Consider the following 237917-nt stretch of genomic DNA (forward strand, 5'->3'; position numbering starts at 1 on the left):
TGTAGCTGGATTCTACACAGGGGGCGGGAGGGGTGTCCACTCACAAGAGAAAGTCTATTTAAACCCCTGGGAGACCCCTCCATTTTGTCTTCAGCTGGCTCAAGAGAGAGCCTCTCCACCCCCAAGGGATACCTGAAAGAAACTGATACAAAGGACAGTAACTACAGGGGGTGTGAGTGTTTGCTGGATCCAGACTAGAAGGAGGCTAGTCTGTAAAAGAGGCTTATTGGAACATCTCTGAGGGTAAGATTTTATCTGTATTCAGCTTCTTACTGTATTTGGCATAGGCTTGCATGGTTTATTTTATTTTGCTTGGTAATTCACTTTGTTCTGTCTGTTATCACTGGGAACCACTTAAATTCTACTTTTTGTATTTAATAATCACTTATTAATTAATCCAGAGTATGTATTAATACCTGGGGGGGGGGCAAACAGCTGTGCGTATCTCTCTGTCAGTGTTGTAGAGGGCGAACAATTTATGAGTTTACCCTGTATAAACTTTATACAGGGTAAAATGGATTTATTTGGGGTTTGGACCCCACTGGGAGTTGTGCATATGAGTGTTAGGAACACTTCTTACGCTGCTTTCAGTTAAGCCTGCAGTTTGTGGGACGTGGTTCAGACCTGGGTCTGTGTTTGTAGCTGGCAAGCGTGTCTGGCACAACCAGGCAGGGTTCTGGAGTCCCAAGCTGACAGGGAGGGCAGGGGCAGGAGTAGTCTTGGCACATCAGTTGGCAGCCCCCAGGGGGTTTCTGTGATCCAACCCGTCACAGTACCTACATGTACCATGACCACCAGCTCCTCCCCAGCACTATACATATGTCTATGTAGATGTCTCGAGAGATCCATAACCTTCACACCAGGCAGGCAAGTTACCACACAGTGCTCCTGGTCATCGCAAACCCATCTATGTTTCTAATGATTGAATCCCTCACAACTATTACCTGTCTCTTCCTAATAACTGGAGTGCCCTCCCCTGGAGAGGTATCCTCAGTGCGAGAGGATACCACAACATCATCTGAAAGGAGGGTTCCAACTATGGGATCGTTTCCCTCTGCTCCCGGTGGATGTTCTCCTTCCCTGAGACTTTCATCCTCCTCAACAGCACAGAGGCTGTCAAACTGCGAGTGTCCCGGAAAGTCTCATCTACGTATTTATCTGTCTCTCTCAGCTCCTCCAGTTCAGCGACTCTGGTCTCCAAAGCCTGTACACGGTCTCTGAGGGCCAAGAGCTCCTTGCACCGAATGCACTCATACCCCACCTGCCCATAGGGCAGATAATCATATATGTTACATTGGGTCCAATAAACTGGGTAGCCCCCACTTTGTTGCTGGACTTCTGCCTGCATTCTCTTTTAACTCCTGCAGTGCGTTCCTTTGTTGATGTTTTGTTTTTATCAGGGGGTGTTTCTGACTTTTCAGTTCAAAGACTGTTAAGTGTATCTAGCTCCCCCCTCAAACGCTCCCTCTACGAACTCCCTCGCAAAACTCCCCTGTTAGTCAACCCTGGTCGCTAGCTCCTCTGGTCGCTTAGGTGTGGCCTTTTTTAAAGCCCTGCCCGCTGGTTAAGGGTTGATGGGTGCTAAAGGACTTAGGGATCAGAGCCTCCTAAAGAAGTTCTCAGCCATGCCTAGTAGGCCACTAGGCTCAGCACACGGTCCCCCAAACAAACAGACCACACGGTATATTTCAGTCAAGCAGCAAACATACCACAAACACACACACTACTGACAACATATGTACTTCAAGGGTCACATAATTGCTTCTCCTTCACCTGAAGAACTCCCTTTCAAAACTCCCCTGTTAGCCTCTCCTGTTCAGGAGCACCTCTCTCTCCCTGATGTTTATTCCTCTGAAGTATTTATAGAGAACAATCATACTCTCCCCCCAGCCTTTGTTTTGTTAGGCTACACAAGCCAAGATCCTTACGTCTCCTCTTGTAAGACAGTTTCTCCATTCCTCTGATCATCCTCGCAGCCCTTCTCTAACCTGTTCCAATTTGAAATCATCTTTGTTAAACATGAGAGATCAGAATTGCACCCAATGTTCCAGATGAGGTCTGGTAATAACACTTCCCCATCTCTACTGAAAGTACAATGGCTGAAATATCCTAGGAGTCAATTAGCCTTTTTCACAGCTCTATCACATTGGCAGACCAATACACCCAGGTCTCACTCCATCTCTGTCACTTCCAACTGAGAAGTCCCCATGACCTTTCACTTTGCACTACGACTGTCAATTAAGGATTAATTCACAGCACAATTAATGTGTTAATTTTTTCATGAACTAATCCCATTCCAAAACAGTGGGGGCCTGGAGCCCCAAAACCAAAAGCTCTGTAGGTGGTGGAAAAACTGGAAACCCAACCACAGAGCTCTGTAGGTTTTCTATTTAAGTACAGAAATGGAAAAAAAACCTCCCTGTAAGTAAAGAGCAGCTTGGAATGGAAACCTGGTTTTGAGTCTTCCATTTTTTGCACCTGGGGCTACTGAGTTATTGCTCTGGGACTTTTCTCCATCTCTTGAAGCCAGGTGTGTAATAGGGAGTCTGACCTAAGCAAAGGAAACCATTTCCTTCTCTGAGCAGAATGCTCGTCAGGCTGAGAGAATAAAGGGTCATTGACGTAGGAGGTAGAGAAAGCTCTCAAGCTAACAAGCAGAAGAGGAAAAGAGAGCATGGCATCTCCACCCAGCAGGAAAGAGAATCTTGGTCTGGGTTTTGCCAAGGCTGACTGGTCTGGAAAGACGAGGGGCTGAACTTCAAGTCATAAAGAATTGAATCAACTGATTGTATCAAATAGTACTGGGCTCTGAAAGGGTATTGAGCAAGGCCTTTTCTGGAAGCCTCTCACACACTGGTGATGAAGATCCTGGTGAAATGGAGGTCTTCACACAAGCTGAGGAATTAGGAAGACTCCCTGATCTTCTGCTTTACAGTCCGGGAGCAAAACAAGGGAGAAGCAGGCTTTCCCCTCAAACAGGAGGGAAGGCAGCTAGCTCCCTGTCTCCAAAGAAATGGAGTAAAGGGGAAGCAAAAGCAAGGGAATCCTCATTTCCATAGAAATCAGCAGGGGCTTAGGAAGCGCAGAGGAAGGGAAGAAGAGCAGAAGGTCATCCTGCCTCTTGAAAGAAGGTCCTGGAACTTTGGAGAAGAGAAGCCATCTTTGGCATCCATCACTAGACAGACACAAGGCTCCAGAGCACTTGCAAGCTTTGCCCTTCAAGCAAGGAAGGCTTGAAGTCTCTGGGAAGTGAATCCAGGTGAGAAGCCTGTTAAGGCAGACCTCTTTCACCTGGGAGGAGAAGGGAAAGCCAGCTCCTTTTACTTCTGTGCAAGGTCCTGGGCAAGAGGTGACACCAGCTCTCACAGCACGCCCGAACGGGACAATGCCACGGTGCCTCTCGTGCCAGCCAGGTCTCCCCTCAAACTCGAAGAAAGAGGAATCTCACACCAGGCCTCAGCGCTACTGGCAAGCTTGCAGGCTTTGACTGACACTTCTTCTCCAGCTGGCTTGGGTACCTGTCTTTGGCTGCTGAAGGATGGCAGGTACCTCAAGGTCCTGCTTAGCTGAATGGTAAAGCCGTAGGACCGCTCATTCTACAGGCTGCTTAGAAGGGAACCTTGGTCTGGAGCCTTCCCTTCTTCTTTATTGCGGGGGCAGCAGATTACTGAGTTACTGCTTTGGGCCTTTTCTCCCTCTCCCAAGAACGCTTCCAGGCACCAACACAAGAGAAGGACCTTACACAGCCGGGAACCCAGCAGGTTTGCACCAGCCAGGACTCAAACCCGGCTCGCAGGAATGGGAATCCTGCATGATGCCTCTACACCACTGGCACGGTGGCAGGCTGCGCTTCCTAAGGAGTCTCATCCTGCTTCAGGCGGCCAGCGTCAGCCAATCAAAGGAGAGCTGGTGTCCAGGGGGGCCCTTTCAACTGACGAGGTAGCCGAGAGGATAAGGCGATGGACTGCTAATACGTTGTGCTCTGCACACGTGGGTTCGAATCCCACCTTCATCGCTGCCCTTCCCTTCCTGTTTTGGCTACGGGGTCCTTCCTCCAGGCCTCTTCTGCCCATTGCTGCTCAAGCGACTCTGCCGATGAACAAGAGAAAGCCAACCTGCCAGGAAAGTGGATCCTTGTGACACTAAGTGTGTCCCAGTGTTGGAAGAGAAGGGGCTCACTGGGCTGAGGAAATGAGTTCCACACCAATTAAGCGTAGCCCGACGCACTACACTTTCAATCTGGATCTTAACGGTGTCCTGGAATGTCTCGTGGAAAACCTGAGAACTTCCCGATCCCTACTATTCTTGCTCGCTGCTGTACGCCCCCGGTGGGTATGAAGAGTTCTGGCTAGAGGCTGGAATGATGACTGCAATGTCTTGAAGCCAGGCGTGTCATGGGGAGTCTGCCCTAGGCGAAGGAAACGGTTTGCTTCTCTGAGCAGCCCGCTCGTCAGGCCGAGAGAATCAAGGGTCATTGAGGTAGGAGGTAGAGAAAGCTCTCAAGCTAACAAGCAGAAGAGGAGAAGAGAGCATGGCGTCTCCACCCAGCAGGAGAGAGAAGCTTGGTCTGGGTTTTACTTTACATTGCCAAGGCTGGCTGGTCTAGAAAGACGAGGGGCTGAACTTCAAGTCATAAAGAGTTGAATCAACTGATTGTATCAAATAGTACTGGGCTCTGAAAAGGTATTGAGCAAGGCCTTTTCTGGAAGCCTCTCACACACTGGTGATGAAGATCCTGGTGAAATGGAGGTCTTCACACAAGCTGAGGAATTAGGAAGACTCCCTGATCTTCTGCTTTACAGTCTGGGAGCAAAGCAAGGGAGAAGCAGGCTTTCCCCTCAAATAGGAGGGAAGGCATCTAGCTCCCTTTCTCCAAAGAAATGGAGTAAAGGGGGAGCAAAAGCAAGGGAAGCCTCATTTCCATAGAAATCAGCAGGGGCTTGGGACGCGCAGAGGAAGGGAAGAAGAGCAGAAGGTCATCCTGCCTCTTGAAAGAAGGTCCTGGAACTTTGGAGAAGAGAAGCCATCTTTGGCATCCATCACTAGACAGACACAAGGCTCCAGAGCACTTGCAAGCTGTGCCCTTCAAGCAAGGAAGCCTTGAAGTCTCTGGGAAGTGAATCCAGGTGAGAAGCCTGTTAAGGCAGACCTCTTTCACCTGGGAGGAGAAGGGAAAGCCAGCTTCTTTTACTTCTGTGCAAGGTCCTGGGCAAGAGGTGACATCAACTCTAACAAGTCTTCCCAAACAACTCCTGCAGTGAACAAGAGAAGTAAACTAAGGTTGTCAATTAATCTCAGTTAAATCTGTGATTATTTCAAAACAAATTAATTGCAAATAAAAAAATTAATCATGATTAATCACAATTTTGATATCACTGTTAGTACTAATTGTTGTCACTTTTTCTGGAATATTGTATTCTTTCACCACATCGAAGAAATTCTCTACACATGTGTTAGCATAATGTCTCCCTTTAGTATTCTTTACTGTTAAAGCAAACTACTGCAATGTCCATGCAACCTCAGTCAGGTGTGCCATGACTCTGAAAGAGCTGTAATTGCTCAAGGCTGTCCAGTAATCACCAGTCAAAGCAACAGCTAGTGCATTTTTCAGAAGCTCCAACTTTGTATTCTTCGCATTGTGATATAGGTCATGTATTCCTGATTCAATGGTTCCCAAGGGCAAGGTGTATAACTGATTGGAAGATGCAATTTGAATAACATATCTTTGCCCTGAGTCATTTACAATGTTGAGTGGTCTGCAGTCCATAGTTATCCACTTTGAAATAGGATTGGTTAAGCTGTTGTCCTTTGTTTGATCCAATGGCTTATAGCCAATCTGAAACTCTAAGTGTACCCTGTCACGGCTGGCAGGATTCATTTGCTTGTTGGGATTTATTTGCTCGTGGGATTCATAGCGCAAGAACTGGAGGAGAAAGCATGTTTGGCATGTAAGTGGTACTGCAGACTTGAAGTACTTTGATGGTATTGAAACTTAGCCTTGCAATGGCTACTCTGGCAGAGTACCGGATTTGCCTCGGGTTGTCCTGCACTTCTAGGCGGTTAGGGTTTGCCTCAGAGATTTGCTGTGACCCTCCATGTAGCCCCTCTCCCCTCCTAGAGCCCAGGGTTACAGCGTACTGAGTCACCTTCATCATCAACCAGTCAATGGGTTTGGTGTAAGAACCCTCTTTAGTCCCTGTCTTCCTACTCAGGGAGCGTTTGTGTAGAGTTATGGGGGAAATTGGGGGGGAACCTGGGCCTGCCCTGTTCTCCGGGTTCCAGCCCAGGGACCCTAATTGGCAGCAGAAATTTAATTTTCCTATACTGCCAGAGCTATAGCCCTTCCCTGGGCTACTTCCCCAAATGGCCCTTCCTAGCACCCTCCTTGGTACCTGACCACACTTGTTCTCCCAGGTCTTTTACTGTACACCTTCTTTCTCCCAGCTCCTACCAGCTGGCGTCTCTGAAGGGGCTTCCTTTTAAACTAGTCCCAGATAGTTCTAAATGGGCTTCAGGTGATCCGATTAGCCTGTTTCTATGATTGCTTCTTATCAGTTCTGAATTGGTTCCAGGTGTCTTATGGAGTGTCCCTGACTTAATTGCTTCTAGAACCTTCCTGACTGCTCTAGGGTAGCCCCTGCCCTGGTCACTCAGGAAACAGAAAACTATTCATCCAGCGTCCAGTGTGTTTTCCTTCTACCAGACTCCTGCACCCAACCGGTCTGGGTCTGTCACACTACGTATAACTGTCTTTTTTCCACTGTGATTAATCACGACTAATTTTTTTAATTGCTTCACAGCTCTACTTATCGAATTCAGTCTTGAAACAAGTTAGTATTTTTGCCCCTGCTACTCCCTTTGGAAGGTTGTTCCAGAACTTCACTTCTCCGATGGCTAGAAACCTTCATCTGTCTTCAAGCCTAATCTTGTTAATGGACAGTTTATATGCATTTGTTATTGTACTACCACTGGCCCTTAACTTGAATTGCACCTCTCTCTCCCTGATGGCTTTTTTTTAAGTCCAGTTGGGGTCACCAGTACACAAAGTTTGAGAAACACTGCTGTAAAATTTCATATTGTTTTGTTTTGGAGTACAGTTATGTAAAAAAAAAATCTACATTTGTAAATTGCACTTTCACTGTAAAGAGATTGCACTACGTTATTTGTATGAGGTGAATTGAAATACTTTCTTTTGTTTATCTTTCTTACAGTGCAAATATTTGTAATAAAAAATAATATAAAGTGAGCACTGTACACTTTGTATTCTGTGTTGTAATTGAAATCAATATATTTGAAAATGTAGAAAACATCCAAAATACTTAAATAAAAGGTTTTCTATTATTGTTTAACGGTGCAATTAAAACTGAGATTAATCACGATTAATTTTTTGAATCACTTGACAGCCCTACTATAAATGAATAATGCAAACCTTCAAAACAATGTATTCCAGACTCATCAAATGTTTGAGGGAGCCATCCATGCCACAGTCTAGTCAGACAAATTCTCCTTCCAGTGGCATACCATAGTGATGTTGATGATGTTCCCTTTACATCCCACATTTGTTACATCATGCAAAATATTGACCTTTCGTTCTCATGCGAGTGAAAGCAAGTGCCATGGAGTGAACTGAGTGCTGCAATGGGAACTTCATAGTTTTAACCTCACCTCTGACCCTTGTGACCTTTGGTAGCATACTTCTGTGCCTGTTTCCTCACGTATGCAATGGGTATAATAATACTCATCAGAAGCGTTGTGAAGATTATTTAGTTCACATTTGTAAAGTGCTTTGAAAATGAAAATCACCATGATAGATAAGTGCTACATGCTACTTTTGTTTATCCTCTCAGGTGTAAAATATACTGTGTTCACAAAAACAACAAGGAGTCTGGTGGCACCTTAAAGACTAACAGTTATTTGGGCATAAGCTTTCGTGGGTAAAACACCACTTCTTCAGATGCATGGAGTGAAAATTACAGATGCAGGCATTATATAATGACACATGAAGGGAAGGGAGTTACCTCACAAGTGGAGAACCAGTGTTGACAGGGCCAATTCAAACAGGGTGGATGTAGTCCACTCCCAATAATAGATGAGGAGGTGTCAATTTCAGGAGAGGCAAACCTGCTTTTGTAATGAGCCACCCAGTCCCTATTCAAGCCCAAATTAATGGTGTTAAATTTGCAAATGAATTTTAGTTCTGCTGTTTCTCTTTGAAATCTGTTTGTGAAGGTTTTTTATTCAAGTACAGCTACTTTTAAATCTGTTATAGAATGTCCAGGAAGATTGACATATTCTCCTACTAGCTTTTGTATGTTACCATTCCTGATGTCCGATTTGTGTCCATTTATTCTTTTATGTAGGGACTGTCCAGTTTGGCCAATGTACATGGCAGAGGGACATTGCTGGCACATGATGGTATGTATAACATTAGTAGACGTGCAGGTGAATGACCCTCTGATGGTGTGGCTGATGTGGTTGGGTCCTCTGGTGGTGTCGCTAGAGTAGATATGGCGACAGAGTAGGCAACGAGGTTTGCTACAGGGATTGGTTCCTGGCTTAGTGTTTCTGTGGTGTGGTGTGTAGTTGCTGGTGAGTATTTGCTTCAGGTTGGGGGGTCTGTAAGCAAGGACTCGCCTGCCTCCCAAGGTCTGAGAGAGTGAGGGATCGTTTTCCAGGATAGATTGTAGATCATTGATAATGTGTGTCAAGGTTCCTTCCCCACTCTGAACTCTAGGGTACAGATGTGGGGACCTGCATGAAAGACCCTGTAAGCTTATTCTTACCAGCTTAGGTTAAAACTTCCCCAAGACACAGATTTCTTTCTTGCCTTGGGAACCAGCTTAGGTTTAAAACCTGATACGCTGCCACCACCAAGCGATTTAAACAAAGAACAGGGAAAGAGACTACTTGGCGACGTCTTCCTCCAAAATATCCCCCCAAGCCCTACATCTCCTTTCCTGGGGAAGACTTGATAATAATATCCTCACCAACTGGTACAGGTGAACACAGACCCAAACCCTTGGATCTTAAGAACAATGAAAAATCAATCAGGTTCTTAAAAGAAGAATTTTATTTAAAGAAAAGGTAAAAGAATCACCTCTGTAAAATCTGGATGGTAAATACTTTACAGGGTAATCAGATTCAAAACATAGAGAATCCCTTTAGGCAAAACCTTAAGTTACAAAAAGACACAAAAACAAGAATACACATTCCCTCCAGGACAGCGAATTTCACAAGCCAAAAAAAAACAAAAGAAAATCTAACACATTTTCTAGCTAGATTACTTACTAACTTTACAGGAGTTGGAAGGCTTGCATCCTTGATCTGTTCCCGGCAAAGGTAACACACAGACAGACAAAACTCTTTGTCCCCCCCTCCAGATTTGAAAGAATCTTGTCCCCTCATTGGCCATTTTGGGTCAGGTGCCAGCGGGGTTACCTTAGTTTCTTAACCCTTTACAGGTGAAAGGATTTTGCCTCTGGCCGGGAGGGATTTTTTAGCACTGTATACAGAAAGGTGGTTACCCTTCCCTTTATATTTATGACACGCCCCCCAAATCACAGATAGGGTGAAACACTGGCTGTGATTTTTTTCTGGCGCTCTAGGAGAAAACAGAGTTAATAAGACACATATTTTTCTAAATATACTATTAACTATATAAAGACTAATGCTTCCTAAGTGGACCCCAATTTAATTGACCCAGAGGTCCAAGTGACAATTCAACCCTTCAAGTCAAACTCTTTTGACTTGCCTACAGCCAAGTTGCTGGTCCAGTACAAGGGCTGGTCAGAAACGTGGACTTTTGCAGTCTATGATGATTATCCCATCCCCATGCTGTCAGGGGAAAGAATCTTGTCCCCTCATTGGCCATTTTGGGTCAGGTGCCATAGGGGTTACCTTAGCTTCTTAAGCCTTTACAGGTGAAAGGATTTTGCCTCTGGCCAGGAGGGATTTTATAGCACTATATAAAGAAAAGTGGTCACCTTTCCTTTTATATTTATGACATTGTGCTGGAGAGGTTTTAACTGGGGGCTGTACATGATGGCATGGCCCCACAGTATGCCAACATTTTTATGGCTGACTTAGAACAACGCTTCCTCAGCTCTCATCCCCTAGCACCTCTCCTCTACTTGCACTACATTGATGACATCTTCATCATATGGACCCACGGGAAGGAGGCCCTTGAAGAATTCCACCTGGATTTCAACAGTTTCCACCCCACCATCAACCTCAGCCTGGACCAGTCCACACAAGAGATCCACTTCCTGGACACTACAGTGCAAATAAGTGATGATCACATAAACGCCACCCTATACCGGAAACCTACTGACTACTATACTTACCTACATGCCTCCAGCTTCCATCCAGGACATATCACATGATCCATTGTCTACAGCCAAGCCCTTAGATACAACTGAATTTGCTCCAAACCCTCAGACAGAGACAAACACATACAAGATCTTTATCAAGCATTCTTAAAACTACAGTACCCACCTGGGGAAGTGAGGAAACAGATTGACAGAGCAAGATGGGTACCCAGAAATCACCTACTACAGGACAGGCCCAACAAGGAAAATAACAGAACACCACTGGCCATCACGTACAGCCCCCAGTTAATACCTCTCCAACACATTATCAATGATCTACAACCTATCCTGGAAAACGATCCCTCACTCTCTCAGACCTTGGGAGGCAGGCCAATCCTCGCTTACAGACAACCCCCCAACCTGAAGCAAATACTCACCAGCAACTACACACCACACCACAGAAACACTAAGCCAGGAACCAATCCCTGTAGCAAACCTCGTTGCCTACTCTGTCGCCATATCTACTCTAGCGACACCACCAGAGGACCCAACCACATCAGCCACACCATCAGAGGGTCATTCACCTGCATGTCTACTAATGTTATATATGCCATCATGTGCCAGCAATGCCCCTCTGCCATGTACATTGGCCAAACCAGACAGTCCCTATGTAAAAGCAGTCTTCCTGGACATTCTATAACAGATTTAAAAGTAGCTATACTTGAATAAAAAAAACTTCAGAAACAGACTTCAAAGAGAAACAGCAGAACTAAAATTCATTTGCAAATTTAACATCATTAATTTGGGCTTGATTAGGCACTGGGAGTGGGTGGCTCATTACAAAAGCAGCTTTGCCTCTCCTGAAATTGACACCTCCTCCTCTATTGTTGGGAGTGGACTACAGCCACCCTGATCAAATTGGCCCTGTCAACACTGGTTCTCCACTTGTGAGGTAACTCCCTTCCCTATCAGCTGTTCGCGCAGGAAGCTGGGGCAGGCTGAGAAGCAGGCCGCGGCTTCCCGCTCAGGCCCAGGGAGGCAGAGGTGAGCTGGGGCGCGGGGGGAGGGGGGCATGAGGAGGGCTGCCTGTGCCGCAGCAGGTAACCCGGGGGGGGAACCACCATCCACTCCAGCTCACCTCCGCCACCCTCGGCCTGAGTGGGAAGCCGTGGCCTGCTTCTCAGCCCTTCCCAGCTTCCCGCCAAACAGCTGATTCGCGGGAAGCCGGGGCCGGGGGGTGGAGAAGCAGGGCGGGGCGGCACATTCAGGGGAGGAGGAGGACCGGAGGTGAGGTGATCTGGGGCCAGGCATGGGGCAGGAAAATTTGGTGGCTGCAGCCCCAGAGCACCCAGGGAGTCGGCGCCTAAGGCACCACTTTTGATGTGATCAGTGGGGGAGCAGCTGCTCCCCCTTCTCCCCCACCCCTAGGAGCCAGAGGGATGTGCCGGATGCTTCCTGGGAGCTGCCCCAGGTAAGCACTATTGGGACTCCCCACCTCGCCCCCCGGCAGGTGCCTCTGGCTCCTAGGGATGGGGTGGGCACCCACTACGGTGGTCCACGAGACCCTTCTGCCTGGTTCTGGGGGCAGTCAAGGGACAGGGGAGGGGGGTGGATGGGGCTGGGGGGGACATCAAGGAACGCGGGGAGGTTGGATGGGGCAGGAGTCCCGGGGAGCACGGGTGGGCAATGACCCCCTCGTGGGGTGAGGAGGGAATCTGTTGTTAAGATTTTGGCAGCTGACTGACTGAGACCCACCTGAACCTCACTGAAGCACGCCCACTTACAGCAGGTCTGAATCGGGCCCACATTCTGACTAGAGTGATCCTTCCTAAGCAGCAACCAGGACTCGAGGAACAGGTATCCGTGGGTTGATGAGGAATGCCATCAGTTCCAGTTTTGATTGACATTGAGAAAATTGAGGTTTCAGCTTATTAAGAAGCCCCTAATAGTGATTTATGTGAGCCTGTACATTCTAAATTTTAAAATCATCAAATTAGCTAAGTGTGTAATCCTCCCTATTAATTATCCATTAGCTACTCCTTAATTAAAATGGAACACTTATCAAACAACATGTGACGGCCCCACAGTACCAATTTAATTCATTATCAAACCAGTTCCAGAAATAATAAGGACCAGGTTTACTAAAATCTAACAATTTAGTTTTATCCAAGCTATAAAGCTGACTGAGCTAAAGAGGCCTTAAAATGTAGTCTCACTAGGATTTAGTAGATAAAATACTATAAACAGTGCTACTTTTAATATTGCTAAGCAAAGAAACATGAAGACAAACATTACAAACCTATTAAAGTACTGAAATAGCACAATTAAATGATAACATGATGGAAACCTACCAAAAAAGAGACTCCTGTGATTTAGAAAAACAGGCACTCTCAATTCTGGTATCTCCTGATTTCTGAGCTTGACTTTGCAACCTTAACATTCTTTTAAAGTAGGGTTTGGTTATGGCTTTTTAAATGTAATTCCCTACATTTTGGGAAACGCAAAATGAAAAAACAGATATTCCAACATATTGACACCCACATAGGTCAACAGTAGGTTTAGACCCTTTAGAACCACAGCCAGACCTCTACCACTTCAGGTAACAGGGTAGCTGGTAGCAGTAGTAGGCTGTTGTCCTTTATGTGAAATAGCATTATAGAGGAACAAGATAACAGCTTACCAATGGGTTTCACAGCTATTTGCTGACAGCAGAGGAATGATCAGACTTAGGAATCAATTGGGTTCAATTCCAAGTTCTGGAAGGGAGTGTTCTCCAGTAGATATAGACCTTGCTGCTCTGTCCTCATGGCCTGTGCCCCTCATCACCCCCCAGTGCCTATCCTCATTCTCTCCTTCCAGCTTCGGGTCCCCTCTGATGCTATCTACTCCTCTTCCATCCCCTATTCCTGTTCTGTCTCCTCACCACTCTGCTCTTCACCCCTCCACATTTGAGTCAGGCCACCTGGAATGCCTGGCGTGCCTGCTGAGTAGAGGGAGCAGTTAGAACATCAGAGAAACAACCTCCCTACTCTCAGTTGCAGTGATTGGTACCACAGCTTGAGCATTCAGCTTCCCAGAGGAACAATTGCAAGGGAAATCCTGCTCAGTGCCTGCAGCTCCAGGATGGAGTATGCTTGGTTGCTCTGAGGGGATGGTACATGCCAAATCTAGTCAGTATGTAGGAGCTGTGTGGGGCTGGAGCATCCTCTGTACAGACAGAATCTTCAGAAAATGTAGAGACCGAACTCGAATAAACCTCTACTGAGCATGTGCAAAATGAGAGTTTCAAAGGCTTATACCTTGGGCAGATTTTCACACATCTAACACAAGTTATATCTCTGACACTAGGGCAACCCCCCACCAAATTATAAATCCCTGCTCCAGAGTATGGAGAGGCAAGAGCATCTCAATGAAACAGATAAGAATTTTTTAGCATGGTCAAAACAACATATTGTTCTCTAACATCATGCTTGGAAATGGCTGAACTATTCTAGTTGATATGGAAAAGAAAATATCAGCCTGAGGCAGACATCAGACCTGGTACATCTCAGCCCAAATGATTCAAGTTTTTGGCAAAGTTATAATCAACTGAACAGAGGGAGTTATGATGGAAATTGTGAGGCAATCTGATCTACAGATGACACTACCAGCTCCACCTATACTGAAATGAATTGACCATGATTTCAGTTCTCTTTAACTTACATGAGAATATGAATGTATCCCTCTAGTCTCATGTGGTGCTGTGGTTTTTGTTCTGTGTCCATCTCCCTGTTGAACTAAATAGCCAAAATGGAGGTATATGAATTTCTTACAGGTATTGTTATTGAAGTATGGAGAGTGATACATGCTCACCAGTGCCTTTTGAAACACTGCTGTATAATGCCAGTACTGAAAAACATGGTGTTTCTTCCACAGGTGTCATAAATATAAAGGGAAGGGTAAACCCCTTTGAAATCCCTCCTGGCCAGGGGAAAGCTCCTCTCACCTGTAAAGGGTTAAGAAGCTAAAGGTAACCTCGCTGGCACCTGACCAAAATGACCAATGAGGAGACAAGATACTTTCAAAAGCTGGGAGGAGGGAGAGAAACAAAGGGTCTGTGTCTGTCTGTATGCTGGGTCTTTGCCGGGGATAGACCAGGAATGGAATCTTAGAACTTTTAGTAAGTAATCTAGCTAGGTATGTGTTAGATTATGATTTCTTTAAATGGCTGAGAAAAGAATTGTGCTGAATAGAATAACTATTTCTGTCTGTGTATCTTTTTTGTAACTTAAGGTTTTGCCTAGAGGGGTTCTCTATGTTTTTGAATCTAATTACCCTGTAAGATATCTACCATCCTGATTTTACAGGGGGGATTTCTTTATTTCTATTTACTTCTATTTTTTATTAAAAGTCTTCTTGTAAAAAACTGAATACTTTTTCATTGTTCTCAGATCCAAGGATTTGGGTCTGTGGTCACCTATGCAAATTGGTGAGGCTTTTTATCCAACATTTCCCAGGAAAGGGGGGGTGCAAGTGTTGGGAGGATTGTTCATTGTTCTTAAGATCCAAGGGGCTGGGTCTGTAGTCACCTAGGCAAATTGGTGAGGCTTTTTACCAAACCTTGTCCAGGAAGTGGGGTGCAAGGTTTTGGGAAGTATTTTGGGGGGAAGGACGCGTCCAAACAGCTCTTCCCCAGTAACCAGTATTAGTTTGGTGGTGGTAGTGGCCAGTCCAAGGACAATGGGTGGAATATTTTGTACCTTGGGGAAGTTTTGACCTAAGCTGGTAAAGATAAGCTTAGGAGGTTTTTCATGCAGGTCCCCACATCTGTACCCTAGAGTTCAGAGTGGGGGAGGAACCTTGACAACAGGTCACACGATGCTGATAAGTTTCATGTCCATAATCACTTCCAATGTCTGGGGCAACTCCATAGTACGGGGTATATGTGGAAGAGGGTCCCTCTTTCTCTGTTTTCATCTCCTTCAACCTCTGCCTTAGGATCTGACCAAGTTTTCTTCCTCGCTGCCTCATTTATCACCTTGTCCTCCCCCTAACTCTATGTTTCTCTCCATGCTGTCTCATACTCCTCGAATAGCTTATTTATACTGCACAGGCCAAATGCCCTCTGTCTTATCGTTCAACAAATTACTAAACAGTCTCTTATTCTGAGAAGCATTCAGGCTGCAATGGGCACATCCCATTCTGTAATATTCCATGCTATTTTATAGATGTTCTTGTAACATCATCATTACCATAGTATCTGAGAGCCTTCCAGAATGACCCCATCTGTTTTTCACTATACCGTGGGGGCCAGATATTCAGAAGACCTCAAGTGCCATATAAGCAGGGAAATCTAATAACTAGTCTCAGACAATCTGATGGCAGGCCAACAGTGTGTAGTGGAGCAACAGGTGGCATTGCTGCCCCTATAAAATGCTACAGATGTCTAAAGACATGGCAAATGTAGGCCTCATCAAAGAAGCCTGTAGCCAACTACAACCTATAGGGGAATGCAGTTGCCCTTACAGCAGTAATTCTGGAAAGGCAGAGAAACCATTCCATCCACATCTGTTGCCCTTCTCATTGCAATTTCTGCACTGAATGTAGCACATGGTTTGCCTGGATGAGAGAGTAAGACCGAAACCGCACACCTCTTTCCTACTATAAGCCAATTACAGTGCAGGTGATTCAGCAATGCAACATATGTACATATGTACAATTGGCCCTGATCCTTAACAGAGGCTGCTAGGTGCTAGTACAATATATATTAATGGTTAATAATAAGATTATAGGTCCTTTGGGGCAGATACTGATTGCCTACTGCTAGATGGTATCATGTACGTTTGCAGTGCCAGATACATGAATAATAACACAGTAAAGATGAATATAGAATCACAACAAAAATCATATTATGGAATGGAGCTGATGTGAGATGACTTCAAACTCTTCAGCTGTCATTGGTTTACCCCCTTATTGCCTTTTTAATACTTGCATTGGTTTGATGAGGCCAAAGTATACCTTGCTCCACCGAACACAGTTTTAACACCTGTTCAGCCCATGCTTCAATGGCTTGAAAATTCTTTCTTGAATCCCATAGTGGTGATTTTTAATAGCATGCAGGCAAAATAGAGAGATTTTAACAATAAGAGAATAAACATTTGTGTCCCAGTTACCATTATCAGCAGTTGCACAAGCAATTTTGGACATGTTATCTAATCCTGAAGAAGGCTTTGCAGCCAGAAAAGCTGCCATTCTTAGTCATTTCCTTCGATCTTTAATTTATGAAGTTTAACCATTGACACCTATGGCCCAGATCCCCAGAAGTATATACACTCCTAACTTCCATTGATTTCATCTTTCATTTACCTTTGAGGATCTTTCCCTATGTGACTAGAGGTTGCAAAAGGAATATTTTATAAATGGAAGGTAGTAATTGCAACTTCTAATAAATTACCTATAGAACATCTATACAAAATACCCATCCAAACTTGCGTGAGACTCAGAAAAACAACTGGAGCTCGAATACCAGGCAAACTATACAAAGAGCTAGAAATAGGTTAAATAGTTTTCACATGCAACAGGAGGAAAATATTAACATTAATGTAGTCATAAAGCAACATCTGCTGGCATAATATAGCGAACCTTCACTTACTACCAATTAACACTCAAATAATAACGAATTTCCCACTTCCCTCCCCACAAGCAATAACATGTTTTCTGCTAAGCATTATTAATTATGATGGGCCTGATTCGGTTACCCTTTCTCACCTTACTCCATGAGCAGCCTCATCAGTGGGATTTTTTGCATAGTCAGATATATCTCAACATGAGTAAAGGTGGAAGAAGTAACCACTATAATCTATTGCCCTTGTTGTTTCTTACCCCTTGTCATAGACATAGAAAGAAGGGTAGCATAAAATCCCTCCTTGGCAGCTGTACTACATCGCTTTATCTGTAAGGGGTTAAGAAGCTCAAATAACCTAGTTGGTACCTGACCAGAAGGACCAATGAGAAAGAAGATACTTTTAAATCTAGGCCGGGGGGAGGATTTGTTTGTGGCTCTCTTTGTTTGTTCCCTCTCCGGACCGAGGGACAGACCAAGCAGGTACAACAGCTCCTGAAAATATACCTGGAATGATCCATCTAAAATAACATAAATTGTAAGTAGTCAAGGAAATGCGTTAGGTTATCTTTTGTTTTAGCTTGTGAATTTTCCCTATGCTAAAGAGGTAGTTTCATTCCTGTTTTGTAACTGTGAAGCTGAGTCCAGAGGGGAGTCCTCTGTGTTTTAAATCTTTTTATTTACCCTGTAAAGTTACCTTTCATCCTGGTTTTGCAGATGTGATTCTTTTACTTTTTCTTTATAAATAAATTTCTTCTTTTAAGAACCTGATTGATTTTCAGTGTCCTAAAGACAAAGGGTTTGGTCTGTGCTCACCTTGCTAACCAATTGGTTGGTATATTATTCTCAAGCCTCCTCAGGAAAGTGGGTTAAGGGGATTGGGGGGGGATATTTTGGGGGAATAGGGATTCCAAGTGACCCTTCCCTGAATTTTTGTATAAATCACTTGGTGGTAGGCAGCAATACTGTCCAAGGACAAGGAAAGGAATTTGTGCCTTGGGGAAGTTTTAACCTAAACTGGTAAAATATAAGCTTAGGGGGTCTTTCGCTGGTCTGGATTACACCCCGGAAGCTCTACCAAGTCCCTCTGTGCAGGGGCCTACATTGTTTTGGCCCCCTACCATAACTTTGAAGCTGGTTTTAGCCACATAAGTGTCCTCAGGATTTGGACTTTAGTATGCAATGGAAAGAGACAGTGCTACATGGATTTAAAACGAGGGCCTTAAATGTCTGGGATATCGAAGCAAAGTCTGTTTGTAGCCTCAACACAGACACTAGCAGATTGTCCACATTAGAAACCATCAGACATTACTTACCAACAAAATTAGAAACCTGTACCAATCAGAATAGGCTGTGAGAGAAATAGACCTAATCACCTTTCACCTGAAAAAAATGCTACTTTATCTCATACGGTTTGTAGGAAGAGGCAAAGCAGTAGAAATATATTGGGTCACAATGGTCATGAAAATAATGTAAATGGTCATTCTTATTACTATTTAATATTAATATTGTGATAGTGCCTAGAGGCCAGCAAGGTCAAGGACCCATTATAGTAGGCGTTGAATAAACATATAATAAATGACAGCTTTTCATGATACAGACGTTAAGGTTCCATGTGGAACCTTGCCATTTCCAATATTCTAAATAGAAAATTATGTCTGCACAAACACAGATATTTGAATGGATAGATTATTTTTATTGATGGACTATTTTTATTGCAGGTTTCAGAGTAACAGCCGTGTTAGTCTGTCTTTGCAAAAAGAAAAGGAGGACTTGTGGCACCTTAGAGACTAACCAATTTATTTGAGCATGAGCTTTCGTGAGCTACAGCTCACTTCATCGGATGCATACCGTGGAAACTGCAGTAGACATTATATACACACAGAGACCATGAAACAATACCCCCTCCCACCCCACTGTCCTGCTGGTAATAGCTTATCTAAAATGATCATCAAGTTGGGCCATTTCTGGTAATAGCTTATCTAAAGTGATCATCAAGTTGGGCCATTTCACGAAATGGCCCAACTTGATGATCACTTTAGATAAGCTATTACCAGCAGGACAGTGGGGTGGGAGGGGGTATTGTTTCATGGTCTCTGTGTGTATATAATGTCTACTGCAGTTTCCACGGTATGCATCCGATGAAGTGAGCTGTAGCTCACGAAAGCTCATGCTCAAATAAATTGGTTAGTCTCTAAGGTGCCACAAGTACTCCTTTTATTTTTATTGCAGTAGTTCCTGGGAGCCTCTGCATGGACCAGGACCCCATTGTGCTACAGTGGATAAACACAGAGCAAAAAGACAGTCCCTGTCCCAAAGAGCTTTCACAGAATAATAATTTAGCATCCCAAGTCACACAGAATGTATTGCTGACAACATTTTTCTTCTGAAAGAATGTGCATTACTAATGTGTGCATTACTTTCATATTTATAGACGTGGTTGAACTGATTCGCAAATAGTGGTTGACCAAACTTCAGCAATTACTAAAATTGCTTGGCAACCTTTCTCTAGAAAATAGGAAGGTCCTTTAAGTGTTTTGCATTATTTCTGGGTTTTGCTGCTTTGCCTGTCACCTTTTCTTTAACTAACCGGGAATCTGGATACTTTTCTCCTGCTTCTAGCTAAAATTTGTACCTGACATTAACAGGTGGTGAAAGGCCAACTACCACCTCTTCAAGACAGAGAAGGTTATTCCAAAAACCCCTGCGGGCCTCATCTGGAACAAACCAAACCAAATCCTGTCATAATCTTATAGACCAGGTGCAAGTTGGCAGCCTAAGTTCACTCACCTTTTTGCCCCAAAGTTGATTAATTTCTGCAAGTCTCATACCAAGTACTGACGAATGACAAAAAGGGCTATTCCTACGGGTATCACACCAGTTTTGGCAGGGCACCTTCATCTTTGTTGCCATAGCTGATAGATCAAAGATATCATTATCATCTGCATTGTAGAGTCTCATTGTCAGAGTTCAGTATTGCTGACGCCAAGCACTCAAAAATCATGAGTTGGCCTGCCCCAAAATCATGAAATTGGCTAAAAATAATGAGATTTGTGTCAGATAGATAGATGGATGGATAGATAAAAAATGGATTCTTTTTATTTGCCTTCTGGTTTCTGAGTCATATTTTCAAGATTTTCTTCACAACCATGAAGGCTAGAAGCTTACTTTTTAAAAGATTTTCTTACAATCCCATGTTTCCAGGAGCTGGGGCTTCAAATAAATCACCACATACCATGAGACTCATGACAAAGTCATGAGAGTTGACAATGCTGAAAGTTGTATTGGAAGGTATGTGACGATGTAGAAAATGATTGCCTCTGTCTTGCATGTCAGATTTATAATTTCCGTATGAAATGATGAGCCTGTTTTCTGTAACTTTCCTTCCAAAATGGTACTTTATAAGGGAGCTAAAAGCCATTGAAATATTAATGGAAAATTCCTTCCAGCAAGAAAGCAAAGTGTTGTCCTGTTTTGAAAGGGACTCTGTAAAAGTGTCACCATGGACTTCCACATATCCTGCCTCTCAGTGGCTCATGTATGAAATTTGCTCCATTTGCAAGTAAAAGAATTTTTTTTCATATTTTTTCTTTTGAAAACCACTTATTTTTATTTTCTCTGTTTCATCAGGAATAAAAATATGACTGGTTAAATGACAAGCTTCTGGGAATACAAACAAGCATTTGGGGAGAGTTGTAACGGAGGAGAGAAATTGGTGAGCAATCGGAATTTTGTTAACAGTTCTGCTGATGAGCCAGAATGGAATCCAGCTCACTCTTCCAAACTCCACATGCTCAACCTCAGGGGAAACAGGAAGAGGGACTGACAGGGGTCCGCATACCAGCTCTGTGTATGGGAGACGGGTGCAGATGTGTTCTGGAACAGTGGTAAAGAGTAGCTGGGAAGAACTATCGTGACAAGGCCTGATTGGCAGGTACAAAGTGGTTCAGAGTGTCTTTTGATCAGCCCCCAAATTAGGGTCCTATTCGACAAGGTGTTGAGCCCCTTCAACTCCCATTAAAGTGAACAGAAGTTGAAGGTATTCTGCACTTCAAAGGATCAGCCCCCCCGCCCCCCTGAATAATTTGTAGACATGAAGGAAAGCAAATCAAGCTGATGTTCCGGGGCATTCATCGAGGAAAAGGATCAGGCCCTTGTAGTGAGGCCTGGGGGGCATTTTCCATGAGGAACTTATTTGGTGAAATCTGGCACATTCCAAAACAAACAAACTGCACAAAAGAAAACTGTTCACAAGTATCTTTAAGGCAGATTCTCTTCCTTCTTCTCGTCCTGCCTTGAAAACTCTCACCCCACCAAAATTCCACATCATTTATCACCCTCCCAAAAGTCCACCTTCCCCTCCTCACAAAAACTTCAATCTTTCATTCCCCTTTCTCCAAATCCCACCACTACACCTTTCAGATCTCAAACATCACTCATTTTCTCTCTTCCCCAACTGTCTCTCCTCTCAAATATTCCTGGAAGGTCAGGGTACCTTTTTGTTGACTCTTTTATATATATTTGCAAATAAAGCAACAAGCATTTTTTTAAAATATATACATATATATATATAAATGTATTGCAAACAGTATACATAATTCCCAGATAGCTGTGAATTGCCATGGAGAGAATATTGCAGGTTTAATGGCACAGCTTCCGAACTCTTCATTTACCATCAATGACGCTGAAAAAGTTTCCGTGATAAAACTCCTAAATGGATCCCTCACAAAACTTCCCATTTAAAAACAGCAATATTTTCGGCTTCAGCTCTGCTTAGGAAGTCTGTCTACACAAATATTAAAAATCATGCCTTTCTCACAAGGGCCCGTGCGATCTGTGGCAATATTATGACATGAGATCAGTGAGCTCCTTTTTTGAGTCTGATTTCTTCCTTTTTTTTCTTGTTGACATTTCCGTCATCTGCAGGCTAATTATTTTGGAGCGGGTTGGTCATTTGGGAGGCTGGGACTACAAATATGTCTGAAATTAAATCCTGCGTTCCTAGGCCGATGTGTCTAACTTCAGTAACCATTCAAGCCAAGAATCTAGGGAAGAAACAGCTGAGGGCTCTGAGATGGGATTTTCATCCAGTTTTGCCCAAGTGAGACTGAGTCTGGACCGTGTGTAAGAGTAAGTATAAAGTTATTTGTACGACAGGATGTAATGTTAGCATGGGACTGATTATGCTAATATTATGCCAGTGCAAACTAGATGTCTTCGAAGTCTGAGCATGTTCAGACTGAGATGGGTGCTTCTGTCATTAATAAATGTGCTGTGCCTTCTCTCCTGACAAACCGGCCTCCTCCTGAGTGCTTATTAAATCCTCTTGATTTGCAAGGAACCATCACAGAAACACAGAGGCTGAAGAGACATTTTTAAACGCAGGTTGAGAAATTTCTGTGTGGCAGTCCCCGCAGTATCTTAAGCCTATAACGCTTTTACGTGGAGCAGAAGGAAGTTAAAGAAGATTTGGTACAGATGATAGATCAGTTGTAACACCAGAAAAAAATATTACTTACTCAGGAGAGACATGGGTTTTATGTGTAACCCAGGCCAATAAGAACCAATTTATGTCTATCTGAGTTAAAACTCAAAAGTGAATTTGGGGTACAACTCCTTAATAAAATAATAGGCAGATAGATGGAATAGGAAATCACTGTATCAAGTGCAAAGCGCAAAGCACTGTACGAAGCTGGTTTAATTTAACATGAGCCATAGGCACTAGTGGAGCCGGTGAACCTAGTGCAGTTTTGATCTTTAAGGGCTAGAGTCAAAGCCCATTGAAATCAGCTGGGCTATTTCCATTGACTTCAGTGAGTGCTGAATCAGGCCCTAAGTGACCCAATACCAAATGAGCATCTATTTCATGTGGCACTGTTTCTAAAAGAGAAAATTAGAAATTGGCGAGGCTGATGGCCACCTGTGACTTCTATGACTGAGACTATTAAATTGTGCAAATAGACTCGCTTTTAAGCTACCTGACCCCATCTCCATTTTCTCTTGCAGCTTGTCCTCTCTTGTACCTGCTCCTGTTTTACTCATGAGTACAACACCTAGCAAAACGGGACCCTGATCCCCAATGGGGGGGGCCTGTAGGTGCTACTGCAAAGAAGAAGAAGAGGAAATGAAAGAAAACAAAATAGTTTCTGACAGGCAGCATTTCCTGTGCAATAAATGTGCTTGAGAAGGTGAGCCAAGAAATTGCTCGGCATTTGGCCAGATGTGCCATTTATGATGCACAGTTGAAGCCAAGAGCATTCGTGTTCTGGTTGATCACCAGGGCCATGATGCAGATCTCTTGGTAGGTACAGTGATTGAAAAGGAAACTGCTTCCAATTGGAAAATACAAGTAAACATTAATGGCAAGCGAAATCGTGTCCTTTCAACTCAAAACTTGAATCCAATCTGTTTAAAGGAAAATACATAATACTGTAGCTAAGACCACTTAACAGTAATCTAAACCAAAGCTTGTTTCATTTTCAGCATATGTAATATCAGTAAATAGTAAGGGACACAACCTTTTCTTTAAAACAATAGTATCACTAAGGAACTTTCCAAATATTAAAGGCAGATGTGCCACCTGTGGTTGAACTGAAATCCTGCCTAGCCATGAAGTTTGTTAAAAAGTGCTTTGATGTAAATGCCCATAGTAGCATACATATATAAAATAACTGGTACAGAGAGTTATATTTCACTATAAAGGCATCTATTCATATTATTTTATGGAAAACATAAGTACAACATTGCACAAGTATATCTGGGCAAACTACATTGTGTTAATTGTTTTCACAGGGAAGAAACGAAGCACCTGCAGCATCTCATATTGTATGTCAGATCTTGTGGTAATGCCCACATCAATCAGGTTGTCAAAGCCTTTTATTGCCTTTTCAGGGATATTTCTAACTTGAGACCTCTGTTATCTCAAGGAGAACCAGAATCCTTGATTCATAATATTGTCATTCTCTGCCTCAACTACTGCTCTTTTCTTGTCTTTGATCTTCCCACTAACTCTTTATATCATTTTCAGCTGCTTCAGAATCCCACAGCAGGGCTACTCATTAGAGGTGTCAAGATTACATTATACCTCCTCTGAGAGACTTCCACCGGTTTCCAAATGATCTTTAAAATCTTTAAGGTGTTTCACCTACAAGGTTCCTCTTAGTTAGGTGACTCCAGTATCTTCGTATACCCTACATCAAGCTCCATACATCTTTGTCTCATTCAGAGAACATACTAGTGATCTTTGCATTTAACGCTTGAAAGTTTGAGGAGTCCTCTTTTGCTATTTATGTTCATTGTCTCTTCTGAGTCTCTGGCAACAAGCCTACCATTTATTAATTATTTTGGGGGGGAGGAGGGAGGCAAGGGCTGCCATACGAAAAGGATTTTTAGTTTTATTCTTGTGACAATAGACGATGGCTGGAGTTTAAATTTAACACTATATTGCCCTTCTACATAGCAGGAAGTCACCAGACAAACCTTGAAAAGTCACTACATGTAGCTGTTTAAGCACTCAAAAGGAGTCAAAAATGTCACTAAACAAAATTTCCAGAGAATTCAACAGAGAATTATATATACACATGCACGCGCGTGCTCCCAGGCTGGTCTAATCACAAAATCATTCACAAGCAGCTCAACAGTATTAAGAAAATTCTTTCCATGCTCTTCTTACTACATTCTGTTGGACACGAGGTCAATATTACGTATCAACTGAGCATGTTTTGGGAAGAAATCACATTCCAGGGCTTCTTGGGCTGAGATCACTATAATCTGACTGCAGGAGAGGAAAAGAAGTTCGTGGAGGTTAATTAAACACTTTGCTAAAGCCAGGTGCTCTTTGGAGAGAGCAGCACATTAGCCAGGGCTTCTTTTTAGCCAAATGTGTTCTTTTTCGCTGCTCCGTACTAGGTAGCGCACCCAGTGATGCAGGGAAGATGGCTAATGAAGCGGACAGGGCTGGGGAGGCAGGTTAGCCAGCAAGGAGAGCTGCACGGACGGAAGGAGGGGTGGGAAGAGACAGGGCCATATGCCCCAATGGGGTGGGGGGCATTGTGCCCCCAGGGAGGAAGCCCTTACTACAGGATCAAAGGTGGAGCTAGCTTGATTTTTGCCTCCCCTTTACTCCTTCCCTGGTTTGGTCTGGGGTTAGCTGCCCAGCTGATTTCAGAAATCAAACTCTGGAAATGGGGCAAGGGGTCCGGCTAGTGAATTTTTGTTTTGAAATCTACTTTCTTAGTTCCCTGCAGCGCCAAGATCAGTCAGGTGAATGCCCTCTTCCCTTTGGCTCTGGGCCCTCTCTTTCACTAACCTGTTGGCTCAAATCCAGGCAAGAAAGAGAGGCTTGGCTGAAATTAACCAACCCCAGCCAACCTGCGCTGCAGTGGGATGAGGATATTTTGCAGGTTTAGGTATGCCCAGTGCTTAATTTGTGATGAAAGAAGTGCCAGGGCTCAGCTGTCCTCAGTCCCGGCAAGCTCCAGCACAAATTAAGCATTGCCCAGAGGTGCTGGGGCTATGACCTGCCAAATGCGTCCGATTGGTAGGAAAGACCTACTTTGGGGCTAATGAATATTTCCCCTTTAATCATGTGTGTTTCATTTATAAAACAACGCCATGTTATCGGAAAGGGAGGAGGGGGGCTTTTTGTTTGTTTTGTTGTGCTTTTAATTTCAACAATTTGATCCAGAGGGTAAGTGGAGGAGGAGGATTTACAAACTTTAGCTGTATGGACTTTGCCGTTTGTCTAATAGAGAGTCCAATTTCCACCCACTTAAGGGGGCCTGGCTGCAATGGCAGAACCTCCCCTGGCCCTGATGAAGTGCGCTCCCCCCATCCAAGCCTATTCAGCAGAGGGCTTATGGTTTGTATGTGAACCAGTGGCCCTCTCATCATTGGGAAGGGCACTCTGTACACTGTAGCCCAGGTCGGTTAATTTCAGCTGAGTCTTTCTTGCCAGCCTGGATTTGAGCCAACAGGCTAGTGAAAGGGAGGGCTTGGGTGAAAAGGGCATTCGCCTGACTGATCTTGACACTGCAGGGAGCCAAGAAAATAGATTTAAAAACAAAAATCTGCTAGCCGGACCTCTTCTCCCCACTTCCAGAGTTTGATTTCTGAAATCAGCTGTGCAGCTAACCCCAGGCCAAGCCAAGGGAAGGAGTAAAAGGGAGCCAATATCAAGCTAGCTCCACCTTTGATCCTGTAGTAAGGGCTTCCTCCCTGGGGGCACGGTGCCCGCCGCCCCATTGGGGCATATGGCCCTGTCTTATCCCACCCCACCTTTCATCGATGCAGCTCTCCTTACTGGCTTACCTGCCTACCCAACCCTGTCTGCTTCATTAGCCATGTTCCCTGCATCACTAGGTGCGCTACCTACTACGGAGCAGCGAGAAAGAACACATTTGGCTAAAAAGAAGCCCTGGCTAATGTGCTGCTCTCTTCAAAGAGCACCTGGCTTTAGCAAAGTGTTTAATTAACCTCCACGAACTTCTTTTCCTCTCCTGCAGTCAGATTATAGTGATCTCAGCCCAAGAAGCCCTGGAATGTGATTCCTTCCCAAGACATGCTCAATTGAGACATTGACTTGGTGTGCAAAAGAAAGTAGTAAGGAAAGCATGGAATGCATTTTATTAACACTACTGAGCTGCTTGTGTATGATTTTGTGACTGCGCATATTAGTGATTTCTTTCTCTGAATGTCACTGTAATTGGCAGTGAAAGTTGCTAAATTTGTCACTGGTCACTTTGGCACTTACTTTCTCACTAGGAAAACCAACAAGTCGCTAAATCTAGTGGCAAAGTAGCTAAGCTGGCAACGCAATTTTTAAATGCAACTATAATTTGGATGGGACCAAATAAGGACAGAAGCTGATTGAGAAAGAGAAACTGGTGGAGTACCCTGCCCCTCACATCCATTATGTGAGTTCCACAGATTCATTTGAAAGAGATGTGATGGCCTTGTCTACACTGAAATTTGTAAGGAAACCTCCAATCTGTTCTTTGAGCAGGATTACATGACCTGAAGACTAAAAAATTAGCAGTCAGTTTAAGCAGTGCCCCTATTACTGTAATGGTGGGAGATGTCCCTAAAAATCTCATCTGTCTAGACAATGCCGTAGATGACGTAGCGTTGTCTGTACTCACATAGTGAGATCTCAGGCTTTGACGTGTTGTGGAATGTTTACTTCTGGTAAGAATTCTGTAGAACTTTGAATTATAAAATGCCCAGGATGTTTGTATGAAGGACGCTATGTACACAAATGTCTTCTGAATCTCACTGCAAACAGGCTCCCAGAGCAGTTGTAATGGGACAAAAATTACATGCATTCCAACAGATCCCATTTGTTCTGTCAAAGTAGTGAGTTTTTGAGATACCTCATCGTTTTTTTCCCTGCGCAAATTGCAGGCCTGTCAGTTCTCACACTCTTTACTAATATAAGCCCAGTAATTCTGTATCTGTCCTTCACAATCATCACCAGAGTTTTCTGTTCAGACTAGAAAGAGTAAAAGGAAACCCACTCAAGAATATAGGAAAGAACTATCAGCTGTGTAATATGAGTGGTTAGTTGTTACATAGTTGTTATCAGAAAAGAACATTGCTTTAATCTGTATATGTAGTGTGCTCATAAAAATACTCTAGCTCATTTGACTCTTTGAATGAAGCCAGCTTAAGTTTTTGATTCAAATTCATGTTCTGAGTCTGTGGTAGCTAAGTAATATGCACCCCCTGATTTCTTCCTTCCATACATCCATGAGCTGTTTGGTTCTTCTGAATGGTTGAATCACAAATTGTTACTGTTCATTAGAGATGGCCAGATTGGGGGTGGGGGCAGGGGGAGGGGTTGACATTTCAGTGAAATATAGAAAGAAATTCTGGAGAATTTTTTTGAGGATTTTTTTGTTTTAACCTTTTTGCAACCAGTTGTACCCACACATAGGTGAATCCAAACCAGCTAAGTGTGTACATGCTTTGCAGTTTTCCTTTGTTTCACTTGCAATTTGAATACTCTGTTACCAGCAAAAAATGCAGCTCGGTAGCTCAAAGTTTCAGAAAGTTATGAGCAACTGGAGATAAGGTCTTAGGGTAAAATCCTGGCCCTATTGAAGTCAATGACAAAACTCCTATTGACTTCAATGGGGCCAGGATTTCACACACAGAATGGAAACATTTTCGCAACCTCTACTATAGCTGTTACTATGCATTTCAAAGAAATGCCATGAGGATTTCACACAGGTGCAGTCTAATGATGAGAGGCAAAATTCTGCTGTCCATTATGCAACAGTGTAAATCCAGAGTAAATCCATAAACAGCTCCAGTGCAGCTACCCTAGACTTGCCCCTGTGTTCATGAAAAGTGAATTTTGCCCAAGAAATTATATTGACTACATTTTGCAATAAATTCCATCCTGATGTAGAGTCCAATTCTTCACTCAAGCTAAACTCCCTCGTGAATGAGCAATGACAAGATTTCAGAGGTAATCTGCTGTTCAGTACTTAAGCAACATTATTTTCACCTCTGAGGTTGCAAAAGCCACGAGTGTTATTTTCAGGGCCTCATATATTAAATTAATGCTAAACCAAAAGTCCTGCCCGCCATGGAACTTGATTGGATTTGGACAAAGAATGTAGCTTTTTGGAGTCATCCAGGCTGTAGATCATTTTTTCCCCATGTAATCATGACTGTGGGGGTGTAAATCATGAGAATTACAATAGAGAGACTGATGAATGTGCACCACAGGAACTCACACTTCAATCCACTCTTGGATCATCACTGCAGAAAGTCATTTCCCTTAGTTGTGTTTCCCCCCTTACAGACCCACTGGAGTGTGCTGTCTGTGGTGAGATGCTAATGTGCCCCATTTTTCTTTGTTTTGTATCAAAAAATGCTTTTTTCCCTTTTAACTGTAAAATAATGCCTTCTAATTGTCTTTGCTTTAAAGTTTTCCTATCAGTTTTCTATTCACTTACGATCGTGCTCTTAATAATTGGATGTGAAGCAAGATCTGGAGTGTAAGTGTAAAGTCTACAACAGACTGGGAATTCAATTCTCTCAATATTTATGTTTAGCATTAAACACTTTGTGCAAAAATAATGACTTTGGCTCCAGGGGTTTCCCTCCATTATCTCAAAAACTGTCCTTACATATGCTCCAGGACCTCTATCTAAATATAAAAGGGATTAGGGTATAGGTGCAGTAAACTCTGTTTTAGATCAAATAGAAGAAGCTGAGATCTCTTGATCTCTTTGCCTGCTTACTGAATAGTCTTAAGGTTTCCTCCTCTCAGTCATCATTGGAAGACAAGAACTGACCTTTTTCTAAAGGGAAATTGAAGTCAATTATACATATTAAAAAAAAAATCTTACTTCAGGAAGCCCTAAATTCTTCTCTCCCCAAAACCATTCATCTTGAACTGAAATTCCAAGCCCTCTCATCCTTGTTAAAAGTGTATCATAATCTTTTCTAACCATTTTTCTATACATAACTTGATGGTCTAGGAGTTTGACTTTAACAAGTCCTCCATGATGTCAGATTAAAATCTTAAATTGGCATGGGGGAAGCAGTCCCGGTTGCTGGAGTAGGTAAAGGGATGCAAGCTACTCCAGTGTCTCCAACTTTCCTCTTATCAATTTTAACTCCTTCAGAGTGATTGCAAAGGTCAAATCCACTGACATTTTGTTCAATTTCTATTGCCATTTCACAAAGAGAAAAGCAAGGATGTGCTGGCAAGTTGAAGGGCATATAGAGCACAGGGCTTTGCTGGCAACATGGCATTGTGGCCATTGACCTTATCATATTTAGTTTTGTTTCAGTTATTGTCATTTTTCTCATTTCAACACCCAGAATAACAGAACATAAGAAAAATTCTTCCTCGTGAATTACTTAAGGTCACTCTATTGGGCCACCCCATAAGAATAATAGCAAAGATGAAAAATACCCTTCTAAATAACATATAGGGCTCAGGACCAATGAAACTATCTATAAAAGACAAAGCCATAGCTGCCAGTGAGATCTATGAAGCAAAAGACTCCAAGAAAGTGCAACAGAGTTCTTGGTCACACCTGTACACATCAGCACTAGACTCTAAAAAAGCTGTCTCTTTAAATGCGGTTATTAGAATCATAGACTCATAGAAGATTAGGCTGGGAAGAGACCTCAGGAGGTCATCCACTCCAAACCCCTGCTCAGAGTAGGACCAATGCCAGCTAAATCATCCCAGCCAGGGATTTGTCAAGCCGGGCCTTAAAAACCTCTAATGATGGAGATTCCACCACCTCCCTAGGTAACGCATTCCAGTGCTCTACTACCCTCATAGTGAAATAGTTTTTCCTAATATCCAACCTAGACCTTCCCCACTGCAACCTGAGACCATTGCTCCTTGTTCTGTCATCTGCCACCACTGAGAACCGCGTAGCTCCATCCTCTTTGCAACCCCACCCTTCAGGAAGTTGTAGGCTGGGATCAAATCCCCCCCTCTCTTCTTTTCTGCAGACTAAATAAGCCCAGTTCCCTCAGCCTCTCCTCATAAGTCATGTGCCCCAGTCCCCTAATCATTTCGCTGTCTTCCGCTGGACTCTCTCCAATCATCCACATCCCTTCTGTAAGTGGGGGGCCCAAAACTGGACGCAATACTCCAGATGTGGCCTCACCAGTGCCGAAAAGAGGGGAATAATCAATTCCCTCTATCTGCTGGCAGTGCTCCTCCGAATGCAGCCCAATATGCCATTAGCCTTCTTGGCAACAAGGGCACACTGCTGACTCATATCCAGTTTCTCATCCATTGTAATCCCCAGGTCCTTTTCTGCAGAACTGCTGCTTAGCCAGTCGGTCCCCAGCCTGTAGCAGTGCATGGGATTCTTCCTTCCTAAGTACAGGACTCTGCCCTTGTCTTTGTTGAAACTCATCAGATTTCTTTTGGCCCAATCCTCCAATTTGTCTAGGTCACTCTGGACCCTATCCCTACCCTCCAGCATATCTACCTCTCCCTCTAGCTTAGAGTCATCCACAAACTTGCTGAAGGTGCAATCCATCCCATCATCTAGATCATTAATGACGATGTTGAACAAAACCGGCCCCAGGACCAATCCCTGGGACACTCTGCTTGATACCAGCTGCCAACTACAGAGTTTCCCTCTTCTTTATGAAGAAACATCTGAGTGATGCACAGAACCAGCCTTTGCCTATTTCCAAAACTTTCCAAACACAGAGGCACTGTAAACTCAGCTGCTCAGATGCCAGGCTAATGGACAACCATATAAAAACCTAGGTCAATAATCAGATCTGCAGGAGGAATGTGGCATATCAAGGATATATGGAAATGTATCACTCGCCACTGAATTGTAGCACTCTTTTGTGTGGAAACAGAGCTATTGGTTAACAGCGCAGAACAACAAGGCACCAGGATGACCCCAGAAATTTTTCACATGGTACTGTCTGCTGCCTCTCTCCCGGCAGGCTCTCCAGTGCAGACATGCACTGCAGCTCCCCATACTTGCAGCAGGTCTATCAGGCTGTTACGGAGTGAGTCCGGCAGTGTGGGCACAACAAAGGGGGTACGGGCTGCTGTCAGCCGGGCAAGGTTAGGCTGGCCCAGGGGGAAGCCCTAGTGCAGGAACCAGCCCCACAGCAGCAGCAAGGAGGAGCGGCATTGTCCACCACACCACCCACCCAGATTTGGCCCTGCTGTCCCACTATTGTGACAACTGGTGGTGGGGCCAAAACTGAGTGAGTGGCACTATGGCCTGGTGCATGGGGGTTGCAGAGTTGTTCCCCTCCGTCACGATGAAGGGGGAACAAGGCAAAACTTGCTCCTCCGTACCACTGCCGTTGGGAGTGGCCAACCCTGATGAGTTGGCGCCCCTGCCAGGGGTATGGACCGTGAGTGACGTGTATGGCTGGGGGCGCCACTGTGCTGCACAACAATTTGGGACAGGAAGGGAAGAGGGATACCTTGTTCCGGGGAAAATCCGGGGGCAGAAAGCCGTACTTAGTTGGAAATGGACCAGGACATAGGCACTAACATCTTGGCTCTGAAGAAAGGTGTCACTAGACTGTTCCTGACCAAAAGACTTTAGCTTCCAGGAACACAGCATCTCCCAAGCCCCCATCCCTCTCCAGTCTATGCCTATTTCAGTCCAGGTAATGTTCCAGTTATATTAAGGAATGAGATTTAAGTCTGGGCCAGGCCATTGGCACAGGATGCCTGAGGAATTTCCCCAGCCAGAAAGAAGAGGAGTAAGTTGCAAGCAATCCCCCATGCAGGGCATCTGTTCTCTTGGCGGAGCATCCACCAGCGCAAGGCAGCGGTGCTCGGCTTGCCATGGGAGTAGAAAGCATAACACACGAACGGCTGTGGGCCGGCTGAGGGCGGGGCAAATTTAAACTGGGTTCGAGACGAGTCCCGGCGGCTGAGAGAACGCTAGGACAATGTTTCCCGAACGTTGGAGTCGCGAGGATTCGAAAGGAAGGTCGGAGCAGGGGGAGGGGAATGCTGAGCCGCGGTGATGGCATCCGGGCTAAAAATTGACCAGGAGCGGGACTGGCTGGTCAGGAGAGGTGGGACAGAAGAGAGAAATGAATTGTAGACCGAGTGCTTTTCATTTCTGACAAGCAGGAGCTTCTCTCCTGCTCTGATTAGTTCTTGATGTCACTGAAAGGCAGAAAATGTTGCAAAACAAGGGACGTGAGTTTCCAGGGTTGGAGGGGAAATGTGGTTGCGCCGGGAGAAAGGGTTTTTTGTTTGTTTGTTTGTTTTTTTGGTGTTGGGGTTTTTTGTCTGTTTCGTTTTTGAGTTATTGCTAGGGTGACTATATTTCCCAAAGGGAAAACGGGACACCATGGTGGGCTGGCCAAGCCCTCCACCCCCCCAGGTGGGGCTGGCCCAGGTCCCCCAGGCAGGACTCAGGTGCACATGGTAGGCTGACTTTGTTGAGGGGTCTGTGTGTTTGGCAAGTCTTGGACTGATTTGACTCAGGGAGAGGGTGGTTCTCATTCACTCAAATGTTTCTTCAGAAAGAAGAGCAAAAAATTACATTTTGTTGAGACAGCTCTGAGATTTTATTACTGGAAGAGGTTTAGGAGAGTCTAGCTGTGAATATTAAACACTGTGGCTGCCTTAATATTGCTTAATATTTTATACTTTCTCTAGTTTGTATTGACTTCCAAATTTTCCCTTCTGCAATGTGGATTAAAAGCACACAAAACCTTCCCAAAATACTGGCAGCAGGCCTTAAAAAAGGTGAGGGCTTCTCCAAGGGCAAACAATTTTGAATCAGGCATATAGATGGGAACTATACTGGAGTTCTGGGGGTGCTGGAGTTCTGGGGGTGCTGCCACGTCCTCTGGCTTGAAGTGGTTTCCATTTTATACAGGGGTTTCAGTTTATCTAAATGGCTCTCAGCACCCCCACTATACACATTGTTCTAGTACCACTATATGGGAAAGCTAATAAACTTAGTGGAAAGAGATGAGAGGTGTGTTGTATAGAATCTTAGCACCTCACCCACAACCTACACGTTTGCAAGTCAAACTCTGATAAATTTCTGTTGCTAAACTGCTAGTTATAATAGCGATTTCTGGAAGTGTCCCCGTCCCCCCCGCCCCTGAGATCTACCCTAGAATTCTAGATGCTTATTTTGGGGACTATATGAATAATCAAGTGACTCATTTATTCTAGTGTAAATCTGGAGTAACTATATTTACGTCTTTGGTGTTACTGCCAATTTGTCCAGTATAAATGAGACTGGCAACCGGTGTCTTAAATTTGGTCCTTATCCCTGGTATATTTTAGCTTAGTGCCTAACTTCTGTCCCAGCATTTTATAAGGTACATGGTGAAACTTACTTTTAGCCCTGTGTTTAGGGTCTATATAGACCCAAGGACTAATGTAAGTATTATTTGCCATGTGTAAAGGTTGCAGAACTGGGCCCTCTTAAAATACTTTCCCTCTGTAAAGGAAAGGGCCTCATGCACTGTTACATGGACTTGATTCTTCTCACATGGGTTAATAAGGAGTAACTCCTCCACTGAAGTCAAAAATATTTCTGCCTGAAACCTAGTGCAGTGTTGGAAATCAAAACTCTACTCCTGTTTCTGACTCAAACTAGAAATATTACTTAAAGCTAAATATAATAATTCTTCTGTGGTATCATCAGAACAATCATTTCTACTTTCAAAGCACGAAGGAGCCAGTATAACTGGAAATGTTATGTTCTGGGAATTCTTTGCATTTGGACTATCTAGCAACACTTTATCTCTGTTCTTTTATGACAAGAATCCATAAATACTCCCCGATAACTGCAATTTATGGACCGACCCATTCTTTTTTATTATGTCATATAACTGCTTTCCTGTTGAACGATGAAGCTTTTTAGAGAGTATTTCAGAAACGCAAGATCCTCAACTGTTAATAGAATATGTGCCCAGCCTGCCCTGGGATGCACTGGTGCAACTTGCCATTTAAATACCAATATGATAGGTGAGTTAAAAACACCAAAGACAGAGACTTATGGCCTTATTTTTCCCTCCTCTGAACCTGGTATAGCCATTTACACCTCTGCAACTTGAAAGCAGAGAAGTAACTATTCTCATTTACTAGCATTTTACATGTACTTTGCACAGGTGTAAATGACTGCACAAGGTGCCAAGTGATGGAGAATCAGGCCCAGTGATAGAAACTTCCACTGAGTTAAGCTCTTCTGTGAGTAATACTGGTCTCATTTTTGTACAGAGGCCAGATTCTGATACCTTTACTCATGTTGAATGCACCTGATTCCATGTGTGGTGTGTGTCATTCACTTCGGTAGGAATGATCATGAAGCCAGGTGCCACTCAGTATGAGTAATGCTATGACAATCTGGTCCAGAAGGGATCTAGACACTATGGGCTAGATGGGCTGCTAAGCAAGGCAATGGCAGAGTAGCTGGCTGGGTGCCTAGACAGGAGTAAACTGCTGCACTAAAGGGAATGAAGGAGTTTATTCCCCCAACCCACAGCATGGGGGAGAGCAGAGACGGTATTTTGGCTGGGAGTCATAGTTAGCTCTGCCATCCTAAGAGCAGACAAGAGCACAATGCTGCCCCCTTACACAGAGCAGATTGTAACTTTACAGTCTAGCCCAGTTCTGCCACCTTTTAGTTTACACTGAGGTGCACAACCATGAGTACTGCTATTGACTCCAATAGAGCTATTGGCACTTATCTGAGTAAGTGCTACTCAGCGTCAGTAAGGACGTCAGAATTGGACCCTGGGTAAGAATTGTGTTGTTTGCAACAGTTGATTATTGTACAAACACCTAGAACAGGGCCGAATGGAGCTATTTTTGCGGGTTGCCATAACATCAGCTGCGGTAGGGAAAGCGCAGACCCTGAACGCAGATCTGGGCAGGAATGTGATGGAGGAACTATGTGGGGCTGTTTTGTTTTAAAATGTGTCTGTAAATTTTAAGTCTGTGTACTAAGGCTTGACGCTCCATTCCGTTACACCACATCTGTGTTGCTGGACCTCCCTTGATTTCAATGGGAGTACACCGGTCTAAAATTAGTGTCACGGAGGGAAGAACTGGCCTATACACATGAATGGTTTAGAATTTATGCAGCACTTTTAAATTTTTTCTTTACAAAAGCTTTTCTGGTTACTTCTACCAAGTGTGCCACCCCCATGAGAAGTGTGGGGTCCCTGCCTGTGGGTATGGATGACAAGGATGTTCATTAGGGTAGCAGGCTGAAAGTGCTGAGTTACAGAGAGAGGTCCCCATGGATTATATTGGCTTCCTGAACTTCTTGACCTCTCAAGCAAGAGACAAAAAGGATCAGCTATACGTCTGTTGATTTCCCCCCCCCCCCCCTTTCCCATCCCTTCTGGCATTTTGTCTTTTGGCAGAAAAATTTAGCACTGCATCCTATTCTCAATGGAGAGAGGGAACAAGTCCAATTAAGGATGGGGCTTGAACAGGAGCAGAATAACATAGTGGGATTTGCCCTTGTGACTGAACTCTTAGGGCTTGTCTAAACAAGCATTTAGTTTGTGGCAATCCAAGATGTGAATCTGCACTCCACTAACCTGCCACAAGCTAACTGTTCGTGTGGACCCTGATGACGTGATCTCCCCTGCTTTAGAACGGGAGTGGATTAAAATGCTCTAACAAACTGTTAGTGCACATCAGCAGGGCCCAGTTAGTGCGTGGTGGGTTAGTGCAGGGTAAATTCACACCGCAGATTGCCGCCAACTAAATACTTATGTAGACAAGCCCTTATTCTTCAACTTTCGTTCATAAAGAAAGCATTAGACACATGGGGAAATTTACCAAGAAGCTGAGCAGAAATCAAGTGTATCCAAACGATTAATGGATTTATTAATTCTTATCAGTTTTGTTAATTGTCAAAGATATTAGGGCCTGATTTCCCTCTTGCACCAGTATAACTAGGCTATGCTCAACCCTGCTGTCATTACTACAGTGAATCCGAAGGAGCTCCATGGGAGTCAGTTCAGTTACTCCAGATTTACACCTGAGTAACTGAGAGCAGAACCTGGCCTGGTGGAATTCACTTTGATTCACAGTGTACATTAGCGGAGAAGCGGGCCCATTTGCTGTTTGCTCCCTCGCAGCAAATCCTGCTTCTCCGCCTGTTTTGCAGTAAAGTCACAATTCTGCATTTGAGGCCCTTCCTCTGAGTCTCTCAGAGCATTTTGCTTTGTCCACCTGTTGTCGTCTGTAAGCTCCTCTGAGCAGGGACAGTGCCTTAGAGAGGGTAATGTAATTAATGAAAATCAACATCGGTTTATGGAAAATAGATTCTGTCAAACTAATTTGATATACATATTTTGGATAAATTACAAGTTTGGTTGGTAAAGGTAATAGTTCAGATCTGTACCTGTCAGGGCTTTACAAATAGCAATCACCATTATATGCATTTCCATAGCAATAGACTATGGAAGCAGAGGATTATGAATACTGTGGGATCAAGCAGTCACTGCTTGGCAGGAAAGATCACGTATGAAAGCACAACTATCTTTAAATATAACAAAGGCAAATGCAGGCTGAGTAAAATTCTTTTGGCAGAGTATTATTTCGAAGCTTGCTGCTGTGTGAAAATTCTCCTTTAGTGCCTAAGTTGCTGTATACAAAAGTCTCTTTAGCATTGCATACATATTAGCTCTCTATCTTTTGGGACAAGTATAGGGAGCTTACAACTAGAAATAATTTTGCTGGAAGTTCTCAGTACGATACTTTGTGTTTAACCTCATTTAAGAGGATTACATTTTCCTCCTCCTGCTGCTGGCTTGGGATGTGCAGTAATACAAATAATAAACATCAAATAATAAGATTCCCTCCCCTGTCCTTGGTTAATCCCAGAAGGAGGGAGTCTTCTCTGTGTACTTGCAGTGTGCACTGGATCTTGATGCAGTTTCATTCAGCTCTTATGCCTGCTAGGGATTCGCTCTGAGAAAGGCTTCCAAGTGCATTCATTACCCGCAAACAAAACGCAAGGTTCCCAGGGGTGGTACCCAGGCTCACCTCACTACAGAGCTTATTGCCAGAGACTCTGGGCCCGATTATTCTCCCCAACTGGTGTAAATCAGGAATATCTTAATGGAGGTTCGCCAATATAAGACTGGTGTGAGAAGAGAATCAGGCCTTATCTACAGTCAGGAATAGGTCTGATTCAGCAATCAGTGGCCATCAATCTGTCTATCTACATCACTGCTGACCCCTATGTGTAGGAAAAGCAAGCTGGAGTTTTTCAGATGACGTACTCAGGGTTTATCCTGGTTGCACCTCGGGGTAAATCTCAATTAGCTCAGTCAGAGTAAACCCCGGGCATAATGTTGTCTATAGGGGATCATTGCTAGTGCTGAATCAAGGCTATGCCTGAGTATTGACAAGGCCTCAGGGACTCTCTTCACGTTTCTCCCCATGAAAGCTAAGGTAGGAAGGTCACGGAAAGGTCATCGAGGAGCATCAGCACATGTGAGAGAGCCAGGCACTTGCCCCATCCCTGAACATAAAGACCCACTTTCAGCCTTCCTTCTTGCATCATTCTCTCAGGCCCAGAGCACTTACCCCACTGTCACCTGAAAGAGTTTCTGATTCGCTAATGATGATTTCCTCCAAGCCCAAATCAGGAGGATGCGTGAACTGGAATGAATACAGCTTGATTTTTATGAGCTATGATTGAAGTGCTCAGAGTAAGGGAAACCTGTTTTTAACAGTGAACCAAGGGGATGTGACCAGAATGTATATTAGGCCAACAGTAGGCCATGCTCAGTCGCTTGCTTCACCAGGGGGACTCCGAGATCACTTGAGTGGTCAATTTTATCTGGGCGAGACTGTCAGTTACCAGATGGTTTGGTTTGGTTTTAATGAGGGAAGGCTGCTCTGACACTCACTCCACTGCCTGAAGGCCCTGGATCAAACAAGGTCCTTCTGCTGCTTCCAGCAAATGTGCCAGTTCTGATTGCCATGGAGATTTGAAGTGCACTGGTGGTGAGACAGAAGATGAAACTAAGGAAGAAATAAATTCAAGGGGCAGCTACGCCAGCGAGGCGATTCCACATTTATTAAAACGAATATGACCCTCTCTTTTCCTATACCCCTGGCCTCATAAGCCTGCAATCTTCAGCCCACTTCAGATGTGTTTGTTTCCTTAAGATTCAAGAGTTCGGACTAGATTTCAGCATAGAAAAGCTACAAGGAATGTGAAACTGTGTAAAGGAAATAGCAGATAAGCATCACTTTTCTAAATACAACTGTGGTGTCTGGATGCCCTGGCACAGCTTGATTTGGTTCAGCTTTGCAGGAGAGGAATAGCTGCATGCAAACATCTGTATATTCTAAACAGGTGATCCCTTGTGATATTTTTAATGGCAATTTAACATTCTGTGGTTTATTTTCTAGGCTGTGACTGGATTATTATTTGATATTCTATTTCATGGCTTCCTAGACCCAGAGCTCTATAAGGCAGAGACTGTCTTTCATGTTTGTAGAGAACAACGGGTCCTGATCCTTTATGGGGCCCCCTAGAAACTACTGCAATATAAATTGTATTAATAGTGGTACTGTCCAGATGCTTGGATCAGGATGATAGCCCCATTATGGCAGATGTTGTACAAACAGAGGTAGACACATCCCTAAAGTCTAGGATGTTCGATCTGTACGGCGTTCATACTCTGCACTTGCATGGCATGGGGAAAAATACAGTTGAAATGACTTCCCACCATTAGTTCTTTGTGAAAGTGTGGCACTCTGTCCCTCTCTAGTGGTGGGTAAGTCAACTAGAAATTGAAGAGTCTGCTGCAGCACCGGCTAACAGAGAGGGTTGTGTGTGTTCAGGTAGTGAAAGCTCATGTACTAGGTTCCAAGTGTGATCTCTGCTGCCACCCACCCACCAGAGAGTGTTGGTGTTACATTTGCACCTGGTTTATAAGCTGATTTTGACATTTCATTTTAAGAACATCAGGGTGGGGAAGGTGAGCAGTCAAGCTAAACACCCTGTATATTAGGGAGTGGATACTGCCACGAGGCTCTGCTATTGTTGTACTAATGTTTATGTGAAAAATGTGCTATAAAACATGCCTTATAGAGAGAGACTCCAGGGGTTCAATCTATTTAGCTCAACAAAGAGAAGGTTAATGGATGACTTGATTACAGTATATAAGTATCTGTACAGGGAACAAATACTTAATAATGTGTTCTTCAATCTAGCAGCGACAGGTATAACACAATCCAATGGCTGGAGGATGAAGCTAGACAAATTCAGACTGGAAATAAGGTGTACATTTTTAACAGTGATGGTAATTAACCACTGGAACAATTAGCCAAGGGTCATGGTGGATTCTCCATCACTGACAATTATTTTAAAATCAAGATTGGATGCTTTTACTAAAAGATCTGCTCTAGGAATTATGTTGGGGAAATTCTATGGCCTGTGTTACACAGGAGGTCAGCCTAGATGATCATAATGGTAAATGGTCCCTGCTAGCCTTGGAATCTATGGATGAATGAAGCTATTCTTTAGTGCTTATTATTATTAATTTGTAGCAACTACTGGACCAAATTGTGATCAGGCCTCATTTATATTAATAGATTTTAATAATGGACCATAACATGCATCTAATTTAACCTCCAGCATAACACAGGCCATAGAATTTCACCAAGTGATTTCCAGAATCACGCCCATAAACTTCTTCTAGAGCTAAAGTGTATCTTTTAAAAAGACATTCACTCTTGATTTAAGGCCTTCAAGGCATAGTGTCCATCGCAACCCTAGGTAAGTTGTTCCAACGGTTAAATTTTCTCATTGTTAAGAGTTTGCTCCTTATTTCTAGCATGAATTTGTCTAGCTTCAGCTTCCACCCATTGGATCTTGTTGCCTATGTCTGCTAGATTAAAGAGTCCTCTACTATAAAAATTTCTCCCTCTGGAGGTACTTGTAGATGGTGATCCAAGTCACCTTTTAACCTTCTCTTGGATAAACTAAATAGACTGAGTTTTTTCAGTGTCAACGCAAGGCAGGTTTTCTAGATATTAAATCATTCTTGTAGCTCATTTGTAAATCCTTTCCAATTTGTCAACATATATATCTATATATTACTTTTTTTAGCTGCCTTCTCTTTCCCGCTAAACCAGGTGGGGTTTGGTTGGTTGGTTGGTTGTTTTTTTTTAATCCTCACAGACTTCTTCATCAGTTGTGGGATTGTGCCTTTTTGGGCATCTAGTAAGGTGTTCTTAAATGACTCCCAATTATCATTCACATTTTTTATTAAATTCTTCCTTCCAGTTGATTTAGCTCATAATTGTTTTCAGCTTTGTGAAACTAGTCATATTAAAGCGTCAAGTATATATATTATGGGCCTGGACTTTATTCTGTTTGAACTTTATAAATGTGATCAAATCATGATCACTTGTACCTAAGCTATCATTAATTTTTAGTTCTGTGTTCAGTTCCTCCTTATCCATTAGGACAAGGTATAATATAGAATTCCCCCAAGCTGGCTGCAACACTTCCTGGGTTAGGAAAATGTCATCCATAATGTTTTTAGAAATTCAAGGATGTTTTAGTATTGACAGCATATGTCACTCAAATTGAAGCCCCCCATGATCCGGCAGCTTTTTTTTCTGCACATTATAGATAGGTGCATGAGGTGGTCATACTGTTCCCTAGTGTGATCTGTAACAGACACCAACTAATACTCCAGGTTGTGCTTTATTGGTTAGGACAGTGATTCATAAGCATTCCAGATAATTTTCTTCCAAGTTATCAGTGACTCGGAAACAGGTAATGCCATTTTTGACATAGAGTGCTAGTCCCTCTCCCCCTCTATTCACTTGATCTTCCTACATAGGTTAGAATCATTTATTTTAACATTCCAGTTGTGCACATCATCCCACCAGGGTTCAGTAACACCAGCTAGATCAAATTTATCCTCATAAATGAGCAATTCCAATTCCTCTTGTTTATTACCCTGGCTACTAGCATTGGTGTTAAGGCAATTCATGATTTTTTTTTTCTCTTCATGCCCTTTGGTTCCTTGATTAATTTTGTTCTCCTAGTCTTAATTTTGTGCTGAGCACTCAGATCTTCGCTCTTTTTTTACACTCCTCTTTTGCTATTGGTTTACCCCCTCCTGGCTACTCTAGCCAGCCTGTCCCTGGGTAGATTGGAGGCCTTTTTCTGAGGTGGAGGCCATCCAAACTAAACTGCCAGCTCTCCCACAAAAGGTGGATCAGTGTTCCACAAAGCCAAAACTTACACTGCTTACCTAGCCAGTGGTTCACTTCCAGAATCTTCTGTCTTCCTTCTCTTGTGGGACAGCAAGTATCTCAGAGAAGATTGCTTGAACATTCTTCTTCTTCAGCAAGTTTCTGAGTTTCCTGAAGTCATCTACTATCTGCGAGATATTTCGTGACTCAGGGTCATTAGTGTGAATGTGAACCATCCCTGATGGCTCCTTACCCATCAACTTCAGAAGCCTATCCAATCTTGGAGTGAAGTCTCCTGTTTTGGCTCTGGGAAGGCAGCACAATGTCCTGTTGTCCACCTGTCCCTTGCAGAATGTTCTTTCAAGTGTTCTAAGTATTGGATCTCCAACAAGGATTGTCTGTCTTCCTTGGATGGCTGGAACACTCTTTGAGGGCAACTCAATTTTTCATACAGGTTGGACTAAGCTACCATCTACATGTGTGTACCATACATCTCTCTGTCCCCTTAGACCTCCTGGATCTTGAGAGGTCTCTTCCAACGTTTCTACGTTCAGGACCTGGTGTCAATTTGAAACTTATGTCTGTGTAGAATTCTTCCTAGTCCTCTTCTCTGTGATGCGCCCATCCTCATCTGTCTCCAGCTGTGCAGATTGCCTCCGTGATTTCTTGCCTCTGGTGGTTATGAATTCCCAGACCTCATCTCTAACTTCCTCTTTCTCTGACTCCTTGGTGGCCAGCTCCATTTTTCTTGAACCTGGGGTTCTGATAGCAGCTGCCAGGAAAGACCACAACAAACCCATGTATGACATGGTCACCAAGTGTAGGCTGATGAACTTGAAAAATCCCCAAGAGCAATATACCAGTGAGAGCTATGATAATGGACATTCCCTGCTTGCTCTGAAGCAAACAAGACCCATTGCAGATGAGGGCAAGGCTCTTAAAACTTCCTCCAGTCACATCACAGACCCAGAATGGCTGCTCTGCTGGACCTCTTTCCAAATCTGGGATAGGAGACAGGATGCACTACATCAACCCTCTCTACACAGACTACAATATAAGGAGACTACAATAATAAGGAAACTTGCCTTCAAAGTTTTATTCCACCAGCCCCAACCTCAGAATTCCCTGGAATTATTATTAGGAGGAGGAGGAGGGTATGCTTTAAGGAGAGGGTAGGACAGGAAAAGGGGAGCTGTTGTGAGATAGGAAAGGCAAGGTTCAGCAGAATTTCAGAATAGCTAAATGTTTTGAAATGGCTTTTGCAAGACATTCTTGGAAAGCAACAATACATTGTAATAACACCAAACCAATGTACAGCACAGAACTCCTTAAAGAGCCTTAGATGTTCCTTGCAAGGAATTGCATTTGGTTAGAGTCATAGAATATCAGGGTTGGAAGGGATCTCAGGAGGTCATCTAGTCCAACCCCCTGCTCAAAGCAGGACCAATCCCCAATTTTTGCCCCAGATCCCTAAATGGCCCCCTCAAGAATTGAACTCACAACCCTGGGTTTAGCAGGCCAATGCTCAAACCACTGAGCTATCCCTCCCCCTGGGTTCCCCTCACCAGACTTGAATTTCCTTGCCCTTAATTTGGACGAATATGGCAAAAGACCCTTCCTTTCCTTTCCTTTCCTTTCCTTTCCTTTTCATTGGAAACATAATGAACAAAACTCTCCAGAACTTGGAGAGATGTAATGTAGGGCCCCAAAGGAACTATCTGAGAATATAGCAGAGCTACAGCAAGGATAATATTTGGCACCAGTGTGACCACTGCTGCAATACTATGTCCAGTTCTGGTGCCCACAATTCAAGAAGAATATAAATAAATTTGATTGGGCTCAGAGAAGAGCCAGGAGAATGATCAAAGGATTAGAAAACATGCTTATAGGTACAGACTCATGGAGTTCAATCAATTTAGCTTAACAAAGAGAAGGTTAAGGGGTGACTTGATCACGGGCTGTAAGTATCTACATGAGGAACAAATATTGGGCTCCTCAATCTAACAGAGAAAGGTATAACATGATCCAATGGCCAGAAGATGAAGCTAGACAAATTCAGCCTGGAAATAACATTTTAATTTTTTATTAGTGATGGTAATTAACCATTGAAACAATTTACCATGGCTCGTGATCCATGTTCCCTCTAATTTTTTACGTCCATGTGCAGAATGAATTCTGTTATGTGTACCAATATGCAGCTGATGTGTGGCGGGGGTGGGGCTGAGGGGTTCGGAGTGTGGGAGGGGGCTCAGGGCTAGTCAGAGGGTTGGAGTGTGGGCTCTGGGGGTTAGTTTGGGGTGTGGGAGGGGGCTCAGGACTGGGGCAAAGGGTTGGGGTGCAGGGGGTGAGGGGCTCTGGCTGGGGGTGCAGGCTCTTGGGGCTGGGGATGAGGAGTTTGGGGTGTGGGAGGGGACTCGGATCTGAGGAAAAGGCTTTGGGTTATGGGGGGTGAGGGCTGTGGCTGGAGGTGCGGGCCCTGGGGTGGGGCCAGGGATGAGGGGTTTGGGGTGCAGGCTACCCCGGGACTGCGGCGGGGAGAGAGGACTCCCCCCAGCCCTCTCTTGCTGCAGCAGCCCGGGGCTGGGGGAGAGGTGCATCTCCCCACTGCGCACCTATGCGGCCGTTGATGGCCTGCTGCGTGGCCACACAGATTAGAGGGAGCTTAGGTCATGATGGATTCTCCATCACTGACAATTGTAAAATCGGGATTGGATGTTATACCAAAAGATGTGCTCTAGGAATTATGTTGGGGAAGTTCTATGGCCTGTGATATACATGAGATCTGACTAGATGATCACAATGGTCCCTTTTATTTCCCCCCTGTACTGTTTCTCACATGTTCTTGTCAACTACTGGAAATGGCCCACCTTGATTATCACTACAAAATATACCCCTTCCCTCCCTCCCCCCCCACCCCGCGCTGGTAATAGCTCATCTTACCTGATCACTCTCGTTACAGTGTGCATGGTAACACCCATTGTTTCATGTTCTCTGTGTATATAAAATCTCCCCACTGTATTTTCCACTGCATGCATCCAATGAAGTGAGCTGTAGCTCACGAAAGCTTATGCTCAAATAAATTGGTTAGTCTCTAAGGTGCCACAAGTCCTCCTTTTCTTTTTATAATGGTCCCTTCTGACCTTGGAATCTATGGTAATCAGGTGAGTTTTTCAATCACTGAGAAAAGCTGAATGTTCCTCCAATCTTTAAAAAGGTAAAGGAGAGTCTCCAAACTATTAATCTGATGTTTAACATAGGTAAAATGTGTGTTAATGACCATATTGGTGAGCAACTAGAGTAGAGGAAAACAATGCATGATAATATCCAAGATGGGATTGTGAAGCACAGGGGCCATCAACCTATCTTTAGTCCACTCCCACCCCCCTTTTCCTTTTTCTTTACATAAAACGGATTGGGTGGATCAGAGGAAGAAGCTATCATTAGCCAGGTATTCAAAAGAGCAGGGCAAGTCACTCTGCTTGACTAGTGTATGTTTCACAAAGAGCTGTACAAAACTAAAAATATCAGATCCATACAGGATTTTCAAAGGCTAATATTTTTATTCATTTCAAGTCTTTCTTGGGCTGTCTTGTTTGTCATCTCTTAATTGGCATGTTAAATGGACCACCAGCTGGGCCAGTTAAACAGATTCCTCTGTATATTTGTGGTGGTTGCCAGCATGTAGCATAAAATGCCTAAAACAATTTGTTTGAACGCTGATAGTGAATATAAAGTGCACTTGGATCTAGGCTTCATATGGTAAGTTTCAACCATTCCGCATTTTATAGCCAATGACAAAGCCCCTGGAAAAGTGGGTTAATAATGACATCACCGGCGCAATCTTTAGTGCAGCATTAGTGGGTACCACGGTAATGTGTATTATGAGGCGAGGTATTTGATTCTAGTGTGTTTGAGCCTATGAATATAGAGTTCTTTGAGGTATTTTGGTATTTCATTTTTTTAAGCTATCCCAGGGCCTGATTCAGCAAAGCACTTAAGCACACGCTTAACAAAGTCCTGCTGACTTCCATGGGATTTAAGCACATGCTTAATACTAAGGACATGCTTAAGTGCTTTGTTGGATTGGAGCCCTAGTAGACCCTCCTGAAAAGAAAGTGATTTTCAATCTAATAAGGTTATCTCAGTGTGAATATTTTAACTACATAAATCAATGTGCCCAGCAGTAGCAAATGACTAATGGGATTATTCTTTCTTTCTTTCTTTGTTACCAGAATGATGAATTGACTTCTTGCCTGTTGCTGAAGATTTTCATCTCCTTAATGCATTGCAGATATGTCGAAAGGACACAAGCTGTCAGTGGCTGGCAGTAACCAGCCCCAACTGAGAACATCCCCATCTCCCTCTGGGTGTATTTCATCAGATTCCCGATCTGCTATTTTGTGCCTCACTGTAGAAAATGTTAAAAAGCTAGAAAAAGAGTATTTGACTGCAAAAGGAGTCCTTAGTAACCAGTCCGTGGAGGAGTACGTTAAGCAGAGTAATCTCTGTTTGCTAGAGAGAGAGAGGAGTGGGGAAGTCAGCAGAGAGCATGTCCCAGATAAAAAAGATCCGGAAGGAGCCATCTCCTTCCTTTCAAGAGAGCTGAATAAAAAGTACAAGGAAATTCACTTGGAAAAGGCTGAAGAAATTTCACACAAAGGCAGATTATTGGCAGGTATTTTGGCTGAGAGGGGGATTTCTTTGTCCTTTTAAAACATGTGTTCAGATAAGGAGAACATGGTTATTTTTGGAAGGCTTTTTAAAGATGCTCTCAGTGCTGATCTAAATAATCCAGGTGAAGGCAACAGTAAAACTCCCACTGACTTTGGTGGGAGCAAAAAGAAAAGGAGTACTTGTGGCACCTTAGAGACTAACCAATTTATTTGAGCATGAGCTTTCGTGAGCTACAGCTCACTTCATCGGATGCATACCATGGAAACTGCAGCAGACTTTATATACACACAGAGAATATGAAACAATACCTCCTCCCACCCCACTGTCCTGCTGGTAATAGCTTATCTAAAGTGATCATCAAGTTGGGCCATTTCCAGCACAAATCTGGAAATGGCCCAACTTGATGAGCACTTTAGATAAGCTATTCGCAGCAGGACAGTGGGGTGGGAGGAGGTATTGTTTCATATTCTCTGTGTGTATATAAAGTCTGCTGCAGTTTCCACGGTATGCATCCGATGAAGTGAGCTGTAGCTCACGAAAGCTTATGCTCAAATAAATTGGTTAGTCTCTAAGGTGCCACAAGTACTCCTTTTCTTTTTGCGAATACAGACTAACACGGCTGTTACTCTGAAACCTTTGGTGGGAGCAGTTAGGCCGATCATGAGTGTTTTAGAAAATCCCACCCATGGACCACCTACATCCAGATTTAGGAACCTTGTTTTAGGTACCCAGCTTTGGGAAATGGATCCACAGTTGCCACATAAACAGATGGATTTTTTGCATCAGATATCTTGGGTAAAGAAGGGTGTTGAGCTTTGATGGCGGGGTCAGAACCCAAATCTGAATGCAAACACAAACGCTCTGGGAGGGATTTTCAGTAGTGCTGCACTCTGGCCTAGGTACTCCCATTGAAGTCAGTGGGAATTTTACCAGTGATGGGAACCAGAGTTAGGGCAAGGCTGGGTGCAAATCCCATCCATACGAGGGGCCAAAATGACACCTTGGAACTTTCAAGGTGCTTGAAATCCAGATGTGAATTTTGTGGTTTATGCCCATCTGGAACTTAACAGGTCATTCTGTGGCATACAACCACCAGCAAATTAATAAAAGACAATGTCAGGTGGTGATATCCTAAATCTGTTTGATTGCAACTCTTTTGCTTTATACCCAGCCTTTAGCATTATTTTATTGCTTGTCATGCAATCTAGCCAACTGTACAACGCAGAAAACTGAGGGAAGAAGAGTTTAATTTTTATTTATTTTTAAAGTACCTCTTAAATCACAAAAATCTTGTTTACTTATACTCATTACCGTTTTGCCTCATCACCTGTGTCACGCTGCTTTCAACACCTTTTATTTCACTGTAGTCCCCAATATTCTGGAGTCACTTCGCTATACGTGATTGTCTTTAAAACTGGTAGTAAGAAATATCCAATTCTCCACTCCCTTGTACCAGTGTAATCAGAAGCCAATCCATTGAAGTCATTGGTGTTCTACTGGTGTAAACCCAGGGAGTGAGTGGAAAAACCAGGTCCTGTACTATAAATGCACTAGTTTGCATGAAATAATGTTTTATGGATATGGGATTAAAATTCCAAATTTATTTTGCAATGGGTTGCTCACGTGTGGTCGATAGCCACACTTCTATTTAATTACACACACAAAATCTCTGTTAAAAGAACAACGATTAAGATTGCAATGTCAAGCGCTCAAAAGTTAGAAAATGTGGCAAAAATAGTATGATTCAGTCTTTAATTACACAATCACATAATGCATATGCATAAGAACACTGAATTAAGGTTTCAGAGGCAACCTTGATTCTGGTATTTCGTAATTTTTGAGAGTTTGACTTAGCAATATTTATAAAGTTCTTTACACACTGGTTTGGAAGAAAGGGTATATAATTTTCTAGATTTTTTTAAAAAGCAATTAAAAAATATAAATTCAACACTCACATGGGTCAATAGCTGGGTTGGAACTTTCTGGAACCACTGCACAGACCTCTGCCACTTGAGCTAAGGGAGTAACTGATAGCAATAGTAGGTTGTTATCCTCTACGTAGACCAGCACTAGAGGGGAATGAGAGACACACTTGGTCAGTGAGTTTCAAAGCTATTTGATGGGAGCAGAGGGATGGTGAGACTCAGGAACTGTGGGTTCAATTCCAGACTCTGGAGGGGAGTGTTCTCTCATGGGCCCAGACTTTTCTTTCTGTTCCTTTCAAACTTGACCCCTTCAGTCCTAGCCCCTTCAACCTGTCCATGTCCTGTCCTTTCTTGCCTCTTCTCCATCCTTGGCGCCTCATCGCAGTCAATTCTCGACTAGCCAGTCCTAGTCTTTACTCCTCAGGCTGCTCATCCAAGCCCCAGTCTCCTTGCCCAGCCAATCCCAGTTTCTCTCCTGCCCCCAGTCCCAGTCTCACCAGGCTTCTTGTACCAATCTCTCTCCTTTCCTTCACCCCTGGTCCAGCTTTTGTCCCCTCTGCTTTAGAATCAGATGGCTTCCTCCTCCACATAGCATGAATACCAGCAATACAGGTCACTGAGCACTCAGAGGAGACAGGCTCCCTTTTCTGAGTTCCAGTGACCACGCATCCTCCCCTCCTAGCCCAGAGCACCTGAGAGTGGTCACTAAGGGGAAGTCTGGGCTGCAGCATGCTCAGTGATGACAAACTTTGGCTTTATAGCTGTTAAAATTGAAGACTTCTCTACTGAGCATGCGTGAACTATGATTTTCAAAGGCTTTATACCAGGGGTGGCCAAATTTACTGACTCTCTGAGCCACATATGACAATCTTAAGAACTTTGAAAGCTGAAACCCCAAGACAGCCCCCGTCCCCGCTGAGCAGAAGCCAAAGGCGACGCGTAGGCGAGGCACGTGGGGTCATGTGTCCTCCCCAGATTTTTGCCAGGGTTTGCTGGCCCCGTTCCATCTCATGATGCCACCAGGCCCTCTCCCTGCATAGGAGTTGCTGGAGCCAGCAAGCCGGGAGCTGTGGCTGTGGGGAGAGGCAACGGCAAACAGTTGGGAGCTGCAGGGACAGCTGCTGTTTTTGCAGCTGCCTCTCCCTGAGGAGCGAAAGCAGCAGCACTGTGTCTTCTGGAGATGTAGCGGGAATAGGTATTCTCCCCTCCACTCTGTGTATTTGCAGTGCACGCCTTACCCACTTCCTTAGAATTACAATAGTCATCTCTGCTCATATACAAGGTTTATTTTCTTAATGCATAAAAACCATTTAAAGTCTCTCTTCTCCACAATGAAATCAAATATTCTTAGCATGCACTCACACGAGCTACATCCTTGCAAGTAAATCCCCCACTGGAATAGGTCAAAGATTTGAAACAATGCTGTCAACTAACTAGAACTGAATGCATATAGTAACCTCAACAAATGCCATTCTGAGGAAGGAAGCTAAGAACTAAAATGTTGGACCATAAACTTTTGACTTGCAATTTAAAATGCAAGTAAGATGATACTCTGTCTGTGGCTTCTTTGGCATAGAGTGTACATGGATGCATGGTAGGTAAAAAAATCAAATATGGGTTTTGGGAACTCCTTGTTTTGGACCCAGAAAGCACAGTCAATAATACAGATTTATACAGACTCTTATCAGGACAAAAATTGTCAAAGAAGGGAAATTCCAAATGTAATTTTGTCGTCTTTATTCGTTGTTCATTAGTGGTGGGGGGTTGTTTTTGTTTTGTTTTTTCAAAAAGAAAAAATGAAATATTTCTGTGGGGAAATATCTCAAAAGGAAGGGGAAAAGCAGGAAAAATATGAAAGCTGGTAAAATAATCTGTAGCAAAAAAAGGAGGAATTTTGCCTTATTTCTTCATGTGCTGACTGAACAACCTACAGGTTTCTCATTGTTTTTCCAGTTTTTAACGTTGGATCAAAAATAGTCACAAATAATTCTTGGACTGTAGATTGTGAATAATTTGTGGGAGAATTCAATATTTGAAATTTGAACTGGTGTGGTTAGATTTGATTGGTCACGTTGATCACATGGTATGCTATACTGTGATCATGTGGTAAGTTTCTGTTTTTTGGTTGGATGAGAGTAACTCTTAAGTCCTGTCTACTCTTCAGAAATTTACAAAAATATTTCATCCCGTTCTAAAGCTGATTATCCAGTAATATAAACAAGCTCTAGCAAAGGGATCCATATTTAAAACCAGTTTAGTTAAAACCACTTTTCAACAAGTTAACTAAACCAGATCCATCTTCCAGAGCCTTGTGTGCACTATTCTTCCAACCGGTCCTAGAACAGGTCTGAATGTCTGTATAATGTCAACCCAACTTTAGAATCAGGTTTTCAGTGTGAATACTCCATTTACAAACTCAGAATTTCCTGTCCATGAACACTTTTGCTTAAAATTTGGTGTTGCCACAAATATTTATGCCAGTAAACTCACCCACTAAAATATTTACAGAAAGCAGATACAACAAGGGCCTGAACATATTAAAATGAACTCCTCTTCATTTTTAAATGACTGTCCTATAAAGTTTAATATAGTGGATATATGTGCAGCTCTACAACACATTGTTTTAGAATGTCCACCGTGACGTAAAAATATAGGGCCAGAGTTTCATTCGCACTACGGCCCCTTTACACTACTCTAGACGTGTAAAGGGACCTAAAAGTGGGTATAAATTTGCACCAGGTACCCACTTTTAGGTTTCTTCGTGCTGCCAGAGCAGCATAAAGGGGTCCTGGTGTGAATGGCCCATGAAGTATGGGCATTAACATGGCATCCAGGAACCGTTTTTGATTCTTTCAGCTTACCTGTCCAGTTACTTTCAGCACTTCTCTCTTGTGCTTTCTTTTCCCCAGGTGTCTTCTGCATCTTCCCTTTCTTATCCTCAACCTCCTCCCATCACCTTAGTGTATAAACCTCTCTCTTCATCCCCTTGCTGTCCATGTGCCTTTTTCTTCTCTCCCCCCGACCCTCAATCCCTGATGGTCTCTCACGTCTCTCTTCCATCTCCTACTCATTGCTGAATGGCTCTGTCTTCTTTCCCTCTATTTCTCTCTATATAAGTTCCTCTTTTTTAGATCACAACCATGCTTGGGATTTTTCCACTGATGCTAGTGTGGCCTTGGCCACCACGTTGGTCAACATCAGGAATTGAACCAAGGATCTTTGAAGCAGAGTTTCTACAGCTTGAGCTAAAGAGCCAGACTCTGTAGCTGAAAGCTGTAACAGACCCATAGTCTCTGAGGGGTGGGTACAGAGTGGGATGTGTAACACTCACTGACCAGTGGGTTACAGCAGCACCTAGTATAGATGTGCTGCACGCGTGTAAAAAATGGATTGCATTGATGCAGCTCGCCCTGGTTGCAAACAAGGATAAACCACACCAGTGAAAACTACCTCTTACACTGGTGCAACATGTTTACACTGAGGGTTTGTACTGGTGTAAGAGGTAATCCCAAGTGTAGACAAGCTCTTACAGTGTGTCTGTAGTGCAGGTAAAGATGGGATGGTAGCACAAGGAGGCATATCCATGCTAGCTTCAGTCTAGATCACCTAGGTAACATCAGCAGTGCAGATGTCGTGGCCCTAATTTCAGCACAGGATAGCAACCTGCAAAAAAGTCCTCCAGGGACCCTGGGCACCTACTCAGGTTGCTCGCCCATACTGAAGCCCATGTCACCATGCCCCCACTGCTATTGTTACCCATGCTATCTAGGTTAAAGCTAGCACAGGTATCCATGCTAAAATCACACCTTTCACTTGCAGTGTAGGCATATTCATGGGCTACATCTACATTCCGAGCTAGCATGCTGGTTTCCTCTGTTCATGTATGCATACACAGTAGCTGTCATCCAACTATTGTGGGTGTAAATACCAGTGTAGCTGTGGTAACATGGGTAGCAGCAGCAGAGGCCTGGCTGAGACGTGCCATGTACCCACCAAGTTGCAGGGTTTGTACTCGGCACAGCTCAGTCATGGCTTGACTGCTGCTACTCATGCTACTGTAGCTACACTGCTATTTATACTCACGCTAGCTCTCCCTGAGCACCATCAGAGGATGCTCAATCTCAGCCTCTGTGCTCCACAGAACCACGTGTAATGCTGACAGACCGCGGTCCTCGATGGGCAGGATCGAACCGGGGGCCTCTGGAGCTTAGGTCATGAGCCTCTATAGCATGAGCTGAACTCCAACTGGCTGTTAGCTAAGGCTGTAGAGCAGACTCATTTTATCTCTCTAAGTGGTCTCAGGGCCACTAGATGGGACCGAACACCACACCCAAGAGGTGTGTGGGTTACACACACTCTGTCTCAGCACCACTAACAATTGTTTTCATCTAGAAAGAATTGACTGTGCAATTCTAGTTAGTTTCAGATTAGTCACACACACACATACACACACATGCCCCCAAGAACACTCTACCGTGCAGAAGCACAGGCATGATTAAGTCGAGTGAGAAGTCCACAGGAGTCCGCTATTTTGATAAGCAGGCAAAATGTGGGGTTCCTGCCAACCTACAGCCAATTTAACTCCCCCATACACGATTTTACATGGCACTTTGTGGGACGTTTGGACAAAAGTTTTCAAAACGTATTGGTTTATACTCTATGCAAGGAATTCACTTGGCATGCTGTCCGTGGTAGTTGAAAAGGCATATTGCTGTAGGTTTGTGTGTGTGTGTGTATTATTGGAATTTACATAACAGTGCTAACTGTGTACACATGGCATATTGCTAGGTTTGTAGAATAATTTACATGGCACACTATCACAGCTTTATCTCTTTAGGAACAGCATACGGTACAGTCTGCAGAGTATGACATGATACTAGGGTGACTAGATGTCCCGATTTTATGGGGACAGTCCTGATTTTGGGGTCTTTTTCTTATATAGGTGCCTATTCCCACCCCCGTCCTGATTTTTCACACTTGCTGTCTGGTCACCCTAGGTGATACAGGTTAGTTATAATCATAATTGAATAGGAAGGCAAAGTAAATTTGCTTGTAAAACTTATCATTTTCTGAAAATTCTGTCCTCAGACTCCAAGGGCTTTTTTAATAACTAATTTTAAAGGCCTTTCCCCCCCGCCATACAATTTATTGTATCATTAAAATGCAAAAAGCTTCCAATTAAGGCAGCAACTCTGGCAAAGTGTTGTCTGAAATACAAAATAGTGGAATAGCAAGAAAATTCAATACTGAAAAGCTCCATTGTTCCACAGGGCAAAACATATGTTTAAAGAAAACTTTTCTCTTCCTCTCCCCTCCAGAATTTCAGGCAGATTCTCTATCAACTCCACATGCTGGTTCTAAATCAAAGGAATCAAAGTAAGGAGAGTATTTGATAACATTTTTCAGTACGATTCAGTCAGGTTACTGTATATTTGTACAATACCTAGGCTAGTACTGTGAACATCTAACAACTGGAGATGTACAGTATGTCTCCAGCATCTACATTCTGGCAGGATCTGCTGTATCTGTGCTATTAATAATCTGGAAGTTACTTCTGTCTGAGTAATTGTCTCATACCCCGCGTCGTTTGCTATATTAAAAAGGACGTTGTCAACCTGTGCAGACATCAATATAATTGTTTCTTAAAGGAAAATGCAGCCCTGGAAGTTGTGCGTGTATTTATATGATTTTTATTTGATGAAATGTTTGTATAGCTTGGGTGAAACAGTGAGCTGGATCCTCTCCTGGTGTAAATCAGCACAGTTCCATTGTTCTCTTCATTGACTTCAGTGGAGCTATGCTCATTTACATGATCTGAGGATCTGGCCCAATTTTAGGCCCTCCTCTATAAATGTTAGACCTATTTAGAGAGGGGGGAATAACAGGGCTGTTGCAAAAGAAGGTACAATTTTGGCTCAGAATGAATTGGACCAAATTAATCTCTGGTGTACTTTACTTGTCACTAAGGGTGAATGTGGCCCACTGATGTTATTCCTTTAACTGTTAATATTTGAGCAATGTTTTCCGATAGTAAAAGGATGGGCCTTTACGCCTAAGGGTCTGTATGTAACACTAGCCAAAATAGCTATAATAGTCTGTTTATAGAAAGAACATTATTGTATTGCTACATGTAGACACAGTGAAATGTCTCATTCTGAGGTATCCACTCTGATTGCAAATTACAACCTGGAAGAACTGAGGCATCATTCATTTCAAAATTCTGAAAACTGGGGGAACAGTACACTGTGATGGGTTGCCAGCCCCCCTTCTGGGGAGCCACCTGATGTACTGGGGTACCACTGAGCCTGCCTGTTACACCAGCCTGGGCTCCCTCACCCTCTTCTGCTAAGCCAGAACCTCAAGCCTCCTCTAGCATACACTCACACACAGGTAGGGACACACCCAGCTGAGAAAGACGCAGACACTGAAATCAGTACCACATGGGAAGGCTTTCAGCTAAGGAATTGCCCAGCACTCAAGTGCACTCCCCCTCTGGAGAGTAAACCTAAAATTGTATTGTCTTGCGCTGCACAGAGAACTGTACAGCGTAAGCTAATTGAAATTCGCTCTCTCCCTCGATGTGGAGAGAGAGATGCACAGCTTTTTGCACCCCCCAGTTTTGAATTACACAAACTGGGTTTAAAACAAAAACAAGTTTATTAAGTAGAAGAGGTAGATCTTAAGTGATTATAAGGGAAAGCCAACAGACCAAAGCAGATTACCTTAGTAAATAAACAAAAACCACAAACTGAGCTTAACACACTAGATAGGTAGGATATAAATTAACAGATTCTCAACCTGAGTGATAACACAGGCTGGCAGACTCTTAAGGCACAAGTTGCCTTGGCTTTCCTAGGTTTTCATACACAGGCTAATGGTCCTTCTAGCCTGGGACCATCATTTTCCACAGTTCAATCCTTGCCCCTTAGGTGTTTCCAGGTATGTTGCTGGACGGAGAGCGAGGACCCCCTATGATGTCATTTTCCCTCTTTTATATCTTCTTCCCACTTGCTGGAATGCTCTTTTGCTGTGACCTGGGTCAAACAGTCTCCATTGTGTAGTGCTATCTCTGAGAGGTTTCTGTTGTACACAGTTCCTGGGGTAACCCTTGTGCTTGTGTGCATTTCCTCAATAAGCCATTAACAGTGTTTGGCCTTTTTACAGTTGTACTTGAAAGGCTGTTTGTGGGTGTTTTCAATCTCACAATGTGTTTCAGTGGCACATACATAGCCCAACTTCACATATGACAATAACACATACAATCCAACATGATATTAATGTCTAGCAGATCAAGACTTCAGAATGACACCTCACAAGACATACTTTGTACAAAACATATGCTAATTACATGACAGCGGTGAATAGTGAGGTGTCAGGGTGTCATGTACACATCCTGGGGTAAATGCTTCACTGTGATAGGAGAAGAGATTAGCTCCACAACTGCCAAGAGGACTAATGGGAGATCACAAGCGTAAGCAAATGGTCTGTGCAAAAGCAAGAAAAATCTTATTGGCAACCTAGAAAGTAGAAAAGCATTGGGGGGGGGCTTTATTCTTTCCCTGGAGGTGGGCAGTTCTGACTCCTAGGTGAGGTAGGATCTGAGCCAGTGATTAGGGCACTAGCCTGGGACTTGGAAGACTTGGGTGCAATTTTCTGCTCTGCAGCAGACTTTCTGTGTGACCCTGGGCACATTATTTCATTTCTCTGTGCTTCTGTGCCTCCTCTATACGCTGAGATTTCTAGCACTTCCCTACCTCCCCGGGTGTTGGGAGGGTAAAAATGTTAAAAAATTGTGAGGCACTCGGATACTACAGTAATGGGGCCATGTAAGTAACTTAGATTGATCATTCCTGCATTCCCCTGGGGGTTTCATCAGTTAATATGTAAATTTCAGTGTATACAGTGTCCAGAATCTTTTAAAATTCTTAACCATAAGACACATAATACAAAGGCAGTGATGTGTAACGGCCTCGCTGAATCACTAATGCTATGGGGAAAAAAATCCACTGGCTTTCTGGGGTCTCATTCAATCAGCCCCTGGTCGCACTTTGCTCAACCTTGTTCCTCCTATGCAGGAGGATACTCATAAAGACCTTGAACACCTTTAAATTACCATTTAGGAGGCAAACCAAATTAACTATCTATCTCACAGGGATGTCAGGCAGAGATGGCTAGACGGGAACCATGTCAGCTCTTAAACACTAGTTCAAAATGATTTCACCGCTTGCCAGTCAATTTTAGGTGAAAAGAAAGTGCAGAAAATGACAGGCCAATCCCTCAGACCTCATTGGTTGCTAATCATACGGAGGTCCAAGAGACCCATCTCCTTCTCCTCACCAATACATGCAGCCCCTGTGTCGGACTGTGGCGTGCACACAATGCAGAGTGAATGCTACACTAAGAAGTGGAGCTGAGCTGAGCGATCAGCGTGATCAGAAGATGCAGCAGAATCCTCTGAGATGAAATGAGCAGAGCATCAATCACTCCAAATTGAGCTTAGGCTTGATGAGCACATGCCAGTCATGCTTAGGTTAGAAACCCTCAGGATCAGCGGTAATGAAAGTGACAAGGCTGGAGGCTTGCTCTTATACACTGGATCCCCACTAATGCTACTCAGTTGTTTTGGGTGCCTGAGGCTGAGAGTTGCCCCTATGTTTTCATTCAATTTAAAGTGTGACTTTCTTCTGAAAAGTTCTGTGCAAAGACAGCTGCCTCTTATGCAACAGATCTGTTCCCTTTGAGAGTCCAAAGTGACTGGTGATTGTGGGTGCCCACCTTGAGACACCTTAAAGGGGTCTGGCTTTCAGAAAGTGCCCACCCCCCCCCCACACACACACACACACTGAAAATCAGGGCCCTTTAAGGTGTCTTAAGTTGGAGGCACCCAAAATCCAGGGGTGGCAAAAGGTGGAGGCTTGCACAGGTAATAGCCACCCGAAACTTTGCCTTGGCCTCCCAGTAGTCACCCCTCCCAGTGCGAAGGCCAAACATTATGCAGAAGTAAGGGTGTCATGGCACGGTATTGCCATCCTCACGTCGCTGCTGCTGGCGGCGGCGCTGCCTTCAGAGCCGGGCAGCTGGAGGGCGGCGGCTGCGGGCCGGCTGTGAAGGCAGCGCCGCTGCCAGCAGCAGCACAGAACTGCAGAAGTCGGGGGGTGGCCACTAGTAGTGATGTAAAAGCCAGTCTGCTGTGGCCTCTCCGCAGAAAGTCTGCTGGTGGCTCTTCCGCCACTCACAGAAGAAGATGTGAGGCTGAGGATCTGGGGACCCAGACGGAATGGAGTTATTCAGACAAATCCCTAGCGTCCGTTGAGAACGGTGAGCTCATCAAACAGCAGCACCGTATTTAACATCCAAAACACTCTGCTTTCCAAAGAGTGCACTTTGGGAAAACGACACAGTCGGTTTGCTCTTAAAAACGGCTTTGTGGTAAAAACAAAAATGCACAATTTTATTCAGCATGAACTTTGATGCATTTGAAGCATTTTGACAGGGAGATAACAGTCTCTCATTCCTGATTTGTGTTGCCCTCCTGTTATTCAGTGCAGCGCATCTACACTTGAACAGCTGGTTTTCTGAGGCCAGGTTTGTTTTGCCTTGTATTTTAGCAGGGTTTTATGCAAAGATTGGCTCAGGTAGCGGTGTTCAGATCCACCTCTAGCATGGAATTAGATATCGGCCAGAGTTCAGGTCTGAGGCTAAATCAGAGCAAGGGTTCCACTTGAGAACTGCCTGTGAGCAGCAGGAGCGCCTTGAGTCATAATGACCCCCTACATTTAGAGTCCCATCCCCGTAGGTTCACAGGGCCTAGTTGCAATGGGCCAAGGCCCCAGCACTGAATAGGGCTCCCTGAGAGACCTCAGAGGAGTCGGCAGGCAGGGTTGCAACAGAAGAAAGGCCTCAGTGGGAGCTGATCCTCGGGCACGTATGTGCTTCGCCAAACTGCTGTCAGTTTCACTGCCCCTGTTGGCTGCTGGCTCCCTCCTGTGGCCAGTCTGCAGGGGTGTGTGGAAACCTGGACAAAACCAACAAGGACACTCGGGATATGTGTTAGGGGGCTTATTCCTTCACCCACTTACTTCCCTGGTCCTTCTCGCATGAACAGAGAGCAACAATACCCGAAGTCCAAAGGTGCAAACAATTCGATGTTTATTGGGGTGAACTTCCAGCAAGCATGATTCCAGTTTCCTTCCTTAGTATCCTCCTTCCCAGCTCTGACACCACAGAGCCTTACACCTGTGTCCCTGTTCCCATTCCTACCCTTAGCCAAACATGATTCCAACTTCCTTACTCCCATTTCCTGTTCCCATTTCCCCCTTTAGCAAAACATGATTCCAACTTCCTTACTCCCATTCCCTGTTCCCATTTCCCCCTTTAGCAAAACATGATTCCAATTTTCTTACCCCCATTCCCTGTTCCCATCTCACACACCCACATGCCCACCCCCACCCACACCCCGTCACTTCCTCATTGACTACAGATTATATAGTAAGACTTGAGTTCTGCTTAGCTATACCTTAACCAATCATTTTCCTGAAATTTAACTAACCAATCCTAACATATTGTAACATGATTATGTAACCAATTATATCCCACCACCTCAATTAGTTTACACCCAGCAAAATTAATTATACAGCAGACAGGAACAATCACAGAACCAGACAGAGATTATACAGACAAACAACAGCAAAGTGGGAACTATAATGACAAAACAATACAGAAGTGAGGATTTCACATCCCAGCTATTGATAAGTGAGTTCTTGCCAGACAGGATGCTATCAAACTAAGTTTCCTTTTACATTTTCTAGGCACTTCCCTTCCTCTGGAGGTGATAGGAATACAATCCTGTCCTGATAGTGCCTAACAGCCCAATAGCACCTTATTTCAATGTGACTAGTTTGGAATGTGAGGATGTGACCGTTCGCTTCCCAGCTTATGGCTGCCTCTGCTGCTTAGCCAAAGGCCTGAGCCTAAGCACAGGGCCACAAACTGTCACAGTAGGAGAAGGCCCTTACACTGGCAGACAGTGGTTTTGATTCTTTCTTTCTTTTATACCTCTATCAGTAGCCAAGTGATAAGAATACACCTAAATTCTTAGAGTATAGGCCTTTACAGACAGGCCTGAATATCTATATCCTAACAATATGTCTACACTGCGATTAAAAACCTGCGGCTGGCCCAGGCTCACAGGCCTTGGGCGAAGGGGCTGTTTAATGGAGGTGTAGACGTTCTGGCGTGGGCTGGAGCCCAAGCTCTCGGACCCTCCCCCTCACAGGGACCTAGAGTCTGGGCTGCAGCCTGAGCCTGAACATCTACACTGCAATTAAACAGCCTCAGGAACCCGAGTCAGCTGGCATAGGCCAGCCAGGGGTGTCTAATTCCAGTGTAGACATACCTTACAGCAGACCTCACACCTAGAAACATTCTAGTTATGGGGAGCTCCTTTCTGCTCACATTCCCATCCTATCCCCATGACCCTTACAGGTCTCTTCCGGCTGATGGGTCCCTTCTCCCTTACTGATAGCTCCTGGTTCATAATGGAGTTGTTCATTTCATGTATGAGTGCCTTAAAACTTCTACCACAATGGACTCTCAGTCAGCTGGTTCAAAAATGGCCCTACTGTTGTCTTGCAGAAGGAGGTGGTTTCTCCTGGATGCCTAGGAACAGGTTAGGTCTCTGCGATGGTGTGAAATCACCTTTAAGGGCCTGCTTGTCCTCTTACACTAGTGTAACTCCAGTAGTTTCAGTGGAGTTACTCTGGGACACTGGTGAGAGAACAAAATCAGGCCCTATGTATCTGCCTTTGAGAAGAATGGGCCCCCTCAAAGGAGGACATTCCCTCTTCTGTTGCAGAATCTGGGAAAAAATTTAGACTGCACAGGGCCCCAGCTGAGCTAGGTTGTCTGTCATGCCACTGGGAGCAGATGGTGCAGTATTTTCATGGCTATATGACAGAAAATGCATTACCGCCAACCTATCACAACCCACCTCTGAATCTATTAAATGAGTAGCAAGTAAAACAAAGGACGTTAACTTATTAACGGTAGCTTTTGCCAAAGACGTGCAAGTTGTGCTTTGAAACAGATGTCCTGGGAGAAAACATACAGGACGTCAGAACTGGGATTCATAGAATTATTATGCTCATTTCTCATTGGTTTTAAATTATTAATAAAACTACCTTGGTGATATTGATCTATCATTGAATCTGAGCTTTATTTCATATCTGTAGTCACAGAAGCAGTAAATTTAATTTCCATCCTACTTCCTAAGCTTACTTCATAACTAAAACATGATCTTTAAGCTATATCAGTAATCAGAGAGGAGAAGAGGAGCAGAGAAGATGTGGATGGCAAGGACAGTCCTGAGCCCACACTGAGTCAAGGTGAGGAGCGCTAAGGGTCAGATTCCGATACACTTTCTTATTTTATGTCTTATTCTGCAAATAGCCACAGTAAAGCCATGTGATCACAGATGGAGTAAAATGCTACTGAACAGGAGTAAGTATCAGAATTAGGCTCTATGGACCAGACCCTCAAAGGCATTTTGGCACCTAACTCCCGTTGATTTTACTGGGATTTAGGTGCCTAAATTACTGCTGGGAGCATTCTGTTCCAAAAAATGAAAAATTCTGCACACAGTATTTCAAAATTTTATTTGTCAAAATAACACTACATAAGCATGCCTGTTTCAAGTATTTTGGTAATTTATTTCAAAATACCTGTCAGCAAGTATGTCTATAACAATACAGACACATACACAAAATTCCCCCAGGAGTAGAGAATTAAAGAAACCCGTATGACAATGCAGTTCCTGTTTCTCTGCACCCTTCCCTCCTCCCCAGAGCCCAGATGCGGGGGGGAGGGGAGAGGGTCAGACATGCAAAACCCTTCCCCATATAGCCCGGTAACGTTCCCCCAGCTAATACACCCAAACCCCCATTCTCCCCCAGAGCCCAGCCCAGTGATTAAAGTGAGGCCCTGGAAATCCAAAAGGACAGGTTCCTACAGCAATACTAACATGGCCATATTGCATATCCAGTGTATTTACTGTATACATTTAACAATATAAGCAGCAATGTAGTAAGGCCTACCTTCAATAATAAACCAGGGATAGACACTACCACCTAAGAACAGCCATACTGGGTCAGACCAATGGTCCATCTAGCCCAGTGTCCTATCTTCTGACAGTGGCCAATGCCAGGTGCCCCAGAGGGAATGAACAGAACAGGTAATCGTCAAGTGATCCATCTCCTGTCGCCCATTCCCAGCTTCTGGCAAACAGAGACTAGGGACACTTCAGAGAATGGTTTTGCATCCCTGCCCATCATGGCTAATAGCCATTGATCAACCTATCCTCCATTAACTTATCTAGTTCTTTTTTTAGCGCTATGATAGTCTTGGCCTTCATAACATCATCTGGCAAGGAGTTCCACAGATTGACTGTGTGTTGTGTGAAGATACTTCCTTTTGTTTGTTATAAACATGCTGCCTATTAATTTCATTTGGTGACCCCTATTTCTCGTGTTATGAGAAGGACTAAATAACACTTCCTTATTTACTTTCTCCACACCAGTCATGATTTTATAGACCTCTATCATATCCCCCCTTAGTAGTCTCTTTTCCAAGCTGAAAAGTCCCAGTCTTATTCATCTCTCCTCATATGGAGGCTGTTCCATACCCCTAATAATTTTTGTTGCCCTTTTCTGTACCTTTTCCAGTTCCAATATATCTTTTTTGAGATGGGGCATTACACGAGTATTCAAGATGTGGGCATACCGTGGATTTATATAGAGGCAATATGATATTTCCTGTCTCATTATCTATCCCTTTCCTAATGATTCCCAATATTCTGTTAGCTTTTTTGACTGCCCCTGCACGTTGAGTGGATGTTTTCAGATAATTCTCCACAATGACTCCAAGATCTCTTTCTTGAGTGGTAGCAGCTAATTTAGACCCCATCATTTAATATGTATATTGCAGTTGAGATTATGTTTTCCAATGTGCATTACTTTGCATTTAGCAGCATTGAATTTCATCTGCCATTTCATTGCCCACATACCCAGTTTTGGGACGGTTCCTCACATTTGTCACCTAAAAAGAATGGCTCAGGTTTGGGAATCTCCCTCACATCCTCAGCCATGAAGACCAATGCAGAGAATTCATTTAGTTTCTCCACAATGGCCTTATCTTACTTGAGTGCTCCTTTAGCATCTCGATTGTCCAGTGGCCCCACTGGTTATTTAGCAGGCTTCCTACTTCTGACGTATTTAAAAAAAAAATTCTGTTACTTTCTGAGTCTTTGGCTAGCTGTTCTTCAAATTCTTTTTTGGCCTTCCAAAGTATATTTTATACATAACTTGCCAGAGTTTATGCTCCTGTCTCTTTTCTCACTAGGATTTAACTTCCACTTTTTAAAGGATGCTTTTTTGCCTCTCACTGATTCTTTTACTTTGTTGTTTAGCCACGGTGGCTCTTTTTTGGTCCTCCAATTTTTTTTTTTTTATTTGGGTGTTTATTTAAATTGAGCCTCTATTATGGTGTCTTTAAAAAGTTTCCATGCAGCTTGCAGGGATGTCACTTCTGGCACCGTACCTTTTAATTTCTGTTTATCTAACTTCCTAATTTTTGTGTAGTTCCCCTTTCTGAAATTAAATACCACCATGGTGAGCTGCTTTGGTGCTTTCCCATGCACAGGGTTGTTATGTTATGGTCACTATTACCAAGCGGTTCAGCTACCACTAAATTCTTTGCACAGTGCCTAGCACAATGGGGTCCTCGTCCAGGAGTGAGGCCCTACTTGCTATGGCAACGCACATACTATGTGTGATGAGGCCAAGTTAAGACAGAAATGTCAGCATTTGGGGCTGGATTTACCAGCAGGATCCAGCTGCTTTGCACCACTGTAACGCTACAAACTCGGTGTAACCAGACGGTGAAGCTGGGTTTATTACTGCTTTGCCTTTCCAGCATGGTGTAAAGCACTGGAGCATACCAGTGAATTTGGACAGCATGGAAAACATTCTATGAGATGAGTATAAAAAAAACCCTATGTGCTTAGAACTAAAATGTCTGGAAATATACACTGGTGATTCTTAATAAAATGAACTCTCTAAAAAATTGAATCTGGAACAAACAATGTTTAAACACTGATATTTGTTAATCTCTTAGGGCATCAGTAATTTTAATCAATAACACATCAGCAGATAAAGCATGTGAGAGGGTGTTGGATGGGCTAGTAGTTAGGGAGGTCCGGGACTAAAAGCCAGGGGAATCCTAAATTGTAAATCCAGCTCAACAGCTCTCTCGCTGTGGGACACTGATTCATAGATTTTTTTTTTTAAGGCCTGAAGGGACCATTGTGATCATGTAGTGTGACCTCCTGTGAAACACAGGCCACTAAGTGGTTCCTGCATCAAGTCCATAATGTCTGGCTGAGCTGAGACCTGAGAAGGTCAGGTAACGATCAAATTTACCTGAGAGGGGAAACAACAGTAAATTCCCAGACACTGCAGCTTTCCTGGGTAAATAAATTATAAAATAGTGCGTCCCGGCTTCGTAGATCATAGACAGATGTTCAAAAATAGGTGCCCATGAAACAGGTGTGCCTGCAAAATGGGTGACCACATGCACAAGAACCAGATGTTGTATACAAATGTATATCTGTACAGAATGGACTCAACTTAGGTACCTATCTTTGAATATTTGGCCCATAATATTGTGTGTTCCAGAGCCCTCCAGAGATAAGGGCCAGCTTGAAAAAAGAAACCTGTGTAGAGGGAGGGAAGGTTCTTATTAGCTGATCGACAGGCCATAACAAATTCCTGTAACTCTTCATAGAGGGCAGTTCAATCTTATTCCTATGGAAGGTGCTTGCATGGCCCCCATGACCACCGTATCTGAGCACCTCTCACTCTTTAATGTATTTGTCCTTGCAGTACCCTTGGGAGGTAGGGAATACATAGGCATACAGAGACTAAGTGACTTGCCCAGGTTACACAGGAAGTCTGTGGCAGAGGAGGGAGTTGACCCTAGGTGTCCTGAATCACCCTAACCCCTGGACCATCCTTTCTCTGTAAGTTATGGACAACTGTGACTACGAAGGAATTAGAACAAACCATTTTATGATTTCTGTCCTTTCATTCTTATCAACCTCTTGCTTTCACAAGTTCCTAGGACCCAAACCGCTCTGCCTGCTGATTCTTCCACCTCCAAGGCATGACTCCAGTTTTGATAAGTAATAAAGCAGAGGGACAGGTGTTTGGTTTTTTTAATACTTTTGTAACATCTCTGTTTGGAATCGTGTCTTTCCAGCTCTGTGGAATGCTGGACAAAAAGAGAGCGGTCAGGCTGACAGCCAAACTCACTGCCACAGAGCATTCCCGGGCATATCGTCTAGCAAAAGAGCATCAGTGTGACACTTCCTGGGTGTCCCAAGGTTGTGAGGGGGCCTTGTCTGTCCCTGCCATGGCTCAACTCGCCAACCCCACCAGCCACAGGCAACGCAAGCACACCCTTCTAGGCCTATGCATGCCCTGCTTTCACTCTGCAGGTTAGCGATAGGCACACCCCAACTCCTGAGCCCTCTGAGTGTCTCCCTGGAGTGTCCAGCCCCTGGTCCACTGGATGGACATTTACAGTAGTCACAGATTTAACTGGGAATTGGTCCTGCTTCGAGCAGGGGGTTGGACTAGATGACCTTCAGGGGTCCCTTCCAACCCTGATATTCTATGATTCTATGATTTACTGCTTCCAAAGAAGCAGTACACCCCAGCTTATCTGCTTCACCTCAGATCACCACTCTGCTTAACCCACATCCCATAGGCACGTGTATGGTAAAAACCAGTGTGATCTTATTTAACAAAGCATAGCAATTCAAGGGCAGCAAGGAGAAGTATTGGAAACAAAGGGTCATGTATCAAATAAAGTCATAACACACATTCTAAAACCTAGACTTAATTAACTAGATACTCTCATGTCTTATAGAGCAAGGCTCACCCAAAGTTCTTCTAGCATTTTACAACCAGGCTTGGCTGTGATTGTCTATTCGTGAGCCAAAATCCAGGGTGTCTGTTAGCAGCCCCAGATATATCAGAACAATCCATTGTCCTTTTTCATAAGCAGGACGCCCCCCTGCTGGGTTTTTTTTTCCTGTATACTCCTTACTTGTCGATTTCCCAATCTGTTAATCAGCATCTGGCTCAATATGCAAATAGGCCTATATTGTTATGAGCACAATACACAATGACCAGACAGGGCGATAAGCGTCTGTTACCCACTGCCTCAAAAGGGATTGTCTGAGACAGGTCACTGCCTGGTTACCTGCCTTAAGAACATAACTTTTAGTATAGAAATATAACTCCTTAAATATTATCTGTACATACATTTTGCAATGATTATGGCAACCAGTGGGCAACTGGCTCTCAGTAGAGACCTTACATGCCAACCTTTGGTGAATTAATATGCATCTATCCAACCCAGGGGTTCCCTGTAAAACTCTATGCACTGTCTCTGTCCTCTAACCGTTGGCACCAACAGTTGCCTGTGTCACAATCTGATTTTATACTGACAAAGCTACATTATCCATTTTTATGGTTAGGGACATAAATGATCCCCAGCTGGGAATGGGAGGTAACTTCCACCCCATGATTCATGGTTACCCAGGCAGTGGTGCTGAAGACAGCTCACAAAACTCTAAACCACGTGTGTTCAAAAGCAATGTGGGAAAGGGTGATTCCCGTTCACACCACCCGGGTGCTGCACAGCTCCGGGAGTCTCAAGAATCGCAAACTAGTGCCAGCTCCATTCTGATAGCACCAGCAAACTTTTCACAGTGAAACCTGGGGATGCTGCCTGCAGCATCTGCCATGCCCCTAGTTCCCGAGCCTATGTTACCCAGGTACAAAAGTGGGGGACGTTGCTATGTGGGACAAGAGTTATGGCCACACACCACAGGTCTCTGGTTAAGGATTAGCCTCGTTTAGTTCAGCACAGCCGGTGCTCTATCAGACCAACTTGTAACATGAACTCTGCTGTCATCTTTCAGGCACTGTGGTACTCTTTCCTGACACAGATGAAGAAATTAAGACACAAGAGTCTGAAGAAGGAAGCGAAGAAAGTAACCAAACTAAATCCAAAGATGAAGGTAGGGTGCGCTTGTGGAGACTCCGTCATTGGCAATTTTTAAATCAAGATTGGAGCTTTTTCTAAAAAAGAGGCTCTAGTTGAAAAGAAATTATGTTGGGGAAGTTCTATGGGCTGTGGTATACAGGAGGTCAGACTGGCCTGGGAATCTGTGAATAATCCTGATCACTGTAAATTAAAGTAGGGTTTTGAACTAGACTCCTTTGAAAATCCCAGCCTTGTTGCTGTAGATGAGAGATGGCTAACACTCCGTAGTAATGGGGGATAAATCACCCTGTCCAGGAATAGTGTCCAGGGCAGCAACCAAAGCGAGAGGGGGTTTGGCACCTTGGCAGGACAGTTCTGGCTCATGAGTGGGGATTTGAATGAGGTAGGTGTTACTTTGGGCTTGCCCATCTGATGATGTAACATTTTGCCCTTTACCTTCTGACCAAGCAGTCATCTTCCAGCTTCCCTCATCTCCTATCAGTACCTGTCCCACCAGCCTCCAGACTCCCAGGCCTCTCCCACAGGACAAGCACACGGGATGCTCGATGAAATTAAAAGGATAACAATGAAATACTTTTAACTAGAAAGTATAAGTAACCTACGGAACTCACTGCTGCAGAAGGCTATTGTGGCAACTAAAGTAGCAAGAGTCAGAATGTATTAGACCGTCCAGGCAGACATGTCTCTGTGAGAAGCATCAAGAGGCATTGTATCCCTGCGCAGCATGGACCACCTCTCCAGTCTGCTTGAGGGGGTCAGCCCATGGATAGCTGCTGTCCATTCACAGTCTCAGACTGTGGCTTCCATCTGGGCACTGGATCATGCCACCTCCCCTGATCCTGTTTGAATGTTTGAAGGAGGCAGCCTACCATGCCCTGCCCCACTCTCACCATGAAACACTTAGCAACATGTGGCCTCCCTCCCCAACTTTGCCAGTGGTTCCCATATTTCCATCCCATGGGAGAGTGCAGGGGCCCTACTGGAGGGGTAGGAATCTGTAGACGCCATGAAAGGTGAGAAAAAGCTCGGGCTAGGGGAAAAAGAAAACTGAAAAGGAGAATGTGGGGGAGTCAGAGAGTGGACAATAAATCTGAGAGAAGGGGGGATGAAAGAAAAACGTTGGGAAGGACTATGTGGGGAGGGAGGAGGAGGCATAGAGCATGAGAGGAAGAGGGAAAGGAGAATGAAAAAAGAGTAAAAGAAAGTGGGAAAAGGTCAGATGATGGGAAAGGCTTGAAAGGGGGGAAATTTAATTAGAAGTAAAGTTGAGGAGAAAAGAAACAGGCAGCTAACAAAGCAAACATAGGAAAGCAAAGAATGAGGCAGACGGGCCGAGCAAGTTAATTTTTCTCATTGCTTCATAGAAAGTTTGGCACCAAAATATTACATAAAGCCAAATAGGAGTATATTTTGATATCTGTAGATCAGGATGACATCTGTCCATAGCACAGCAAGACAGGAGGAAGGCATGGGGTAGCAGCCTGCTTCCGTGTGTGTGGGTTTTCTTGCTTTTGTTCTGTATTGTGCTGATGCTGGTTTCTATACGTAGCTCTGTGGTTGTCAGGTAGGAAACACCTGCATGAATCTGGGCCCTGCGGTCTTGATGTGCAGCCTTTCTTGGTACTTTAACAGAATGTAATTTGACAGAGGCAACCTATTACAGGACAGAATTCCAGACAAACCCATCCCAGCATAGCCTCTCTTCCACCACCACCCTCCCCCAGACCCCATACACTTTAATAACTGAAACATGCTAGTCTTCAAAAATAGAGGGCATTGGACTTGAGATTCCAAAATTTTATGGAGGAAGCTCCATAGAAAGCTTGCTTAATTCTTTCCTCTCGCTCACCACAGCGTCCCCACTTTTGCTTGGTTGGAATATAGGATTAACATCTGCAATTGCACTAGCTAAACTGCAAATTACACAGGCTATCAATCTTTATGCTTCAGGGCATACAATGATTACCATCTTGGGGGGGTGTCAAAATTAGTTTCTCCCATGCTATCGTATGGTACTGTATGATTGACCAGGTGCATAAAGGAGGAGGAATGGGTTTGCCTTCACCAGGAGTATCAGTTATATGTCACTATCAGAGGCAAAGTACCTGACTGACTGAACCAACAGCCAGTTTCACTGTGACATTTCCTATGTTTCAGTTCAGTCCCCACAAGTCTAACACTTAAACCACTCCTGAATCTGGCCATATGACATGTAGGTCAGGCAACTACCATTGCCCAAGCAGATTAGCCACTAAAACACGCCATGCTTGTTCTGTATCTGTAGTTGTGAGAGCTGAAAGTGATGCAGCAGGAGGAGAAGACAAGAAGTCAGATGATGAAGGTATGCCAGGATATGTGGCCATTTGGGTAATCTGATGGCTAAGGATGCTTTCCGTTGTGAGGGAGACAGAAAGGGTTGACAGCTGGGAAGGGGGTGGTTTGAGGGCAGGTCAGTGGTGGGCAGTGCAATATATTCCAGGGGTACCTCTGATTAAGGAAGGCCCTTGATCCCGCAAGAGTTGAAAACAGCAGCCAGGCTGGGCCCGGCAGAGATTTTGAGATCTGCTGAGACCTCTGATAGATCTAGAATCTACATCCACAAAGGCCCAGGTGCGGACCAAAAGTCAGGGTGGAAAAGAGGGGCTTTGATGGGCAGGAAGTGGAATGAGTCACTGGGTCCAGACAAGAGATCTCAGGCTGATGTCCGCATGGGAGGTGGGGGCGGGGGTGATACTAAAGGACACCTGGCTAGTGGGTACTCGCCCACAGTTTTGACCCTTCCAAATGCTTGTGAATGAGGTCTGAGGTTCAGACAAGTTCTTATTTTCCATGGCCAAGTTTGCCTTGCCTCAGGTTTCAGAACATCTTGGCAGCAGATGATTATCTCATTGGAATGGAAGCAAAAAGCAAGAAGTGACAGAACTCCAAAATAAGAGACATAATTAGCAGCAAAACTTTTAATTTGCCATTCTGAACCATTTCTAAATGAGTTAGTGGCTTATTTATCGGACCTGGCTTGACATTTAGACAGTTCCTTTTAATGCTAATGGGCTTGATTACCGGGTTGAATCCTACTGCTCTGCAGAAACTGCTGTTCAGTATTCAGAGCTGCCAAATTCTTCCCACACAATAACACCTTCCTTTCTTCACAGTAAATATGTATTATTCAGTGCACCCATATTACAATAAGCCGCTCACTGGTGTGAGGTGTCTGCTGAGATAATTAAAGCAGCAGCTACCAGTTTGCTAGATACCAATTGCACTGGCTCGTGTCTTAGAGTTTTCTGGACTGGGACTTCCCCAGTTTCTTTAAATGGCACCACACACTTCTCCTGGCCCTTCCCCACTCCAGCTCACGCCTCTGCAACCTTAAGTTCAGCTGGGAGACTGAACCGAAGCCCATTAAAATCAGTGGGAAAAATCTCCCATTGAGTTCAGTGGGCTTTGGATCAGATCTTTGCAGGGTTTCACTGCACTTTTGTTCCTTACGCCTATTGCTATCTTTTATACCATTAGCTCCCCGGGGCAAGGATTATCATTATCATGAGTTTATACAACCCCTGCTGCAAAGGGGCCTGACCTTGTTGTGACCCTAAGGTGCTTTCAGAATGAAAGTGTTGAATAATTAATAATTAAATCCCCCCAGATGGTTAACACTGCCAGGGCTGGTTCAACAAAGGCAATGATGGTGCATTGGTGACAGCCCATAGGCAGCTAACTGGGCCCTTGCATTTTAAGGTAAACATTTAGTGTGTGACTTTTCCCTCCCTCACTTGCCCCAAACTGCTTTGCTTACCGGCTGGGTGAGGAAGGGTGGGGAGACAACAGGGCTCGTGTCCAGTACTGGTGTTGAGAGGTTAGGGGACTTGTGGGTGGAAGCTTCCTTCTAGTTCGAAGGAGGTAGAAACCCTGTGCTGGGTCTCAGATAAAGCCAAGGAACCAGGGCAGGCAGCCTGATTTCCCCATGGGACATCCCAGCACTCCCAGCGCTCCCAGTCAGCAGGGAGAAGCTGTTACTCCATACCTAGAGCCCTACCAAATTCACAGCCTGAAAAACACATCACAGGCAGTAAAATCTGGTTTCCCCCATGAAATCTGGTCTTTTGTGCGCTTTTACCCTATACTACACCCGATTGCCTTCTATGGTGAGATAACTGGCTCTGTGGATAGGGGGAAAGTGGTGGATGTGATATATCTTGACTTTAGCAAAGCTTTTGATACGGTCTCCCACAGTATTCTTGGCAGCAAGTTAAAAAAGTATGGATTGGATGAATGGACTATAAGGTGGATAGAAAGCTGGCTACATCGTCGGGCTCAACGGGTAGTGATCAACAGCTCGATGTCTAGTTGGCAGCCAGTATCAAGCAGAGTGCCCCTGGGGCTGGTTTTGTTCAACATCTTCATTAATGATCTGGATGATGGGATGAATTGCATCCTCAGCAAGTTCACAGATTACACTAAATTGGGGGGGGAGAGATAGATACACTGGAGGGTAGGGATAGGGTCCAGAGTGACCTAGACAAATTGGAGGATTGGGCTAAAAGAAATCTGATGAGGTTCAACAAGGACAAGTGCAGAATCCATCTTGGGCTGCATTAGGAGCATTGTCAGCAGATCGAGGAAAGTGATTATTCCCCTCTATTCGACACTGGTGAGGCCACATCTGGAGTATTGTGCCGAGTTTTGGGCCCCCCACTACAGAAAGGATGTGGACAAATTGGAGAGAGTCCAGTGGAGGGCAACGAAAATGATTAGGGGGCTGAGGCACATGACTTATGACAAGAGGTTGAGGGAACTGGACTTATTTTGTCTGCAGAAGAGAAGAGTGAGAGAGGATTTGATAGCAGTCTTCAACTACCTGAAGAGGGTTTCCAAAGAGGATGGAGCTCGGCTGTTGTCAGTGGTGGCAGATGACAGAACAAGGAGCAATGGTCTCAAGTTGCAGTGGGGGAGGTCTAGGTTGGATATTAGGAAAAACTATTTCACTTGGAGGGTGGTGACACATTGGAATGGGTTACCAAGCGAGGTGGTGGAATCTCCATCCTTAGAGGTTTTTAAGGCCCGGCTTGACAAAGCCCTGGCTGGGATGATTTAGTTGGGGTTGGTCCTGCTTTAAGCAGGGAGTTTGACTATGACCTCCTGAGGTCTCTTCCAACCCTAATCTTCTATGAGTCTATATAGATTTCAGGGAGGAGACCAGCATTTCTCAAATTGGGGGTCCTGACCCAAAAGGGAGTTGCAGAGGGGCAACAAGGTTATTTTAGGAGGGTTGGAGTATTGCCACCCTTACTTCTGCGCTGCCTTCAGAGCTGGGCAACGGGACAGTGGCAATTGTTGGCCAAGCATCCAGCTCTGAAGGTAGTGCCCTGCCATCACCAACCCAGAAGTAAGGGTAGCAGTACCGCAACCCCCCCTACAATAACTTTGCAACCACCCCGGGGGTTGGGGTTGGCCACTATTGGTAGACAGGATACTGGGCTGGATGGACCTTTGGTCTGACCCAGTATGGCCATTCTTATGTTCTTATGTTCACCCCACAACTCCTTTTTAGGTCAGGACCCCTACAATTACAACACCGTGAAATTTCAGATTTAAATAGCTGAAATCATGAAATTTACAACTTTTACAATCCTATGACAGTGAAATTGACCAAAATGGACCATGAATTTGGTAGAGCCCTATCCATACCACATGGTGCTAGAGCATGAGGAGTAACCAGACCACTGGTATGTCAATTTGGCCCTGGTGGGCTGGGAAGGAACCCCCCCAAAATTCATCATTATTATGGATTATTAGTTTGACAGTGATGCTTAGGAGCCTTTGACATGGACCAGGACCCCATTGTGCTAGGCTCTGTACAAACACAGAACAAAAAAACTGGTCCCTGCCCTGAAGAGCTAAGGTTTGTAGGGGGGCTTTTGACTTTTGTGTGGGGGCTTATATTGCTTAAATCTTTGTCATCCCTTTCCTTCTTCTCTTTCACACCATATCTGAGTTGTATAGAAAGACAACACGCTGGGACAGCAGACTGGCTGTAGCACCTGGAAAGAGGGAGGGGGAAGGTTTGTAACTAACACGGCATGTACCCAGCATCACAGGACATCATCCCAGACATGTTGTTTGAACTTTGTATATTGGTTTTCTCTGTCTTGTCTATTTGCACTGTAAGGTCTTCAGGAGAGACCCCTGTCTGCGACTATATTGTGCCTAGCACAAGGGAGACCGGATCTTGATTGGAGCCTTTGAGCTCTTCCATAATAGAAATAATTACTACTAATAATAATAATAGGTGCAGAGAGGGAAGTTCCATTCTGTTTTTCACAGGTCACCACCCGTTTTTTCTCTGTATATGTATTATGCCCTGCAGAGATCCCTTCTTTTTGGGATCAATCAGTCTTAAAGAGGGCCTGATTCTCCTCCTGCATCCGTGTAAATCAGCAGTAACTCCAGTGAAGTCAGTTTAGAGTCGCACGGGTGCAAATAAGAACAGAATTGGGTCCTGTATTTGTTAAATTATAAAAAAAAATTTAAATTAAAAATGATAGATTTTAGGAGATAAATATTGTGTTTGTGTTGTAAACACTGGTGCAAAATGCCAACTGAGGAAGCTCATGGGATCCAGAGATCCTTATAAACTAGGACAGCCTGGTAAGCATTCTGAATGACAAGGGCTTGACAAGCCACGCTGGTTTAACAAGCTTTCCTGATGGCTAACCGACCCCAATGAGATTATCATGATCTGTGGAACATAGATACGTGAGCCCAGTAATTTCCCCAGAGGTGTGATTATCTTGTAATAGCCGGATCCCTTGTGCTCATTTCTTATACCTTGAAGAAATTGAGGTCTGAAGTTGGAATGCTCATTTGTAAGACATATGGTTTTAAAACAGTTCTACAAAAGCACACAGGTAAATAAGTACAGGTTCCTGCAGCGAAGAAGTTGAGGCTTTGTCCCAAAAGAGGCCCTCGCATGTTGTATGGTTAGAGCCTCTGCGTGCATGTTTGTTTTAATTTACTAGGGGAAAAGCTGCTATGAGTAATACAGGTTGAGATAACCTAGTGAAGCCAATTTTATTTATGTTCTTTCCACCTCCTACGCCGTCATTCATGTAACCATGAATAATAAGCTGATCAGGAGCCAGTTCTGTCTGAGTGCTACTTTGCAATGATGGTAAACAGGATGATATAAGCAAGGTTGAGGGAATACAACCTGATTTCCATAAAATGTGCTCATTCAGAAATACGCGCACTGCCAGGGCATGCATCCACTCACAAAGGATGTACATATTAAATGTCTGCATGTAGTGTAATGTGTATGCTCCTGGATTATGAGTAGGTGTGTTTCGGAGTTCTTTTTTCTCTAATATAGGTATTTAGGGAGGCCACTGTCTCTGAGAGGGGGATTTGGATTTTATGGATTTCCTCTGATCCCCTAGGTTTGTTTGGATACTGTCAGGGGTGAAAGTAAGTTAGAGGACTTACCAGTACATCTCCGCCGGAGCCCAGTTGCTGAAGCCCTGGGGTAGCAGCGGCGGGGCTCCAGAATGGATTTAAAGGGCTGGGGCGGTAGCGGCGGCTGGAACCCCGGGCCCTTTAAATCCCTGCCTGAGCCCTGCTGCCCGAGCCCTGGAGTAGCAGCAGCCAGGCTCCATCAGGGATTTAAAGGGCTCTGGGGCTCCAGCCGCCGCTACCGCCCCAGCCCTTTAAATCCATTCTGGAGCCCCGCCGCTGCTACCCCAGGGCTTCAGCAACTGGGCTCCGGCGGAGATTTAAAGGACCCAGGGCGGGTAGTGGGGTCTGGAGCTCCGGGGCCCTTTAAATCTCCGCCGGAGCCCGGTTGCTGAAGCCCTGGGGTAGCAGCGGCGGGGCTCCAGAAGCCCCACCACCGCTACCCCAGGGCTTTAAATTGCCCTCTGGGAAAGCCGGTCCCAGTACGGCGCTGTACCGGCTTACTTTCACCTCTGGATACTGTCTTTTTAATGCATCACTTGCTGAAGCTACAGGAAGCATACAGAACATACAAGAGTTTGACACTTTATTCAGAGGAACCAAAGTCTGCTCAGGGACTCCCATTAATCACCATAGTATAAAAACACCACACTGCTGCCCTCCTCATCTTCCATACAAAGATGTGGCCCCAACAGATTGCAGGGCCCAGTATAAAGTAGTGTATTGTGAGTAAGTGATGCTGTTCTTTAGTGGCTGGCCTAGAGTGAGGCTAGGTGACATGCTGCCCATAGAAGTTCCCAGAGTTTTCCTTTGGAAAAGGCCTTTTGGGAGGAGTTAAAGGAAAACAAGAGTTCTAGTCCCAGCTTCCTCTGTGTCTGTGGGTGGGATGTGTCCATATCATCATTGTGTCCGCTGTCTCTACCTATGGATTCACTGCAATGGAACACTCCATCTGGATCTGAGAAGCCATATTTCCTTGATCCAGGCTGTTGTATTAAAGATAAAGATAGGCAGTAGTGTAGGGTTTCATGGGCCACACTTGAACTACTCTGCCTTAATGTGGGAAATTACTTGTCTTAAAATTACCTGAGAATGCATATAAAGTATCCACCCTCTCTCCAGTTCATAAAAACCTAGCAGAGGGGCACTAGTGAGTGACAATTTGGATGATAAATTAGCTATTTAATAATCTGGGTAAAGTTGGTTTTAACTTATTTTTGTTCTTGACACAGATTTTATAGTTCTTATTTTTCTCTGCATCATCCTGCTCTTAAAAACTATTATATAGAAGTTTATGGCCTGCCATAATAAGACATTTGTATTATACTGTAATATCTCGTTTTCTCAATTCTTGCAGTCTAGTATACAGTTTATTACTATGAAACACTTTTATAATCCCTCTTCTATACTATACACCGAAATTCAGAAGTGCATATAAATTATTACACCCTCTTTGCAAAGTTTCCCTTATATTTTACTCACCAAGGCCAAAATGTCCACACCTGGGTTCCTAAAATTAGGCTTCTAAATCCATGTGACAAGTGACTTTTTGTTAAGATTGGTGGGGGGAGATGATTTTTCAGAGCGAGGGTATTCTTCACTTTTTGAAAATCAGGCCCTGTTAATATGCCTGGAGTTGGACACCACATCTGAAAACCTAAGCACTTACATTTAGGTGGCTACATATGGATTTAAATAGGCCGAAGCGCCGAGCGCCCACAGACCCTATAGAAATCAATAGACGCTCCTCAGCACCATTGAAATTTAGGCCGCTTATATTGAGCTGCCTAAGAATAGATGTGGGAGCCTAACCGTAGGCAGTCAGGTTTGAAATTTTTGATTCCAGTGCCTCTGTGGGTGAATTGACAATTGATGCAACTGTCACAACATTTCTACACAGTGAGTGAAGGCTAATTCATGTCTTTGTCTTGTTCGTACAAAAAGCCCCGGAGCCCGATTCAGAAGAGGCGACTTGTGATGACCTGAAAATAACTACCCTATTCCTAGATGAGGTGAGGCCCATGGAGAAATTAAAATGAATACACCAGTCATTTATAAAGAGGAAGCTGCATGACTCAAGGGAGTGGTAACTGGACAATGGAGCCTTTCGCCTGTCTGTCACCATTCCACACCCAACCTGTACTGGTAGAGACTCACAGCCATCTGGTGTAAATTGGTGAGTTTTTTTCACTTGGTGGAGCTCTGCCAATTTACCTCAGCTGAGGATGGGGCTGTGACATTTTCCCTGATGCTGTTTGGTGGCCTGTGTGAAGTGGGTGTGTGGATCTCAGTCCAGTCTGTGCTGGATAAATGTTCACGTCAAAAAATCCTCTCTCAGTCGGGCAGCTTTTTCATCAGTCTCAGCACAGAGGGGGGCCGACCACTGAATGAGCATTAAAACTGAACGATCCTCTCCCACACAGAGGTTCTGTACCGTCTGGTTAAGGTTGAGGCATGTTTATTTTTGCATTCTTTTGTGGGTCGGCTTTGCGGGGAAGGTTGCAGTGTTGTTTGTGGATAAATGGTGTCCTGTGGGGCATCACTTTCACCACCTCTGACAAGTACTAAATTCTCGCAGAACAAAGAGGGACAAAGGAAGGCAGCTCCTCGATGAAAATCGGAAAGGAGCTCATGGAAAGTTCCATGCACCTGACACATAGAAACAGAGGGCCAAATTCATCACTGGTATAACTCCGTTGATCTCCACAGAGTTACACCAAAAGTGCGTCTAATCTAAAGGCTCTTCAGTAACAGAGAGGATTTTAGGCAGGGCTTGTTTTCCCTGACCCCACTAATACCATGTGGTTATATTTCCAGTCAGGTAGTATAAGATTTGTCAGGTCTGTGGTGAGATGCCTTTCAGAAAAGATATCTAGCTTCCAGAAAAATGCTCTCTTGGGATATTTGACACTCCTGAAACTGTGAGTAGTGTCCAGGGGAAAGGAAGTTAGCTTTGCTTTCCTGACAATAGACCAAAAATTGCTGAAGAGGCAAATGCTATTCCCTTTAAGAGAGATTTACATTTGACCATCAAAACAACGGGAGCAGTTTGACAAGAAAAGGAAAGAGTAGGTGTTACTGACTCAGACAGCAGATGGCTCTCGGGCCATGGGACCTGATGAAAAATATGTGGGGTGTGATGTGTCGAAATGTCTTCCTTATTCCCCCTCTGGTTTTGCAGCTTCTCAAAGTGAAGCCAAGTTTAAAAGGAGACCGATGTCAGACCCTCTGGTATTTCAGCTTGTCAAACTCAATCTTATTTGCCTCCTTTGCAGTGTCATTTGCTTAGCCATCGCCCAGTTAAAAATAAAGACAAGAAAGAGGGCGAGTTGGTTATCTCTCTGTTTCTACTTCCACCAGCATTTCAACTGGGGCTTGGAGTTTTTTTTTGTGTGTGTCTGGATGTTTACATTGCTCTAGTTCAGAGGAGGCCGAGGAGAAAACCCAATCAGGCCCACACAGTGCAAGGAAGCCTCATCATTAATATGGAGGTTCTGGTCTCAGCATGCAATGCTCCATCTTAAACAGTAGCCTCTGTGCTATGTAATTTACTGTAGCTGTGGCCTTCACTCTTCTGTCAGCTTCCCATTACAGCCCTCTGTTGGGCAAAGTTGGGCTCCCCTGCTGTAATGATTGTGATTCCTTCCAATGTGTTATATATCAATTCTCTCTTCACCCCTTACTTTCAGGATCTTGTAGTTCTGACTTGGCTGTTAAAAAGAGCTGTTAGCTTAAAGCTAAACAAAGAAATATGCAGACCAAAAGGGAATGTCCATCCATGATGTGTATATATGAAAATCATTTTTGAAAGCTGTCTCCTGTTTATGGCGGTAACTTATTTCAACAAATATTTTGAAAGGATTTTATTACATGGATTTTGTTTGCCTGTTAGCATTATAGACCATAATGGCAATAGACTAGTAACAATAATACTTCATTAACAAATTCATCTAAATGTCAAGACTTGTGTGATAGATGATAACAGCTCTTCCAGAGCCATGTACAGACTGTCTTGTCAGTTCTAATTTCTTGAAAGACTATTCTTTCTAGAAAAACAACAAGGAGTCCGGTGGCACCTTAAAGACTAACAGATTTATTGGAGCATAAGCTTTTTAGGAACAAAGAATGTAGATCATAATTAAAGGACGGGGGACATGTTCTTGGGAAACAGTGACGCCAAGAAAAGATTTGGGCATCGTGGTGGATAATCAGCTGAGCATGAGGTCCTAGTGTGACGCTGTAACCAAAAAGGCTAATGCACTCCTTGGATGTATAAGCAGAGGAATCTCAAGTAGGAATAGAGAGGTTAATTTTCCTCTATATTTGGCACTGATGTGCCCACTGCTGGATTACCATGTCCAGTTCTGGTGTCCACAATTCAAGAAGGATGTTGATCATCTGAAGAGGTTCAGAGAAGAGCTAGGAGAATGATAAAAGGATTAGAAAACATGTCTGATAGTGACAGCTTCAATGAGCTCAGTCTATTTAGCTTAACAAATAGAAGGTTAAAGGACTTGATCATAGTTTATAAGTACCTATAAAATATTTTGGGAACACACATTTAATAATGGGCTCTTCAATTTAGCAGAGAAAGGTATAATGTGATCTAATGGCTGGAAGATGAAGCTAAACAAATTCAGACTGGAAACAGGGTGTACATTTTTAACAATGAGGATAAGGAACCATTGGAACAATTTACCTAGTGTTGTGGTAGATTTTCCATCACTGACCATTTTTAAATGTAGTGGATGTTTTTCTAAAAAAATCTGTGCTAGGAATTGTGTTGGGGAAGTTCTTTGACCTGTGTCATCCAGGAGATCAGACTACGTGATCATACTGGTTTTCATTTTTTTCATCAAAAAAAAAAACAACTTCCCCCCCCTCCCCGCAAATTTCCCACAAAACACAATTAGCACTTTGCATCCAGCTCTGATGAAGGAGTAAAAATAAGCAATTCACTTGGGAATACAGATTGTCACACATAACCTAGAACTTCCTGGATATCCTCGTGACAGCACCTTACTGATAGTGGTCTTTCTGGAGAGATGCAAACTTGACTCTTTTTAGAGAATTGTGATTTTCTCATGTGAGCAGCTAGGCTTCAAGTACAATTAATTTTTTTTAAAAAAGCTAATGTTCTTCACCATTTTCCTTTGTCCTCTGAGGAAAATCGCATTGCTGAAGGATATGAAAGCTGTGAGTTTTGCAAGGCTGTTGCAAAGCCCATCCCAACCGTAGAAGACCTGGAGACACAACCACTGGAAACTGTGAGTAGCTGTGCTACTTAAACAATGAAGCTATCTTTTCCTGGTAATCTTCCAGCAGCAAAGCCAATAGGTTACCATGCCCTGGCAGTTCCTGATAACTAGTACCAAACATAGACCAGGACAGTGGAGGTGAGGGAACTGCTAGGTCTTTTGTAATATATTCAGGATTATACTTTGGTCAAGTAGTACCCTGGAAGGAAGAAAATTTGGCATCCCCAAGAATTCCTGCTGCCATCAGGAGTTGGACACAAGACAGGGTCACCCCAAAATCATTGTGAATTATACCAATGGAGGGAAAATCCACAACAAAAAATGGGAGCAGTTTGGTCCAGTATCCAGGGTGCAAGGCTTGAGATTCAGGACTCTTGTGATCTGTTCCTGATTCTACTATGGACTGAGGACATGAGCAAATCGCCTTTTTAATCTGAGCCTGAGTTTCCATAAATGTAGTATGATACATTACAGAAAGGGGAGGGAGACAAAGGAAGAAAGCTCCTGCTATATGCTGTAGTGATAATTTTTATGTCTGAAGCAGGGCAACAACCAGACATCAGAGTTGGGGAGGAAGGCAGAAGCAGGGCTAAGGGGGAAGTACCTGGGGAGGGTTGAGTGGACAAGCAATTTGGAGTGGATAGGAAATTGGATTAAGAAGGCAAGGGGGAGAAAAGAGGAGCACCTTTTGGGCATGGGTGTTGAGGAGGGAATGGGAAGAGATCACTGAAGGAGTGGATGGTCAGAGAAGCAAAATTGGAGGGAGACAGCCTGGCTTCAGTCAAGAGGAAGAGCTGTAGCTTGCGAGACAGAAGCATGGGATTCTTGGAAATGGAGCAGCAGTGAGTCAATGGGGGGAGGGATGGCTCAGTGGTTTGAGCATTGGCCTGTTAAACCCAGGGTTGTAAGTTCAATCCCTGAGGGGACCATTTAGGGATCTGGGGCAAAAATTGGAGATTGGTCCTGCTTTGAGCAAGGGGTTAGACTAGATGACCTCCTGAGGTCCTTTCCAACCCTGATATTCAATGATTCTACAAATGGGCCAGATCCACAGCTGGTGCAATGGAGCTAAGCAGAGAACCTGGTTTACTGGCATTAATAAAGCTACATGAAGTGGGAAAATCCTGCATCACTCATGATCTTGGCTAATCTCAGACTGCTTGCCTGTTGGGAGGAATGTGAAGCCGTGTGTGGAAAAGATCACACTTTTTGCCAGTTCCCTGTAGGCTGGTCCCATTGTGTTCCTATGTCTGGTGTATTTTGTAGATTTTGTGCTGCAGGATGTACAAGGACGTATTTGAGTGTGTGATCAAGGAGCTGATGGAAGGCAACTCATTTGACGAAGAGATTGATATTGCTCCTCATCCTCACCTTTCACAAACAGTGCTAGAAAGTGACACCAGAAAGAAACTTGAGCAACAGTAAGTGTCTCTGTGAGACCCCATGCTGATGAGGAAGTGCCAGAGAGCCCTAGTGACAGGGCTAGCCCCACTTCTCCAGCCTTGTCAATCATGTATGGAAGGGGAGAAGGCATTTAAAAAGGAGGAAACTGCAGTCAGCTCAGGATGGGGAGGAACAGGAATGCCCTAAGCAGGAGACTGCTGTGGGGACTCCTGAAGCCAGAAAGAGAACTCCCGTCTAAGAGACCCCCGACCCTACAGGGACTGCAGCAAACAACCAGGGTAAGGCTGACAGAGTAAGCCCAACTCAGCAGTCCAGCCAGAGAGATTTCTCAAAACCCACTCTGCAGGCGCTGTGTTGTTGGCTGCATTGTGGACTCCCCCCTCCTGCCCCCACAACCCTATGAGAGGCTCTAGAAAGGGGGTACTCCTGAGTGCATTAGGGCATTTAACTTTCCTTCTGATCCCCCATCAAAAGGCAGGGCCTCCTTGCAAGAAGTAAGGCACTAAATCACTGGGCGTGGTCAGGTTCTCCTACCATCTGGGAGAAAAATCTCAGGTGACTTCTTTACCCTCTCCCATTATCCAGAACCTTTGCAGGAATCAGGAGTCCCTCTCCACTATGTTTCCTGACCAGTACACTAGAGCGTAACTGATGGAGCATTGCATGTAGAATTCCATATTCTCCTCAGTTTCCCATGTGGTTATGTACGTGGACAAGCAATAAAGCCTCTTCTTTTGGACCTAGAGTCAGTGGCTCCTGGAGGCGGCAGAGGGGTCCCATAGGCCTGCTGGACCCCACCTCAGTGTTGCCTCTCACAGAAGGCCCTGCTGGGCAGACAACAATGTTGACATGACCTGGGGTGTTCATGTGGAGTAATTATTTATATATGTAAATGGGCAGGTAGGACATCATGACCTAATGTCACATGTTTTTCTGAAATTGTTTAGGTTGTCATTAGCCAAAAACAAGTGTGTGATTTTAAAATATATTGTTTGTTGTCCTTAGGTTGCAAGAGAGAGGTTTTGATAAATACAGGGAACTGTATGAGCGGCATATGAGGTTTGGTGCCTGTAAGTACGGTAACCATGGTACTGTTTTAGTCATTGTGTTTGATTTAGAATCATGTCGGACAGAGATGGAAGAGACCCGTTAGGTCACTTGTAATCCATCTTCTAGTCAGGGCAGGATTGTTCCCTCCAGAACATTTTATAGCATATTGGCCATTTAGTTTAACTACCCTAAGCAATGAGGCTTTCATCACTCCCCTTGGGAAATTCTCCCACAGACTCCAGGGGTATGTCTACACTGCACCTGGGAGTGGGTCCATACACAGACTTGTGTTAGCAGGGCTCACCCTGGTGTGCTCAACATTAGTGTACAGACACTGCAGCTCAGGGTGGCACTCAATCTCTCAGTGCCCGCCCTCCCCCCCCCCACTCGGAAGCCTGAGGTGCAACGTCTACACAGCGATTTTTAGCGTACTAGCACAAGTCTGTGGACCTGGTCTGGGAGGCTCACTCCCAGATGCAGTGTGCAGTGTAGACAGACCTATAGAGCTCATCGTCAGGTTTTCCCCTAAAGTTTCCTTGCAGTTGGTTTACCCTTAAACAGAAGCGCCACGATATAGATGAGATTAGGGCTAACTCTGAGCTTTGAGAGGCTGAGCTGCACTGAATTCCCTGAACACTTTCATTTTAAAATTGTTTCAGTGACCAAAATTTCATTTCAATTCTCGCAATTCCGAGAAGAGAATCCAGCACTGTCTCAAACTCCTGAAGACCTGGATGCAACGTTCAGAGCAGAGCACTTAAAGGTGTGTAATGATAACCTGACAGCTGCATTCTCTTCTGATGCTAGTACCTATCGCTCCACATAAGTAAGTTTTCTGAATGTTCACGAGATTTTGTCTATTCAGCAACATCTCTTGAAAGTGTTGTTATAAGGGCAGCAACACCTGTGACAGAAAATCTCAATGGAACTTAGAAAAGTGGGATGGTGACACGAAACCTTTCACTCGAACCGTGAGATGAATACGCTGAGCCTCTGCTTTAGAGAGAACACCGCTCTCTGTGAGTTGGCACAACTGTTCAGCCCTCTCGCCACTGTGTACTCCACTTTACACGTCTATTCAGGGGCTTGCGCCAGACCTAGGCCGGTAAAGTGAGTACACTGCAAGTATCTGTGGATCCTGTAACTAGCATACGGAACCCTCCTGCCTGTGGAAAGTACAACCCCAAAATAGGGTGACCAGATGTCCCATTTTTATAGGGACAGTCCCGTTTTTGGGGACTTTTTCTTATACAGGCACCTATTACTCCCCACCCCGTCCCATTTTTTCACAGTTGCTATCTGGTCACTCTACCCCAAAAGAAAGATTTTGGAGGATACCGTCTATTCTATGAACTGCCCAGAGACATGGTTTATTATTATTAATTTATTTGTGCTGGACTAGCCCCGAGCAGTCCCAACAGAAATCAGGACTCCATTGTGCTAGATACTGTACAAACCCATTAAGAGAGAGTCCCTGCTCCGAAAGACCTTACAGTCAAAATAGACAGACAACAATTGAGAGAGAGGAATTATTATTATCCCCATTTTACAGAAGGGGATCTGAGTCACAGCAAAATTACATGACTTGCCCACGAGACAAGATGGGTGAGGTAATATCTTCTATTGGCCAATTTCTGTTGGTGAGAGAGACCAGCTTACAAGCTATACAGAGCTCTTCTTCAGGTCTACGCAGAGCTCCTCTTCACCTAGACCTGAAGAAGAGCTCTGTGTAGCTCGAAAGCTTTAGAGAGCCAACTTCAAATCGGAGCATCGCTCGTGAGTGAGCACGGAACTAGTGTCTGATTCCTGTCTCCAGTTCTACACAGGAGGCTATTCACAATTTGACCCCAGTCGTGGTGTCTCTCACTAGCGATCCAGACAGGATGTTGCATACGAGTACTGAGACGCACTGGCAGAGCAGGGGTGGGAGGTGGATCAAAGCAGACACAGTAGCTGCTCTTAGGCAGTGTGCTTGGTTCAGAGCAGTGCTCTCATACTCTTGATTTCCCTTCTGAATTCTTAAAATAGGTGTGTGTGGGGGGAAACAATTTCACATGCATGGTAGCTAATTTTTCAGAGTTACAGAGGACTTTTTATTTTGTCCACCCGTGGTAAGAGCGAGACACAGGTAACAGAGCTCTTCATCTGGCAGGGACCAAATATATGACCTAGACCTAACACAAAACCACCACAGCCAAACAGCAGAGCAGGGAGCCAGAGATATGCAGGATCCCTCCTTCAGCATGCCTCTGGTTTCTTGTAGTCTGTTTCCCCACCGTTTCACAATGCAAACAGCGAGATAACAGCAGACGTGTCTGGAGAGAGGTAACTTTGAAGCTGATTTGAGTGCGGTGCTTCATAAGCAGGCACAGCTGAAAGTTATGCAGGGAGCCAGTTCATTTACACTAGGATGTGCCTCTGGACTGGGGTGTGATTTGCTGGAAGTGTTCAACTGCTTTTATAACAGATGTATACTGTGTAGACATATGTATTAGCAAAAGCCAATGATTTACACTGGACTGGAAACCAGTTTATGTACAGGAAGGTAGCAATATGATATGTTGGCTTTTCCCTCCTGATTCCACACCTCTGCTCCTTCATTCACTCCCGGCAAGGGTTTCTTCAGATCCATGTCACAGAACTACAGCCAATAATCTAGGGCTGGGCTCCTGTTGAGTAGCCCCTTTATTCCATGAGGAGTTTCAATCCTATTGTCTCCAGTACGTCACACTCCCCATCAGTACCCGGCCAGAGCTGAGGAAGCTAACGATCCAACCAGAGAACCAAATTTGGTGATGAATCTTGGTCACTTGCCACCTGAGGCACATTGCGCGTACCTGAAGAGGAAGTGGCAATACCCAAAGATAAGTTGCCACTCCATGGGCCTGAGGCTCTCCTGTGTGGTGCCGATCACCCCCAGCTCCCATGGAAGACAATGGGATTAGAAGGTGTTCGACACCAAACCTGCATTGTGAACAAGGGCTGGGCTGTTATGTTGAAATCCCTCCTGCTTTCCAAAGCAGAAAATGTTACAGAACCCATAAATTTACATGAAAATTACCTTGATTTACATCACAAGCAGTGGATGTTTTTTTTATTGTAGATCTAGAAATCCATTATACTACTTTCCCCCGTGAGCTATGTGCATGACAAAGCCTCCTATCTAGAACTGTCTGCTTTTGCTCGTCATAAAAAGTCTTTGAAAAATGGAAGCCAGAGCAACATTTATTTCTCCCCGCCCACCCCCTCACAACCAGGAGATCATTTTTAGCTAGTTTGCAGAGCTAAAATATACATCCTCGGGCTGGTTATAAATTAGGGCTCTTGTTATGGCCAAAATCAGTCACTTCACGCAGGAGAAAGGCCTCTTTCTGCATTTCAGAATTAGCTGTTGCTTTAATAATGCGAAAATGCTAGACTGCAAAGCCGCTCCCGCTCGCCCCACCCCCCCACTAACAAAGCAAACAGTTCGGCATTTTTCTAAGAGAAGCAAATGGCTCTGCTGTTCATTCCTACAAGGAAGCATGGCGCTCAACCTCATGCAGCGCTTGGAGCCAGCCCCAAAGTGAAGACGTGTTTATATTTTCTCTGCAATCATCTGTCAGTACATTACAGGGTAAATTAACTTGTGTGTCTGATGGAAAGAAAGCCTCTTGGCAAAATATTATCGGGAAAAGGCTACTAATATAAATGAAAGAGAGCCGAGCTTTGTACATAAGACGTGTAAAATATAAACTATGGAGAGTGTTGTCTCCTGTGTCAGTTAGCAGACTTTTAATTAAAAACCAACTTCAAGGGCAAAATGGGAGATACAGCATCTATAGATGTATATTATTGGGCCAAATGCTTTGGTCCCAGTTGGAGATGAGCAAATATTGGAGGAGATCTTGTTTGTGAATATCGTATTTGGAATCTCAGTCTCTCTGTCACATTGTTACGGATTTTTAGTTGGGGGTGCATGCGCTGCATACACAATCGTGAAAAATTCCTGATGGGTATTTGGCCTGGAACTCCTCTCCTCACCCCACGCTTTCTCTCTTCACCAGATCACTTTATTTCTACAGGTTTGTCATGCTCGTGACCCTGTAAGAAGATATTATCCTGATGGGCAGAAATTCTTTCTTCTTTTTCCAGATGGGACAGGTCAGGTTTTGTATCTCGCAAAGATGTATTCCTTTAAATAGTGGGTCAAATTTCAGAATGATCTAATTGAGGATTTTTCTGGCTAGGAGTTTCCGCCTGTACTAACAGATAAACTAGGTCTCAACATTGTGAGCCAAATCCGCAGCTGGTGTAAAGCAGCTTCAGTAACTGCAGAGGTGCTATGCTGATTAAAATCAGCCAAGAACCTGACCCTTTGAGTCTACTGAGGGTGGTGTTCCACTGAAATCTGCCTTATTGCAGGAGCTGTGTGTGTGGGGGGGGGGTGTTTGTTTTTGGGGGGAGGGTTTTCCTTAACTATTTCGCAGTTATCCATCAGGTAACATTGCCGTCCTGATCGTGTATGTCAAGGAAGTACAGTTTATATACGTCATCCTAGAGGATCACACATACTCAGGGATTCAAGCATTCTTCACAAACCGCGGCTATGCCACGTGCTACCATAGGAATGGGCTCATCTGGTGAGCACAAGTACTGTTAGAGAGTCTTCCAGCCAGTACGAATGATTACAGCCAGGAAGCCCGGGCCTAATGATCAGTGACTGGGGACACCACCTTGGCTTTTGGGGTAGGGAAGTCTCAGCGGTGAGGATAGCTAAGCAGGCAGGAGCAGCTGGAGATTTGGCACACTTCCACCAGCTGCAGTGCTGCCAACTCTCCTAGGGAAGGAGCTGAGCCACTTGCTAGCTGGTCACAGAGGAGGAGCGATGTGCCACTGGGACTTGGGGGAGCCCAGCTGTGTGGGTGGAGAGGGGGTTGCAGAGTGACAGAAGCCCTGCTGTCCTTTGGACTGCTCCTGGTGCATCCAACAGCTAGGTTCTAAAACCTATGGGTGCTCATTTGGCCAGTCCAGCCTTGATTGATTATTGAGTATTGCAGCAGCACCTATGAGCCCCAATCATAGACTAGAGCCCTGCGCTAGGTGCTGTACAAACACAAGACAAAAGGTGGCCCCTGTCCTGAGGAGCTTGCAATATGTGCATAAGATAGGACCCAACACATTCATACAACAAACAAACAGGGGAGCACAAGGTAACTATGAGCCAAAACCGATCATCATACTCCACTTAAGAAATAGCGACAGCGGACCAAAGGCAGCCCACTACCCTCAGACTTAATCCAGAGGTATAACCTTCATAGACTACAGGCCATATGGTACTCCATTGTGAGCTGAGGCAAGGGCCATTCAGCCCGAGACATGCTAGTATTTGTAGCAAGAGTGTCACAGTTCTTCTTTAAAGGGGACAGTAGCTGCTGTCTGCTGCATTTTATATACATTAATTGTAGACTGAGGTCTTTGGGCAAGTTGCCAGTAATTCTGAGTGTTCAGAATTTCAGAGTTTCATTACCCCAGTTACACATCTCAGTCTATTGCTACCCCCTTGCTATCAGTTGGCTTAAACCCAGTTTAAGCTTTTACCTCCCAATTTGTTTTGCCCAGACTCTGTATATTAGTCTGTGCATCGGAATGGCAATTGCAAGGGCCAGTATCATTTGGCTTCATGGCAACCTTGCATTTGGTTTGTTTCTCATATCCAGTGAATGCTCCAGGCCATAAAGCATTGCTCAGATGACCAATTTCTTCCATAGACTAAACCCTAATATCTAATGATAGATTGTTTGCAACAGGAATCCCTGCTTTTTAAGTCATCAAATCCTAATTTCCAACCCCCGGCTCCCAGAAAGTTTACCTTAAAAAAAGCCAGGGAATGAAAGACATCAATGCAGCACATAAATATCAGTTTTTCATTTTAATCTCTTACACGGGGAAGCAAGTGTGTGCTGATTTAAATTTTACAAGTCCTCCCTGTGTTGAAACTAATTATTGGATACATTAAATGTCTTACTGGCTGTTACAAATCATTGCAAATAGCTTTTGTAATAACACATCCATAAAGGCCACTACCCTCCCAGTATTTGCCTCCAGACACATTGCTCTTTCATCCATCATGAAGCAGTATGATTTTTACAACACTGTAACACAGCAATTCCTAGCAGCAGTAAAATACCACTGACCCCCTAGGCTTGAACCTCTGTTTTCCACCTCTTTCTCCTGCTGTCTTTCCATTACTCTTCTTTGTCTCTCTGGTCTGGAAATGCTTGTGCAGTCGCTTTAAGAACGCAACGGTGGCTCCTCTTGTTTTCAGAAGCATTCCAGCCATTTGTTTCCCTTATTTCAGTCCTTCTCGCTCTCTTCGTCTACAATTGTGATTGTAGAATAATGGTCCCTCGTTTTTATTGTTTGCACCAACTGGAGTCATATCACATCACCTACACTTGTTCGTATTCCGATGGCAATTGGGCCACAGTAGCAATCATGGATCAGAACGAGAAATATTATAGTGCAGCAGCGAGAAGCAAATCCCAGAGAGAAGCAAGCATCATAGTCACAATCCTATTTTCACCATGAGAATGAGTTTATGGAAATGCCCTGCCTCTGAGTAATCTTAAAATTTAAGATTGCTTAACCATGTGCTTCTCATTCCATGATCACAACTTACAATGCACTTAGTTGATCTGCCTCTGCCTTTCTTCAATTCTTTGAGTTAACACATAATCACTCCAGATTTCTTTTGGGATTGGTACAAGTTTTTTGGGGGGAACATTAGGGCCACGATCCTGAGCTGGTGTAAATGGTGTAGCTGATTTACACTAGCCAAGGATCTGGTCCGTGATTTATAGCTGTACTGTTGTGAGAGGGGATACCTTTGCTCGGTGCTTCACTGTAGAGAGAAATTAAGGGCTATATAGAATAAATGACTGTTACAGTACATTTTTTAAAACCCTTGGTTTCAAAATAAAACTAACGCACTTTTGTGCCATCTAATTTTAACATAGACCAGTTCAAACATGTCTTCAATTTGTGCTCCAGAGCAGCCTAGCGGGGGTGTATTATTGTTTTGCATTTCTTTTAATACTTGACACATAATGTAACATGTCTGCTAAGCCATTCACCGGCCATTGTTCTGGTCAGTTTTGTGTTGTGGTGAGGTAAGAATCAATTTCTTTATATTTAAACTAGACAAAAATTCAGACTGACAAATAGGCTGAATTATAAAAACTATCTGAACTCCTCATTTGGGGGCCATTTATCAGTTCTCAGAGTGATCTCCCTGATTGCCTCTCTGCCCGTGTTGTATCTTGTGAATTTGTGATTTTCCATTTCATTCAGCTCTCTTTATCCCACAAGTCAGCTCGCTCGCTCATACAAACACAAAATATACAGAGAACATGTATTTAGTTTTAATTGAAATGCTGCACATGTATAAGGTACAAATACATACAGATTCCCACTGATTTCACTAGGTCAGGATCAGATCCTTTTAACGTATGGGCAAAATCATAATGAAAATATGAGGCCATCAGCTGCTGTTATTTACACAGAGGCAACCCTCTAGCTGGAAGGGCGTGGGGGTTGCCAGTGGAAATGATGGCAGAGTTTGAGCCACAGCATCAAAACTGAGCAAGTGAGGTGAGTTACATTAAAGCGAGGAGAACAGCGGCACAGCCCCAATTCACATACATTTCTCCTCCTTCAAGCTGCTAGGATATAGTGTTAGCTCCTGAGAGTGTAATTCTTCAGAGATTTAATCTTCTTGTCTAGGGGTTCTCAAACTTCATTGCACCGCAACCCCCTTCTGACAACAAAAATAACTACATGACTTCAGGAGGGGGGACCAAGGGCTTCAGCCCCAGGTGTAGGGCCTGTAACCTGAGCCCTACCACCCAGGGCTGAAGCCTTTGGCCCTAGGCAGTGGGGCTTCAGCCCCGGGCCCCAGCAAGTCTAATGCCAGCCCTGACGACCTCATTAAAGTGGGGTCGTGGCCCACAGTTTGAGTACCGCTCTTCTAGCCCTAGAGTGAAATCCAGTGGTCCTTTGGACTCACACTGTAATAAAAGTGTCAGACTGCGTGTTATAGACAGCATCAAAGCCTGTTTGGGGGAGCCTGAAAGGGTTTACTCTTTGATTCCAGTATGAGGAGAAATGGCTAGGGCATGACATCACCATTCAGAATGGAAAATGGGTCACAAAGCACTTTGGGCCCAAAAGGCTTGCACTGCTAGGCCAAACCAGAATAGGTGAGCCCCCCTGCCTCCATCCCACACAAGAACTTCTCAGAGTTCCTGCTGAATAAACACAGCAGAATGAAATTCAGTCCTGGGAACAGGAACCGAACTAGGCTGATGCACCACTTACACTTCGCTTACAACCTTAAAATAGGGCTTACGTGGTACATCAAGCTAGTGCAGCTGGCCCTCTGCGCTGGGGTGACCTTCACCCACCAGGGCGTATAATATAGCAACACAACACACAGAATAAGTGCCTAGCCACTCACTGTCAAAGTGGCTGTACTTAAACCCTCAAGAAAAGCTGCAGTGGAAGTGTCATTTTGCTCTGTTAGTGGGAATTAGGAAACAAAAAGCATCGTAAAATCATTTTCTGGGGGTATATCAGCCCACAAAGTAACAAAGGAATTAAGTTCCACTCATATAGGTCGTTTTTCATCTAACTGTATGTACTGTGTGCTCCTCCCCATGGTATGTGAGTGCCTTACACTTACGATCAAAACACAGTAGAAGGACCCTCTCAAGGCCTAGTCTAGTTTTTTTTCTACAGGCAGCTGGAGTGAGCAATTGTGATGCTACTTTAATAGTTTTTTGTGGAATAAGTGTGTGACTTTGCCTCTCAGCTCTGGCATTTGCGATGTTCAGTTAAATAATCCCCTTTTGAGGCCATTGAAAATAGTACTCCAAAAACGGCTGTTGGAGAACAGCAGGTGAGAGATGGTCTTCTGCTTGGAAGTGGTTAATCTTATAGCCAGAAATCCTTCCAAGAGGCTATGTAGGGAGCTGCCTTCTTCCACAGCTAGCCATAAGCACCCATTGGGAGCAGCACACATACACCTACCCTGCTCCAACTGCTTTACAAGTATTCCAGTTATCTCTGTTGCATTTTGAGTACCGACAGCAAGGAGTTCAATGGTGAGTGTGTATAGTGTAGGGGAAAGACTGCAGCCCGGCTCGGTGCCACTGTGTAAAAGAAAAGTACCAAAGGGATACATATCAATGGTGAGAGCTCCCTTAGCTCAGGAATATAGATCAGAGGTGGGAAAACACCTGTATGGTTTTAGCATCAAATACTTGCTCAGCTGTGGGAGGTGTACCACACACACTGGCTTCCCCTCATTTTGACAGGCCACTCCCGTGAAGCGTCTGGTGGCTGTAGAGTAGCTATTTGCCTAAGATGAAGCCCGTATGGTCCAAGTGAAGCAACTGGACTTCCGTTAAGTTGGATCAGATGCAATGGGGTCAAAAAAAGCTCATCAGCCACAGTCTGGGGCCGATTTTCAAGAACTCTGCTCCCATTCAGGGAGCAGATGAAGAGCCCTGCATGTTGAGCACTGAACTTCTTTAAAAACCCAGCCATAAGTATTATCACAGGACCAAGGCTCTTTTGAAACTCTGGCTGCAACTGTGGGGGGCTGAGCCCTTGAAAATCTGTTTCCTAGAGCTCCCTCCGCCTTCCCCACTTTCCCTTCATTATGGAAACTGTGCTAAGTAGGGCTGGTCAGGAACATACCAAAACTGTTTGAGGGAACAGGTCATTTTCAACAAATTTCTGGGCTCAAAATTTTTTGGAAAATTTGTTTTGAAATTGTCTAAATATCCCATTTTGACATTGCCAAACAAATGTCCATTTTGTTTTCAATCTGAACCAACCTTTCCTTTTGAAATTTAAGCTAATTATAGTACCAATTTTAATAAAAAAGTCAAAATTGAAACCAAACATCACGATTGACCTGACCAGATTTGATTTATTCTTTCTTTGATTGTCAGCTCACAAGAACTTTTGAGCTTGGCTTTTCATCCTGATTGGTGCTAGGAACATTTTTTCAAAAAAATCTCAAAAACGTTCCTGGGATGAAAAAAAACATTTCCTACTCGGCTCTGCTTACGAGTGCATCCATCACTCGATAGGGGTTACCGTAAATGAAGCTTTTGTGTTTGACTGAGTTCACAAGCAAAACATGCCAGGCATGATTCGGATCTCCTTCCTACTGCAGAGTACCAGGAGAAACTACACTGATGGCAACAATTACACCAGTGAGAGGACAGTGGGTCCTAAGAGGCCAAAGAGAGACATTCTTCGTTATTTATATTCCCCAGGCAGTGTGTACTTTGGTCTTCTGCATGCCTTAACTCAGACTCTTTCTCTAGGCTGAATCTGGATAGCCACACTGGCTCCTACTTCGATAAGAAAGGAAGAAGACAGAAGCACTGGAGTTGGCATGACTTCAGCCATCATGTTCATGCACCACCTTTCCAGCCCATCTGCATGAAACTAAACATCTATATCAGGATTAAAATTGTGGCTCAGGAGAAAATTTACTTATCATTTGCTAAACAACAAAACTGCATCCATTTCAACATGGGGGCTAGGCTAAAGGTAAGTTCTCAGAACTGAGCATCAGTACTACAGATCCATTTCCTATTTACCAATTAATGGGACTAAGCTGTCCCAAAGGACAGGGCATTAACTTCTCCATAGAAAAGGCTCGACTGAGATGTGACATTTTCTGGAGTCCTGTTAGTGCCCGTTGTTAAAAATCCTTACTGACTACTTAGTTTATTTCACATCTGCAATTGCTGCTGAATAGAGCTAGCTGGAAATTGTACACTGGAGCATTCTTCTGTCAGAAAACGCTGTTTCGGCCAAATTGAAACTTCCACTGGGACTGATTCTGATGAAATTTCATTTCAGAAAAGAAATAAAAAGCATTTTGATCAGGTTAAAACATTCCATTTTAACATTTTCAGAACAGAAAGTTTTGATATTTTTGTTTCAACATTAGTTTTCATTTTGAAATATATTATAGAAAATAAGTCAATGGAAACAACAAGTCAATGGGGAGGGATAGCTCAGTGGTTTGAGCTTTGGCGTGCTAAACCAGGGTTGTGAGTTCAATCCTTGAAGGGGCCATTTAGGGATATGGGGCAAAAAATTAGGGATTGGTCCTGCTTTGAGCAAGGGGTCGGACTAGATGACCTCCTGAGGTCCCTTCCAACCCTGATATTCTATGAAAAGTTTTGATTTTCTCGAAACAAAATGTTTCAATTGTCCTGAAACTAATTTTTTTTCCCCCCAGAATGGTTTTTCTTCCAATTCAGAACTAATCCTATGAAATGGAAAGTCTGGTTCCTGCCCAGCTAGCTCTCCTGCTGAACTTGGCTTAATAGGGTAGTGAACTTGCAGGCATACATGTGTACATCAGTGCCCTCTGCTGGATGAAAACAGAACTACTCAGCTCTTGACCATTGTTCCTATATTACTAGCAGCTATGGAAATCTCTTAGCTCAAGTGGTATGGGTCTTGTGGCTTTGAAGTGGGAGGGATAGCTCAGTGGTTTGAGCTTTGGCCTGCTAAACCCAGTGCTGAGAGCTCAATCCTTGAGGGGGCCATTTATGGATATGGGGCAAAAATTGGGGATTGGTCCTGCTTTGAGCAGGGGGTTGGACTAGATGGCCTCCTGAGGTCCCTGCCAACCCTGATATTCTATGATTTTATGAAGCAGGAAAATCCAAGTTCACACCTATAAACAGTAAGCTGGAGTCCACAAGTCCCAAGACGTTTCCTCAGCTGTTGTACTGATTACTGCACTGCTGAAAGTCCCACTACACAACCTCCCCACGCTCATCTTTTAAAAAATTTAGCTTGTGGGAGAAAGACAAATTGGAGATGGAGGGATTAGTTCCACCTGTCATAGAATCATAGAATATAAGGGTTGGAAGGGACCCCAGAAGGTCATCTAGTCCAACCCCCTGCTCGAAGCAGGACCAATTCCCACACTGTCTTCACTCAACTTTACTCAGTTCCTGTGTGAAGGACCTAGGGACACTGTTGGACCTTCCTGAGACTTTTAATGAAGGTTTGCTTGGCTTTGTAGAAATTACTCCAGAATGTGACCTCAAATAAAATCAAAATGCATTTCTTGGGGCATGCCCTGATAGCAGGGGGGTCTCACAGAATGATGCATTGTGGGATTATTTTCAGTGAACAAAGGACACACCAGGAGGATTTCACAGTAAACAGGTGTGAAGAGTTTAATTTACTTTCTGCAGCAAATAACCCCTATCTCACGTGGACTACTAGGGACGCTGCTTCAAGATGTATAACTATTTTAGATGTTTACAGGTGACGATTTAATGTGGTTTAAATTAAAGCTGTAAACACACTGCAGGAGACGGATAGTGCAACATTTTTTTTGATATTCTGCAATTGGGACTATAAGTAATAAGCATGCTGCCTTTCCGGTTGGCTCGGAAGATTAAGTTCTCTTTACATTGGCTATGTTGCAGTTGAAAGACACAGCCACACTCCACTTACTTAAACCAGCAGAAAGCCAGCTGGGACTACTCCTGCACTCCAAAAGCATTCAGATCAACAGCCTCCTAGCCAAAATGAAGGAAGTACTACAAGACCTGCAGCGCACGCCATTGGACAAAATTCAGACGCTGCCCCGTGTTCTAGCACAGCTGCGTAAACTGCTGAAATGGAGATGCAGAAAGACTCTTGCCCAGTAGACACGCCGGGTGTTGCAATGTTAGATTTCTCTCTTGTCAAGTAAGGTTACATGGGCAGTTCACTGTGGAAACAATAAAACTCATTTTCAAGCATGTCGTAAGTGTTTAGCTGTATTCCAGCGTAGAGCAGCTATGGCACTAAACAGCACATTTGAAAATAGGCAGTGGATTGTATATGCCTACGGATCGACAGTACATGCGCGCGAGTTTGACAGAATGAGAAGGTGGTTCTTATAGGTAGGAGAAAGGACAATAGGGGTCACCTTCAGTTTGGTGGGAGCCTATATCGGACCGTGCCTGTTGTGTGACCCAGTGAGCAGGCCTGGCTCCCTGGCCCAGCATTTCTGCCCAGAAATTCATTGTGGAATGAATACGCAGCATGCGTATAATGTAACAAAACACCCCTCATGGTTACTAAAGGGGAAGGGTCTGAATATGAAAGAAAGGAAAAGATTGTGGATGAAGAGCCTTGTGTGGTATGAACTCTCTCCAATTCTTATCACAGTGATCGTTCTAGGAGCTTAACAGTGAAGTAGCCTGAGCGACTAGGGTTGGTATTGAACAAGCTGGCTGGTGTGTTTTTATTTGAGGCTTTCAAAGTGAGACAGGGTGAAGAGAATGGGGCTCTGCCACAGATCCTAAGCGAAACGGCAAGTTAATCAAAGAAATGGAGCTAAGAATTTTTTTCCCTCTGTGAACTAGTTTTCTTAAATGAAACAGGCACCACAAACAGTCTGTCCTTGTAAGTCACTTTCTCCAGTCTTCATGATTCTCTTGCTCTCTGAAAGGCCTTCAGTTTGTCTACAATTTTCTTGAAGAGCCCAGACCTGAATGGAGTATATTCTTGGAGTGGTCTGACTGGTACTCACTGAAAAGGGACTGCAAGTTCACAGCTCTCCAACAACATATGGTCTCTGTGCATATAGCCTAAATTTTTTTGCTCCCTACCATTTCACAGTACCAGCTCATACCTAATTCACTATGATCAAACTTGGGCCTCTTAATGTACTGAATGCCAGATTTCTCTCCCCTTGATTAGCTGGGTTTCATATTTCCTTCAGGTACAGTAGCTTGCATTTTAACAAGTTCAGATTCATTTTATTATTTCCTGACGATATTTCTACCTCTCTAGGTTCCTTTATTAGTCATCACTATACTTTCTTTAGTCTTTCAGCTAGTTTTCCATTCATTTGGCAGCACTCATAACCAAATCAATTTCAATTAGTTTTTCCAAGTAAAATTTCAAAATGCTATCAAATGATGTACCAGAATTCAGATCTTAGACGTTTATTAGTTTAGTAAATGTATTAAAAGGTGATCATGTTCATGTGGTATGACATTCTTTATAAACTCATTCTGCTTATTCTTTATGGCTGTTATAGATGTTTACATCCAGTGTACCTAGGAAGGCATGACGTTACACAATTTTATAAACTTAGAAAAAAATTACTTATCTAATAAATATTCCTTCCATAAACTGAGTGTGTTCTGAAGTGTTTTATGTTGTCCCCACATCATTCCTCCTGTTTGAAACTTCTTGGCTTGGACACAAAGGGTGCCCCTATGATTTTCACTATTGTACTAGCAATTGGGATGGATGTGGAAATTGGATCAAGACTCAATACAAATAAATAATAATGTCCAAAAGACTTCTTTGGGTGCCACTTAGTTATTCACTCCATTTAGTTTTGTACGGTATAATTCAAACAGGTGTTAGAACCTTGCCTCTTCATTATGTTGTGTGTGTCCAGGGGAGTGATCAGGAAGCAACTGCTGTGAACCACCGCTGTGTGACAATTAAACCACTTGAATTCTACAAATGAGATTAGGGAAAACTGGATTTTTTAAAAATAGTTAATTCAAATGCCACTATCAAAGGCAAGGGATAAATGGGAAGTTTATATTGCCATTACAAGGAAGAAACCACAACCCTCTGGAAGGAACGTTCCTACAGGACTGAATACCAGAAGAACAATACATTCAATACCTAACGGCAAAGGACAGATAGATGAGCCTGGAAGTAGCTAGGCAACAAGAAAAAAGTCATTAAATAAAATAAGGGTTGAATAATACTTGTGTGTTCTGCCATCAGGTCCCAAGTTTACTCTTAGCAAAAGCCAATTAGTTAAAATATTACAACTTTGGCTTCTTCCCTATAATAAAATTGCAGTGAAGAGACCATTTAGTCACACAAAATCCTTCATGAGTAAAGAAAATACAAATTTACTTTTATTATGACTATAAAGAGATAAATTTAACACAATTAGCCGCACACTCAGTACTCAGTGATACATCTGTCTGTGCTAGATAAAGTCAGTGCTCTTACTGCTAACAACAAAATAGATCTTGTCTTTCTTTATGAAGCATTGTGCATGCCTGCAGGATATTTATTGGTTTGCCATTACAGTTATCTTGTCAGACAAGTCTCAAATACACACAAAGCTTTACTCAGGGACCAAAATAGGAAGCAAAATTTTTATTTAAAAAAGAAACATTAAAAACAGCAAATGTCTAGTCAGATCATATAAAGCACTTTAAATTAATCTTTTGACATTATTTACACTATTGTATATGTAAATATCTGAAACTGTACATGTTTAAACAAATCTTCATTTAGCAAACAGGCTGAATAAACTGATTGCTCTTGTAATCTTTTAAATCAGCTGTCCTAGAGCTGTCTGAGTATTTTAGAAGTGAAAAGATTCAAAACATAAGACTAACATAATATTTTATCCTTCAGACCATTTCTGTACAATTAATTCAGTCATAACTCTGTACAGCAATCAAGCACTCTTTTGTAAAACACTATAAAAAGACCAAATGTACATACATTACAAGGCATTGGACATTATTTTACAGCCTAGGTTCTTGAATAGGTAAAGGGAAGGGGTATGTTCTCTTCCTTGTTAGTTCTTTAGTTAATTTCAAAAAAGCTACATGAGATCCTGTAAGTACCATTTCCATTCCCCAGAGCATCTGCTATAATGCTGCTCATGGTGGCTTTAAAACTTGCCTTTTTAGTATCCAGTCAGCTGATCTGTAACAGCAAAACTGATACCAAAAATATGTAAAATTTCTACAACATGCAAGCTAGAGAATAAGTAAAAATCTGCCATTTAAGTCACTGTATTGCCTTTCACATATCTATACAATAAGGTCAGTAAAGACACTTTTAAAGCCATTTTCAGTGTTTCATCCAGTTTATGGACAAGTGTTTATGCACTTAACCTTCTGAAATGGAACATACCAATGTTGTGTATCAATCATTCATTGCACGCTGACCATAAACAGATGTTACACATATGCATAGTTTACTGATCAGCAGGTATTTCTCTCATGACCCTAACTTAACAAAGGTGCTTTTGTAGTCACTCATCATCTACTTCTCCTTTACACATCTTTACTCCAGAGCACCAGTACTGCACAAGTTCCACAGTCACAGCTTTGCCACCAGGAGCTGCTCTTTGAGCCCCTTTCTCTGGCCTACAGCATCTTAGCACTCACTTCTGACAATGCAGCTGCACTGCTCAACCTTAAATCAGAAAAAATAGAAACCCTTAACCTGAAACCTTAAGTACCTGAAAACTTTAATGCTAAGCCTTACCTTTGCCATAAAGCTTTTAGTACATGGGTCGTTCCCCCTCACAAACATTAACAATTATATTGCACAGCTTTCCACTGCAAACCCCACATAGTCATTTCATAACACAGTCAGAACTCTTTAAAGATTCTTCACTTAGAGCACTCCAGAATATCAAAGTACAGGTGTTCATGCTCACGTCTACTAATCATTACAGGGCCCCCAAAATACATTGCATCAAATATTGCAGAACATTCTGAAATTCAAGGGAAACAAGACCGTTTTCACAAACTAATATTCTTTGAACTATGTTCTTCAAATGCATTGTGGACGAATAGGATTCTTCGGAGGGCTGAGAAAAACAAGTGTGGCTGTCAAAACAAAGTTACAGCAACACCTAACACTCAGGTCACCATCTCATTCAAGCACCCTGCACAAGGACTTTTTCCAACTTGGATTTCCTGTCATTTATCGTCCGTGTGTCCTGTGAAATTGCTACTTCTTTTACTGCACACACATCTTTTCCATAAAAGGAAAAGAAGTAAGGTCTTAAATATATTTAAGTCTTAGCATTTCAATCTGAGACGCATTTACATCTAATGGCAAGGCAGAAACTGAGCTTGGATAAAAATCTTCAGCGAGTTTGTTCCCTTAAGTTTTAGGAAAGAAAAAACTGCTGTACTTGAAACAATTTGTAGAACTCAATTCTTCTGTAAATCAGTATTGAGCAGCCTGGGGGGTATTAAAGTTGATGCCTTGATGGATCCCAGTGTAAATCCTTTATTTACTTCTGGCAAATGACTTCATCTCCCCTTCGCTGCCTGGCATACCACTGAAATTCACCTCAAACAGCCTGACTGTTGGGCTATTTAGACATTGACAAAAGTAGGTTCACCTGAAAGGCAAAATTAAAGTATATGTTAGCTATTGTGTTGTTACCATCATCCAAGGTCAGGAGCAGACTTATGCCGTTTGAGCATCTAAACAAACATTCTACGAATCTCCAAGGATTTAGAGGAACCAAGAGAACAATTATAAGAATATTGGTCAATCACCAGTTCTAGCTAACTTACAGACTCCTACTATGCAATCGATGACTTGACAGACTAGCTCTTTCAGCTGTTACAGTCTATTGTGTCAACACAGCTTCTAATAAGTGTGTGTGTATCTGCATGTAATTTTAAAAGAAAGTTATGTGCAATAGGCATTTGAGAGACAATTAGGTAAATTTAAAATACCCAAGAGGCACATTCTGAATCATTTACATTATTAATAACCTGCAAACTTTAGCTTACATAAACCAGAAGGGGAGGCATAAAAGAGATCCAAAAGACTGGGGCATCATTGTCCATCACTGAAAGAACAGAAATCTGACTACTGTGGGGAAAAATCCACCTTATCCCAGTAGATTATTCCTGCTCCATCTTCAGAGGAAGTTAATACTCTTCTCCCACTTCATGTTCCCTGTCAAAATACCCTGTAGGGAAATTCCTCCTGTCCACATATTTGATGAATAGTTTAATACTGTATGAACAAGAATCACCAGTTGATCCCCTATACCCAAGATACCACTGATGTCCAATAATTTTATTTTTTTTTAAGCTATGGGATTGCTAAAACAGTGGCTTATGCAGGGCCTCCTGATGCAGAGAGTTCCTTCCACTGATTATCTTTGAGGATAAAGGCCCTCCTTATACCTGAAATTCTGTTTAAGTTTCCATGATTAGTCACATTTTTCCAGTTGTTGTTTAGTTCAAACAGATCCTTGCAATTCCTTCAGAATTTTTATACACCTAGCACCTCTGATCACTTCTCCAAAGAGGAAAGATGCCCAAAGTGGGTGTAGTTCACCAGAAAAGTCCTTGCCATGTACAATAAAATCCCAATGTTGCATGTCTTAATCACTAATCTCAGTTTTAAAACAGCCTAACAGATATTTGTAAAAACTAAACAATTGCATTTGCTCAGGGTTTAGAGTTCAAATTAATTTTGGATTTTCAAAGAATCAGAAAAGAGGAATACGAATAAAAATTGGGCAAAATGGAAAAGCAGGTTAATTTAAAAGTGTGAGCTAGTCATGCAAAAATGAGTAATCTGTAAAATAAGGAGCTTCACTTTATACCTGTTCCATTGAAGGACAAGCTATGATCTGGAGATCTTCATTGCTAAATTCTTCCTTTAACAAAGCATGGAGTTTCTGGAACACTTGCTGAATATTATTCTTTACAAAGGAAAGAAAAACATTTAGTGTTGGAATATCACAAGATCTGTCTCAAATATGAAACAAACTGAACATCCTGTGTATCAAACAGCCTCTGAAGTGAATGGAGCTGTATGTGTGGTAGAACTCTGTGCTCTTAAAAGTGGTTCTCCTCTAAAAAGTAACTCTAAAAATGGCATGGAGAGGTTTCCTTGTCTATTGTGTGACTACTCCAGGTAATATGTGCTATGTTAACAAATAAAAGATGGGGGGGGGGGGGGGGAGGAAGAGAGCGTTCTTAACACTTAGCCCTGTACACTTAACCTGGCATCTAAGAACCATGCTGGGTTTTCTTGTGTGTGCGCACATTCACCAGTAACAGGTCCCCTATTAAACCTGGGCAACCCTCATTGCCTTTGATCGGTCTGCACAGGTATACCTGACTGGACTTACCAAATATCACAAGAATAAACAGAATCCAGTCAACTCTCTCACTATAGTGTTTGCTGTGCACACTGGATAGGAGTAAAAGCAATATACATTTATTTTCTTTACTCTGAACACTTACATCAGGTCTGTGGAATAAGGTGCCATTTTTAAATGGTCCCTTTTCAGAGCAAAGCCACACTATAATTTATGATACACTAGACTGCTTACTTATTACATGCATGGTGTCTTTCATATGATTACTGTCTGGCTTTCTAATGTACAATAACTCACATACAAGAGTCTATGTAATGGACAAGAGCAACAGAAATTCAGAAAATCTTGTGAGAGTTAACAAGAAAAACAAAATCATCTGATAAAGAAACTTAGAAACAGCTACATTAATTCATTCCTACAAAAATAAATGAGCTTACAAAGCACACTTTCAGAAGCTACTCAACTATGTCAAGGTTGGCCAAACTATGGAAAGTATGCTGATGTATACACTAACAATACTTACCCTAACTGGCTTAAACAAAATGAATTCAGTATCCTTATTGGCCAAGTATAATGACATGCTTCGTAACATTGATGGCAGCTTTGTTTTTATTGTCTTATAAGTGGAAGACACTAAATCATTGACCTTTGCTGGAAATAAAGTTTAAAATTATTAGACACAAATATTTGCTCCTGCTGGTTGAAAGTCTATGTTACAAATGATCCCCTCTATTTTTTCCCTACTTTATGTACATCACCACCCCAGTCCCCTCTGAACCCCCAAAATCACAGTCACCACCCTTCAGTGGTAAAAAGCCTTGACAAGGCTCCTCCCTTCAAGGTTCCTTATTTAGTTGGAGATGTGACTGTTGGGAAATACTCAGCCCAAAAAAAGAAAACAGTACTTTGAAAATGGCATTGAAAATATGTAGCAACAATACAGAAACCATGTTTCAATCCAGCACAGCATTCCTGTGATGGTAGGCTGCATAGCCATCTGAGGCATATGGTTAGTTCTAGGTGCTCTGTCTGTCTCCATGAAGAATGACCATGAGCGCTTTAAAGAAATCTTGCAAAGAAGCTTGAAGAAAACACGGGGAAATATTCAAGAGCTTTGGGGAAAATAGGGTTACATATTTTTTTTTTTTTTACTTTCGCAGCTTTTGTATTTTCCTTTCCCTCCTCCTGCCTCTGAGAAATCTGACAGCATGGCAAATAGCTCATTGGCACTGTCCTACATACCAGCTGCTTCTTGAAATTTCATTTAAGATAAACAGGTTTTCATTTGCAAACATGCTATATTCACATTTACATTTATGTACAGAATCACAAAGCAAATGTTAAGACATATTCCTGAAGAAACTAGAAACTATAGCCAAGAGTTCCAATTAGCAGCAAGATTGTCTGACCTCCAATGAGGCAGCACTGAATTATGAGCAAATGGGTCACGCTTTGCATTTTAAGAACTTAGTGCAACTAAAGGTTCAGATCTATGACACAAAGATTCAGATTTCTAGTTCTGCTTGCTATAAATATCACAAAATATTAACTGCTCAAAGCCAACGAAGGTTCCTCGGAAGTGTTCTCATTTGAGTTCTTAATATGAGGAAATTTGTAGTTGGCTTCCCACTTTACATTTTCAGCTCTTGAGAATATGCAATGTATTTTAGGCTAATTTTGAAAGTCATGACCTAGTAAAACACAAAACAAATTATTCCTGAAATGGCCTAGCCCAGAATGCATTTTGTATTGCTTTAATGTTCTCAGAAGTGATAACTAGAAAGGTTGTTTAGGTAAGTGGAATAGTTTTTAAAACAAATTCTATAGAAAGGCGGGAACTAATATAAACTGTCCTTTATTAGCCAATATACTAACCTACAAGAGCCTCAATAAGACTATTCTGAATAAAATGAAAAATGTAAAGCAAAGGAATACCTGGATGTGCCCAAGGCTGCTGTGAAAGGTTGTATTTGGGACCTCCTTGACTGGCCATTGCTTTTAATGCAGCAACCTAAAACAATTAGATTGAAAGAATGAGAAATTTTTGTTTCCATTGGAATCAAAAAGTGAAATCATGTCAAACAAGCCAGTAACATTTAAATAAATCTCTTAAAATTTCTAGTCTGAGACCATTTTTTTGCCTTTCTTGTATATTTTGATTGAGGATATAAATAAAAGGAAAGTCAAGTCATGACAAACAATTCCAAAAACAATAGGGTAAGATTTATGCTCCATATTTATTTATTTATACAATTAATAGGAGGCTAATTTAAGCTTGATAATACTTATGCCTGCCATACATGAAAAGGGAAGCAAAATGAGATACATTAACTATTTCACAAGAATCTGTAGCTACATAAAAGATAACAGTAAGCCCTTAAAAGGAAAAGTATACCTAGCCAATCTTGGCCAAAGAAATGCAAATGCAACAGTCAAAACCATGTACACATCTTAACATGCTGAGTTGTCAGAATGTCATATGGTACAATACAAAAACTCTTCTCACAACTGAAATTAGAAATGGGACCAGATTTACAAATATGTTTAGATGCCTACAGATAGGCCCTAGAGGGATTTACAAAAGTGCCTAAGTGAGTTAGGTGCATAACTCCTATGATTTTCAATAGAATTTATGCACCTAGCTTACTTAGGCCCCCAGTGGGATATACTAAAGTGCCTAAGTAAGCTAGGTTCGTCAATCTGTGATTTTCAATCCATCCTTCGGCATGTAAATATTTCATCTAGTCCATGGACTACGGTAAGATAGATACTTTTTTAAAAGTAAATGCACTGTTTTAATTTTCTGAACTCCCAAAAGCAAAGGAACAGGATAACTTTGGTGTCCTTGCAACGCTGCAACCACCAGTCTTGAGGTTTCATGATCCTCATGATAAACCTGTTTATAAGCAGTTATGCTAAAGAGGTTACAAATATGAGGATTCATAACAATGCTCAGCATGTCCAGTGCTTTTCCTCTTCAAAGCACTTTACAAACATCACTTCTATTGTACGATCTTTCCACACTGACCTTGCATATAAAAGGATAACTTCCAGAGAACAAACAGCATTAACACTGGTTCAGAGATGCATACTGAACAGAAAGGAAGCTTTGCTGCACCCTCCTTCAAACAGACACTTTTACTACTTAAAGTCTACCCTACAGAAAGTGTTACTATAAAAAAGTCTGACAAAAGTTACCTCCATGGATCTCTGGCCTCCATCTCAACAGTATACATCAGGAGAAAAAAAAAAAGCTATTTAATATAGACTACTTCTATCTGCCAAGGATAAGAACACTATTCTTCCATGAAAAATACTGCCCTAAAAGTACTGTGTTACAATCTCTCACACTGCAAATATAACTTGTATTGCCATTCTAAGCAAGACCATTATGGTTTATTCTCAGGTATGTTCGCTTGGTTGGGTTTAGTTCATATTCATCACTTAAAATGTGACACGGTAATTCTGTTCTTAAAGCTTTCAATACCATATTCATAAAAACTGTGGTAAGAAAATAAAACAGTTGCAAAGTCAATCATGTAGAAGTTAGGAAATTACAAACTATCGTAATGCATTTGAACATGCAACCTTAATTCTGGCATTTCCTAACTTTTCAGTGAAAAAACTGCTAAATGAACATTATGATGTTCCTGGTTTTTTTAAAAAAAGCAAACTGAAAAAAACAAACAAACAAATTCCATCATGTGGCATCATATTAACACCCACATGGCTCATCAGCAGGGTCAGAACCTTAATATCCACTGCACAGATCTCTGACACTTGAACTAAGAGTAACTGGCAGCAATCGTAGATGGTCATCCTCCATGTGGACCAGCACTAGAGGGGGATGAGACATATTGGCTAGTGGATAGTTACTGACAGCAGAAGAATGGCCAAACTCGGGAATTTTGGGTTCCATTCCAAGTTAGTGGTTACAGACCTGTCTGCCCCAGCCTCCCAACTCCACTATCCCGTTCATTCGAATCCTGCATCTTCCTCTGCTCCTGCGCCAGGAGCAGCACTTGCAAGGAAAAGTCCTGCTCACCCCACACCTGCCCGGGCATTCCCAATACTGACAGAATCTTTGGAGAATGTAACTAATTTAACTAACTGCCAGACTAAGCCTCTAAGCACATGACACCTGTGATTTTTCAAGAGCTTATACACTCAGTAAAATTTGGCTGGCTGTTCACAAAACACCAAAACATAAATCCCCGGCACCAAGGCACCCCCTTCCCTCCGGCTAAATTTCATGTCCCTGCTCCAAAGCACTGAATCAATGCGCTTCTCAATGAAACAGCATGAGAATTATTTTTAACATAGGCAAAATATGTTTCCCTAATCTCATTCTCAGCAATGGAGGAACAATTTCTGCTGAGGTTATAAGCAACTGAAAACGGAGTCTTATAATGGGAAGTGTCAGGCAACCTTAAGTATAGGCTGTTTTACCAGCGCCATCTATTATAAAATGAACATTAAACAAATTTAAATACAAATTAATCCTGCCATTTCAGCAAAAAACATTTCAATCAACACAGTGAATACATAGCCTCTTTGTACCTTTGACATGAACTCCTCCAGTTGTTCTATAAACTGTTTGGTTTGCTGCTGAATAAACTGCTCACAAGCTGATTTCAGGTGGTGATCTACATCTTTCTTAGAGTCAAAATAATGTTCTCTGATCTCTGGAGTACCCTTGAACATAAGACAATTATCTTCTTTTTATTTGCCCAGAAATCACCACACATTTAAACGAAATGAGATTTTTTCTTCCTACGCGGAGTTAACAAAAAGACTCCATATTACCTCCAGTAAGAACTGTATCAGTGCGTTGTTGCTGTTTAGCCTAAAAAATCTTGGAACAGTCTTTGGGTTCAGGATTTTAAATGCTGCATCTGTGAAGCAGAAAGTCAACCAGACTGTAAATGTGTAGGATTCAGCCAGAGTAAATTTAAACAGAAATACTTCATTTCTTCATTACAATGGCATGGCGTGATTACTACTATTTGTTATTAAAGTAGCGCGCAAGGCCCCAGTCAGATGAGCGTCCCTCGTGCTAGACCCAATACAACAACAAAATGAAAGAGAGTCCACACACTGGGGAGTTTATAATGACCTCACCGCACATTAAGCAGCAGTGCCCTTTGTTTGGCTTGTCAGAGAAGGTGTGTTACTCCTTTAAGGATTAGAAAGCCAGCGAGATACGTACTAAGTAGAGGCTGCTCCAGGACAGGTCAACGTGGGGATGCAGACCCATTTCCCTCCCCTCCCCAGGTGATCAGAAGAGAAGGGGACTATTTACACCCATATTTGTGCAGTACACACCCTCTTTTTCATTTGGACCAGGCCGAGCAGCACCCCCCTCCCATCCACGGCAACAGCTGAAATACCAGATCTCATCATGATCTGTGGTGGGCATTACGCTAGTCACTCCTTTTGGGGGGGCGGGGGGGGGGGGGTCATGCCTAGGAATGAATTTTTCCCTCACCAGATTGGCCAAAGAAAGGTGGTTATTTTTACCTTCCCGCAGCAAGTTGGGGGGCTTAGTAGGATGAACAAATGAAAAGGGGGGGTTAGCCTATCATGTCACAACTCATGATGTAAGCTTGGAATGGATGTCCACTGCAGCTCTTTTGTAGGGAAGGGATAGAGTGATCAAATAAAATGGACCGGGAAATTATTTAAAGGAGGTATTCTTTAAAGGAGTAGAAATTGGGGGTTTGGGGCTCCAATGACTGATATGGCAGGGAGTCAATCCGCTCTTTTATAGCCCCTTTTAATACTCATTCAAGGGGACGCAGGGTGGTGAGGTCCCAGCAGCAGGTTGGCTGGGGACTAAGACAGGAAAGGGGGAGGGCTGCCAGCAGCCCCCGGGATATATGTAAGTGATTATGGAAGTACCTGCACTGTACTGTTATCTGCCAGCTACTCTAAGACATTTAGGAATAAAATTGCGGGCTAATTAAACCACATCCAGAGTCTCCTATCCTCCTTCTGGTATAGCCAGACAACCTAATATTTGTTAGTGCCAGCAACGTAAATGGTGCTGTCCAAGACAAAACCTGTTCTTACGAAGGTACACTTCAAATACACAGATACAATACACCAAAATGCACTCGGCCATACAGAGAATGGTGATTGTTTAGGGCCCATCCTGCAAACCCTGAGTTATGTCTGAGTGGTCCTACAGAAGTCAGTGGGATTATTCACAGAACTTGGGAGTTAGTCACTTGAGTAAAGGTTTACAGAATTAGACCCATGCAGCATCACAAACCAGTGACTGATGCGTTAGATGCATGGTGTGTTTTTTAATAAGGGAAGGGGAAGGTGACAAAATTTCAGTACTGAATTGGGTTTGCGTTTATGAGGTTTGTGGAAGTAGTGAGAAGAAAAGTAGTAATACTGATACTTGCAGTAAATGTACCGACATATAAGTGCCAAAGAAAATGAACCCATTTCCAAAAAGGTGTGAGAGATTAAAGGGATACCATCAGCCTGAAAACTAGTCAAATTTTAAAAAATTAATTAGAAGTATTTTCAGGTACTGCCTGTGTCCCAGACGCCATTTGCCGATTTGTTTTATATACCCATATCTTCCTTTTATTTTTAAAAAGAGTTTCTCTCCCATGTTGCTGTATAAAAGGCCCACACAAACAGGATAAACTGACTATTGGAAGACTAGCTATCTTGGAAATGCTGTTAAATACACAAAGTCAACAAAAAAAAGCTATATTCCCCCATATCTCTTTCAGTTATAATAATCTTAGTGTTATAAGTATTACTTATAAGTACCTCTTTTTCAGACAGGAGCATGATTTTTAAGTTGATGATGTCTCAAACTTTAAATCCACATTTGATTTAAGTGAAGTCTATTTGCAGAGAGCTTGGTCCAACCGAACCCCTTTTCCTGTTACTTACCACCTTCGTAAGACACTGGCTGGTACAAAAATTTATTCATTTAAAAAAAAGATACAGAACAAACTTTTATGTCAGCCAGGACAAGACACCATAAGGACATATTTACCCTTTAACCTCCAGCCAACTAGAAACTACTTAATAGGAGGGAGGTCTCATTGATGTTCAAATGCAATAGATGTAATTGTTAGTAATAAGATTCAGTAACTTCAAGGCAAAGATAACAGTGTATTAGATGACAGAAAAGAAAGGTTATTTCTGCAACTTACTCTTCTGTAATGGAAAGAGAGACTCCAGCTCCTTTTTCTCAGGCTTATGAACACCACTGAGCCTCTCTCACCCTTCCCTTTTTCATTAAGGTTTTTTTCCCCTCTGTGCTTCATAATGCACTCTCAGGAAAACATTAATAACCTCTTCTGGATGACCTCTGCTCTTTATTTTTCCTGCTCACTAGATGTATGTATGCTTCATGAAACAACTCTCACCGTGATAAATAGAAAAGTATTGACTAACTTTACAGTATAAGGAATATTTCTCTAGTCAAACTTCGACAGAAAAGACTGGGGCAATTTTAATTTTGGCCTAGGCAAGTAAGTTTCATGTTATTAAAATCAATTTGTTAAGTAGCAAGAAACTTCTCTGCAGAGTATAGATAAGGATGAAAGATATTTCAGCACAATACAAATCTGAAGCTTATTATTTAGCAATTTTTTTTTTAAAACAGCATGTATGAATTGGACAAGTCAGTGGCAAAAGCACAGATATGCACTTGATATAAATCAAAAGTATAGTAGAGTTTGTTAGAAGCATTCTGAGCTGCTCTGCTTAGTAGGTAAAACCTGTATTAGAAAGGATTAGAACAAGGCAAGACAATGTAGCAAGCATGCAGATCATTGCAGGTGAACATAAAATAAACCCACAACCTTTGCTAGCACATTAGGGGAGGGAAAGCCCCCCCAGCTCTGTCTGCCAGCACTGTGCAGTACCTCTAGTTTTCTTAAGGTCCAGGGAAATTTCCTTAATGGTGAATTCAGTGTGGAAAGGAGCAATTTGTTCACGAAGAATCAAAAGGTGTTTTATTAAGAAAAGCTGTCCATCAACCTGGGTCTAAATTACAATGAGAAAAAGAATGTCAAAAACTTAGAGAAATATTAATACAAGAGCATAATTATAAGTTCTCCCAATTATTTCAGTTACTTGCTTTAATTAATACTAAAGCACTAGTTTTTTTTTACAAGTCACTCTAGGTTCATAGCACCAATAATTCTGTCCCGTGTCTGACACGCTACGTTTCTATATTACTTCTGATAACTCATTCAACAGAAACAGATCATTTGCATGCTCCTTAAAAGACCCTGACTACATGCTTTCTGCATTCGTGTGCAAAGCAAGCATAACTCCCACAATCTGACAAAGGCAGCCCACTCTCTCACTTAGACGATCTTTTGTTTCAATGCCTTTGGAATATAATAAAATATGAGAGTATGTCAATAGCCAGGCAGCTGTAGCGCCATAGGGTAAATACTTCTCACACCAGCAGAAGGGGTTTTTCTGTTGATATAGTTAATCCACCTCTCCGAGAGGCGGTAGCTAGGTTGAAGGGAAAATGCTTCAATTGACCTAGCTGCATTTACACCGGGGTTAGTCAACTTAACTACAGCACTCAAGGCGCTAAATTTTTCATAACCCTGAACAACATAGCTAGCTTGATCTACTTTTTAAGTGTAGACCAGGCCTAAGAGTTAAACACATTAGCTCTGCCAGACTGTAGTATTTGCTATTCTGTTTTTATTAGGGCTATCAAGTGATTAAAAAAATTAATCACGATTAATTGTGCAATTAATCTCACTGTTAAAAAAATAGAATACTATTTAAATATTTTTGGATGTCTTCTACATTTTCAAACATATGATTTCAATTACAACACAGAATACAAAGTGTACAGTGCTCACTTTATATTTATTTTTGATTACAAATACTTGCACTATAAAATACAAAAGAAACAGTATTTTTTAATTCACCTCATACAAGTACTGGAGTGCAATCTCTATCATGAAAGTTGAACTTACAAATGTAGAATTATGTATAAAAAAACTGGTTACAATTTGCAGGAGATAATGCTGACTGCTTTGTGTTACAATGTCACCTGAAAGTGAGAACAGGCGTTCTCCTAGCACCGTTGTAGCCGGTGTCAGAAGAGATTTATGTGCCAGATGTGCTAAAGATTCATGTGCCCCTTCACGTTTCAACCACCATTTCAAAGGACATGAGTCCACGCTGATGATTGCTTCTGCTTGATAACGATCCAAAGCAGAGTGGACCAACACATGTTCATTTTCATCATCTGAGTCAGATGCCACCAGCAGAAGGTTGATTTTCTTTTTTGGTGGTTCGGGTTCTGTAGTTTCCGCTTTCGAATGTTGCTATTTTAAGACTTCTGAAAGCATGCTCCACACCTTGTCCCTCTCAGATTTTGGACGGCACTTCAGATTCTTAAACCTTTGCTTGAGTGCTGCGCTATTTTTAGAAATCTCACATTGGTACCTTCTTTGCATTTTATCAAATCTGAAGTGAAAGTGAAATCTTAGAATGAATATGTGCTATGTCATCATCCGAGACTGCTATAACATGAAATATATGGCAGAATGAGGGTAAAACAGAATAGGAGACATACAATTCTCCCCCAAGGAATTTAATTAATGCATTATTTTTTTAATTAGCATCATCAGCACAGAAGCACCTCTGGAATGGTGGCCAAAGCATGAAGGGGCCTACGAACGTTTAGCATATCTGGCACGTAAATCCCTTGCAACGCCAGGTACAGAAGTGCCATATGAATGCCTGTTCTCACTTTTAGATGACACTGTAAATAAGAAGCAGGCAGCGTTATCTTCCGTAAATGTAAACAAACTTGTTTGTCTTAGTGAATGGCTGAACAAGAAGTAGGACTGAGTGGACTTGTAGGTTCTAAAGTTTTACATTGTTTTGTTTTTGAGTGCAGTTACGTAACAAAAAAACCCAAAAACTACATTTCTAAGTTACACTTTCATGATAAAGAGATTGCACTACAGTACTTGTATGAGGTGAATTGAAAAATACCATTTCTTTTGTTTATCATTTTTACAGTTCAAATATTTGTAACCAAAAACAATATAAAGTGAGCACTGTACACTTTGTATTCTGTGTTGTAATAGAAATCAATATATTTGAAAATGTAGGAAAAAATCCAAAAATATTTAATAAATTTCACTTGGTATTCTATTGTTTAACAGTGCGATTAATCACGATTCATTTTTTTAATCATGATTAAAATTTTTTTGAGTTAATCACGAGTTAAATGCGATTAATTGACAGCCCTAGTTTTTATCATTAAATGTAAAGCTGAGTTAATTTCTAAGCAGTAAAACAGATACAGAGTACAAGGCCAGAGTTCACCATACTATAAGAACCTTAACTCTTGCATTCTTTGTTATTTCAGCTATGCACTTTTAATGTTGCACACATTTTTAAATCTTGAAGATTTGAATCTTAAATGCCTCATTAAGGTAAAGGAAATGGGACCCAAGATTACACCTCTGAAGTTGCTATTGCTAGGTAGGACAGATTTTTCTCCAAGATTAAGTTAACAAAGCAGCAACATGTGTTTGCATTGCAATGGCTGTACTTTGGCATTAAAAAAGAAAACATTTTAAAAGAAAAAACAAACAATGAACAAAACTGATGAAAAGTAAATCAAATTAACATTTTTAATAAAACAAGGCATTTCTAACAATACAGTATGGAAATTTGCTTTTCTTTTTTTTAATGAATGACTTCATCTGACAGTGCTCTAGTGAGTGTCAAATTAACATGCCCCAGGAGTGAAGTGCGGTAAACCCCGATACCAGGAAGTGCGGTGCCTGCACAGAAATCACTGCAGGGTCAAGGCCTCAGTCTCTACAACACTTTCTATCAAGGTTGATCAAATAAAGGATATTGACACAATACCAAATAACTGCAGAACTCTGAACAAGCTGCATATGAAAGATAATAATTTACAGAAATTTTAAGGAAACTTTTCCCGTATCACTGGATTCCCCTGAATCTATCAATTAGTTTCATGAATTATGCTTTTAAAATGACACTCGGAAAAAAGTAGGTGTATTTCAAATCAATTACAACCAGCTTTGGTAACTGAAACAAAGGGACTTTTTTTTTCTTTTTTTTTTAAATAAATAAATTCTAAATATTTTTGCCATTTATACAATCCACTAAGTTTGGTCTATTATTATAGCCCACAACATTTTATTTTTGTTTGTAGCAATTTATCTTTCTGGCTTTTATGAATTAGCAACAACACTCCAATGTTTGTGTTCAATAAACTACAGAGAAACATTTACATTAAAATGTATTTTCAATGAAATTTAAGAAAAAGTTTTCACAAATATTTTTATTATATAGAACACCAACTAAATTGACAGTGTTCCATTAAGAAGAAATGACAGATAAGAGCACCTCTTTTGATCGTACAGACCAATATTGGCAAGGAACAGTCTTATCAACTCGCCCAGTACGGAACTTAATACTCACTATAACACATGCAAGTCCAGTAAACAAGGTATAGGACACAGAGAAATATTAGGTGCAGAGATGATTAGAGGAATCCCACTTTAATCTATTGTTTAGTTGAGTCATATGAGTTACACTAGCCTATAACCTTTATCTCTACGATTTGCAAGTGTAGTTTTTCAGCACAGTTTGTATATGCATCATTTTCTCTGCTTTACCACATCTTATATCACAGTGGAATGCAAGCAATTCCAACAGATCTTTGGGGACAGAGACAATGTATTGTGATCAGATTTCAACAGAATTCTGGACAACTCTTTAAGGGCCTTCGTTATATATGAAAGAATCTTACCTAATGAACACTACTGCATTCAAAAAGGTAACTTTGCCTGACCTTATTTTTGGAAATTGAATCTGCAGCTCCCAGCAGTGAGTGAATACAGGCAGATAAAGCCTCTTGTGATAATCCTTGGAATACTGCCCTCTGGAAGGAGGAAAAAAAATGTTTGTCAACCTTCTACATAGCTTAAAGAACATACAGGACAGTGGCTCTGATTCTGAAGTCAAAGGTTCCGCATATGATGCATAAAGTTAAGCACAAAGTGTACAGGGTTGGAGCCACATTAGCAGGGAACACTTTTTCCACATTCAGGAAGATGCAATGGAACCCACAGATATAAAAGATTTTCATAACAAGTAAACAGACTGGATATGGTGGGTGCATAATTAAGCAACTAAAATAAGGAATATACTACATATACTACAAATTTTAACAGAGTTTGTAACCAGTTAGTGACATGGTTGCTCTGAATATGGTTTGTGTCCTTATACACCACATGGTTAATAGTCTATTAGTAACCATGGCACCTAAACAGTGTTTTGCCATTGCCAGTGGCCTAGGCTAGAACATGCCGGTCTTCCTGTAACTATTCAGCACACTACTTTTGCAGTGTAGATGTCACCACCGGATTGAGCTGGAAAACCAACTGTGGCTAGTCCTCCTTTCTCACAGCTCTCTTGGGTAGTAGGACATCTCATATTGCATTGCTCCACATGCTGCTGGTGCCACTCTGCGTGCATACCTCTGTGCACTCTACCCCTGCCTAGGTAATGTTGGATGGTTACTCAGATTTTCCCAGAACACACTGATATAGAGTAAGGTGTGGACACACAAAACCCACTGTTGTGTCATGGAAAAAAAATTGTTTGAACCTGGCTCCACTGTGTTTGCTGTAAACAGTCAAATGAGAGTGTCACAAAAACTGGTTACAAAAACACTTTTGTATGTGTAGCATAGCAAGGGCTTTAGATACTCAACAATATATGTAAAGCGTCAGATTTTAAAAAGGTCCACTTAAAACTTCAGTTTGAAAACAAACTCTTTTCAGTTGTACGCTGATCAATGATCCCTGTTTCTTCACATACACACTCCCTTATAATTGGGCTATGTAAATAATTCCAAACTGTACTCTCTTTCTTTCAAAGAGTGGGCTCCAACCAAAAACATTAAAAAACACTAAAGAAGTACTTGTCTATTTTTACTGAGATTATCAAAATGTTAATTATTATATTTTTCCATGTTCCATTTAACACCTCCCACACTTTCACAAATTATGCCTCTTAAATAAGGATTTCTTCAAAAGTGATAAAGTAGCCCTTCTGCTGTGTCTCCTATCAACTGAGTAAAAACAAAAATCAACATACAGCAAAAATGCATGTGTTTTGTGGGTTTCTTAGATATTTACCAGCCTTTTTGTAGTTTTGTTAAATGACAATCTAATTATGAAACTTTTCCTTTAAGAGTAGGTTATCGGAATAAGTACTTCTTGCATCTCCATGAACAGGGTGTTTATTGTATCTGTGATTATTAGATGTGCTTTACACAGATTCACACTGTTGTATACTTTCATATACTTTAAGGCAGGGGTTCTCAGGAAAAAAATTTGGTGGCCTCAGAGTACCACCATCAACTCTTGCTGGTGGCCACTCTCACACTTCTTCCTAAAATACTTAATTAGCTTTAGGAAAAACAAATAAATATGCACATATACACGTCCAAATCATTGTAATTTATTTATTGCTAATTAGTAAATCTGCTGTGTAAAGTGGTATTAATAAACGTACAAGTATCACTTTACACAGCAGATTTACTCAGCCCTGCCACACCTGGGGCAAATGAAGTCCTGGATGGGGTGTCGGGGGAGACAACAGGGGGCTGGAGCCTGAAGCCCCACAGCTGAAGCCTGGGCCCTGTCACTGAGCAGCTACAGCCTGGAGCTGGAGCCCGAAGCCGGAGCCCGAAGCCCCCGGCCAGAGCTTGGTGCCCCGCCATCCCAGGGCTGAAGCCCAAAGCCTGAATCCCACTACCCTTGGGAAGGTGGGGAATTCACTGGCTGCCTTCTCCTTCAGCATTTTACCCCAGGTGTCTCCGGAGGGAGGCAGGACCCAACTGCTGCTGGCGGCCCCAGAAATCAACACCAAGGCAGTGCATCCAGGAGCAACAGGGAGTCAGAGGGGCTGCTCTATTGTGCCCCTCCAATCACAGCCCAGGAGGCTGCGGCCACAAGAAAAGCACCTGGTGGCCGCATTTGAGAAACACTGCTTAAAGTAGTCTTTTATTTTACGTAAATTTGTCTGTTTCTTCCTATTGTACTTTTACAGTTACTAAAAATGTGATGCAAAAGATTTAAAACATTTTCTAAGGTAACTATAAATTATTCCATTTTTAAGGCCAGAAGGGACCATTATGATCATCTAGTCTGATTGAGTGCATATCACAGGCCACAGAATTTCACCCAATAATTTCTACATCAATCCCATAACTTGCGATTGAGATAGAGCATTATTATTTTTTTCTTTTTTTTTAAATCTGTGTGGTGTGGTATGTAACTTTTTAAACATTACCTGTTGAAAAATCTTAGCAAGATGGCAAATGCAATTTTGGACCTGATTTGGTGCTTCATTTCTAAATTTACATTTGCAAAATCACTTGTCTTTGAACAATCTGCAATTTGCCAATTTGCAATAAGATGAGACCAGCAAAAAAGGCAACAGCTAAGAAAAGATAGATATCAATGTTCTCCAGTTATTTTTAGACAAAAATATTTAGAATTTGTCATACATTCTCTTTTTATCTACTTTAACTTAAAATGGTACAGTAAGTTACAAGAAGAGGTCCATACATCTATACATCTGTACAGTTTAGAGAGACACACTAGAGTCCTTCTGACAGTGGGATACCACATTCCATGTAGATCTGCCGGTGAAATCATAGTCTGCGGTCTGGGATTAAGGGATTCTGCGGTACCTATTTAAAGGTAGAAAACACACATTAAAAAGTTATCACTCTTCTTCAATCTGAAAACAATACATAGTGAATGTTATTTAATGCTGACCTCCATAGGAATGTTACACATTACAAAATTACTTTGTTTTCAACCTCCTCAGAGGGAAGAAACCTGACTTCCAGTATATACATGCACAGATTATGCGGGCAGCTATGTAGGGTTTGAATTCATCTTGAAAATGCACTGAGTGATCTTGAATTGGTGAATATACTCTGAAACATGTATTTAAGAAGAGGGCATACATGGTTATCAAAAAGAAAACACTAGCCTGCCCTCCTAAATAAAAAAAATTGCTAAAAGACATTTGAAAATAACTTTGCTACCACACTCATTCTTCAGGCCATCGGGTCCAGTCAGTGACCCATATCTGAGACTGCGTATCTTCCTTCACCCAATGACAACCATCTACTCCTTCACCCCTGGCCAATTTTATATGTACTACTGACTATCCAAAGGAGATCTAGTTCCTCCTTTGTTAAATGTATTACTTCTATAGGCATTTCTCTGGAAGTTACTGTAGCATCCTAGCTGCTAAAAGGATGTGATGCATAACTACTGAAGAGAGTTATGGGGAAGAAAAGACAGGGGGGAAAACGTAGGAGGGCCCACAGGGCTTTAACAGGAACCCAGAGGTCACCCAGAGGGAGGAGAGAAAAGGAATAATATTGAGTAAGTTTACTTTGCTATTCTTTCCTTGCTGTACAGTAGATGACCTGAGCAGATTTAATACAGCTGAAATATAGAATTTAAAATCCATGTTAATATGGCAACATTGTTCTCTGTCCTAACAGCTGACAATGATTTTGTCATGGTGATTATTAGAAGTCACAACCCTGTTACAAGGGCACCCTTCGTGACAAAGAAGGTGCAAAAACAACTGTGCACATTCAGATTGGGTTTTCTTAACAATTGGTGGTGCGGAACTTCACAGAACTCATCTTTCCCCCAGATTTTGGGGCAACTACTAGTTAACCTCAGTGACAACCACTTTAAAAAATAAAAACTAAAAGGAAGTCTCAGAACCAGTCATGGAACAAAAACCTGCAATGTCCTGATGTGGGGATAGTCTATCAATCTCTTCCATTTGTGGAGTTCCTACCATTTGTTCAAGGCTAGAATTGTGTGTTCTAGCTGGTTCTAGTCTGGGTCTTTGGTGTGTCAGCCTGGTATGTCCACAGTAGGAAACCATGATAAATCCATGGAATAGTGAAGACAACTGCCAGAGCTAGAAAGATACAACTGGGAAGCAGAATATTAATAAGTTGTAGTAAGATGGAGGGAAAAAAAGTCATCCAGGGATTCCAGGCACATTTAAAGGCATGTAAGCAGTATTCATGTGGCATTCTGGTGTTAACAAAACCAAATTTTATGGAATTAATTACCTTTATAAATGTATAAAAACATGGATCCCAAAATGAGGTTATAAAATTCATAGACTAAAGAACGAATTATTGCAATAACTAGACTACAAGTTATTGAAATCGGTTAAGAAAAACACTGAAAGGATGCAATCACTGTCTGATTCTATGTTTTAAACAGGAAAACATTCTTGAACTACAACTTCCAGAGCGCTCATGTAACACACATGCCAGAATCACAAAAAACCCATTCTTCTCCTGTGAGCTCAGCTCTTTATTATACTTCATATGAAAAGATGCTATGCCCCTTGACAACAGGAGTAAGTATTTTGCAGAATGAATGCATCTGTAGTACAGACATGCCACAATCACCATCATGGGATTAAGGCAGGTAATAAACACACTGAAAATCCAGTTCCTGAGGTGTTCTGGGAAGACAATTTTAAAAAGTTTAAATTAAAATTCTTCAGTCAAAGTTCCTTTTACGCAAGCTCTTCCCAAAATTCTCCAAATACTTTAAAATAATATTTTATTAAAGTAAATATAATTCTCATTATTTGCTTAGATTAATGCCCACTATGTCTATTTTACTACTTCATTTGATATTATAAAATATATTCCCAAACATACCAGATTTTATTAGGTTGCAGGACTCTGGATCTTCTAGCCGCACATCTGAAAATGAAGCATCAGAAGGCAACTTCTTCTGTTCATCTTTTAAACTTTCTGCAATTTGCTGCAGGGGAAGATATGTCATGCAACTATTACATTAAACAGACTTTTATTTTTTAAGAAGAATCTGTAACTTATGTTTACAATGTAGAAAAAAGTTAACGTGCCCAGCCTACTTGGATTTTCATGGCAAAACCAGATAACTGAACAAATGTTGCTGCTGCTAAATGGAGCTGGTCAGGAATTTTTTCGAGAAAACTTTTTTTTTTTTGGGGGGGGGGGGGAATATGGATGGTCAGAAAATGCCAATTCATCAAAACCTAAACTGTTTGTGGGAAAGGGTTGATTCTGAATTTTCCATTGAGAAAAAATTTTGAAAATTCAGAGAGGTGCTCAGCAAATGAACTTAACACTATATTATATGAGGACTGCAAGATATTCATTTTTTCTGCTGCTATTTGCTGTGCTGGGTTCAGTTGCAACCTTAAGACAGAGATCAAGATTGTCTAAAGGTGTCATTTTGACACTTTCCAAATGAAAAAGTTCTTTTGCAAGTCTAAATGATTTTTCATTTAAAAATCCAAGTTAACATAGTAAAAAAAAAGTTTAAAAAAATTTTTAAAGGTCAAAACCTAGCTGAAGTATTTGGACTGATCCAATCCAAAAAAATTCAGATTTTGGGTTGGGTGAAAATTTGAGACTGACTTTTTGTCTTGATTCAGTATAAGAAAAATTTTCAAAATCTCAAAAATTCTACCATGATGGGAAAACTATTTCCCACCCAGCACTTCTGTTCATACAGGAACAGAGAAATGTTTAGTATTGAGATCAGATTCAGAAGCTTTACACTGAATGGTTCTACTCAAAAAAAGTGAATAATAAAACATCACAATGGGAGTCCAAAGTTTATCGGTCTCAATTCCTGTATGAAAAGGTACTCAAAAATCTTGTTACTTATAAGCTGCCTGCCAGAACTACAAACTAAACCTGGACTCAGTCAAGCTGGATTTGTTTCTTCTCACTCCACCATCAGTAATCAAGGTTCTGTAGGTCAGTTTAGGCCCTGTTACACCTGGGCAGCTCTACAACCTTCTAATATTGGCTTAGTGACCCCTGTGTAATCTTATTGCCTTTAACTGGTTTGCACAAGTGTAAACAATTGAATCTCAAGTAAACAACTCTGCTGATGAGCCAGAAGGAACAGACATTGGGCTCACCTTGTTAGCTGTGTTACCTTTGTTATGGCTAACAGAAGTAAAAGGCAAAGATATGTCCCTAAAGTGAATATAATTACATACAAACGCATAACAGATCTATCCAGTAAAGAGGTGCCATGTTGACAGTCACTCGCCACATTTTAAGTCGTTTTTCCTTGATCTAAAAAAACAGCATCTCCAGAGTGTAAAAAATATTCAAAGAAATACCAAAAAGACAGTAGTGAATGTAAAGTGATATATGTTTTAATATGAGGGTGGTTTCATTAAGCAAAGTTGCTATAAATGTTACTGTTGGGCCAAAATACATAAATATATTCATGTACTGCAAAAGAAATATTCTTTATATTTTTAAAATGTGAAAAGCAACATAACATGGAGAGTGAAAAATCTATTCATAAATGTGTTGGGCAAACAGAGCAACTCTGACTTAACATTGTATTATATGAAGATTGTGAGATATTTATTTTTTCCACTGCTGTTTAGTGTGCTGGGTTCAGACAGGACCTTAAAATAGAAGTTAACATTTACATTTAACAGACTGCAAGCTCTGAGGTGTGGAGAATCTATTTGTTTACATTGTCTGGAAGGTACCACAGAATCATAGAAATATAACACTGAAAGGGACCCCGAGAAGTCATCTAGTCCATCCCCCGGCAGAGACAGGGCCTATTATACCTAGACTTTCCCTGACAGGCTTGTCTAAGCTGTTCTTAAAAACCTCCACTGACAGTGATTCTACAACCTCCCTTTGTAACCTGTTCCAGTGCTTAACTAGCCTTATAGTTAGAAAGCTTTTTCTAATGTCTAACCTAAATCTCCTTCACTGCAGATTAAGCCCATCACTTCTTGTCCTACCTTCAGTGGACATGGAGAACTCTATTGATCACAGTCCTCTCTATAGCAGCCTAACATATTTGAAGACTGATCGGGTACTCCTTAGTCCAGGGGTCTGCAACCTTTCAGAAGCAGTGTGCCGAGTCTTCATTTATTCACTTTAATTTACGGTTTCACGTGCCAGTAATACGTTTTAACATTTTTTAGAAGGTCTCTCTCTATAAGTCTATATATTATATAACTAAACTATTGTCGTATGTAAAGTAAACAAGGTTTCCAAATGTTTAAGAAGCTTCATTTAAAATTAAATTAAAATGCTGATCTTACACCACCAGCCCGCTGCTGGCCTGGAGTTCCGTTCACCTAGGCCGGCAGCAGGCTGAGCAGGGCCTGTGGCCAGGACCCCAGCTGGCAAGGGGCCGGCAGTCAGAACCCCAGACTGGCAGCGGGCTGAGCAGGGCCGGCGGCCAGGACCCCAGACCAGCAGTGGGCTGAGCAGGTACCTACATAGAGTGGGTACCTACCTTCTCCCTGGTTCTAGCCCATTCTCTTCCTCTTTCTCTGCACTGAGCTGAGCACAGGGCTGGGGGTGAAGGAGCAGGCTGGGGGTTGAGGTGTAGGGTCTGGCCAGGAGCTAGAATGAGGGAGGGGACTCAGGGTTTGGGCAGGAGGTTTGGGTGTGGAGTGCTTACCTGGGCAGCTCCCATTTGGTGCGAAGGGTGCAGGTGAGAATGTGGGGGGGGGCCCCCGCTGGAGCTCCTGTTTGGTGCTCGGGGTGGGGATGGGAACGTGGGGGTTGCAGGAGTCAGGGCAGGGAGTGGGGGAGGGGGCTGGGTATGTGTGGGGGATGCTGGAGTCGGGGCTGGGGTTGTGGGCGGGGGACAGGGGTCCAGGCAGAGGGCTGGGAGTGTGGGCTAGGGTCGAGGAGGTGCTCCCAGCCCCCTGCCCAGAGTGGCTCACAGCAGGGAGCTGGAGGGGATATGCCCTGATTCCATCCCCGTTCCCTAAGGCCCCATCCCCACCTGTTTTCCGTCCCCTCCGCCCAGCAGCAAGCATGCTGCGGCTCTGCTTCTCCCCCTCCCTCGCAAGGGCCATCAGCTGACTGGCAGCAGGGAGGAAGAGGAGGAGGGGCAGGAACCCAGCACACTGGGAGAAGAGGCGAGGGAGAGCGGAGCTTGCCTGCCCTGCAGCAGTAGCCGGCAGGACCAAGCTTCTTCATCCTGCTCCCGTGGGGGGGCGGGGGGGGCGGAGAAGAGCGGGCTGGGGCGGGCAGGATTTTTAATGGCACGCTGCTGCCTGCCAGAGTCCTGGCCACTGGCCCCCCCTCAGCCCACTGCCGGCCTGGGATCGGCAGCAGGCTGAGCGGGGCCGGTGCCTGGGACCCGGCAGGCAGCAGCATGCCATTAAAAATCGACTTGCGTGCCTTTGGCACGCGTGCCATAGGTTGCCGACCCCTGCCTTAGTCTTTTTTTCTCAAGACTGAGCATCCCGAGTTTTTTAACCTTTCCTCATAGGTCAGGCTTTCTAAAACTTTTATCATTTTTGTTACTCTACTCTTGACTTCCATTTTGTCCGCATCTTTCTTAAAGTGTACCACACAAAACTGGACATGATACTCCAGCTGAGGCCTCACCAGTGCTGAGTAGAGCAGAACAAATATCTCCAGGTCTTACATATGACGCTCTTGTTAATACACTCCAGAATGATATTTGCCTTTTCTTGTAACAGCATCACATTGTTGGCTCAATCAATTTGTGATCCATCATAACACACACTGACCCCCAATCCTTTTATGCAGTACTACTACATGCATCCGATGAAGTGGGTTTTAGCCCACGAAAGCTTATGCTCAAATAAATTTGTTAGTCTCTAAGGTGCCACAAGTACCCCTGTTCTTTTAACTACCTACCAATTACTCCTCACCTTGTATTTGGATATTTGAATTTTCCTTTTTAAATGCAGAACTTTGCACTTATCTGTATTGAATATTACCGCATTCATTTCAGACCAAGTCTCTCATTTACCAATTTTGAATTCTCATCTTGCCCTCCAAAGTGCTGCAAGCCCTCTCAGCTTGGTGTCATGTGCAAACTTTATATGCATACTTTCCATCCCATTAGTTAAGTCATTCATGAAAATGTTGACTAGTACTGGAAATGGGACAGACTCCAGTGGGCCCCATTAGTCATACCCTCCCACTGTGATAGTGAACCATTAATAACTACTGAGTATGTTTTTTCAAACCGTTGTGCATGCATTTTATAGTAATTTCATCTAGACCACATGTCCCTAGTTTGCTTATGAGAATCTCATATGGACTGTGTCCTTACTGCTTCCTTATAACCCTATTAGCCTGTAGGTGCTTATAAATTAATTGTTTGATGATTTGTTCCAGTATCTTTCCAAATATCTAAGGTAGGCTGACTGGTCTATAATTTCCCAGGTTCTCTTTGTTTCTCTTTTTAAAGATAAGTACTATACTTGCCCTTCTCAAGACCTCCGGGACCACACTGTCCTCCATGAGTTCTCAAAAATAATCCCTAATGGTTCCAAGATTGCTTCATCTAGGGTGAACTTCATGAAGTCCTGCCAACATGAATACAACTAACTTATCTAAATATTCTTTAGCCTGTTCTTTTCCTGTTTTGGCTTGTGTTTCTTCACCCCTTCTGTTAAAAATTAATTGTGTTAAGCGGAACTCTGGTACTGTAGAAAAATATATCATTAATGATGCAATGTCAACTAAAAATGAAGGTTTTTATTTAAATCTTCAGATTTGTATGTGGAAAAAGGACAGAAGTAAGGATAGCAAAACTTGATTTTTGTTTAGCACTTTTTAACTAAATACATTTTTAAGGTGTTTTGTTTATCAAGATTTTAACTGAACGCTTCCTAGTATACCAATATTCACCTATTACAGAGATATGGACAACTGGCCCACTTAGGAACAGCTGTTCGAATTTGACCCATGGAACCTGATTCAACATTTCAATAGATTCCATGCAGATCACAGTTTATGGGATGGGTTTGTTCTGCTTTAGTTAAGTTTGGGCACTGCTTTCTGTTTAAAGGTGGACAATTCTCAGTACTCTAAAATAACATGCTGATTTGGATTGTTTATTCCTATAAATGTTATCATTGGGTGGCATCAGAGAATTATCTTTAGCTCATTCTTCACAAGAATTCAGCAAAATATTTTCCAGACTCTGCTTAGCACTTTGAAGTCCTGTTACAGTGCTGCACTTTAGCACTTCAAACTATTTGTCAGATTGGCAGCAGCCATTTGAAAATGGAAAGAGGATGTTTGAGCAAAGAGCTTAAAACATGCTCTTACACTGCATTTTAAGCATTACATTTGAATAATTCATTTACTCAGACTTAATCATTGCTCTCCAAATATTCAAAGTTTGAGGTTTAAAAGTGATTGGCAGCAATGATCAGAATCACAATGACAAACCCAGGACATGTAAGAAGTGGAAACTTTATACTATCAGTGGAATTAAGTGTAAACCTCTGCTTCTCTATAAATGATCAGCCACAGAACCTTAATTAGCATATTATCCGTAAGACTGACCTTGGCTACACTAGAAAGTTGTACTGTTTTAGTTATACTGCTATAGTTAGAGTGGTAGAAATACCTTCCCTGCTAAGCATGAGGGCAGTTATATCGGTATAAAGGTATTTTATACCAGTATAGCTATCCATGTATCAGAAGAGGAAGAACTTTACTGGTTTAAAAGTCACTTTATTCCTGCATACCTTTATAACTGCATCCACTAGGGCTTACAGTATAATAATTTCAGTGTTAAAAAAAAAAGATTTCTAACTGAAATTGTTATATCGGTAAAACTTGAGTGTAGATAGGCTTGAATGGATGGGACACATTTAACAGCTGTTTAAAAGGCATTATTATACTATATGGGAAAGCATAATGATACAACAAGTAGAAGGCTAATATGTTCACAAATATGAATATCATAACTACATTTATACAATCCTGGGCATTTTGTGCTTACTACTTGTGCTTGAACAATAGTATTATAAGAAGTTTTATACTGGTGAGAAAACATTCATGATTATAGGAACACGGATAGGGCATTGAACAGGACACTTCTTATAAAGCTTTGCCAGTTGCAAGGACAGAGTTGTAAAAAAAATTATATAGTTTTACTAAATGTATTTCTCCTGTCCAAGGCAAGCATTTGTACAACTTAAACCTATAGTAACATGTGCCAACCAAGTGATCATAAAAAACTGCCTCTTTGAGGATGTTTCAGTAGCAGTAAGTCTGACAATGCCATCTGTGCTGTTAGGGTCAGTTGGAAAATAAAATGGACTACAAGTTACAATCTTACAAACACAATGGCCAAGTAAGGCAACGTTCCAGTCAAATCCTTTAACATTCTGAGCTCTCATTGCCAAATTAGCATCAGCAATCATTGTTTTTATTTTTTACTATTATAAATTGTTGGGAAAAAGTGAGCATGGTTTCTGTAAAGGGAGATCATGTCTTACTAATCTATTAGAGTTCTTTGAAGGGGCCAACAAACATGTGGACGAGGGGGATCCAGTGGACATAGCGTACTTAGATTTCCAGAAAGCCTTTGACAAGGTCCCTCACCAAAGGCTCTTACATAAATTAAGTTGTCATGAGATAAGAGGGAAGATCCTTTCATGGATTGAGAACTGGTTAAAAGACAGGGAACAAAGGGTAGGAATAAATGGTAAATATTCAGAATGGAGAGGGGTAATTAGTGGTGTTCCCTAAGGGCCAGTCCTAGGACCAATCCTATTCAACTTATTCATAAATGATCTGGAGAAAGGGGTAAACAGTGAGGTGGCAAAGTTTGCAGATGATACTAAACTGCTCAAGATAGTTAAGGCCAAAACAGACTGTGAAGAACTTCAAAAAGATCTCACAAAAGTAAGTGATTGGGCAACAAAATGGCAAATGAAATTTAATGTGGATAAATATAAAGTAATGCACATAGGAAAAAATAACCCCATAGATACATACAATATGATGGGGGCTAATTTAGCGACAACTAATCAGGAAAAAGATCTTGGAGTCTTTGTGGATAGTTCTCTGAAGACGTCCACACAGCGTGCAGCTGCAGTCAAAAAACGAAACAGGATGTTAGGAATCATTTTAAAAGGGATAGAGAATAAGACGGAGAATATCTTATTGCCCTTATAGAAATCCATGGTACGCCCACTGAATACTGCGTACAGATGTGGTCCCCTCATCTCAAAAAAAGATATATTGGCATATCTAAAATGATTAGGGGGTTTGGAACGGGTCCCATATGAGGAGAGATTAAAGAGGCTAGGACTTTTCAGCTTGGAAAAGAGGAGACTAAGGGGGGATATGATAGAGGTATATAAAATCATGAGTGGTGTGGAGGAAGTGAATAAGGAAAAGGTATTTACTTGTTCCAATAATATAAGAACTAAGGGCCACCAAATGAAATTAATGGGCAGCACGTTTAAAACAAATAAAAGGAAGTTCTTCTTCACTCAGCGCACAACCTGTGGAACTCCTTGCCTGAGGAGGTTGTGAAGGCTAGGACTATAACAGGGTTTAAAAGAGAACTGGATAAATTCATGGAGGTTAAGTCCATTAATGGCTATTAGCCAAGATGGGTAAGGAATGGTGCCCCTAGCCTCTGTTTGTCAGAGGGTGGAGATGGATGGCCGGAGAGAGATCACTAGATCATTACCTGTTACGTTCACTCCCTCTGGGGCACCTGGCATTGATCACTATTGGTAGACAGGATACTGGGCTGGATGGACCTTTGGTCTCACCCAGTATGGCCATTCTTATGTTCTTATCCGTTTTTAATATGCCTTAAATTATGTATTAAGTTCACTGTTTTCTTTATATCCAAAAGATGTTTTCAAATCATTCTTTGACAAGATATTGACACTATGAGTCATTTACCTGAGATCTTGTATCCATTATACTTATTTTAAATTATAAGTAAAATTATTTTTTTAATTCTTTCCACCAGGACCAGTGTGAAGAGAATGAATTTACCCTGCAGGAAGCTGGGAATGTCTGTTATGAATAGCTAGTGACAGTACTTACTTGAAAGAGAAAGTTACTGGAAACTACTAGCGACCTAACAAATTAATCTTTGAAGCTTTTTTTTAAGCCAGTATCAGACCAGCAACTTTGAAAACAAAATATCAGCCGACTGTGTCCATCCATAGAATTTATCCTACAATTCAGTACATTTAACTCCAACTTTCCATTGACAAAAACCAAGAACATTAAAATAAACAAACAGAAATTGTTTAAAGAAGAGAAAGTTAGAAGCACCACAATGCACACTAATGCTGTGGTGGAAATTGTGTCCAGATTGACTTAGTATAATATATCTTTTATCAAGTTATCTGATTTCAGGGCCAAAGATTAATCAACGGATGCCACCCTGATGGTGTCAATGCTTTTAAATACACATATAAATAGAAAAATCCTGTTTGCCATGCTCTTCACTATATAACTGCATATGATGTATAAACTAGGAAAGCAAATAAAGCAAACTGATACTATACCTCCATCATTTCCAATTTATCTGGATATGCAAGATCCCCAGGAGCAGGCTTGTAACCTATGATGTCTGTCTGAATGTAGATAAATGTCCTGTATACAAGACGTTCTTGTACATCCTCTAACATCTGCTGGACACCAGCAGCAAATGCACCCAGTTGTTCTGCTGACAAAAAAACACCAATACAATTGCTCAGTAATTACATCTAGAAAATAATGTTTAAAAAGAATTTTTGAGTTTCATACTTTGTCACAAATTAATTTACGTGCTGCAAAGAAAGCCAGGCACAAATAATATTTGAAGAGCTGCACAATGAATGGTTTGTAACAAGCCATGAACTCTTGTGCTCTTAACTACAGCTCTGTCACTGACTTGCTATGTGGCGTGGGGCCAGTCACTTCAGCTCTCTCTCTGCCTAAGATTTCCCCACACGCAAACTGGGAATACGACAGAACATAACATACCATATTACAGTTTAAGTATGCTGATTTTTTGGGAGATGCTAAAAATATATGTCAAAATGAAGTTTTTGCCTTTATACTAAGAATATGCCCTAGAGTAGTTTTGTCATATACACAGTACAGTATTACCATGTGGACTGAAGTGTCATACTGTGTTTCTGTGTTTTGTTTTTGATAGTGTGAGGGATCAGGGTCACAATTCTGTTCTTAGGAAAGTAAATTAACTATCTTCACAATCCCAGAGATGGATAGCCACTCAGATGAGCAGAAATTTCTGCATATTTATTCCATATGCAATTATATACTACAAGGGAATGGAAATCTAAAGGCATATGACTAGATTTCATAAGTTTCACAGTAAGCCACAAATGAAGAACTAGTTCCTAACAGGAATGGCATGATATTTACCAGAGGTGGTTTTTACCAGGTAAAATCATGATTTTTACCACCTCAATTTAAGGCATTTTCTATTTTAAAAACTGTTTCATTATTTCACACATTACACTTTATTTTAGTTACGTAAGACAACAGTATTCATAGCTTAATTTAGGATTATACAAATAAAAAGTAAAACTGCAGTGGGTATAATACTAATATATATAAAATTATAATACTGAACATCAGAATGTCTGTACACATTTCGGGCTCAGTATCTTCTCAAGGAAGCTATACATGTTATGATTCATTTCAGTTTTCAGTATTACACACACAAAACTCAAAAACATTCCATTATATGAAAACAACAACAATGCAGAGTTCTAGGCTTGAAGCATTAAGCAATCATAAGCATGCAGAGTTGCAGACTACCAGTCCTGGTCCATCTGACCTTGCAGCAGCCTACAGCAAAAGACCAACTTTGATGCTGGGGATAGACTGAGCCTATTCCTCAGGTTTGAATGGATGTATCCAAAGTTGAAAAGATTCATTCTATGCTTGCTGAACGTGCTGGACACTGATGCAATTATTTTTCCCAGTTTAAACAGGGTTTAAGTGGAATTTACAAGCACAGTGTCCTAATCCAGTTTTTTCCCCCAGGAAATTGCCAACCCTGGTTCCCACATGAATAATAAGACTTTTCAAAAAAAACTGGAATCCCTGACTAGATGTAAAGTATAACATACACTATTCTCTTCATTGCACTCTACATGGCACTAGTCCTGTACCCACAAGAGCACAAATTCATTGATCTGAGCAATTCCACTGACATCAACATGATTAGTTGTGAGAGTAAAGGTATACACATACATAAGCATTTGTAGGATCAAGGCCTGTTAGTAAAATCAAAATGTAGCAAGAATCTCTAGAATACCCCTTGTATACTCATTTCAATACAGAAATGTTTTAAAACAATTTTTTTTTACCATAATGTAACAAAAAAAGGACAAAGTTCATCTAAAATAATCATGTGTCACCTCTGACACGTTTAGCACATAAGAAACATCTACATCCGGTTTCCTATGAAGTTTAGTAGTTTCTAACACTGATTAACACCACAATCACTCATTTTCCACCTATGTATTACCATTGTTCTGTACATGATCTTCAAGCATCTCATTTTTGAGAATTCCACAGAGTTCAGACAAAGTTTCTAAGTGAATAACATGGATGATCAATGGCCTGAAGACATCATATAACGAGAGACACAATTTCTCCAAAAGTTCACTAGAAGAAAGATAAAATGTATGATATTATAAAAAAACATTTCCAGGATACCAAAATACTAACTAAGATCATGTTACAGAAAGGACTAGTTCCCGTATGCCAGCACCAACAAACTGTTTACAGCATAATGTATCCTAATTTTAATCCAACTGAAGTTACCATTCATAACTGAATTATATAAAATCTACACTGAAAATAGATAATCTCAGACCCAATTTACAAATCTGGCATCCCTTCTCCTTAGAACTGATGTGTAGCTATTGAGAGCACAGTTCTATAATTAAGCCCTACTTACAGAGTATTACATTATAGCAAACTAGGAAATACTAATATTCATGCTAAAATAAGTTTACACGGTCATTTTTCAGTGCTCCCTCTCCTATCATAGAAGATTTGTATTTTAACAAGAGCTGTCTCACTCTCTCAGATGAGCTTCTCCTAGATTTCAATGAAGTCCCAGTAATGTGCTTATGAAAATCTGAACATTTAAATCATGCCTGCTAATTAACAGAAAATAAATTAAAGAATTCAATCAGAGGATTTAAAGTATTTACACTTTCATATATTTGAAAGTTTACTCCAATAGGAAAGTCCTTCTAAACTAGATAAACCATGTTTTTTAAAGGCGGAATTACTGACAATTGCAGTAGGCATCTTGAACTATGCCCAAGTAACTGAACAGCTGATTTCAGAGTAGCAGCCGTGTTAGTCTGTATTCGCAAAAAGAAAAGGAGGACTCGTGGCACCTTAGAGACTAACAAATTTATTTGAGCATCCAATGAAGTGAGCTGTAGCTCACGAAAGCTTATGCTCAAATAAATCTGTCAGTCTCTAAGGTGCCACAAGTCCTCCTTTTCTTTTTGTGAATAGCTGACGAAAATATAAATTTTTAAAATGTACATATTTTGGTATGGGCATCCTGTAAGAGCTCTCAAAATATAACACAGCATAATCAGGGCTGCTTGCCAAGGTAAAGTAAGAGCAGAAACTGAGAAAAGGGGGCAAATTTCAACAGCCCAACACCACACACACACAAAAAAAACAGCAGCAGCAAGAATTCAGGGCAAAAATGTCAAGCCTGGGTGCCTAAAGGAAGGTTCATAGATCCATATTCAGGCACCAAAATGAGTGACTCTCAGAGAATCAGCATCTTTGTTGGGAAATAGGGTCACTTTAGGGTTAAGAAAAGAATAAGCATCTTAATTGTAGTGACCCTAACCTGAATAGTCAATATTTGCATATTCCCAATGATGCCAGGGGTTGAACTGACGAGCAAATGAGGCAGGTATACTGGCTTCCTGGCTCTGTCCAGTCAAGATGTGAAAATTGGGCATTACTCAGCAGATGTTCAAAATACAAACATTTGTGCTCTGCTGGGCTTCATAATTTGGCTCCTCTTTGATGGGGATTAGATATCCCTGGGCTCCTCCTCATTGGAGCATGGATCCCCAATTAGGCTTCAAAGGGCTCCTTGGGTATAGTACCCCAAGTGAGACTCAGATGCCCTGTTGGCATTTCGGAGCTTGGCTTCTTTTTAATAAGGCTCTGATGCCCTTTGCTTCTCCCCTCTAGCTTTTGGCTTCAAGGAGCCAACTGGAAAAATGAGCGGAAGTATTTTCCTCAAGCTCCACCCACCCCACAATGTGACACTAAAATGATGTCAGTCAAAGCAGACCGTGTAAATTTTCATAATATCAGTGTCCCTCTTTCGCATGTGCTTTATCACTGAATTAGTTAATTCTGACATTTAAATAATTATTGTTACGCATCAGTCTTAACTTCCCAATGAGAGGAACCAGAGACAGTTTACGCCCAGGTGCACAGACACTACAATGATAGGCACAGTATAAGAACCTGAAATAAAGTAGAATAATGACTTCCAGAAGGGATGTCTTTCAAACCACGCACATCAGTTCACACTAGGTTCAGGAGTTTAAGACTATCTTCAGAATCATAAGGGCTAGAGATTTAAAAACAATTAAATTAAAGCTTTGATTCTGGAGCACAAAACAGGAACCATCAAGAAAAACTATTAATCTACGCAAACCACCTCAACACTGCCTAATCTAACCTCTGATGATACTTATTGTATAACACTACATTAAACATGGCATGCAAAAAAACAAGAACAGTATGTACTACCTACTCCAATTTTGGTGTTGGTTTTGTGAAAAACTCATTGTAAAGCTGGTGTTCATCCTGGCACACATGGACCATAAAGGCACAGCCACTTCGTACCTGCATTTCATAAATACAAATACTTAATTAACAAATTGTATTTTTCTTGCATTTACATTGAAAGGGATGTTAGTGATTTTTGCTGCTACAGATAAGACTAATTTGGAGTTTACTCTCTCAGCTGTTCAAAATTACACTATGTTGAAAAGGAGGTACTAGATCTCTAGCACAGATTTTGCCAAACAAGTGAAAGCTCCTTGGGAAACTTTTTGTTTTTGCATGCACTGGGCAAAGTTTAAAAGAGAATCACTTTTTGTCAGTGTCACTTTGTGAGGAACAGCACAGATTTTACAAAGGGAAAAAAAACCATAAACTTTACTAAAAACTGGACAAAATTTCACACTAACAACATTTCTGGAAATCTGTCATTTTATCCAAGGCTGGTTGGATCTAGAAAGGAATCTGAGTTTTGCTAAAGAAATCTGAAAACATACCAAAAAACCCCACCACTAAGATTCTTACCAGAGCACAATGATCTCTGTTGTTCTGACTGGTTAATTCCGTTACAGTACTAGTAATACTAGGGCCTAGCAAGTGTTCCCGCTGAGCAAGGTAACATTGATGGATTTCATTCAGAAGTTGCTGGTACCTAGCCAAAAACAAAAACAAAAAAACCTAACAATTGTGTACAAGGGATTTAGATTTTCAGGTCACCACTGCCAGTATTCTAACTTTTCTGCTACATAGTTCAAAACAAAGCAAAGTTATTAGTTTTTTTGTTTGTTTGTTTGTTGGGGGGGGGGTTCCAAAAACTTATTTATTTAACTCAATATTTTTAACTGAGGTAAAATATTCTAAGCTTCCAGAATTTCAAACACTTGAAAATAAATGTATTACATTATACTCACTCTGGCATCTTCTCAGATCTTTGCTCTATTTGCTCAATAAGAGTCTATATTGAAAGAGAACAAAAAAAACAAAAAAAACCCCATGAACTCCAAGCACATTAAGGGTGAATAAAAATTATTTTTTAATAAAAGAAATCACTCTTAAATGTAAACATTTTTCTTTTTAAAAATACACCTATTTAAAATTACTTTTGAAATTATGGCAACCTACATTAAGGCTTTAGAGCACTATAACCTATTAAAATCAATTAAATAAAAATATTAAAGCAGTATGTTTGTTGCTGAAGTTTTAAAGAAAGTCAAACCACTGAACTGGTGGAAGGCACTGGCTAAGCACTTGGAACAAGAGTTTGTTGAAGTGCTAAACCACCTTTTGACACAGCAGTACGCTCCTCTGCAGATGAAGAGAATATTTTCTTCATTGTAGTTTATTCAACTCATTCGTTTCAATATTTAGTTTGTACAAAGTTGAGAAAAATTAAGAATTGGAAAAACAAAAACAGGAAAGCTTGTTTCCCTCTCCCAATCTATCAAAAATGAGGTGAGAGGTTGAGATCCACTAATTCTAAAGTCTTTGAAAGACGTGGTGATCAGAAACAATCAGATTAATTCACTAGCTACAGATATTTCCCTTGCTTAATAATTCAGTTTTAAATGCAAAACATTCTTCGATACTTACACAAGAAAAAAGTATCAGAACATTTAAAGGTGATTTTATTTAACTAATAAACTATTTTAAAATGCTGTTCGTGTATTTTTAATTTAATTCTAATTTCCATCCAAAACACAGCTTGACAAAAATAATGAGTAAAAAATTAATGTTCATCATCTAGTAAGTAAGAAATGCATCATTCACCGTTTTCTAACATAGGAAGGTAGATCTGAACACTATCCTTAAAACAGAAATAAACTGCAGTCCACATATTAGCATTAACAATGAATTTAAAACTCATTTTATGGCTTCACTATCAGCTATTGATTACCAAGCTACTTACTCTAACTTTGGGAGCAGCAGCTCTGAATTTTACGTAAAATAGTGTGAAGGCATTGTCAGAATTTGGCATAGATGAAGGATCCTGAAGAGAGAAAGAACAAATTGATAAATAAGATTCGTCTATATTTAGCTCATAGTATTAACTGGTTGAGACATTTAAGCTTTTGAGGAACTGTCTTGTGAAATGTTTGCACTTTTATGACCTTTTTATGCTTTTCTATTCAGTGTGCCAAAGGCTGGCACTCTCTCAAAACTCAGATAAACCCAGTTGGGAGAAAAATATTCAAGACCAGAGCAGCAAGGGTTAGAATATTTATTGCACTTTTATTTTTACTTCTCTCCCTTCTTCTCCACTAAAAAACAGTCACAATGCCATTTCCTCTGAAACCTGCCAATGCTGTTCCACTGATTAACCAGAAATGGTGACTACTGATAAATGGAAACCTAACTTCTATCCTGGAACTGAGAGGTTGAGTTAAAATTCAACCCCCTCCCACCGAAGCCTGAACTGGGCTGCCAGAGTCTCAGGCATTTGCCTTGCCCTCCATGGCTCAGCTCAGTGCAAAGCAAGAGCTTTTACCTGCTCTAGTAATAGACCAGAATGGAGAGCAGAAAAGAGAACCTTGCACATTTGAATACCTTCTGGATAATTTAGCCACCAGCTCACCTCCCTCTCCTGCTCCCAGGGCACTTCCCACAGAGGTCGGGGGGAGAAGTAGCAGCATTCAGCCTGTGACATGAGGAGGGCAAAAAGTAGCCCCACCTCTAACTCTTCTTTACCCATCCCCTGAAGCAGTCTGGCTGCGCTCCCACAAATAGAGACCACCACACTGGTTTCCTGTCCCGTTAGGAGGCAGAGAGAAGACCTTCAGAGGGAAAGCAGAAGAGACTGCAAATAGCAGGCTAGCCCCCAATGAATTTCTTTCCACAGAAACATATGAACTGCCTTACTGGATCGGACCTGTGGTCCATCTAATCTACTAACCTATCTCTGAAGCCAACACTAGATGCTTCAGAGGAAAGTGCAAAAAAACCTCATTGTAGAAGGATATGGGGTAATCTTCCCTTTCCTCCTCCACGAAGGTCATATTCATAATCCCCCATAGCTAGAGATTGGCTTAAACCCTGAAACATGAAGTTCTGTCTCTCTTCCAGTACCCTTTTTGTTAGCATTACCTAGTATAACTCTGGACATTCTTGTTATTCATATAAAACTGACCAGTCCCTCTTTTAATCTAGCTAAATCCTTAGCCTCACAGGGTCCCAGAGCCTGGGCACCAGTGCAAACCTGAACACCTACACTGCAATTTTACAGCCCCACAGCTGACACAGGTCAGCCACGGGTGTTGTACTGTGGTGTAGATGTATCCTTAGGGAATGTCTATGCTGAAAAAAAAAAAAAAAAAAAGGCCCACAGCAGTGAGTCTCAGAACCCAGGTAAACCAACTCAGGCTCACTGAGCTCACGTTACAGGGCTAAAAACAACAGTGTCGGCATTCAGGCTCAGGCTGGAGCCCGGGCTCTGAAACCCAACAAGGGGAGTTGGTCTCAGAGCCTAGGTTCCAGCCTGAGGGCAGGCTGAGACCCATGCCTCCCGTTGGGTTTCAAAACCCAGGCTCCAACCCAAGCGTCTACACTGCTGTTTTTAGCCCCACAGCACAAGCCCAACTCAGCTGACCTGGGCTGTGAGACTCACTGCCTGAGTCTGTTTTATTTTTGGTTTGGTTTGGTTTTTTTTTTGGTTTTTGGTTTTTTTGGGGGAGGGAGGGGAAGGGGGTTGCATTGTAGACAGTTCCTTAGTTTGCAGGGGATATAGGAGGGAGAGGCTGAAGAGATAGATTAGAAAAGCAGTGAGACTGAGGAAGAGGGGAACAAGAGAGATTCTCGGGATGAGGAGACAAGAAAGGAAGAAACTGGAAAAAATGCGTGGAAAGGGAGACAGAGCAATGCAGCCAAAGAGAGAAAGGGAAAGAAAATGGAGACACTGAAAGGAAGACAACAGAAGGAAATGAAAAAGAAAAGCATGTAAAATAAAAGCAATGGAGACACAGTAAATTACCTCTGTAAACGTATACAGTGTAACAGAAGTCTGAATGGCAATATGTTAGTGTGCACACATTCAAGTTCTGAGAAGGGATATGGGCTCATTTTCCCCACCCCCAAATCTTCTGAATCACGTTACAAAACGCTCACAGGAATTATTTATTCTCACCAGATTTCAGCCAAAGTTATATAGTCAAATACGTAATTTTGCTACTCAGATTTTATCATCTCTGCAAGCTTTTTAGGGGAGATTTGCATAGGCACAAAAGGTAGTTAGGTGTTCAACTCCCATTGAAAGTCAATAGAAGCTGGTCACCTAACTCCCCTTTGTTCCTTTTAAAAATTCATCTTTATAGCCTATTTTCAAGATATCGCTTGGATTACTTGCGCCTGTCATTGCAGCTCTGCAGCTGTCCCAGAGCAGCGTAAACTAATGTGCTCTACAAACTAATCAAAAGAAAGTATTGAAATGGGCCATATCACCAAAAAATGCTTGTCCAATACAACAGTGTAATTAATATTAGCATCAGTCAAATTAATATTAAAAGAAGTTGCAGGTATTTTTGGTTCTGTTTAGGGCAGTGGTTTTCAAACTTTTGTATTCGTGACCCCTTTCACACAGCAAGCCTATGAGTGTGACCCCTTTATAAGTTAAAAACACATTTTTTTATATTTAACACTATTATAAATACTGGAGGCAAAGTGGGGTTTGGGGTGGAGGCTGACAGCTCTCAACCCCCCAAGTAATAACCTTGTCACCCCCTGAAGAGTCACAACCCCCAGTTTGAGAACCCCTGGTCTAGGGTTATTACAAATACATCAGACTAATCAAGTCAGTACCTGCTTACCCAACTTACCCTTTTTATCAACTGGCTTGTGAGGTTCTGTAGTGTGTTCACAGTGTATGTTTTCATAAGGTGCATAGCTTTAGAAAGACATTGTTTAAACTTAACCAAATACACGGGATAATCTTTAAAATTAGGCTGCAAAGAACAAAGAAAAACATTTTAAATGTGGCAGTAATGGTAGATGTACAAAAAATACTTTTAAAAAGAACAAGTAATAGGTAAAAAGTATCCAATGCAAGCTAACTGTAGCAGGTTTATAAACTTAAGCATAAGTGGACTAAATGTATGCAGATAAGATACATTTTAAGGAGCAGAAAGTGTCTTCCTTGCCTTTTCCCCCTCTGTAAAAATAAACACATTTTTAAAAATCCAAAGTAACTAGAATATGTATCTCTAAAGTGTTAAGATTTAATCAAAAAATACAAAATGTTAAGTTACTTACATGTGATGAAATATATGTAATACAATCATCAAGCTTAGCCAGCATAGGTATAAATCCTTCACTGTTCACAGACAACGTTGGGGAATTTAATTTCTTTAAAAACCAAAAATACATCAATCAGAAGAAATTAAGAAAACATCAGAAATAACTAATTTTGGTCACAGAACTGAGATGATTAATATAGCCTACTTGACTTTCTAAGATTATAAGAAATAAAACAACACTTACTGTGTTAATATTTTCTAGTTCATTAAAATAAGAGAGTTTCTGTTGGATATTTTCAGCCAGGTCAACAAGTTCCGACTGTTCAAACAGAGCAAATAAAAGACTGTAAGTAACAAACTATTTAGGTTTCAAATAAGACATGTTAAAAAAATAAGATCAGATTTTGCTAGCTACATAACAGACCACAAAAAAATATGCAGAAAGCAGAAATCCTGTCATGTTCTAAATTCTGAATTAAAGAAAGAAACGTTACCACTAAATGCTGTTCTCAAGTGTATTGTCTTTACAGACACACAACCTAGGGGTCTTGCAGTATTCTGAAGGAGCCGTAGAATCTTTTCAAGTAGTAAAGCTATTATATGCTATTCTGAAGCACTTCAGGATCCCAACATTCTTTAAAAATATACCATGCAAACATTCCTATATTCAGTTCCTTTATCCCTCCAAAAGCATCCAAAAAATAACTCGGAAAAAGTCATTATAGATCTGCAGAAGCAGTAGATTTGGAGAATATCCTTTACTTTTATATAATCTTTCTTCTTTCAATATCAGAATTGTTTACTGATTTCCAAGCAGTTGCACATGTGCAAAGCCACTAAATGCAATGGGATGTTTACATAAGAGTCATTGAGGACATAAATTTGAACAATGCATGGATGGTGCTTATTGAGAGCATATTTTGCTCTGCAGAACCGTATTATTGGTGGTGATGTGGGATAAGAAAAGGAAGCAGTTAGACTAACATCTCAGACTGAGTTTGCAGTGCTGACAAAAAAAATTGTATGCAGTGTTGTTGCGTGGTGTAGCCATGTTGGCAGGTGAGGTAATATCTTCCTTTGGACCCGTCATAAATATAAAGGGAAGAGTAAACACCTTTAAAATCCCTCCTGGCCAGAGGAAAAACCCTTTCACCTGTAGAGGGTTAAGAAGCTAGGATAACCTCGCTGGCACCTGACCAAAATGACCAATGAGGAGACAAGATACTTTCAAAGCTGGAGGGGAGAAAAAACAAAGCCTCTCTTTCGGTCTGGGTGATGCTTTTGCCGGGGACAGAACAGAAATGGAGTCTTAGAACTTAGTAAGTAATCTAGCTAGATATGCGTTAGATTGTGATTCCTTTAAATGGCTGAGAAAATAAACTGTGCTGATGGAATGTATATTCCTGTTTTTGTGTCTTTTTGTAACTTAAGGTTTTGCCTAGAGGGATTCTCTATGTTTTGAATCTAATTACCCTGTAAGTTATTTACCCTCCTGATTTTACAGAGGTGATTCTTTTACTTTTTCTTCTATTAAAATTCTTCTTTTAAGAACCTGATTGCTTTTTCATTGTTCTTAAGATCCAAGGGTTTGGGTCTGTGGTCACCTATGCAAATTGGTGAGGATTTTTATCAAACCTTCCCCAGAAAAGGGGGTGTAGGGTTTGGGAGGATTTTTGGGGGGAAAGACGTTTCCAAGCGGGCTCTTTCCCGGTTATATATATCTGTTAGACATTTGGTGGTGGCAGCAATAAAGTTCAAGGGCAAAAGGTAAAATAGTTCGTACCTTGGGGAAGTTTTAACCTAAGCAGGTAAAAATAAGCTTAGGGGGTTTTCATGCATGTCCCCACATCCGTACCCTAGAGTTCAGAGTGGGGAAGGAACCTTGACAGGACCAACTTCTTCTGATGACACAGACTGTTCTCCAACAGATGTTGGTCCAATAAAAGATATTACCTGACCTTGTCTCTCTAAATATTAAATATGTTTACTCGTATACTGAGCACTTGCTCTTGAGGTCAGCTGGATAGCAAACAAACATGGAACCACTCATAATGCTGTTTATGTGGCATCACTTTTCAGAGTAGTATCAGTTTAGCTATAACAACCTTTGACAATTTTGGTTAATGCTTCATGACCATTTTGTCTGAGTGGAACATGGTGTAAGACAGGCTACAACAGCCTACAACTCATTTAGTTTTCTGTTTTCCAACAGAGAAAGTTTAAGCAACATTCCCATAAATGTTCAAACAGTAATTTCATCAGTCTGCAGACAACTAAATTGAAACCCGAAGGACTTGTGGGTTTATGAATAAGTGTGAACAGCTTAAGAGACCTTTTAAAAATCCTTTACTAAAGGGGTGCAAAAAATAAAGGGCAGCCCCCAGCGGGGAAATGGTAGGCAGAGACAACTGCTAAAAAAACCTGTATAAATGACAAACCTTAACCCAAATTTTTCACAGGTAAAACAGTCCAAAAAAGAGGAATGGAAAAAGTCTTAGGATGTTCCTCTAATTAGGTGGCTACTGAAGAAAATATTTCCACATTAAAATATATGACTTTCTGGTGAATGGTTTACACAATTCCAACATGACCTTTCTAATTTCAGAAAAGTGTTTTCACTAGGAACTCTCCTCTTCAACTCCCAGGGACCATAGTGAAGAGACTAGAGAACTCTGCTCCTGTTCTGTTTCTTCCTCTGAACCAAGGACCTCCCCAAAAAGCCCCCCACACTCATCCTCCCCCGTGCCGAGCCCCATCCCCCACTCCCAGACTCCTCTCCGCTGAGCTCTAACCACCTTCAACTGGATCCCTCTGCAGAGTCCCATTGCCCCTGCACCCAGAACTGCCCCAACAAGACCCTGTACATCCAGATGCCCCCACACCCAGACCCTTCCCCACACACACATACACAGAGCCAGCTGAACCCAGATTGCCCCACACAGAACCCTCTCACCACACATCTGGATCTACCCTCACTAAGACCCTCCACGCTTGGATCCTGCTGGGCTGAGCCTGCCTGCCCACACCTGGCATGGAGAGGCAGAGCCCCTGTGTGTTTCTGGGGAAGGTCTGACCCTTGTGCTGTGTCAGGGTTGGGTGCAGCCTCACCGCCGAGTCTGTGTCCCAGGGTTAGGGGGGGCTGCAGGGTGATCTCCCACCGCCACTGGGCTGTGCTCCCCACTGCTATGCTGAGCCTCCACATTTATTTCTTGACAAATGCAATTTGCAGAATTTTAAAATATTGTGTGCAGAACTTTTATTTTTTTGGCACAGAATTCCCTCAGGAGTAAATCATGCACTGCCATTACTGCCCACAAGATGCCTGTTCTGTAAACAGAGGACTTTATTTTTTGGTACCTTTCAATTTAAAAAGCTTCAGTAACTACCGTATCACAAATTACCTGCTCTTTCAAAAGCTGCTCACAGGCTTCGTGCAGTGTTCCTGTCTTGGTGGACACAAAGAGATACTGTTTCTGCAAAGACTCCAAATGTTGAAGAGCACTGTTCACGTCATTCAATATAGCATCACATTGCTCCTGAAATCCAGACAAATAATCCCTCATCTGTCTAGAGAAGAGAACCACAATGAAAAAGGGTAATGTTTTTCTTTTTATATTTAAAAATATAACCAATACATAGCATGATTTACTCCATTTTCCTGAGGATACATAAACCTCTCTAGAAAAGAGTAGATCACTTGTAGGAAGTAAATGCATAGAACAAAAAACAATGTATAATGAAATCTTAAATCACAAACTGACCTGATATTTAAGCTCATGGGTCATAGATTCTGTTTTAAAACTGATAAGAAATCAATTTTCAAACACTATTAAGCATAAAACAAAACAATGTTAAGTGTCCAATTTAAATCAAAAAGGAACTTCAAAACTAATGACTCTTGGGCCTCAACTACTGTGCTCTATTTTAGCACATATACAACAGTATGTAAAATCATAAATTCTTCTCAGACTTGTGTAATCCCCAGAATAGTAAGGGCACAGAACTAATTAACACTCTTCTCTAGACTCCTCCAACTAAAACTGATAAAGCACAGCCACATAATAGACCACTTTTCCACCTGTGATCTACAAACACTACTGCCATGCATCAGAAACACATCATAATAGAGAGAACAGGGATGCAACTCTCCAACTTTGCGACAGGTTCACAAGTATAGGCTCAGAATAATCCCAAGCCTTACCATTTTCCAGATACAACACAAAACTCTTCCCACAATAAAGGCCAGAGAACAAGCAGACCGTAAAAACCAAGCGATAGGGAAAAGAGCAGGTTATTTTACAGTAAAATTTAATGCATGCTCTTAATTTTGGATGTGGCAACTCAACATTGTGGCACTAGCCACAGTAGAAATATCTAAGATCATCAGTCACTCAGAAATGTTTCAGACACAACTCTTTATGAATAGTTGATAAACAGCTAAAGTCAGTTGAAAGTAGTCCTTCCCAGATTGAAGAAAGAAAGTCAGTCAGGTGAAAATAGATACAAATTAGACATAACTGGGAAAAGTGCCATAGGATGCTGAAAAATTAGATGCATATATATTAGTGGACAGGATAAAATCCTACATATCATATGCTGTAATATGTCTAAGTGGGAACTGATATATACATAAAAGCAAAATTTCACTTCTAGTTTAGAAGCTGTTGCTGGGGGCAGAGACTAAAAATATACAGTGATAAAATTCAACAAATGGAAGAAGGATCATACCTGTACTTAGCACCTTCATCTTGATCCATCTGGGCCTGCAGCTGAGCAAACCATGAGAAGAACTAGAACACAGATTTTTAGATTGTCAACAATCCAGACATTACAAGGAACCAATTAGAGAAACCATCATATCTGGAGTTCTAGAGCAATCAACAGGATATAGATGATGAATTGCACCACAACATAAGCATCTTTCATTATTAAAGGAAAAAAACCCTTAAGTACTCAACAACGATTCAGACAGTCCAGAACCTAGCAGAGCACAATTCTACCACCTAACTAAAGGAAAAAGGTAGAATGCGATCTCCTTGAGTTTCTAGGAGCACAACATTAGCACTGTCTATCTCACTGCAAACATTATGGGATTGAAATGCAACATTCTGCGGGCAACACCACTGTCCTTTGTTGATGCTTTAGCCTCTCAATACAGGAAAAACATCTAGTATTGAACAACCAAGATGTTAAAGTTTAATTTTCTTCAATTTTTTTGCATGTCTTAAATGCTAACAAAAGAATTTTATAAAAAACATAAGAAAGGCACACTAAAGCTTCACAAATCCACTGGGAAGAATTTTAGCACTGAAATGATACCTCTAGGATTATAAAGCAATTAATTTGGTGTGATTTACCTGCTGTGCAGTTTCAATTCTTTCATCTTCCATTCCCAAAGTGGTGAATCCTTTCAAGAGGATATCCTCTGTTGATTCAGGTATTGCTGCAGCCAGCGCGACACTTAGTGACTGTGATGTTAAACTGCATAAATCTTCAATTGGAAGCTGTACATAAAAATCCCATCATTTTAGTTAAATTACTTCTTAAAAATTAACGCTTAATTTTAAATTAATATGCAATAGTGTAAACAACATCTCAATCACACCAAATTTATTTCTTAAGTTCCCGTTTGTTTAATTTTGAAGGAATAATCAGCATGGACATTTTATAAACTATTTCAATAATATATTTAAACACCAGAGTATCAAAATTCAGAAATATTTAAAATATTCACTTAATTATCCCAGGACCAAAAAAAAAATAAATTAATACTTTCTACTAAACAAGATTAACTGAAAATGAATTAATACAACCCTCTTGGATATGATCTATATTATTGAAAAGCGTTACAAATCTCCAGTTTAGCTAGCTAAACAGCAAGACAAATTAATGTTTGTGGACTGAATATCAGAAGACATGGGGCAGGACTGCACTATGGGGAAAAATAGATCTAAGCTACGCAATTTGAGTTATGTTAGTAGCGTAACTCAAGTCAAAGTAGCTTAGATCTACTTACCACGGAAACTCTCCTGTCAATTCCCCTTACTCTTCTCGTTCCAGTGGAGTACCGGAGTCAATGGGAAAGTGATGGGCGGTTGATTTACCGGGTCTTCACTCGACCCACTTAATCGACCCCTAGTGGATTGATCGCAGCAGCATCTATCCCACCCATAGTGGAGACAAGCCCATGATGATTCATATTTCCAAGTGCAAGCCAAAATAACAAAGGTTTACAGTATCTACACAGCACAAAAACCCTTTGACTGGCATACAAGCTAAACAAACTTCCATTAGATTTTTCTGCCATATGACCAAAGGAAATTCCAAGCCCAATATTGTCACAACCTGAAATTCCAATAATTTCAAAATGTTTTAAATAATACTTCCAAATAGATATTCCAGATGATTATACAGGAAGGTTTCTTTAGAAGATAATTCCTATATTTCAGAATTTAAGCTTATTAAATATATTTTACTGAACATAAAAAAATCAAAGTAATTTGGGACAATTTAATTTAAGTATTTTTAGACTGGAGACTGCCTTGGAATTAGATGCTGTATCTTATCCCTGAAAAAAATTTTACAGCTAACGAGGATGTTCTCCCTAACTATTCTAACATAACATCCTCTTCTTTCATAGTAGCAGCCATGTTAGTCTGAATCCGCAAAAAGAACAGGAGTACTTGTGGCACCTTAGAGACTAACAAACTTATCTGAGCATAAGCTTTCGTGGGCTACAGCCCACCATTTGCACAATTAAAGCTTACTCACAACAACCAAGAACATAACAAAAGAGCACTGTACACAATTTTAAAAAAAGTATTACTTTTCTACACAGAACAAGTTATCTGTGGCAATAAAAGTCATTGTCTGAAAATATTAACCAGGTAAAAAGCCTCGTCTAGGTTTTAAAAGTCTGATAACTAATGAATTCAACAGAACTTCATATCTTTTTGATTTTTGTTAGCAGGTTGTTTGTTTGTTTGTTTTTGCAAGAGGCAGTTTTAGTAGTCATAAAAGTAGAGGCTGATGATGCCAGATTCCTCAGACAGCTTTGTTAATGCACCTTAATTTTGACATTCAACATGCCTACTATCTAGCTACTATTAGCAGGACTAATTTTAAAGCCTGACCTGCCCCGAGCCCAAGAGGGTTGAGTCATTTTCAGACCTGCCTGCAACACTCCCCCTCCGACCCTGTGTTAGCACACCACTGCTTGGGGCTCAGCCTGGTGGGGGATCCCCATAACCAGTGCCCATAATCCATCTCCAGCCACCTCCTACCTCTGGGGTTGTCACAGTGGCAGCTGTATAGCCCGTTCCTGCTGGTTGCCACCCGCTGCTGCACTGTGGAGTGAAAGACACTGCGACCCATTGACACAAACACACCTCAGCATATACAGTGCAAAGAGGTTGCGGTGGCTGGCAGGCAGGAGCAGCGCCTACAGCGGATAAGGACCCCCCAACAAGACAAGGTGAACAGGGACAACCCGACTAAACAGGTTCAGGTTGTTTTCTGATCCAACACAAACCTGACCTTTGTAGTGGGGTCTCGTTGGGGTGCAAGTTTGCCATCATTTAATCCTGATCCTTGCTTGGGCAGGGTTTGCCATGCCTGCTAAACAAACTGGTAGTTTTGTAATATGGACAAACCGGGTCTAAGGATGGGGAAGCTGGTGACTTGAGGTGGAATTTTAACGTAGATTTCCAGAAGTGAAAGGCTAGTGGATAGCACACAAGACTGAGAGCTAAGGGACCTGGCTTCTAATCTGACTAGCTGCGTGACCTCAGGCAAGTCAGCTAGAGTCCAATTTTCAGATACGTTGAAGACCCACAATTCCAATTTATTTCAATGGGAGCTAAGAGTGCTCAGCATCTGTGAAAATCAAGCCCATAACTTCTCTGCTACTCTGTTTTCCCACCTTCTTTTGTAAGACAAATTTAGATCTATGATAGAACAGCATTATAAAAGTGCTAAGTATTATCATGTGCACGAACCCTTTCGATCACTATGCTGTCCAAGAATGAGTAACCCTTCTATAAACATCTGGACTATTAGTCTGCTGACAGCTTATTGCATTTCAATTAAATACAATATAAGAAATAGGTAAGTTGGTCATTCATAAACAAGAATTTGTTGTAAAATTCAGCTACAACAGAATGGAGCTAGATGGAAATACTTCAATTAACTCACCTAGTATTTCTGAACAACAACATTTTTGTTCCCTTTTTTCTTCATAGATCTGTCCATTCAATAGCATTTAAAAAAACTAGGATTTGTAACAGGTACTATAATTCTATTCAACTATAAAATATTTTCTCATTCAAAGGGAAATTTTGAAGACCGTAACAACATTTTACACTTTCTAGCTACTTCATGTATACCCAAATTGTCCATCTTAAATATATTAAGTAAACTCCACCAGCACATAGCTGCTGCTATGTATGTTTTTCCTGCTAGCAAACATATGAGAAAACTGATTGTGAGACTCAGATTTTCACACAAGGAAATTAAATATGCTCAGGGTGTTGAATAAATTAACCTATACTAACAATAGTTATTAACAAGATACAGACCGGCCTGTCTTCTTAGCAGAAATACGTATTCGGAATGCTAACAACACTATTCATCAAAGTAACCTTAACAGCTTAAAACAATTATATGCAACAGGCAGTATTACAGTTTGCAGGTAAGACAAACAAGAGTGATATTGTGCAGAGCTAGTAAAACGAAAACCAATACTACCCTAATGTGTTATTGACCAACTTCTGGTTAAAATAATTTAATTGCATTGCTTCTTGTTAAAAATCAATAGGGCATAAACTTTTATGATGGTAAAAAATAGAAATACTTCATTTTTTAACTGATAGGCTCTACCCCAGCACATCTGCTGTCTAAATAATGCATTCATAACTCAAGTATGCCATATTGCTACAGGTCCCAACTCATCAGACATCACACCAGAGCAGAATCAACTTATGTTTTATTAGCGTTTAACATTTTGTGACATTATGGAAGGTTGGGTTTACGTAGTTGTATTTTAATGAATATTCTCCCTTTCAGTGCTGATTTTAAATTATGTGGCAACAAAGCATCCTACAGTCCTTTACAAGATGAAAGCCATACACAAAATTTTATCTGTCTGGATTATTATATTTAAAACATTGGGTGTGTTTAGTCAGGAGAAAAGAATACTGAGGAGGAACATAATCTTCAAGAACAGAAAAAAAGAGGATGGTGATAAACTGTTCTCCTTATCCACTGAAAAAGGACAAGCAGTAATGGGCTTAAATTGCGGCAAGGGTGATTTAGGTTTTTCATGAGGAAAACCTCTAACTGTAAGGGTAGTTAAGCAGTGGAACAAATTAGCTAGAAGATTATGGAATGTCCATCACTAAAGAATTTTAAGAACAGACTAGTCAAACACTTTTCAGGGATGGCCTAGATTCAGGGGTGGCCAAACTTACAGATCCTCTAAGATGCATATGATAATCTTCAGAAATTTGAGTGTCAGGCACATGTGTCAATGCTCAGGACTTCAGCAAGAGTAGGGCTGAAGTCCCAAGCCCTAGCAGGTGTCTCCCATGGGGCAGAAGCCCCTAGCCCCACCACTCCTCCACACTGCAGAAGCCCGGAGCTTCCCTCCTTCCCCGCGTCTGGTAGGAGGAGAATGATGGGATGTGGGGGGTTCCATGAGCCACACTTTAATTGTAAAACTGCGAGCCGCGGTTTGGCCATTCCTAGAAGATAACAGTAAGTCCTGCCTCAGTGCAAGAGGCTGGACTAGATGACCTATCGAGGTCCCTATGATTCTACAGTTACTACAATGGAGCCATCTCTGGGGTGGAACAGCCCCCTGCAACAGGAAGCGAATAGTGAATCCAGGTGAAACCAGAGCAGTACGCTAGGATAGTTGAAATGTAGTTATTTGCATGGAGAACAGGGCAGGTACTGGAGCTCACTCTTCGGGAAGATGCCAGAGAGGCCTTCTTAACCACATAACTCCTCAAGACTTCGCTCATTTCATCTCCAGGACAGCACTGCGAGCTGCCGCACCACCAGCGAGGTCCCCGCCTGCCAGACCCGGGTCCCCCTCACCGCAGGCAGCTCCGCACGGGATCGATGCGGCTCAGAGCCCCACTAAGACCAAGGGCACGACCTGGGCAGCAGCAGGAGGTGGCCCGACACGCCCTGCCCCCCGGCGGGCCCCGGGTAGCAGCCTCCGGCCAGCCCAGCCCATGATTCCCCCCCACACACCCCGCCCCGCCCAGCCCGGGGGGCGGCCCAGGCCGCGCGCCGCCTGGCTACGTGGCGGTTGCTCCCGTTACAGGAACGGGGAGGCCCCAGCGTCCGCCAGGCGCCCCCCAACCGCCTCCGCCGCAACGGTCTCCCGCCCCGGCCCTTCCCCGCTCACCTCGGCAGGGACGGGAGGGTTCTCAGCCGCCGCCTTGAGCTCCAGCACCGAGTCCGTCTGTCGGTCGGTGAGAGGCGCCGTGGGCCGGGGCCTACGGTCCCAGAGGCCGAGCTTGTCCCGGATCTCTCTGTCGCCCAGCTCCGGGGTCGGCTCCGCCATCCTCACGGCCAGCGTCAGCCGGAGCGGGCAGGAGAGGCCACTTCCGGGATCCGGGTGCGTCCGACGCAGCGAGGGGCAGAGAGAGGAGCGGAACCATCTGAACACGGAAACGCTTCCGGAGGGAACGAGACACGCGGGAGGATTCCACGCGCTCACAACCAGCGGGAGGAGCTGATCGGGGACGGAAACTTCCGGCGCAGGGAAGGGACTCTTCGAACCCGATGGGGCGCAAGCGCGCCTTCGCCCTCATGACGTCATTGCGATGCGTAGACGGGCAGTGGGGACGGGGCCTGCTTGCCCGGCCCGCTGTGACCAATGAGCTCAGGAGACTGCAGCTATTGACAGTGGGCTGCGCCCCTTGCAGCGCAGGCCCCTGCTCAGCCGGGCTGGGAGCCCCGAGACACGCGTTCTAATCGCGTTTTGGCCGCTAGGGTGCAAAGACCCGGAGCAAGTCACTTCCCGCTCTGTAATAATGACATTTTAGCTGGGGTCGGTGGCACTGCTGGCCAATTGTATTCGTCCCCGCAATCCTCCTGCAGCCAAAGACGCTGGAAGCCACAACCCAAGCACCCCCGCTTTAAAAATAAAGTTTAGTTCTACCCTGATGACAAACCGATGAAACATGGAGTGTAACTATTGCCAGGGCATATGCCTGAGTCTGCAGCCAGTCTGGAACAAAAGGGCTGATTGGCCAGAGCCTGAGCGCTCAGACCCATCTAGTCAGCTTCAAGGGGTATTAACTCTAAAACCAGCTACTGAGGGAAAACAGGGGCACTATCACTGCTACCCCAGCAGAGGTCACTGGGTGGAACCCCTCACAGTTATCACCCCTTCGTGGCTAGGGCATGTAATACCTGTACACAATTGTGCAGGACCTGCCTCTTCCCTTCACTCAGACAAGGGGAAAGGTATTTGAGTCATTATAGTTCACCTAGAATTATGTATCTTCTCATGGAAATTAACACTGGTTGTCTTTCTTCATTGTACAGTCTCTCAAAGAGCTCTGCAAAATTTGTTATTTTTTCCTCCATTTGGTTTAGTCACTATTGGACCTTACTATTCCACATTGCCACACAACACATTAAACTCCATCATCTTTACTTGTATTTACTCTTCTCATTAGTGGAAGAGCTTCAGACTTGCTCTTTGTTAAATGTAGCTTTATTTGCTTGTGCAGTAATAAAAGATGCTACATTTTGAACATTAAAACCAACATGAAACAATCCTGCAATTATTTCCCAGTTTATCTTTCAGCTTTGAAACTAGCATCCTAACTTATTTATGTAGTACTTTTTATGCTAAGCACCTTTCTTGCATTAAAAATTGACTTTTTAATTTTACTTTTCCATATTACTTTATGAAAAAATATACCACTTATCCAGTTGATTAATTTGGCCTTTCTGAAAAGCCCATGTAACCCATGTGCCTAATAGGGAGATATCTCTTTAAGAGACCCATTGGTGGGGAGGTAGAAGTGAGCTGTGTCTGTGTCATTATTTTTTTTATTAAATCTGAATATTTTCCCAGAAGCCCAAGAAATTCACACTCTTATTTCATTTCCAAAAGGATTGCATAGCCAGACTATACTTTTTGTTGATCTGCAGATGTACATGAACGCATACAGGGTTCAGAGTAGCAGCCGTGTTAGTCTGTATTCGCAAAAAGAAAAGGAGTACTTGCGGCACCTTAGAGACTAACAAATTTATTTGAGCATAACCTTTCGTGAGCTACAGCTCACTTCATCGGATGCATTCAGTGTCATCGGATACATTCAATGGAAATTTCCACTGAATGCATCCGATGAAATGAGCTGTAGCTCACAAAAGCTTCAAATAAATTTGTTAAATCTCTAAGGTGCCACAAGTACTCCTTTTCTTTTTGCATACAGGGTAAGGTTCATTTCTATGGATATGTCTACACTACAAAATTAGGTCGAATTTATAGAAGTCAGTTTTGTAGAAAACGTTTTTATACAGTTGATTGTGTGTGTCCTCACAGAAATGCTCTAAGTGCATTAACCCAGCGGAGTGCTTCCACAGTACCGAGGCTAGAGTCGACTTCCGGAGCGTTGCACTGTGGGTGGCTATCCCACAGTTCCCGCAGTCTCCGTCGCCCATTTGAATTCTGGGTAGAAATCCCAGTGCCTGATGGGGCTAAAACATTGTCGCGGGTGGTTCTGGGTACCTATCATCAGGCCCCCGTTCCCTCCCTATCTCCGTGAAAGCAAGGGCAGACAATCGTTTTGCGCCTTTTTTCTTGAGTTACCTGTGCAGACGCCATATCACAGCAAACATGGAGCCCGCTCAACTAACTGTCACCGTATGTCTCCTGGGTGCTGGCAGATGTGGTACTGCATTGCTACACAGCAGCAATTTATTGCCTTTTGGCAGCAGACAGTGCAGTATGACTGGTAGCCGTCATTGACGTAGTCCTGGGTGCTCTTTTAATTGGGTGCCTGGGCAAACATGGGAGTGACTCAGCCAGGTCATTTCCCTTGTTTCGTCTTGAGGCGATTGAGTCCTACTGGCAGTGCACTGTCTTTTAACCTCCAGCTAGCAGAAGATGATGGCTAGTCGTACTGCACCGTCTTCTGCCAAGCACCCAGGAGATGATGATGGCTAGCGGTCATACTGCACAGTCTGCTGCCAGCAAGATGTATAAAGATAGATGAAGTGGTTCAAAACAAGAAATAAACCAGATTTGTTTTGTATTCATTTTCTCCTTCCCTCCCTCCATGAAATCAACAGCCTGCTAAACCCAGTTTTGAGTTCTATCCTTGAGGGGGCCATTCAGTTTCTCGCAAAGCCACCCCCTTTGTTGATTTTAATTCCCTGTAAGCCAAGTCATCAGTCGCACCTCCCTCCGTCAGGGCAACGGCAAACAATCGTTCCGTGCCTTTTTTCTGTGTAGATGCCATACCACGGTAAGCATGGAGCCCGCTCAGATCACTTTGGCAATTAGGAGCACATTAAACACCACGCGCATTATCCAGCAGTATATGCAGACAAGAACTTGGCAAAGAGATACCGGGCGAGTAGGCGACGTCAGCGCGGTAACGTGAGCGATGAGGACATGGACACAGACTTCTCTCAAAGCACGGGCCCTAGCAATGTGGGCATCATGGTCCAAATGGGACAGGTTCATGCGGTGGAATGCCGATTCTAGGCTCGGGAAACAAGCACAAACTGGTGGGACCGCATAGTGTTACGGGTCTGGGACGACTCCCAGTGGTTGCGAAACTTTTGCATGCGTAAGGGCACTTTCACGGAACTTTGTGACCTGCTTTTCCCTGCTCTGAGGCGCAAGAATACCAAGATGAGAGCAGCCCTCACAGTTGAAAAGCGAGTGGCAATAGCCCTGTGGAAGCTTGCAACGCCGAACAGCTACCGGTCAGTCGGGAATCAATTTGGAGTGGGCAAATCTACTGTGGGGGCTGCTGTGATGCAAGTAGCCAAAGCAATCAAAGATCTGCTGATATCAAGGGTAGTGACCCTGGGAAATGTGCAGGTCATAGTGGATGGCTTTGCTGCAATGGGATTCCCTACTGTGGTGGAACCATAGACGGAACCCATATCCCTATCTTGGCACCGGAGCACCAAGCCAGCGAGTACATAAACCGCAAGGGGTACTTTTCAATAGTGCTGCAATCTCTGGTGGATCACAAGGGACGTTTCACCAACATCAACGTGGGATGGCCAGGAAAGGTACATGACGCTCGCATCTTCAGGAACTCTGGTCTGTTTCAAAAGCTGCAGGAAGGGACTTTATTCCCAGACCAGAAAATAACTGTTGGGGATGCTGAAATGCCTATAGTTATCCTTGGGGACCCAGCCTAACCCTTAATGCCATGGCTCACAAAGCCATACACAGGCAGCCTGGACAGTAGTCAGGAGCTGTTCAACTACAGGCTGAGCAAGTGCAGAATGGTGGCAAAATGTGCAGTTGGAAGTTTAAAAGCACGCTGATGCATTTTACTGACTCGCTTAGACCTCAGCAAAACCAATATTCCCACTGTTATTGCTGCTTGCTGTGCGCTCCACAATATCTGTGAGAGTAAGGGGGAGATGTTTATGGCAGGGTGGGAGGTTGAGGCAAATCACCTGGCTGCTGGTTTCGCACAGCCAGACACCAGGGCAGTTAGAAGAGCACAGGACGGCGCAGTGTGCATCAGAGATGCTTTGAAAACCAGTTTCATGACTGGCCAGGCTACGATGTGAAAGTTCTGTTTGTATCTCCTTGATGAAACCCCCCACCCCTTGGTTCACTCTACTTCCCTGTAAGCTAATCACCCTCACCTCCTCCCTTCGATCACCGCTTGCAGAGGCAATAAAGTCACTGTTGCTTCACATTCATGCATTCTTTATTTATTCATCACACAAATAGGGGGATAACTACCAAGGTAGCCCAGGATGGGTGGTGGAGGAGAGAAGCACTAGGAGGGGTGGTGGAGGAAGGACAAGGCCACACAGCACTTTAAAACTTTAAAACTTATTGAATGCCAGCCTTCTGTTGCTTGGGCAGTCCTCTGGGGTGGAGTGGCCGGAGGCCCCCCACCGCATTCTTGGACGTCTGGGTGAGGAGGCTATGGTACTTGAGGAGGAGGGCGGTTGGTTACACAAGGGCTGTAGCGGCGGTCTGTGCTCCTGCTGCCTTTCCTGCAACTCAGCCATACGCTGGAGCATATTGGTTTGATCCTCTAGCAGCCTCAGCATTGAATCCTGCCTCCTCTCATCACGCTGCTGCCACCTTTCAGCTTCAACCCTCTCTTCAGCCCACCACCTCTCCTCCCAGTCATTTTGTGCTTTCCTGCAGTCTGTCATTGTCTGCCTCCACGCATTCATCTGTGCTCTGTCAGTGTGGGAGGACAGCAGGAGCTCAGAGAACATTTCATCACAAGTGCGTTTTTTTCGCCTTCTAATCTTCACTAGCCTCTGGGAAGGAGAAGATCCTGTGATCCTTGAAACACATGCAGCTGGTGGAGAAAAAAAAGGGGACAGTGATATTTAAAAAGACATTTTCTAGAACAATGGCTACACTCTTTCAAGGTAAATCTTGCTATTAGCATTACATACACAGCACATGTGTTTTCATTCCAAGGTCGCATTTTGTCTCCCCCCACCACGTGGCTAGCCACTCACCCCTCCCCGTGGCTAACAGCGGGGAACATTTCTGTTCAGCCATAGGCAAACAGCCCAGCAGGAACGGGCACCTCAATGTCCTCTTAAGAAAAGCACCGTATTTCAGCCAGGTGACCATGAATGATATCACTCTCCTGAGGATAACACAGAGAGATAAAGAACGGATGTTTGCCAGCAAACATACACTGCAATGCCTTGTTCTACAATGATTCCCGAGTATGTGCTACTGGCCTGGAGTGGTAAAGTGTCCTACCGTGGTGGATGAAATAAGGCTGCCCTCCCCAGAAACCTTTTGCAAAGGCTTTGGGAGTACATCCAGGAGAGCCGCAAATGCCAGGGCAAATTAATCATTAACCATGCTTGCTTTTAAACCATGTATAGTATTTTAAAAGGTACACTCACCAGAGGTCCCTTCTCTGCCTGGCGGGTACAGGAGGCAGCCTTGGGTGGGTTTGGGGGGTACTGGCTCCAGGTCCACGGTGAGAAACAGTTCCTGGCTGTCGCGAAAACCGGTTTCTCCGCTTGCTTGCTGTAAGTTATGTACGACTTCATCATCATCATCATCATCTTCCTCATCCCCAAAACCTGCTTCTGTGTTGCCTCCATCTCCATTGAAGGAGTCAAACAACACAGCTGGGGTAGTGGTGGCTGAACCCCCTAAAATGGCATGCAGCTCATCATAGAAGCGGCATGTTTGGGGCTCTGACCCGGAGCGGCCGTTTGCCTCTCGGTTTTCTGGTAGGCCTGCCTCAGCTCCTTAAGTTTCACGCAGCATTGCTTCAGGTCCCTGTTATGGCCTCTGTCCTTCATGCCCTGGGAGATTTTGACAAATGTTTTGGCATTTCGAAAACTGGAACGGAGTTCTGATAGCACGGATTCCTCTCCCCATACAGCAATCAGGTCCCGTACCTCCCATTCGGTCCATGCTGGAGCTCTTTTGCGATTCTGGGACTCCATCATGGTCACCTCTGCTGATGAGCTCTGGCCAGCGTGGCAAGCTGCAGGTGACCATGCCAACAGGAAATTGAAATTCAAAAGTTTGCGGGCCTTTTCCTGTCTACCTGGCCAGTGCATCTGAGTTGAGAGTGCTGTCCAGAGCGGTCACAATAGAGCACTCTGGGATAGCTCCCGGAAGCCAATACCGTCGAATTGTGTCCACAGTACCCCAAATTCGATCCGGCAAGGCCAATTTAAGCACTAATCCACTTGTCAGGGGTGGAGTAAGGAAATCAATTTTAAGGGCCCTTTAAGTAAAAAAAAAAGGGCTTCATTGTGTGCATGTTTACATCCATTTAACGCTGCTCAATTCGACCTAAACTCCTAGTGTAGACCAGGGCTATGTGTAGAGGATCCTCATAGGTAGATTAATCACTGCACATCCAGAAGCTACTGGAACTGGGTGTGGTAGTTTTGGGTCTGCTGCAGTAGGTTCCCTGTTGCTGGGGTCAGACTCCATAAAGGCAAGCAGTCTGGGCAGCTAGTGAGGAGCTGAGCCCAGAAGCAGAAAGCAGACTGTTGTCCCTAACTCTGAAGTATTTTGCAGCAGGGTTTTCTTTAACCAATCACTCAGTTAAGTGTATAGATTTAATCAGTTAGCTAACTGGCTAGTAGTGATTTCAGCAGAGGAAGTGTCTGCATGGATTCCAACTGAAGATTCCCACAAGCAAGTGGAAGGAAGATGTTATTTTAGACTCAGACTATAGATTTGATGATCAAAGACGGAGATTTAGGTGAACAAAACCTAAGCTTTTGGGAACTCTTTCTTCTCACTGTGTTTCTATGGTGAGTGAACTTTTCAGATCTTGTTTTCTTTATTTATGTTTCTGTATAACTGAAGGTAATGGCTGTGGATTATAAAACAGCCATGTCATTCTGTAAACATTAGATTTGTTTCTTTATCAGAAGATTTTATAAAGTTATTTAATTAAATTCATTTCTTTAGTTCCTTTTGGAACTTGAATGTGGGGAGGTTGACCCAGTGCAATTCCTGCTGAAAATCCTTGGAGACTGAACTTTAGGTCTCCAGCTATTTTCTGTGGAAGTTGGGTTTTTTTTTAAAAGACACTGGAGAAGGGCTATAAAGTGAATGCTAGCCCACCCGAAGATTACACCTGCACAGACTACTACAATCAGTACAAAAAGCTATGTAACACTTCAGTTTAATGGCAATTATAACTACAGCTAACTATAAATGTAAGATCTTGATATCAAAAGGCATGGTTAGTACTGTTTTAGTAAACAAATTATACTTTAAATTTCATCTTTAAGTAATATATATCAAAATGATTAAGTATCTAAACATTCCTAAATGGTTTGCGTTCTGGTGCTGTGATCATGTTTAATCCAGATTGAAAACTCAAGAGGCTTTCTTTATACTAATTATTTGTAATAAATCACACTATACTCAGGCTTTATCTACTTCTATTATGGAATATGCTGCAGAATTGACTCCTTGGTATGGAGTTGTACTACGAGTTCTCTCTCAAAAAAGAAATGTTTCTAGCCCTTGTAAGTACAGAGATAACCTTGAAAATGTAACCACAGTACAAACTGATGCAGTGGTGCCTGCCAGAGCCTGGAAAGAACTTGAAAACAAGTGAGGTCAAACTATATTATCGACCTTAAAAGGGTCTGCACTCTGATTCCACAGTTAGAGTTGGACTTTTCTAATACACAAATTTGGCATTTTTGCTATGGCATTCACCATTTGCTGCAGCTAGGCACGCTATATTGTTTTTTGCCCTTCCTGTCCTGCATCTTGCTCTCTAGCTTTCCCTACAAGATGAGGTTAGTCTGATTACAGTGCATACTTCCTCCTACACTGTTCCATGGAATCAAGCAGCAAAGGTTCAGGGAATGATAGCTCAAGTTTAGTTTGCAGCCAGGGAGTGACAGGAACCAGAAGTGTAGGCTGTCTGAAGGAGATACTTCTTTGGAATATACAATGGAAATGAGGTTCTGGGGCGGGTTGCTTGCACAGTGCCCAAGGAGTGTGGCAAAAATCCCTCATCTTCACAAATGGTCCAAAAATTGCTACATTTTACACTCCACTGTAAGCCACAGCTGTGTGGAGGTGAAAAATTCATGGTAGAATCAACATTGCTACAAAACGTGGTCTGATTGTGCCTGACCTCTAGGTGCTTAAAGGTACTATTTCAGACAGATGCTGGCTGAAGTATTTTATTACAGCCTGAATCCCTCACAAGCACAATGCAAGTTGCCACTAGTCCCTAACTTTGGTTGTGCCCACCTGCTCCAACTTTATCTCTGATAGCCCAAATTATAAATATCCTAAATAACTGGCATTAGGGCAGTGTTTTTCAAACTTTTTTTCTGGCAACCCAGTTGAAGAAAATTGTTGATGCCTGTGACCCAACATTGCTGAGGATGAGGGTTTTGGAGCATGGGAAGGGCTCAGGGCTGGGGCAGAGGGTTGGGGTGCAGGGCTCAAGGTGTGGGAGAGGGCTCTGGGCTGGATGCAGGAGGGTGTCTGTGCTGGGGGTGCAAGCTCTGTGGTAGGGCTAGGGATTTGGGGTGCCAAAAAGGGCTCCAGGTTTGGGGGGCTCAGGGCTGGGGCAAGGGAGTGAGGCACAGTGTTGGGGTGTGGGATTACCTCGGGTGGCTCCCGGTCAGCGGCTCAGCAGGGGTGCTAAGGCAGGCTTCCTGCCTGTCCTGGCACCATGCACCACATTGTGCACCAGAAGCAGCCAGCAGCAGGTCCGGCTCCAAGGCGGAGGCACGCAAGCAGCTCCACACAGCTCTTACCTACAGGCACCACCACCACCCACCCCCCCAAGCTCCCATTGGCTGGGAGTGAGGCCAATGTGAGTGCGGAGCCAGTGCTCAGGGCTGGGGCAGCGTGCTGAGGCCCGTGGCCGCCCCACCTAGGAGCCAGACCTGCTACTGGCCACTTCTGGAGTACAGCACAGTGTCAAAACAGGTAGGGATTAGCCTGCCTTAGTCGGGTAGCACCGCCGATGGGACTTTTAACAAGACGGTTGGTGGTGCTGACCGGAGCCACTGCAACCCAGTGCCTTACATTCCTCAACCCAGTACTGGGTCACGACCTGCAGTTTGAAAACCACTGCCTTAGCACAGGACGTTCCTTTCTTCCCCCTACTGAAGAAATGCCAGCTCAGGGCAGTTCTAGAGCTTCACAAATAGGCTGTCTTCCAAGAATAGGCTGCTCTTACTGCTTCAGAACTGACATCCATCCTTAGGTCACATCCCCTTTCTCTAGTACCCTAATTGGTAGGTCTCTGCTCCCTTCAAAATCTGCAGCAAGTTTGTAGTCCTCCCAGCATCTCCAAAATACGGGAGGAAGGAGACAGAAGGATGGCATTTTCCTTCAGCTACTGGAGTCTCCCAGCAGAGGAGGGGGGATACTAAAGTCCATCTTTTTAAAGGTATTTTGGTGCCTAAATATGCAGATTGGCATCCAAGTACATTTAAAAATATGGCCCTACATGCCTGCCTTCTTTCTTTCTTCTGTCCCAGCCAGTACAGCAGCATCTCCCTACTTCAAGCAGAGGTAGGGCATTTTAAAAACTCAGACAAAAAATGGTTAAACTTTCACGATATTAGTAAGTTGGTAGAATTAAATACACAAGTTTTACTTAGATCCAGGGGTGAAGAGGAATTACAAACAGTCTTGATTGTTAATTAGGCAATAAGCATTGTTGAAATGGGAAAACCAAGTTGAGTGAGTTTAGTTAAAAATTTATTTTAGATCCCCAAAGGCCAAAGCATCTTACATTCTCCCCACAAATGTATTTATTATGCTGAAATAAGACATTCTCCCATGCAGATAAGGCATGTGAACACAAAGCATAAAAACATTCCGTTTCCCTGTAACATTCCATATGAATAAATAACTTCACTAGCACAATAAATCTATGAGCAGCAGTAACAAACTGGGCTGAATGAAACATATGTTCAATATTTCAGAACACACTGATATGATCTAATATGAAAACAAAGTGATGCAATTCTATAAGTCAATATTTTTGGCACAATAAAGATAATTGCTTTGGTGATTTTCTGAATATTTGCATATCCCTTTCAATGTGATAAGTTGCAGCATGAAAGGTTAGTAATGTCATTTGACAGGTGGTGCACATTACTGCAAATGAGACAATATACTTGCATATACATTACCCACAAACTCAACTTTTTGGTACAGTGGATTGGGGTAACCTGCCTATTCTGCATATCAAGCAGCAATGAAAATTCAATCATACCAGAAAAATATAGAACATTTCTGCAAGAGGCTCATACTATTAATACTAATGTGTAGATGAAAGTACAATTACAACTTATAATTTCAAACATTTAACTTATCTTAAAATGTCTCTTCCCCCCCAGACTTTTCCTTAAGAAAAGTTGTTTAAGAGCCCTGGCACTGCTGGGCAAGGCTATTTTGATCCCTTCATGCCATTTAGGATTGTAGGCCAGTGTTTTAAGTATCTGTGGCATGGCTTCTCTCCAGGAAATTGCAAACACAGTTCCTTTTCTTTATAGTTAGATGGGAATGGGGTCCCAAGACTTTTCTGTTGTAACATGGACTCATGGTTTGGAAAAGGTTGGGAATCACTAATTCTTCCCTCATATCAGGGCAGCACAAGAGGGACAGTGAGAACTGTGAGGACTTCTAAACACTTGTAGTTACTGTCAGGAGGTCCATTTTACCCACAGCAATCCTTTGCAAACAAAGGCATTCCAATTGGGATCAAAGATTCTGGTGTTAAGCAGCGGGGGGTACCGAACATGCAAAGGACTGTCTGACCTTTCTATCATGGAGCCCTTGGGTCTGCAATTGCAAGCCTGTTAAACTGGAAGTGAATTAGCTTGTCAGACTTCCCACCTGATTTCTGTTACTATTAACCTATTTCAGAGTAACAGCTGTGTTCGCCTGTATTCGCAAAAAGAAAAGGAGTACTTGTGGCACCTTAGAGACTAACCAATTTATTTGAGCATGAGCTTTCGTGAGCTCATGCTCAAATAAATTGGTTAGTCTCTAAGGTGCCACAAGTACTCCTTTTCTTTTTATTAACCTATTGACACTGTGTGACTGAAATATACATTTTTAGTTACAGGAACTCTATTTTAATGTAGCTAAATGATGAATTACAACATACAGTTTGCAGTACCAGCGGAATATTCTCTTACTGACTATTCTAAGTACACTCTAACCAAATGCCTCAGAACCATCCCTAGGTTCCATTTGTAAGCAAATGTACCTCAACTTAGCGACAATGCATTTTATTCATTCTAAAAAGTGTTTAAGTTCTAAAAAGTTTAAATGATATATCCTTAATTTTGTTTTACATTCTGTACAAAAAATATTTTACAAAGATGTCTACACAAAAGTTTAATTGCAGTAATACAGACAGCACAAACGAGCATAACTATGCATCATAATTTTTACCTTAAAAACATTCGAACACTTTGAAAAGTAATGCTTTTACCTTAACACTTGGTATTTTCAGAAAAGTGCCTTGTGCATTTAAAAAATACCTACTTTGTGCATCTTGAAACCAACCATTTAAACACTAAAATATTAAGAGTGAAATCCACACTAGAACATGAATTGCTTTAAGTGCAACGTATGATTATGCAGATATTGTAATGAATGTTTCAAGATGAAATCTCCATAGACCACAACTGTACACTTAATAATCCTACACTGCAAGCTGCAATGGATCCAGAATAGGCATTCACTTCACTCGCTCCCATGCTTTTGTAACTGAATAAACTGCATTCATACAGTAACCCTGATACTAATTTTCTTTAGTTTATGGCAGAAAGTTTTCCTGCACAAGTCAAAGGAAAAGTAGAACCTACAAAGAAGTCAACTCACACTGCTCTTAAAAGAAGTTCTATTAAAGTAACTTCAGCTGAACTCATTTTGCTGAATGAAAGCATCAGCACTGATGAGCACAATTCTCTAATTCTTGTTTAGGAAAGTAGCAATACATTAGATTGCCTCTTTTGGATGTATGCTCTCTGTACGTAAGCATCTGCATTTCTTGAGCTTTCAGTCGTTCAACTGCCCCAATGTGTGGCATGCATCTTTCAGGTGATGTGTGACAGCCACTAACTGCTTAAAGCAGTTCCTCTTCATAAGACTCAAACAAGTATTGAAAAATTAAGTCCCTCTTTCACAGGAGGCAGATGGGAGAGTGAATGCTCTATTTTTACTACATTTTTTTGAAGTCTATAGATATTAATTTCTTGATGAAACCTGTTAGAATCCCTTCTATTGAAGACCAAGAATAAGGTATCTTAAAAAATGCCAGACCTTTCTCAAACATGGAAAATGGTGACAACAAGTCATGTTACTGAAGCGTCATTGCTCTCAACCTAAGTTACATATACATTTAAATGATAGATGGCAACAGAAATGTGCTCTGAATCCAGAAGTTCATTTAACAAGTATTTTTACAAAGTCCTGGAGTCACTTGGAATAAAATTTTCAATGTCCTGCACTTGAACTCCAAGACATCAAAAATTTCAGAAGCTTAATCAACTATTTATGACCACATTAATACATCAAGTTTCATCAGTATGGACAAAAGAGTGAGGCTCTTCCATTACCTACTTACCTCTGGACAAACAGATGTAGCTCTTTTCCTATTAAGATTTCATCCAGAAGTAAAACATTTCAGCAGAAAAACCTCTGGAGTTGTACCATACATTATGTCCAACAGCATTTAAACAGTTGATAGAGGAGTATTGCCAACTTTCGGTTCCATTTCAATAATTGGTGCATAGCATTTGGCACATCCGTTAAGCATCCACAGTTGAGAGATCATTTTATGTATGGTCTCGATTTACAATGTTCTTCTGATGGTCCTCCTGCTTTTTGCCAGCAAGTCCTATGCTCTGATGAGAAAACACTGAAGAGCATTTTTAAAAAGATGCCTTGAGTTCAAATACCATGTCAGCACAGTCTACTGATTTATTACACAATCTTGCATCTTTCAGAAATCCAATTTCTTCAGCTGTTCATATGTCAAAAAGAACTGTGCAATTAGTCAAGGAAAACAATTGCAGATATTTGCATTTTTTATTTAACACACTTGTGATGCGTAATTCCTACTGCATTCACTTAACTACTGACTGCAGCCTTGTGGAACTTTGGTCTCCCATTAAATGCCTCCTAACACAACCACCAGTCCACCACAAAACAAGTCACTCCTCTCCAGCAGTTGCTATAATGTTCCCTATAGTCCAGGGCACAGAGAACTCTAGGCAATATTGTAGCAAACTGCTAATGGGAAAACTTGTTTCAGTGCATGTTACTCTCACCAACAGGATCCTCCTAGTGCAGCCTAATTCTTCCCCAAGTTCTATCCCAAACACCTTAAACATGAAAGTTAGAATTGGGGAAAGGTCAGAGGCCACAATAGGAGAGGAACCCACAGCCTTTTTGACTCTTATCTTCTTAGTGGGTGAAACTCTGAAGCTGTGTAGATTCTTGTTTGGGGGAAGAGAGAAAGGAATATTACAGCTGTGCCTCATCTTCTCACAAAACAATGAACTTAAGGATAAACATATGCCAAATGGTCTACTGTACAAGTTGTATAATAAGGTAAAAATTGGTGTGTGAAAAGATCTTTGACCATCTACAAACAGTTTTATTAATGCAGGAAATAGTTTCAAACAGAAACCCACCCACCCACCCTCCTCCACCCAAACTGCTAATTGACCTGATCACTATTATGTCAACTAAACTGCAATCTAAAAACATGCAAATGGTAAATTGAGAGCTAAAGGAAAAAATGTTTTGAAAAAGATTATATTTAGAGGTTCAGCTTTATATAAATCTTAGGGAATATTAATAGGTGCCATAGTACTCCATTTATAAAGAGATGGAAAATAAATTTACTTTTATACTGACAAGTTACACCAAATGTTTTATATGAAGCACAATTCACTAGTCAATTGTCTCTCTACTCAATGCCTACTGCTCTTCACAAAAAAGTTTAATAAATATTTCCAAATACTTCTGAAGAGGATACGATAATATTCCAAGGACCGAGTCTCAACCAGTTTGGCCAGAATCCTTTATATAAAGCAAAAAAGCCTTCATACCTCCAGGTCTGAAATAAATATTTTAAAAACGCATATGAATGAGAAAAGAGTAAAACAAAACTTTCATTGAAAGATTATATCCAAAGAACAGCTAATACTTTACATAATGAATGCAATTACAAGGTGCTCTGTGCTACCTCAGGAGGAAGACATTTGGTTCAATTCACAGTAATCGTCTCTTGTCTCATAGCAATTCAGACTGGGAATGTTGCAGAATTACTGCCCATCCAGTTTTGGACAGAGACAAGAGTCGTGACTACCTTGATAAAACCTTTCAGGGGAAGTTTGGCATTTAAACCTGCTGATCAGTGACATTCTTGTGGAATCAGCAATAGGACAGCAGGAGTTTTCAACACCAGACTAAGTAAATTAAGATCTTACTTTAACCATAACAATGTGGATTATTTAATTTAAATATAGAGCATATATTTAAATTAAATAATCCACATTGACAGCAACATTACAGAACTAATTTAACTTTACTAGAAAAGACGTATTAAAAACTAAATTTAAGCCCAGTAAGGGGGTTATTTTTGTCCAGTAAAGGAGCATGAAATATCAGACATAATATTAAGAATCAGACCTAGTCAAAAAGGGTAAGTTTGCGATTGTTTTTTGAAAATATTTCCCCACATTTTTGAAGTTTGAAAAGTTTCAGCTGCTCTCACTAGAAACATTTAACATATAACTTAAGACTCAAACAGAGCAAGTCATATGCGACTACAGGCAATAACTAGAGTCTTTTTGAAGAAATAATTTTCATTTTCAAAGATAATTTTATGTAGTGTTATTTTAAAAAGGGATCTTTCATTTACATTGGGCCCACAATTTCCCCTTCCCAGTCATCCACTACATACAAAGAACAATATTAGGTTTTATGCATTATGGGGAAAGATTAGTATATTTTTGAAACAGCTTGCATTGCAAAGTTTCTGGAGGGAGATTTAACTTCCCATGCGGCATTGTGAACCCAAATAGCAAGTTAATTCCCCATTCCACACCTTGCTCTGTTTAAACTTCTTCAGTGAAGACTGAAGACTAGGAAACCCACACCTGAAATCTGTGACACAAAGGGTATGTCCACACCACAAATTAAGGAATAATTGTAGCAGGGCTAGGCATACCCACACTGGCTTTGATTTAGCTAGTGAGGGTAACAGCATGTGACAGCATGTGCTAGCCATCCCAACACAAGCCAACTGGGGATCCTAGGTATGTATTCCAGCAGCTAGCCCAAACCAAGGTCCATGCTACCATGTCTTCATTGTCACTGTTACCAGTACTAAATTAAAGCTGTAGCATAGGCAGGCATACCAACACTACTTGCCCCTTAATTTGCAGCAGAGACATACACATGTTTCCTGTTGCTATTTGGGCTACAAAAAGCTGTTGGGTTTTTTTAGCATGAACCTTTACAAACATATTTTAAAACACAAAGCAACATTTAATGACAAGACACCAGACCCTAAAAACAGCCATATTGGGTCAGACCAATGGCCCATACAACCCAGCAACCTGTCTCTGACTATGGCCAGTGGTAGACTCTTTTCAGAGGGAATGAAGACAACAGGGCAATCTTAAATGATCCTGCCTGTAGTCCAGTCCCAAACTCTAGCAGTTGCAGGTTTAGGGACACCCAGCGTATGTGGTTACATCCCTGATCATCTCGGCTAATAGCCATTGATGGACCTACCCTCCGTGACCTTATCAAATTCTTTTGAACCCGTTTTACTTTTAGTCTTCACAACATCCTCTGGCAATGAGTTCCACAGGTTGACTGTGCATTGTGTGAAGTACTTATATTTGTTTTAATCCTGCTGCCCATGAATTTCATTGGAAGACCCCTAGTTTTTGTATTATGTGAAGGAGTAAATCACACTTCCCTATTCACTTTCCCCATATCATTCATGATTTTAGACCTCTATCATATCCCCTTAGTTGTCTCTCTTTTAAGCTGAACAGTCCCAGTCTTTTTAATGTCTCCTTGTATGGAAGCTGTTCCATACTCCTAATTATTTTTATTACATTAGAATTGGAAAAGGTGTGACAAAAGGAATCTTTTTTAAAGTAACAACCAGAGCTGTATGTAATATTCAGCGTGGGCACACCATGCATTTATATAGTGGCATTCTGGATATTGAAAAAACCTGGATTTGTGCTGGAAATGGCCCAACTTGATTATCATACACATTGTAAGGAGAGTGATCACCTTAGATAAGCTATTACCAGCAGGAGAGTGGGGTGGGAGGAGGTATTTTTTCATGTTTTGTGTGTATATAATAAGATCTTCTAAACTTTCCACAGTATGCATCCGATGAAGTGAGCTGTAGCTCACGAAAGCTTATGCTCAAATAAATTGGTTAGTCTCTAAGGTGCCACAAGTACTCCTTTTCTTTTTGCGAATACAGACTAACACAGCTGTTACTCTGAAACCTGGATATTTTCTGTCATCTTATCTTTCTTAAAAGTTCCTAACATTGTTAGCTTTTTTGACCTCTGCTGTATATTAAGCCAGTGTTTTCAGGGAACTATCCATGATGACTCCAAGATCTCTTCCTTGAGTGGTTAACAGCATCATTGTGTGAGCACAATTGGGATTATTTTTTTCAGTGTGTATTACTTTGCAGTTATCAACATTGAATTATTTCTGCCATTTTGTTTCCCAGTCACTGAATTTAGTGAGATCTGTTTGTAATTCTCTTCTCAGTCAGCTTTAGACTTAACTATCTTGAGTAATTTTATATTATCTGCAAATTTTGCCACCTCACTGTTTACCCCTTTTTCCAGATCAATTACGAATATGTTGAACAGTGATTTAGGCACAGGTGGGAGTTACTTAAAAACCTGCAACTGAAACAAATGGCCAGGTTGTATTTAATTCATGTTCGTTTCCAAGACAGCCTCCCCAAGAGACCTTTGCAGGAGGTAATGACCTGTAATCCACTTACAGCAAAACAGCATTCAGCACCTTTAGACACCAATCACCAAAATCAGTCTTTCCTACTGGCCCTAGCAGCTTCTTCTGGTACCGTTTCCCTCCTTCACCAGCAGGTGGCCCTGTGTTAGATATGTTCCTCAAGTAGCCTATAAGACAGTGGTCTACAATCTTTTTACACACAAGATCACTTTGAATTTAAGATCCACTGAGGATCTATCCCACCCCTTCCCCGAGGCCCTGCCCTGCCCACTCCATTCCCCACTCTCTCCATCGCTCGCTCTTCCCCACCCTCACTCACTTTCACTGAGCTGGGAAGGGGGGCAGGCTCTAGGCTGGGGCCAAGAGATTTGGAGTGTGGGAGGGGACTCTGGGCTGAGCCTGGGACAGGGGGGTTGGGGTGCAGGAGTGAGGGGTGCCAGTTGATCAACTGGCAGAGGCTTCAGGATCGACCAGTCAATCGTGATCAACAGGTTAGTGACCACTGCTGAAAAGTGGGTTGAGACAATACAGTAGCCACCACAGGGGGAAACAGCCAGTCTAAGCCATAGACTACAGGGCACTACAGTGGCAATGCTACAGCACCTGTAGCATAGAAATTTCTATAGCGACACATTATCTACAGTGACAGAAAAACTGCTTCTATCTCCCCATGCAACAGTAGCTAGGTCTACAGAAGCTTTCTTCTATCTGCCTAGCCACATCTATACCAGGAGTTAGGTTGGCATAGGTACGGCACTCAGAGGTGTGAAGCTACGTCGAACTAACTTAAGCATAGACCAGGGCTTAGTACCCACTAACGCAAGATGCAGCTGGTAACAGCAAAAGGTACTACACAAATGCCTCCACCTAAGAGAGGAATGGAGTTCATTATGTCCTGGTAAGAGCCTTTGGGTGACTGTCTCCTTGGAAGCAGCTTCCAATTACACTTACAAATACTCAGGAACAGGATGTTTAACTTTGTTTCCCATAACAAAAAGTTGTTTCCCATAACAAAAAGTTTCAAAAAGTTGCTGTGTGTTTCCTACCCACTTCTCTTTTGGAGCCCCGTCTCCCAGTCAGTACAATCCTGGCTCACTCCCTCCAAATAATCTAACTTGACTCCTTCTAGGGGAAGTCATTGTTTTTGGCACAGCCAGTCAGAACCTAGGATACAACAAACCACTTCCTGTCTGCTCTGGCTATAATTCTCCTGTCCCCTGCCTTCAAGCAGGAAGTAGAAGCAAGAACTGTGAAAAGTGAGAAATCTTTTTTTTTAAACTGATTGATTTCTGGCGATACTACACCTCTCTTCATCCCAACTGCAAATGCAAGCTATAAAGAACTGTCAATCTTGGTAGGTCCCTATATTCAGGGATTTGAAATATTCTCCTCTCTCCTTGTCCCAATATTTCAATAAATATTTTCATAAGTTTTTCAGTACCTTTTTAAAAAGTGTGCTCACATCAGAAGAATTCCCTGTTAGTATACCTGACCTAAATACCAGCAGGAATGAATGCATATATGTTCCTCCATGTTGCAAGCAGACCTCTTTCCATTTCATCAACACTGAGAACAGATTTTACATAGCAGAAGGTGGGAGAGATGGGGCAGGATTTGAGTCCAAATTTTTGAAAGATGCACATGGCACAGCAAGTTCAAAAGTTAAAATGTATTATTTCCAGAGTTCTCTCTACAAGTCCTACACCACAGAAGTGGCTTTCTAGAACACCTACCTAGATTCTACATTCTACCTAGAACGCTGTCTACCTACAATGCAGAAAACCCTCTAATTCATGTCTGATATCACAAGATTGTATAAAAGTTACCACTAGTTGCTATACACTTTGTACTTACTTGTAATAAGCAATCCAAAGTACCCTTGTACCCTGAATGTGTTCCATCTCGAAATTTTCTCTGATTCATCATCCGTGTCCTCACAACATCAACTGGATTTGATGCAAGTGCTCCAGCTAATCCACAGGTGAAGCTTGAGCTAATGAAAGATAAACCATTATAAAAATATGACCTACTACCACCAACTTAGAAGTATACAGAAACATTCCCTCCCTTATGGAAAATTTTAGCTATAGCATAGACATTTTAAAGTTGTGTTTGCATTTTTATCAATAAACTACTTTTTCAGTTAGTTTTACCTGACAAAAATATATATCAAGCTAAGACTTGTTATATACACACACACAGAGTAACAATCAGGAAGACGTTTCACACTTTAAAAATCCATCCCTTTATTTTCAAAGTAGTAAACACATTTTAGTTTCAGCCTTTATATACATACCTAATTTAGGTATTTTGAACCATAAAAATGTCTACATAGGTCAAAAATTACATAAATAGCACAAAAAACTATTACCTTCCATGGCATGAAATGTCATTTGAAATAATACTACAAGTAAACATTTAAATACACTAGAAGTATATTTACATCTCAAGTGATAGTGAGAAAAAAATGTGAGATCTAATTATATTCTCTGGAAAGTCTAACATTAAGAGATTAATGTGTAACCTCTGAAAGGGGATTTAATCATACAACTAGATCTTTCTAAACTTAACTCTTATGCTTGTTCAAACTTACAGGAAGTGAGTATACACAGTGTCTCCCATGAGTCCAGACATAATTATGTGCTTCTTGGTGAGATCATAGACTGGCAGCTCCACTCCCACAACAATAGCAGCTCTCTGAGCTGTTAAGGACACCCCCTGGCAAAACAAATGTATAATGTTTGAGATTTTAAAAACTGCATCATTTATATGTCTGGTTGAAGATAACTCATATACTATTACATTTTAGATTAAAAGCACCTAGGAAATATTCATAGAACAAGTTTTGTATACTGAGAAAATACACTTTATGAAGTTTTTTTAAAAAATAAAGTGGTGTATGGTATAAAGGTGTGTAAATGTACTGCTTGGAAAAGATCCCAGACGGACCAACCTGGTGACTGGAGTTAATTTGCAGAACAAAAAGCACACCAGCAATACAAACTTCCCCATACTGCCCCACCAACATCTCAGCCATGACCTACAGCAGATGTTCTCAAACTGAAGTCTATGGACTGCTGCTGGTAGTCTGCTGAGAGCTGGCAGGCTGGTGCTGGCTCATCTTACAGTCAGCTTAGAGAAACCAAGAATATTGAGGGGGGAGATAAAATGGAGAGCAAAAGTAGACTGACTGCATTTTTCAAAGACTAACCACTAATTGTCAACAGGTGGAAGTGCAAATATTTTTCATGCACAGAATTTCAGTAGTGGCCAGAGAGATTTTCTGTAATCATGAATGGTTTACGAGGCAGTCCATGACATGCTAAAATACAATCCACACTGAAAATTTGAAAACCCCCAATCAGTTACAGGTGAGAAGGTAAGTTCATTAAATATTATTTAATGCCAAGTACAGTTTATTTTAAATACCATAGTGCTTTTCATCAGCAGATGATAACATGTTTTACAAAGGACTTCCCACACCATTTAAATGGCTAATACCCAATTCCTCCACACTGCAGAAATTATTCCAATTTTGCAGAAGGGAAAAAGATGTGCACAGCTTAAGTAGCTACTTCAAGTTCACATGGTGCTTGGTAGAATTTGGAATAAAATCCTATTCTCGCAGGACCCATTCTCCGAGACACATGCCTTAACCCACTGGATCACAAGAAACTGACCACTGAACAACTCCTCTACCATCATGGGCTAAATCTGAAACAGAAGATTATAAATCAAGAGTCTATTCAAATTATCAATCCCCAGAGCCATTTGGTCCCTGCTTTCACAGACATTCATCTAACGAAGCGAGCTTCCCCATACTGAAGCTATTTAACAAAACAGCCTGCTCTTAAACCAAGATATAATATATTTAAAGGTGTCTTTCAATTTTAAGTCAGCCAGTAAAGGTATACATAGTTCAAATTAATTCTACATGGTCACAATACTCCTTGTAAGTGTTATAACTTGAGGTTAATTCAAGTTCATGGAAGAGTTCTATTCCCCATGCCAAGGAAATATTTTACCATCACCAATATAAGTAACAGTTTTCAGCTGGAGAGGATAACTTTTGTCAATAACTTATAGCAGAGCTAAGGTTGAGAAGCATCATTTAAAGGCTAACTCCAAGTGTTCTAATATCCACATGCTTATTCTGATTGCCTTGAAATTAGCTATACTTCAAAGGGTGAGCTAAGTATCCAAATTTGGGGTCATTTGAGCAAAGGAGTCCCTGAGGAAAAAAAGAGACCCTTAAAAAAAAAGAGCATTTAATGTTCACAAATTCTACTGATGTGTTTTGTGCAGATATGGGACTTAAATCATGGCTTTGATCACACCCCAGATTTAAACCAGATAGTGCATGCCATGCACTACCTCTTTGGAGAAGTAATATTGAAAATGTTGATCAAAAAAGAGAAACTTTCTAGAGAGGTCTGCACTCAATGTTCATGTGCCAAACAGATTACAAAGTACACGTGCAGGAAATCTAGCCAAGAGGTTTCTAGTCAGCCAGTTTCCACATGACTTGGGTGGCTCCTGGGGACATGCTACGGTCATTGAACTTGAGCTGCACGCAGGCAATAAAGTTTGAAACCTACATTTGGCAGAAATCTTTGAAATATCTATATGCATATTTTGTACAATCCCCTTGTACCAGGGTATTTTTTTGTTCGGGGAAAATATAATCTGAGTACATCAGGTAATTCAGAAGGTGCTCAAACTATTTCTGAGAAGAAAATAAGATACACCTGCAAACAACTGCTGAGAGGATTAGAGGCAGAGGAGTGGGGGAGGGGCTGAGGTGAGCAAGAGGTTGGGGGCTCAAGTCAGAAGGAGTGGGAGGCAGGGGGCCTGTTAGCTCCCCATCCTCCCCCCCTGCACCCCGTGCCAGGATCTGGGAAAGTTCTACCAGATGGGGATAGGAGCCCCTCTCTGCTCTCCATGTGAGCCAGGATCAAGGGGCTCCTGAAGATAAAGCAAATTGAAACCTCTAAAAAACTAGGAAATGTGTCAAGGTGACTCCCCTGCATGGGGTAGAACAGATAGGTTAGGGGAAAGCTGGGGAAACCTGCCTGAAGCAGGGGCAAAGGGGCCCAGTCTATCTAACCAAGGAAGTGTGGACTCCTCCAGTAAGGTGCTGCCCATCATGTGTATGCAGCAGAGAGTGCCACATCATATTTATGCAGCAAGGAACAACCTTCTATGTGCTAATGGCTAAATGGGACTGGAAAGGGAGGGTGAGCTAGATGCTGGCTTGGGGCTAGATGTTGCAGGGAATGGTGGGGAAAGAGTGGAGAAGGACAGACACCAGTCTTCTCACACTTGCTTAGTTACTGAAAATGCCATGTAATAGACACAGTTTGTCCCAAACTCCTGATAGAGCTGATGAGAGGAATCACAACTGTAAGCAGTTATATCCTCCAAAACATTTCAAAGCATGACCACTGTCCCCATTCCACTATAACAACGTGCATAAGAAGGTCGAAGTGTATATAGGAATCACAACTATGTGGCCCAGTAGACAGAGCCAAGGAACTGCGACTCAGCAGACCTGGGATCTATTTCTGGCTATGACACTGACCTGCTGGGTGAACAATATAATGTTGTTAACCTCCTTTGTAAAGTGTTTTGTGATCTTCTGATGAAAAATGCTGTGAGCTAGACATCACCACCAGCCGTGCTAGCATCTCAACTGCAAACCTATGAAATAACTACAACTGCGTAAATGACCACTAACTCCTACAAAAAATTACTCAAACTAGGAAGTTCACTGACAAGAAACTTCATTAATCTGGAGTTAACTTTGCTCAGTGATGTCTTGAACCCTTCCAGAATGTCAAGTTTAGTAACATTCAAACCTCTGAAAACCAGGAAGTGAAGAGTTAAGGGTCATGCCAACGTAACCCGAACAATGCCCTAGTATGTCCATAAACTCTCACTCTTGTACACTACACTTTTTGTAAAATGGAGATAATATTCCAAAGAGGTGATGAGTCTATCTACATACATTAATACTTCTCAAGTGCTTTTGAAATCCTTGAATGGCAAGTAATATAGCAGTTAAAAATATTAATATACATATATACAACTTTAGGTACATCTTACACCAATATTTTGGCAGACATTGCAGAGCTATATGCAACAATATGTAGAACAGTAAATGGATTTTTTTTAACGTACTATTGCAAGAACAACCTCGGAAGAGTTAGTGTAATAGCTGAAGAACTTACTTTCCATAGTCCTCTAGTGCCTTCTTTTTGGTAAATTTGTATGAAATTGCCCATCATTCCTCCTTGAATCACACTGCCTTGGGCCTGCATTCTGATCTAAGGCAGCCCAAAACAAAAAGCAGTTATCAGTTTTCAAACACTGAAAATTATAATTTAGTTTAGTTTCTCAACATTATGAAGAGGCGCTGCAAAATATTACAGTTTAAAACATTTTCAAAATATGATCTCTGCTTCTTAACTATACAAGTATGGACTGACTGCATCATGGTAGTACCACCTATCTGTAGATACATATCAGCTATCCTTCAAGTGCAGCTGCTATATTTGGAACAGTTGAATTTGAACTAGTACTTGGTGTAGCTTTTAGATTAGTTACCACAAATCACTGCTATTTTTGAATTGGTGCACTAACATGTAGATTAGATTGACAGAAGACTTCTGCATGGTGTCCTTTACAGTGTTCTCCCTTGAACTCACCAGCTACATCTTAACACAAAAGGTCAATATGATGAGAGTTTCAGCTGGGAAGAACTATGTACTTTACTTTTTGGATTTGAAATTAAAGACTGATTTTTCAAGGACAAACTGCTGGATTCATGGTAAGTGTGACAAGCAAATGAGAATTCACCCCTAATTTTAGGAGTTAGTGTTGTCACCCAGCCCAGCATGCATATCATCACTCCAGAATAGAGCCTGTCACAAGTTCAGGGAAACTGCAGCTGTATTCTCCCTCTACGATCCAGCAAGGGCACGCCCCTCTAGGCTTCCAGCTCCCCAACCATTGCCTCTTCAGGGGAGACATGCATCTCTCTCCCTTCTAACTGGGGTATTTACAGGCTGCACAGACTCCTGACCATGTGATTTTCTCAGAAAGAGGCTGTAAGCAGGCATGATTCAAGTCTCACCTGAGAGTACACAGTGTGATTGTCAGTTGTGAGTTATCACACGGCTATTTCTAAGCAAGCAGATTTATTCTTAAGGTAGAAAGCATTACAGAGAAAACACTAAAAACATTAAAACATACGTGCATGCTAAAAAGCTTGCCGGAGATCACCCCCACGCTACAAGTATTCCAATTGGTGATTAGTCCTTCAAATCCCACCCACATAGCAGTGTTCCCTATGGTCATAAGTTGATCACACCTTCAACTCAGAACAAGTGCTCAGATTATGTGCCCTCAGTAGGTCACAGTCCTTCCAACCCTTCCCTAAAGATTGGGACCCACCTTGGACCAGAAGTCCTGTCCGTTTCCAGGTTAGAAAGGCCCTGAACCTGTTTAAAACCAGGCTATTTATCCAAATATCTTTCTTTGTCCATTGGTTCCTGGAGAAACCAGTTTGACCTAGTATATATGAAGTTCTGCAGAGGCAGCTTCAAAGGGCCAATAACCAGAGGAATTATGTTAGCATCACCCTCCTTCTAAAAAGTTGTACACAATCTCTAACGCAAACAATCGCATTTTTAAATACAATGAACTCCAGTGACATTTAACTTAATTCATTAAAGTTTGTCCAGGGTATTGTCCTCTGTCACATTGTATGCTATAATTCCAGAATAGAGCCAATAAAGGCTTACCTGTGTTGATACTTCCACTACCCCTTCTATGAAATGGGAAGTTTTAAACAATTTGTTTTCATTCTATTTTATTTGAAGGAAGGAGGACTAATTAGGCACTATGTAAAAAGCAACGTTTTTCCCCTCAATCCTCAGAAAACTTTAGCATGTGCAGAAGCAGCCAAGTAATCTCAGGCCATGATCTTGTAAGTTAAATAGGATCAACCTTACCAGTACTTGGACAGGAGATAATCACAAATTTTAAAACAGTTGCTGAAAATGTGGTGTTGGTGATTTCACTAAGTGGCACTCTGCTTAAGTCATTAATGCACCATGCAGGGGCATTGTTTCAAACGGACACTGTGCTACTAGTTTTTCCATGGGTGACAGAATAGCGATCCTGACCTACTGGATTTTTTTTCTAGAACCCTAATGCTTCTTCCAACCTAGAGATTTCTGGATGTCAGTGATTGGTAAGTAGTCCTTTACATACTTCCAAATGAACAGCATTGTAAGTTGTCTAGGTCAACTTACACTGATTTCTTTAAATTTAGAGTACAGCTTCAGCACGTCAAGTTTGGAGCAAAAAGGGGGGCGGGGAAAGCAACTTTAGTAGTTCATTGTGTTCTGAAGCAAGAAAAAAGTAATCAATTAAGTGTTTCTCCTTGCCTCCAAGGACACTGATTTCATCAAATTGCATGCCCCCAGCTGACCAGCATGCCTGGAGGGAAATTTCTACAGTTCAGTTTTTCCCCAGGAACCTCTGAATTACTGAGTAAGTAATCTCAAAGTGAGTATATTTAAAGCAATAGAACACAGCATGCAATGATCATCATGTAAAAGAAGCAGTGAGAGATAAAGCCATCTTTTAAAAAGTGGAAGTCAAATCCTAGTGAGGTAAATAGAAAGGAGCATAAACACTGCCAAATTAAATGTAAAAATGTAATAAGAAAAGCCAAAAAGGAGTCTGAAGAACAGCTAGCCAAAAACTCAAAAGGTAATAAAATGTTTTTTTTAAGTACATCAGAAGCAGGAAGCCTGCTAAACAACCAGTGGGGCCCCTGGATGATCAAGATACAAAAGGAGCACTTAAAGATGATAAAGTCATCACACAGAAACTATATGAATTCTTTGCTTCCGTCTTCACGGACGAGGATGTTAGGGAGATTCCCAAAGCTGAGCCATCTTTTGTAGGTGACAAATCTGAGGAATTGTCACAGATTGAAGTGTCACTAGAGGAGGTTTTGGAATTAATGGAGAAATTTAACAGTAACAAGTCACTGGGACCAGATGGCTTTCACGCAAGAGTTCTGAAAGAACTCAAATGTGAAATTGCGGAACTATGGTTTGTAACCTGTCCTTTAAATCAGCTACTGTACCCAATGACTGGAAGGTAGCTAATATAACACCAATATTTAAGAAAGGCTCTAGAGGTGATCCTGGCAATTACAGACCGGTAAGTCTAACATCAGTACTGGGCAAATTAGTTGAAACAATAGTAAAGAATAAAATAGTCAACAGACGACCATAAATTGTTGCGCAAAAGTCAGCATGGTTTCTGTAAAGGGAGATCACGTCTTACTCATCTATTAGAGTTCTTTGAAGGGGCCAACAAACATGTGGACAAGGGGGGATCCAGTGGACATAGTGTACTTAGATTTCCAGAAAGCCTTTGACAAGGTCCCTCACCAAAGGCTATTATGTAAATTAAGTACTCATGGGATAAGAGGGAAGAGCCTTTCATGGATTGAGAACTGGTTAGAAGACATGGAACAAAGGGTAGGAATAAATGGTAAATATTCAGAATGGAGAGGGGTAACTAGTGGTGTTCCCCAAGGGTCAGTCCTAGGACCAATCCTATTCAACTTATTCATAAATGATCTGGAGAAAGGGTGGCACAGTGAGGTGGCAAAGTTTGCAGACAATACTAAACTGCTCAAGATAGTTAAGGCCAAAGCAGACTGTGAAGAACTTCAAAAAGATTTCATGAAACTAAGTGATTGGGCAACAAAAAGGCAAATGAAATTTCATGAGGAAAAATGTAAGTAATGCACATGGGAAAAAAACCCAAATATTATACATACAATATGATGGGGGCTAATTTAGCTACAACTAAACAGGAGAAAGATCTTGGAGTCATTGTAGATAGTTCTCTGAAACTTCCACATAGTGTGCAGTGGCAGTCAAAAAAGCAAACAGGATATTAGGAATCATTAAAAAAGGTATAGAGAATAAGACTGAAAATATCTTATTGCCCTTATAGAAATCCATGGCACGCCCACATCTTGAATACTGCGTACAGATATGGTCCCCTCATCTCAAGAAAAAGATATACTGGCATTAGAAAAGGTTCAGAAAAGGGCAACTAAAATGATTAGGGGTTTGGAACGGGTCCCATATGAGGAGAGATTAAAGAGGCGAGGATTTTTCAGCTTGGAAAAGAGGAGACTAAGGGGGGATATGATAGAGGTATATAAAATCATGAGTGGTGTGGAGGAAGTGAATAAGGAAAAGGTATTTACTTGTTCCCATAATATAAGAACTAGGGGCACCAAATGAAATTAATGGGCAGCACGTTTAAAACAAATAAAAGGAAGCTCTTCTTCACTCAGCGCAAGGTCAACCAGTGGAACTCCTTGCCCAAGGAGGTTGTGAAGGCGAGGACTATAACCCGGTTTAAAAGAGAACTGGATAAATTTATGGAGGTTAAGTCCATTAATGGCTATTAGCCAGGATGGGTAAGGAATGGTGTCCCTAGCCTCTGTTTGTCAGAGGGTAGAGATGGATGGCAGGAGAGAGATCACTTGATCATTACCCATTGGGTTCACTCCCTCTGGGGCACCTAGCATTGGCCACTGTAGACAGGCTACTGGGCTGGATGAACCTTTGGTCTGAACCAGTATGGCCATTCTTATGTTCTTATCAGTAGACTGTTCTCATCTCAAGAATACAAAGGAACCTATGCCGAAAATAGAAACTTGATAAAAAAGATCACTTACCTTCAAAACATCTGTAGGGTTGGCAATAGATGATGAAATCACCCCCGAAAGAATGCCACACAATACATTTACCACCAGGGTTTCATCTATTTCCAGAAGCAAAAACAAATTCTCAGCCACAGGCTTTTACACTGTGATAAGACATCAAGTGCAAGTCAATGCTTTACCTTCTTTAATGAAAGAGGCAGCTGAAAGTAAGTAGCCAAACCCTCAAAGTCAATTCTTTTTGTTTTTAAGATAGCTCAGTTTTTGTTGGAATTTCATTTGCAGAAGCATTTTTGAAATGAATATAAAGCTGATGCATACATACATTTCATTGATACAATACAATGTATGTATGCATCATATGACTGATATTGAAACAATATAAACAACTTTAGATGAAATATATTAGCAAGCAGTGGTAACAAAGCTGAAAAACCCGCTCACCTTCTGGTTGCTCAACAAACACTCTCTTCAAGCTTTGGTAAGTGCCTATTTTTATTGTTCCATACGAAGCCTGGCGTAACATTGCAGGGGCAATCCTATAAAAATAGCAAGAAGCAGATAATGTATACATTCAAAGCTTCCTGAAGTCTCGGTACCCAGAAATACGGTTTATTCAATGAATTTTTAAGAGTAGGATAGGCTGAACTCAGGGTATGCAATAAAAGTGAAAGGTTTGTTCATTTAAACCAGATGATTTCAGAACCAGGACAGATGGGGGAAGGCCTGCAGTAAAAATTATATTCAAGCATGGAAGAAATGAAGGTGCGGTGGTACTAACGACCCTTTTAAAAGGGCTGAGGAAAAACCCTGACCACAGTGATTGCCATAATGAACACTGGTACTGATTTGGCAATCATTTCCTGCTTGGCAACGAGCTGAAAAATCTAAAAATCAATGTATACAGAACAAAAGATATTCTCTGAATAATGTTTTAAAACAGTAATTATAATTTCCTGTAACTTGATGTGGTACTTTGAAAGTATCGCCTGACATTAACAGTGCGAGTTTAAAACATGTCACTAAAGTATAAAAGCTACATTTGAATACATATATGCACAGCACATGCATGTTTCAATATTATGTCAGCTACAATGAGAGAATACCAGTTTTTCACTTTTGTGTAGGAAAACAAATCTCTTAAAAATAAGGTAATCATTGATTTCATAAGAAACAGGATTTTTTAATCTAATGCCCTATAAAAATCACAACAGTGAAAGTCAAATGGACTTTTACTGCTATTGTTATAATTGATGCATTGCATGTGCGACGATATACGACATGAGAATTTTGCTACTACAAGTTTACTACACTTAAGCTCTAATACAAACGTACCACACTCACTCTTCATTTCTATGCTAGCTCATGCTTGTATTAATCATCAGTTCAGTAGAGATGTTAACCCTACAAATGGATTCCCAACACCACCACACAAATGAAGTTAGTTATCACTTGGTGAAGGAAGTTGGGATTTAAATTTACTTTTGCCATCACTAATATGAAATGAAGTATCTGACTTACATTAGCTGATAGAGGGTTTATCGTATGATATAATAGTAAAAATGACTTTTCACAATAACTTACATGGAAGTTATATGGTATTTTATTGGTCTATTCGGATGCATTTTCCAAAAATATAATGCATTGTGAACTACAGTTATAACAGTACACCTACGATCTCAAAACGAACTACAAAAAACCTCCCTTCTACTACAGTGGGTAAAGTTTATTAAAAAATAAAATGCCATTCACACATAGCAATTACCATGATGTAAAAATATTGTACTTTGAAATTATGCCCTATATTCTGAACCATTTCTATTCAAATACTTTGTCAGATATGGCCTGCCTCTCCCTCATGATCTCTTTTTTAAGTGGGGCAATAAATTTTTTTTTTTTTTTTGTTAAAATCCAATACCATTGTATGTGACAGTATTTTTTCATAAACTGTCCCAAAATTCACAAATGCAAACTGGTTACATAAAGTATATTTTATTTTACCCAGAATACAGTGCTTTCAACCCTTCTTCTTTCCATATCCTCACTAGTGCATGCACCATTCCTCTGTAACGAATCTCTTTAAATTTGGCATCATTAGTTTGACCTTGAACCTGGAGACGTGTTTTGGTGAGATCAATTGGGAAAGTACCTTAAAGTCAGGGGAGGAAAAAGTATATTAATTTAACATGAAACATTTGTCTACCCAAAGCAGATACATCATAAACCAAAATGTTAACATAATGCAGAACCTCAGTGTTTTCTAAAGACAAAAGAAAATGTATAATTAGTTGCAGGCTAACAGAGCCAGTCACTTACATTCAAATGGCTTTATAGAGAGCTCTACAGTGGCAGCCAGTGCTTCAAAATCAAGTTATATAGACTCAAAACAGAAACTTCTGCTACAAACCACATAAGAAACTGAAGGCCTGGACCTGCAAATCCCCTTGATCATTTTCACTAACTACAAGTAACAACACAGCTATTGATGTATAATCTCACAGAAAATGAACTTTGGGAGTCTGCTCTTAAACTGCACCTATTTAGAGCCAAATTCTGAAGACCCTTACTCATATAAGCAATCCTTGTTCATATCTGTAGTTGCACTGATGTGTTGTGTTACTTGTAGTTAGTGAAAAATGTGATTCAGCCAATCTAGACTGTGTGCATGCTAAATTATACACATGGTAAGTGAATTGAAATGATTTTATTTTACTGTTAGATGTTTCAAGCTGTACACAAGGGCAAACATTTTGGGAATCAGAAACCATATGAGCACTTATTGTCTGCAAATCTTAAGAAAATGATTCCTTCCAAAAAAAATTGCTCCTGATAATGTGTTACACAAATTCTCTTGAGGCCTGAGGAAGAAATGGCTGCTTCTTCACATCTATCCCCTATAATCTCTATTTGCGTTTTAACCTCTTATGAGATCACCACCATATTTTATCATAATACTCTATTGGACAGCTATAAATAACCATGAAAATTCTCATATAAAAAAGTGCAGATGCAACACTAGTTCACCATTTACTTGACTGCTGTTATTTCTATTTTCTATATCTTTAACATCTGTAAAGTTCTGTTCAAAAATTCGACAGACTAAATTGAAACTACTTGTCACATGAGACCTAAAGCCAATAAGATCAGTACTATTTCCAATACCACACTTCCAGATCTCAATGCCACATACATTCACACAAAAAATCCAGCATTCAAGGCTTCCCCCTTCAATAAAAATTTAAGAAGTGCTCTAGGATATTGTGGAGCAAACAATTCCTTTTTCTTTAAAAAAACAAGTTAACATGACAAACTTTTATTTGGCAATATGAAAACACTTGAGTATCATTAATTGGGTTGGTGACTATTTTTTTCCTTTCCTTCAACAATACACATTACACAAAAAGCAACAATAGCCCTTCAACATTTAAGTTCTTCTGGAAGCACTTTAAATGTAAGTTAGTAATCTACTGCAGTAGCTATTTTATTTTTCACATTAGATACATTTGAGAGTTGAAACTTAACCTCCTAATGTAGAATAAGTTATGCAAACAGTTAGAAGATTAACTTCTTACCACATTCTGCGGTGATTGAAGCTAAGCCTCCATAAACAAACGGCTTCCAGTTCAGTGCAGACATTCTTCTGGATTCTTCTTTCTACAAGAGGCAGCAATGGCTTTTATTAAGTATTTGAAAGATACAAAATCTTAGTATTTTTAGGGGAACTACATTGCTCAATATTCTGAACTTATTACTAATATTCCTCCCTCAAATGCATTTATTTTTTTACTACAGCAGCAAGGGATCTAGACTATGTGTGTCACAGTACAGTAAACAGACAGCAAAGCACTGTGTTACACATTAGGAAGCTTGGCATGCTTATAACAGAACATTTTAAAACAAACTCAAATGCATTATCAATTAAAACATTAACCTTCAGAAAATTTAGAAGAAGAATGTGATACTTAATTGACTTTCTGGTTGGGAGAAAGACAGTTAACAATGCTGTCACACATCTGGATTTGTAAAAGGCTAAGACAAATACTTATCAGGGATAATTTTAGGCACACAGAACTCAATACTATTATGATTGACCTTTAAGATCAAAAAAGTGCCTCCCCTCCCATGTTTCTACAATTCTAGCTGAGCTAATATTAATCGGACTATGGCTTCATATCCAGTGTGATTTTTAAGTCAGTCATTACTGAATTTTTTGGGTCTCTTCTTTTGCAATGAAAAAGTTAACACTACAACCAAGAAACAGGTAGCATTGGCTTACTAGCATATGTGCATACAAATATCTAGATATTTGCATTTCAGTGTTACTGAATGTGCTTGTTCTTTTATTATGAAAAATGCTGGGTACAATACATGACCTACCTTCTCTATAGGCAACATTCATTTTATAAATCTGATGGGGGAGGGTGGGAGGCACATAGCCACTAGTGTTGGTACCTTCCATATTTGCCAAAGCAAAAAAAAAAAAAAAGAAAGGAAGAAGCCTTCTTAATCTTGGGCCTTATGTTCAGAAGTGTGGAGAATCCAGAACTCCAAATGAATTTAATGGAAGCAGCAGACTCAAATGGAAGCAGCAGACTCTCAGCAAGTCTGAAAGCAGACCCTCCTATCACATTATTTTATGCAGGAATTATTTGAGACACCAGTTTTCCAATGGTCTCAGGACAAGAAAAAGCTACTAAACAGAGATTTCAAATATTTTACCCAATGCCCAAATCTACATGGGAATTCATCCTGCTCTCACTATTATCCCTGTAGTTTTTAACAGAGCTGACAGCACATGTTAGTAGTTTTCCAAAGACAAGTGGTACAAAATCAAGCCATCTTTGTTCCCTGCACTTGTCAGCCTACAGCCTGTCCTAGTCCTCTCCCCTGAAAAACTGGGAGGGCACCAGGAGGAGAGGAGATCTCTGCTGCCGAAAGCAAGGCCGAACGGCAGCACCTCTCTCGACGCATGCCGTGAAGCGGGGCACCGAGGCAAGGACACATCCCTCTGAGGCAGTTTTCACTTTCACCCAAGAAAGCTGAGCTGAAGCTTTTATTCGGGGGTGGAGGGAGGGGGGACAACAACAGGAACGTCAGTCAGCCTCCTTGCAAGGCTAACTTGTAAAGACAAACGTGACAAAAGCGCGGGCTGAGGAGGGGAAAGCAGGCCGGCTGGAGGCGCGCTCCGGCCAGTGTCCGGCACCCGCCAGACACGGGACTGTCAGCGACCCCGCCCGAGAAAACGCCCCCTCGGCGCCGCCGGGACGGTGCTTCAGACCCGGGCTCCAGCACGAGGAGACGCCGGCGCAGCGGCTCCCGCGGGCAGCCGGGAGCGGTGCCCACAGCAGGGCCCCGCCGCGGGGCGACGCGCCAGAGCCCAGCCGGCCACACGCGGGCAGGGCCCCCGGCCGCCCACTCCCCTTCCCCACGCGCGCGCTTACCGGCGGCGCCCGCCCCGCTGGGTCCCAGCAAACCCGCCGGCCCGCCGAGGTCTCGGGATCAAACGGCGCGGCAGCCGCTTTGCTCCGCGGATTTATACCCTCCGCAGCCAGCCCGCGCCCTGCGTAGGCCGCCCCGCGCGCCGCCGCCAACCCCCGAGCCGCCGCGAGCCGCGCCCCGTCCTCCCATTGGTGGAGCGGTGCGGGGCTGCCCGTCAGTGCCGGCTCACGATGGGGCGGGGGAGGGGCGGAGCGCGGCTGAGCTGAGGCGACCTTTGTCCCTGGGGTTATTTACAGGGGCTGCTGGGGTGACTTTAGGTCTCAACCCTCCCCACTCCAGCCCCGTACAGAGCCATGTGCACAGTAGGCTCTTCTGGGGGGAGGGCGGGCACTGCCCCTGTGTCTCCAATCAAATGATGCCCTTCTTCAGGGCAGTTGGGTTTTCTGGCACTGGGAGACCTTGGACAAGTCACTTGTGCCTCGGTTACCGCTCTGCCTCAATTTCCCCATCTGTAGAATGGGGATAATTCTGACCTTTGTAAAACACTTTGAGATTTACTAATGAAAAGCACTGGGCTCCTGCAGCTGAACCCTCTTTTATATACACACACACACACACACACACAGCTGGGCTGCACCCACCAGCAAACCCCATGTGAAACCTGATTGATAAAGTGAGGACCGAGGCCCCCCCCTTGTGCTTACACCCAATGACAATGGGTGCTGACTGAACACTTAGGGCACTGGTGTTAGCGCCTGGGCTCGGGACCACTTCGACCCCAGGTACCAATGGGCCCCACAACAGGTAGATGGCCCGGCTACAAGCTAGTCTTCCAAACAGTTTTAAATAAGTCCTGCCCCATCCACTCCAGCCAACACAGCTGCATGCACACAAATGATTCTTGAGAAGCAAGAGGAATGGTAGTGATGACAGAGCCCTACCTTTTCCACTGCTAGAAACCACCTTCATTCAGGCTCCCCTTCATTATTACAGGCAGAGCTGGTACCTCTTTGGTATCAAACAATAACTGTTTGGGCTGAAATTTTCCATGTGGAGGTCTGTCTCAGGATGAATTTTTTGGAAATTTCAGCCAAAACAGTGAAGCCATTTCCAAGAATCAGTAGGGAACATGGGTGGCGGTGAAACCCCCCTTCAGGGAGGCTAGCACCCTGGCCCTGCCCACCCAAAGGAGCCCCAAGAGCCTCTAACGGCCTGAAGAGCCCCCGCTGGCCAACCCCAGGGTGGGGCCTCAGGGCAGAGTGTGGGCTGGGCCACAGCCTGGGTTAGGGGAGGCTTAGCCTTCCCTGGCCTTTTATATCCACCGCCCATGGTAGTGAAAGAACATTTGGCCCAAGTTAAAAAACTCTGGTGACCATTTCTTTGAACAGCTCTAGCACTCCCATGCTCTGGAGCAGGGACTTGAAATTTGGAAGTGGGGTGGCCTTTGTGTCAGCGGTGTGCCTTTTGGCATCCCCATGAAAATCCACCTATATTTGGCCAAGTTATAAGCCTTTAAAAAATCTGAAAAAAGAAAAGGAGTACTTGTGGCACCTTAGAGACTAACCAATTTATTTGAGCATAAGCTTCCATGAGCTACAGCTCACTTCATCGGATGCTCCTTTTCTTTTTGCGAATACAGACTAACATGGCTGTTACTCTGAAACCTAAAAAATCTGAGTAGACACTTAGAGCTAAAAATCAGCTAAATCTCTGAGATTCAGTCCTTACTGAGCATCCTCAAGCCACTCACAGCTCCTAGTACTGACCAAACTGCATATGCCATCCCCTCACAGCTTGTGCATGAGACAGGACTGTGCATGTGCCACCCTCAGAGAGACTGAACATGCTTCTATATGTGAACTGACTGCACATACACCATCCCCACAGAGAGACTGGAGCATGCTCCCTCCTTTCCCCCTGGGTTACACAGGAGCGAAACCAGATTTTCCCTGTAATGGCTGCTCTGGGGTAGGGTGGGGCAAGCAGGAACTGGAACTGGGAGAAGGGAACCGGTCTTTCTTGTGCACTCAGTGACCCTGTTGCTGGGGCCCATTCAATGTGAAGGAGGAAGCTTCCTGATTCAAATGCAGAGGGGACAAAAGCTGGGGGAGGAGGGGAATACTGAAATAAGCCTGCTGCTGAGACTGGGACGGGAGTAGAGAGACAGAAATTCGGACTGGCTGCTCAAGGAGGCTGTGACTGGGAACCTGGAAGGGACTGAGATCAGATGATGAGCTGTGGAGCTTGGGACTACCTGGACAAGGAGACTGGGAGTAGGAACCATGTGGACTGAATGAGGCAACATTCCTATGAAAAAAATAGTATGTGATCATATAGTTAAAGACTGTATCCTAATGCATATGCACAAGGGACTGAAATAAGGTTGCACAGCCAACCTTAATTCTGGCATTTGACTGCTTGACTTTGCAACCTCAATAATGTCCTTGTGGTGTAGTTTTTTGGGTGTAATTATTTATTAAGGGTCAGCAATGTACCTGGCCCTACACAAGAGTGAAAACTAAAACAGACCTGGCTGAGTAAAGAAATATACAATTGAAAACCTTACAGCTTGCGTCAAGAATCCCTGGAGCAGAGGTCAAATGAAAGTCATTCCTATATTACCTTGGACAAAAATTAACCTCCCCTGCCACTATTGCAAGAAGTCTATTTCAAGATGTTGCTAGAATGGCATTTTACCCTGCACATTTAGATGTGTTTTCTGATATGGTTCGTGATGGAAGCAGGTCTGTCAGGTATTTAAACTCTACCCTGTTAAGGTGCAAATCTCTCCCCTCCTTCCACCTCCTGCTCCTCCCCACCACCACCTATAGGGACATAGATTCTTTTCCACATATTAAAGTTGGACGACCATGATTCCTGCACTGTGCGTAAGGACATGTGTTCTGTTTCTTTAAATCTGTCATAGGAAGCCAGGCATGAGTGGGCTGGGAGAGGTTCTACACAGATGCTCTACACACAGTGAAGCTGAGAGACAGAGAGAGAGAAAAGCTTTAGGGATTAAACATTTTTTAAAAAAATTCTAGTAAAGAATCTTTTTTAGTGTTAGAACAAAGCAACTCCTTATATAATTCTTTACTACTGTCACATGACACTGATTCCAAATAAAAATGATTCTTTGCATATGGCCATTGACATTATGGCATGCAACATATTAGCTATATATGGCATTAAGCAACAGTACATATAGTGCCTTCATCCTGAAGGATCCCCGACTTGTTTTACAAATAGGAATTACTTTAGCACAACTCAAAAGCAGACACAACTGGGGAGGAATTCAGAAGTTATTTAAAAATACTGCACAGCAGTTTAGGACAGGAAGTTAAGTAGCCAACTGAATCTGCTGGCGTTATGTCGGGAGGCAGGCTGAAATTACTTGAACTGGAATTTGATAAGGACACAGGTTAACAGCCCACCTCTCATGGAAAGGGCCAAGTGATATTTAATGACTCCAAGTGGTAGGGAGATTGGTTTTACATCTCCAAAGAAAGAGGCTTTTACAGCATTCAGAGGAAATTACATTACATTAAATTGTACCTCATGTGAATCGACAATAATAACATAATCTTCCAGAAGAAGCCCCAAGCAATCAGAACCCTCCAGCTGTAGTCTGTAAACAAATATGTTGCATACAGAGGAACTCTTCCAACTATGGCAGTAGGTCATTCAACCTTTATCCCATTTTAGGCCATGCCTGTACTACAAAATTATGTGGATCTAAGTTACACTGGCTGACAGCTGCCACAGTTACTACATGCCTTATGCACATCCACACTACGGTCCTTGTGTCAGTGATGTGCATCCTCACCAGGAGCACTTGTATTGATGCAGAGAGCAGTGCACCATGGATAGCTGTCCCACTGTGCAACTCGCCCCCATTCTGCAGTGTTTTGGAAATTTTTGCAATGCTCCAGGAGCTAAAAAGAGTTAGTTGCTCAGGGGCGATTCGGAGCATGGGTTCAACGTCCCATAATGCAGTGTTCTGCATCCCATAATTTCATCTGCATCCCATAATAATTTGCACTTCTTTCCAAAATCACCCGTGCAAACCTGCATGTCCCTCCTCGCTGTCCGCCATCTGTGACATGGATCCTGCGCATCTCTGCACTATTGTTATGAGCGTTGTGAGCATGGGGCACCTGATCCTCCAGTATTTGCAGAACCACAAGAGGAGCCACGGGAAACATGAGTCCTTGGAGGCTAGCTTGCTGTGGGACATAGAAAGAAACAATTCAAAGCATAAGCACCAACTCCGTGGATGTTCTGGGGCTGGAGCACCCACAGAAAAAAATAGTGCAGTACCCACCAACCACCTGCCAATCAGCTCTTCCCCCCACCCGCTGCCGATCAGCTGTTAGGCGGCGGGTGGGAGGTGCTGCAGGGAGAGGAAGGAGCGGGGGTGGGAAGAGGCAGACCAAGGGTGGGGCACGCTCAGGGGAGGGGGAAGAGTGGGGGCAAAAAGAGGCGGGGCTGGGGTGGAGCCTCAGGGAGGGCGGAGGAGGGCCGGGAAGAGGTGGAGCAAGGGTGGGGCCTTCTGGGAAGGGGCGGAGTGGGGCAGAGCCAAGTGGGGGTGACACACCCTCAGGGAAAGCTGAAAGTCAGCGCCTGTGATTCAAAGTTGTTGTTGGCATCCATGGACCAGCTACAGAAGGCTAGGACTATAACAGGATTTAAAGAGAACTGGATAAATTCATGGAGGTTAAGTCGATTAATGGCTATTAGCCAGGATGGATAAGGAATGGTGTCCCTAGCCTCTGTTTGTCAGAGGGTGGAGATGGATGGCAGAAGAGAGATCATTAGATCATTACCTGTTAGGTTCACTCCCTCTGGGGCACCTGGCAATGGCCACTGTTGGAAGACAGGATACTGGGCTGGATGGACCTTTGGTCTGACACAGTATGGCCATTCTTATGTTCTTATGCAAACAGTGAAGTGCTGTTTCTGGACCCAAGAAACAAGCACGGACTGGTGGGATCACATTGTCATGCAGATTTGGGATGACTAGTAGTGGCGGCAGAACTTTTGGATGTTCAAGGCCACATTCCTGGATTTGTGTGCAGAGCTCACCCCCAGCTCTCAAGTGCAGCAATAAAAAAATGAGATCCACACTGACAGTTGAGAATCACAGAATCATAGAATATCACGGTTGGAAGGGACCTCAGGAGGTCATCTAGTCCAACCCCCTGCTCAAAGCAGGACCAACTCCAACTAAATCATCCCAGCCAGGGCTTTGTCAAGCCTGACCTTGAAAACTTCTAAGGAAGGAGATTCCACCACTTCCCTAGGTAACCCATTTCAGTGCTTCACCACCCTCCTAGTGAAAAAGTTTTTCCTAATATCCAACCTAAACCTCCCCCACTGCAACTTGAGACCATTACTCCTTGTTCTGTCATCTGCTACCACTGAGAACAGTCTAGATCCATCCTCTTTGGAACCCTCTTTCAGGTAGTTTAAAGCAGCTATCAAATCCTCCCTCATTCTTCTCTTCTGCAGACTAAATAATCCCAGTTCCCTCAGCCTCTCCTCATAAGTCATGTTTTCCAGCCCTCTAATCATTTTTGTTGCCCTCCGCTGGACTCTTTCCAATTTTTCCACATCCTTCTTGTAGTGTGGGGCCCAATACAGGTCCCTCTGTATCCTATCCCTACCCTCCAGCATATCTACCACTCCTCCCAGTTTAGTGTCATCTGCAAACTTGATGAGGGTGCAATCCATGCCATCCTCCAGATCATTAATGAAGATATTGAACAAAACCAGCCCCAGGACCGACCCTTGGGGCACTCCACTTGATACTGGCTGCCAACTAGACATGGAGCTATTGATCACTACCCGTTGAGCCCGATGATCTAGACAGATTTCTATCCACCTTATAATCCATTCATCCAGCCCATACTTCTTTAACTTGCTGGCAAGAATACTGTGAGAGACTGTATCAAAAGCTTTGCTAAAGTCGAGGAATAACACCTCCACTGCTTTCTCCTCATCCACAGAGCCAGTTATTTCATCATAGAAGTCAATTAGGTTAGTCAGGCACGACTTGCCCTTGGCAAATCCATGCTGACTGTTCCTTATCACTTTCCTCTCCTCCAAGTGCTTCAAAATTGATTCCTTGAGGACCTGCTCCATGATTTTTTCAGGGACTGATGTGAGGCTGACTGGCAATTGAACAGATATTGAACAGAACCAGACCCAGAACAGATCCCTGTGGGACCCCACACATTATGCCCTTCCAGCATGACTGTGAACCACTGATAACTACTCCCTGGGAATGATTTTCCAACCAGTTATGCACTCACCTTGTAGTAGCTCCATCTAGGTTGTATTTCCCTAGTTTGAGAAGGTCATGCGAGACAGTATGAAAAGCCTTACTAAAGTCAAGATATACAACGTCTACCGCTTCCCCCCATCTACAAGGCTTGTTGTTGGATCATATTAAAGAAGTTCTGTATTAAAATCACAAATGAGTTTGATTCCCCAGAGTTTAAATTCCAGGGTATTACTAATTAAGAGGTCTCTTGGTTTTTGGTACTGTTTCTCTCCCTCTATGTGTGAAACTTGCAAGCTGCTAATTGTGTTAGTACATTCTAAGACAGAGTCTATTCTCAAAGCAATTCACAGAGAGAGAGACTCAAAGCAATACTCTAACAACAGAAACAGCACCCAGAGACTCCCCACCCTTTTGTTGTATTAACAATTGTGATTAAAATAGAGATAGAGGATGTTTGTGGATGGATGCTTGGTGTGGATAATGACTGAATGATCAGGGAGGTGCCAGCCTAAGAATCCAGTGTCCATTGGCTGAAGAAGGCATCAAGTGGAAATAACCAGAGGACCCCCGGAGGGCAGACTGGAATCCACCCAACAGCCTCAAGAATGGGAGAACCAAAGAACAAGATAACATCTAGCAGCACGGAGCCGTCAGGAATGTGCTATCTGCTGATTGATTCAGCAACAGCATGATGAAGCAATTCCCATAGACTGGCATAGGAAGAAATTCCCATAAAAATGGACTCTAGAAAGTGAGAACTTTGGGGTCTGATTCTGCAAACCAACTTCCAGGAGCATCAGATGAGCATCTGACAAGGCCCTGCTCCCTCCTCATGTCCAGGCCACCTGGCCAGTGGCTTGGCATGAGCAACTCTAAGGCTGGTAACTATTATAACAACCGTGCAGAACCTATGTGTGTGTGTTTGTATGAATGAATGTGTGAATAAATATGAGATTGAATGGAATGTTATAGCTATAACTAACTGCTTACTATGATTCTTTCTGTATTCACAATAAATGTGGTATTTTGCCTTTTCCTCTTTAATAAGATCCTGCTGGTTTTTATTTTATTGGTATAACATTGTTACCCTGTCAAAGAAAGCTATCAGGTTGGTTTGACATGATTTGTTCTTGATGAATCCATGCTGACTGTTACTTATCACCTTATTATCTTCTAGGTGTTTGCAGCATGGTATGAATCTTATAGTGAAAGCTGTGTGTTTAGAAATATAACATTGCCAAGGCACCTATTAATATTGTTTGAGAAGGATGTTATGGGTTCTGAGACAAAATGAAGTAACAGGACATTGGTGGATGTCAGACATGCTCAGCACCAGCCAGCATATGTTGTGAACTAATAAAGATGACTTGTGTTTCAAAAAATAGAATTTGATTCTGTAACGATGCAATAAAAGAAATGTATAACATAATAAAACTTAATAAATTAAGGGAACAGAACTTACAACGGGGAAAGAACTGTCATTTCCATTTCAGATATACATACACCAACCATGTGTTTCACAGGTCAGTGTATGTGCTATTGTGATTGTCTTTAATGTTCCCTGGGGTGCAGTGGTAGGGGTAGTGGATTGCAGAGTATCTCCTTGAAAGATTCCGAACATCCCGTTTGCTTTTTTGACTGCCGCTGCACACTGCATGGACGTCTTCAGAGAACTATCCACGATGACTCCAGGATCTTTCTCCTGATTAGTTGTAATAAATTAGCCCCCATCATATTGTATGCATAGTTGGGGTTATTTTTTCCATTGTGCATTACTTTCCATTTATCCACATTAAATTTAATTTGCCATTTTGTTGCCCAATCACTTAGTTTTGGGAGATCTTTTTGAAATTCTTCACAGTCTGCTTTGGTCTTTACTATCTTGAGCAGTTTAGTATCATCTGCAAACTTTGCCACCTCACTGTGCCACCCTTTCTCCAGATCATTTATGAATAAGTTGAATAGGATTGGTCCTAGGACTGACCCTTGGGGAACACCACTAGTTACCCCTCTGCATTCTGAAAATTTACCTTTTATTCCTTTCCTTTGTTCCCTGTCTTTTAACCTGTTCTCAATCCATGAAAGGCTCTTCCCTCTTATCCCATGATAACTTAATTTACGTAAGAACCTTTGGTGAGGAACCTTGTCAAAGGCTTTCTGGAAATCTAAGTGCACTATGTCCACTGGATCGCCCTTGTCCACATGTTTGTTGGCCCCTTCAAAGAACTCTAATAGATGAGTAAGACATGATCTCCCTTTACAGAAACCATGCTGACTTTTGCGCAACAATTTATGGTCTTCTATGTTGTTGACTATTTTATTCTTTACTATTGTTTCAACTAATTTGCCCAGTACTGACATTAGACTTACCGGTCTGTAATTGCCAGGATCACCTCTATAGCCCTTCTTAAATATTGGTGTTATATTAGCTACCTTCCAGTCATTGGGTACAGTAGCTGATTTAAAGGACAGGTTACAAACCATAGTTAATAGTTCTGCAATTTCACGTTTGAGTTCTTTCACAACTCTTGGTGAAAGCCATCTGATCCCATTAACTTGTTACTGTTAAGTTTCTCAATTAATTCCAAAACGTCCTCTAGTGACACTTCAATCTGTGACAATTCCTCAGATTTGTCACCTACAAAGGACAGCTCAGGTTTGGAAATCTCCCTAACATCCTCAGCCATGAAGACTGAAGCAAAGAATTCATGTAGTTTCTCCGCAATGACTTTTATCATCTTTAAGTGTTTTTTTTTTGTATCTCAATCGTCCAGGGGCCCCACTGGTTGTTTACCAGGCTTCCTGCTTCTGATGTACTTAAAAAACATTTTGTTATTACCTTTTGAGTTTTTGGCTAGCTGTTCTTCAAACTCATTTTTGTCTTTTCTTATTACATTTTTACATTTAATTTGGCAGTGTTTATGCTCCTTTCTATTTACCTCGCTAGGATTTAACTTCCACTTTTTAAAAGATGCCTTTTTATCTCTCATTGCTTCTTTTACTTGGTTGTTAAGCCATAGTGGCTCTTTTTTAATTCTTTTACTGTGTTTTTTAATTTGGGGTATACATTTAAGTTGAGCCTCTTGACTCATTTAAGTTGAGTGTCTTGGAAAAGTGTCCATGCAGCTTACATGGATTTCACTCTAGTCACTGTACCTTTTAATTTCTGTTTAACTAACCACCTCATTTTTGCATAGTTCCCCAATATTACTCAGAAAAGTTTATGTGGCTGATATCCTCAGGTTTCTGGCAAATCAAAGGACACCTGATTTCTTCTTACTCAGCAGTGTGTGGGATAATACAAAGCTTCTGCAGGGTAAGATACATTTGTGATTGACAGTCCACTTCCCCATTAAAGCAGTGTTACAGGTGGGGAAGTTCTTTAATTGGGGTAATGCTGCTCTTACAGTGAAGTAAAATGTCAAGAATGTAGGGGTCATAACAAAAAGGTACGTTAACCACAACATAGGACTTGACAAGATCCAAAAAATGAGCATATGTTTGTGAAACATCTGAAAATTCAAAGTTGTTTTCATTTTAAAGTGCTCAAAATGCACTAATTTTTGATTTTTCCCCAATTTTTTCCCCAAGTTGTTAAAAAAGATCATCCACATAATTATCAATTGACTTTCCTTGCTGAAAACCTGGTTTGAATAATGTTTTTGATAATGATTTGTGATTAAAAATTTATTTTAAAAAATAATGAAAAATTTAGACAACAAAGTTTGTTTTTGAAAACAAGGTTATTTTTCAATAGGAAAAACTATTCTTTCAAAAAAATGTTGACCTACTCTACATCTGATAACACCACTGTCACAAAACTAACCCAGTGCTTGGCCAATATGAGCTCATGGGTGAGGAACAGCTACCTGAAGTTCAAACCTGAGCAAGACATGGTATGCTGGATAGTTGAAGCAAACACTTGGAGGAGTTTGCCACCACAATACAGTCAGCTGTGAACAAAGATGCACACCTATGACTGGACAAGTCGGCCAGCAGCTTAGGATTGCTCCTGGATTCCTCAGTGATGCCAGATTCACATAGCAGCATCCCAAGTAGCACTTTATAGCGTCTGTGCCTGGCTAAGTGACTGCACTTCCTCATGGTGGATGATGACCAGGCCTCAGCCATACATGCCTTTGTTACCTCCTCACTCGACTACAGCAATGGAATCCACCTGGGTGTGAAACTGTAAGCGCTCAGGAAATTAAACTAGTACAGAATGCAGCAACTCACCTCCTCAGTGACATGGGCTACCATGAGCACATCCAAACTGACCTACCTTCTCAAAACTCTCTACACTTTCCACAGAATAGTGTGTCAAATTCAAGGTTTCAGTCCTCATCTGTAAGGTGCCCAATGGTCTGATCCTGGAATATCTAAAAAAAGAAAAATCACATAACAGTCTGGTACAAGGACCATTGATGATAATTCTACTTCTGTGGAGCAATGGGATATCTACAGTAAGGATAAAGTTAATTTGTGCAGGAGATAGAGCTTTCTTTGGGGCCAGTCCAAGGCTATGTAATGAACTCCTGCAGGATCAAAGAACGAGTACAAACTAGGGCTGTCAAGTGAGTAAAAAAATTTAATAATGTTTAATTGCGTGATTAAAAAAAGCAATCGCAATTAATCATGCAATTAATTGCACTGTTACACAATAATAGAATACCATTTATTTAAATATTTTTGGATGTTTTCTACATTTTCAAATGTATTGATTTCAGTTACAACACAGAATACAAAGTGTACAGTGCTCAGTTTATATTTATTTTTATTACAAATATTTGCACTGTAAAAAACAAAAGAAATAATATTTTTCAATTCCCCCATTGCAAGTGCTGTAGTGCAATCGCTTTATCATGAAAGCTGAATTTACAAATATAGAATTATGTTTTAAAAATCCTGCATTCAAAAATAAAATAATGTAAAACTTTAGAGCCTAAAAGTCCACTCAGTCCTACTTCTTGTTCAGCCAATTGGGAAAACAAACAAGTTTGTTTACATTTATGGGACATCATGCTGCCTGCTTATTATTTACATCACCTGAAAGTGAGAACAGGCATTCACATGGCCCTGTTGTAGCCAGCGTCACAAGATATTTATGTGCCAAATGCCCTAAAGATTTTATGTCCCTTCATGCTTCAACCACCATTCCAGAGGACGTGTGTCCATGCTGATGACAGTACAAAGCAGTACAGACCAACGCATGTTCATTTTAATCATCTGAGTTCAGATGCCACGAGCAGAAGGCTGATTTTCTTTTTTGGTGGTTCAGGTTCTGTAGTTTCTGCATCAGAGTGTTGCTCTTTTAAGACTGCTGAAAGCATGCTCCACACCTTGTCCTGCTCAGATTTTGGAAGGCACTTCAGATTCTTAAACCTCGGGTCAAGTGCCGTAGCTATCTTTAGAAATCTCATATTGGTACCTTCTTTGCATTTTGTCAAATCTGCAGTGAAAGTGTTCTTAAAACAAACAACATGTGCTGGGTCATCATCTGAAATTGCTTTAACATGAAATATATGGCAGGATGCAGGTAAAACAGGAGAGGATAAATTTAGGATAAATTAAATTTATGACTGAACTCTTTGAGGGAGAATTGTATGGATACATACAATTCTCCCTCAAAGAGTTCAGTCATAAATTTAATTAATACATTTTTTTAACAAGCATTATCAGCATGGAAGCATGTCCTCTGGAATGGTTGCTGAAGCATGAAGGGGCATACAAATGTTTAGTATATCTGGCACATAAATACCTTGCAATGCCGGCTACAAAAGCGCAAACGCCTGTTCTCACTTACAGGTAACATTGTATATAATAAGCAGGCAGCATTATGTCCTGTAAATGTAAACAAACTTGTTTGTCTTCCCGATTGGCTGAACAAGAAGTAGGACTGAGTGGACTTGTAGGCTCTAAAGTTTTACATTGTTTTGTTTTTGAGTGCAGTTATGTAACAAAAACAATCTACATTTGTAAGTTGTACTTTCACGATAAAGAGATGGCACTACAGTACTTGTATGAAATGCATTGAAAAATACTATTTCTTTTGTTTATCATTTTTAGAGTGCAAATATTAGTAATCAAAAATAACAGTATGAAGTGAGCACTGTGCACTTTGTATTCTGTATTGTGATTTAAATCAATATATTTGAAAATGTGGAAAAACATCCAAACATATTTAATAAATTTCACTTGGTATTCTATTGCTTAACAGTGTGATTAAAACTGTGATTAATCGCTATTAATTTTTTTCCGTTAACTGTTCAGTTTTTCGTGTGAGTTAACTGCGATTAATAGACAGTCCTAGTACAAACCTCACTACTTTCCATTCTGAGTATAAAGCAAGGGTAAAGAAACAACAGGAGGAAGAGAGACAAGAAAACCAATGAGGAGAGACAGAGAAACTTATGAAAGGAGATGCTGTGAGTGAGGGTGAGGACAGAAAAACAGACATGTAACTGCAGCAGCTCCTTCTGCAGCTAAACTGGCCAATAAAACAAAACAAGAATCTTTTTAAATGAAAAGAAATCTCTTCAATGTGAGTCTCCTTTTGAAAGGCAGGGGGGCTGTTGGTTCCATGGTAGCTGATGTGAAAATAAAGGCATTTGGAAAAGCCTGTTCCACTCTGACCATCTCTGGGATTTGGACAGAAGAACGGACACAGGCAGCCAGAGGAAACTGCTGCAGTTGAGAATTGCTTCCACTAACACAAACTTTTTTTACCCAAGACCCCCTAAACCACCAGCGGTGATGTGGGGGGGATGACACACTGGAACAACATGCCCCCGACCCAGATTTCTGCCTTCCATTTGGCCCTGCTACCTGATGTGATGATGTAGCAGAGCAGAGCAATGGTGTGTTTCCTTGGCTAGCTGTGCCTGCTCATGGAGTCAATGGCTGTGAAGCAACCCCTTCTGATGGGAGGGAGAGATCTCTCCTCTGCAGTGATGCTGCAATTTTTGGTTGTGTCCCACCCCCCAACCAGTGTTCCCTCTAATTTTTCCCACATGTGTGCAGAATGAATGTTGTTATGTGCACCAATATGGAGGTGATGTGTGACATGTCACTTTTATATTGGTGCACATAACAAAATTAATGGGGGGGGTGGGGTTGAGGGGTTCAGAGTGTGGGAGGGGGCTCAGGGTTGGGGCAGAGGGTTGGGGTGTAGGGGTGTGAGGGCTCTAGCTGGGGGTGCGGGCTCTGGGGTGGGGCAGAGGGTTGGGGTGCGCGGGTGAGGGCTCCATCTGGAGGGAGCGGGCTGTGGGGCTGGGGATGAAGGGCTTGGGGTTCAGGCTACCCTGGGGCTATGGTGGGGAGAGAGGACTCCCCCCAGCTCTCTCTCTCCCAGCAGCAGCACCTGGGCTGGGGGGGAGAGGGGCTCTGGCACAGCAGGTCTGGGCCGGGGCTGGGAGAGGGGTGCCCCTACCCCAGCCATGGTTGGTCCAGGGCTGGGTTCAGGCCAGGGGAGGGGCGCCTCTCCTCCAGCCCCGGCAGGTCTGGGCTGAGGCTGGGTTTGGGCTCGTGAAGGGGTGCCTGTCCCCCGGCCACCGCAGGTCTAGGGCTGGGTTAGGGCTAGTGGAAGGGTGACTCTCCTCCAGCCCCGGCAGGTCCTGGCTGGGTGGGTACCTTGAGCGCCTGCACAGCACTCAATAGGCTGCTGCACGGCCGTGCAGCTTACAGGGAACTTAGACCCCAACCCAGACAGACTGGGTGGCCTCCTGAGGTGAGTCAGGGGGTGGAGGTGGCTGAAGCCCAAGCCCTGCCACCTGGGGCTTAAGCCTGGCCCTTAGCAGACCTCCTGAAATCTACTCACAGCCCGCCAGAGGGCCCCAGACCCGCAGCTGAGAACCAGTGCACTAACACCTTTCACAGCCTTAGAACCAAAATGTTGTTGATTCTGCAAACTGCTTAGGAAGGTGATTGGAGGCCAAGCCAACGTTCCCAAAGAAAGTCCAGATGCAGAGAAGGAGACCAAGTCAGAGAGGGAGGGAGAGCAATCCTGGCAGTCATTCATGAGCCAAGAATACAAAGACCACAAAGGTATGGTCTACATTGCAGCCGGGAGCAAGCCTCCCAGCCCAGGCAGACAGACTCACACTAGCTCAGCTCCAGCCAGTGTGCTAAAAATAGCAGTGTGGACTTTGCAGCTCCAGTGGAGATTCAGGCTAGCCACCTCAGCTCAGACCCAGGGGCTCAGGTGGGCTTCAGAGCCCAAGCTGCTGCCTGAGCCATAACAGTCACCCTACTTTGTTTTAGCATGCTAGTGCCATCTGAGCTAACCTGAGTTTGTCTACCTGGGCTGGGAGGCTCACTGTGCACTGCAGCATAGACATACCTCAGCAAGCTATACTATGCGTGACAGGGAGAGACGGTCACCAGCCTGCCATGGGATCAAAAACTGGGAAATATAGCCTGACATCACAACCTGATTATGCCAAACAAACTGGGATTGTAGAAACACTGTGATGCCATCGCTCAAGAGACCCAGTATCACAGCTGGAGTGTGGGCAGACAGGCCTAATGGGTGGAACCAGAGTCAGGGGCCAAGGACCAGACCCAAGGGTCAGAGCCAGAGGCTCAGGAACCATAGCTGAGGGTCAGAAGCCAGGAACCAGCAGCAAGGCAAAGGAGCGGAGTCCATCACAGCAGCCTGTTGAGGATCCACCTAATTGCAATGGACAATTCCTGGTGTTCCCTCCAGGCTTAAGTAGTGTGCCTGGACCAATCAGGGACCCCAGGAGCACTGCCAGTCAGGCCATTTGTGGCCAACACATCGGTGGCTCTTGGGCCTGCAGCCCCATCAATCAGTGCTTTACCAGGTGGAGCGTGGATACAAAAGTCACCATGGAGCCAGCAGACCTAGGTCCTAGGCCTGTAGATTCTCATTCCCAGTATGATCATCAGACCCCCGGGCACTCATCTGGAGAACAGGAAATAGCAGATGCTAGGACACCTCCTTGAGGGTGTTCAACTTTTGGTTTTTGCAGTATCTGTAACTTTTATGGGAGACTGCACCAAACCTGGAGGCTCTAACACAGGCTGAACTTCTGCTGGATTCTGCACAGCCTTTGAGTCCACTGCTTTTATTATTTTTATGAGCTAAGTGCTCTGCTCTCTACAAAACACAATACCTGTCCTGAAGAGCTTATCAAAATAGATGGGCTACATAAAATATAGGGAGAGGCCCAGAGGTTCTGTCTAAGAGCATCTTTTTTCCCTCTCTCTCCTTTAATAATGGGTGGATGACAGCACGTTTGCTGATGTGGGTGAGTATTTGTTGGCTTCATAGTTGAGTTTTGAAAGGAAAGGGGATTTTAAAACAACGCATATATCTGGAACATTGGAATAAGGAGGGAATTCTAGGTATAGGGGAAGTGAAGAAGAAGGCACAAAGCTAGGAGCAGGAGTAGGATATGAAGGGAGTTTGTTAGCAGAGAGAGTCAGTGACTGGTAAAAAATTAGAGTAGTGATATGTGCACAGAGTAATCTGGTTTTGCCCCCTCTATACTGAAGACCAAGGAGAGCATATAAATCTACATGGCGTGACTAGAACCAAATTAAGAAAAGCCACATGGGATCATATCTTGACACAAGGATGAAGAGGATATAGACTTAGCAGCTCCACCCAATTTATCTGAACTTGACTGATTGTAGACAATCAGCTCAACAAGTCTTTAATCAATGAAGCATAATCTAATCTAAAAATCATCTAGCTCAGTGGTTCTCAAAGCCGGTCCACCGCTTGTTCAGGGAAGCCCCTGGCGGGCTGGACCAGTTTGTTTACCTGCCGCGTCCACAGGTTCGGCCGATCACGGTTCCCACTGGCCGCGGTTCGCCAGGCCAATAGGGGCTGCGGGAAGCGGCATGGGCCAAGGGACGTGCTGGCCACCCTTCCCGCAGCCCCCATTGGCCTGGAGCGGTGAACTGCGGCCAGTGGGAGCCGTGATCGGCTGAACCTGCGAACGCAGCAGGTAAACAAACCGGTCCGGTCGGCCAGGGGCTTTGTTCTTTGTTTGAGGGAAACAGCCATCGCCATTTTATTTATTACAACTGCATCTACACTAGCAAAACTGGGACCTGCGATTCACTACTCTCAGGTTTTATCTAGAGTAGGATTTAAAGGTGTTTTTCTATAAGGTGTTAGCTATCATCAGTCTAACAAACATGTTCTGAAAGTCTGGAGATGACAGGCAAGGTAGACAGTAGCCCAGGGGTGGCCAACCTGAGCCTGAGAAGGAGCCAGAATTTACCAATGTACATTGCCAAAGAGCCACAGTAATATGTCAGCAGGCCCCCATCCGCTCCCCAGCCCCCAGTGCCTCCCGCCTGCCAGCAGCCCACACCAATCAGCGCCTACTCGCCCCTCCCCCTGCCCACCACAATCAGCTGTTTCACATGCACAGGAGGCTATGAGGGGAGGGGGGAGGAGCGAGGGCATGGCAGGGTCGGGCAGGGGCCTTGGAGGAAGGGGTGGAGTCGGGGCGGGGCTTGGGGCAGAGCAGAGGGTTGAGCAGTGAGCTCCACCCAGCACATTGGAAAGTTAGCCTCTATAGCACCAGCCCCGGAATCAGTGCCTAGGTAAGGAGACACCTATTAACCTCTGAAGAGCCGCATGCAGCTCCAGAGCCACAGGTTGGCCACCCCTGCAGTAACATGGACTAAGCTGATCAAGTTAAAGCCTAGGCTTGCCTCTAGGCTCTAACATATGCTAAGATGGTTGAGTGAAGTATAAACTGCTTTGTCTACACTAGAATTTTAGAACACATTAGCTCCCACAATCTAACACACCTTTTATCCTAGTCACTCTAGACAAAGCCTAAATTACGTTAGAAGACATAGTGTAAAACACATCTGTATACATTGTTAGTGCCACTCATGGAGTTGCACCAATGTTGAATTATATGTCCAATTTTTCCTAGTGTACAGCAGGCCAAAGCGTGGCTCAATTTTAAAATCTTCTCAAGCTTACACTGAAATTTTTGCCATTGGCCCTATAATTCTCCTAGTCTCCTGAACTCTTTTTATCAGATATAGCTGAATGTTTCATACAAAGAGCCCTAAGAGTTGAAAAAGCGCTTCAGAACATTAACGTGGAAAGGCTCAGGACTCAAGGGACAATCAACAGCTCTGTGGGACAGGTATAAAATGAAACATTATACAATAATTCTCATCTCATCTCTTACAATAATTCTGCTGTTCTCTTGCATTTCAAAATCACGTTTAAAACTTGAACTTTTCCCCCTGTAGCACATGACAGATCAACTTTGCGCCAGATTCTAAAACCTGATTCCAAAAAGCCTCTCCTGACTAGAGGCTGAAGCCAGCTCAAATAGTTGGACTTTATTTTGGCACACTGTGTACTGGCATGTTAAAAATTAAGCTTCATGTTTTTGGCTTTACACCTCAGTGCTTAGATTAATTGATTAATGTGTCGGTTATTAATGATAATAACTAAACAAAAAATACAAACAAAGATCACAAGAAATCTGTGGAAAGCATTAGTGAAGGTTACAAAGATTTTTGCCTCTGTTTGCAGAGCAAATATAGGATTCTGTAAAGATGTTTCTGTGTTTGTCTCTAATTTTAAACTGTTTCGTTTCAAGTTAACGGTATAATTCCCACACACAACTTCATTAATTTACAGTGTCTTAACAGGTTAGCTGACACAATGCTGAACAAGGTTTCACTGTCAATACTGACCAACACAAGCCATGTTCAGATTTACGTCAGCTAATGCAGTTGTTACAGTCCAGAAATAGTAAGATATCATATTGTAGACCATGCTTAGTGTTAAGCAAGCTCAAGTGTGTTTCCTCACAAAGCAAACACTGACAAGCTAGGAAATCATACATTAACACAACATTTACACAGAATGAAATGTGAATCCTCAGCCATTAGTCCATTAAGCATTCGTCCAAAAGTACAGAGAAGGGCAACAAAAATTATTAGAGATATGGAACAGCTTCCGTATGAGGAGAGGTTAAAAAGTCTGGGACTGGTCAGCTTAGAAAAGAGACAACTAAAGGGGATATGATAGAGGTCTAAACAATCATGAATGGTGTGGAGAAAGTAGTCATCTCTTTTTCAGTCCCAGTCTTTTTAACCTCTTCATATGGAAGCTCATGGGCAGAGCGTAATGGAGGCTGCAAGAGGCTAAGTCTCCCCAAACCTCACATTGCCGGAGGGGTGGGGTGGGGGCAGTGACGGATTTGGGGGCCCCAGAAAAATCTCCTTCCGCCATGGTCCCGGGGGCCCAGAGCTTTTCTGATCTCAGAGCCACAGTGGGGGGTGGGATCTCGGGGAGAAGAGCTGGAGTGGGGGCGGAACAGGGGCGGGGAATAGGGAGAGGCTCCAGGCTCAGAGCTCCAGGCAGGGCCGAGAGCTCCACAGCAGTCCTGTCCAAAGCTGAGAGCTTGACTCGGGCTGGGGCCGAGCTCTCAGGTCCCTCACCCTGTGGCCCCAACTGAGCTCTCAGGCCTGCCCACACTGGCCATGGGGGGAAGGGGCCGAGCTCTCAGCCCCGCCCCGGCTGGAGCCATTGGGGGCTCAGAGCAGCAAGCAGAGGCGTGGCTTTGGCCGGAAGAGGTGGGGCCTTGGCCGGAAGAGATACGGAAGGGAGCTAGCCTCCCCAAGGGGAAGCTTCACCTACCACCCACGTGGAAGCTGTTCCATACCCTTAATCATTTTTGTTGACCTTCTCTGTACCTTTTCCATTCCTAACAAATCTTTTTTGAGATGAGGTGACCAGAACTGCATACAGTATTCCCAGTGTGAAAGTACCATTGATTTATATAGTGGCATTCTGATATTTTCTATCTTATTATCTATCCCTTTCCTAATGGTTCCTAACATTCTATTAGCCTTTTTGACTGCCGCAGTACATTGAACAGATGTTTTCTGAGAACTATCCACAATGACTCCAAGATCTCTTTCTTGAGTGGTAAAGGCTAATTTACACCCCATCGTTTTGTATGTACAGTTGGGGATTATGTTTTCCATTGTGCATTACTTTGCATTTATAAATATTGAATTTCATCCACCATTTTGTTGCCTACTCACCCAGTTTTGCAAGATCCCTTTATAACTCTTTGCCGTCTGCTTTGGACCTAACTATCTTGAGTAATTTTGTATCATCTGCAAATTTTGCCACCTCACTTTTCACACCGTTTTCCAGATCATTTATGAATATATTGAACTGCGCTGGTCCCAGAACACATCACAGCGCTATTTACCTCTCTCCATTCTGAAAACTGACCGTTTATTCCTACTCCTTGATTCCTGTCTTTTAACCAGTTACTGATCCATGAGAGGATCTTGCCTCTTATCCCATGACTGCTTAGTTTGCTTAAGAGCCTTTGGTGAGGGACCTTGTCAAAGGCTTTCTGAAAGTCCAAGTACGCTATATCCACTGGATCACCCTTGTCCATATTTGTTGACCTCCTCAAAGATTTCTAATAGATTGGTGAGGCATGATTTCCCTTTACAAAAGTCATGTTGACACTTCCCCAACAAATCATGTTCATCTATGTGTTTTATAATTCTGTTCTTCAATATAGTTTCAACCAAGTTGCCTGATACTGAAGTTAGGCTTTCTGGCCTGTAATTGCCAGGATTGTCTTTGGAGCCTTTTTAAAAAATTGGTGTCACATTAGCTATCCTCCAGCCATCTGGTACAAAGCTGATTTAAGTGATAGGTTACATAGCACAATTAGTAGTTCTGCAATTTCATATTTGAACTCCTTCAGAATTCTTGGGTGAATACCATCTGTTCCTGGTGACTTATTACTGTTTAATTTATCAATTTGTTCCAAAACCTCCTCTACTGACACCTCAGTCTGGGACAGTTCCTCAGGTTCGAAACCCGAAAACAATGGCTCAGTTGTCAGAATCTCCCTCACATCCTCTGCCGTGAAGACTGAGGCAAAGAATTTATTCAGCTTCTCCTCAATGGTCTCATCTTCCTTGAGTGCTTCTTTAGCATCTCGATCATCCAGTGGCCCCACCCATTGTTTGGCAGGCTTCCTGGATTTTATGTACTTAAAAAAATGTTGCTGTTAGTGTGACATTATCTGATTAGAGTATGACCATGCAAATCATTGTTGCTACCACCGTTATATGGTTGCAACAAACCTTATGCAAAGTGTGATGCATGGCCAAAAAGGGTTAAGCATCCTGCAGAATAAATGACCTAGATTCAACCTTTAGGGACATGCTGGTAGATAATGGTTGTGTTCTGTGTGTTTACACGTATATGGTTAGAGGTTAACAATGTAATTGAGCAGTCCCTATCTATCCTGTATTCTGTTAATTCAGAGATCAAAAGGAAATATTAACATTTAAATGAACTATAAACATAGTGATATCATTGTATTCATCTCTCTTTGAAATGCATAGCAAATCACCTGCGAATGGTGGAAAACAGGCAATTGCTTTATGTTAATCCCTGTAGCTAATTACCGGTGATGCTTAGGAAATAGATCTATTTCAAAGTCTGCGTGATTGCCTATTGTTCGCCTAAGGACTCCCAAGTTATCAAAAGAAGGCCTGGAACTGTATAAAGATGTCTGATCCTGGGTCCTCATCCTCTTTATCTCGGATCTGCTTGATGCTTCATGCAGGGGAAGCTTAAGCCATAAGACTGAGATCTCCATTCCTATCTGGATCACCCTGAATATGGATATTGGACTAGACCCTATGGAGTAATTCTGAAAGAACCCTTTGCAACTACAAAGCTCACCATCTCTACTATGATTCCGATTTCAGAACTGTACTCATGTCTGTATGTATACTGATCTTTTAACCAATACTCTCTCTCTTTTCTTTTTTAACAAATGTTGCTTTAGTTAATCAGGATTGGCTGTAAGTATTTGGGTAAAATCTGGAATATTCATTAACCTGGGAGGTAATATGTCCAATCGTTTGGGACTGGTAGAACCTTCTTATATGATGAATAAGATTTTCAGTAATTCTCATCATATTTGACTGGGTGTCTGGGTGGAGGCCTGAGGCTGAGTTGCTTTAAGGGTGTGATGGTTGCACTCTATATGATTTTATGAAAATATGCTAATGAGTGTGAATATAATATAACTGGAATATGCTTCATACAAAAGATCTCTTGTAAGGTATCATTACAAAGCTTATAATCTACTGAGTGTGGTCATCCTATTTGTATGTATGTATCAGTCTTGTATCTGAAACTAGAAATATGAAATATAACTCCGAGGGCCTATTGTAATTATGTAAAGTGTGGGCCATTAATGGTGGTTTGGAATCTTGATGGCTCCCATTAACCAGGACAATTGACTGTAGATGGCTCTGTTTACTTGCAAGTCTTCCTGAATACCTGTGTGCTAGCAAGTGGGTAATGATGTCTTACAGTGACATGTGATCATGTCAGCTGAACTGGACTCCATCTTTAACCTGGCGCTTTTCCATTTAGAAGGAGGGATGGGAACCCAGAGAGGGACAAAGGATTCCCACCTTGTGCAAAAGATATATAAGGGGGTGGAACAGAACAAAGGGGGCTGCAGTCATGAGAAATTCCCTAGCTATCACCTGAGCTGGACCAAGGGCTGTACCAGGGGAAATAATTGTGCCCAGACTAGGAAGGCATCCAGTCTGTAATAGAAGCTTATTGAAACATCTGAGGGTGAGGTTTTATCTGTATTCAGTTTTCTTATTTTATTAGGCTTAGACTTGTGTGTTTTATTTTATTTTGCTTGGTAATTCACTTTGTTCTGTCTGTTACTACTTGGACCACTTAAATGCTACTTTTTGTATTTAATAAAATCACTTTTTACTTATTAATTAACCAAGAGTAAGTATTAATACCTGGTGGGGGGAAGCAAACAGCTGTGCATATCTCGCAGTTAGTGTTATGGAGGGTGAACAATTTATGAGTTTACCCTGTATAAGCTTTATACAGGGTAAAACAGATTTATGTAGGGTTTGGACCCCTTTGGGAGTTGGGCATCTGAGTGTTGGAGACAGGAACACTTCTTAAGCTGTTTTCAGTTAAGCCAGCAGCTTTCAGGGGATGTGGTTCAGACCTGGGTCTGTGTTTGTAGCAGGCTAGCATGTCTGACTCAAACCCAGGGTTGAAGTCCCAAGCTGCCAGGGAAAACAGGCTTAGAGGTAGTGTCAGCACATCAGGTGGCAGTCCCCAAGGGGGTTTCTGTGATCCAACCCGTCACAAAGGGAACTGTGTTGTAGGCTTCTGAGTAACCAGTAAGGTATTACAGAAGCTGTTTTGTGCTGGCTTGGTAAATCTAAGTATTGGAATATCCACCAGCATTGGGGATTGTCTGCCCCATTCTTTGCTGTTCACCCTGATTGAGTATCCTCAGTGTGCCCCCCCCTCCCCCGGGATCCCGGTCACTTTTGCTAGTTGTTCTTTAAATTCTTTTCTGGCTTGCCTAATTATACTTCTAAACTTGACTTGCCAGAGTTTATGCTCCTTTCTATCTTCTTCAGTAGGATTTGACTTCCATTTTTTAACCACTTCTTTTACTTTTGTCTTTAACCACTTCTTTTACTCTGTTTAGCCATGGTGGCATTTTTTTTTTGGTCCTTTCACTATTCTTTTTAATTTGGGAGTATAAATTTAATTTGAGACTCTATTATGGTGTTTTTAAAAAGTTACTATGCAGCTTGCAGGCATTTCACTCTTGTGACTTATCACTTGATAAATTTCCGTGTTATGTTCATTCCCTCTCAACCATCTGGCACCAGCCACTGTCAAAAGACAGGATACTGGGCTAGATGGACAACTGGTCTGACCCAGTGTGGCCATTCTTATGTTCTTATATTATCATCTTAATTAAAATTAAGTAATACTGTAACTTCCCATCGAACATATTAAACAACTGAGAAATCATCTGGATTGCATAACCTTAACTCTTACCTTGTTGTGATGTTATCTAATTAGAATATAACCATATAGATCATTGTTACAACCATTGTTATATATATGCAGCAAATATTATACAAAGGTTGTCGAGTGAGGTGTCTATGAAAAGGTTATGTTTTGCTGGTTATGATTATGCTATCCATATGCATGTCTCATTTTTGTATGTGAAATTATAACTATTGGACTATTCACCAGCTTTATGGGGATTGTCTGCCCCATTCTTTGCAGTTCACCTAATTGAGTGACCATAGCTATCCCCCACTGGAACAACAGTCACAGCCAGATATGCCACATACCCCACTTTGTGCTAGAGAAAGAGCGGCTGTACAGAGTGTAGCAGAACCCACAGTCGGGGGTAGTAAGAACTCACTTACTGGTACCTCATAACTAACACCAAGCTATAATGTAGCTAGTTCAGAATATTCTCTGCATGCGGCAGCTAGGGAGGGAGAAGACTGTGGAGCAGTTCCTTTTTCTGGCTGGATCACTAGAAATGGGACACACCTACAGCTAAGAATGCCCCAAAGGCCCCCATCATCCCAATGCCATTATTGGAAACGCCATTTGAAAGAATATGGGTTGACATGGTGGAGCCTTTAGAAAAGAACTCCTCAGGAAACTAATGTGGTGGACTACACCACTCACTATCCAGAAGCCATAGCCTTGCATTCAGCTAAGACAACAGTGATCGCTCCTGTGCTTATGAGACTCTTTGTCCAGGCAGGTTTCCAGTTGGAAATATTGACTGACAGGGCTTCCACCTTAAAATCAAGACTCTGAGAACACCAGTGTACCATCTGCAAATGGATGGCCTGATGGGAAGATTTAACAAAATGTTGAAGATGTTAAAACTGTTTGTAGAGACCAAGCCTAGGCACTGGGACCAACTCCTCCCATCGCTGTTATTTGCTGTGTGTGACGTAACCCAAGCCTCAGTGGGGTGCTCATCCTTCAAACTTCTCTATGGACACCAGGCATGAGGAATCATGTATCAAGAAGGTTAGGAGAAGCAATATGCAAACACACTCAGCACAACCCAGTACATTATACATCTACCAGAGCACCTTAAGACATTGAGCACTTGTGCAAAAGAGAACTTCTTCTGGGCTCTCTACAAAGGCAAGAACAGCAGTACAACCAAAAAGCACACTTACAAATTTTCCACCTGGGAGACAGGGTTCTGTTGCTATCACCATCCTTGGAGTCAAAATTGATGACTCATTGGCAGGGCCCACGTTGTAGCCTTTCATTTTATTTAAAGTGAATTTTGTAATGTGGTATTATACCACTTTGGGTTCGGCTCTGGTGGCTACAGTTTCAAGCTAAACTGTGTGAAAGTCACTTCTGCTACTTGATTTAGATTTAGAATCTCTAGGAACACATAAAGACAAGGGTAGTGACCACACATACATTCACAAGTACAAGTCTAGTCTGATATACAAGTTTTATTAAAGTTATGATTACCTAAGCATATAGAAATTCTATACAGATCCATGCACAGGTTACAAATATAGTTACTTACATCCTTAACAATAGGGTTATGGTCTGATGGGTCTCTCATGGATTGATCATCAGTAGAGGGACGGTTCCTGCTGGAATTTCCCATAGAGAACTCAATTTTCTCACTCTGGGCACCCCCTTTTTATAATGTGATTCTGACTATACCTCATTAGTATTTACGCATATCGTGCACCCTGTGGGTCATCACATTTTTCTAACACATGCCCTATTTTGTAAGCAAAAAATTACTCTTACTGTTAATTTTTCACAATATCACGCACTGGAACATCTTTTTCCATAATCTTAGGGCATCAGGTTATTCTTTGGTCACTTACTTACAGCATTTCTTAACTCTATGGCCTAGTATGGCTAAGCTAAAATCTTACAGGCCTTAGCCTGTAGGCCTTGTGTTTCAGCCCTATTTTCTTAGATACTTAATACATGGTTGTGACACTATACCCCATATTAATCATAGTGGCATGATTATGATATGATTATGACATAATTATAATACATTTTGTACAAGATATGTCTTGTAAGGTGTCTATGGAAAAGTGATGATTTGCCGAATATGATTATCTTATTTGTATGCATGTATCATTTTTGTAGCTGAAGTTATGAATATTGACTATGTATCTGTATTTCAAATGTGCTTACTCTGGGTAACACCCACAACTAGCCTTTCAGGTATAACAATGAAGAAGCTAGACAGTGCTGATGGCTCATCAACAGAGTCAAAGGACCATGGAAGAGCTTAGCCTTCCTGTGAATGTTTCAGCCAGCCTATGAGTAAAGGTGCCATGACTCAGCAGGGTATGCTAGAGCATGTGACCAGACCACATGACACTGAACTCCATTTCAGTACCTGTATTTTTCCATAAACTGGACTGGGAACTGAGCATGGAACAAAGGATTCCTACCATATGGAAAAGCTATATAAGATGGGGAGTGACATCATTTCTTGGCCTCACTCTCCACACAAGAGAACTCCTAGAAGCACCTGAGGAACAAAGACTGAACTGGGGGCAAGTGCTGGTCTCAGGATAAAGGGATTTCTAGCCTGTGAATGAAAACTTGGTGGACTGCTTGTATCATCAATCAGGGTGAGAGATTACTGATTCAAATCCTAGCTAATATTTTAGGCTTAGTTTGTGTTTTTGTTTATTTGCTTTGACCTGTTTGCTATCGCTTATAATTACTTAAAATCTATCTTTCTTTAGTTAATAAACTCGTGTTATGCTTTATCTTAACCAGCGTGTTTTGAGTGAAGCGTCTGGGAAAATCTCAGCTCTGTGAACCAAGGCTGTTGCATATCTTTCCCACAATGAGGGGAAAGCGAATATATTAATGAGCTTACATTGTATGTATCCCTGTGCAGTGCAAGACAGTAGAATTCTGGGTTTATACTCCAGCAAGGTGGCAAGGCTGGGGAGCTGGGAAATTGGCTTTTGTATCCTGTCTGTCCTTGAGTGGCTTAGGTAAAGCACTCAGATAGCTCAGTTGAGCGTGTGGCACCACCTGCTGTCATGTTGGGTGACAACAGGGCCTGGAGAGGCTGGCTGAATCATCAGCAAAGAAGTGTGAGAGAGGCCTGCCCAGCTGGTGGGTTAGGGGGCACAGCGATTCCCACAGCTCCCAGACTGCATCCTGGGCATGACAACCCATCACAATGATTATTCCTTCTACATACTGATTTTATACTTTCACAATCCTGCAATTTAACTCTGTTTAACATACAATGATTACAGATGACACAGCATGTTAGTTAATCATAACCACACAGTAAATGAACAATAAACTAGAATAATTGGCTACAATGTGATACTTTTAGACAAACAGACCTGGTAGATTATGAGATCTATCTACCTGGCAAAAGGAAGGAGATTAAGGTCTATCATGTAAATTTTCTCATGCTATGGAACATCCAGGAATCTCTCCAGACAGACCCTTGGCTGGTGAGCCCTGTGTGACATGAGGTGCCCATGGTAGCCCACACTGAAAATGTCAAGGTCAGGGCAGGCTGCAAAAAGAGAGCAGATTCTCCCAAAACTGGTGTTTAACACTGTAGTTAGATTCACCAATCAGTCACAAACTGTGATCCTGATTCCTGGTTATTAAGAAGCTAAAAACAAAGACAAATCACACAGCCCCCTTTATTGCATTCAAGTTCTCTGGCTCCCAATCAGCAAACAGGTGCAGTAAGGTGAGGAGTTCTTTAAAACTCTACTCACTATACAAATGTTCTTCTGATACCCAAAGAGCCAGCCACCATTACCAGATCACTAATTGTTTGGATCTTATCCAAAATATCACACTGCCAGCCAATCCTTTAGTATATGAAACTAAAGGTTTTATTATAAAAGAAAAGAAAGAGAAGAGGTCAAAGCAATCAGATACATACATATGATTTCAGAGTCCATATATCAGGTTCTTAGCAGCATTGGTGAGTTTGCTGGCTCAATGAGTCTCTCTGGAACACATCTGTCATAAATATAAAGGGAAGGGTAAACACCTTTAAAATCCCTCCTGGCCAGAGGAAAAACCCTTTCACCTGTAAAGGGTTAAGAAGCTAGGATAACCTCGCTGGTACCTGACCAAAATGACCAATGAGGAGACAAGATACTTTCAAAAGCTGGGGGGAGGCAAAAACAAAGCCTCTCTCTCGGTCTGTGTGATGCTTTTGCCAGGGACAGAACAGGAATGGAGTCTTAGAACTTAGTAAGTAATCTAGCTAGATATGCGTTAGATTCTGATTTCTTTAAATGGCTGAGAAAATAAGCTGTGCGGAATGGAATGGATATTCCTGTTTTTGTGTCTTTTTGTAACTTAAGGTTTTGCCTAGAGGGATTCTCTATATTTTGAATCTAATTACCCTGTAAAATATTTACCATCGTGGTTTTACAGAGGTGATTCTTTTTACTTTTTCTTCTATTAAAATTCTTCTTTTAAGAAACTGATTGCTTTTTCATTGTTCTTAAGATCCAAGGGTTTGGGTCTGTGGTCATCTATGCAAATTGGTGAGGATTTTTATCAAACCTTCCCCAGGAAAGAGGGGGTAACGTTTGGAAGGATTTGGATGGTGGGGGGGAAGACATTTCCAAACGGACTCTTTCCTGATAATATAATACCGGTTAGACGTTTGGTGGTGGCAGCGAAAGTCCCAAGGGCAAAAAGTAAAATAGTTTGTAGCTTGGGGAAGTTTTAACCTAAGCTGGTAAAAGTAAGCTTAGGAGGTTTTCGTGCAGGTCCCCACATCTGTACTCTAGAGTTCAGAGTGGGAAAGGAACCTTGAAAACATCCAAAGCTTGGAGAGGTCTGTCAGTCTTTTGTTCAAAGCTTCAGTTTGTAGAGAAGTTACTCCAGAGGTAAGAAGCTGGATTGAAAACAAAATGGAGAAGATGCAGCTGCCTTTTATATCTTTTCCCTTGTGGCTTGTACATCCTTTGTCCCAAACACAAGCTAACGGCACATGGGCACGGAAAAGTACTTGGAATCCCCTGTCCACAGGCATGTCCCTATATGTCCTGCTAACTTATAGGTACAGACACAGGCTTCTTTCCTTTGGTTCATTGTACAGGTGATTGCCCTTGATAGGCTATTAAGCTGGATGGATAATGCTGATGCCAATCTGGCTGGGGGTGTCACCCAGAAATGAGGGATGTCAAGTGATAAAAAAATTTATTGTGCGATTAATCACGCTGTTAAACAATAACAGAATACCATTTATTTAAATGTTTTTGGATGCATTCTACATTTTCAAATATACTGATTTCAGTTACAACACAGAATACAAAGTGTACAGTGCTTACTTTATTTTTATTACAAATATTTGCACTGTAATATACAAAAGAAATAATATTTTTCAATTCACCTAATACAAGTACTGTAGTGCAATCTCTTTATCATGAAAGTTGAACTTACAAATGTAGAATTATGTACAAAAAAACCTATTTTCAAAAATACAACAATGTAAAACTTTAGAGCCTACAACTCCAATCAGTCCTACTTCTTGATCAGCCAATTGCTCAGACAAACAAGTTTGTTTATATTTGCAGAAGATAATGCTGCCTGCTTCTTGTTTACAATGTCACCTGAAAGTGAGAACAGACATTTGCATGGCACTGTTGTAGCCGGCGCCACAAGATATTTACTTACCAGATGTGCTAAAGATTCATATGTCCCTTCATTCTTCAACCACCATTCCAGAGGACATGTGTCCATGCTGATGACAGGTTCTGCTCGATAATGATCCAAAGCAGTGCAGACCGATGCATGTTCATTATCATCATCTGAGTCAGCTGTCACCATCAGAAGGTTGATTTTCTTTTTTGGTGGTTTACAGTGTAAAGTAATGGAAAAATGAGACAACCCTCATAGCTCTGACAGCCATGGGAAGGATAGTACCCCTTCCAAAAATATACAAACAATGATTGTTCTGACTAAGAATCTTAAAAAAAAAAAAAAAAAAAAAAACAACCTAATGAGTTTACCACTCATGCCACAGGCCTAATGCCACTGTTCAGTGTAACCTTAATGGTACTGCAGACAAGGAAGCAGGCAATGGAAAGGAAATAAACTGTAGAACAATGATACATACATTTGTTCCGTAACCTTTGCCTAGACTGCAGGAGAGGCAAACTCCAGTTTATTTGGTAAAGGCCTTCACTATACCTTATAAATGAAGCCTTTGCCTTGGGTATTTATCTAAAATAATCTAATATTTTATCTAATATAATCTGTTATATATCAATAGATTAGAAATGCTTCCAAGTCACACTGAAACCAAATCTGAAATTTCTCAAAACTTTCAGGGTCTTTAGATCCAGGGTTCTGGCTTGGCTCATTGTAGAGATAAACGTGAGTTATGAAGCTCAGCTCAGGTTCTGGACCAAATCTGAAATTCCCCAATGATTGACAGGGACAGAGACAGACTAGAATTATGCAGGCTTAATTAAAACACCCCAAACAAACAAACAAGTAGTCTGATTTTCAAAGGTGCTAACTACAAACAGTTCCCATTGGCTACCGTAGTTCAGCACCTGGAAAAAAACAAGCTACTTACCTCCTGATAACTCCTCACTGTAAAAAGTTTAAAATGCCCAGTTAAGGCTACAATGTTTCAATTTTATGTACAAAGTAGAGTCAGGGCTACAAAGTCACAGTCTGTCTTAGCCCTGAGTTTCAGCAGTAGAGAACAAAGAGTTTGTAGGGACACAGGCTCATTCTTGTGAGGTGCTCTGCACCCTCAACTTCCAGTACCTTCCACAGGAGTTGAAGCCACTGAGTGCCTCTCCAGACTGAATCCTGGGCCCTGTGTAACTATACACTGAGTGTGCTTAGTGATAATTGGGACTTTGGACTTCAAATTTTTAACTGCTTTCTCACAAGCGCTACATTTTAAAATCTCTCCCTTCAACTCCCCCACTTCCACCCAAAACACTAATGTACAATATTGGTATAACAACAAATAGTTTCATTTGCACCTGCTCCTCCAGGGTTGCAGTCTTAATATCCCTTGTGTCTTTCAACTCACTCATCTCCATCTCAGAGTCCCCACTTCCTCTACTCAAAGCCCACATCACTTTTTTTCCAGGGAGCAGACCAGGGTGAAAGTAACTTAAAGGATTTACCAGTACGCCGGAGTCCTGAGTGGGGGCATGGCCTCAACCAGAAGAGGCAATTTAAAGGTCCCAGGGCTCTGGCTGGGAGCCCTGGAGCCTTTAAATCACCCCGCTGCAGAGGCAGCTGGGAGCCTCGGGGCTCAGGGTGAATTGGGTTAATTCAGGGGTGAAATAAAGGGCCCGGGGCTCCGGCCGCCGCAGAGCTCCAGGCATTTTAAATCCCTGCTGGAGCCCTGCAGCCAGAGCTCCGGTGGTGCTTTAAAGGGTCCGGGGCTCCCCACAGTGGCAGGAGTACAGGGCCCTTTAAATCACCCCCAGGGAAGCCAGTCCGGTCTGGCATGGCATACTGGCTCTTGCTGGTACACCGTACCAGACTGGACCGGCTTACTTTCACCTCTGGAGCAGACCCTACAGCAGAGGTGGGCAAATTACAGATGTGGCCCGCGGGACGGTCCTGCCTGGCCCCTGAGCCCCCAGCCCCTCCCCCGCTGTCCCCCATCCCCCGCAGCCACTCCTCCACACGGACAGCATGGCTTGCACCCACCTACCTCCCAGGCTTTCCAATAAGCCTGTCCTGCCGCTCTGAGCAGCACGGTAAGGGGGCGGAGGGAAAGGGGGGTTGGATAAGGGGCAGGAGGTCCCAGAGGGCAGTCAGGGGACAGGGGGCAGTTGGATGGGGTGGAGGTTTGGGGAGGGTGGTCAGGAGACAGGGAGCTAGGGGGGCTGGATAGAGGGTGAGGTCCTGGGGGGTCGGTGGGTCCCGGGATGGGGGGGACAGGGAGCGGGGGGGTTGGATGGGGGTGGGGTCCTGGGGGGGCAGTTAGGAATGGGGGTTCCGGGAGGGGGCAGTCAGGGGACAAGGAGTGCAGGGATTGGATGGGTCAGGGGTCCCAGGGGGCCTGTCAGGGGTGGGGGTGAGGACAGGGGTCAGGGCAGTCAGGGGACGGGGAGCAGGGGGGTTTGGATAGGGGGTGGGGTCCCGGGGGGCAGTTAGGGGCAGGGGGTCCCGGGAGGGGGTGGTCAGGGGACAAGGAGCAGGTGGGGTTGGATGGGTTGGGGGTTCTGAGGGGGGCAGTCAGGGGGCGGGAAGTGGGAGGGGACAGATAGGGGGGAGGGGTCAAGCTGTTTGGGGAAGCACAGCCTTCCCTACCCGGCCCTCCATACCATTTCACAACCGCGATGTGGCCCCCAGGCCAAAAAGTTTGCCCACCCCTGCCCTACAGAGTCACAGCTATAGTTGTCCTTTGTTGTCAATGAGAGATGCAACTGAATGGGAACTGTGTGGTGTCTTAAGAATGTACCTCTTACTGAGTAAGAAAATAACTACTGTCATCTATCACTTGTCATTCTAATCTAATTGTTTTTTGAAGTGTTGTTGTAACCATGTTGGTCCTAGGATATTAGAGAGACAAGGTGGGTGAGGTAATATCTTTTACTGGCCCAGCTTCTGTTGGTGGAAGGGTCAAGCTTTCAAGCTACACAGAGCTCTTCCTCAGGTCTACAACAACATGTATGCAGTGTATAAATGTAACATTTCCAGTTACATGCTACATTAAAAAGAAGGAGTCAAATTCTCCACTGTCCTGTGACTTGTGTAGTCATTTGTACCAGTGCAAAGTTGAGTGCAAAATGCTCTTTCCTTATCTGCAGTCCTAGAGCGTAAACTCCTTATGGCAAGGACCTGGCTTTTGGGGGTGGGACACTGTATAAATAAACAAACAATATTAACAAATAAATAATAGTAGCAATAACTCTCATACCCTGCCTGGCCCCCCCAAAGCAGGGGAGGTGGGGTTATTGCCGAGGGGCAGGCAAAGGAGTCTGTGGTCATCCTGTTAGCAAATATATACCGACTCTCTCTCCGCGGTGCGTCTACACTGCAAGCATTACAGCTTCAGCACTGCAGCTACGTCCCTGAAGCACAGCCACTTGCTATTGTGACAGAAGAGGTTTTTCTGTTGCTCGACTAAATCCACCCCCAGAGAGGCTGCCATCACCTCGGTCGACATAAGAATTCCACTACATCCATAGCGGGGAGTAGTTTCATCTAACTACAATGGATGAAACTTTTCACATCTCTGAGCGATGTAGCTGTGACTTAAGATAGGTGTCGACCAGGCCTATGTATTGGCTGGCTCATGTAGCCCTGGGTGCTGAGCGGAACTGGCTAGAAGAAAGAATGAAAAATTGTGACTATATTCACTATATAGCTCAGTGGTTTGAGCACTGGCCTGCTCAACCCAGGGTTGTGAGTTCAATCCTTGAGGGGGCCATTTAGGGATCTGGGGCAAAAATTGGGGATTGGTCCTGCTTTGAGCAGGGGGTTGGACTAGATGACCTCCCGCGGTCCCTTCCAACCCTGATAGTCTATGATTCTATTTAGTTTGTGGCTTTGGGTCACATTCGACTTGCCACCTGCCTGTTTCTGACCTGCCACCTGGTGCGCCCTGTGCAGCTGCAGCCCCAGCTGGGAGATGATGCCCCAGCACAGGCTGCAGGAAGGCTCACACTGCTCACACTTCCCGGGGCGCAGGGCTGGGTCGTGCCCCTTGAACTCACTGACCGCTTCGCCCATTGCCACTGGCAGCAGCGCTCCCGGAGACTCCCTGCGTCAGAGAGCCCAGCAGGCGCGCAGGCGCGGTGCGGCGCGGGGCTTCCCCGCGTCGCCGCCTCCGATTTGGCCGCCAGGTGGCGCCGCGCCGCGGGGAGGGAGCCGGTGTGCTACGTCACTCTTTTCGGCGCTGCGAGGAGCGCAGGGATTGGTGACGCGGCAGGGACGTGCCCGCTATATGAGCTCTGGAAGCCGCTGACTCGGCCCTTTCCGCCTCGCTCCCGCCCGCTCTCGGGTCGCTCGCCGCGCACAGAACGAGCCGCGCCGCCCAGCAGCAGCGCCGCCGCCGCCGCCATGATCATCTACCGGGACTGCATCAGCCGTGAGCGCCGGGCCGCGGGCAGGGGCGGGGGGCCGGGCGGACGCGCGCGCGCGGCGGGGCGCTGCGGGACCGGCCGGGCCCCGCGCATGAGCAGGCCGGGCGGGGAATGCGGAGCTCTGCGGCGGGGGAGGGGAGCGGCCCGCGGCCCGGCCGGGAGCGGCCAGGGGCGGCGCCTGGGCCGCGGGGCGGAGCGGCCTGGGCCGGGGTGGGGGCGCGGGCTCGGCGGGTGCGGGGCAGCCGGGCCGGGCCGGGCTGACGCCGCGCTCTCCCCGCAGAGGATGAGATGTTCTCCGATATCTACAGCATCCGGGAGGTCGCCGACGGGCTCTGCTTGGAAGTGGAGGGGAAGGTGAGTCACCGGGGCTGGGCCTGCCCAGGGACACGTGTCCCGGCGGAGTCTGCCCGCGCCGCAGCCCGGGAGCTGCTGGGGACGCTGCTCCCTGCCCGCGGCGCGCGTGGCCCGGCCGCGGAGCTCGGCACTTACCCCCCCCCCCCCCCCCCGGGCGGCTGTCTGGCCAAGCCCCGGCCCACGAGCGGCCTGTTGCTCGGCGGAGGCCCGGTGTAACCAGCGAGGCTGTCTGGTAACTGGTCGGAGCCGGCCCGTAGCCCCCGCTGCTTGCTCGGGGCTGCTGGGGGACAAGAGGCAGCTTCAGGAGCGAAGCTGCTACGGTGCGGGGGGGCAGCTGTGGCCAAGCCTTGTTGGCCCTCACAGGGGTACCCACGCTTGGAGTAACAAGGGCAGGGCTTGGCGACACCTACAGTTGACGGTAGCTCACCTTATCTTGGTCCCGCCTGCTAGCAGGTCAGTTAACTGTGTGTTTTAGCTCTTTGCTGACACGGTTGCAGCTTGATTTGTTGCTAGTGAGGGGAAGCAAACCACTGAGGTGACTGGCATGTCTGAGAGTACCCCAGCTAGAAGACTGACCTATCTGAGAATACTTCAGCTCCAGTAGTCTGTGTAGCTTTTGGTGGTGGTTTATCGTTCTTGTCAGGACTGGGTACAGGACTAGTATCCCAGTACTGACCGAGATCTTTAACCTGTGGGGAAGTTCTATCCCTGCTTATCTGATAGGACAGGTGAAGAATTCAGCGCTGTTATTGTTAAATAATGGGGTAGTTCTATAGTCCACTTCAGCTTTAAAATGCACAGTTCCTAAATTGACTGGCAGCAGCAGTAGGGCTGAGTTAATGGTGCTTTTCTCAACAGTGTAAGTATCATTTGATTATGTGGTGCTTTTCTCTAGTAAGTTTTTGATGTTCTCTTTAAAATCCAGATGGTCACCAGGACAGAGGGTCAGATTGCTGATGCTTTAATTGGTGGCAATGCCTCCTCTGAAGCTATTGAAGAAGGAACAGATCCCACGGTTGTCACTGGTGTTGATATAGTAATGAATCACCATCTTCAGGAAACTAGCTTTACAAAAGAGTCCTACAAGAAGTATATCAAGGACTACATGAAAGCGTAAGTGAAAACTGGTGTTACCCTTGAACTCCTCTGTGAATGGTACATCATGAATTTCACCTCCTTAGGTATCATAGTCCCAAAAGTAAGTCTGAGTCATGGTAGATGCTGATATGTGGTGTGGTCAGTTGGACACTTGAATAACTTCAGTGCTCCAATAGTGTCTCCTCATTTGAGACTCCTGATGGTTGAGTATAGAGGAGCACTTCAGAAAATGGTTTTAGCTAAGGTACAGGAATTGTTCATGAGGTGTAGGTCTTACCCTTGCCTTCCAGTTCCATTGAGTGCTGCAGGCTTTTTCTGTATAAAACAGAAATGTTTCCTCTACCCCACAGAGTGAGGCTTGGTGTGCTAACATGGGGGTTCTCAAACTGGGGGTTGGGATCCCTCGGGGTCTCAAGTTGTCAGCTTCTACCCCAAATCCTGCTTTGCCTCCAGCATTTATAATGGTGTTAAATATATAAAAAAGTGGTTTTAATTTACGGGGGGGGGGGGGGTTGCACTCAGAGGCTTGCTATGTGAAAGGGGTCACCAGTACAAAAGTTTGAGAACCACTGTGCTAACATTTATTAGGCCCCATTGCCTTAGATGAGGCATTCTAGAACTAGTGTATTCGTAGGTAAATTCTTGTGTTATAAACTGCTCTAGATTTCCAGGAGGCTGTTTAATTTGACACAACACAATGTTTCATTGCCTAAAATTATGTATGTTAATAAACTCTCTGGTCTAATTATCCAACTGTCCAGCATCCAGACTCATAACTTTCTTCCCTCCAAGTGGAAGATGTCCCCTCCAACTTGGGAGTCCCACCTTGGGCCCCTTCTGTCTCCCCCTTTTTTTGCTTGGAACAGTGCTCTTGCTGATATGGAACTCTGCCTACTCTCCACACATCCATGAAAGTACTGTTAGTAGCTTTTCTTAGCAGCCAGAACATTTTGCCTTGCAGATGCCAATAGTGTCAGGGAGCTCGTGGTATTAGGAATGCTGCTGAATAGAGGTTCAGCAACAGGAGGCAAACTTCTTCACCTTGACATGAAGTGACCCTGGTCTGCTGAACTCCTTTGATGTTTGTTACATTCTAGTTAAGAGCTTGTTTGATTTCTTTTAGAATCAAAGCCAGACTTGAGGAACACAAGCCAGACCGAGTGAAGCCTTTCATGACAGGGGCTGCAGAACAAGTCAAACACATCCTTGCAAACTTCAAAAATTACCAGGTAAGCTTAAATAGCTTTAACTATTTTTGTAGTATGAAACAAAGGAATACCAACTGAGAGTTGTCTTACTATTAGACACCTTATAGACTTTGAACCTCCTGACTGCTGTAAGGGTAGTGCTTGGGGGAGCCTTCAATCTACCTTTTTCCAGGCTGTCTTGTCATAATTTATAAATGGCTCTAATGTGCTTGTTGCTCATGGCTTTCCTGAGCAGCAACAGAATGGAGTTGACCTGACTCTTGACTTTCACTGCCTACAAGGCTCTAAAGAGAAATAGTACAGTTGACCAAAGTCTAAATATCACAGCTTTGCCTAGCAGTTGAATGTACAGTGGAGGCTTTGATACTTTATTAAAAAGACAATACTGTATTGACTTATTTGGAAGGCTCTAACCCTAAGAGAGAGCTTCTCCAAATTGGGCATAATTCATTAGAAGTTGATGGCACTTGCCCAAGAAAACTTTCTGGATCTGGATGACAATGGTTTTTTGTTTTTGTTCTCTCCCTCCCCCCAAACACTGTCCATAGAGTATTTTGGTTACTCATAGTTAGTCTTTACCTCATAGTACATTCATAATTGTAGTAACACCAGTTCTTTTTCAAAGTTCTTTGTAGGTGAAAACATGAATCCAGATGGCATGGTGGCTCTCCTGGACTTCCGTGAGGATGGAGTAACTCCATATATGATTTTCTTTAAGGATGGTTTAGAAACTGAGAAGTGTGTAAGTACCGAGTTCTTGCTCAAATATGTTAGTTTGACTCATGTGGCTAACTTCCCTTGTGTATAAAATGTCCACTGTTGCAGTATAAATGTTGCAAGTTATTAATTCAGAGTAGTTTTGGAACTAGAATCACTTGTCAAAATGTAGATGTAACCACATTGGTTACTGGGCTCCATACAGGGGGTAGGTGGTGAAATTTAGTAGCTAGTCTGACAGCCTCTGATATATAGGAGATCTGAGTTTAATGCCAGAAGGGACTATTAATTGTGCTGAAACAGTACTGGAAGGCATCTCTTTTCAAAGATGTGGTCCCACTACAGGGAGAGTAAATCAGAGCAGTGGTTGATACATTTCATGGTGTGTTAATTACAGTGGTGGTCCCCATATAGATCAGATTCCATCCCTTTCCTCTGGTAATCCTAGTGGTTCTTGCCTAACAGTATTAGGGCAGTATGTAAGACAAGATAAAACCTCTAATGCAGGTGATGTGGTTTCTTAGTTTATATTCCAGTACCTAAACCCTGGATTGCTGCAGCCCCTGTTACACTCTAACTGCAGCTTGGCTCACGCCTTCCCTTCAAATTCAATTGGCCTCAAATATAGTGAATTACCCAACTTGGCAGGTTAAATACCTGCCGGTTCTAGAAGTGCTCTTTGGAGAGTCCTGGACTGGGCCACAACCCATGAGAAGAATTGCTGTTGATCATTGTGATGAAACTGATGCAAATACTGACTACTGTTCTCTAGTCATAAAGTATCCAGGGTGGAATTAATTTGATCCTACACTGAATCTAGTATTTGATTATAATCTGCCACAGCAAATCCCTTCCCTTAGATTACTTTGATTGGGGCCAGTACTGCAGGATCATATGTTACAGTGGCTGTGAACAATATTAGTCCAGGAAAACTAGATTCAAGGCTTTAAACGTTTACTAAAGTCTATTGTAAATTTTCTGGTATGCAAGAGCCTTTTAAAGGTGTATTCAGGAGGTAGCATAAGATGAACTCCATCACATTACCCTTCCAGCAATGGAGGTGGGGGAGAAATCTAGGTGACTATTCTTCTGTTGAGTACCTTTAGAAACTCAGAGCACCAGCAGCTCTGAAAGCTTGTAGAAATGTTACGCATCCTCTGATAAACCTTGAGCAATTCTCCTGCTGCTCCTGGGTTTGCACTGTGATGCAAAAGGAACTTCCTTGTGCTTTCTGCCTGCCTGATCACATGGCAGCTCAGACTGAATTGGGGAACACATGCAGAGACACCATTGCTTGACTGAACCTGAAATAACCATTGTATTCTTGTTACAGTAACAAAACCGAGCAACTATTTTGGATCACCTGTCATCATAACTTGCTGCTGCTCTTTCCTCATCAACAAACACCAGGACTCAGCAGTGTCTACCAACTGGACTGATACCATCTTGAGCTTTACTCACTTATTTTTGACCCTGATTTGGAGTGGAGGCATTGTTTTAAAAAAAAACTTGTCATGTAGGTTGTCTAAAATAAAACTCATTAAACCCATTCTAGGTAATGCCTGTTGGTCTAATGTGTTTCTTGAGCTGAACTCCTACAGTAAGCTTGCTGCAAGTCTTGTGCCCAAGGACCTTTATACTTGTCAGTAATATAGCCTGATCCTAGTACACTGCAACTTAAGACTGTCTTCAGATAGACTTCATGCAAGTCACTACTTGAGACACTGGAATGCAAGTGCAGGCTCCTAACTTCTGCCTGCCTAGCAGTATGAGATGAATAAGGGAAATGTCCAAAGAAGTGCCATCATAATGAAGTGGACCTTCTGCATCTCTCACAGTTCTACAAACTGAAGTAATTAACTCTCTGGAAGAGATACCAAAAACCAATAAAACAAAACTGAATTCAAAGCTATTAATATGGAGTATTGGCTGAGCTTCTTTATCAGGCAAGGATATTTGGTTTCTTTACATTGCACAGCAATCTTAAAGCGGGGGGAGAAGATTTGAGTAACAATACCAGAATGCAGCTGTTGAGCTAGTGCATGTGTGTGCAGGGGGATGGTGTGGGCAATGCAGCTAATATAAAATTACAATATAGTTTTATGGACTGTCTACAGTTACCACCAAACCATAGAGCAGTATTCTCACTGAGCAGCAGTGCATAAGTGGTCAGTCATAGGATTAAGTAGATTTACAACTGGCTTGATAGATGGGACACTGAATATACATGAACTAGCTAAAATATTCCCAATGAAAATATGAAGTAAGTGTTGGAGAAAGGCAATAGACCACCTTGCTACTTAAGTAAAGGAGGCAGGGTTGGGGTTAGACCTTACAACCCCTTCAATAGTGTTGTACTGAGCTTTTATTTGGGTGTTAGTCCCTGCTAGAGGATTGTCACTAACTGCATCTACTTGACAGACCTGGAGCATGTGACCATTGCTTTTCTGGTCCTCACTAGGATGCAAGAGTAAAACAGTTCCTTGCGCTTTCTGCCTGTTGTCATGTGACAGTCCAGATTGAATAAAGGAATATAACTAGCCTAGAGCAATTACTGTTAAACTAAAGTAGCTTGACATTAACAAGCTTGTCAATAGTTGGAAGAATTGGGTATATCTTTCCAATCACAATAGCCTCGTCAAAGGGTTTCTGCTACCTGTGATCAGTTTAGGTTGTGTTTCAGAGCAGGTGGTTGTTAGATCAGAATAGAGCTGTCATAGTAAACAGTGATGGAAATAAGATTTACTCTTTTCCCCACAATGGACTTATCTTTGCCAACAAAAGTAAATCAGATACTGTAGTCTAAGTGGCAATCTTGTAGTTATTCATTCAACTTTCAGTCTAGCATAGAGGGGTGGACAATGAAGTGGGACTTAGTATCTAGGCTACAGTCACCAGCTTTATTCATGGGGGAAGGCTGTTACCTTAGATTTTAACTGCGAGGGGCTTCTTGACTCATTCCCTTCTGGAGTGGGTGACTTTAATCTGTCTTCATTGAAGCAGCTGTTAGACCTCTTTCTGTTCAACCTATTTCTTATTTTCTAGTGTGCGTACCCAAGATGGGAGTCTGAAGCTACACCATGGCCCAGTACAGCTGGGATGGGTTCTATAGCAGGACTTCATAACACTTCATATAATGTCCAGCCAACTACTCCTCCTTGTTATCATTTTTGCTCCAGTCAAATTTCTTTTGACTATCTTCCCCACTTAGCATGTAGTCAGATTAAGTGATGTCAGTGATGAATAATGAAAGCCTCAGGGCTGTCTATCAAAAGTTTTGCAGCATCAGATGTACCCACTATGTGAAGCAGCAGGTCCCTTATGTGAATACAGTTAAATGGGTACAAAAGTTCATAGTTTATTGCAGTGAAGGATGAGCACTAAACTCATCTGCTATAAATCTCCTTTATAACAGCATAGGTTTGTATAATTACAATGGTAGTAAATCACACCCCAAAGTGACAATTATCACCGTGTAGCTTAAGTGTACGTTCAGTCTAAACTCTGATTACAAAAACAATGAGTCCAGTGGCACCTTAAAGACTAACAAATGTATTTGAACATAAGCTTTAATGGGTAAAATATCCACTTTGTGTATGGTTTTTAACCCATGAAAGCTTATGCTCAAATACATGTTAATCTTTAAGGTGCCACTGGCATCCTCATTATTTTTGTGGATACAGATGAACACGGCTACCCCTCTGCTTACAAACACATTTTTTATCCCCTTCTAAAATGTGGGATATCAAGTATGATGCTTTGGTGGAGGATTCCTTAGACCACCTGAGCCCTTGACTGAAGGGGGGTTTTTCTCCTAAGTCTTTGTCAAAAGTTTGAATAAAAGAGGGTTGAGCAGCTGAACTGAAACCCTATTTCCTTGCATTTTTATTCTTGGCTATTGGCCTAAGAAGTGGAACTTACTTGGTAACAAACCAGAATGGTTCCACAATCCAGCTTTGGGCCATTAAAAAATTAATGGAGCAAATAATAGCTGTCAATCACTGCCAAGTGCTGATGCCTGGCTCAGTGATACAGCTGTTCTCCTGCAGCTAGCAAAGGCTGGCAGGCTGCAGAAGGTGAATGCCCAAAAAATTCAAAGCAATTTGGACTGACTTCTTCAAGATCTATGATGCATGTAGACCCTGAAACTATATCCCTTCCCCTCCTTTTATCTTACCACATTCATCATCTATCATGATGTAAAGAGGGTTATTTGTTGGGGGAAATTATTCTTTAAAAAGGCTGTAGCCAGAGAAAGTGCTGTGCATGTAGTGTCCGCATCATGTCCTTTTGGTATTGCTCAGTGCTCTTATGGGGGGGCACGGCTCAGCGTTCACATTGCACTCCCGGTCAGTGCCTGGCCTGGGCCAGGGAAACGAATGGCCCAACCACTGGACCAAATTCTCTGATGAATCCTAGTCATGTGCCACCCGAGGCACGTTGTGCATATGCTAAGAGTTCTGTTATTTTCTCCCTTTCAATGAATACCCTGCATTTGTCTAAGCAGCCTAACTGCTTTCCACCACAGCTGTGTCTTTGTCTTGACTCAGTGCACGCTGCCAATTGATAGCCCTGTTGCCCTCATCTCCCAGCCCTACAAATTATGCTCGGTGCTTTGCAGTTCCTTTAACGTTTAGTGCTTCAGTCAGTTAAAATCCAAGTGCCGCTGAAAAATTGAGTCTCAGATACTTTACTTGGCTTCCTAAAATCCAAATGCCACAGCACCTGCTAACTTCACCCCCCGCAATCCAGTTTTGTAAAAGAGCAAGATTTGGGTTGTAATAAACTGCTGGAGGGCGGTGGTTCCATTATGTTGTAGCTTTTTAGTCAGAAAACAGGTGCTAGAGAAGAGCTAGATTCTTGGCTTTGTTTCACTAGTCTGCTTTCGACCCTTTGAAAAATATAGTTGTTACATACATTTCAGTCAGTTCCTGTTATCTGGACTCTGTAACATCTCACTAAACTGAAGTGTGTTACTGTAGCTAGTCCCAGTGCGATGACTTTTAGGTCTTGTCACTTTATTCCTCCATAGAAAGTAGAAAAATCTAGGTGTTTAGTACTTCTCAACTTTTTTTTTTTTTTTTGGTCTGTACTAACCCTGGTACTATAGGTGTGGAAGGTGGAGGCCTAGTACAGTCGGTCTTGGAATGTAAAAAATGACAATCCCATCTATGCACTTGGCTAAAGCCAAAGGCTGCTGCATTAGCCCAGAGCACTGCTAAAGGGAACCCACAAAGGAAGACATAAAAAAGCTTGGACAGAGGGGTTTGGGGTCTTTAGGAGGTAGAAAGTAGTGCTGGATGTCTAGACTGTGGCCAGCTGATGCCCCAGGAAGATCAGGGCATGGCAAGTGCCGAGGAAGTGAGGAAAAAGCAAGAAAAGGTTTTTTTGAGAAAGTTCAGGGAGGTGAGTCACCTTTCACGGAGCCTGTTTGACTCTAGCTCTGCTTTTATGTTTATTTTTTTGATCTATGGCTTTCTATAGTAGATGCTTTTTAAGAATATAAACCATGCCAGCTGCAATATAGTGACCCTTTGTTTTCCCATGTTGCCATTGAGCACCTTTACAAAATGTAATTAAGTATCTAAGTGACCTAGTAATGCTATAGGCTCCACCTCTTCCATGACTGAGCAAACACAATAAACCTTCAGAACTCCCTGGCATTGTCGCCATCCCTGAGTGCTTTGTCTACATGGGAACACTTGGGAAAGTCAGGGCAAATCAGCTAAATGAAGTCAGTGCATGTTCAAGCACATTAAACCCTTGTGTCAAGGTTCCTTCCCCACTCTGAACTCTAGGGTACGTATGTGGGGATCTGCATGAAAACCTCCTAAGCTTACTTTTACCAGCTTAGGGTAAAACTTCCCCAAGGTACAAACTATTTTATCTTTTGCCCTTGGACTTTCGCTGCCACCACCAAACGTCTAACACCGGTTACTGGGAACGAGTCCGTCTGGAAATGTCTTTCCCCCCAAAATCCTCCCAAATCTTACACCCCCTTTTTTTCTGGGGAATGTTTGATAAAAATCCTCACCAATTTGCATAGGTGACCACAGACCCAAACCCTTGGATCTTAAGAACAATGAAAAAGCAATCAGTTTCTTAAAAGAAGAATTTTAATAGAATAGAAGAAAAAGTAAAAAGAATCACCTCTGTAAAAATCAGGATGGTAAATACCTTACAGGGTAATTAGATTCAAAACAGAGAGAATCCCTCTAGGCAAAACCTTAAGTTACAAAAAGACACAAGAACAGGAATATCCATTCCATTCAGCACAGCTTATTTCCTCAGCCATTTAAAGAAATCAGAATCTAACGCATATCTAGCTAGATTACTTACTAAGTTCTAAGACTCCATTCCTGTTCTGTTCCCGGCAAAAGCATCACACAGACTGAGAGAGAGGCTTTGTTTCTCCCTCCCCCCCAGCTTTTGAAAGTATCTTGTCTCCTCATTGGTCATTTTGGTCAGGTGCCAGCGAGGTTATCCTAGCTTCTTAACCCTTTACAGGGGGAAGGGTTTTTCCTCTGGCCAGGAGGGATTTTAAAGGTGTTTACCCTTCCCTTTATATTTATGACACCTTGTGTGGATGCTCTCATTCAGGAGTGAAGTGAGCTTAGTTAGGTGATATATTTTATTGGACCAATTTCTGTTGGTGAGAGAGCCCAGCTTTTGAGCCACACACAGCTCTTCAGATCTGGGAAACTGTCAGAGCTAAATACAAGGTGGAACAGATTATTTAGCACAAGTAGTTAGGACATGTTTCATAGGACCATTCTAAGTTAAGTGGCCTGTTAACACCTGTGCAGTCATGGAGGGAGGGGTGCAAGGTAGTTGTTCGTGGGTTAGGGATTGTTGTAATAAGCCATAAATCCAATGTCTCTGTTCAGTCCATGATTTTTAATGTGTAGCAAAGTTCTGAATTTAAGCTCCCAGGCCTGTATTTTGTGCAGGTTTCCTTTGAGGATGAGATCTGGTAGGTCAGATGTTGCGTGATCGCTTTGTGAAAAGTGTTTACACACAGGTGATAGGATTTTTGTTGTTATTTTTTCTGGGTGAATTCCCTTGAAAGCAAAGGGCATGGCTACACTGGAAACTTCAAAGCGCTGTTGCAGGAGCGCTGGGAGAGTGCGAGTGTGGTCACACGAGAGCACTCCTGGTAATCCACCTCCATGAAGGGATTAGCTCCGAGTGCTGGGAGTGTGGCTCCTAGCGCTTGGAGCCCGTTTACACTAGTGCTTTAAAGCGCTCTGACTTGCTGCGCTCGGGGGTGATTTTTCACCCCCCTGAGCCAGCAAATTAGAGCGCTATAAAACATGAGCGTAGCCAAGCCCATAGTGAGTGTCTGGTTTCACCTGCATAGTTGTTACTGGGGCATTTAATGCAGTGACTGAGTACATCACATCTTGTGATCATTCTCTGTAACAATGCTCTGAGGCTACTTGGCTCCTGAATGAGAGTGTCCACACCCGGATTTAACACACTTCAATGTGCATTGGACTTCAGTTGATTAGTCTTAACTTTCCTGGGGCCTGGTCTATACTGAAAAATATCAGCTTAGCTGCAGCTGTATCAGTCAAGGGGTGTGAAACCACCACACCCCTCACTGACAACTGCCAACATAGCTGCATCTATGCTGGGAGCTATGTCAAGGGGAGAGGACTTCTGTTGACATAGTTAATGTCGTTTGGGGAGGTGGTGTTCCTACACTAATGGGAAAAAACCCTCCTGTCAGTGTACACTGAGGCTATGTCTACATTACGGATCTTAAGAGGTCCTTAATCTATAAACTAGGGTTCTTAATCCTACACTAGCCACCAAATAAATCAGCTTCCATGATACCTTACAACAGGATATGTGCATTTAAGCCTCTCATTCTACCCATGATGTAAATGTCTCAATAGAAGAAGAAGAAAAAAATCCCTGCAGGTCTTGGCAAAAAATCTTGCTAAATTAGTCCCTGCTCCAATTATTTCATTTTCACTGGATTTTCAATTTGACAAGCCCTGCTTGGAAACTTGCTCATCTTGCTTAACCAACCCCTGTGTCAAACTGCACCCAAGACTGGCAGCACACAGATTCGAGAGTTGTGCTGTGCTGTGGCTGGTTTTGTTAATATACAATCCCATTGACTGGCAGCTATCCTAAGGCTTCCGTGGCTCCCATCACCGATACTGGAGTGAGATGCCTCTGTTTAGAGTGTTCTGTAAGTAAAAAATGAAAAACTTAAGTGACACAAGAAACGCTCAGAAGAAAGTGATCGAAGCCCCAAAAATCCTGTGGGGGATTTGTCAAAAAATACTCAGCATTGGCCTGACTACTATTGAAGTACTATTGATTTTAATGGATGGAGGGTGAAGTGGATGCTAAAGAGCTTTGTATGAACCCCGTATGAACAGTGAGCACCAAGTTATTGTTGATAAAGCATTATAAACGTGACTAATGCCTTACATATAGAAGCCAGCCTGTGCCACGTACCATTCAAGCTAATGGCCCAATCCTGCTAACACTTAAGCACGTGAATAATTTTACTCACATGAGTAGTCCGAGCCTCTGAGCATTGGCAACTTTCCCAGGGTTCCCCGTCAGGTGCTCTGAGCAGGGCAAGGTTTAATTCAAGATGTCAATCTCTTTGGCCTTGTCTAACCTACAAAAGCAGCCATGTTAAGAATCTCACTAGCATTACATGAGTAAAGTTGCTCCTGTATTAAGTATTTGCTGGATCAGGCCCTAAGTTAAGATGGTTCTTGAAGAGTAATGATCACAAACACGGGAAGTGAAAAAATGTGGGTAACAGCAATACAAGGGTTGTTCTTTGAAGAGTAGCGTGGGCTGCCCAGAGCTGTGGTGTAACCTGGCAGGAGCTCTTCAGCTAGCAACTAACATATTATCAGATTCATAGGTCTCCATTGTGCCAAGAGAAGTTGAGCCTAATTTAAATTGGTGTTCTAAAGGGTGGGGTTTTTTCAATCCAGTATTCGTTGAGTATTGACTAGTGAGTATCTATGCGGCTACTAGAACCCTGGCGTTTCATTGAGCAGCAGACAGCACAGATTGGGCTGCAGCTTCTAAGGCAGTGTTATTGCATCAGCACCCTTGGAAATACTACTCCTGACATCAGTTCAAAGTGAACCTGAGTAAGCAGTTGCACACAGAGAGAGGAAAGAGATGAGTAACCTCTTCACTTCCTCCTCCTTGTATTCAAAGCCAGGAACTGACTCAGAACATTGTGTGAGCACAGAGACTTGCATGCTCAGAGAAAAGAGAGACCTGACTCCATTCTGAGGGCAACTATCTTTTCAAGTCTTCGTTCATCACCCCGCTGCCTGCCCTCACATCAAGACCCTGCAAATTCTCTGGCACTGTATCATGGACGGGTCCCGTGGACCCAAAAGCTGAAGATAACAAAGGAACATGGGGGGCTTACATGCAGAAAGAATATTTAATGAATCAGGCTGCCAGCAAAGAACCTCCTTTCATTTATGATTTAGCTCCCTGACACCTTTGTGATACAGTAACTATTCAAGAGTAGTCATAATTGACTGCTTCCACACCTCCTTAATTACTAGCAATTTACCAGAATGTTACTGTTTATATATTGCATTTCTAAGATTTTATAATACACTATAATGAAAATACAAGATAAAGGTGAAGAGTGCTATAATATAAATAGGCTGAAACAGGGAGGGGAAATTACAAACGTTTATTTTGGAGTCTAACATAAAATGCCCTGGCGTTCTATTCTCCCCAAAAGGGGGGTTATTACCATACCTGTTAAATTACTTATATATTGCAGAAGAAGAGAGTATTACAAAAATTCACCATTTATTACTAGTCTTTAAAGATTTGTGTACAAAGACTTAGGCTCAGACTCTGAAAGGTATTTAAGTGTTTGACTTCCTTTGAAATCAACAGGATTCAGGTCATAAATACCTTTTAAAATCTGGGTGACCCCGATTCAGCTGTCAGTGGTTGGCAGCTGAGATAGGTACACCAGTGATGCCTCCTGTGGCTGATTTATGCCAGTATAAACATGGTAAACCAGTTTAAGTGCATCTATTAGGGATTTGCACCAATTTAACTAGACTGATTTTTAAACAGATGTAATTAAACTGGTAGGAAAGTACTTTGGAAGTAAAGGCAAAGCCTTGTCTATATTCTCTATACTTGCATGTCTTCTCGCTAGTATGTGACGAGACAAGAACAACTGTCCTCCAGTGTCTAATTTCCTGTGGAATTTGGCTTCTTCGCTCCCCAGTGCTATGCCTCAACAACTGTCCCTCGAGAGACAAGGTGGGTGAGGTCAGATCTTTTATTGGATCAACCTCTGTTGGTGGTAAAAATACAAACTTTTGAGCTACACAGAGCTCTTCTTCAGGTGACTGCGTAGCGTGACCGATTGTCTCTTGCCAACAGAAATTGGTCGAGTAAAAGATATTACTTCACCCACCTTGTCTCTGAGGCTTTGTCTACACTAGCACGTTCCTCGGTCAAACTTTTGTCAGTCGGGGGTATGAGAAAAACACACCCCTGACCACCAAAAGTGCCCACGTGGACAGCACTATGTCAGCAGGGGACACTCTCCTGCCAACATAGCTACCGCTGCTTTTTAGGGGTGTCTTAACTCTACTGGCCAAAGAGCTGTCTCCTTCTGGCAGAGAGCGGCTACCTGGGAGACCTTACGGTGACACAGCTGTGCCGCTGTAAGGTCTGTAGTGCAGACATAGCCTGATATCCTGGAATCAACATGGCCACAACAACACTGCAAACAGCTAACACTGGGGTCATTTTGTTCCACTAATTCCTTATTTACATACATCTATTCTACCCCCACCCAATAGTCTTGAAACCAATACGGGAAACATGCAGGAATTCTAATTTCAGCAGTTCCCATCCTGGTCCATGGGCCATTGAGTGCAGGGAGGTCACATACTGCTAGCTCTTCCTCCATTTCCAGCTGCTTCTTGGGTTGGCTAGGTTCTTCATTGCAAGGTATGGCTTGGAGAAGCAGCTGGAAACATGGAGGGGGTACCATCCTTATAGTCTGTGCTAGGACCACTGGTATATAACAGGAAGGGAGGTGGTAGGACCTTCACACAGGGACTGCAGCTGTCAGCCACCAGCTGGAGAATAATTCCAGGTAAAAGGGAATGTGGCTGTCCCCTGGACATTCCATCCACGTGCTGATTAGAGGACCAGCTGCTGTCATAGCTTGGGAGGAAGCCATCTGATCACTCAGATGTTTCCACTTTGAATGCTACAGCAAAAACCCAGCCATGCAGTGACAACTCCCAGCAGCCGCCACTGATTCCCAGTCTGAAGCTCAGGGGAACTGGATTAAAATGGCTGTAGGGAGTTCTAATGCACAGCTCTGGTTCGGGGAATAGCAGCTACAATGGCACGGGCCTTGCCAAAGGGCCGGATAGGACTCAGGGTAATGTTGGGTTCTGCCCAGGGAAGCTTGGGCCTTGTACAGTTTTCCTGCCATCTAAGGGAGGGAGTTTATCAGCAAACATAGACTTTTGGACTATGGGGAAACCATTTTTGTTTGTTTGTTTTTAAACCAAGAGGGTGTTTTTGCATTCCACTCCTGTTTGTAAAATAACCCCACTAGCATATGCACCATTTCCTTCTCAACTTGTACTGAGGACATTCTTTCTCATATAGCTGTATTTTTACCCGGCCTTCTCCACATCACAAATGGCTTCATTTTACTCTGTTTCCTCTCCCAAGAGATGGCTGGGGAAATTTCACCTCCCTCCAGCGGTGGGATACAATCCTGCAATCACATCAGTCATGCTTATCACATCTCTCACCTACCATTCTACACCTTCAGTAGAGCCAACGTGTGTCTCACACACATTTCTGACCAGGCCCTTTGGAAGAAGTTGGATAGGGAAACCCTGCGAATAAGATAACAACCCAGCCTGTCATCCAATTCACAAGGCTAGGCGGGAGTCACTTAAGCCTTACAATGCTGAAGGGGAAGAGGATTGTCCTCTGTTTTACACACTTACAAACATCAGAACAGCCACACTGGGTCAGACCAAAGGTCCATCGAGCCCAGTATCCTGTCTTCCAACTGTGGCAATGCCAGGTCCCCCAGAGGGAATGAACAGAACAGATAATCATCAAGTGACCCATCCCTTGTCGCCCACTCCCAGCTTCTGGTAAACAGGCTAGGGCCACTCAGAGCATGGGATTGCAGAACTTCGGTTCTGAAGAGGAGTACACTTGTTCTTAATACCTCCTCAATCACTCTTCTCTCCCCAAGGCTGGGTGCACTCCTGCCCCTCTCTCTGATCATGCCGGAAAGTCCCATGGACCAACAGATCTATGCTGCCTGGCTGTGTCCTTTTGGCCACTAGCCTTCACAGCCCAAGCACAGATATGCATGGGGCTTCCTGCCTTTTCCTGAAAGCTCCAGTTCAAATTCCCCACTTTCACCCTGTTATCTTCCTGGCCTAACTGGGAAGATATCAGCTGACAGTAGGTGTCAGGCATACAGGTCACAGGCAAAAGTACTGGTTCCACTCTAGACTCCTCCTGGCCCTATCTCATCAGCCAAGCCCTTCCCTTTTTCCTGCACATCAGATAACCCCCTCCACCACCCCATACACACACACCCAAAGACCGGGCAATTATCCAGTTTTCCTAAGAATTAAAATAGCCAGAATGTCATTTCGTGATTAATGTATGCGAATATTTCTACTGGTCAGCTGCTTTGGGGATGATGGTTACATTACCACAAAAAGTCCCCTAAATATGGCAGACAGAACCCCAAGTTAACAGCTGCACTGTGACCACTGCAATGCTGATATAGCCTGGCAGTTTTATATCTAGGTTAGTTTTCTAATGGCCTCTGATGACTAATAAGGAGGCCATGCCCGGGGGCAGTAGAGTATTGTGTTAACTTACACAAGAGGATGAGAGGATGTCCAGATGATTCAAAATACAAGTTCTCTCATACAAATTAGCTTGTAGCCATTTAGCCTTTCATTAGGATCCTGTCAGATCCTAGGGGAAATTAGCCAGCGTCACTATTCCTGTGTGGATGCTATTCAAGAATAAGAGATTTTATTTCAGAATAATTCCCTTCTGTATTTATTTCAGAATAATTACACCAAATTTCTTCTGAATAGAGTGTCCACACGGGGAGCTATTGCAGCATAGTTAGTCTGGTATAGCTCTGCAGGTTAATTTCCCTGATGTAGACAAGTCCTAAGCTACATTTACATGCAGCAAGTAAGGCTGGTGAGTCACTTCCTTCTAAATCAGTACCTAACCAATGACTCTGCCTTGTGCTAGGGTTTGTCAGATGAGACATACAATCAAGTTCTTGACCACTTAAAACCATGCATGAGAAGAGTGAAGTGTTAACACTGTTGGCCAAATCCCTGTGTGGGTAATAACAGAGTCTACCTATGTTAGAGGAAGCAGCATTGCCATGGCGTTAAAGTAGGGGAACTGGCAATAAAAAAATCTGGACTCTATTCCCTATTCAGCTGTTGGCTTGGTGTGTCACCTTGTACAGTTCATGTACCATTCCTGTGTTTCAGTTTCCCCATCCATATGATGTGGATAACACCTACTCCCATGTGCTGCTTTGCCATATACCTGACAGAAGAGGTGATGTGGGAGATATAGGGCCATATTGTTGCATGGTGGGAGCCAACTGGCAATTGTGCACTGGAAACATGCCAGCTGGCTGGCTGGAGTACAATTCCCAACAATAAAGGTAACTGCATAAGTGACCTGTAAAAGAAACCAGTGAATACTCTATCCCTCCCCCATGCAATCTGTCCCTCCCACACACTGTTTTTCATTTAGTTTGTTTGTTTTCGGTTCTTTATAATGTATAAGAAGTCTTCATTCCTCCCACCCCCACCCCTTTTTTCCCCCTAACCTCCCTTTTCCCCCAAATATTTTTTTGGATACTCCCCGTCTCCATAAGAAATATCACATATTGACTTCTCTTTTGCTGGAAGACACTTTGGAGAATGAGTGGCCTTGTGAGAACCCCTGATGGAGAGGGGAGAAGAGATTTTTAGTCAGGTGGTTTAAACTCTTTCATTTAAATGAGCTTTTTAAAAAAATACTGACAGCTTTCATTAGAAAAGATTTAAACAACTCACTTCCTCAAAGGAAAGCCTGAGAAAGCTCTGCCTCCTCCAATTCTCCCCTCTTCCAAAGAAAAGCTTCATCTTCATAATATTTCCAAGATAACAAACAAGCAGAAAAGAAACCGACAAATCAAAAAACATCCAGAACATTTACATCATAAAGAAACAAAAGAGTCACACACTTTAAAAAAAGATCTTTGCAGGTCACCTTTAATATCATGGTTAGATTATTGTGAAGAACCTGTGCTGGTGGATTCCAGTCTGAAGATAAAGGAATACACCCCCAGTTCAGCACATATGTGGACAAATAAAATTTAAGGGGGAAGAAGAGAGAGGGGCTTCTAACCAGGTCCAGCAGTTCATCAGTGAATCAAGCAGAGTCCTGCCAACCCTGTGGTCTGCTTTCTTGTTGGAGGTTTTGATTTTTATACTTAGAATTTGCATTAATATCCAACATTTCAGGGACAGAGGGTATTTATTTATAGTTATTTGAGTTGGGCATAGGTGGCTTTTTTTTTTTAAGCAGATTGGGAAGGGTTAGTCAGAAGCTGGTAATGGGAACTCGTAACAGCCACGGACAATTAAGGAAGCAGATCAATTGTCAAAGTGGAGGAGAATGGTGAAATCTGATGAGAATGTTCATCAAGTGATGCAGAAGGTGTGTGGGGCTGTACAGTCCACTTCTGGTACCCAACTGCTGCTGGAGGCTGAGAGAGTTGTATCTGGGGCCCTGGGACCAGTTAGTGTTATTACTGTCGCCTTATACAGCACATTTCAAACAGGTGCTTTACAAATCTGCCTAAGCACTAGTAGCCCAGTTTTACAGAAATAAGGCATCTATGTTAAGAGTCTTGGCTAAGGTTATACTGTAATCCAGTGGCAAGACAGGAACAGAACTTCAAAGTCTCATCTCCTAGTCTGTGCTCAATCTACCAAACTACTGCTCAGTTTTGAGTGGAAAGCGGGGGCTGCTAGGACACGTAGTTCCCCAGGAGTAGCTGGAAATTGGGGCTGGATTAGGGACAGGTAAGCAGGCCTACTCCTGATGCTTTGATGTTGCACTTCACGTGGTACAGTTTTATTGAATATATTTGAAAGCGAACATTGAATAAAAACTAGCTATTGACCCCGTTGCCAGATTCAGCCGTAGAGTGACTGGCTCAATGACAGAATGGTCCACTTGGGGCAGTTACACTCCGGTGGAAAAGTGTGCAGCATTTTCACTTAGCACTTGATTACTTTGCATTATCTATATTGTAGCAGTACCACAAAGCCCCAGTCATGGATCAGGATCTCATTGTACTAGGTGTACTACAAAAACAGATGTGTTTGTCCTAGGCTTTCCTCCTCAAACAAAGTAGCACTATTAAGTCAGATGTAAAAAGCCTCTTCCATGGGACGCTCCTGATCTGGACTTGGCACAACCAAGATAAATAGCTCCCAAAGATTCTATGCCAAGTTTTACACAAAACTCACCAAACTCTGTGATGGGACACTAGGTTATACCGTAAAGACTGACAGATTTATTTGGGCATGAGCTTTCGTGGGTAAAAACCCCACTTCTTCAGATGTCACAATACATTGTCACTGTAGACGTTTGGAGGGAGGAAATAATGCCAATAGATATAACGTATCGATGGACTGTATCACCATATAACATTTACAGACAACAATCTCTGAGAAACATTTTGCTACTTAAAGGTTACTAGAAAACTTTATGGAAAGTCATTGCTGTTTACAACGGTAAGCTGCTTTCCAGGTTTACAACGTTGGGATGTGACCCTATAATGCTTCTTTCTCCCAGAAAATTCCTGTCAACTTTAATAGGAATTTTGCCCAAGTAAATATTGTGTTACCAGATCCTTAAACACTAGTTCAAACAAGGCATAAGGGCCTTCAGATGTTATTTAAAAAACAGGATCATAGCATTAAAGATAGGAGAAAAGCAGAAAAACGCGAGGTGTCTGTAAAAGGTCTGTCCCTCTGACTTGGGACAGGTCAGTCCACACATACTGGGTTGTTTGTCACACACCAAAGAAGCAGAAACACAAATGAAACTGTAAAAATTTCAAACATTAATCTAGGTAGGCCCCTTCTCTCTTCTGAGCTACCCAGCAGCCACCAACATCTCACCAGTTACTCCCACAGCACTTAGAAGACAGGACAATTTTGTCTAGAAATTCAGCTAACAGAATAAAGAACCACCTAGTCCAAATGCTGGAGTTTTGCCAGGTCAGATGCACGGCTAGAGCTCCCACAGGCCATAGACAGGAGACATTTCTGTGCAAGCTCTTGTCCCTGTGATGTCCAGCAGCTGAGGCCTTCCACAGCTTCTCTTGAAACTGGAAATCCCACCATCATTTTTAACATGATTTTTGTCGAGAGCTGAATGGAAAAATGCTCATTCCGTCTTAAACTGAAAAATCACCTGGTGGATTCCAGAGAGGTGGAGAGGAGAGGGAAAGGTCTGCCCAGGTCTAGGGGCACATCATCATTTTGACTAACTAATTGCTATATTTTTCTCCAGGCTTTTTGAGTGTGTGATGGCAGCTGACTGGGTTAGGAAGGGTTTTTCCTGCAGGGAACATTGCTCTTCTCACCCCTCACTTCTAAGGCATTGCTGCATACTTTTGGAATTAAGCAGGAGATTTTAAGTGATTCCAGGTTATTAGATGTCTTACACACAGAAATGTCTGCCTCACCATTGAGCAAACTATCAGAGAGCATCCCTCTCTCTCCCCCGCCCCCTCAGCCTACTGCATTAATTAGATACTTTAAAATTCTCTGTATAACGCAGCCATTGGTTCCTTTGATCATGCTAACAAAAGAGCAGAGCCCTTTCAATGTGAGAACTTACTAGGCAGGTAAACAGACCTTGGTCAAGCCCCCTTTTTCCCCATACTGGGCCATTAATTCTAGTAGGGCATTTCATTACCTGTCCCACCACAATTGTGTGGGGATCATTGTTCCATCATTTTCAAAAGCAAATGTAAAGCTACTGAGCTCTTCCACTCCTGGGAGTTCCCATTTACTTTATACTGACTGATTTTCAAGGTAGCCTTGACAGGCACATTCCATTCATTTTATTGACTAATTTAAATAAACGCTGCCCAGCAACAATTTGACACAGATTCAACTGTTTTAAAGAAGCTTCCATTGTTTCAGTTGCCACTTTAACTCAATCCTTTGTCCTTTCTTATTCTTTTTCTCTTTATGGTCATTTAGGCCTTGTCTCTGCTTCAGAATCAAAACACTGAGAACATGGTTGTCTGCAATTGGTTTAGCTGAACTGGTATTGAGCAAAGACTAGCTACAAGAGCACTTGTGTTCAGCATTCTTTCAGATGACTGTGCTCAAACCTTGCTCATAACACAAGGTGTAAGTGGTTAGCTGAAACAATGCTGAATGTGGTTTTTCCTTGTCTACCCTTGCAACTCAGTGGTGCTCAGTGTTAAGCTTATCACTGACAACTGCTCTGCAACTGTTTAGTATTGTAGTGTAAACTAGGCCTTAATGTTCTGCATTTCTTCTTCCTTTTCCTCTTCCCCAGAGAGGCACCAGGACCTCTTCTTATCCCAGATTCTAGTCTACGTTAGGATCTCTAGCTACCGTCACCCACTCCCAATCTCCCCATTTCTACTCTGGAGAGAGGATTCATGGGTTGCTCATGGCAGGTCGGCCTCTATCCTCTGCACTCAGGGAGAGAAGTGGGCAAGGGGAAGTATCTCAGATTATGCACAATAAGCTTGAAAAATCTTGGTTGGAGAAGTAGCTGGTTGGATGGAGGATAAACAAGCCAAGGGAGGAGAAGGTTAGAGCTGAAAGGTAGAAAAATCTGAAAACTCACAACTCCTCTCACAGAAGTTTAAAGATCAAAAGGCAGAGAAGCTCCGGGGAAGTGTTCCCACTGTTGTTTGTACCAAAGGGGCAGGCTGCCCCTGTGAGGTGTCTCATGTTGACCACAGCTCTGAACTGTCTCTGGAAACTGCAGAGAAAGGACCCTCACCGGGATGAGCCTGCAGAAGTGCTTTCAATCATGAATAATAAATAATCAAAGAAAATGATTTGCTGGGAGTCAATACGATGACTCACCAAATGCCATCTTAGTGATGGTGACATCTGAACGTGGGTAGGCAGAACTGACACATACAGGAGGTATGTTCAGTCAAAGCCAATTTAAAGCAGCTGGTGAAGACAATACAGAAGTGACTCAAAACAGGGTAGGCTTTGAGGAGCACTCACTGGAATTTTAACAGCTAGTTTGCACTGTTCCCACTCCAAATGAGGATGCTCATACCTGTGTCAAAGAATCAGTAACACTGTTCCAATAGACACACGTGTGACTTTCTGCCAGCACACTTTTAATATTCACATGGTGCTCCCTTTGAGGTGCAACAAAGAGAACTAACATCTCTTATTTATACGACAACTTCCCAGAATTGACAGTGTCTAGCACCATCTACTCCAACCCGGTGTTCTGAGTTTATATTTTAGAATATACAGACTTACATATGCACATTCCAAGTTAGACCTGCCCCATCTTCCACATAATTTTCTGGAGACTGCTACTGCTAGATTCCTGCACTGCCTTCATCATGAGTCACATATGCTTGGACCTTGTCTACACTAGGGAGTTTTGCACTGGGATAACTGCACTGATGTGGTATGCCCTGGCTTGAAGCTGCTGCTCTGAGTTTACCCTCTGGATTTATACCAGTGCAGCTGAATGGGTGCAATATCCCTAACACTGATGACTAGCTTTTTGCATCCCATTTGTCTGTCATCTTTAGGGTAAGCTACTTGGGACAGAGACTGGGTTGTCTTATTTTGAAGTACCAAGCACACTGCTGACACGTGACAAATAATGTTGGGGTTGGAATTAGGGCTATGGATTTCAACATTCATTGTCTGAAATATTCAGAGGCTGTTTTTAGGAACTAAATGCAAAACGTGCAGTTTCAGACGTTTCCAGTTGATGTTTATTTTACTTCACATGCACATGATCCTTAGTCTACTACACAGCCTAAAACATATGTCATGGCATGAACTACAGGGTGGGTTCCCAATTTTTCAGTGCTTGAGTCGTATCTTAATAGTGGTCTTCTCATGGATCATCTCCCTTCTCTTTCACTATTGCACAGGCCACACAATTGTGCCACCATATTCCCTCTGTTCAGGAGTATGTAATATCCCTGTGGCAGCTACAGAACTTGCCAGCACGAAGTGACATTGGGAAACTGATAAACCTAAAAATACATCTGTTTATTTAATGAAATTTAGCAGGCAGATACAAGGAGAAACAGCACCACGTGACCGGCCAGTTCTCCAGGGATGACCAAGCAAGGATGTGTTTTGCGAATCACAGTTCAGGAACCTCTGCACTAGAGAAAAATGCAGCCTTATTGTAGGCATCACCACCAAGCAGGAAAAGACAGTCAGTGGAGGAACAATCAAATTCGACATTCCTGCAACTCTCTGGTTAAATGAATAAAAAAGTAGTCAGGGAGACCAGGGCATCAGACCAGACTGCCTAAAGCCAGGCTACTCCCATCAGACTGCTCTGGGCAAGTGGCACTCCTCTCCCCCTTCTGTTGGTGGAGCTCCCTGGAGAAAAAGCTAGTAAAAACTAGAATCCCAACACTATTTTGGGATTAGTAGGTATTTGTATATGAAGGGATTATTCATCCCATCCCTAATTCAGACAAACTTGAGGTGCTTAGCACCATGTGTTACACCATACGGAAGAACCCTGAAACCAGGGAGAGGGAGGGAAATGGATGAATTAGCTGATTGAAGTCTTTTCTGTCTCTAGGTCAATGCCTGAAGATCACCTGCAAGCTTCAGCCTGTGAACAACACAGTGGCCCGGCTCCTGGGTGGATCAACTTGCAAAGATATGGATATTAATTTATTTCTGGCAACATTAGTTGCCTATTCTGAATAGGTTACTATAATACATATTTATCTCATATATGCTTTTAATTTCTGTAAACAGTGCCTAGTTCCTATAGTAACAGGCATTCTGCATATCACTAAAATAACTGAATTTCTTTAATTCTTTTGTATTACTGTGACTGATCAGTTCATCTCACTATAACTATAATATTTTGCTAAACCGCTGAGCAGCTGAAGACAGATTATGAAACAGTAATTAACATGCATCAAAATCAAAAATACAATTCTTGTTAGGCGAATCACACAGGACTGCCATTAAGAGCATTTTACGCCAATGGCTGGACTTAATTTCTATATCAATATTGGCAAATTACAAATAGAAGAACAAGATTGCATGCTTTTTGCAACAGAGACACATATTTCTGTTCTGTTTGTACAGCACCTAGCAAATGGCATCCTTTTCATGACAGTCCTAGGCACTACAGTACAACAAATAAATAATAACTAGGATTGTAACTTTAGAAATCAGGATATTTCCAAAAACAGCAATAAGGGAGAACTGAGTTCAATCAAATAAAGGTAATCAATAGAAAGTACTTAAATTAGAAAAATTAATCAGGCTTTTTCTTCCTTTCTTAAGCAAAAGGTAAGTAAGCAGGGTAAACTGTACACAGTCCTCTTCTCTGCGCTCACTCCAAGTAAATATTTTTTTACCTCAACTGGATATACCACTGTGAAACTTTGCCTCTGAGCTACTGTCCTTCCTTTGGCTCCTACTCCACTTCCTTTACCTTCACCTTGACCTTCAAAGCCATAAGTGGCCTAGGACTCTGCCACATCAGTGTCATCATTTGTATCCATGGGCCACACCCATCCATGGCTAATGCAGCTCAGAAAGTCCAGAAAAAAAGCACTGCAGAGCTGGAGATAAAGCATTCTTGGCTGAAGGAGCTCAGCTGTGGAACAAAATTCCAGTGCAGATCAGAACAATACAGAATCTCATCACCTTCAGGCAATCCTGAAGAAGAGAAGAATGAGGGGGGATTTGATAGCTGCTTTCAACTACCTGAAAGGGGGTTCCAAAGAGGATGGCTCTAGACTGTTCTCAATGGTAGCAGATGACAGAACGAGGAGTAATGGTCTCAAGTTGCAGTGGGGGAGGTTTAGATTGGATATTAGGAAAAACTTTTTCACTAAGAGGGTGGTGAAACACTGGAATGCGTTACCTAGGGAGGTGGTAGAATCTCCTTCCTTAGAGGTTTTTAAGGTCAGGCTTGACAAAGCCCTGGCTGGGATGATTTAACTGGGAATTGGTCCTGCTTCGAGCAGGGGGTTGGACTAGATGACCTTCTGGGGTCCCTTCCAACCCTGATATTCTATGATTCTATGATTCTGAAAGACTCTCCTCTCTGATAAAGCATTTCTTCCATAATCAACATAATAATGACAATAAAAATATCTGTTCCACCTCCTGTTTAGCTGTGACATTCTGAAACAGAGCTCTGTGTAAGCTCGAAAGTTTGTCTCTCTCACAAACAGAAGTTCTTCCAATAAAAAAATATTACCTCACCCCCCTTGTCTCTGTAATAAAAACATTGGTATTTACTCTTACTAACAATTAAAAACAATTTTTTTTAAAGTAGATCTTTCCAATTTCATTGACATCTGTCTACAAGTGACATACAGATTTTAGTGATGTGGGAAAATGTTTTGAGGGAAAAAATATCCAAGGCATAGATTAAGTTAAATTGACCCTGCTTAAAAACAAAATGCCTTTAACCTCCACCCAACCTGAAACTGCTGCTATAACTGAGTTAATTCATATGCATCCTTACTTTTGTTTTCACATTATTTTTCCTGAAATTTTGGGATGCCAAATATAACAATTCTTTAAAAAAAAAAAAATAAAAGGAGACTACTTTACACTTACAACAGTACATGTCAGC

The 237917-nt window shown here is 42.6% G+C and overlaps 5 protein-coding genes and 3 non-coding genes across 11 annotated transcripts; 5 read left to right on the plus strand and 3 right to left on the minus strand.

Annotated features, from left to right (window-relative positions):
• The first annotated feature begins 3933 nt into the window (after nt 1-3933).
• TRNAS-GCU (transfer RNA serine (anticodon GCU)) lies at nt 3934-4015 on the plus strand. Its single transcript has one exon. It is a non-coding gene; the product is annotated as a tRNA-Ser (tRNA).
• Nucleotides 4016-32315: 28300 nt separating this feature from the next.
• On the plus strand, nt 32316-95394 carry ERICH6B (glutamate rich 6B). The gene is made up of 16 exons (XM_048850639.2): nt 32316-32457; nt 45835-46277; nt 53520-53577; nt 57371-57519; nt 60504-60584; nt 66245-66343; nt 68615-68671; nt 75724-75791; nt 78945-79046; nt 80304-80458; nt 81447-81511; nt 82151-82254; nt 85556-85644; nt 85961-86113; nt 91871-92099; nt 94010-95394. The coding sequence occupies exons 2-16, from the start codon at nt 45896-45898 to the stop codon at nt 94232-94234; spliced, it is 2016 nt and encodes a 671-aa protein (XP_048706596.2). The 5' UTR covers nt 32316-32457; nt 45835-45895; the 3' UTR covers nt 94235-95394.
• A 1047-nt stretch (nt 95395-96441) lies between these two features.
• COG3 (component of oligomeric golgi complex 3) lies at nt 96442-146238 on the minus strand. 3 transcript variants are annotated; one of them, XM_075128578.1, is made up of 23 exons: nt 145817-146238; nt 140760-140906; nt 140131-140192; nt 138804-138969; nt 135647-135721; nt 135419-135511; nt 134986-135111; nt 132087-132167; nt 131092-131135; nt 130706-130832; nt 130152-130243; nt 127866-128005; nt 125887-126044; nt 117236-117341; nt 115083-115207; nt 112295-112384; nt 108339-108459; nt 105244-105332; nt 104998-105132; nt 102373-102448; nt 100961-101088; nt 99937-100035; nt 96442-98709 (listed from the first exon to the last, which is right to left on the minus strand). In XM_075128578.1, the coding sequence occupies exons 1-23, from the start codon at nt 145973-145975 to the stop codon at nt 98680-98682; spliced, it is 2469 nt and encodes an 822-aa protein (XP_074984679.1). In that variant the 5' UTR covers nt 145976-146238; the 3' UTR covers nt 96442-98679. The 3 variants fall into 3 exon arrangements, with proteins under 3 accessions (XP_074984679.1, XP_048706583.1, XP_048706591.1); XM_048850626.2 differs by having other exon boundaries at nt 125887-126047; XM_048850634.2 differs by lacking the exons at nt 140760-140906; nt 145817-146238 and having other exon boundaries at nt 125887-126047; nt 138804-138965.
• A 4215-nt stretch (nt 146239-150453) lies between these two features.
• On the minus strand, nt 150454-157642 carry LOC142071640 (uncharacterized). The gene is made up of 3 exons (XM_075127268.1): nt 157630-157642; nt 151516-151869; nt 150454-150947 (listed from the first exon to the last, which is right to left on the minus strand). Exons 1-3 carry the CDS (start codon nt 157640-157642, stop codon nt 150457-150459), a joined length of 858 nt encoding a protein of 285 aa, XP_074983369.1. The 3' UTR covers nt 150454-150456.
• On the minus strand, nt 155817-179483 carry SLC25A30 (solute carrier family 25 member 30). Its single transcript, XM_048850657.2, has 10 exons — nt 179336-179483; nt 177467-177548; nt 175896-176043; nt 174339-174433; nt 173910-173995; nt 169357-169452; nt 165720-165844; nt 164981-165119; nt 160137-160217; nt 155817-159137 (listed from the first exon to the last, which is right to left on the minus strand). Exons 2-10 carry the CDS (start codon nt 177528-177530, stop codon nt 159096-159098), a joined length of 876 nt encoding a protein of 291 aa, XP_048706614.1. The 5' UTR covers nt 177531-177548; nt 179336-179483; the 3' UTR covers nt 155817-159095.
• Nucleotides 179484-212424: 32941 nt separating this feature from the next.
• On the plus strand, nt 212425-217516 carry TPT1 (tumor protein, translationally-controlled 1). Of its 2 annotated transcripts, XM_048850691.2 has the most exons (6): nt 212425-212585; nt 212861-212934; nt 213860-214047; nt 215156-215261; nt 215866-215982; nt 217291-217516. In XM_048850691.2, the coding sequence occupies exons 1-6, from the start codon at nt 212558-212560 to the stop codon at nt 217291-217293; spliced, it is 516 nt and encodes a 171-aa protein (XP_048706648.1). In that variant the 5' UTR covers nt 212425-212557; the 3' UTR covers nt 217294-217516. The 2 variants fall into 2 exon arrangements, with proteins under 2 accessions (XP_048706648.1, XP_048706655.1); XM_048850698.2 differs by lacking the exon at nt 212861-212934 and having other exon boundaries at nt 212454-212585.
• LOC125630755 (small nucleolar RNA SNORA31) lies at nt 217106-217237 on the plus strand. Its single transcript, XR_007354793.1, has one exon. It is a non-coding gene; the product is annotated as a small nucleolar RNA SNORA31 (small nucleolar RNA).
• Nucleotides 217517-218361: 845 nt separating the features above from the next.
• LOC125630756 (small nucleolar RNA SNORA31) lies at nt 218362-218496 on the plus strand. Its single transcript, XR_007354794.2, has one exon. It is a non-coding gene; the product is annotated as a small nucleolar RNA SNORA31 (small nucleolar RNA).
• Nucleotides 218497-237917: the final 19421 nt, after the last annotated feature.

Source organism: Caretta caretta, chromosome 1, assembly GCF_965140235.1.
Source record: "Caretta caretta isolate rCarCar2 chromosome 1, rCarCar1.hap1, whole genome shotgun sequence".
In the NCBI taxonomy this organism is placed as follows: domain Eukaryota; kingdom Metazoa; phylum Chordata; order Testudines; family Cheloniidae; genus Caretta; species Caretta caretta.

Bases quoted from the DNA above. Each gene is read 5' to 3' on its own strand.
- ERICH6B (XM_048850639.2), top strand. From the start codon at position 45,896: ATGTCGAAAGGACACAAGCTGTCAGTGGCTGGCAGTAACCAGCCCCAA. The intron at 53,578-57,370 runs GTAAGGAGAGTA...GGCCACTAGTAG, and splicing joins TCTAAATCAAAGGAATCAAA to TGATGTAAAAGCCAGTCTGC. The intron at 66,344-68,614 runs GTAGGGTGCGCT...CTGTATCTGTAG, and splicing joins AACTAAATCCAAAGATGAAG to TTGTGAGAGCTGAAAGTGAT.
- COG3 (XM_048850626.2), bottom strand. From the start codon at position 145,975: ATGGCGGAGCCGACCCCGGAGCTGGGCGACAGAGAGATCCGGGACAAG. The intron at 135,512-135,646 runs GTAAGTGTTGTT...TGGTTTTTAAAG, and splicing joins AACTAGAAAATATTAACACA to AAATTAAATTCCCCAACGTT. The intron at 117,342-125,886 runs GTATAGTATCAG...CTTCCCCTGCAG, and splicing joins ATAAATTGGAAATGATGGAG to CAAATTGCAGAAAGTTTAAA.
- LOC142071640 (XM_075127268.1), bottom strand. The intron at 150,948-151,515 runs GTGAGTGTACCT...TTTCTCCACCAG, and splicing joins AGGCAGAGAAGGGACCTCTG to CTGCATGTGTTTCAAGGATC.
- SLC25A30 (XM_048850657.2), bottom strand. From the start codon at position 177,530: ATGTCTGCACTGAACTGGAAGCCGTTTGTTTATGGAGGCTTAGCTTCA. The intron at 174,434-175,895 runs GTAAAATAAAAT...CTATTTTTATAG, and splicing joins TTGAAAGCACTGTATTCTGG to GATTGCCCCTGCAATGTTAC. The intron at 173,996-174,338 runs GTGAGCGGGTTT...TTCTGGAAATAG, and splicing joins GTTTGTTGAGCAACCAGAAG to ATGAAACCCTGGTGGTAAAT.
- TPT1 (XM_048850691.2), top strand. From the start codon at position 212,558: ATGATCATCTACCGGGACTGCATCAGCC. The intron at 214,048-215,155 runs GTAAGTGAAAAC...GATTTCTTTTAG, and splicing joins ATCAAGGACTACATGAAAGC to AATCAAAGCCAGACTTGAGG. The intron at 215,262-215,865 runs GTAAGCTTAAAT...TCTTTTTCAAAG, and splicing joins CAAACTTCAAAAATTACCAG to TTCTTTGTAGGTGAAAACAT.